General features: G+C 45.5%; 3 protein-coding genes and 1 pseudogene across 6 annotated transcripts; 2 read left to right on the top strand and 2 right to left on the bottom strand.

The window, feature by feature from the left end:
* Positions 1-48,599: 48,599 nt before the first annotated feature.
* On the top strand, positions 48,600-54,387 carry LOC122470494 (putative claudin-24). Its single transcript, XM_043558187.1, has one exon. It carries the CDS (start codon positions 48,615-48,617, stop codon positions 49,275-49,277), a length of 663 nt encoding a protein of 220 aa, XP_043414122.1. The 5' UTR covers positions 48,600-48,614; the 3' UTR covers positions 49,278-54,387.
* LOC122468553 (claudin-22-like) lies at positions 50,836-51,480 on the top strand. The gene has a single exon (XM_043555250.1). It carries the CDS (start codon positions 50,836-50,838, stop codon positions 51,478-51,480), a length of 645 nt encoding a protein of 214 aa, XP_043411185.1.
* Positions 52,578-265,788, bottom strand: WWC2 (WW and C2 domain containing 2). Of its 4 annotated transcripts, XM_043558154.1 has the most exons (24): positions 265,233-265,339; positions 255,434-255,720; positions 161,321-161,430; positions 149,249-149,452; positions 148,360-148,436; positions 128,154-128,233; positions 121,828-121,957; positions 118,299-118,445; positions 117,198-117,271; positions 113,245-113,487; positions 107,891-107,980; positions 106,223-106,842; positions 103,030-103,159; positions 102,124-102,204; positions 101,939-102,025; positions 99,103-99,295; positions 97,082-97,249; positions 84,573-84,703; positions 82,198-82,396; positions 80,806-80,970; positions 79,324-79,416; positions 76,472-76,714; positions 57,635-57,762; positions 52,578-55,389 (listed from the first exon to the last, which is right to left on the bottom strand). In XM_043558154.1, coding segments are annotated over exons 2-24 (3,462 nt in total). In that variant the 5' UTR covers positions 255,436-255,720; positions 265,233-265,339; the 3' UTR covers positions 52,578-55,322. The 4 variants fall into 4 exon arrangements, with proteins under 4 accessions (XP_043414089.1, XP_043414080.1, XP_043414099.1 ...); XM_043558145.1 differs by lacking the exon at positions 255,434-255,720 and having other exon boundaries at positions 265,233-265,788; XM_043558164.1 differs by lacking the exons at positions 161,321-161,430; positions 255,434-255,720 and having other exon boundaries at positions 265,233-265,602.
* Positions 141,979-142,873, bottom strand: LOC122479172 (annotated as a pseudogene).
* Positions 265,789-288,358: the final 22,570 nt, after the last annotated feature.

Raw genomic sequence — 288,358 nt, 5'->3', positions numbered from 1 at the left:
AATCAATACTCATTTGTGGTAAAACAAAGACATGAAAAAACTATCAGCCAAATAGGAAAGAAGGGAATTCTCTCAACCTGATAAAGAGCATCAACACAAACCCCGGAGCAAACATCATACTTAATGGTGAAGTATTCAGTGTTTTGGAGCAAACATTGTACTTAACGGCGAAGTATTCAGTGTTTTCCTGCCAAGATCAGGAAGAAAAGATGTCCGGTCTCTCCATGTCTATTCTACTCAAGGTCTTAGCTCTTGCAATAAGGCAAGAAAAAGAAATAAAAGGCATAAAGATCAGAAAGAACTGAAATCCCATTCTGTCCCCTTTCTCTCTGCCTCTCCTCTGCTTGTGCTGTCTTTCTCTCAAATATACAAATTTTATTTTTTTATTTTTTATTTAAAAAAAATTTTTTTTCAACGTTTATTTATTTTTGGGACAGAGAGAGACAGAGCATGAACGGGGGAGGGGCAGAGAGAGAGGGAAACACAGAATCAGAAACAGGCTCCAGGCTCTGAGCCATCAGCCCAGAGCCCGACGCGGGGCTCGAACTCACGGACCGCGAGATCGTGACCTGGCTGAAGTCGGACGCTTAACCGACTGTGCCACCCAGGCGCCCCTCAAATATACAAATTTTAAAAAAAATTTTAAAAAATGGGCTTTGAGTAAGGCAGATTGTTCTCCATAATGTGGGTGGATCGTATCCAATCAACTGAAGGCCTGAAGAGAACAAAAGGCTGACCTCCCCTGAGCAAGAGGGAATTCTGTAGCAGATGGCTGTTCAGACTTCATCTGCAATATGGTATCTTCTTAGATCTATGGCAGACTGACTTTGGACTTTTTCCTGTAACATCAGTTCATCCCTGGGTCTCCAGCCTGCTGGTTCACCCTGCAGATTTTGGACTTGCTGACTTCCATAATCTCATTAGCCAATTCCTTACAATAAATCTCTCTCGGTACCTGTGTAGGTGTATGTGTGTGTATAAGTCTATGTGTCTGTGTGTGTATACATCCTATTGGGTCTGCTTCTCTGGAGATTCTGAGAAATATAGTTTCTGTTTCTCTTCTGAAACTTTCCATCTTTTCATTCATTGTGAACATATTCTCCTTTGCTCCGTTTGCCTCAAAGTCTGTCTACTAGCTCTTCAGGGCAGAAAAACTGCAGATTTTCTGTTGGAATTTTAGTAGGGTAATCAACCATCCTGGTTTGCCCAGAACTGAAGGTTTTCCTGGAACACAGGACTTCCAGGGCTGAGGCTGGGACATGTCTGGAAAAACTGGGTTGGTTGGTCACCCTAAGTTTTAGACACTCTGTAGGTTGCAGACTGTGGTTGAAGACATGGAAACAAAGAACTCACCTAGTGCCTTTTTTTTTCTTCCAGAAGCTATTTTTGGTCACTTTCCAGTGCCTTCAAGTATTGGGGTTTTCGTGGTTGTTGTTTCTTTGTGTTTTGTCCAGAATGTATAGCTTTCAGCTATCATCTGTGGGAGAGGTGGTCCACTAGAAGGTTCTTCAGTCATTACCAGAAGCAAATGTCCCCTCAGTCTCTCTTACCTGACGTGTTGCCAACCTAATTCTATCTCTTTTTGTCTGCCAGGCTGGGGCCCCCCCATTCTCCACAGGCATTCCGTCCTCTTGCTCTCCTGAGCTACCTTCCAAGTCTCCAATCTTATGAATGTGCCTTTCCCGGGTGCTCCCTGAAATCCCCACCCCAAGAGGCAGGCTCGGGGTGGATTATTGATCAACTCCGGTCAACATCAGGAAGCAATTAGTGCCCACAATGCTTGGGCTCTGTTGCATTCACGATCTCACCCGACCCTTATCGCAACTCTGCAAACAAGGCATTTTCCTCTCCCTTCTATAGATAAGACACCAAAGAGTCAATGAAGGTATTATCCAAGATCACGAATCTGGCAAGTAGAAAAAACATAAAACGAACCTCCTTGTCTAACTCAGTGCTCTGGCCCCTTCTTATCACTCATGGGTGTTAGGGCAGTATAAATAGATTCTTCTGAATTGGCATCCTGAATCTTATCTCCGTGGACGCTAACTGGCTTCTCTAATTGGCACCAGTATTTCTGGCACCAATTCCTCATTTCACACATGGGGTCTCTCTTGTCTCAGACCAAAGGCTGTGGCTGTTCAGTGCCCTGGTCCTGCTGGGTGGTGGGCCAGTGATCATCCCAGGTAGGGATGGAGATCTAGGAAACAAATACTTCAACAAAAATTCCCAGCGCCCACCATGCATGAAATTGTGCTGGGCAAAAGCCTTCTCTAAACTAATAACAATAATAGCAACAACAATAACCACCACCACCTTATGTACATGAAGGGAAGGGAAGGTTTTTCTGGGAAAAAGTTTACCGGCAAGAGTGTAAAAAAGATGTTCCTGTGAACGTCTCTCTTGTGAAATGTCGTGCTGGTTAATTCTACTGTTACTTTCTTCTCTGTGGCAGGTTGAGTTCCTTCCTCTGAGTTCCTTCAGAGGAACCTTGAGATTTTGCCCCCAGGAAATGAATAAATGTGGAACAGGTCCATTGGGAGGAGTACTGCTGTTGAGACAGAGCTCCATGGGAGGCACCAGGTGCTAACTCTGATCTCCACATTCCGGTTAAGATCATGTTCACCTGGTCAAGATCCCCGTCCCCCCCAACAATTTATTATAAACATTTTCTTTTTTTTCAACGTTTATTTATTTTTGGAACAGAGAGAGACAGAGCATGAACGGGGGAGGGACAGAGAGAGAGGGAGACACAGAATCGGAAACAGGCTCCAGGCTCTGAGCCATCAGCCCAGAGCCCGACGCGGGGCTCGAACTCCCGGACCGCGAGATCGTGACCTGGCTGAAGTCGGACGCTTAACCGACTGCGCCACCCAGGCGCCCCAATTATAAACATTTTCAAACAGAAAAGTGGAAAGGATTTCATAATAAACACACATATCCCCACCGCCCTGGCTCTATCATTAACATTGTACTATATTTTTTTGATGACCTATCTCTCCATCTATACATTCTTCTTTATTTTGCAACTCATCTTAATTTTTACGTAATTAAAAGTAAATTAAAGACATCAGTGGCCTGTAAGTTTTTAAGCTTAAGTTTTATTTCTCCTTGGGTCACAGAACCTGTAATTTTTTTTTTTTTTTGAGAGTAAGGTTTTTTTTTTTTTTAATGTTTATTTTTGAAAGAGAGAGAGAGAGAGAGAGAGAGCATAATCGGGGAGGGACAGAGAGAGAGGGAGATGGAGAATCCCAAGAAGGCTCCACAATGTCAGCACTGAGCCAGATGCAGGGCTCAGACTCACGAACCGAACCGTGAGATCGTGACCTGAGCCGAGATGAAGAGTTGGACGCTAAGCCACCTGAGCTACCCAGGTGCCCTGAACCTATAAAATCTTTATGTTTGTTTAACCTCTGCCTCTCTGCCCCAGAGGGCTTATTTCATTCATAGAGGGACCCCTCTGGGGTCTTCCCTTTTTGGTCCTCATCAGTGTTTCTGCACTGTGCACCTGTGTGGATGCCCATCACTCCCTGAGCATGCCCAGGGCTGGGGGTGGGGGAAACGTGGCTGGTCAGGAGGACCTCGTCCCTCCCAGGAGGCCACCTGCTTTACTGGCAAGAGGAGGCAGCCGGGGATTAGGTTACAATCCCAAGCAATGCCCATTGCCCATGTATACACATGATACTGTGACTTAAAATAAGAAACATAGATTTGGTCTTTGTTCCTGCTTTTGGGACAGAACCCTTGAAACCTTTGGAATTTCCTACCTGACGAGAGGGACAGAAGTGTCTTTTGCTAGGTTAATGAGGCCACTTTTGGAGCCCATCTAAAGATTGGGGCGGGTGGCCAGGAGAACCAACAATGTGACTGGACGGTTGGAACTGTTAGTTCCAGCCCCTTGACCCCACAGGAGGTCAGGCAGCTGGAGGTTGAATCAGTCACCAATGGCCAATGATTTGATCAGTCATGCCTATGTGATAAAGCCTCCATAAACCCCTAAAAGGACAGGGTTCAGAGAGCTTCTAGGTTGGTGAACGCGTGGAGATTTGGGGAGAGTGGTATGCTCAGAGAGAAAAATGGAATTGAGTCCCTGAGATACAACCTTTTATAATATAGAAGGCTTTCCCTGAATTATATCCTTTGATAATAAACCGGACATCTAGGAAGTAAAATGTTTCTCTGAATTCTGTGAGCTGCTTTACCGAATTCATTGACCCTAAGGAGGGAGTCACTGGACCCTCCAATCTGTAGACCGTTGGTCAGAAGCACAGGTCGAGAGAAGACTTCAGTTGCTTCCGTTTTGATCTCCGACTTCCTAAGTGATTAAGTTCCTTTGCAGTTGATCTCTTAACGTAGGCAAAAGGCACTGCGGGCAAAGCATCCCCTGATGGGAACTGAATCCCCTCCCTCGAGCAGTAGGGACTGCCCTGAGCCCGCAAGACCCCGCGGTCAACCTGACCCCAAGACAGCGATCAACCTGACTTCACTGCCCACCTACAGTACCCACTGACCTTTGCCCCCCATTTTCCTTATATAAACCTGGAAGTCTTTTCAGCACTTGGGAGACAGTCTTTAAGGTATTCGTTTACAGTCTTCCCCGTGTTGGCCTCGCTGAAATAAATTCCTTTCTTGTTCCACCACCACTTGGCTCTCTGCCTTTGGATTTTGTCACTGATGAGTGGCCCATCTCGGTCTGTTGGAACACCCACCCACGCCCGCTGCTCTTCTGTGCCCCGGCTATGAGGTGACGAACTGGACTTGTGCTTGGCATCTAAAGGTGGGCGAGGGAGTCTTGTAGGACTGAGCCCTTCCCCTGTGGGATCTGAAGCTACCTCCAGGTAAATAGTGTTAGAATTGAGTTGAATTCAAAGACACCCAGCTGCTGTCCGAGAATTGAGTTGATAATGCGGAAACACCACCCCATGTCTGATACACATTGGAATAATCGGCGGTCAGGATCTTAGCTGGTGTCAGGAGCCTCAACACACCATGCACATCCCCCCCCACCCCCACTCCCACAAACACACTCACACACATGCACACGTGATTACAGCCAGCAGCCCCACCAGCACCTACATAAGTCGGGGAGCCATCAGTTGGCCACAGTGATGCAATTTTCAGATTTCAAATTTCAGCCCCAGCGTGCTTTCTGATATTGGTGGTGGTTTCCCTCCCGTCACTGGGGGTAGGAGGGACACCAACAGAAATATTTTATTCTCGAAGACGCTCTTCTGTGTCTTGCACCAAAAACACTCATCAAGACCAAAATCAGAACGAAAAATGGAAATGCACCACGAAATAGCCGTCTTTTGGGCGTGGCTAGCTGATTTTTATTTTGTATGAATTCTGTTTAATCTTCCTCATCGTCTTGGAGTCACTGCTAACAGAAGAGCAGTGGAAAGCCTCCATATTCCCATTGCACGGTCTCCCTCATTTGCTCTGACTATATTTTTCTTTCCAATTCTTCTCCGTAGGCTTCTTAGCTCTCTCCTCAGGGGCCACAGTTCCGTCATTTTTATCCATCTTATTTCTGAAATGTTCACCACTCGAGCGTCTCACATTTCTTAAAATCCCCAAAGCATTCGTAACCGACAGGCTTTCCCTTCTCCTGCTCAGCCTTCCCAAGGAGCCAGGAGTCTCTCCCCGAACATCCTGCTTAGAGTTGAGGGTGGTAGGCCCTCAGTAGATTGCTTCGTTTTCTTCCTCCTGAACCAACCCACTTACCCAGACGATCTTACCTTTCAGTTCTCACAAATCTAAGCATAAGGTAAATATCCCTTAAGGCTTCAATAGCATCTAACCAACAGGTCATTTTATTCTGTTCCTGACACATTTTGATGGCGTCGTGGGTTAACGGATCTTCTCATTGAATTATTGAGCATAAGCCTTAAATAAAAACATCAAAGAATCCTTTATCTTATCCTTTCCCAGCCACAGGACAGGCCAACCTCGCAGCTCACCTCCTTATCAGAGCACTAACGCCCTGTGATTTATTCCCAGTGCACGCCCATCAAGAGCTGCTCTCTGCCAGCGGGGCTCGGCGCTCTCCCGCGCCCCCTGCACTGACAAGGCCACCGTGTGGAATAAGGAGTCCTTTCTCTAGTCTTGAACAGAAGGCTACTGGTTTTTCGACAACTGACTTCCGTTCTTTCACGGTATCCTGATTCTGCTGACAGAATACTACGTTGGGCAAATGCTCCGTTCTACACGCTAACAAAAAAGATAAATATTTTCTTTTTCTTTTCTTTTTTAACTTTATTAATTTGCTTAGAAAGAGAGAGAGAGAGCGGGGGCGAGGCAGAGGAGAGAGAGGGGAGAGGATCCCAAGCAGGCTCCCGGCTGCCAGTGAGGAGCCTGACTCAGGGCTTGAACTCACGAGCCGTAAGATCATGACCTGAGCCCGAATCTAGAGTCCGATGTGTAACCAAGCCACCCAGTCACACCTCTTTTTTTTTTTTTAAGTTTTTAATTCATTTATTGTTTTTTCCTTTTCTTAAGTTTATTTGGAGAGAGCGCTAGAGTAGGGGAGGGGGGTGGGGAGGGAGAGAGAAAGGATCCCAAACAGGCTCAGCACTGTCAGCACAGAGCCGGATGCGGGGCTCGATCTCACCAACAGTGAGATCACGACCTGAGCCGAAATCAAGAGTCAGATGCTTAACCGACTGAGCCACCCAGGGGCCCCTTTATTCATTTTTTTTTTAAGTACTCTCTACACCCAACGTGGGGCTGGAACGCACGACCCCGAGATCTAGAGTGGCACACTCTTCTGAGCCAGCCAGGCACCCCCCAAAAGGTAAATATTTTCTAACTCCACAATTATCTTCCATAATATCTAAAAGCATAGAACTTTATTCCCAACACCTTGAGACGGTTTTGTGGGTTAACAGACCTTCTTACCGAACTGCTGAGTCATTGAACTTGAGACGGCAGAGGCGGCCTCTGTTCGCAGGTGGAAGAGAGACGGGAAGTTCGGCATCTGTCTGGTGAGGTGTGTGGCTGGGCAGAGCACCCCCATCTGGAGAATTCCGCATTCAGTCCTATTTCTCCCTGGTTACATTCTGGGCTGGTTAAGAGGGGTGGAGCAGCCTGGGGACCGGAGTGACCTGGGCTTCTATAGCGGGACTGTCTTTTGAAATCAACGCATGCTTAAGGATCTCTGATTTCTGGGTCTGGTCCTGAAAGGTTGTGCGCGATTTTCTCGCTTACTGACACCATAAAGTTTTGGATGCTTTACCTTGGCACCTAATTATCTTTAACAGGTCGTTATTTCCAACGTTTTGTTCTGTTTTTCTGCTCATAGGCCTCTGATAAGCAGCTATTACCCTCCTAGTGAATGCTCACAAGTGCCTCGGAAGCTGCGCTTGCGAGAAGACAGGGCTGTTCTCAGGCCTGAGTTTATTCCCTTTACACAAAATTTCTCACGTGGGAGGTTTTCCAGGCACAGCACACCTGTGCTGGGCCGGCTCGGCGTATCTGCCAGCGCTAAAGGCACCGGGAAGGTTCTGGTTATCTGTTCCGCCGTAACCAACCGCCCCCCAAAACGTAGCGGCTTGAGACAACGATGTATTTTTCCGTCTCGTGGTTCGGCGACTTAGCTGGGTCCGGCTACGTGATTTTGATTTGACCTCTCATGCACTTGCCATCAGGTGTGGGCTGGCCTGGCACTTCCCGAGCCTCCAAGAAGGCTTCGTTAGCTATCCGGGCTAGGGTGCGCCCAGGCTAGGGTGGCTGCAACGGCCGGAGGCCACCTGGGGCCTCCTCGCAGCACAGCCATCTCGGAGCGGGACAACTTTCTGGCAGCGGCTTCCCCGAGAGATGCCACGCGCCACGAGGCCGGCAGGCCATGCAAGTCTACTTCCGACGCAGCCCCGGAACCCCCTGAGGAGGGTGGAACCGGACTCAAGGGGACGGGGCTACGCAAAGGCACACGGACACGAGGGGGTGGAGTTCAGGGGAGATCCACCTGTGGGGTTCAGCTACTACCACTGACTATGTGCCTATTGCTATGCGGTCGATGTATCCTCGTGTTTGTAAAACGGCTGCCATTCGCGGAGCCATCGCGCTCTGTCTCCTACGGGAGACGGATTTGCGCAAAAGCGCGTAACACATTTCCTGCTCTCGCGGAGCTTGCGTTCTAGGCGGGGAGTAATGCAAGGCAATAAACGAGAATATACGTCATCTGTGAGATAGCGATAAAAGCTGCGGAGAGAAAAAACGAAGCAAGGGAAGAGGAGTGGGCCTGGAAGTGCTGGTCAGAGAAGGCTTCCCTGATGAAGGGGCGTTGGAGGGGAGATCTGAAGAACCGGAGGGAGTGAGACGTGGCCTTGGGGGGGAAGAGCCTTACGGTAAGGGGCCCACGTGGCTGGGGCTCAGTCACCGGGATGGGACAGGTGTCGGGACACGGTGCCCCAGTGGTGGGAGACTGGGGGGCTGGGCGGGTCTCCTAAGGCCTTGCACGTGGCTTTTACCGAGCGTCAACGGGAAGCCCTTGGAACGTCAAATGGGAGCCATTTGACAGAGGACTGGCTCTCTCCGCAGAAAGGGAACCAGGCAGCAGCCACTGCAGTCCTCCAGGCTGGGGTGGATGGTGGCTTAGGACCTGGGTGGTGGCCGCAGAAGTGATAGACACTGAGATGACATATTGCGGATCTATTTTGAAGGCAGGAACGGACAGGATTTGATTACAGATTGGATTCGGAGACCGGTTCCAGAGAAAACCACTCTGAGAAGTGTTGCCATAAATGAGAGGGAGTGGGGAATTGATGTGAGGTTCTGAGGGACATGTTGGCTGTCTCATTTTTTTTTTTTTTTTTTTGATGTGAATAATATTTGGGACCGGCTCAGTCCGTGGAGCGTGCGACTCTTGATCTCGGGGTTGTGAGTTCGAGCTCCACACTGGGTGTACAGATTACTTAAAAAAGAATATTTTAAAGATGTGAATAATGTTTGTATGCTGCCGGGAACGGTCCAATAGAAAGGGAAGAGCTGGTGATGCAGGAGAGAGAGGGGCTAATCGCGGGCAGCATGTCCTTGAGTGAGACGTGCGGATGTAGGGTGCAGATGAGGGGTCCCTGAGGTGGGTGCCCGGACGGCTCACCCAGAATGACCAAGCTTATGGTAGGTCAGGGGATGTAGGGCGGGCGGGACTTCTCTCCTGATTGTCTCCGCCAGCTCCACAGAAGGGGTTTTGGGGGGTCTGGAAGAGTGACTATTTGCAAAACGGCCATCAAGCTGCAGGAGGAGTGAACCCAGGCGCAGGAGGCAGGGCCTCTGGGAAACCCTTGGGCTCTAAAAAGTGGGAGCAGCAGCACGGCCGTGTTTCTCCAGGGTTTTCAGCTTCATGGACGCAGGAGTGCTGTGGGAGGGCTGGACATGAGCAGGTGGGAGGTTGGCGGGTGATTTCGAGGAAGGGAAGGGAAGCGAAAGGGCGGGGGGAACGTGCAGGGCAGAGCCCCTACCAGGGACCTGGGCTCTCGGCCGGCTGAGGAGGAAAGGGGGGTCGACCTGAATGAGTAGGGGTTACAGAGGTGAGGGATGCTGGAGCCGTGAAATAAAGCCTCGGGGCTACCGAGGAGGTTCCCTACCCGGGTTCGTGGGTATATATACGAGGTTATATACCCAGGTTCCTGCAAGCTTTTCTTTAAAATTTTTTTTTCAACGTTTTTTATTTATTTTTGGGACAGAGAGAGACAGAGCATGAACGGGGGAGGGGCAGAGAGAGAGGGAGACACAGAATCGGAAACAGGCTCCAGGCTCCGAGCCATCAGCCCAGAGCCCGACGCAGGGCTCGAACTCACGGACCGCGAGATCGTGACCTGGCTGAAGTCGGACGCTTAACCGACTGCGCCACCCAGGCACCCCTCCTGCAAGCTTTTCTAAATTGTCTAAAAATACCTTCTGGGCCTCATAGGAAAACCAAGTCACATACGCCAAATAACAGACCCTCAAAACCAATGAACAGAACTACAAAACTTTTAGGGTTTCCCTGTGTCAGCTCACCACTAACTGCCCAGCCCACAGAGTCAGCAAGGAAGGCCTTTGAAAACTGCTGGCTTTGACCCAGGCCCCGGGGGGGCCACCTCATGAGAGCCACACCCCTCCCCCTCCCCCAGACTGCCCCCCCTTCCCAGGACCCCCCTCCCATAGCTGCGTTTCCCCTCCCCCACTCCCCCCGGGGCCAGACCCCTTCTCCCTGGGCCGCACCCCCCACCCCCTCTCCTGCTCAAAGTAAAAGTAAGACCTAGGACCCTAGGCCGGGCAGCAGACAAGGGCTCCTGGGGCGAAGCCAAGCGCTCCCTGGCCCCACCCCGGGCCTGGATGTTGGGAGAAGCCGAGATGAGGCCGGGAGGACTGCTCCACCCAACACCCACCGGGATTGCGGAATCGGATTCGGATTCGAATTCAGGGCCTGGGCCTCCCACAGTCTCCGCGTGTGGAGTGTGGAGTGCTTTCCCTGTCAACGCCCGGCCACCCTCCCCAGCCCCCATTCGGGCTTCAGGTTTCAGCCTAGAAGACTTGCTCAGACCTGCGACCAGGTTGGGGGCCACGGCACCGGTCACGGTCACGGAGGATTCCTCCCGCTTGAGCACAGCTGCTCACTGTCCTGTGGTCTGATGTTCACCGGTCACTTCTCGGAAGCGACAACAGGGCCGAGACAGGTGAGCCTGTGTCTCTGTTCGCAGCTCTATCCCCAGCGCCCAAACCCTTTGCAGCACAGGGGGACCCGATACAAATGGGCTGCATGAATGATGAGTCTTCTCCCCCTTTCCTCCTTTTTCCCAGATGGGGAATTGCGTCTCTGTGAGCAACTCCCTCGCTCAAGGTTGCAAGGCCGGAAGTCCCAGCCTTGACCCAGAGCCTCTTGCTTCCTGTTTCTCCCCTTTTCTGCTCTCTGGTCCCCCCAGGGTGAGGATTCCAGCTCCGAACCCTCAAACATCAGTGAGCGAACTTGTAAGGGGGGTGGTTTATTGTCCTTTTTGCCCCGCTATAAACCGAGTTTCAGTTCCAAACGGCACCTGTCTCGCTGGCCTCCGCATCTGAGATGTACTCTGACCTTCAGTGACAGAGAGCAGAGAACGTGGACGTTTACTCTGGACGTGATCCGGGGCAAAGCGACGGCGAAGACGGGTGTTACACGTCGTCAGGGGCTGGCTCTCTGGCCGGCTGTTGTCAGCTTGCTGGTGGTGTAACACGATTAGTACCGTCCACGTGCCCAGAGGGGTTAACAGCGGGGCGCGTGTTTTTAAAGCCTGAAAATAAAAGTCAGTAACCAACTAATGAGGGTTGTCAAGCTATAGTAACTTGCACGGGGTTGGATCTCCTTCGGAATCCCCACGATGTGTTCCCGACACTGGCACACGGGGGAGCCGTGGGTTGATGCCTTCCCCCCGCCCCCCACCCGCCAGCTCCCAGGGCGGCCTGAATGGGCCTGGATGGCAATGTGCGGGCTGCCCGTTATAAACCACTTGCCCAGGGGGCAGCTTTATCTTTGCATCCATTTGCTTCAGGCTGGGGCATTCTGTGTGGTTCCTGGGCAGACAAAGACGGGGATCTTACCTGTCAGAGTGACAGCACAAATACCCCAGTCATCCGTGAAAAATCCATGTGCAAACACACAAGGAAAATACAGTAATACAGGAACTATGTTGCAATCGACTTAAAAAACCCGAGACAACGCCTTCCGACGTCGCTCAGGGTTCCAGGTAGCAGGTCTGCTGGGAACGGCCTCTGTGTTTTCTCTCGGGGCCCTATGGCTAAGGGGTTCTTGCCTTGTGAGAACGGCGCTGTGCCATAGTTAGGTCAAAGGATGGTGTTCTCCCGCTGAAGTGTAAACGTTGGAGAGCTAAGGTAAAAACAAGAGTCGGAGGTTTGCACTGTCAGAGGATGGTTCCCTTGTGGGGCAGCCCCTGGAGTCAGGGTCAGGCTTTCCTTTCGGCGTGGTTTCTTGAAGGCACCTCGAGAGCTCCAGCCACTTCTTCTTCTTCTTTTTTTTTTCTTGAGAGAGAGAAAGGGCACAAATGAGCGAGGGGCAGAGAGAGAATCTCACAAGAGGCAAAGAGAGAGAGAGAGAGAGTGGTGGAACTCACGCGGAGTTTGAGCTCACCCGATGTGGGGCTTGAACTCACCCGAGGCGAAGTCAGATGCTTAATGACTGAGTCAGCCGGGCAGCCAGGGTCTGGCCCCTTCTCAACTTATCACTGAGCTAGCGGTTAGGGAGGAAGAAAAGAAGAAAAAGTGGAACAATAACCCTGTATGGAGAAAGATGAAACCCGCCCCCCCACCCCGTAATCGCGTGGCTTTGATTCCTCTGCTAATCCAGGGGGCGAGCCTCTCCATCTCCCAAAAGAAAAACCCAGCCTGAGTACACAGGAGTTTCTTTTCTTGGTGTCTCTTAATACGAAGGAGACAAGCTGGCATTTTTGAAAGGTCACTGACAAAGGAAAACAAAAAGGGAACAGCTACAGACAATATCAGCCGTATAGAAAATGGGATTCCCGGGGCGCCTGGGTGGCGCAGTCGGTTGAGCGTCCGACTTCGGCCAGGTCACGATCTCGCGGTCCGTGAGTTCGAGCCCCGCGTCGGGCTCTGGGCTGATGGCTCGGAGCCTGGAGCCTGTTTCCGATTCTGTGTCTCCCTCTCTCTCTGCCCCTCCCCCGTTCATGCTCTGTCTCTCTCTGTCCCAAAAATAAATAAAAAACGTTGGAAAAAAAAAAATTAAAAAAAAAAAAGAAAATGGGATTCCCGATGCCCAGGAGCTCCCGGGGGGCTCGGTCAGTTGAGCATCCGACTCTTGGTTTTGGCTCAGGTCATGATCTCACAGTTTTGGGTGTTCCAGCCCCGCGTCGGGCCCTTCCCTGACAGTGCAGAGCCTGCTTGGGATTCTCTGTCTCCCTCCCTCTTTCTACCCCTCCCCCGCTCATGCTGTCTCTCTAAAGACAAATAAACTTTAAAATTTTTTTAAAAAATCATATTTCCTCAAGACTATGTCTGATCCTACCGTGATGGTGCAACTCGACAGGCACGAGGGTCCTCTTGTCATCACTGCCATCTTAGCTTTCGTCGGCCAAGAATAACCGAAATGTATCATCGCTTATGATCGTCCCATAATGACATACACGCATCTCCCCCCCTCAGGCCTGGAGGCCTCGCACAAATGAGGAGCTTAATAGCTATCCGTTGAGTGAATAAACGAACGACGTTGTATTTCTCGGATTGATGTACAGAACAGAAATGATTGACATGCTTGGGGCCCAGAAAATGGTTCAATAAGCCTGTTGTGGGATTTACCAATGTCCGTGGGCTCCTCTAGGCTGGATCGTTACTTCAATCCTTTGCCTTGCTCGTTCCCTCCTTCCATCCACCCAAAGCCTTCTGCAGGGATGCGTTTTGTGCAGCAAGTGTAGGGGACGAATACGCATCAGTGAGAAACCTTCCTCTGAGCTCTCCTAAGCAGTGATGGGTATTATTCAGGGAAAGTCGGGGCTGGGGGCAGCCCCCGCGGGGATGGAAAGAAACACGAGTTTGGCACACCAGGGAGCACCGTGCGCTCAGGGAAGTTCGGGCGAAGGACAATACAAGGGACCGACTTCAACTGTGAACAATTTGCCGGAGGTACGAAATGTAAGCGTCCCTTTGGGAAATGAGGCAATTAGTGTTTCGGAACCGTACGCACACGAAGGTAGAATTGCTAAGTGTCTTCTTACAAATGGATCAGACCAAAGAGAAGTAACCCGGAAACCTGGCAGGTCAGAATGAATTGCTGTGAACACAACAATGAGAAGCGCTTTGGGTTGGCAAAGATTAAAAAGGATGTGGGTTCACAAGGTCGCCAATGCAAGTAAGGGCACAGGTGCTTGCAAACTATTTATTTTTTATTTTTTTATTTTTTTATTTTTTTGAGAGAGGGTGCAAGTGAGTGAGGGGCACAGAGAGAGAAAGAGAGAGAGAGGGAGAGAGAGAGAGAAACGGGGCTCAGCTGAGATGGGGCCCAAGCTCACACACCATGAGATCGTGACCCTGAGCCAAAGCCAGAAGCTCAACCAACTGAGCCACCCAGGTGTCCATTTGCAAGCTTTTTAAAGCGCATGCCCTTTGAACCAGAATATTCTGTACTTTCCTCGTGAAGACCCTCATCACACTTTATTTGCATTCCTTATTTAATACCTCAATTCTCTACCAGACTAACAGCCCTGTAGGAGGGACTGTGTCTATCTCGATTATTGCTCTATCCTAGTGTCAAGAGAGATTGTTAGGAGACACTTGCTACGCGTTTTAATGAATTAGTGAATACCTCCCGTTTCTAAGACGCTGCCCCAAAATGTTGGTAAATGGTCACTTATCTCTCCGTGGCTTCTAATGCGTCTACAGAGGAGAGATTGGCTAAATAAATTAAAGGCATCTATTCAATAGAATACTATGCAACCATTTAAAATGATGGTCCAATACATAAATAAGAATATTAAAAAAAATAGAGATAGAGGGGAGAAACAGCGTTCCATACTTATAGACACGGGAAGGTGCTCACAATACAGAGCCATGGACACACAAAGCCAAGTACACAACTGCACACCATCTAGTGTGGAGTTTCTGTAAAGTAGAAAGCTGTGGGGGCAGGAAACCAGGTATTTTTATTTTCCTCTTCACGTTTCTGTATCGGCCGACTTAAAGAAGTTTTCTTTAAAAAATTCCTTTCATCGTGTGGAAAGCCAATAAAACCACTTCCGTTTTGAAAACAATGTAATTGTTGGTTCCCGTTTGGCCTTTCTCCATACCCCAGGCAATTATAGGCTGGTCTCAAGAAAAGAGGAAAAATGGCCTCAATTAGAGAACACCAGAAACTAGCACCTCATTAATTGAGGGAATTAAAAAGAAGGAATTGTGTCTGCTACAGGCTCTCCCCTTTGCAGCAAACAAAAGGACCCTGAAAAGCAATTTAAAAAAGCCAAAGAAATAAAAATGCATCACGGGGCCGCAAGTTGACTCGGCGCCCGATTAAGACTCAGAACAGCAAATCGGGAGATGATGAATCACAGGGGTTTTTTTTTTCCCCCTTTGGATCCATACACATAATAATGCATAGTTGCAACCCAGTGTCACCTGCCTGGAGGCCCTGAAGTCCCCCAGCCCCTCTGCAGCCGCTTTTTTTTTTTTTTAAACATCCAAACACTCACTCGCGAGCCCATGCCATACTGGGGCTAGAGGACGTTGTTGGCCTCACAACAGGATGAATGATGACTCCCCCTGATTTGGGGGTAGGGATACAAGTTTATTGTCTCACTGCCATCTCTCGCTACAAACCCCTGCTTTTACTGAATCTGGGTGACCTGTCCATATTCTCACTTCCCGGGGCTGCTCCCTCCTCCCCGCACTGCTTTGTCCTCGCAAACAGACCCCCCCCCCGTTTCCCAAAGCACCAAGATCTGAGGACCACGTGGGGCTCAGAGAGACCCCCACCGCCCTGCTCAGAATAGGTACTGACTTGCAATTAATGAGCCCACATCACCCAGCCCTTCATCCCTCTGCACTCCTGCCGCGGGGTCCTTCTCCCTGGCTGTCCCTCATCTCCTCGTGTCCGTGCCTTGTCTTGCGTCCTCAGGCTGCCTCTTCTCTTCTAGACCCTTCTCTTCCATTTCTGTTTTTCTCTCCATCTTCCAAGCCCACAAAGCACTCTTCTTCTAGAACAGCCAGAGGACCCTGCCTACATCCCCCATACTTTAATGTTCTTTTTCTTTTTTTAATTTTTTTTAACGTTTATTTATTTTTGAGACAGAGAGAGACAGAGCATGAACGGGGGAGGGGCAGGGAGAGGGGGAGACACAGAATCGGAAGCAGGCTCCAGGTTCTGAGCCGTCAGCCCAGAGCCCGACGCGGGGCTCGAAATCACGGACCTCGAGATCGTGACCTGAGCTGAAGTCGGACGCTCAACCGACTGAGCCACCCAGGCGCCCCTCTTTAATGTTCTTTTAATATTTATTTATTTTTGGGAAAGTGCAAGTGAGAGAGGGGCAGAGGATCCGATGCGGGCTCTGGGCTGACAAGCTGACAGCAGTGAGCCCCATATGGGGCTTGAACTCATGAACCATGAGATCCTGACTTGAGCAGAAGTCAGAAGCTCAACCAACTGAGCCACCCAGGTGCCCCACATCCCCCTTACTTTATTAAGGAGAACAATTTAATTCCCGCTTACTCTCTGCCCTCCCCTGCCAATCTCAACCCAAATAAACTCCACTGAGGGCTTTATGTCTTCTGACCAAAAAGCCCCCATACGTGTTCTTTTTTTTTTTTTTTAAGTTTTATTTTTCTTATTTTTGACAGAGAGAGCAAGTGTGAGCAGGGGAGGAGCAGAGAGAGAGGGAGACACAGAATCCGAGGCAGGCTCCAGGCTCTTAGCGGTCAGCACAGAGCCCGACGCGGGGCTCGAACCCACGAACCGTGAGATTCATGACCTGGGCCCAAGGAGGATGCTTAACCGGCTGAGCCACCCAGGTGCCCCAACCCCACATGTGTTCTTAAGCACGTATGCCATCTACATTGAGTAGGGCTTTTCCCCCCTACCATGTGAAAGATCTATGTTAATTAAAAATTTTAAATAGTAATTTCCTCTTCTCATTGAAATATCGATAGGGATCAGATGTCAGAGGTGCTTAGCTACGTAGATATTTGCTACATTTCTGTATACACAGGTTTATCCCTGTCCACACATAATGGGTTTTTTTTTAAGTAAATAAAAACTGGAGTTTTCCTTAAGAATCTGTTCCCGTTTCTGTTGTACGAGCTTTAGAGGTGGGGAAGCAAAACAGGAACATATGGAAAAGGTATTTGGGGGTTTGGTACGGACATTTTGTAAGAAATCTCGAAGCAGCCGTGTCTCTGAGAGTCTTTGCAAAGTGGTCTAGAATCAAGGAAAACAAGAGTTTCCATTTTGATGGAGGTCTTGGCAGCTGTCCATGGTCTTCAGAGAGGTTTCAGCCTCTTGTTCCTTGAAGATGGTCCCTTGGACGTTCCCCCCTCAGCTGGGCTTCCTCTCTCTGAACTTCAGGCAGAGGGCACCCCCAGGTCGAGCAGAAAGATAGTGTTCTTTGAAGTGGCCCCGGATGGATAGTTATAATCCCTCCTCAGCGTAATCCAAGCTATGAATAATTTAGAGTTGGATTGCAACCCTTACTGGCCATTGACTGTTCCACAAATCTCTGCCTTTTCCCCTCTTTCCATCTTGGATGGCCCTGAAAACATTTAATAGAGCATCCGGCATTGAGTGTGTGCCTAAGCGTTCAAGAAACACGACTGAAATTACCCAAGAACATGCGTGTGCATTGACTGCGGGCAGCATAAATATTGTCTCGAAGTCATGTCTGGGAAGCATGATGAACTTATTGTGGGTATCCGCGTTCTGGAGGGACATTTATAGCAACAGCGAAAAGGCCAGATAATGGCCCCATTTAGAACAGCCATTTGGTACCATAAATACATTTCCGCAAATAAATCTGCTGATTACGCTCACACTGCCCTAACAGCTCAGCCAAGTGGTTTGCCCTAAACGCTGCAAAAGGCCCCGCCGTGTGTTCATCCACATCAGGGACCTCACATGAAGAAATACAACTGGCAGGCCCCTTTCGGAAATGATTGCACAAAATGAGGAGAGAAATGGGGGGAAAAAATCTCGCCGAGGCCAGCGTTTATATAGCCGGTTGCCTCTACGAAATCATAATTACTGCTTCAGGAAAAATCGGCCACAATTCAAGACCCAGAAAAGCGTTTCTACAAAGATCTTTGAGATGACAAAAGAAAAAAAAACCCCAAAACAAGCTTTCTTTCAGATACACTATAAAGATGAGGTGGACAGTGACGTGCTGAATTGTTAACCCTTTGGAGGGACAGCGGGTTTAAAGTCCTTTAGAGCTTCCCCTTGGCTTTTAGGATGGAGTTTAAATTCCCTAAGATGACAGAAAAGACCATTCATGGTGTAGCTGCGTCCTCTCTGCCACCAGGAGTCTTTCATGAATCTGGTTCTAACCATACAGAGCCCCCAACAAATGTCTCTTGCCCTCCGGAGGGTTCTCCCCTCTTCTGTCCACACCCATTTCACTCAGTAGAATCTTATTTGTCATTAGGAATCCAGGGCACAGATCATCCCCCCGGGGAGCCTTCCCTGAGTCTCTTCCTCCACCCCTGACTGATTTGGTCCCCCACCCCCCCCCCAGCTCTGATGGCTGCCTGGTCATCTTGTGTGGTTTTCTTGTCTTTCTTCCGGGAGGCTGAGGGAAAGGGCTTGTGTCCCTGGTTCTGGAACATAGTTGGCGCTTGATGAACATTTCTTAACTAGTAAGAGACAACAGGCACCGAGTACCAGGCGCTGTTCTTAAGTCCTTTACATGCCTTATACTCTCTCAGTAGCCCCCCAAAGCCTTAAGGGGTAGGGGCTCATAGTAACCTCATGTTATAGGGAGAAAACTAAAGCACAGAAAGTCTGAGTAACACTCCAAGGTCAGTCATACAGTTAGTAAGTGTTGGAATCAGGATTTGAACTCAGGCAGTTAGACTCCTGAGCTCCTATTTTTAAATGCCGCATTGGGTTGAGAGAATAAATGGATGAATAAATACAATGGTGAGGAGACATCTTGATGTTCTTTCTTTCTTTCTTTCTTTCTTTCTTATGTTTATTTATTTTTGAGAGAGAGAGAGAGTGCGAGCAGGGGAGGGGCAGGGAGAAATGGGGACAGAGGATCTGAAACGGGCTCCACCCTGACAGCACAGAGCCCGATGCGGGGTTCGAAGTCACAAACTGTGAGATCATGACCTGAGCCGAAGTCGGACGCTTAACCGACTGAGCCACCTAGGTGCCCCTTGAGGTTATTTCTTGAGAGAGGAGGAGGTCAGGAGAAGCTAGAGTTCTCCTGTCACACACACCGGAGCCTGGCCCCTTGTTCTCGGGAGCCTGAGGCCTATATATGGCGCCTGTGGGGAGACCCAGGGGAAGGGGTGGGATAGGGGTGGAAAAAAACCACTCTTTCTCTTTGACATCTTCTTGCTCCTTTGACTTCTTGCCAATTTGTTCCTTTGGGGGTAAATAATTGTAGGTTGCAGGGGTGGGCATGGATTATTTCATTTTCTTAAGCAATAAACAATAAGCCTCACTTGCCCTTATTACTGTGATTCAGACATTAATGCCCTCTCTCTCCGGCCTAGACACTGTCCAGACTGAAATTGCCACAGATTTCTTCCACGTGTGCTGGTGTCCCAGCCACAAAGCTTCAGTGGCTCTTTCACCGCCCCCCTGCTGGGCTCTGATGGTCCATCTCTCAGGTCCAGGTGGGGATGAAGTGAGAGGTGACGAAGATAAGCGTCAGGAACCGACCCAGGGGCTGCTGAGGGGTCACCGGGGCTCCAGCAGGGCTTTCCTGGGATTTCCCCAAAGAGAGTGGCTGTTGGGCACATCTGGAGAAGGGCAGAGGGGCAGAGTTGTAGACCATGTCCTTTGGATGGTTCTAGTGCCTCAGCCCCAGAACAGTGCTTGGGGCTTAGTAGGACCTTGGTGAACGTTTGTTTGCCTGTGGAAGGAAAGAGGGAAGGGAGGAGAGTGGGAAGGAAGGAAAGAAGGAAGGAAGGAAGGAAGGAAGGAGAGAAAGAAGGAAGGAGGGAGGCATGGAGGGAGAGAAGGACAGGAAGCCGGTCCAGAAAGATACACAGACTTGGGTATTGAAGAGGGGAGGGTTAGACATGACACAAGAAAAGCCAAGGGTCATGTTAACCTATGTTAGACTCACATCTGACGGTAGGGGGTGGTCTTTAGGGTGGCGGGTTTTATTTTCCACGTCTTTTCCCCAAGGCTTGATTTCCTGTAGGTCTCAGGTACGTGTTAATTTTCCTGGGTGCAGGATTTGGACTTTGTGGATGAACAAGTTACTGCTTTGGGATTTTAAACCACCTCCCAGGTCCCACGGTGGCTCTTTTCTGAACTCACCCAGCCTCTCAGGGTTCAGATCTGCTCATGAGGCTAGCTGGAGCACAAAGTGAGCTTTTACAACAGGTATATTTTGATTTTGGGCAGCATTTGTCTTCACATAGCAGAGAACGGCTCTGAGATTTCAGGATGGGTTATGGGCTTAGTTCACTGTGGTTCTGTTCCCACAGTCTCACCACAAAGGCCTCCTAATGAGATGATATCCGAGCGTTACCCAGTTGCTTGTTTATTATTTTTCCTGGCTACGCCCCGAAGGTTGGCAATGACGAAACCGAACCCCGATTATTTTATCGCAATGAGGTCAGCTCAATGTGAGATCTCCTGGCTGAGACCCAGAAAATATCATAACTCACTCAAGATAAGGTCAGTGTCATGGAGTAAATCACAAACTCTCTAGTGAGAACAACGCTCCGTATACACTAACATCCATTTGCAGACGTGTTCTTAATCAGTGCTTCTAACAATGCATCCTCTATTTGAAGGGTTTGCTGCTTTAATCTCAGACAATAATGGTCATTCACTTTCTCAAGCCGGCAGCTGCCTTCCCCCTTCTTATAAAATTCCTTAATTGGAATCACCCTCTCATTGACCTAAACCATTCATTACAAACTATTCCAGACAAGCTCCTGATAACCCTGTAGTCGAGGAGGCTCTGTTTTTCTCTTATTTCAGATGCTTGTCCACTCGAGGAAGCTCTAGTCACCGCTCTGAAAGCTCATTTCTTTTGTCCTCATGTTCATAATGCACAGCTTTGCATTTAGTAGCAGACCTGGGACCACTCTATCTTGGGGTTTCATTATTTATCCAACAAGGTTGATTAGAGCTGGTGCTAGAAATAAGTATTCTCCTACGCTCTCGATGGGAGGGGCAGTTGCTACAACATTTCTGGAGAGCAATTTTGTGCCATGTGTCAAAAACTTTAGAATTAAATCGTTAATGAAGAATTAATATTAAATGTTAATTAAGTATAACGGACATTCGATAGGAATATTAAATAAATTGTTAATAATTTAAAACTATTTGTTCAAACAAATGCCTAGAAATTTATCTGAAATAATCATGCCCGTGTCAAATGATTTGACGATGAAGATGCTCACCGAGACTTTTTTTTATAAAAGCAAAAAACTAGAACCTCCGAGATGCCTAATAATAAAGGATTCGTTAAATTAATTCATGAATTATAAATATGTTTTTATGGCAAAACCACACAACGAGCTAGACGGGAGCCACGGGGACAGTGAGGGGACTGGGGGCAAGCAGAGCTGTTATCAACCTTGGCCACCCCCCAGAGGGACGTGGAGGGAAGGGAGGGACGACCAGCACATGTCGGAGAGCATGGCCGCTGGTCAAGACCAAGGCCAGCCCAAGGGACCTTGTGCAGCGGAGGCCAAGACACGGCTGCTTCGAGATTTCTTACAAAATGTCCGTACCAAACCCCCAAATACCTTTTCCATATGTTCCTGTTTTGCTTCCCCACCTCTAAAGCTCATACGACAGAAACGGGAACAGATTCTTAAGGAAAACTCCAGTTTTTATTTACTTAAAAAAAAACCCATTATGTGTGGACAGGGATAAACCTGTGTATACAGAAATGTAGCAAATATCTACGTAGCTAAGCACCTCTGACATCTGATCCCTATCGATATTTCAATGAGAAGAGGAAATTACTATTTAAAATTTTTAATTAACATAGATCTTTCACATGGTAGGGGGGAAAAGCCCTACTCGATGTAGATGGCATACGTGCTTAAGAACACATGTGGGGTTGGGGCACCTGGGTGGCTCAGCCGGTTAAGCATCCTCCTTGGGCCCAGGTCATGAATCTCACGGTTCGTGGGTTCGAGCCCCGCGTCGGGCTCTGTGCTGACCGCTCAGAGCCTGGAGCCTGCCTCGGATTCTGTGTGAGGCCAAGAGAATAAAGATTCTCCTTTCTCTCTCATCTCCAACTCAGGCTCCTGTTGACTGAGCTAAAGACCACAACAAAGGTAAGGGGTCCTGTGAATGGCATTCCTACAGGGCAGATGCAGACGGGGAGCGGTGGGGAAGAGTGGACAGGGCCGGTGTTTTCGTTTCTGTGGCCGCCATAACAAATCGCCACAGACTTGGTGGCTTGAAACACAGACACTTATACTCTCATGGTTCTGGAGGCCAAAAGTCTAAGATCAAGGTGTCCACAGGGTTGGCTCCTTCCGGAGGCTCAGAGGGAGAATCCACTCCACGCTTCTCTCCTGGCATCTGATGGCTGTTAGCCGTCCTTGGCGCTCCTTGGCTTATAGGCACATCACTCAGATTTATGCGTCCGCCTTCACATGGCCTTCTCTGTTTCTCCTTCGCGTCTCTCCTCTTCTGAGAACATTGGTCACTGGATTTAGGGCCCACCCAACTAATCTGGGACAAGCCCCTGTTGAAACCATTAACTTAATCACATATGCAAAGACCCTTTTTCCAAACAAGCTCACATTCACAGGTTCTGCGCAGGCGTATCTTTTTGGGAAGGGGACCATCCAACCCATCACGGGCAGGCAGATGGTATGTGGTACAACCATGGAAAGATTCTCATGCAGACACATAGGTAGAGGGCCAGTGGAACGGGAGAAAAATGTCTTCTTATCCTTTGTTTGGCAAGGAAACCATGTGTGTGCGTATCTAAGCATAAAAAAGTAATTGTGAGAGAAAACCCAGGAGTGTTTAGAATGGATCTTGCTCTGTGGCAAGATTACAGATGATTTTTCTTTGTTTTCTTTCATTCATTCATTCATTCATTCATTGTTCGTACATTAAAAGAAGATGATGCTATGTTACTTTGTATTATGAAAAAAGCAAATAACAGAGAGGGAGAGAGAGAGAGAGAGAGAGAGAGACAAAGAAGAAAAGGCCGAGTGATAGCAGTGTTATGATCTGCATGAGACAATGACAGGAGTTTGCCCAAAATGTAAATGAGAGAAAGCCCCCACGTGTGGTCACGGGTGACCCATGCTTCTCTCCTAATAACATGAATGGAAAAAGGCAGAGTGCCTGCTTGGGTGGCTCTGTCGTTAATCATCTGACTTTGGCTCAGGTCATGATCTCACGGTCCGTGAGTTCGAGCTCCACAAAGAGCTGTCTGCTGTAAGGACAGAGCCTGCCTCAGATTCTCTGTCCCCCTCTTTCTCTGCCTGGCTCCCCCTTGCACTCTCCTCTGTCCGTCTCAAAATAAATACACTTAAAAAAAAAAAAAGAAAGAAAGGAAAAGAGCATTCATGCTTTGTTTTTCAAGCCCCAAAGCACTTTTACTGTAGTCTATGGGATTTTCAACCACTGGCTTCTGTCCCATCACAACAAAGAAAAAAAGGCCATATCCTGGCCTCCGGAGAATGGATTTAATTGCATTTGTTTACATGGCCAAAGCAGGGCTGGGCATTACCACGACCACAGGTGCCTCAAGGCTCTGACATACACCTGACCTTAGACCATGGCCGTGTAAGAACTTTTCTTCACACTGAGTCTGCATCCTGGCCAGAAGGTTCCGATGCTGAGAATACCTTGGGGGTCCCCAAGTCATCCTGGCATAGCCCTGCCCCTTCACTCAGTGTCTCAGAAGACATCCTGCTCTTTAGACAACTTGTCATTAAGACCTAATCTCCTACTTCTTTTCATGTTTCTTCAAAACTTATCAGAATATCTTTAGGCAATCCTAGGAAGCGGGAGTTGCAAGTGCAAAGGTCCTGAGGCAGCCACAAGGAGAAGGTGGGGAAGTCACAGACGTCAAGATGTGAGAGGAAGTGAGTCTAACCATAGGGTTTTCTCATAAGGAAAGGGAAACAGATAAAGGGTCTTGACTTGAAATGACTTAAAGCCTTTCTTAGCAGACTTTATTTTTTTTTAAGGACAGTTTGAGATCTACAGAAAAATTGAGAACATAGACTATGGGGCGCCTGGGTGGCTCAGTCGGTTAAGCGGCCGACTTCAGCCCAGGTCACGATCTCGCGCTCCGCGAGTTCGAGCCCCGCTTCGGGCTCTGTGCGGACAGCTCGGAGCCTGGAGCCTGTTTCAGATTCTGTGTCTCCCTCTCTCTCTGCCCCTCCCCCACTCACACTCCGTGTTTCTCTCTCTCAAAAAAATAAACATTAAAAAAAAATTTTAAGTTGAGAACTTAGTATAGAAAGTTCCCATATGTCCCAGTTTCCCCTACTACTAACATCTTACATTAGCATGATACATTTGTTGCAACTAATAAATGAAAATTGATGCCTTCGTATCAACGCAGGGTGTATTTAGACTTCCACAGTTTTTATCTTATCTAGGACACCACATTGCATTTAGTTGCCTTGTCTCTTCAGCGTCCTCTGGCTGTGGCAGTTTCTCAGATGTTCTTTGCTTTTGATGACAGGGACAGTTTTGAAAAACTGACTACTGGTCATATATTTTGGAGGAACGTTGACTATTAGAATTATCTTATGTTTTGTTTTGTTTTGTTTTGTTTTGTTTTGTTTTGTTTTGTTGTAGAAGTCTGCCTGCTGGCAGAGAAGAGATTGCAACGGCGGGGAGGAGTGGAAGGCGTGTGCTTTATTCAGGAAGGACATGAAAGAGAGGCAACATGGTGACCGGAAGTGGATGGGTTCCAGATGCATCTGGAGTTAGAGCTGCCGGGCTTTGAGGACAGATTGGATGTAGGCTAGGAGAGAGGAAGAGAAGTCTCTCAATAATGAATAAACATTAAAAAAAAATTTTTTTTTTTAAAGAATATAGGTACTGAAGAGTAGATGTGATCACCAAATGTAGAGAAGGAAGAAAGTCCAAGAATTGAGTTCTGGAACATTCCAGCGTTGGGAGAAAGGAAACGTGGAAGGGAGGCGGCATTAGTTTCTAAGGCCTGCCATAACCATGTGCCACAGAGTGGGTGACTTAACGCCACGGAAAAGGGTTGTCTCACAGTTCTGGAAGCCAGAAGTCTGGCGTGGAGGTGTCCTCTGGGCTGTCCCTTCTCAGGCTTCCGGTGAAGGCTGGCAATCTTTGGTGTCCCTTGTCTCGTAGAGGTGTCACTCAATCTCTTTCTCTATCTTCCCTTGGCCTTCTCCGTGTGTCTTCTCCCTGTGTCGTCTTCCTACAAGGACACCAATCACGTCGGCCTAGGAGCTCCCTCTACTCCCGGTGACCTCACTTACCTAACCGATTACATCTGTAATGACCCTGTTTCCAAATAAAGTCACATTCCGACTGGAAGTTAGGTTTGCCACACGCCTTTTCTGGTAAACAGAGACCGACGAGGAGCTGCCACAGAATGAGCTGGTCCAGAACGTAAGTGCAGAAGTGGTTCAAGGAAGGGGCGTCAGGTGCGGCTGCTGGGTCAGCTGAGGAGAGGAAACGATCCGTTGCAGGTGACGCCTGGGGACCAGAGCCTGCTGGGCATGGTTCCAGGGGGAAAGGGAAGAGACAATGTCTACGCAAATGTAGACGAGTCTTTTTAGGAGCTTGCTGTAAATTTTTTTTTTTCAACGTTTATTTATTTTTGGGACAGAGAGAGACACAGCATGAACGGGGGAGGGGCAGAGAGAGAGGGAGACACAGAATCGGAAACAGGCTCCAGGCTCCGAGCCATCAGCCCAGAGCCCGACGCGGGGCTCGAACTCACGGACCGTGAGATCGTGACCTGTGGAGCTTGCTGTAAAGGGAAGGAGAGACAGCGGTTGGTCGCTGGGAGGGTTTTGCCTTTGTTTTGTGGGGGCAACTACAGGATGCTGATGATCTAGACCCAGTGAAGGGGGGAAACTGAGGATGCCAGAGAGAGGCGGGGAGAATTGCTAGGGGCTATGGGCTCTCGCGGTCAAGGACAGTGACAGCCCCCACCTCCTCACAGGAGGGAAGGCAGAGTGCAGAGGTGAATACTGACAGCTGGCGGGTGGGATGCACAGGGGTGGCTACGTAATATGACGGCCAGAGTGTGTGGACGTCTCTTCTGACGGCCTCTGTCACGCTGTCACTCATTAGGGCGCGAGGTCCTGTGATTCTCCAGCAGCCCCCACGGCTCAGTGTGGCAGGGGGGAGGGACTGGGAGGTCTAAAGGTTTCCTTCCAGTCACTCAGTTAGGGGACGAACCCGGGTAGAGTTCAGGTCCCCTGACTCTCAGGGCAAGGCTTCTCCCAATGCGCCACCCCTGCCTTGGGCCACTAAAAGAAGACATTCAGCCCGAAGTTCTCCCCCCGCTGCCCACCGGCCGGGTGAGCTGACACTCCCCAGCCCTTCGGGAGTCCGCAGACGGGGCAGCCCGGGCCTCTGGCCCTCAGAATGCAGGCCGTTGTCCAGCACTTGGCTCCCGCCCGCTCAGTTGTGTGCTTGCCTCGAATTAGACCTGCTTAGGGCCATTTTTCTTTGGTTTTGATTTAGCTAGATCTCACCTACACCGATTCAATATGGGTGGCAATAAAGTTTATTTCTCTGCAGATGTGCTGGGGAAAACGATAAAGGTGGGGATCTCAAGATGGGAGCAGGTATGGGTGAAACAGTCGTTAACAGGCTGGGGGAGAGCCGTAAGAATCTTGACGTCTTCTGCACCGGGAACGTTCACGTGCTTTAAGTTTTCACTCCACATTAAGGAACCCAGGAGCAGCCTTGGCGGATAGCGCGTTCAGGGGTAGTTTCTGCACGAGAGAGTACAAAGGCTCGGGTCAGCGGACACGCCGTCGTGGACAGCCTGGCCTGACATCACAAGGTGAGTGGGTGAGTGTATATCTATGTCTTTGAAAGTGAAATGACCCGACTAAGGTGAACGTGTATCATTTTTCACGATTCCCCGCTTCGAGACTGTTTCCATGAGACGACTAACTACCAACGCCGATCGTGTCGATATGAGGGCTTCTGCTCTACTCAGCGAGTTGCTCACCCCTTGTCTCCCCTTCGACCAGGAATCGGCACAAATCGGCACTGGCTGTAGGTCACGCACATCCCCTTTAACCGTCCTCGGTTGGCACGTGCCTCTGAGTCAGGCCCACACAATCGTTGGCAGGGAGGTGACAAACTCCGATGCTCACAGGGGACAGGCAGGTAGCATGTGGGAGCAAAATGGGCCAGGTGTCAGAAAAACAGACACAGATACACTTCGCTTTCCTTTTAAATGTGTAGGAACACTCTTTACACCTACAGATAAATATGGCTAACCAGGGGTCTTGGGGTTTGTGACTCTCTGTCTTAGGGCTCATCCCTTCTCTTGCCTGGCTTCCCGAGAGGCACCAGGAATTGGCCCTGAACCCCAATGGGCACCACCTACAGAACAGGTACCAGCAGAACACGAACTTAGGCTCTCCAAGGAGCAAAATATCACAAGAGAAGGGCCAAAAAGTGGGACAACATAGAACATCCAAAGCAGAAGTATTGGAACAGATGAGCGAGGCTTTGAAACACTAATTATCCAGGTGCCTGCGTGGCTCAGTCCGTTGAGCGTCAGACTCCAGCGCAGGTCATCAACTCGAGGTTCGTGGGGTCGAGCCCTGCATCGGGCTCTGTGCTGACAGCTCAGAGCCTGCTTTGGATTCTGTGTCTCCTCTTTCTGCCCCTCCCCTGCTCACACTCGCGTGCTCTCTCTCTCTCAAAAATAAATAAAAACGTTGAAAAAATTTAAAACACTCCTTATATTTATTTTATAGAACATGAAGCTATTGGCAATACGAAACAGGAATAAGAAGGCATTCATTTACAAGACCTGAGAAAAATGATTATGAAGGTTTTTCTAGTTGAAATAAAGAACACAGCAGATGTGGCAAAAAGAAGCTGTCCGCACATATCAAAAGCACAGCTGGTGGGAGCCCCGGGGCAGGGTGGGTGGCCCAGTGCTTTTGTGAAGCCTTCTGGACCCCAAGCAGAAGCCAGAAAAATTTTTTAATGTTTATATATTTTTGAAAGAGAGAGACAGAGTGTGAGTGGGGGAGGAGCAGAGAGAGAGGGAGACACAGGCTCCAGGCCCTGAGCTGTCGGCAAAGAGCCCGACGTGGGACTCGAACCCACGAACCGTGAGATCATGACCTGAGCCGAAGTCGGACGCTTAATCGACTGAGCCACCCAGGGGCCCCCAGAAATTTTTTTTTTAATGTGGATTCTCTGCGTTTAAAAAAATTTCTTTTTAGGTTTATTTATTTATTTTTGAAAGAGAGAAAGAGAGAGAGAGAGAGGGAATCCCAAGCAGGCTCCATACTGTCAGCCTGGAGCCCGATGTGGTGCTGGAACTCACGAACCATGAGATCATGACCTGAGTCGAAACCAAGGGTCAGACGCTTAACTGACTGAGCCACCCAGGGGCCCCGGATCCTCTGCATTTTAAAATATTATCTCAATTGTACAGAAATACTGAGAAAGCCAGACAAAGCACACAGTCTCTGTGGATTCCTGGTTTGTGAATTCTAAGGCTCATAGCCCTGACCTTGTTGATTTGTAATGTGTGAGCTACTGATCGTCTACATGATCATTCTTTTTCACACCGAGGATCAGTTACTGCCTGAACTGAACTGACGGTGGGATGAGCCACACATCGGACACGCAGTAGACTACCATCATTTAAAGCCTAGTTTGTGACAGGTGCTTTACGTGCATTATTCCATCGAATCCCCCACAACAGCCCTGCGCGAGAGAGTTATTATCTCCGTGTTTCTATAAGCTGAGGCTTAGAGGGGCTAAGTAGAGCTGTGGCATACTCTGGGTCCCGCGCCTGGGTCAGACGCGCCAAGGTACGTTCCCACCGGTCTGAGGGGTGACAGGTGGGACATGAACGCAGAAGGCTCTTTGCAGCCCGGGGAAGAAACCAGCCTCCAGGAGCCATGAACTATCTTAGGGGGTAACAGCGCAAGGCAGCGAGGGAGGGCTTGCAGAGGAGGCCTAGGCGTGCTCCCGGCTCCTCTTCTGGTCCCGATGGAGACTTTGGCAAGTTACTTAGAGAAGCAGTGATGGAGGTCGGCTTAGGGGCTTCCTGAGGACAGGATGTTCCCTTTATCGCTCAGCAAGTCCTGTTCTAAAACTCAGAGCGTGGCAAGTTGAAATTCCAGTGAATCGCGCTGGAGTCTAGTCACAGCCTTGATAACTTTCTGAATGCGGAACTGGGGTCTGTAATACGGTAAGAGTCCAGAAATTTTAAATTAAATTTCTTCAGAAAGTTCAGGACCGAATGAATGTCTCCGTACAACCAAAGTCTGCAAGAGTCTTTGGCACACGAGCAACTACGGAATAGATGAAGTGGATTTCATCGAATTTAAATTTTTGTGCTTTGAAGAACACCATCAAGAAAGTGAAAAGACAACCCACCGAATGGGAGAAAATATTTGCAAATTATATACCTGAGAGAGGACTTGGAGCTAGAATATATAGAGAACTCTTCGAACTCAATAATAACAAGACAACCGGACTTAAAAATGGGCAAAAGAGGGGCCGGGGTGGCTCAGTTGGTTAGGCGTCCGACTTCGGCTCAGGTCATGATCTCGCCAGTTTATGGGTTCGAGCCCCGCGTCGGGCTCTGTGTTGACAACTCAGAGCCTGGAGCCCGATTCAGAGTCTGTGTCTCCCTCTGTCTCTGCCCCTTCCCTGCTCATGCTCATGCTGTCTCTCTCTCTCTCTCAGAAATAAATAAATATTAAAAAAATTTTTTTTAATGGGCAAAAGATCTAAACAGACATTTCTCCAAAGAAGATTTGTGAATAGCTAATGAGAGCATGAAAAGATACTCAACAGCACTCATCATCGGGGAAATCAAATCAAAATCACAAGGAGGGGCGCCTGGGTGGTTCAGTCAGTTGAGCATCGACTCCTGATTTTCGGCTCAGGTCATGATCCCAGAATCGCAGGATCGAGCCCTTTGTCAGGCTCCGTGCTGAGCATGGAGTCTGCTTAGGATTCTATCTCCCTCTGCCCCTGTCCCCAGCTTTTGCACTCCCTCTCTCTCTCTCAAATTGAAAAGAAAATCACAATGAGTTACCGCTTCGCACTCACTAGAATGACTAGAATACAAAAGAGAACAATAAGTCTTGGCGAAGATGTGGAGAAGCTAGAACCCTCATACACTGCCGAAGGAACGTAAAACGGTGCAGCCTCTTTGGAAAACAGTCTAGTGACTTCTCGGAAGGTTAAACGTAGAGTTACCATATGACCCAGAAATTCCACTGTTGGGTCCATACTCAAGAGAAACGAATGTGTCCATATGTGTCCATATAAAAGCTTGTACCTGAATATTCATAGTAGCATTATTAACAATAGCCAAAAAGTAGAAACACCAAATGCTCATCGACTGATGAATGGATCAATAGAAGATAATATGTTCATAGAATAAAATATTATTTTGCCATAAAAAGGAAGTAAAGTACTGTTCCATGTGACAACATGAACATGAACCTTGAGAACCTCATGCTAAGGGAAAGAAGCCAGATACAAAAGACCACTTATTGTAGGAGTCCATATAGGAAATATGGGCAATTTCCATATAGGATGGGCAATTGATAGAGATAGAAGGTATCTAATTGCCTAGTTGTAGGGGTGATGAGGGAGTGATGGCCAAAGAGTTTGAGGTTTCTTTTTGAGGTGATAAAGTTGTTTTAAAACTGATCGTGGTGATAATTTCACAACTCCACGTATATTAGAAACCATTGAATCATATATTTTAAATGAAGGAATGGTATGGTGTGTGAGTTACATCTTAATAAAGCTGTTACCACAGGGGTACCTGGTTGGCTCAGTCGGTGAAGCCTCCGACTTCGGCTCAGGTCATGATCTAGCGGTTTGTGAGTTCGAGCCCCGGGTCGGGCTCTGTGCTGACAGCTCGGAGCCTGGAGCCACTTCAGATTCTGTGTGTGTCTCTCTCTCTCTCTGCCCCTTCCCCAATCACACTCTGTCTCTCTCTGTCCCTCAAAAATAAATAAACATTAAAAAAAAATTAAAAAAAGGTAAAGCCGTTACCACAAAAGTAGCCTTTGGATTGGAATTTAATAGCAACGCAGTGAAGAAAAGAGAATTGATGGCGACTATTTCCTGAAAGGTCTAGTCTGCATCAGGACCGGAGCCCGCACGTCTTAGTTACTCGACCCATTTAAATATCCTAAATACCGGCCTCTTGCTCACTTACTTCCTTGTGAGTGACTTCTTTACATCCTGGCGCAGCAAATGCCAGCCCAGCCAGACGGATTGTCTTGGAGGTCAGGAGGACATCTCGGCATATTCTAAATCAAGCTGGAAATTTCCTGCCTCCCTTGTTAGTTCCTGCCAGCACGATGCGGCCGCAGAAAGGAGACACGTGGCTTCCCCGGCGTTGGGCCGCCCCCACGGTGCGCGTAGAAAAGTGCTGTGTGTACTCTGCTCGAGGCGGGTGTGCAAGCCTGGGGTGCAAGTCCGAAACCAAGCAGCACCCACCGCCCACTGCAGCCCTCCGTCCTCAGGGGGCGTCCGGGGCCATGGCGTAGGGCCCCCTCGCTCCCAGGTCCGGGTTGTTTTCCTTCTAAAGAGATGGTCATACAACTGCCTCTTAAAACCGTGCTTTGTAAACCATGAACTTGAACGTCTATGCAAAGCAATGAGCCAGTGAACATGTAAATTACACTTCCTTCCTTTTAAGCTCTCGTGTAGTGTTTGTGGATTACTTCCATGCTTTAAGGAGTATAGTTTCACTCCGCACACCCAGGGTGCTTTTACCCTCCGCCGTGGCTTGAATAGACCCGAATGCACTGACATGGTCCGCATCTTCGTCGTTACTGGCCGCGGGGTATTTGAGATCCCTGTACAATTTGCTCAGCCGTTTCCCCTTTTCTGCGTGTCTGGCCCGATTCCAGCTTTATACCATGTTAAAATTGCAGCTGCTGTGTATATATTTGTACATATTAGGTTGTTGTTGTTGTTGTTTTTTTTTTTTCTTTCTTCTTAAGCATTATTTTCCTGTAGCATATTCCCCAAAGCGGAGTTACCGGGTCAAACAGTTCTGTAGCTCTTGTTACCTATTGTCCAATTTTTCTCAAGAAGAGGAGAAACATTGTGAAGAGCCACCAGCCATGTAAGCATGTGCTCATTTCCCTAAAGTCCTGCCAGCATTGTCCTTTATTCTATTTAAAAAAAAAAAAAAAAAAAAAAAGATTGTGCTAAATAGGTGGGAGATTGTTTTTTTTTTTTTATGTTTATATATTTCTGAGAGACACCCAGAGCATGAGTGGGGGAGGGGCAGAGAGAAACAGAGACACAGAATCCGAAGCAGGCTCCAGGCTCCGAGAGGTCAGCACAGAGTCCGACGCAGGGCTCGAACCCACGAACCGTGAGATCATGACCTGAGCCGAAGTAGGACGCTCAAGAGACTGAGCCACCCAGGCGCCCCGGGAGATTGTTTTAAGTGACTTTTCTATCATTGCCGGGAGTTTGAAATCCACCAGTTTGGCGTGGGGCCAGACGTCCAAAGGTCCATGTGGGGACCCCAGCGGGAAAGCGGGCAGTGAGCCCCACCCAGGGAAGGAGGAGGGGCTCACTGAGAAAGCGCCACCAGCATCCAGGTGCATTTCCCCTCTGACCTAAGTCCCCAGCCTGCAGACCTGCTGGTTCCTCAGCCAGGACGCCTCCCCCTGCTCACAGCTCTTGCTAATACCTATAAATGTGGATCATCTTTTCCAAGTTCATTCCCGACCTGCCGTTCTGGGTTAGGGGCTGCTGTCTGTGTTCCCACAGCATCCTGCCCTCTGTCCCTCCTTACACGCGTCCCACTGGACTGTGGCAGTTGGTGCCATGTTTCCCTGGGACCAGGGCGTGGTTCGATTTGGTGAAAGAATGGGTGAATCATGAGAGGATGAACTAATCAGCCCTGGTACTTACAGTGGCCGCCGGGGCTCACAGTGTCCAGCAACCCGGGGCGGAACCAGAAATCTGTGAGACGTTCTAGACAAGGGAGCCCATGGGTGCTCCTCACATCAGAGCCCAGAGACGAGCCCGACTCCTGGGGCAGGAGCAGGGGAAGGAGTGGTCACCATGGATATGGTAACAAGCTCCAAACAAGCCCTAATGAACTAGTTTTCAACCAGTTTGATCTAGTTTTGATGCGAGGCTAACTCCCCACAAGACCTCGGGATCGGTACTTCTGATTGTAATGACCATGAACACACCTATCAGTGGGGGGACAGATGTGACTGTGCCCATCGAAGGGAAGAAAAGAGGTGGCACTCTGATTCTGAGAAGCCCTCTCTCCTTCCCCCCAAAACCTCCCAGGTCAGCTTGCATCTGGGCCCCTTAATGACCCCAAACTCATTACCCCCTGACCATGAGAGCTTTTGGGGAGAAGGTGCCTTTAGAGCCTGAGCCCCCCTTCTCCATTCTCTGGCCATTGAATAAGTTACCTACTTGCTGACAAATACTGTTCAGTCACTTGGCAAAAGGCGTTCGGTAGGGAAAGAACCTACCTCTTCAGTGACAGGGTTGAGGGCTGGCAGACTTGTTCCATGGTTATCTTTCCGCTTCAGTGAAATTAGGATCACTTCCTCCAACCATTTTTCAGGCTCTCGTCTTTGTTCTAATGGCTTTTATGAAATGAGACCAGAAAATACAAAATACACAAAAATCCATGAATCACAACCTTGTTCCAAGGAAACAGCTTTTCTTCCAGGTTGATCTACAAAGACCCTACCAACCGTCACACATGTACCCCATCCATTGGCGGTCCAAGTCTGCTTGTTAACCACCGCATTGGGTTTAGTCCACAAGCGTTAATGAGCAAATACAAAGTTCCAGAATCCCTGCGGGCCATGGTGGGCGTCCTCACATTGGGTGGCTGGGTACAGAAATTCTAATCTGAGGCAACTGCCAGGAATATGAAACAAACCAAACAAATAACAGTAGATTTGAGCTGAGAGTGGTGCTCAGTCGAGGTCTAAGAACAAGAAGGATGATGCCAAGGGAGTGCCAAACCAAAGCTCTCAAGAACATAGCCAGTAAAGAGGGAGCTGAGGGCATGGGCCAGAGGGGTCAGTCAAGGGGAGGCTGTATGGTCAAAGCCTTGCATTAAGTCGTCACTGCAAAATGCAGTCTCAAGAGCCAAATGCACCAGGAGTGGAAAAAGCTTCCAGAAAGGAATAGAATACGGCCATCACCTTCCAGGGCTTCCTCAATTATCCAGTCAGCAGGGAAGGCAGACAGAGAAACAGGCCACTAGTCACACCCACAGAACATACCGGGAAAAACAAAAATTAATTCCCATCCATGATCATTTAACTTTTTTACACTGACGGTAAATATGTGAACAACTTTTTTATTTGTCAGCTTAGACAGGCTGCACATTAGTCTTCGCTTAAGCCAAGAGTTTACCTTTTATGTCTTTTATATTAAAAATGGTAGCATACACCAGTGGAATAGAATAGAGAACCCAGAATTGGACCCACCAATATATGGCCAACTAATCTTCGACAAAGCAAGAAAGAATATCCAATGGAAAAAAAGACAGTCTCTTTAACAAATGGTGCTGGGAGAGCTGGACGGCAACATGCAGAAGGACGAAACTAGACGGCTTTCTTACACCGTACACAAAAATAAGTGCAAAATGGATGAAAGACTTAAATGTGAGACGGGAAACCATCAAAATCCTAGAAGAGAAAACAGGCAATAATAACCTCTTTGACTTTGGCTGCAGCAACTTCTTACATGACATGTCTCCAAAGGCAAGGGAAATAAAAGCACAAATGAACTATTGGGACCTCATGAAGATAAATGCTTCTGCACAGCGAAGGAAGCAATCAATAAAACGAAAAGGCAACCAGTGGAATGGGAGAAGATGTTTGCAAATGACATGTTGGATGAATGGTTAGTATCCAAAATCTGTAAAGAACTTATCAAACTCAATACCCAAAAAACAAATAATCCAGTGAATAAATGGGCGTAAGACATGAATAGGCACTTTTTCAAAGAAGACATCCGGATGGCCAGCAGACACATGAAAAGATGCTCAACATCACTCATCATCAGGGAAATACAAATGAAAACCACACTGAGATACCACCTCATACGGTCAGAGTGGCTAAAATTAACAACTCAGGAAACAACAGATATTGGTAAGGATGTGGAGAAAGGGGAACCCTCTTGCACTGTTGGTGGGAATGCAAATGGGTGCAGCCGCTCTGGAAAACAGTGTGGAGGTTCCACAAAATATTAAAAATAGAACTATCCTACAACCCAGCAATAGCATTACTAGGAATTTGTCCAAAGGATTCAGGAGTGCTGATTCACAGGGGCACATGTATCCCAATGTTTATAGCAGTGCTATCAACAAGAGTCAAATTATGGAAAGAATCCAAATGTCCATCAACCGATGAATGGATAAAGAAGATGTGGTGTATATATATATATATGTATATATATGCGCAATGGAATACTACTTGGCAATCAAAAAAAAAGGAAATCTTGCCATTTGCAACAACATGGATGGAACTAGCGGGTATTATGCTAAGCGAGATCAGTCCATCAGAGAAAGACAAATATCATATGTTTTCACTCGTGTGGAATTTGAGAAACTTCACAGAAGACCATGGGGGAAGGGAAGGAAAAAAGGTAGTTACTGAGAGGGAGGCAAACCATAAGAGACTCTTAAATACAGAGAACAAACTAAGGGTTGATGGTGGGGGGCAATGGGTGATGGGCATTGAGGAGGGCACTTATTGGGATGAGCACTGGGTGTTGTATAGAAGTGATGAATCACGGGAATCTACTCCCAAAGCCAAAACACTGTATACACTGATGTTAGCTGACTTGAAAATAAATTATATAAAAATAAACTAATAAATAAAGATTAAAAATTTTTGTTGATAGCATAAACCAATCTTTTTTTTTTTAATTTTTTTTTTAAACCAATCTTTTAACGCAATCTTCAAAATTTTGAAGTCGCGTGTACTCTGTGCGAAAGAGATACATCAATAAAACCAGAAGTTTTTGCCACAGCGTTGTTTTGCAGAGGTTTTAATTGTCTTAGCCAACTTCAGATTCTTTAAAGAAGTAGTAGGTGACGTGGGATATAGAGTATAAACTACAGAGTAAAACTAGGCTCCCTTGGTCCTACTATTCCGTCTCTACCATAGGTTGTAGCCATTTATAATTAAAGTTTACATTTTTTTTTCAGTATGTCACGTACTTAAACAACAGCTACTACTATTTCTCAGGCAACTAGAGATATAATTTGCCTCAATTATAGTTTTCTAAAATCGTTTCTCAAACTGGGAATCATAAATGGTTACGCACCCACCGCATCTTAATTTCGCAGTTTCGTTTTAGTGATACTATTTATTTATTTATTTATTTATTTTTAAAAATTTTGTTATGTTTATTCGTTGTTGAGAGACAGAGAGTGAGCAGGGAAGGGGCAGAGTGAGAGGGAGACACAGAATCCAAAGCAGGCTCCAGGCTCTGAGCTGTCAGCACAGAGCCCGACGCGGGGCTTGAACTCCTGAACTGTGAGATCATGAGCTGAGCCAAAGTCAGATGCTCAACCAACGGAGCCACCCAAGTATCGCCCCAGCGATACTTTTTAAAAATGAGTAGTTTTTAAAGACAAAACTCACTAAGAGAATTTACATTGGATATTTTTAGAAGCTTTTACGTTTCTTAAGTCTGTGTTTTCACAAATTGGGTTTCGTGAACATATTCTGAGAGAACTAAAACAAAATTATTTCCCTACACATTCCTCAAGTTTCAAGACCACTGCTAGAGTACATATCCGTACACTTCCAAGTCCATTCTTTTCCGGTTTTGAGGGTCAAATGAATGACGTATTACCACCATGTCTCACATTTTGCAATATCTTTTTGGCATTAAACAAAGTCCCCGGTTGTAGAAGATCTACTTCTATTTTTAATTTCCTGATGCACTTTTGTTTTTCCAGAACAGGTCTTAACATTTGCCAAGAGAGGTTTTATTTTTTTCCCCACCCAGGACCATGATTTTCTTCATCGTTGTTAAAAATGCGAGCAGGAGCTGAATGAATTCCACACGTGAAATAAAATACATTTATCTTTTGCTTATTGTAAGGGTCGTGGAACTCTTTGAAAGCTTCACGGTGTCACCCTTGCAAAAGTAAAATTCAAATTATGTAAGAGGTCACGGTCGCATTCATCAAATGCTGAAGGCACACTGGATAAAATTTCGATAAGGAAGCTTTATTCACAGTACCTGGGAGGGTGAGCTGGACCTTTAATAAGGAAATATCAAGGAGTAAGATAAAGAATTCCAGTCTGGAATTACTCTCTCCTGGCAAGGATTAAACCATATGAAATCAATATTATTCAAATCCTGCCCAACTTCCTGAGCTAAGCTCAAAGACCACTTTTCTTAGTGACGCCTTCCCAAATCAACCCGTTGCTTCTCTTCCATCGTTGGCCCTTGATCCCCTTGGAGGCATTTCCTGTAATCTGTACCTGGCCTAGGGGACTCCCCACCTTTGCCTTCTATGGTGGTTGCCAGGTGAATGTCTTGTCTTCCCTGTAAGATTATATGCTGCCTTTTTTTTTTTTTAATTTATTTTGAGAGAGAGAGAGAATCCCACAACCCTGGGATCTGAATCAAGAGTCAGATGCTCAACTGACTGAGCTGCCCAGTCACCTCAGGATTTAGCTCGTTTTGACAGAGATTGCTGCCAGCCTCCTCTGTCTTGTCCTTGGGGTGGTACCCAGTTCCTGAAACAAAAAGCTTAGAGGGGAGGTGGGGAGGTTTGTGGAAGAGAGGAAAAAGGTTACTTTAAACCCGAGCTCCACTGAAGCATTCGTGCAGCCATTTTGATTTTTGTTCCACTCAATGCTTTGAAGCGGTTTCAATAACAAGGAGCTTCTGAAGGAAAAGGCCATGACAAAAATAATGTCACTGGGATACAAGTGATTTCCTTTGTCAGGGGAATTAAGAGAGAAACCTCCTTCAGACTCCCTTAGCACAGCGTCTTTGGGAAACCAGGATGGAACAGCCTTTTGGCAGAACAAAGAGCCTTGTGTTGGGAGAGACGTGTACCCGGTGGCCACAGGCGTGTCCTCTGGGGAGGCCCAGGTGCGCACTGCCGTCCCACAGACCCTTTCCACAGCCCACACTCAGCCACCAGAGGGCTGGGTGGTGCCCACTTGGCTCTGAGCTGGAGACACCCCTACTCCGGGGCTCAAGACTTCAGGACCCAGCCGCTAAGATGGGTCCCCAGAAAGGCTCACTGCTCTGGAAAGGCCTGTGAGCAAGTGACCTGAGCTCCTCCACTCTGCCCCACACTCTTTGAGATTTGGGGTTCGGGCATGATTAAAACAGAGCTTTCCCCGGCCTAGCTCCCTAAGGCCCACCTGCCCTGAGAAGGGCCTTCCCTGTCCCCTGAGACCCCCACCTCGTGGTGGCTGTCTCTCCCCTCTTCTGGTGAGCGTCTGAGTGTACTGACCCTGCCGGGCTGGGGATCAGAGTTCCCAGAAGCTTAAAACCAGACATGGATGGCTTATAGGTACCTAACTCATTTGATTGCTTTTCCATAGATGGCTTCATTTAGGCATTGAGTTCGTATTTCCAGCCAAAATGCATTAGACTCCTTCCAGGAGGACGGGCACCATGACTGCCCGTGATCACCACCATCCCCTCCCCACCGGGGCCCAGCCCTGTGGCTGGCCGTAGGTGCTCAGTAAACTCTGGATCACGTGACTGAGACTCTTAACGTTTTCTGCAGCCTGTTTTGTTGTTGCTGGTGGTGGTGGTGGTGGTGGTGTTTAAAGAAAGGGAACAGAACTGGCACCTCACCGGGCTGCCCAGTTCCAGGGACAAGTATTTCCACAGCATTCTATATAAATGGCTCCCCCTACATAGTGACCTCGGGGAAACTTGACCCGGGCAGCGATGCGAATTCTGATTTTACCTTTTGTTCCCAGAAATTCCTCATTTCGTGACTCCTGGCTAAGACTGGTATAGGTCCTTAGGCTGATGTTTCCTTTGAAGTCATTCTGGGGGCGGGGCGCCTGGGTGGTCAGTCCATTAAGCATCCTATTTCGGCTCAGGTCATCTCGTGGTTCGTGAGTTCGAGCCCCGCATCGGGCTCCGTGCTGACAGCTCGGGGCCCGGAGCCTGCTTCGGATTCTGTGTCTCTGTCTCTCTCTGCCCCTCTCCTGCTCATGCTCTGTCTCTTCTGTCTCAAAAATAAATAAACATTAAAAAAAATTTTTTTTAATTTTTAATTTTAATTTTAATTTTAATTTCTGGGGGAGTCTGGTTGGCTCAGTCAGTTGAGGATCTGATTTTTTATTTCAGCTCAGATCATGATCCCAGGATCGTGGGATCGAGCCCCGTGTCAGGCTCTACACTGAGCATGGAAACTGCTTGAGATTCACTCTCTCTCTCGCTCTCTCTTTCTGCTCCTCCCTTCACCTAACTCTCTAAAATAAACATAAAATTAAATAAATAAAATAAAATAAAGTCAAGTCATTCTGGAATACAGGACCAGAGCCCCCTCTGTTCACAGAGTCCAGAGCTCCCTAAGGTGGGGGAATGCTGATCGAGTGGGGCCCCCGCCCTTCACGAGCGAGTCCAGGAACTTGTCAGCGGAGTCTACACCCAAGTTTTGTGAAAGTGAGCCCCAGAACCAGAAAGGCTGTAAACAGATCCTGCGGCCACTCCCCAGGGCATGACAGTCCCAACGATCCTACTCATCTACTGAAGGCTTGAAGAGTCCCGTGTATTGTGTCCACCGTGGGGAACCTTGCACTTAGAGAGCCTCTGCTGTTCTTAAGGCTTTTTTAAAAAAAATAATTATTTATTTTTGAGAGAGAGGGTGAGCAGGGAGGGGCAGAGAGGGAGACAGAGGATCCGAAGCGGGCTCTGCACTGACCGCACAGAGCCCGACACGGGGTTCGAACTCACCAACTGTGAGATCACGACCTGAGCTGAAGTTGGAGGCTCAACCGACTGAGCCACCGAGGCGCCCCCTTTTTTTTCAAAAAAAGTTTTTTTTCTGCTGTTCTTGCTTTTCATCCTTTTTCTGAGGAAGCTCATCCCAGCCCAGGGCTTCAACTCTTACCCGCTGGTCTCTCTAGAAACTCCACCAGCAGCCACAGCTTCTTCCCTGAGCACAAGACCCCTAAAGCCACAGGGAGGTGCCACAGGCACACGGGCTCAGTTCTGCCCGTCCCCACCTTCCCGCCTGTGGCCCTGCTAGCTCCCGTCTGGGTTAAAGATGTCACAGTCCGTATATCAACATCGAAATCCCTTCCTCTCCGCGTTATAGGTCACAGGCGCCTAGTGATTCTACCTTGACTCTCTCTTCTTGCCTGTTCGATTTCACCGCTCTGGCCCTAGATTCGGCCCCCAGGGTGTTGCCTTTCCTACTGAAGAACCTTCAAAGGGGTCTCTTTCCCTCCAGCTCGTTGTCAGCCATTCTGAACTCCTCTTTCCTCGTAGGACAAAGTTCAGGCGACTTCACGTGAAATGCAAGGTGAGGCCTTTGTCTCGCAAAAAAAGTCTTCTCTGCCCCTTTCTCCACTGCCCGGCGGCATTAGACAAGTTGGTCAGACCAACCGGGGTTGGAATGTTCTCCTGTCCCAGGTCCTGCACCCCCACATCCGATTTTCCACCGGTGCCTCTCTCCCTGTCACCTCCGCCCACTCACCCTCCTCTACCCTCTCCCAGGGCTGGTGTTCCTCACAGCTTCATTGTGAGCCCTCTTCTCTTCCCTCCGAATCCCCCATAAATCTTGGCCGTGCTCCCAAATCCCACCCGAAGGCCAAAGACTCCCCATTTAGGCCTCCGGCTCAGATCTCCGAGCGCACGACGCGTCTATCCAGCCTCCCACCCGGCATCCCTGTGTGGATGACAAGCAGGATCGCAAATATAAGACAGGCCCCAAGAACTCCTGCCTCTTCTCTCTCTTGTCCTTTCCTCACGTCTCTCCCAGTTCAGTACATGGTGCCACGAGCCACCCGGGGGCTAAAGCCAAGATCCTGGGTCCCCGTCCACCCCTCAGCCCCCACTGCCAGGCGTCAACACGTCCTCCCCATTCAACCTCTGGAGAACACAGCCGAAATTCTCCCGTTTCTCACCGTCCTCCCAGGACGGCACCATCATCTCGGCCGCGCAAAGCGCTGCCTTGGCCATTCTTTCCAGTTGCCAAAGTAATCGCTTAAAAACACACGTTGGATCACGTCCGTGCTCCGGGCTGCGGCGCAGGGAAGCAGTCACGGTGAAACCCAAGCCCCTCTCCACAACCCCCGGTGGGCGTGTGGTGGCCTCACCCGGCCCCCCAGCACCTCACTTTGCTCCCTGCTCTCCTGCCACAGCGCCCTCAGCTGGGTTCCGGAAACACGGCAAGCATGTTCCCATTCAACTTCCCACTCTTGCTCCCTGTGCCTGGCCCGGTCCCCCCGGGTCTTTGTCTGGTTGACTGATCAGTTAGTTCCTGGCTCACATGTCACTTTCTCAGACACCTGGACCAGCCTCCATGACTCTCGCCAGATTTGTGCTCATTTTGTTTTCCCCTGTCCCTCTCCCCAACGGAAGGACAAAACTGTGCATTTCTTTTTTTTTTTTTTATGTTTATTTATTTACTTTGAGAGAGAGAGAGAGAGAGAGAGAGCGTGCAAGCGGGTCAGGAGTGGAGAGATCCGAAGCGGGCTCTGGGCCGTCAGCACGGAGCCGAACACGGGGCTCGAACGCACGAACCGCGAGGTCATGCCCTGAGCCGAAGTCGGACGCTCAACCGACTGAGCCCCCCACCCGGGCGCCCCTGCTGTCGCAGCTGCTAACTTCCCAGCCCTAAAGCCTGGGTGGGCTTCGTGGCACCAAGCCGAGGTGCGCTCAGTGCCTGGCCCTGGTTCGAGGAGGGAGCAGGGTGCCCCGCGGGTGCAAAGCGTCTGGACAAAACGGAGAGGCAAGCGCGATGATGGCTGACGGCTGCTTCCACGGTGCTGAAGGGGTTAAGTCTTGGGCTTTGGTGCTGGATGGGTTTGGGCTTCAATCCTTGCTCTATGTATGGGAGGCTAATTGGCTTATTTAAGCCTCAGACCCCTTACCCGTTAGATGGAGTAATAACAGCGTCTACATCATAGAGCTCTCGTGAGGAGGACGAAGGTACCACAGATACAATCCTCATCCCAATGCCCAGCCAGCAGGAAGCGCTCATCAAATCCTGGCTATTGGCATTAGCCTTCATTCTGGGTTGTTCTGTTCTGTTCTGTTCTGTTTTTCCCCAGCAGATGCCGCATGGACGGGAGGCTCCCTTCACTACCCGGAGTCGAGGCCTCACATTAGTTTTTCAGCCTCAGTTTTCTTAAGGCTTGGAACCAAATCTCAGCTGGGACTTCGGGAACATCAGGCGACGGGGCCTTCAGAGACACTGCAGCCCCACACACCCAGCTATGAGAAAGGGCTTTCAGACCCGCCGCTGGAACCCCACACGTCCCCTCACGCCGGGGCACGCCAGGGGGGATCGGTTAACGGGGACCAGGCTTCCTCTGCTTCCTGCCCTAAATGCCATCGCCTGAAACCGACCCTGGAGCTGCTCACAAACCAGAACCAGTGCGTGTGGACGACGCATCCCGGGGAAAGGGTCCACACCTCCTCCCCGATCCGTGCCTCGGATATCCACCCCGGCCGCCTGCTTCACTGCGTTCACCCCCAGAACTGTCCTGGGCACAACACGGCAGGCCAGGGGGAATAATTTCCTGGCGCCGACCCCCCAGAGATCCAAGCAAGCTACTGGCTTCAAGTTTAAAGGCCCAGGCACACGTGTTCCCGCTTGCAGAGCAGTAATTGTTTTTGTTTATAGACATATAGAGATATTTTTCTTTACGGTATTCGATGTCCTCTTCTCTCTCTCTCTCTCTCTCTCTCTGATTCCAGTTGGCAAGGACTGAATCGTTTTCCTTTGCTCTCTTCTCAAAGTTGTTTGGTGAGTTTCAGGGACGCTCAACGAATAGACTGCCTGGCAATGGTAAATCAAACCAGTCAATTCAAGTGATGGATAAGGGCTATAAACTTTAACACAGTTTTTTGTTTGTTTTTAAACCATCGGTGTCTTGGGGCGCCTGGGGGGCTCAGTCGGTTGAGCGTCCGACTTCGGCTCAGGTCATGATCTCGCGGTTTGTGGGTTCGAGCCCCGCGTCGGGCTCTGGGCTGACAGCTCAGAGCCTAGAGCCTGGAGCCTGCTTCGGATTCTTGTGTCTCCTTCTCTCTCTCTCTCTCTGCCCCTCCCCGACTTGCCCTCTCTCTCTCTCCCTCTCTCAAAAATAAACATTAAAATTAAAAAAAAAAAAAAAGAGTACTTACACCGCGGAAACTGGCAAAGGCTAAAAACGGGGGCTCCCACAGCCCAGGAGCCGCTGCTGAAATGTTTACCGGCACACCACTGGGGGGCAGAACCCCGAAGTCCAGCTGGAACGAAGTCCCTCAGGAGGTTCTGAAGCCCAGAGCCTTAGAGCAACTCCACTGAAGGCAGACTTGGGGACCGGGCCCCAGCCCACGTCTGTGCTCTGGGAAAAGAATGTAGGCGCCTGCATCCAGAGCTCTGTAAAGGACCCTGTGACTGTGGGTAAGTTACCCGCCTGTGTGTGCTTTGTCATCTACAAAATGGGTCTGCGGCTAGTGCCTCCGCGTTCGGCGATCGTGAGGACAAAGCGAGCTACCGTGTGTTCCAGGCCCCCGGGACAGTGCCTGGGGAGCAGAAAGCATGTGGCAATAGGTAACAACCTATTATTATGATCTGACAAAAGGAAAAAAGCTTAGTCCGACAGTTCCCCGCCCCCCTTTTTATAACCCTTGTTTTGAGAATCCTGCACGGTTTGTAGAACATTTAGAAAACACAACTAACGAAAATGTGGGAAGGGAAAAGCCCCCACCTTTAGCACCCAGTGAACGTTTCGGTGCACCCCCCGGCCTTTCTGGCATTTTCCCAAACCTAGAATAGGTCAATCTTGACACCCTTCCGGAACAGGACACTCTTGTTTGCTAACTCATGATGTTTGGGTAACATTTCCTACCACCGGTCATGCTCAGATACACCAGGACGGCCAGGCTGTGTCATCATCGTCACGAAAGGGAATCGGCGGTGACGGGCATTTATTACAGCGTTGGGACCGTATGTCTCCATTCACTATCATTTAGAGGGACCCACCTTTTTTACTTAATAGACAACTATTTGTTGAACCCAAGGCATCGTGCCCTGGGGGCTGAGGGCGACAGGGTGTCTTAGCCTCGTGGGTGCCCTCCCAGGATTCAGAGTGTGAATCTCAGTTTAGCAGGACGAGGGATGTTTTTCAGAAACGTCATACACCACAGGTTTTCTTTTGCTCAAAACAATTGTGTTTGGCAGGAGGACCCCTTTGTCTCTACTCTTATGTCAAAGTGGCAGGGAGGCCTGAGCACCTGTTACGACAGAGGCGGATTCTCCCCCTTCATCGAGCGCCGGAGCCCCCGCTGGGAGACGGGACGCGGAGGGACATTTGTAGGTTCTGTGGTTGGTTGTTCCCCCCGCGTGTCCCCACGATGCGGATTCCAGAGTCTTCGCTGGGCCCCGGGAAGGTGCACGCTGATCTCCCAGGGCCGATGGGGCTTCTTAGGGAAATTCTGAGATCACGGGGCTTGTGTCTCTCCACGGCCTTCAGACTAACGCTCTCAAAAGACATCTCGCACCCCGGCCCCTTCTCTCTTCAGTCCCTCTCCCCGCTCATCTTCCCCTGCATTAGGGTTGCCATTGCCCAGGGGGCCACCTGCTTCAGGCAGCAGCCACGCTTTCAGGTGGTCTTGCTCTTAGGGCTTCCATGTCTTTTTTTTCCTTTTTTTATGTTTATTTTTGAGACAGAGAGGAAGAGAGAGAGCAGGGGAGGGGCAGAGAGGGAGACAAAGAATCGGAAGCAGCTCCGGGCTTCCAGCTGTCGGCACAGAGCCTGACGCGGGGCTCGAACCCAGGAACCGTGAAATGCCGACCTGAGCTGAAACCAAGAGTCTGACGCTTAACCGACTGAGCCACCTGGGTGCCCCCGGGGCGTCTGTGACTTAATGGTACAAAGGAGCTCGTCCCTGGGGCCACCGGTTAGGTTGTGCATAAATGACCCTTGCTTACAATCCTGCAAAGGCTTTTGATGATCTATATTCTAAACTCCAAATGATTTAGCTTGCATGACGGTGCCCCGTGACCCGGCCTCATCTTCCACGGGCGCCCTCGGTCTCCGGCCATCCACCAGCTGTTCCGGCCCACTGTCTTTTGGGAGCGACCCCCAGACACCTTTGCCGGCGTCCCTCCCCTGAAACAGCCATCCTGACCCAGCGCTGTCCCTATCAAGGTGTTCAGCATCCCGTCTTCTTCTCTGGGTTGGTCTTGTTTGACGACCGCTCTCTCCAGCCCTGGTTCTCACGTGCTGCCTGGCACAGAGTGGGGGCCCAAACGCGTGAGGCTGAACCCGTGAACCCTCGAAGGGACTCCCTTCCCCGACGGCAGGTCCCAGGACAGCAGGCAGGGGAGGGCAAGCAACCATTTTGCCTGCGACCACAGACTTCACCTTGAACGTGAAAACATAAAACCCAGGAGGGAAAGGAAGGTCGTGTTCCCCACGCGATGCCTGCCACGTGTCTCCTAGGATCTAGATTGGCTCACAGCTGCATTGACAGATCCCTTTTTCCGAAAATGGCCACGAAAGTACCTCCAGTCCCACAGTTCTTCCAGAGACTTGCTGCTTCCCCACCGAGAGACAATGCCTCTCCGTCCCTCTCCTAGGATGGAGCAGGCCCCCGTGACAGCCTTGTCTGTGAGGGTGATGTTCAGCCTCACTTGACATCACTGGGAGCAGAGACCGTTGTCCCAGACTGCAGATTCGCGAGTAAATACATCTATGTGATTGCTGTTTTCAAGCAACTAAATTTACGGATGGTTTACTTGGGGACATTCGTCAACACTTGCTTTGGACTGAGAGGTGTCCCCAGGTGTGTGACTTTTGGTAAACAGGGCTTTTTGTTTTGATTTTACTTATTCATTCATTCATTCATTTAATTTTTGAGAGAGAGACGGACGGCGCACACGAGTTGGGGGGGGAAGGGCAGAGGGCGAGGGAGAGAGATTCCTAAGCAGGCCCCGTGCCCAGCATAGAGCCTGACGCAGGGCTTGATCCCACGATCCTGAGATCACGACCAGAGCTGAAATCAAGAGTCAGACGCTCAACTGACTGAGCCACCCAGGCGCCCTTGGGGTTTTTGTTTTCAGATTAATGTTTGGGAGACAGAGATCGTGTGGTCCTCCGCTCACTGAACGTTGTGTTGGTAATTTTGTTTTCCAAATTCCGCCCCCACAGCCACTCCGGGACCAGCGCGGCCTCAGCAGGAGCCCACACACTGGCCCAGGCGCATGCGGCTGTGGGTGGGGGCTTCGCACCTTCCAGTCCTAGGGATGCTGCACTGGGTTTTCCCCGCCCTGAGCACTCACTCCCCCTGTTCCTTGTATTTCTCTGAATTCTCTTACTCACGTGTTTCCCCGATGGCTTCTTCCCACTGGGATGCGAGCCCCTGGGGCGGGGCCTGCATCCGCCGTGGTCTTGATTGTGTCTTCCACACTTAAACAGTCTGGCCAGGAGGAGGTGCTCGAAAATATTTTTCTAAATGCTGAAAGAATAAAGGAGTTGAGGGGTCACACATCTGCCCCCCCCCCCCCAGCAAGGCACAAACCTCCCCCACGGTAGCCCGGACAGGTGAGAATTAGCCTTTTTAAAACATCTTTGGGAAGGAAGGGTCACTGCCTCCCAGGGCGGCCTATTCCATTCCATCTCCCTCCCTCTCTCTCTCTCTCTCTCTCACACACACACACACACACACACGTCTCATTGTGATATTCGGAATCATCTCCTCGTGACTCTTAATGGTTGTTCTCCAGAGCTCTCTGCATCCTGGCCACCTGCCTGGAGGAAAGCCCTAGCTTACCATTATCCCAGCTCTTGGTGATAAGGGCTCAGGACAAATCGCTAGCCCTTTGTGGACTCTTACGTCTTTGTGCAAACTGGAACCACCTTTTTAGTTCATTGAGGACAGCAATATACTTAAGGGATTCTGAAAATTTGTAAAAGTTAAGAACTCATCTTTTTTTTTTTTAATTTTTTTTTTCAATGTTTATTTATTTTTGAGACAGAGAGAGACAGAGCATGAACGAGGGAGGGGCAGAGAGAGAGGGAGACACAGAATCGGAAACAGGCTCCAGGCTCTGAGCCATCAGCCCAGAGCCCGACGCGGGGCTTGAACTCCCGGACCGTGAGATCGTGACCTGGCTGAAGTCAGACGCTTAACCGACTGCGCCACCCAGGCGCCCCATCATCTTTTTTTTTTTTTTTTAACATAAAATGATGGCAAATACTCGAGACAGCACCATTCACCTAATGACTCTGAGGCTTACTTTGGCTACATCAGGCTCTGGGTTCTGTTTCTCTCCCATCTCCCATTGAGCAATATCATAAAAGCTCTTCTCTGACCCTGGACTAGACTCAACCACTGGGTTGTGACGGGCAGTGGTTCTGTTTCAGCCGGTTAGGATCCTCCAGGGCAACGGCTCCATTTGAGGAACCTTCCTGTCCTGTCCCCCCCCAAGCCTGTCAGATCCGACCTTCTTGCTGTGGGTGCAGGAGTCCCGGGGCCCCTTGCAGAGAGGGGTTGGAGCAGCCCTGGGAATCTGGAGCACGTGACCTCTTGTCCTACCTGGGAGGCCCTGTATTCTCTCAGGGGTCACCCTCTGCAGAAGTATGCTCTCAAGGTGGGGCCTAAATCGAAAAAACAAACAAGATGAAGCCTCAAAGGTCAGTCCCCTTGTGGCTGTTCTTTTCTCACCAGAACCTTTGTGTTGGACCCGTCGGGAGTCTTCCTGCCTGGTGGTGCTTTGTCTGTGTGGCTTAAATGACAGCAAACACAGGTCAGCTTTGGACGGGGCACACACACACACACACACACACACGCCTCTCAGATACCGAGAAACACTGTCCCTAATGTGGGACTTGGTTTTCCATCCCAATGTGGATGGAGAAACTCTTAAGAGTGAGACCCAGAGCTTCCCAGGATTTTCCCCTCCTCACTTAGCACCTCTTGGGCATCAGCCGTCGGTCTTTTTCATTTTAATGAACCCGGTGAACCCGCCTCTACCTTTCAAAGGAATCTGGGGCAACTTTCCTGCCAAGTCCCCACTGAGGGCCTGTGACACTCAAGAAGGAGGGCCAGGCCCTTGTGTAGGTTAAGGAAGTCCGAGGAGAATAAAGATTATAGGGAAACAGTCTACCTTTCTTTACAAGGTCTTGTTTTGCCTCCCTGAAACCTCAGATTCAGCTATCACAATGAAGTCCTGTTGCAGAAAGAGCCGGTCTTTTATCACCACTTAAAATCTAATTAATCCATATTGAAGCACAAAGATTTCTGTTGTATTTTAGGGTGAGGGGTCACAGAGCCCTCTTTGTTCATCCTCAGACTTATACTCATCAAGCATTGGGGATATAATTTTACCAAGCAAATTGGAAGGTAACAGATCAAATCCTTATCAGAAAGCCTAACCCATAGTTTTAACAGGGTCCTCCGTCCTTTACATGAAACATTATATTCGAGAAGAACAAAAACGCAGTTCAGAGTTTCCAAAGAGTTAATGGCCAAAGCTTATATTCCGGGCAGCATAGGACCCAAACAGTCACACTGCTGTGAAGCACGAAAGACAGGGACTCCCACAGGGGTGGCCAAAGTTGTAAGACTTGTTGCAATGGCTCTAGTCTTTAGAGTGGCGACGCAGCTCGTTGGACTTTCGTTATCTTTGCTGGGATGGGTTTTGTCCATTATTACAACTTACCTGCCACATTGGAAAAACCTCAATCTGGACTTAAACGAGATGGAGAACTGGACCATGGGACTCTGGCAGGCCTGTGTCGTCCAAGAGGAGGTGGGGAGACAATGCAAGGACTTTGAATCCTTCCTGGCTTTGCCTGCTGAACTCAGGATCTCCAGGATCTTAATGTTCCTGTCCAACGGGCTGGGGCTCCTGGGCCTGCTGGCCTCCGGGTTCGGCCTGGACTGCTTGAGGGTCGGAGAGACGCGGCCAGGCCTCAAGAAGGGACTGCTGATCCTGGGAGGGACCGTGTTCTGGGCAGCAGGCGTCGCGACCCTGGTTCCGGTCTCCTGGGTCGCCCACGTGACCGTCCAGGAGTTCTGGGATGAGACCATGCCAGAGATTGTGCCCCGGTGGGAGTTTGGGGAAGCCCTCTTTCTGGGCTGGTCTGCCGGGTTTTCCCTCCTCCTGGGAGGCTGCCTGCTGAACTGCGTGGCCTGTACTACCCAGGCCGCTCCGGCTCCGGGCCCCTATGCGGTGGCAGAAATGCAAATTCAGTGTCTGTACCTGGAAAATGGAACTGCAGACCCGAGAGTGTAAGACTTTGGCAAGAGCAGAAAGACATCTTTCCACATCAACCGCGAGGTGGGGGTCTATGCTAGAAAGGGGTCTTTGTTATGTAATTAAATCTGTGCTGCTCTCGGTTTCTCATTAAGTAACTACTTTTCGATCCTAGGTCCCCTCTTCCTCCCCAAATCTGGAGAAGTAAGAAAGAGGCAAGTCTTATATCTAAAAGGAAACTATCATGGGAAGCATTACACAGGGATGAGCAAAGATAATTTCATCGACCCGGTTATTTAAATCAAAACGTGGCGGTGGCCGTCCATTCTAATCAGAATTAAGCTTTGATGTGTTAAATTTTATATCAGGAACTTTGCTTTTGTTGATAGCTGGGAATAATAATAATTAGTTTCTATTTCCTAAGGAAAAAAAACCAATCTGCGATCTTTTAAACATTCTGCATTAGCAATATCCCCTGTTAAGCCTGTCCCAAAGTATTATTTCCACCACAGGGACTTTGGTCTTCTTTGAACACAGGTGGTTTGCATCTAGGAGATGACTAGGTACCGTGTGACAGGGTTTTAGGAGGGCTTACGGTTTTCAGTATATCACGATTCTCTCAAGAGTCAACATATTGGCCAGTCTCTCTTGTCTCTCCCTTCCAAAGTTTCCAATTTAAAAAAAAATAATAAAATAAACAACTCCAAAAATATTTTGCTTGCTATCCAGATAGCGACAGTTCGTTTGCTCAGTAACAACTTTCCTTGGTTCAGTGAAAAATGATAGACATGGGGATACATACATTAGTAAGTGAACCAGGGGAGATGTCCATCCTGACCTACAAAGTCCTACAGCTTAACTTTTCCACGATGCAGAAAGCCCACGTAGGGGGAAAAAAATAAATAAATAACAAGTGTGTACGCACACGTGCACGGATCTGACAAAAAGGCGTGTAGGTAAGTAGACTGGGTATTTGGGGTTGGGAGTTCAGTACTGCTCCCTATGTTATGTGGTGGATGTAGCTTACGGGTCTTCTGAACAGACCCGATGCAAGGTCTAGAGAGATGTCCGATAAGAAATACTTTTCTGGAACTCGCTTTTAGAAAATGGTAACATCCGGTATGACCACGACGTACGTATTGGAACAGGGGAGCGGCAACAGACGGCAAATCTGGACAGGTGCAATTGCTAAGAAAGCGAGCGGTGGGAGCTGAGCCCAAGCTGTCGGGTACACAGTTTGCGTTGAGACTTCTTCACTCTTTGACGCGCTAGAAAGCTAGCAATGTTAACGAGGAAAGGAGGATCGGTCCTACCTGATGTTATTGCAGAGACAAACTGCTACTACGGAGTCAGCTCCTAGGACACGGGCACGGTGCTGGCCACACCTGGGCATTACTGGTTGGCAGACTTACTTCCTTGTATCCTTTGCTGAAACCTAGTCAACACCTTTTCAAACAATAGCAGCTCTGGCAAGAATCCTCTACACACAATGAAGAAATATTTCCGAGCTCTGAAGTGACAGCGTAAGGTGTCACACGTCCCCACGCAGAGATCGAAAGGCAGGAGTTAGTTTGGCTCAAGCTCCTGGGGATCTGCAATGGCTTTAGTAGTTCGAAGCGTGGCGCAATTAGCTGGAATTTCACTCTCTCTGCTGGGATGGGTTTTGTCCTGTCTTACAAACTACCTGCCACATTGGAAAAACCTCAATCTGGACTTAAACGAGATGGAGAACTGGACCATGGGACTCTGGCAGGTCTGTGTCGTCCAAGAGGAAGGGGGAACGCAGTGCAAGGACTTTGAATCCTTCCTGGCTTTGCCTGCTGAACTCAGGATCTCCAGGATCTTAATGTTCCTGTCCAACGGGCTGGGGCTCCTGGGCCTGCTGGCCTCCGGGTTCGGCCTGGACTGCTTGAGGGTCGGAGAGACGCGGCCAGGCCTCAAGAAGGGACTGCTAATCCTGGGAGGGACCGTGTTCTGGGCAGCAGGCGTCGCGACCCTGGTTCCGGTCTCCTGGGTCGCCCACGTGACCGTCCAGGAGTTCTGGGATGAGACCATGCCAGAGATTGTGCCCCGGTGGGAGTTTGGGGAAGCCCTCTTTCTGGGCTGGTCTGCCGGGTTTTCCCTCCTCCTGGGAGGCTGCCTGCTGAACTGCGTGGCCTGTACTACCCAGGCCGCTCCGGCTCCGGGCCCCTACGCGGTGGTAGAAACACAGTGTCACCGTCAGCACCTGGAGAAAGTCTAAGCCAGGAAGGATCAGTGGCGTCTACTCTTCAAGTGAAGCTCACTCCTGTCTGGGTTTGGTAGGATCTCCTGTTGCACAGCTGCCCGTTCACTGAGCTGTTTAATTTTCTAAAATGCACTTGTTTTTTGTTTGTTTTTTGTTTTTGTTTTTTTCACTGTGGCTACTGGCTTCTTACATTGCAATTTCCTTCTAGGAGAGTAAACCACTGTCTTCTTCTATTCTGAGACCAAAACCACTCAAGACTCGAGAGTAATCACACTCATTACTGTGGATGAGTTTTCTCAATTTTAAAATAGATTCAGTGATTGCACAGAACCGGTAAATAAAGCCTTATATCAGTGCCTCCGTATCTTTGAAGGTGTCATTCGTAGAGATGGGTCACTTTGGCAGCTGGAAAGGTTACTGCTGATCGCCTACTGCTTCTAAGTGTGTAAGATCACCTATTATACTGAAACTAAAGTCTTGTTGCAGATCGATTGCAAATGTCATTAGAGTGTCCTAAAAACTTGCTGGTTCTTTGAAAGCTTGGGAGGTAAGCGATGTGGGACGCGCCACCTCCTTTTTATTCGGAGACCTCAGCGCCTCTACGGAGCCTTTTCCAAGAGCCAGCCGGGTTCATTCATGCTTCCTCACCGGGGCAGAAGCAGAGGGGGGCGGTCTGGTGCATGGGAAGAGTCACAGAAAACCTACCCCACAGGTGTGCTTTGGCTTCTGTGTCCTGTGCTCTGCAGACAACTGATGCCCCGGCCAACTCCTGGCTCGGTGAGCGGCCACGGGGAGTACTCAGGGTCAGGGCGGGGTGCACTGACCGAGAAGCTCCCGGGACCACGGCCCGGCCAGCCGACCAGAGCACAGGCTGGGATGGGCGGGGACCCCAGAGCTCACCTTGGAAGCCCCTTCTTTTACTCCCACTATGAAAATATGCCATTTTTATTCCTCTCAGCAACACATATCTTCCAACCAAGAACTATCCATAGCAAACTGCGGGGTTGGGAATTTCCTCGTGAGAGATTTTATACTTGCTCGGTACGTGGCTCAAGAAAACGCTTGTTTGCAGCACTTTGGGAAATTAAGCAATAAACGACACTGAAATAAAGTATGAGGCAATATGCATCTTTGTTTAAAAAAACACACACAAAAAAACCCACCGAACTTTTGTCCACCCACAAACACAGGGAAAGTGCAGAAACCAAAGTTAATCTATGTGATGTATTTGCATACTTTTACAAACGAGACAAATTAAAACAGAAACATATTCAGAATTTAACCTGATTAAATATTTAGTTCAGTCCTGAGCTTTTGATATTTAATACAATATAGATAAAGTAATAGCGAAAAAAAAAAGATTTTAAATTTGATTTGCATGCCACAGAGATTCAGCTAAACTTTGTTCATTTGGCTACCAATATTTTTTTTTTTGTACCTGCAACTTAGATTCTGATATACAAAATTATAATAACATACCGATAATTCAAACTTGAGACCTAAATATTACATTCTTTTTACCCTGTGCAGAATAAATTCTACCTTTAAAAAATAGTATTTATAATATTAAAATTCATATTGTTCATACGGTTTTGTGATCAAGTTATTAAAATGTTTTGTCACTGTGAATCACTTGGGTTAGTACAAATATGACAGAATTGTGAAAAGCTGCCTATAAATACATAACACTATTGCTGATTTTTAAAGTGTGGAAAAGGATTATACTAAAATAAGTTCGTTTCTCATGTTAGAAAGGAGCACATTTTGTGAAATAAAACCTAAAGCATCTTGGTCACAACTGTTAACTACCAGCCTGAGACAGATTTAATTCTTGTATAACTGGTCTGAAGCTTTTTGTATGACAAAGAGTGATTTGCTAATCTGGGGAAGATTTATAAAGGTGTAAATAGTCCAATATAGCCTCTTCTGGGTCAAACATTTAAAATGGCCAGAACCGAACTATATATTAAACAGAACATAAATAAGACCGTAAATAAATAAATGAAGAAAATAAAATCGTACGGTACAACTACACATAATTCTATAAACATTTTCACGGCCACACTACGAAGCTGAAAACGGCTGACCTTCATTTAGCTCTATATTAAATAAACTTCTGTCTTTCACATTTGACCTTGACAAGGAGGAATGGCATTCCTGCTCTGGTTTTCCTTAGTCATCTGAAAGAATGGGCCGCGCGGCCTCGAAGGACGGTGCGCAGTCGCGAGGCTGGTTTTTGTCCAGAGTGGTGTCACATCCAGTTATGGCTTCGGAGACATTTTAGATGAGAGTGGTGGGATAACTTAGGAAGAGATAACTAAAGTTCTCGGCTCAGAAACTGCTTACTTCGAATTTTGATTCTGATAAAACGAACTTTCCAGAATATGTAGAATTACTTTCAAGAAACTTAAGAATTCTTGCTGAGGATGCTATCTTAGAAATAGAACTTATTAGTTTTTTAAGGGATCCATTCCGTTAAGAGGATTTTTGTACTTCTCAAAAAACAAAACAAAACAAAACAAAGCAAACCCACCAAGATTTAGTTTGCTATGAAAGATGGCTGACCAAAACCTGCCTCTTCCAGTAGAACTGACTGAATGATAAGTATGAGTTAAATTGCACAAATACTCTTTACTTCAAAAGCCTTTATGCTGGCAGAGCAGATACGTTTCTCGCAAGCAGGGCCTGGGGCGGGTGGGCTAACATTCTACACGGACGACCTAGAGCCTTTTTCCCCTCTCGACACGAGATCATCTAGAATTGTTTTCTTAACCAACTGCCTTGGCTGATATTTCAAGTTAATAATGTCCCCAGGCACACTCTTCTCTTGGCCTCCTCACCACAAATTACAGATAGGATCCCCTAAACACGAGAGCTGCCAAATAGTTTCTAGTAAATGTTAGAAATCTGTTTAATAAAGTTTAAAAAAATTTTTTTTTCTTTTGGCAACTTTGATCCAATCGGGACTCCCAGGTTCACCAGATGCGTGCTGACACGCTTCCCTCCGCATCGCCCGCGCGCTCTGGGCTTAGAGCGCCGGCCACCACGGCGCCGTGTGGGGCACCAGCCTCACGCCCAGGACGCGGCGTCAAGGGCGCAGGCTGGGCACGGCCCTCGGAGCACGTACGCGGGCCCGGGCTGCGTCCCAGGCGGCAGGTGCTCGCCGAGGAGGTGACTCGTGTGTGTAGGGTCCCCGGTTCTCCCCCCTTCCTCTCCCCGCTCAGGAGGTAACCCATCAAAAGGCCTTCCCCGCGGCCAGGAGCACTGCTCCGGCGGTTTGTTTTCTTTAGACTCAAAGAAAAGGACAAAAAGGAAGTTGTTTTAAGGAAACGAGGGGCTCTGACACAGGTGGCGGACGGGAGCGCAGACACCTGTTTCAGGTGGAGCCGGAACCGTACTCACGTTTGAGTTCAAACTCAAAGAGCTGCCCCTTGGTACAAAAATACCGCCCGGCCGGCTGCCATCCTCAGTCTGCTCGTGGGACAACCAAGGAAAAGCAAAAATCACCTTCTGCTAAACTGAGCTATTTCTCAACAGCTGGGCCACTGGGATATGCACGGGGCACGGCCTCCGTTCCACTTTTATGAACTGCAGCCCGTTGGCAATACGCAGGTACTGGACGTTCGTGTACCAGATCAGCCCGTTTTGGTTATCAGATTGCTTTTCTTTTTTAAACATATAAGAATTACATTCAAGATACTTTACAAATTAACATGTTGAAAATCTGCTGTGAAATAAAAGCTCTTTAAGAGTTGATAGTTACGTTACAAAAAGAACCCCCGAAGCAAAACAAACGTTCAGTCTTGTACCCTCCCTAAGAATGAACAGGAGACAATGTAATGTCTTCAGCGATGTGATCACACATCATCGGCTGGCAGGGACGGGATGCTTATCTTCGCTCTGGTGAAGTAGGCAATCTTCTCCCTAGAGCCAGGGGTGAGAAATAAATGGACTTCAGTAGGAAGCTGAAAATACTCTGTGGCCATGGAAAATAGTCCCAAGAGCTCTGCCAGCCTGGATAGGGGATCTGTTCCTTAGGCAGAACCCCATAAGGTCAAGATCGTCTTTGCCTGTTACGACAGGATGTAATGCGGGAGAAGGGCAGTTCTGGCTTATGGTAAATCACCTACAGACAAAGGCAGTACGTTCCCTCTTGGATTTCCAGTGTAAGACAGTTTTTAAACCATCAGCGGATCAGTTAGGAGTGCTTCTGCACTAGGCAGTCAAGGATGCAGGAAGTCCAAAGTCCCAGGGAACTCCTCAGGGCCTCGTAGAGAAGTACGTGATATCGGGAAAGTCCTTTAAAATCAGTACCGTGCTAAGCAAAGGGTGGAGTGATGTCGCGACTCCAAATGAAGGGGAAAGAAAGAGCGTGACTGTGGTAAAGGCAGGTCTGTCCTGCGCCCCGAAACAGCGCTCAGGAGAAACAGCCCGAAAGGGAGAAGCTGAGAAAATAGGGCAGGATGGTTTTCAGAGGTTAGGAGAATACTGAAAAACAAAAAACAAAAAACAAAAAACAATAAATAAGGTTTTGGGATTGTATAGTTACGAAAGATAGGAGCAATCTATCCTCTTTGGTACGTAATGTTCATGTCGTACAGAGTACCCCATCAACGCATATTTACTGAGGATGTGTTACATTATGTGGGGCGCGATGGCAGCCATGAAGAAAAACAAAGCAAAAAAAGAAGAAGAAAAAAAAAAAGGAAAAAAAGAATACAGCACCAGCCTTCCTTTGGGAAACTACGGGTCTGTCTAGATGGTGGAGGAAGTGTGGGGTCAAAGAAGTAGGCACTGAGGTGGAAAAGCTCAAAAGACTAAGGAAAGGGAAGAGAAGAAAGGGGCAATGACAGAATTGTGGAAATTGGAATGAGTTATTTTTGTGGTATTGCATCCTTTAGACTTGTTCGATTCCAGAAGAGATAAAAGCAAAACTTAAAAAAAGGCAACTGAGGGGCCTCTGGCTGACTCAGTTGGTAGAGCGAGTGACTCTTAATCTTGGGGTTGTGTGTTCGAGCCTCACGCTGGGTGTAGAGATTACTTAAAAAAAAAAAAAAACAACCCTTGGAGCGCCTGGGTGGCTCAGTTGGCTAAGAATTCACTGGCTTTTTTTTTTTTTTTAATTTTTAAATGTTTATGAGAAAGAGACACAGAACACGAGCAGGGGAGGGGCAGAGAGAGAGGGAGACACAGAATCCGAAGCAGCTTCCAGACTCTGAGCTGTCAGCACAGAGCCTGATGCGGGGCTCGAACCCACGGACCGCCAGATCATGACCTGAGCCGAAGTTGGCCGCTCAAGTGACTGAGCCACCCAGGCGCCTCCCCAGGCATCTGGCTCTTGTGGTTTCTCCTCTTGATCCCGGCTCTGTTTGGGATTCTCTCTCTCCTTCTCTCTCTGCCCTCCCACACTTGCTCTTTATCTCAAACATAAAAAAAAAAACAAACAAACAAAAAAAAAACCTCTTAAAAAATAAAAATACAAAGTAAAAATTAAAAAAAGGCAAGTAAGCCTGATCATGACGTCACTGAAAGCCTTAAGGTGGAACCACAAACTGAACACTCCCTGCTAATGGATTTCTTTGGCTCAGGCGGGGTTTACATACCAGAGTCAGTTGCCAATGTTAACATTTGAGATATTTCACGTAGGACTCCTATTTCCAACTTCCCTTGACAAATCAGACGGCTGGGGAACACGGGGCCCCTGACTGCAGGTGAAACCAGGACTGTCCCCCCCCCACTCCTCCCCCCCCATGCTTGGGGCAGAGTATCCAGCTCTCCCACCCATGCCTGTGCCCCAGGCTCTGGGCTTCTATCCTCCCCAACCCCCCCGCAAGCCCAGCACAGCCTGGGGGGCCGGGGTGAGGGGCATCCACGTCCACGGGTTGGGGGGGGGGGCGTCTGTTGAGTGAGTGAACAACACAAGACCCAAAGATATATACCTCTTCGTATTTTGCGTCAAGATTTCTCAGCGGGATGACACCCTGGGTTCTTGGGGAGCCAGGCTTTAATCGGGTCAGGACGGCTGTCGTGGGGGCGGGGGGTGTAACCTCACGAAGGAGCAAATGGAAGCACATACGGTCCACCCGCTGTCACTGCTGACGTGAGCTCCCGCCGAACCGAGACCACGCGGAGGACAGTCCGGGAGCACCGGCGGGCCCGGGCCGCTTACCTGAAGGACTGCACCTGGCGCGGCACCTTCCGGCTCTGCTCGCGCAGCCGGCACACGTCCTTGGACACTTGCCGCATCAATTTCTCCGCGTTCAAGTCCTGCTTCTGCTCTTCTTTGGACTGTTCGGCCTGGCAAAGGAAATAAAACCCCCACAGGACGCTAATTAGAAAGTCCCGGAGACAGGGTGTAAGGCTTGAGGGCTTGGGCGCTGAGCCGGGAGGGCAGCCTCCGCAGCGACAGTCCCGCGCGGCTCCCCCTGCAGGTGTGGCGCGGCCGCCGCTGGGGACGAGTTTACTGCAGCGCATTTGAAAGATCTTACTACACGGGTAATATGTGATCGTTTTATTGCATCTGGAAAGCCTAAGAACCCTCAGAAAAGAAATGAAGACGGGGTGCCTGGGTGGCTCCAGCCTGGGACTTCCACTCGGCGTCATGATCTCACGGTTTATGAGTTCGAGCCCCGGTTCTGGCTCTGTGCTGACAGCTCAGAGCCTGGAGCCTGCGGCGGATCCTCTGTCTCCCTCTCCCCCTCCCCCTCCCCTGGTGGCGCTCACTCTTTCAAAAATAAACAAACATTAAATGTTACATGTAAATAAGTGTTAAATAATGTAAAAAAAAAAGATTAAAGAAAAGTAGACAAAAGACCTGAACCGACACCTCACCAAAAAAGATACACAGATGGTAAATAACCATATGAAAAGATGCCCTGCGTCGCATGTCATTAGGGAAATGCAAATTGAAACAACCACCAGATACAGCCACACGCCTATTAGAATGGCCCAAATCCAAAACACTGACAGTTCACTGGCCACACCAAATCCTGGCAAATATGTGGTACAACAGGAGCTCGTGTTCACTGCTGGTGGGAACACAAAATAGTACAGCCTCTTTGGAGACACTTTGGCATTGTTTTCAATTCTCCCCCCCCCCCCCCCCCAACTTTATCGAGATACCATTGACATATACTGTGGTTTAAGTTTAAGGTGCAGGTTGACGTTTTCTTACAAAGCTAAATAAACATGCTCTTGCCGTATGATCTAGGAATCATACTTGTTGGTATTTACCCAAAGGAGTTGAAAAATTATGGACACAGATGTTTATGGCATCTTCCTTTATAATCGCCAAAACTTGCGGGGGGAGGATGCCAGCTGGCTCAGTCTGTAGAGCGTGCATACTTGATGTCAGGGTTGTAAGTTCAAGCCCCATGTTAAGATTACTTAGAAATGAAATCTCTCTCAAAGAATGTTTATTTACTTTTGAGAGAGTGCAGGTGCAGGAGGGGTAGAGAGGGAGACACAGAATCCGAAGCAGGCTCCAGGCTCCGAGCTGTCAGCACAGAGCCTGACACAGGCTCGAACTCACAAACCATGAGATCATGACCTGCACTGAAGTCGGGCGCTCAACCGACTGAGTCACCCAGGTGCCCCTTAAAAATGAAATCTTAAAAAAAAAAGTTGCCAAAACTTGGGTGCAGCCAAAATGTCCTCTAGTGAGTGACAGGCAGGTAAACTGTGGTGCTTGTAAACAATGGAATATTATCCACTGCTGAAAAGAAATGAGCTATAAGCCATGGAAACACACGGAAACACATGATAGACTTACATGTATATCACTAAGTAAAAGAAGCTAATCTTATATGTAAATTCTACTCCAATAAACTGTTTTTAAAATGGCTAATATAAGAAAAAAGGTTTGGAAAGATGAATGAGATTGAAAGTGTACTTGCCAAATGTTAACAGGAGAGATTTCTTGGTTGCACTGCTCTAAGTTTTTTTTTCAAAGTTTATTTATTTTTGAGAGAGAGGGAGAGCACAAGTGGGGGAGCGGCAGAGAGAAACACACACACACACACACACACACACACACACACAGAATCCAAAGCAGGCTCCAGGCTCTGTGGGGCTTGAACTCACAGACCATGAGATCATGACCTGAGCCGAAGTTGGATGCTCAACAGACTGAGCCACTGAGGTGCCCCTGTCTGCTTTCTAATTGGGCTGTTCCTTTTCTCACTGCTGAGTTTTAAGAGTTCTTTGTATATTTTGGATAACAGGGCTTTATCAGATGTGTCTTTTGCAGATATTTTCTCCCGCTCTGTGACTTGTCTTTTCTGTCTCTTGACACTTACACAGGGCAGAAATGTTTAATTTTAATGAAGTTCAACTTACCAACTCTTTCTTTCATGGGTCATGCTCTTGGTGTTGTATCTTAGGAGTCATTGCCATATCAGAGGTCATCTAGGTTTTCTCTTAAGTTGTTACACTGCAGGACTTTTATCGTTTTGTGTTTTATATTTAGGCCTACAATTCATTTTTAGTTAACTTTTGCTAAGGGTGTAAGGTCTGTGTCTAGATTTTTTTTTTTTTTTTTTTTTGCATGTGGATGTCCAGTTGTTTGACTTGTTGAAAAGACTCTCTTGTCCCGTTGTGTTGCTTTTGCTCCTCTGTCAAAGGTCAGTTGCCTGTATCCACATTTACGTGGACCTATTTCTGGGCTATTATGCTCCAGGTATCTGTTCTTTCATCAATATCACACTGTCTTGATTACTTTAGCTTTACAGGAAGTCCTGAAGTCGGGTAATGTCAGTCCCACAACCCTGCCTCCTTCAATATTGTGTTAGCTATCATGCGTCTTTTCTCTCTCCATGTAAACTTCAGAATCATTTTGTCTACATCCACAAAATAATTTGCTGGGATTTTGACTGGGATTGCAGTAAATCTACAGGTCAATTTGGGAAGACCATTTTGACAATATTAAGTCTTCCTAGTCATGAACATGAACTACGTCTCCATTTATTAGTTCTTTGATTTCATTCATCAGGTTTTGTATTTTTCCTCACTTACGTCTTATACATATTTTGTTAGATACATAACTAAGTATTTCATTTTAGGGGGTGCTAATTGTATCGTTTTTAATTTCAAATTCCACTTGTTCATCACTAGCGTACAGAAAAGCAATTGACTCCATTAACCTTGTATCCTGCAAACTTGCTATTGATTTCTTGTTTTCAATTTAATTGAGAACTACCTAATTTTTATTATTTTTCTTCTGATTGCTTTGGATTTAATCTACTCTTCTTTTTCTAGTTTCCTAAGGCAGAAGCTTAGATTATGGATTTTAAATCTTTCTTCTTTTCTAGTATATACATTGACTACTATAAATTTTCCTCTTTGCCGCATTGCACAAATTTGGTAAGTTGGCCTTTCATTTTCATTTAGTTGAAAATATGTTTTCTCTTGAGATTTCTTTTTCTGACCCATGTGTTATTTAAAAATGTGTCGTAGGTCTCTAAGTACTTTGGGATTTTCCAGCTATTTTTCCGTTATTGATTTCTAGTTTTACTCCATTGTGGTCTGAGAGTAGACACTGTATGATTTGTATTCTTTTACATTTTTAAGTTATATCTTATGGCACAAAACGTGGTTTATCTTGATGAATGTTCCATGTGAGCTTGAGGAGAATGTGAATTCTGCCGTTGTTGGATGAAGTAGTCTATGGATGTCAGTTGTGTCTAGCTAATTAATGGTTGAGTTCAACTACATCCTTGATGGCTTTCTGCTGCTGGGATCTGTCCACTTCTGAAAAGGGGGCACTGAAGTCTCCAACAGTAAAAGTACTGGCTGTTTTGTCATTATACAACGACCTTATTTATACTGGACACTTTTTATGCTCAGATGTCTGTCTCAGATTAATTTGGTTTTGATTAGTGTTAGCATGGCATATTTTTCTCTATGCCTTTACTTTTAGCCTCTATGTGTTTTATGCATAAAATTGGTTTCTGGTAGACAACATGTAGTCGGGTCTTGTCCTTTGTTCAATGCTGCCAATTTCTTTGAATTGGCAAATTCAGATCATCAATGTTTAAAGGGATTACTGATAGGGCTGGATTGATACCCGCCATATTTATTATTGTGTTCTAGTCACTGCCCTTGTTCTGTGTTTTTGCCTTCTACTCTTTTTCTGCCTTTTGTGGTTTTAATTGGGCAACTTGTATTATTCCATTTTCTCTCCTTTCTTAGCATGTCAATTGTACTTCTTTTTTAAACTTTTAAGTGGTTGTCTAATATTTTGTAATATGCAAAACACCACAGTACTTTATGGATAGTGCAAGTACCATATAATAATAAAATATTCCTAACATCTCCCTCTTGTCCCTCGTATCATTGGTGTCAGTCATTTCACTTATATGGAAGCATATATATGTGAAATACACTGTTGCTATTGTTATTCTGAACAAACTGTTATCTGTTAGGTCATTTAAGAATAAGAAAAATAAAAGTTTTAACTCTACAGTCACTAATTCCTTCCTCAGTGCTCTTCCTTTCTTTATACAGATCCAAGTTGCTGACCTACACTATGTTCCTAATCCCTGAAGGGCTTCTTTTAACATTTATTGCTAGGCAGGTCTCCTGACAACACATTTTCTCAATTTTCATTTGTCTGAGAAAGTAGTTCTCCTTTAGTCCTGAAGGATAGTTTTGTTGGGTATAGAATTCTCAGTTGGTGGTGTCCCCACCCCCCACCTCAACACCTTAAATATTTCACCCCACTCTATTCTTGCTTGCATGGCTTCTGAGAAGTCGTATGTATAATTATTATCTTTGCTCTTATATAAGTGTTCTTTCACTTTGGCCTCTTTCAAGATTTTTTCCTGTATCTGTGATTTTCTGAGGTTTGAATGTTACATGCCTAGCTGCAGAGTTTCTTGCATCTAGCTGGCCTGGTGTTCTCTGAGCTTCCTGGGTCTGTAGTTTGGTGTCTGATATGAATTTAGAGAAATTCTCAACCATTCTTGCTTTAAATATTTCTTCTGTTTTTCTCCGTCTTCTGGTATTTCCAGCGTGTGTGAGTTTTACCTTTTGTAATTGTCCCACAGGTCTCAGATACCCTCTTCCTTTTTTTCCCTGTCAGTCTTTTTTCTCTTTGATTTTCAGTTTTGAAAGTTTCTACTAACATCTCCTCAAGCTCAAAGTCTTTCCTCAGCCCATATCTAGTCTGGTAACAAGCCCATCACAGGTATTCTCCATTTCTTTGATAGTGTTTTTGATCTCCAGCATTTCATTTAGATTCTTTCTTAGAATTGCCTTTTTCTTTCAGCTTTTATTGACCATCTGTTCTCATATGTTGCCTACTTTTCCCATTAGAGCCCTTAGAGCCTTGATCACAGTTGTTTTAAGTTCCTGGTCTGATAATTCCAACATCCCTGCCATGTCTGAATCCGGTCAGTCTCTTGGTGGGCCTGTGTCCCCAAATGAGAACTTCACAAATGCTTGTCAGTCCCCCAACCCCCCCTTAGGTGAGACAGGATGGCTGGAGTGGGTATTTTCCTACCCCCACGTTGGTTAGGCTCTCTTAAAAACCCTTGTAGGTTAGACTCTAGCTGCCCCTGAGGGTGGGTCTTGTTAGCAGAATGCTCCGGCCTACTTCAGAATGGTCGCTTTCCCCTCACGCTGCTGGAGGCACAGGTTTTCTTTTCTGATCCTGAGGACCTAGTAGAGATCCTAGACGGAAAATTCACAGAAGTGCGGGGTGGGGGGCTCCCCATGGCTGCCCCCTGGAGGTTTTAGGTCTTAGGCTTGTTGACCGGGAACCTCCCGCAGTTCACCAATTCCAGTTCAGGCTCTCGGACCCCAGGACTGGCCCCCTCGGAGTTTCTGCTCTGGTGAATGGTCATTGTCTGTGCTGCCTGTCTCTCTACTTTGCGGGGGGCAACGTTTTGACCTGTGACCTCATCTTCCTGACAGATCTAAGAAGAGCTGTTGATTTTTCAGTTTGTTCAGCTTCTTTCCTTGTTGTTAGGGCAGAGTAGTGACTTCTAAGCTCCTAACAGGCCAGACCAGGAAATGGAAGTCCGTAACTTTTTAATAGTTTCATAGCATTGTATTTAATAGCTGGGGCGTAATTATTGAACTAACCTTCTAGAATCTCACGTTTCAATTATTTCCAGGCTGCAACGTTCATTCAGCTGGGATTTAGCATTTAAACATCTAGATCAATGAACATGTGGTTAAATCAGATGTAGAGGGGACACAGGCATGTCCTGTGTATTCTGAAAACTATCCACAATAAGTACATCTGCATGTGTGTGTGTGTGTGTGTGTGTGTGTGTGTGTGGTGTGTGTATGTTTTATACTACCCGACTATCTCGGGGAAAAATTAATCACAATTTTGTTTCAGTTATACTTAGAACTTAAAAGTACATCAACTAAAAGGACAATTCCTTAGCTATATAAATAAACTGTGAAGTAGGAAATGAAGCTTAGGTATAAAGGTGCTACTTACTATTCTTCCTACCTTCTTATTTGGAAATTATGGGGTTTATTCATCATGTGGACGCCGGCCTCCACCAAGGCCCGGACTCCCACTTGCAGGTGAAGCCAAGAGGCTGCCTGATTGCTAATTTTGGTTTTGGCTCATGGTTTGCCTTGGGGTCCGAGCTGTTTACATGGGCCCGTAAGCTTCCGAAGGGTAGAGACTGCATCTGTTTGACATGATTTATAGAGGCTCAAGTGCTCAATAAAGATTTTGAAGCCAGTGGTTTGTTTTCGAAAACTGCCTATATTTGCAGAAGCTGCTCGTGATGTTGCGTTATACAATGAACTGTATTACGTCAAGTGGCTGGAGACTTCACGCGACCTATGTACTCAGATGAGGGGAAATGTCATCCAGAAGCAGTCTTGTCAACGCGTACTTAACGCAAAACAGTAGTTGTCCGCACCTGACAGAAACAAAAATCTAATTCAAATTACTTTGCGTTCTGAGGGAGAGTGAGATCTAATAAGTATGTGTGCTAATTTTTGGCATTTGTTTGGAAAGCTGCTTTAAGAAAAGGAAGTTTAGGGGTGCCTGGGTGGCGCAGTCGGTTAAGCATCCGACTTCAGCCAGGTCACGATCTCGCGGTCCGTGAGTTCGAGCCCCGCGTCAGGCTCTGGGCTGATGGCTCGGAGCCTGGAGCCTGTTTCCGATTCTGTGTCTCCCTCTCTCTCTGCCCCTCCCCCGTTCATGCTCTGTCTCTCTCTCTGTCTCCAAAAAAATAAATAAACTTTGAAAAAAAAAAAAAGAAAAGGAAGTCTAAACAAAGTTTGGGGTGGTGATACAGGGTAACTTTCCTCTTCGCTTTCCCTCCCACTTCTCGCCAGGGTGTTGGGGAAAGCAAGCCGGCCAAGCACGCGCTGGGAAGCTGCCTCGTGCTGGAGGGAACCCATGCCTTGCAGCTCTTATTTCAACAGAAACTGTCACTTTTCTCCTGGACAAGATGGGCTGTGACTTGGTTTATTCCAGTCGGTGTCTTAAGTGCTTCTTGGCACATCTTACTAAGCGTCGGCCATTTTCTCAGTGATACCCATGGGCAGCACAGGGACTAGAGATTCTTTTCGAGGCACCCTGCCCCTGCCTTACTTTCTCAAGTGGCTTCAGGGTGGGGACTTGTCTGGCCCCCTCAGTGCCGGAATCCCCAGTGGGAGATTCCACTGCACACAGTGGGGGCACAACTAACGCAGTCTGAATGAATGTGTGTCAGTCTTTGGGGAAAACGGGTTTTTAGGTGACCATATTTTAAAGATTAATAGGCCTCAGTAAGTCTCAAAAGGTTTAGAACCACCTTGGGTTTTTTCCAGTGGTTACTACCAACACAGCTCTCCAGAAAGTCAGAAAATGGAAACTGATGCATTTAGATTCAAACAAACATCTGGACTTCTGTCATCTGAAAGGTGTTCAAAAGGCAAATGGCAGAATGAACAAAACCATTTTTAACTCAAATAACAGAAAGGTGTCCAAAAGGCCTTCCAAGGAGAAAAACACAACAGGAAAAAGGACACTGGGCAGGAGCAGGCACCACACGGAATAAACACTAATGGCAAATCAACGCGTGTCACCGAAGTGCTACCATTCTCACCTACCGCACTGTGAACAGTTACGGGACCGGAATCATGGGGACAGCAAGGCGGATGTCCCAACGCCTGAGCCTCCACGGGTGAGAGGACTGTGCTGCTACCGAGCCAGGAAGAAGCATCTGGAGTCACAACTGCCGTCCCGCCCCGCCCCGCCCCACCAAGGGGGTTTTGGGGTGGGGGAGGGGAGCTAGGGGCTGGGGAGACTCAGCTCATTTGGGAGCCCCCCACCCCCCGCCCCAGCATTGGTCAGCCTCTCTCGCCATGACCTCCCAAGTGCTGCGCTCCAGTGACAGAATATAAAACGTGGCCCTGCTTAGTGGAGGCCACTGGTCACGGTGGTAGCAGCCGGAACTGTAAAGGAAACATCTGTTTGTTTGTAGCTTGGAGCAAAGTCTTACTAGAGGGAGATCAACTCAGGCCAGAAGTCAGCACTGGCACAAGGAAAGGGAAGGAAAAACCGCTTTGCTAAGGGCGCTAGCCTGCAGCCTGCAGTCTAAGTTGACTGGACAATCCCACCACGGAGAACCTTCTGCGCTCGAAAAAGCCAAGTCCCCCTGTTACTAACTTGGGCAGTTACAACATTTAGAAGGAGATAGACTGGTGTTGGCAAAAAAGGGATTGTAAGGGTCTTGGCTTCCCACACGCGCCCGCTGTTTCAGACACTGTCAAGGCCAGGGAGCGGAAGGATGAGGTCTTCAGACATGGCAGAGACAAGACCTTTGACCGTGGTTCACAGCCAAGCTCTCAGGACCGGCAACTCTTCTACTAGGTATTTAAGCTTTGGAAACACTACTGAATCCAGAAAGATACAGGAATGCTCATTTGCACATTGTCCATAACCGAAAATCTGGGAAACTGTCATTAGAATGACTAAATAATTATGACATAGCCACCAAGCGAATGCCTTAAAAATAATGAATTACAGCAGCATTTACTAGTATGGAAAGCTGTTCTTTTTTTTTTTTTCTTTTAATGTTTATTTTTTTGAGAGAGAGCAGCACACAAGCAGGGGAGGGGCAGAGAGAGAGGGGGCCCGAGGATTGGAAGCAGGCTCCACGCTGACAGCAGACAGCCAGATGCGGGGCTCAAACTCACGAACTGAGAGATCATGACCTGAGCTGAAGCCGGATGCTTAACTAACTGAGCCACCCAGGTGCCCCGGGAAAGCTGTTGTTTGTATAAGAATATAGAATTAAGGGGGGGGGGGGAGGAGAGAAAAACAAGTTTTGCAACAATTTGTCTTTATGACCCTATTTTTGTGTAACCCTTTCAACTAACCCTAGAGGCTAACAAAGAGCCAGAGGCACAAATACCTGCGGGAATGAGGCTTCAAGGAGGGTTAACAGTTCTGTTACTATTTGACTTGTTATAATAAGCGTATGTCAATTTTTTTGAGAATCTTTTTAAATCTCAAACTGTTCTCAAAGTGTAAGCGTACTAACTCATTTAAAATTTGAAAGTGGGGCGCCTGGGTGGCGCAGTCAGTTAAGCGGCCGACTTCAGCTCAGGTCACGATCTCACGGTCCGTGAGTTCGAGCCCCGCGTCAGGCTCTGGGCTGACGGCTCAGAGCCTGGAGCCTGCTTCCGATTCTGTGTCTCCCTCTCTCTCTGCCCCTCCCCCGTTCATGCTCTGTCTCTGTCTCAAAAATAAATAAAACGTTAAAAAAAAATTAAAAAAAAAATTGAAAGTAAAAATGCTGAGGCACTCTTAGGAAAGATGAGATTTTTGAAAATTTATTTATTCAGCAAGTGCGTATGAAGAATCAATCACACTCACACTGCTCTGTGAGAAGCTACATGTCCAGCACAAGGGCATTCCTCGTCCCCTGCAGTTAGCGGCTGGCATCTGTCACCGCAAAGGATCCCTTTGCCGGATCTTTTTCACTGTCCCCCTTCCCCATTCCCTGATTTGGTGGATTCTGTTTAGGTAAGTGGCCTTTATTTGCCAAGCGGTAATTCTCTCTTGATTATCTTGCCATTGACGAGGCCGGGTAGCTGTCACTCGGTGCTTCGTGAGGTCCCAGAGAAGGAGCAGCTGACTCGGTAAAGAGAAGCCCCTGGCTTCTGCCGTGCTGCGGTCTCCATCACAGTGGTGAACTGCCGAGCAGACTGGAGAGTCTGCCCAGTTTTCCTAGTTCTTGGCAACTTACAACGTGAATAAACCAATCTTGAAATAGCCAACGGCTTATTGACTTAAGTAATGGGCAGATCGCGAGAGGCCAGACGAGGAAGGTACGTGCTGGCTATACTTAAGTAAGAAAACCTGGGCCAGGTTCCCCAGGATGTCTTTTATCAGATCAGAATGAACAACGGGCTCCCCGGATCCCGTTGTGCCTCTGGCTGCCTTCCGCAGCAATGGAAGCGCGGGGGCCTGTTCTGCTCTCTACAGAAGGGCCTTGGTGAGATGGTCTCTCTACGGAGCCTGACGTCTGCTGACTGTCAACTACCAGCGTGTTTGCGGTCGCTGCGAAATCACTGAGAAATTCGGCTTTGTTCTGTGCGAAGTTAAGACCGACCGTGGCACACGTTCCTTTCCCCGCCGTGCAAGAACACACTTCACTGAAAACTACATTGATCTCTGTGTGTGTATCTTTAAAAAATCTGGGCGACACAATGCGTCATAAAGTTTTTGCCAGCTGTTAATCATCCAGGGTAGCCAACCTTCAGGCGGTTACCTCTCCATGCCGGATACTTCCCTGTGACCATTAAGACGTGTATCAGTATCTTTGACACGTCATTTTCTTAGCAGATTCTAACTCAAAAAAAAAAAAAAAATACGTTAACATCTGTATCATTTTAAGCTGTAAAAAAAGGCATTTTGACAGGGAAATCACCCCGAGGAAGAACAAGAACTTTCTGCTGCGGAAGCAACACGAGGCTCTTTTGGAAAAACGCCAAGCCTTCCTCGGCACCCCTCTCGCCTCTCCCCCAACGGGTCGTGACCGAGCTGCCCGGGGCCCGGCACAGGAAGCCACTTCCGACGTCCCAGATTCCAGAAGAGCCTGGCCGCGGGGGCCTGGCCTGCGGAAACGTCCGGTGACTTGGCCACAGCCGCGTTAAGAAGCCCACCGGCCTAAGGAGCGCAGTCCCGGCCTGATCTACAGCCCTGCGTTTCTTGCTCCGCTGCCCAAGGGCGTCGTGCGCCACGCGAAGCCACGGGCTCTGCGTCGGTTTTTATTCCGAGCTGCAAAACGGACCTCCGGCCACGAAGAGGGGGGCTATGCGGCGCGACCCTGGGCCCCGGCGGGTTTCCGGGCGACGGAGGTGGATCGAGGCCCTGCCGCTGCCTTCAACGAACCGCCCTTCCGGGCGCTGTAGTTTTCGTGGCGGTTGGCAGGCTCTGCGCTCACCGTCACGCCTTTGATGGCCCTGCCGCCGCGCGCCTGACAAATCCCCACCCCGAGGGGGCAGCCGGGCCGAAGGGCGGCGGGCGTGCGTGCCGGCGTGTCCGCGCGTGCACAGCGACGTGGGTGCGGAAACGGGCCGGCGGGACGGGGAAGTCCGCCGCGATTGCCCACTTTGGCGGCCGCGGTGAAAAGGGGACGCTGCCGGAATCGTCCGCGCGTTCACGGGCGAGGCTGCCGCGAACTTGGGTGGTGGGAAACCGAGGTCCGCGACTCAAGCGGCCCACACGAGCACGGCTGGTAGCCGTGAGGAAGAACTCCCGTCCCCGGGACCCCCATCACTACCCGGGGCCAGGGCACACCGGGCTCCGGGGGCGCGGTCTTCCCGCTGCGGCGGCGGCGGGAACGGCCCGAGGTGGGCGTGGGTCAAGGTGCGGGAACAGCGGGGCCGCAAGGGCTGCCCCGGCGACCAGTGGGAGGGCCGACTGGGGGGCGCCTTCGGGTGGAGAAGCGGGGAGCGCAGCTCGGCGCAGACTTCCGAGTTGTCCACGTCCGGCACGTGCCCTCAAGGGCTGGCTTTTGGGCCACGTGGCCTTCCAGGCGCACCTGCTGGTCAGCACCTTCGCTCATCCCGGGAACGTGCTGGATTCGATCGCAAACAAACAGATCACAGAGTTTGCGGCTACCAGGGGTCTTGGGAGTCATCTAGTCCCATCCTCCTATTTTGTAGGTGAGGATGTGAAACTCCACCTGAGCACGGAGAACACAGAAGCCGACGATAGGCACCTTTTTATGGCATTTTCTCAGGCGGATCTGTGTTCATATTTTTGTTAGAAACACGGGAGGGAGCTGCGGCAGGAAGGAAGGGGCCCGCTGAGAAAACAGAGCCGGCGCAGGGGAGGGAGGGCCCGGCCAGCCTCGCTGTCACAGTCACTCTCTTCCTTCACACTGGGACGCTCACCGAGGCCCCCAGCGTCTACCGGAGCGTTTTTTCACTATTTATCAGGAGGCTGGGTAGAGAGCTCGCCCTGCATTGTGCACACAAGCATAGCATGCTGTTCACGGTGAACTTCAACTCCCCAGCAAAAGAGTGCGTCCTGCGGTATTAATAGAATCTGCATCTGACGTCCACAGTAACAATCTAGGAAATAACAGCGACGGCAGGGACATCTGAAGAAAAAAATGATAAAGACGAACAACTACCTCAGCTCTTAGTGGCCCTTAGTTGTTTGGCTACACCCCTGCTTCGTCCCGCTGGATTTTCCCGACGAGAACTGGAAAACCATAGTCTCTCTCTGAATCCGACACTCGTAACACGTCAGCCCAGGCCCTCTCATCCTTTCCCGCTGCCCTCGGGGGACATCAGCTCCCTGTGGGGCCCCGGGGGCTTCACGAAGGCACAGCCTCCCCTCGTGTCCCTTCTCCGAGCCTCCAGTCCCTGCCGTGGGTTTTCCCTGTGCACCACCTCCTTCCTCCCTCCCTGCTCCCCGGGCGGCGGCCCGTGGGTGGCGCAGAGCCACGGGGGTGTTTCGGGGGTGTTTATCTCCTGCTCTGCACAGTCGCCAGCAAATGCTCCTTGGGCTCCTCTCTCCCCCTGGGATCTCGCTGTGCCCGCTGATTACGAACCCAACTCGGCACTCTTCATCAGATACACAGATGAGAAGACCTCTATTAAGATATAATTAAATTTCTAAGCAAAACCATCAATGCAACTTCCGTAAGGATGATTATAATCATCAGTAGCGTAGTGTGAGGCCAGAATCATGCATAAGTGGGTACAGTGTAATGACTAAACAACTGCAGATTAATATAAAAACCAACCACCATTTCACAAGAGAGAATTCTCAAGTGTCACTCCTCTAAGACACTTCCCAAAGCCGGAACGAGACGTGCTTCTATCCTGCGCTGGACAAGCGTCCAGGGACGGGGAATCTTTGCTTCCCCGCAGCAGACAGACGAGGCCCAGGACTCTGAAGGGTCCCTCGGCAGCAGTAAGGCCGGGTGCCCAGCTCCCACCTTCTCTCAGTGAGCGTCACCCGGTGGTAGGAGAAGACCCACTCCGTGGGCAAATGCGTCCAACGTGGCGTGCAAGTGAACTCGGCTGGCCAGGCCAGCCACACGGCTCTGGACAGAAGTGTGCTGGGTTGTGTTGGGGTCTGAGGCCCGCAAAAACCTCACACACCCACAGCAGCACCTTCGTGGAGACGGTGGCCCTGGGGTAGACGCAGAGATGAGAGCGGCCGCCAGTGGTTCAGCAGCGCCCGCTTCCTAGACGGTGGCTTACCACGGGGACAATCAAAACGCTGATAATTAGGACACGGGAGGTGAAACTACCACCCACGTCACACAGGTGGCTGCCCGAATGACCGAGCTCTAACAGTTTTCAGAGAGGCCACTTCCAAGGGAATTTAATTCAACCTCGTATTACGTCTGGGAAATCTGCCCGACGTTCCTAGGATTACTTCTGCCAGTGAGGACAGGAAGAGGGGCCGATCGACAGGTCTGAAAACAGAGGGCAGTCAAGGATCTCGGCAGCCTGGAAAGCGTGAGCAGGCCACTTTTCTCTGTATCACGGCCATTATTTTCCTAGATCGTGACTATGAACATTACGTGGGACGCTGGGATCCGAACAGCATAAATCCCCGTTTCAGAACCGTATCTCAGAACTCTTGAGGCTCACGCACAAAGCGGTGTCCTACCTAAGCCCCTGGGTTTGACCTGATAACAGCCCTGGACCCTGGTACTCCTGGAGCTTGGAGGCACAGCCCAGACCAAGATGCCCACACCACGGCCGGGCCTAACCCTGAGGGTGGGGACTAGGCCTCAGGTGGCCGAGCTACCCTGGGGCCACCGACCGTCCTCATCCTGTCTATGCTCTATTTACCCATCCACCAGCAAGTCAGGGGCAAATGTGTGCTCCAGTGGCAGGTAAGGGACAAGCAAAACTCCAGAGAGGATAAAATCTTGGCTGGTAAGCAAAGTCAGCAGGCTTTCATGAGGCAGAAGAGACCTCTGCCAAGGTCAGATGGAACATCCCCTGTGGTGGCATCGTGATACAGGGGGTGGCCGCGCCACTGCCCTGGGGGGTTTACGCGGGAGCTCACCCGCTAGGCCAGAGGCACCCAGGAGAGAAAAGACTCTCACTCAAGAGCTGTTTCTCTTTTGCAGGCAACAGTTCTGCTCAAGTTCCCCAGGAAACCCTTCCCGGAATTTTCTGCAGCTGAGAACAGACACACTCAGGTTTTTAGAGGCTCAGCAACGCTCCTAGGGTGGCCCTGAAGATCTCTGTGGTTGCTGTTCTACAGCCCTCCCCGTTTCCATCCACTTGTGCTAAGGATTTCTTTAACGAGGAAGGAAAACAAGAGTCACCCGAAAAACCTGCAAACCTTGAATCCTCTAGTAACACCAGTAAAAGTCTTAGAATTCTATATGATGAAAGATTTAAAAAGCCCACTTAGAAACAGTGCATCTACGATACTTTTATCTTTGAAAGGATGCTTCGATCCCCTTTCTTCCAATCAGGATTAGACAGCTTAGATGTCGCCCAAGCTCCTTTCGTTGTATTTTGCGGAAAATGGACGGGGTGGGGGTGGGGGTGGGGTTCCCACACTAGCCCTAGGGATGTCACACACACATCCCTACCAAAGGCTTCCCAAAGAAACCTCCTCTCAAGAAGCGTTTGGTGGCCCCCCATCACAGCATTCAAGGCTATTCTTTGACCTTTTTCTTCCGTTAATTTCCTCCATTTCCATGTAGATGCATGTAGGCATTCTGCTTGGAGTGACATGGAATCTGTGTACATTTTAGCGAGAATCAACTATAATAACTCCTCCTCCGGATTGGGGGATGGCTAACTCTGGCCTGCACCTGTGTTTGCCAAGTTTTCTTGGAACACGGGCCATTCAGGTACACCTGGTCCGTGGCGACTCTTGCGGCTGCATGGCAGAGTTGAGAGGTAGTGATATATTTCTTCTCCGGCCCTTTACAGGAAAAGTCTGCTGACCTCTGTTCTACATGAATGTGGCATATACGTCTCCATGAATTCAGAGGTTTTTTTCCCCTCCGCTCTTCTCACAAGGTTATTAAGTTTTCCCTGTAATGCAAATTTTTGTTACATTTATTCCTTGATACTTGATATTCTTTGACACTGTGGTAAAAAACATCTTCGTAAGTAAGATGTCTAGTTGTTTCCGGTTGGCATACAGCAATGCAACAGACTTTTGTAGATGATTCTTCTACTTAGATGCTTCTTGTTAGACTCTCTTCTTCCTCGTAGTCACCTGCAGATCTTTAACGTACACAATCCAGGTGTGCCTGCCAGTGGTGACAGCTTTATCTCCTCCTTTTCAATCCTACTGCTTCCACTTTTCTCTTGCCTTACTTTGGTTAGAATTTCCAATCCAATGTTGAGCAGAAGAGCGTTGAACGCCTGCATCTGATTTTAAAGGTGATGATTCCAGTGTTTGTCTCTTTAGGACCGTATTTCCTTTTGGTTACTCTCTATCAAGTTAAAGAAGTCCTCTCTTCCTAACTTACCAAGAGTTTTAAACACGAATGGACATTGACGATTGTCAGTATATTTCTTTCATCGACTGGTTTTTCTCCTTTATCTGCTGAGGGGATTCATTACACTAACAGATTTTTCCAATGTGAAAAAAGCCTTGCACAATTCAGCACGGTCAAAATGTTTTATCTTTTTTTTTTTTAATTTTTTAAAAATGTTTTTATTTATTTTGAGAGACAGAGCACAAGCTGGGGAGGGGCAGAGAGAGAGGGAAACACAGAATCTGAAGCAGGCTCCAGGCTCTGAGCTGTCAGCACACAGCCCGATGTGGGGCTTGAACCCATGAACTGTGAGATCATGACCTGGGCCAAAGTCTGACGCCCAACCGACTGAACCACCCAGGTGCCCCAAAATGTAGTATCTTTTAAATATATTGTTGGATTATATTTACTAATATTTTATTTAGGATTTTTATTTCTATACTTATGGATGAAACCAGCCTATGATTTTCCTTTTTGATAGTATCTTTGTCTACTTTTGGTATTAGGGTTGTTGGTCACATAGAATGAGTTGTGGAGTGTTCTCTCTTTTTCTAGCATCTGGAAGAGTTTACATAAAATTGAGATAATCTATTCTTTGAAAGTTTGGTGGAACTTACCTACAGAACATCTAAACCTATGTCTTCATTGTGGATAGATTTTTAATCACTGCCTTCATTTCTTAAAGAGGTATTAGGGTTTTTAATCTTTTTTCCCCCTTTTCATCAGTTTTAATATGTTATATTTTCCTAGATATTTGTCCAAATTGTGGGCCTTTATCTTTGATATTATTCATTATCTTTTATATCTCAAATTTACCTGTAATTCTATCCCTCTTTCCTTTTATAGTTGTCTTTATGTGTATCTTCTCTTCGTGGATCTTGCCAGACCTTTGTCTATTTTTGTTTCTTTCTTTTAGTTTTTTTCAAATAACCAACGTTAGCTGTACTGAACTTTTCTCTACACACTGGAGATTAGAAAGCAGTTGAAACAAACCAGAATAATTGTCCAAGTGATTCATGGATGAATTTAGCAACATGACATGAAGTGCACAAAGTCCCATAGTTTTTATAATTATTGCTGCCCAAGGATCTAGAACTTCAGACTGTGGCAAATCAAAAACAAACAACAAAAACCCCTAAAGATGCAAGGTTCTGTTTAAATCTGTAGTTGTAAAACTCTAATCCAGCTTTGAAAGCCTTTGACCTTTAGGGGTCAAAGGTCTGTGATGCTTCTCCATGATATTAAAGTTGGTCAGTGTTAACCAAGACTTTGAAATGATTGCTAATGGTGAATCGAAAGACTCAAGAGAATAAAAGCAATGGTTATTATTATCAAGGTGACAAATGTAAGAGTTGGTGACTTCGGCTTTTAATTCAATTTTCCATTAGGCAAAGGGACAGCCAGGCTCTGGGCTCTCCCTTCACTGTCATGAGCTACCCCGGACATTGACTACTGCGGGATCCCGTGCCTGCTGGCCTCCCCACCGCTGTGGATGAAGTCCCACTACTCGCCTTCAAGACCACTTCGCCACTTCCTCCATGAAACCTCTCCCGACCTCGCTAGAAAGTGATTTCTCTTGAGGACCTGGTCTATCTGGCTCATCGCCTTTACCAAACCGCAAGCCCTAGGAGGGCATGACAGCGTCCAATCACCCTGGTAGTCTCTAAAGTACCACACGTAGGGCGTATAATTCAACTCCCCACTGAACAGATACTTAACGACGTTCTACTGTATGCCCAGGTTCTGTCTGTCGGTTGGGACATGGTACAGATGCCTGATATGTTTTGTTGCTTGGACTTTCCTTAAAAAAATATTGGGATCAGGGGCGCCTGGGTGGTGCAGTCGGTTAGGCGTCCGACTTCAGCCAGGTCGCGATCTCGCGGTCCGGGAGTTCGAGCCCCGCATCAGGCTCTGGGCTGATGGCTCAGAGCCTGGAGCCTGTTTCCGATTCTGTGTCTCCCTCTCTCTCTGCCCCTCCCCCGTTCATGCTCTGTCTCTCTCTGTCCCAAAAATAAATAAACGTTGAAAAAAAAAATTAAAAAAAAAAAAATTGGGATCAGTTTGATCCCGAAAACTCATTAAGTTTCTGAGTTCCATCCAGGATTAGTAGTGCTAGTCAATTAAATGACTCAGTTTCTCCATAGTATCACACATTAGTGACCAAATAACAACGAGGGGCCAAAAAAGGGAAGTTTATACTATGGACAAGAATTTCTATTAGTTTAAGAAAGTTTCTAATCTATTTCGGGTTTCCATCAAATGTGATTGAAAGAGACTAATGTTTTGGCACTTGTAATATTGTGGCTACGTGGGAAGTGCTGTTTGTACGTTACACACGGCTGCGGACACACTCTCTTATGCCCAAATACGAATTCTAAACTTTAGAGAATAAACCAACAAGGCAGGCTCCAGAAAAATTTGGTTGCAGGTAGGTGGCAGGACAATAGAAATACTCCCTTAACAATACCCTAGTTTTTAATCGGTGATCGGATCTTATTTTGTACCGTTACCTGTGGGGTGAGAGGCAAAAATGCCAATATGGGACGTGTGATCTTTTTTGAAGGGAAGAAAGACTGTGAAAATTCTGAAGCCTTCAAATTGACAAGGCGTTAACAGTTGAGGTGGTTAATGAGTCCTAAAGGGCTACTCAGAAGATTCAGATGGAATCTGTCACCGATGTGAAAAGTTCCACTGAGTTTCTTTGCCCAGTCTCGTGTTGAGACCGTGAGAACCGCGGAGCAGGAACGGGATGGCCACTTCCCCCTCGTGGCCATGCTCCCGGCCGGCAGGTGGCCGGAGGGGTGGGGGTGGAGTGGTCGGGGGACCTGCTGTCTACCCGGGGGGGAGGGGGGGTGGCAGTGCTGCCTCTTAGCAATATCCTAGGTCAAAAAAAAAAAAATAGGCCAACGCCAAGGGGAAAAAAGAGTTCCGGGTTCCAGGCAAAGCACCTGCAGACTTTGTCAAAGCGAGGGTAAGCTGGGGACCTTCCACGGGACAGGCTTTAGCACCCATCTCTGCACGCCCCTCGGGGCCAGCGGGGACACGGAGACCGGTACCTGTTTCTCAGCTTGTTTCAGGAGCTTCTGGAAGCGCTCGTCCTCCAGCACGCCCGGTGGAAGGTCAGTCTCCCCCTGAGCTTTCAGCGCCTCCAGCTTCTGCCTCAGGCCCCTCAGGGCCTGCAGCTCGTCGTTGAGGCGGCTCTGCCGGGTGAGAGACGCCTGAAGGTCCAGTTCTAGGTCCAGGGATGTGCGCACGGGCCGTTCCTGCGCCGTTCTTCTCAGGACGGGCTGGCACACCGTCTGCAGGGTCAGAAGACAGAACAGCACAACACCCTCATTATGGTGGCTGGTGGTGGCCATCCGGCTCCTCGTCCCTCCTGGCGCGTCTCCGTGCTCCCGGGCAGGGAGGCGCCAGCGGCCGAGGAGAGGGGAGTGGCGGCAGCCTTTCGAGGCCGGTGTGACGTGTGGACATTTCCGTCCCCGGCTAGAGGGACGGCAAAGATTCGGGGGCGGAGGCCTCGTCGGCTCGGGTCCCGAGGGGAGACAAAATGAGCAGAGCATTTAGCCAGCCGGCAATGAACAAGCAGCTGAGTAAGAAACGAACCCGTGTCGGGTCAGACCGCAGAGGCTTTGTGAAGTTGTTGCCGTAGCCCAAGCCTCACTCAGCCTGACCGTTTCCCCAGCCGGCGCCTGCCCTCTGTGCAAAGCAAACACAAGAAACTTACGCTCCCTCCAGCTCAGGACACACGGCGGCACCCCACTGCTCACTCCTCGGGCCCTCCTTTCCGGAAGCGCCGGCCAGAATGCAGCTGCTCGGCGCGGCTGAGGGTCTGAGCGCCTCCCCCATCGATATGCTCAAACCCCAACCCCTTCCTCGAGTTCCCACTGTCTAACAGGCACTTTCACCAGCGAGTCACTGGTGCTCTTCCTGGGGCCAATCTTACCCATTTGCCAAGAAATAATGATTGAATACGTGTGAGTAAATGTCTGCTGGGTAGGGGTGGGGGGTTGGCTGTGGGCCACACACCAGGGAGAGAAGACCCAGTCCTTGACCTTGAAGACGTCCAGCCGTGAGCTGTGAGGTAGCGCCTTCTGCGCCACAGGAAGGGAGAGACCACTCACAGCTGGTCACGCCTACTTGACGAAAGGAAGTCAGAAGAGGCTGGGAAGGTTGCATGAGCAGAGGGGAACGAGGAGGGTATTTTTTGTCCAGACCACTGGCAGTGGGAATGGAAAATAAGAGTAAAAACTGGTACTCTTTGATGCGAGAGAGGAGGGACTCAAATTTGAGAAGTACTCGGGCTTGAAGATCTGGACGACAGGGGTGCTCATGACAGATGGCACAGGGAGGCCTGCTGTCCCTCTTCCTGTTTCAGGGCTGCATAGCTTGTACCCCCTCCTCCTCATCCCACACATATTGCTGTAACATTCTCGAACATTCTATAATCTTATTAGGTCCCCTGTATTCGGTCTCTGCTCTAACAAATTTTTACACAGCAGAATCACCTAGACACACACGTGCTTTGGCCGTATTACTTTTTTTCAGAATAAGAAATCCTTCCTAGTGGTTATGTGTACGCGTGCGGTGTTGCGCTGGCCGACGTTTAACAAGCAGCTCTGGGTGGGGGCACGGGTGCAGAAAAAAGCACCGGTCGGGGGCGCCTGGGTAGCTCAATCAGGTGAGCATCCAACTCTGGATTTCGGCTCAGGTCATGATCCCAGGGTCGTGGGATCGAGCCCCACATCAGGCTCCAGGCCGGCAGCACGCAGCCTGCTTGGGATCCTCTGTCTCCTTCTCTCTCTGCCCTTCTCATGCTTGTGCAGGTGCACTGTCTCTCTCTCTCTCTTTCTCTCTCTCTCTCTCTCTCTCTCTCTCTCTCTCAGAAAAAAAAAAGCAGCAGCAGCCTGGGTTTGTAAGAATTTGCTGATTTCCATGGTGTAACTACTCCTGTCATCCCAGTTTTCATGCTGTAAATGCGACGTTACCGCACTGGGAAGACCACACAGGTATCCCTCCTCCCCACCTCCCACAGAGCTACCATCTTCTTTTAAAATTTCAGACAGGGGTCAAGGCCACAGACCTCCCCCATCAAGCCTTTTAGATTCCCACAACCAGATGAGCTCAGTCCCTTCTCTCTCACCCAGGCACCTTTCCCAGCCCCGTGTGCTCCCTGGACGCCTTCTGTAGACTGGAAACTCCTGCGGCCATGTCTGCCTCGCTCAGCACACACGATGCTTCGTCCTCACTTAAATGACACATCTAAGCTGCAATACGATGGCTTAATAAATTACTAAACAAATTATTAGCAGGAAAGTAACTCTCCATCAGTATTTCAGCTGTAAGTAAGCGGGAATTGTTGAAGTACCCAAACAGTCCAACCTTTTAACGTATTTAAACATTCTCTCACACTCATCCTTTAAGGCCAGTCCAGAGCCCGACGTCCCCAGGTCAGCTGGAGCTTTCCCGTCCATGTTAACCTTCACCTGCCCGAAATATCTGTTTTCAAGCAAGTTGCTAAAACCGTGCACTCCTGTACCAGAACATCGGTCCTTCCAAAAAGGTACTGCGTGTTACACTACTCCCACAACTGCTCCAGAGCCAGATGTGAGGTGGGGACCTAGCAGCCATCAACCATCAGGCAAGCCCCTTCTCCACGGATACCGCAGAGTCAATCTCCTGGCTTAATTGGCACAGGATCCAAATCAGCACTGAGTGGCCGCTCTCCGGGGCACCCTCCCTCCATCTCCGTAACTAACACGACATCTGTGTCTCTCTGGAAGTATGGGGGCCTCATCCAGTAGCCCAAGAGCACGCAGCAATGGCGCTCAGGAGTTCTGGTACTTATGCTTCACGATCTGTGGTTCTGGGTTGGTCGGAGACAGTGAGATGTTGCGAAAGGAATACATACCCTTTTGACCCTCAAACTGCGCCGTTCGGTGGAGTTTCTCACAAACAGTGATTTTTTAGCCAGGGTTGAGCTGTCACTGTCACTTCGATTCAACTGGCAACCAAGGATAAAAAAAAAAGAGAGAGAGAGAAAAGAAAAGAAAGAAAATCACTGCATAACAGTGTGCTAGCGGTTTAGAACTGAGAAGCTTACCAGATAAAGCAGGTTAGTGATGACAGGAGTTTGTTTCTTTAAGAAAATCCTTGCTAAACAAGTTCTTCTCTGTTCTGTGCTTTCCTTAAACAACTAAGTTCTCTTACGTATAATTTCAACAGCTGCCCTTTGGGGGCAGTCATCAGAACTCATGCATTAAGATAATCATACAGACTTTGAAATAAAAGTATCTCTTGTATTTTTAGCTAATTTGCAATATTCAGTTTTCAAAAGTAGGGTCTGTATAAGATACAGAGTTCCAGGCCAGATTTCAGTCACAGTTTAGAACAACCTAGAATGTTCTTGACCCAGACAGCCTGTACTCACTCTTTCATCTGCTTGGGACCCTACTTTTAAACTTGAGACCCTCGTTTTCACCATTTCCAAACCCCCTTCACTTGCTCTACTGTTTTCCAGAGAATCGGTCCCCACCTAAGACACTTCACAACTTGTTCACGGTAACTGTGCCTCAACACACAGGGGTGTAAGCTGTGTGAGGGCAGGGCTCTGGGCCTCTTCTGTTCACAGAGGAAGTCCAGTCAAGTGTCTAGAAACATGCTTACCAGCAGATGGTTAATAAAAATATTTGCTGCACTGAGTAAGTTTAGAATTTTGAGGGTATTTTCTAACCCATGTAATAATATAATATTATTTATAATATTTAATAATAAATATTATATTTAGTAATATAATATTAATACATTTAATACTATAATAATTTAATAATAATAAACAACATAATTTAATAATATATAATTTAATAATATTTAGTAATATAATATTAATCTATTACTATCACTCATGACTTCTTCTGGAAGTAGAACTTGGCAAACCGATGCAAGGCCCACCATATTGTCTACAGAGGCAGGGAGGGATGGGACTCAGTGTCTAGAGGCATTATTAAAAGATGATTTTTGTTCTAAAACCTAATTTTGGTTCTGCAGGATTAACATGGTTTGAGGCATGTATGATATGCGGCAGAAATATTTAAGTCTCAGGTCATCTGAAGCTTCTAAATACACACTGAAGTACAAATATATTCAGCAGCCAGGTCCTTAATTCACTTATTTGCCAAATAAATGGCTTAGAGTTAATGAGACATGAAATTTAAGAAAAGGTAAAAAAAACAACCCAAACTGAAAGACCCATGAGAGTGTGGTATTTCATGTATATTTCGGGGCATTTCTACCCATCCGTGTTGGTAGGCGGAATCGGAAGACCCCCGGTGACTGTCCCTGGTGGTCGGCGGGCCACCCACTGGCGGGGCGGGGGGGGCAGTGTCCCCCTTACCCTGCAGATGTACTGGTTCCGCTCCCCCGGGGAGAAGGTCTGGGAGCGCACGATCACGCTGCTGCGGACAAAGGGGCGCTGCCGAGTGCTCAGGCCGCTGCGGTCTTTGGGGCGAACTGCCACACTGGTGTCGCCTGCCTCATCCGTGTTTGTCTCTTTATCAACCTAGAACGGAAGTCAGACACCTGTCAGGCGCGGATGGATGAGGATACATTTCTGCTCCTTTCGCCCAGCTACAAAGGCAACAGCTGATCTCCCAACAGAGCCTCATCCGGCACTAGGGCCGCTTCTGAGAGACAGGCTTGGCGTTCCTCCCGACGGGACCCCGGGAGATGGTTTTCTGCCGAGCGGGAAGTGACCGACCTGCAGTGAGCAGGACGGTGTCACCCATAAATGGAGGTGCCCCCCAACACATCTGACCTACACAAGGAAGCCTTCAATTTCCACAGGGTAAATGTGGTTCTGTAGAGAATCTTGTTTAGGAGTACTTCAACACGAAATACCGTTCAACGTGCTGATCCCTGGTTTTTGTGGTGGTTGTTTTTTCAGAACGATACAAGTAATCAACATATAAGAAAATGAAAATATACTACAAAGTTATAGGTTTACACAGAATACGCAGTTATGCATACACGGAAATAGCAACTGCTCTGAAGCTGTGTTTGGATTTTCGCTGTACCTCTGGAAATGTAACAAAAAAAAAATTTAAGTAAAAACAGAAGTTTCTCAGGGCACTAACTCTACAGGCACAGGCAGACGTTTATTGTTGATCTCACGTGCATAAAAGGATTCAAAAGCTGCCTTGTGCTGGTTTGCTGCTTTATCGGAGGAAGTCTTGGGTCAGGGCAAAATACTGTTTTCCTCAGGAACAAAGGGCTGGAGTTTTGTAGACTCCATCATCGACATCCCAAGCATCCTCCAAGCCTGAAAATGATTTCCTGCCTCTGGGGATGCGCTCTCTACCAACACGTCCCTCCCGTAACCAGCACCCATCCCTACACCGAGCGACCTGCCACGTTCCAGAGCAGATTCCGGTCAGAGCACCACGTCACCGAGACGGACTTGAACGTGTCCACTCACAACATTTACGAAACGTGACGCAATTCAGTGGTCGTCCTGGTGTTAGCCGGGAAATTCTGGAAACGCTTTTAATAAATCCTCCCAGACCACTTACACAGCTCTAAATAGCACTGTTCATCTTCTTACATACAACTTAAGTCACAAATGAATACTGGGGCCCATATGAACATCTTAAAGCCTCCTTTCACAAACACCTGCCGTGAGCAGCTATGGCACGGATCTTGGTACGGATTTACACCCGAGGAGACAGACTTAGCCTGCGCGCTGCCGCCGGAGGTCAGGCCGGTGGGGAGTGTGGCTGAAAGTGCTCACCAGGGTGGACGGCCCGCCGGGCGGCCGGCTGCCGCGCTCTTCAGCACCGCCGTCCTCTCTCCTGCCCACGTCCTCCTCCGCCTCGGGCCCGCGGGGGCGCGAGCACAGGTCTCCTGCACGGCGACCGCCCTCGGGCAACTTCACGTCGGCCTCTTCTTCAGACGCGATTTCATCAGAGGCCTCCCGCAGCATTGTCAACCTATGGTGAGACGGAGCAGAACCACACACAACTTGGGTCCGGCAGGTGCACGCGTGAGCAGGGCCACCTGGGGCGGACACCGCTCTCCCACAAGGAATGAGACTCACGTTAACGATTCAAGCCATCTCCCCGGCTCGAACTGCTACACGCAAAATGAAATCAGCAACCGACCCTCCAGCAATATGCAGCAAAATCACCATAATTGGGTACTACAAAGTTACATTAATGGAATCGGACCGAATTCTTAGGCGTTCAATTAGAAATATTCTGAAAATCACGTACAACATTTAGCCCCACCATTTAAAAGCACTGACACTCACTTTAATGTAACTTGATTTCAGTTGTTTACTTGTTATAAAATTAATCCTCCAGCAGAATGGAGTGACTTCGCCGAACGCGAATAAAGCCATAAGCATTGAAAATATCCATCGTCGGGGTACCCGGCGGGCTCGGTGCATTGTGCAACTCTGTATCTCGGGGTTACAAGTTTGAGCCCCACCCTGGCTGTAGACATTTCTTAAAAATAAAATCTTTATAAAAAAAAAACTTTATAAAAAACAACTGTGCTTACAGTCTAGCAGGGGTAAAAACCCTGCGTCAAAGGAGTTTTACACCTGAAATAACAGGAATCCTAAGGCCATGTGACCTTGTCTCTAATCAAAGCCATAGCACGGGCTTGGGTGGTATTACAAGCGGGGCCCCAGAATGTGCATACGGGTTTATGTTCAGAATAAACTGCATCGACAGGAAAGCCTGGGTACCAGCGTGGCTTAGAATATCTCATGGTCTGTTGAGTTTCATGTCCTTAGGACAGTAACATCTTCTCCCCTGATAACTGAAGGGTGGGCTGTAATGGTGATTGGTGAGACTCTTGGCAGATGGGCACACGCCTGTTATTAACTGCCTAGTCATGAGGTGAGCACAGGGAAGCTAGCAAAGGATTCCACGAGCTATAAATTCCTTTCTGCTACAAATCGGGTGTATTTTTGGAAATGTATGTGAAACAAACTGTGTTTTACACACACAAATATATCACGATGGGCCTTATAATCACTCTCGTAGTTGTTTATTTTTTGCAGTGCTCTGACTGGTAATCACTGTAAAAGGCTCCTGACAAGAACAATGTGTATCTGTACCTTTTTGCCTAACTGTAGTGAGCTGTTCCTTCCAAATGTCCGAGATTTTGTTATTTACGACGTATCTTGCCAGTCTTCGTTTGTAACAAGTTTTATACACACATGCACACACACACAAACGCATGCTGTATATGTATGTGCATATGTGTTAACAGGAGTTCAATCAAACACAACAGTATAAGCAACTACATATACATTAAAATTAATCCAAATAATTTTACATCTATACTTTAAAAACGGATGCATTCATTAAAATTTGTTTTTAGAGAAAACAATGCAAACCAGGAAAGGCAGTTCTTTATACATATGTGATTCTGGACAAAATCTATAAATAACTTTTTTCTTTTCTCAAAGGACGGGGTATGGATAATTAGGTGGAAACAGAAAAAGAAGGCAGAGGTGAACAAATAGAAAATGAGTACTCAGATATGTGCTTTGCTTTACCTGAACCTAAATGGTACAGAGGTACTTCTGGTAATTTAAAGAAAAAGAAAGTAAGTTCTTAAATTTATTTACGAATTGACAATAAACTACCACACCTTTCAAAACAGGTAGATGATGATGATGATGATTTTAGAGCGAGAGAGAGCAGGAGAGTGGGGCAGAGGGAGAGAGAGGGAATCCCAAGCAGGCTCCGCGCTTAGTGCTGAGCCCGACACGGGGCTCAATCCAAGGACCTTGGGATCATGACCTGAGCCAAGATCAAGAGTCAGACGCTCAACTGACTCAGCCACCCGGGCGCCCCTCAAAACAGGTAGCTGAGACCAAGAATTTTAAAAAGCCCAGAAAAGAGTGTCAGAACGTACGGAGGCAGGAACAAAGAAAGTCCTTCCTGTGTTAACACTGACGCGGCCCAAAATTTTGCTGTTACCTTCTTCAACTCTCTAATGACCAAAGAGGGTCCTTCCTTCAGTGGGAGCAGCCTAACACGGCACCGCTTTCCATAATTCCAGGGTAATATCTGAACCTATAGAGGTTTCCCTGTGATACACACTCCCTCTTTGCATTCCCGAATAGCAAAAGGAAGCCAGGGTTTTTACCAGTCTCCATCTGGACCCCTTTCCTCTTCTTCCTGCCCTGGTTCTTCCTCTTCCTCCTCCTCCTGTGCTAATTCTTGTTCCACAGCCAACAGCTCAGCTGATGTTCTCGCAAGGAGGGCTGACACGGCATCCTGGAGAACAGAAGGTGTACGGACGGCAGTTAACATCACATGTTGTGAGAAATGATTCAAAAACTCATCAGATGGGGACTGAAGCTTCCGGTTGTGGAAAAGAAGGTGGCACCAGACCCAATTCTCCTGCCGAGAACAAATATGAAAGCTGATGGAAATAAAACAAAAGGCAACAAACCAACCTCCGGCGTTTTTAAAGCAACCGAGAGCGACACAGGCAATCGGGACTGGAGGCCGAGACCCCGGGGGAGAGGAGAAACGCAGGCAGGTGAAACGACGTCACTGCCACCCTGTCCCCTCAGGGACGTGTATCAGTTCTAGCGGTTGAGGCACACAGGCTAAAATGGTGGCTGTGCAGAACAGCGGCACTATCGATAGAACGTGAAGATGGAAAGGGAGAAGGCCCCCAAGGCAGCCAGCACACTGGGGCCCAGGGAAACGAACGGAAAGGGGAGTCCTGTATTCCGCACGATGTTCTTGCTGCGGTATTTCCCACTCCTCAGCTGCAGATCCGACAGCAAGAAGTGGGAAACTAAGCAAAGCCCAGCTGCAGGGAGGCTAAAACAGTAGGCAGGTACTTCAGTTTCTTCACGGTCCTAGGGAGAGAAAAATTGGACTTCAGGTCCTCCAAGTGACTCAGGTGATCTGCCCATGTTGTAATCTGCCTTCTGGAAGAATACTAAATCCTCGCTGGAGGAAAATATCAGCCAGAGCCTCCACAATTCTTCATACGTAATACCCAGCATCCACTGGAAACCAAGAACAACAACGGATAAGATAAAAGAGGCAACCTACAGGTGGTCCATACACTGCCGTTATTTAGAGAAGGAATTTAAGTTTTTACAGTTAATGTGTTCAGGAAAACTGACGAAATGGTGGAGAATCTCACTAGTGTAAACACAAATCCACATTAGCACATCAGAGTGGAACTGCTGAAAAGCAAAGGAAGAGAGAAAATCTTATAAGCAGTGAAAAAAAAAAAAAAGATGTATTCCTTTTTAAGGATCGACTGTTCTCCAGCAGCTCAACAGAATCAGTGGAAGCCAGATGACAACAAAATGGTATCTGTAATGTGTTCAGAGAATTAACTGCCCACCTCGAATTCTGAATATGCAGGGGAAAAAAAATTCCTTTTCAAGTGGAAATAAAGACACTGATAGATGTGCACTAAAAGAAATCCTAAGGGGAGTTCTTCAAGCAGAAGAAAAAGGACTCAAATGGGAGTGCACTAATGCAGAAAGAAATGAAATACACCAGGAAGGGTAAAGATGCGGGGAAATCTAAATGAATATTGACTGGCAATAGAACAATAGTATCTTGTGGGATATACGTTAAAATACACGGAACTAAAGCGCATGGCCAATAATTTCGCAGAAGGAGGAAAGGGCATAAATGGAGTTCAAGTCTTTTGAAATTCTTGTACTGTGTGGGAAAAAGTAAAAGCATTAATTTAAGGCAGCTTCTCTTAAGAAGGCAAGGATGCATGCTGTAATCACTAGGGATACAGCAAAAAATAAAAGACTGTATTCCTCATGGTCTAATAGAAGGGGAAATGAAATTTTCCTTTCCTTAAAAAAAAAGAGTAAGATAATACGTTCAAACCCAAATATATCACTAATAGCATTAAATGTAAATGAACGAAATATTTCAATTAAAAGGTAAGGATTATAAGACTGGATAATAAACCAAAAGCAACTATATACTGCTTGCAAGTGAAACACTTTAAATCTAAGAATTCAGAAAGATTGAAAGTAAAAGGATGGAAAAAGATAAACCGTGAAAACACTAACCGAAAAAGGGTGGATACAGCTTTATCAATACCAGACGAAACAGATTTTAAAACAAGGGGTATTAGTACAGATAAAGGGGGCTCTTTTATAACAACGAAAGGGCCAGCTGAACAGAAAGATACAGCACAACGCTAAATTTATATTCATCTGTGAACATAAACACAGAAGTCAGAAAGCAAAGACTAACAAACTAAAAGGAGAAACAGACATCTACAATCATAAGTTGGAGGATTTTAATCTCTCTCTCAATAACTGGTAAGATAAGCAAATTGAAAAATTTGAAGAAGATGTGAAAGACAAAAATTGACAAACGGGCTGTGAATATGTTCTCTTAAGAACACACAGAACTTTGGGGCGCCTGGGTGGCGCAGTCGGTTAAGCATCCGACTTCAGCCAGGTCACGATCTCGCGGTCCGTGAGTTCGAGCCCCGCGTCAGGCTCTGGGCTGATGGCTCGGAGCCTGGAGCCTGTTTCCGATTCTGTGTCTCCCTCTCTCTCTGCCCCTCCCCCGTTCATGCTCTGTCTCTCTCTGTCCCAAAAATAAATAAACGTTGAAAAAAAAAATTTTTTTTAAATAAAAAATAAAAAAAAGAACACACAGAACTTTTACCCAAACTGACCATATACTAAGCCATAAAGGAAATTTCAATATTCTGTATGATTGAATAGTATGTTCTCTGTTCTCTGAAAACAGTGAAATACAGCTAGAAGAAATCAATACTAAAAAGATAACTAGAAAACCCCACTGTTTAGGAATTAAGTAAATATACTTCTAAAAAAAACCCTCATAGCTCAAAAAAGAAATTACAATGAAAATTAAAAACTATTTTAAATTCCATGATATTTTGATAACATCATATGATCAAACTTGTGAAAAGCAGACAAAGCTGTGCTCAAAAAGAATTTTTAAGCCCTAAATGCATAAATTGGAAAAGAAGATTGCTGAACAATTACCTATCTCAAGAAGTTAAAAAAAAAAAGTGCAGCAAATTAAACCTAATGAAGGCAGAAGCAAGGACATAATAAAGAAAAGAGCAGAATTAATAAAACAGAAAACACATGTATATATAGAGAAAAAGAATCAACAAGGCCAAAAGATGTTTCTTTGAATCAAATAAAACATTTGACAAGTCCCTAGCAAGAGTGAGAAAAAAAGCAGAAATGGTACAAATTTGCCAATGTGAGAAATAAAACAGAAACATAGCAAAGTCCTTGTATATATGAAAAATTAAAGGGTACCTTGGATAGCTTTGCTAAGATTTTGATATTTTAGGTAAAATAGACAAATCCTGTAGGAAATAATGCTTACTGAAATGAATACAAGTATAGAAAGCTGCAATAGTCCTGTATCTTTTTTTTTTTAAGTTTATTTATTTACTTTGAGAGAGAGAGAAAGCATGAGTCAGGGAGGGGCAGAGAGAGAGGGAGAGAGAATCCCAAACAGACTCCAAATTGTCAGCACAGAGCCCGACACGGGGCTCAAATTCATGAACCATGAGATCATGACTTGAGCTGAAGTTGGACGCTTAACCGACTGAGCCACCCAGGCGCCCCTTGAATAGTTCTGTATCTAATAAAGAAATGGAATCTATAATAAAAAATGGTCCACCAGCCCTTTTCAACTGGGATTCCATTAGAGCTAAGCCCTTGTGCCCTCTAGCATCCATTATGTTAAAGCAAAACAAAACATGACATCTAAAATGGTGTGAGTTATGTGCCATCCTTGGGAGAAATAAGAAAATAGTCATCGAAAATATTTTTTTGGTAAATGTTTACTTCTTACATAGCCTTGGTTGTGAAAGGCTGCTTCTCACAAAGAAAATTATAGGCTGGGCTGGTGAATTCTCTTGGGAATTCTCCCAATGACTTATGGAAGGTATGATACCCACCTTACAAAACCTTCCGCAGGAAGTGAAAAAGGAATACTTTCTAATTTACATTAGGAAGGCTGGTAAACCTTGAAGTAAAAAAAAAACCGACATTACAAAAAAAAGGAAATTAAAGACTAACCTCCCTCATGAACATAAATGAAAATTAACCCAAACACAAAATCAAGAAATCAAAACCAGCAACATATATAAAAACACATATAAAATACATCGCGATGAAGTCTGTTTTATTCCAGCAATCCAAGCGTGGTTTAACATTCAGAGGTTAATCAATGTACAATCTAGCACACTAAGAGAATAAAAGAGAACAACTCTGTAATCAATTTAAGAGTTAAGTAGACAGTAAAAATGTTTGAGAAAACTCAATATCCATGCATAATAAAAAGTCTTAGCAAACTAGAAAGAGCAAGAAACTTCTTTAATCTGATAGTGATTATCTACACAGAGCCTCAGAAAAATCATTCTACACGACAAATTACTGAAAACTTTCGCTTTGAAAAAAGTAGAGTATTTTCTACAAAGGTAGACAACTAAGCCAATGGAATACAACAGAATATCTAAGAACAGACTCCCACATGTTCAGGTCAGTGGATTATGACAAAGATGAAAATGCAATGCGGCTGGGAAAGAAAGTCTTTTCAACAAATGGTGCTGGGCCAATGGGCTACCACGTGGATAAAAAGAAATCTCAATCCCTACCTCATACCTTACAAAAAAATTAATTTCAGATGAACTGCAGATCTAAATGTGAAAGGTAAACCAATAAAGCTTTTATAAGACAAGACAGGAAACCATCTTCATGACCCTGGGGTGGGCAAATAGTTCTTAAATAGCAAAGGAAAGCGCTCAGCAGACAGGGAACAACTGATAAAAAAGACTGCGTTAAACCTGAGTACTTCTAGTCACCAAAAGGCAACATTAAGAAAATGAAAAGGCAAGCCACAGAATGGGCAAAGATATTTGCAATAGACATATTTGACAAAACACTCAAATCTAAAATGAAGAACGGCTACCAACCTACTGAAAAAAAAAGAGAGAGAATCCAACAGAAAAATGGGCGAAATCTTGGACAGATGTTTCACAAAAAAGGACATCCATTTGGCCATTAAATATTATAATCAGGGAAATGGAAAAACATGAGAGTACTATACACTTACCACAATGGCTAAAATGAAAGATAAAGACATGTACAAGATGGTAAGAGCAGCACTAATCCTAGTAGCCTCCAAATCAGAAACTCAAACGTCCATCGATAGCAGAATGGATCAATAAGCCGTGATAAAATTACACAATGAAATATTGCACAACAGTGAGCACGAACGAGCTACAATCACACAAAATAACATAGATGACTCTCACAGACATAATGGTGAGCACGAGATGCCAGACATAACATAACATATATCGAAAGATTCCATTATGTAAAGTTCAGAGACAGACGTCAGAGTAGAGATTACCTTTAGGGGAGCGTGGAAATGACTAGGACGGGGGCACCAGGGAGGGCGCTGGGGTGCTGATAATGCACTATACCTTGATGCGGGTGGGAGCCACACAGGTGTGCTTGCTTTGTGAAAAGTCACTGGAAAATTCATATCAGATCTGTACGCTCTGCTATAAATCTCTCCATCACTCCCCTCCACAAAAGAAACAAGTTAAAGTGAGATTAGGATACGATAAAGAGTGTAATAAGAAGGCATATGTATGCATATAACGACACTGTGAACAAACGAGACCTAACAAACACCTATAGAAAACTCACCCAGCAAGAGCGGAATACACATTCTTCTCAAGTGCACATGGCACATTCTCCAGGAATGGCAGCACATGCTAGGCCATGAAACAAACCTCAACAGACTTAAAAGGACTGAAGTCCTACAAAATATATTCTGTGACCACACTGTAAGGAAATTAAAAATCAGTAACAGAAGGAAACAATAAGAAATAACAAAGATGCGAAAATCAACACACTCCTAAATAACCAATGAGTCAAAGGAGGCACAAGGAAAATGAGAAAATATTAAAGAGCTGAATGAAAATTAAAACATACTGAAGTTTGTAAGATGCTGCTTACAGCAGTGCTCAGCAAGAAATTTACAGTGTTAAGTGCCTGTGTTAAAACAGAAGAAAGATCTCAAATCTATAACCTAACCTTCCACCTGAAGAAAATGGAAAAAAGAGTAAAGAGTACACCTAAAGCAATCAGAAGGAAGGAAATAATAAACATCAGAGTAGAAATTCACAAAACGGTGAATAGAGAAATATTAGAGAAGATCAAGGAAACCAAAAGTCGATTCTTTGGAAAGATTCAAAAAAGTAAAAACCTTTAGCTAGACTGACCAAGAAAAATGGAAAGAAAGTTCAAATTACTGAAATAAGGAGCAAAAGAGGGAACATCACTACCAACTTTAGAGATATAAAATGAATGATAAAGGTTACTAGAAACAACCGTCTGCCAACAAGTTGGATAAACTAGATAAAGTGAGCACATTCCAGAAAGACGCAAACTACTCAAAGTGGTATTATAACAAAATTCTGAGTAGACTTAGAACAAGAGATTGAATTAGTAAACAAAAAACTTCCCACCAAGTCCAAACTCAGAGGGCTTCACTGCCAAATTCTACCAAACATATAAAGAATTCATGCCAATTCTTCTCAAATGGTAGATGAGGAGGGAACGCTTCCTAACTCATTCCCTGAGGCCAGAATTACCCTAATGTTGAAACTAGACAAGGTGATCAGAAGAAAACGACGAATACAGACGTAAAAAAGGGTCTCAACAAAATACTAGAAAACTGAATCTAATATCATAGAAAAAGGATTATACACCATGACCAAGTGGGATTTACCTTAGGAATGAGAAGCTGGTCTGACATCTGAAATCAGTAAACCGTATGAAGAGAAAAAAGGACAAAAAACACATGTCATCTCAATAGATGCAGAAGAAAAGCACTGGTTAAATCCAACAGTCTCTGTGATAAAACACTCAACAAACTAGGAAAAGGATTTTCCTCAACTTAACAAAAGGCAACTACAACAACTACAGCAAAAATCATATGTAATAGTGAAAGACTGGAAGCTTCCCTACAAGATCACATACACGACAAAGAACAGAATTTTGTCTGTTCTCACCATTTCTTTCAATATTGTATTGCAGGTTCAGGCCAGGATGAAGAGGCAAGAAAAAGAAGTTAAAAGGAATTGGAAAGGAAGAAGTAAAACCGACTCTATTTGCAGAAGATATGATCTTATGTACAGGACATTCTAAGGAATCCACGAAAACACTATTAGACCCAATAAACCAGTTCAGTAAGGTCGTAGGATTGCAAGACAAATCTGAAAATGAAATTAAGAAAATATTTCTATTTACAATAGCATCAAAAAGAAAAAAATTAATCAAAGAAGTGCAAATTTGGGCTGTGAAAACTAGAAAACATTTTTTAAAGAGGTTAATGAAGACCTAAATAAATGGGAAGATATCCCAAATCCATGGATAAGAAGAGTTGAAACTGTGGAGATGACAATACCCACCCCACCCCTCAACCGACCTACAGACTAGCTGCCTTTTTTTTTTTTTTGCAGAAATATGGAAATGCAAGGGACCACGAATAAGACAAACCATCCTACAAAAGAAAAACAAAGTTGGATGATGCACATGTTCTGATTCCAAAATAACTACAAAGCTACAGTCATCACAGTAGTGTGGGGCTGGCATAAATACAGACATACAGATTAATGGAACAGAATTTGGAGTCCAGAAATATAAACAATCACACTTACGGCAAACTGATTTTTAGAAACGGTGCCAAGATAATTCACTGGGGAAAGACCAGTGTTTTCAATAAGTGGTACTGGGGACAATCACACACCCGCAATACAAGAAAATGAAGTTGGACACACTCCTGACATCACACATAAAGAACAATCCAAGTGGACTGGAGACCTAAAAATAAGACTAAACTGTAAAACACTCAGAAGAAAACACAGGCATAAATCTTTGTGATGTTTGGTTAGGCAAAGCCTTCTTAGATATGACATCAACAGCAGAAGCAATAAAAGAAAGAAACAGACAATCTGGACTTTTATCAAAATTAAAAATTTTGTACTTCAAACAAAACCATCAAGAAAGTGAAGGGGCACCTGAGTGGCTCAGTCGGTTAAGCGTCTGACTTTGACTCAGGTCATGATCTCATGGTTTATGAGTTTGAGCCCCATGTCAGGTCAGCTTGAGCCCCACATTGGGCTCCATGATGTCAGCATAGGGTTCCCTCTCTCTCTCCCATTCTCCCTCTCTCTCTGCCCCTCACTCACTTGCGCCTGCCCTCTATCAAAAATTAATTAACTAATTAATTTTTAAAAAGTGAAAAGAAACCCATAGAATGAGAGAGGATATTTGTAAGTCATTTGTTGGATAAAGGATTTGTGTCAAGACTACACAAGGAACTCTTATCACTCAATAATAAAATAATAATAAAGAGATAATAAAATAAAATGATAAAGAATTTAAAACAAAGAGAAAGGATCTGAATAGACAGTTTTCAAAAAATTTTTTTAAATATACTAATGGCCCAGCATTACCTTGATTCCAAAACCAGACAAAGACCCCATTAAAAAGGAGAACCGCAGACCAATTTCCCTGATGAACATGGATGCGAAAATTCTCAATAAAATACTAGCAAACCAGAAACAACAATACATGAAAAGAATTATTCACCATGATCAAATGGGATTTATCAAAATCCGCAAATCAATTAATGAGGTACATCACACTGATAAAAGGGTAAGAACCACATGATCCTCTCCATAGATGCGGAAAAAGCATCTGACAAAATACAGCATCGTTTCTTGATAAAAACCTGCAAGAAAGTAGGGATAGAAGGACCATACTTCAAGATCATAAAGTCCATATACGAAAGACCCACAGCTAATATCATCCTCAATGGGGAAAAACTGAAAGCTTTCCCTCTAAGGTCAGGAACATAACAGGGATGTCCACTCGCACCACTGATACTCAACATAGTGTTAGAAGTCCTGGCCTTAGCAATCAGACAACAAAAAGAAATAAGAGGCATCCAAACTGGCAAGGAGGAAGTCAAACTTCCACTCTTCGCAGATGAAACGATACTCTACATGGAAACCCCAAAGGACTCCACCAAAAAACTGCTAGAACTGATCCATGAATTCAGCAAAGTCACAGGATATAAAATCAACGTACAGAAATTGGTTGCATTTCTATACACCCATAACGAAGCAGCAGAGAGAGAAATAAATCAAGGAACTGATCCCATTTACAACTGCACTATGACCATAAAATACCAAGGAATAAACCAAATTACCAAAGAGGTAAAAGATCTATCCCCTGAAAACTACAGAAAGCTTATGAAAGAAATGGAAGACACAAAGAACTGGAAAAACATTCCATGCTCATGGATTGGAAGAAGAAATATTGTTAAAATGTAGATACTATCCAAAGCAATCTACAGTCAATGTAATCCCTATCAAAATAACACCAGCATTCTTCACAGAGCTAGAACAAACAATTCTAAAATTTGTCTGGAACCAAAAAAGATCCTGAATAGCCAAAGTGATGTTGAAAAGGAAAACCAAAACTGCAGGCATCACAATTCTGGACTTCAAGCCAGATTACGAAGCTGTAATCATCAAGACAGTATGGTACTAGCACAAAAACAGACACCTAGATCAATGGAACAGAAGAGAGAACCCAGGAATGGACCCACAAACGTATGGCCAACTAATCTCCAAAGAGCAGGAAAGAATATCTGATGGAAAAAAGACAATCTCTTCAACAAATGGTGTCGGGAAAATGGGGCAGCGACATGTAGAAGAATGAACCTGGACCACTTTCTTATTATATCATACACACAAATAAACTCAAAGTGGACAAAAGAGCTAAATTTGTAAGACAGGAAGCCATCAAAATCCTAGAGGAGAAAACAGGCAATAACCTCTTTGACCTCGGCTGCAGCAACTTCTCACTTGACATGTCTTTGGAGGCAAGGAGATAAAAGCAAAAATGAACTATTGGGACCTCATCAAGGTAAAAAGCTTCCTGCACAGCAAACAATCAGCAAAACTAAAAGTCAACCGACAGAATGGGAGAAGATATTTGCAAACGACATATCAGATAAAGGGTTAGTATCCAAAATCTACAAAGAACTTATCAAACTCAACACCCAAAAAACAAATAATCCAGTGAAGAAATGGGCAAAGGACATGAATAGACACTTTTCCAAAGAAGACATCCAGATGACTAACAGACACATGAAAAGATGTTCAACATCATTCATCATCAGGGAAATACGAATCAAAATCACAGTGAGATAGCACCTCACACCTGTCAGAATGGCTAGCGTTAACAACTCAGGAAACAACAGATGTTGGCGAGGATGCGGTGGGAATGCACTGTTGGCGGGAATGCAAACTGGTGTAGCCACTCTGGAAAACAATGCGGAGGTTCCTCAAAAAACTAAAAATAGAGCTACCCTACGACCCAGCAATTGCACTACTCAGTATTTATCCAAAGGATACAAAAATGCTGATTCGAAGGGGTACATGCACCCCAATGTCTATAGCAGCGCTCTTGACAATAGACAAATTATGGAAAGAGCCCAAATGTCCATCGACTAATGAGTGGGTAAAGAAGATGTGGTGTATATGTACATAGAATACTACTTGGTGATCAAAAAGAATGAAATCGTGCCACTTGCAACAGTGTGGATGGAACTAGAGTGTATTATGCTAAGCGAAACAAGTCAGAGAAAGACAAATATCATATGACTTCACTCATATGTGGAATTTAAGACACAAAACAGATGCACATAGGGGAAGGGAAGCAAAAATAAGATAAAAACAGAGAGGGAGGCAAACCATAAGAGAGTCTTAGATACAGAGAACAAATTGAGGGTTGTTGGTGGGGCGTTGGGTGGGGGGCTGGGCTAAATGGGTGATGGGCATTAAGGAGCGAACTTGTTGGGATGAGCACTGGGTGTTATATGTAAGTGATGAATCACTAAATTCTATTCTTGAAATCATTATTATACTGTATGTTAACTAACTTGGATTTAAAGAAAAAAAAAAAAACGAAAAAAACATACTAATGGCCAGTAAGTCCATGAAAATATGCTCAGTATCATTAGTCATTAGGGGTATAAATCAAAACCATAACGAGATCGTACTTCACACAACACTAACATGGCTAAAATCAGAAGGCCAGATTTGTGGTAAGAGTGTAGGGAAACGGGGTGCCTGGGTGGCTCAATCGGTTAAGTGTCCAACTTCGGCTCAGGTCACGATCTCACGGTTCGTGGGTTCGAGCCCCGCGTCGGGCTCTGTGCCGACAGCTCAGAGCCTGGAGCCTGCTTCGGATTCTGTGTTTCCCTCTCTCTCTGCCCTTCCCCTGCTTGTGCTCTCTCTCTGTTTCTCAAAAAATAAACATTAAAAAAAAGTTTTTTAAAGCAGAAACAGCCCAAAGGCCCATCAGCTGATGAACAGACAGAAAAAAGGTGGTATATCCATATGATGCGGTATTATTTGGCAATAAAAAGGAACGAGGTACTAATACATGCTGGAATATGGATGTACCCTGAAAACAGTACGCTGACGGAAAGAGGTAGTCACAAAACAACAAATACTGTCTTATCCCATTTATCTGACATGTCCGTAACAAGCAAATGTACAGAGACAGAAAGACGAGTGGTTGCCTTGGGGGAGACGGGTTAGGGAGAACGGGGAGGGACCGCTAACGGGCACAGGGCTTCTTTCAGGGATGACGACAATGTTCTAATACCAGATTGTGGTGCTGGAGGCCCAACCCCGTGAACATACTAAAAGCCATTGAACTGCGTGCTTCAGATGGGCAAAGTACGTGTTAAGTGGAGGAACCGTGTGGTATGTGAGTTACACTGCATCGAGCTGTGAGCAGCCATTTCCCCACAGTGTGACCATTACAGAAGCACTCTCAAAGGCGACGTCGCCTTCCATCATCCTGGGGGCCTGACGCCGGGCCGGCCGCGGGCATGGAGTGCAAGCTCTCCCGGCATCTGCGTCCCCTTCACCACCCACCGCGACGTCCACTCTGGCGCCCTGCACACGGTCGATGATCAGTGATTATCTGACTTCTGCTTAGTAAGCTCTTTCCCCACAGATAATCGAAAATAAACTTGAACTCGGTAACAAGGTTCACAAATGCCAAGTCAGCGATGAACGGCCTCCCCAAATGCCCCTCTGTATGTTTTCTGAAACGTTGGAAGTATGGCTGGTGGTTACAAAAAAACCTTTTTCCTGGAAAACTATTTATGGATATTGACGCCACGGACAGAAACGAAGGCCCTCTTTGGCCTTGACGATTTAACATTTGCAAATTACCAGACTTCCGAACCGATAACCTGGCAGAGGAATCAAAGACACGTACACAACCGCACGGAAGTATAAATTTAAATCAAAAGGTCTTCCACGGTCCCCTAAACCAATGAAGGCTCTGCATCGGCTTATTGTGACGGAAGGACGTGTGAGCAGAAATGAGCGTCTGGTGTCGTCGTTGTTGGGAAGCCGGGAGGAAGGGTGAGCGGTCAGAGGAGGAGAGGACAGTTATGTGACAGCGCGCGGGAGCAAGCGGGCACCGCGGCCATTCCGCACGGTTTCATCCGGTCATACTATGAGCCCTTTCTCCGAACGTGACTCACCAAGTCTATAGGCTCGATTAACGGCTGGTCTGGTTGAAATACGGAATCCTCATTTTCTTCTTCGCCGTTCTTTTTGCGAGACATTTGTTTGGAAGGCAGCAAGTTATACCACAGAGTGAAAATCTCATTGGAAAACGGTAAGTCGGCCAAACTGATCTGAGTTCCAGCCTATGTGAAATGAAGAGGGCGGGGGGAGCAAAGAAGAGAGAAAATAACATGTTTCCATTCATATTTGCTTCCTCTCATACAATTAAGATTATTGGGAAAGCTTGCGTTAGGATTTAAAACATGCAATACTCATGTTCTAAAGCATCGGTGGATTTTTTTTTTTTTCAACGTTTATTTATTTTTGGGACAGAGAGAGACAGAGCATGAACGGGGGAGGGGCAGAGAGAGAGGGAGACACAGAATCGGAAACAGGCTCCAGGCTCCGAGCCGTCAGCCCAGAGCCCGACGCGGGGCTCGAACTCACGGACCGCGAGATCGTGACCTGGCTGAAGTCGGACGCTTAACCGACTGCGCCACCCAGGCTCCCCGGATTTTTTTTTTTTTAAACCTGAAGATGTCTTATATTTTTAGGTGCGACTAAATAAGAAATAATCCCAATCTAGAAGCCAACCCTAGGATTATTTTGTGAGATACTATTTTGCCAAAACCTAATGACAGAGCATGCAACTTTCTGTACGTGTGGAATTATTTTTAAATGAAAAGACAAAAAATGAAAATTGAAAGAGTAAACGACTAAGCAGAAACCATAATACCTCTTACGATATGCTGCAACATTTGATTATTACTCACAAAAACCCATTGTCCGCTGTAAAGTTCAAAAACAAATAAAAACTCTATAGTGGTTCTTAAATGAGAGACCAGACAGCAAAATTTTAATTTGGGTAAGTTAGTAGTACGTCAAAAAAAGCTTTTACATTCCAGCGAATCACACATATGAGCCAGAATCTAACTGAACTGTATCATTTTTTTTTAAAGGAGATTAATTAACATACCTACTAATTTTATAGAGTTCCCGACATCCATTATCTATTGTGGTACACGCCTTTCTGACAGCCTAATGAGTCTGTCTGTTAGCTTTGCTTCTTTTTTTTTTTTTATTCTCAGGTAATATTATCAAATATTGTTTTCATATAAAGAAAAGGAAATACTTACAAGAAGTCTCTCTACCTTTTAAACTTTGCTCGTCATGAAGCGTTTTCTCGTGCTTCCCATTGTACCGCCAAGGAGAGTCAACCAGAGACCCGTGCTGTTGTTGAACGCACGGGCACACCTCTAGAGGCTCACATCTGACCCCCCTGTGTCACCTTCCCGCTGTGCAACGGTTCTCTGGTTATTATGTACAGCGGTGAGCAAAACGCACTTTTAGTGACACATATAAGTCTTTTGCTTTAGCGTTTAAATATCATATTCCTCTCAACAGCAACACTGAAGTCTTCCTAGAAGCTGCAACGTCAGGACTAGGGAGAATAATGGGACTACACAGTCAGACTCCCGCCTGATTTCAATCTGTGACGGTGCATTATGCGTGGGGTGCGTTTTGATACCTGGTTCCATCCCTCACCAGCTGTGTGACCCCGGACACGCTACCTCGTACAGCAGTTCTTTATCTGAAAGGAGGGTCATCATACCTTTTCCCTAGGACAGTCGCGAGGATTAAATGACAGAACGCATACGGAGCACCGAGCACAACACTCGTGCTGGGAATAATAAACACGCTCGGAGTGACAGTCGTGACAGAGCTCAGAGTTCGGCTTTAGCCAAAGGGTAGACTGGGTAGGTTTCCAGAAAATCACAGTTAAGAAGCAGATTTGAAAGTTCTCGAGTAAGAGGATGAAAGCCAGAAATCACTACTCCAGATTAAAAAAAAAAAAAGGAACCCGTCACTGGGTGTGTCCACGGCACTGGGTGGATCTAGAGCGGTACCGGGGCTGGCAAACGGCAGCTAGACGGCTATTGTCAGGATATGCAACCAGAGGTGTTACTTGATAACGGTTAATTGCAACACGACCTACCAGGCATTGTTCACTTTGGTGTTTACTGACAGAGCAGAGATCCACTCTCAGCGTCTTCTGCTGTAAGGCTGTTTGGGAGATGGCCACCCGGAACATATCGTTGAACAGAATGGATTCTGTGGCTAGATGGACTTTCGTTCGAAACAGACAGCTGACGTCAGTTGAGGAGGGAAGCAGAGCAACCCTGAAATATCTGCGAAAGAACAAGAGTAAAACGGATTTCACGCGCCCTTCAGTGATCCCAGACTCACAGTTATCGTCTGAAATGATCCGCAAAAGAGAGAAACACGGGAACACGGAGTTCATGGTCAACCATGACTGGTGCCATAACGGGTCCGTCCGCGCTCGGCGGCAGAGGGGCCGTGTTTGCGACCCACCCGGGCGGGCTATGCCCCAGCCTGCCACTCGCCACAGGGCTGCGGCAGAGGCGCACGATGGGAAAGTGAAGAGGAAGAAAATCTGCGGGGCAGACGAATTTAACGTCCCACCTGCCCACGTACAGCCAATTCCAAAATAAAGCTTCCTGAGCCTGGGAAGACAGAATCCTGCTGTCTTTGTCCCAAAAAATATTCACCCTCAGTGTTACACAAGAGGTGTTTATGATCATTTCCCAGGAATGGAATACATTATCCTACTAGTGAAAAAGAAAGGCTAAGTAGCATATAAGAAAACTTAAAAATTTTAATTGTCTAGCATCACGGAAGTTTCAGATGCGACAAACTGTTTTAAGAGGCTTACGCTTTGTAAAATTCGGAGGAAGAGTTCGTGGAAAACCGTAACTTCTAACACTACCTTCAAATGATTTTTCTAAGCACCCGTTAGGTGAGGGTTCACAATTCTTAGAAACAGCGCGAGGTATTTTCTTTTCAATCCCAGAAAGAGAACACCCATTGAGTCCCTCCCCCACCCCCAATTCCAGCCTTGTCTAATTCATACTCTAAAAGATGCCTTTCTCCAATTATGAAAGCTGTAAGTTCACGTGCAGGGCCGAGGCACGTCACGTTATTTTCGTATTTGACATCGACACTGATTACCGAGGTTCAGCATTAGTAGACTAGTGGGCCTTGGCCGAAGATATTTCACACAAGCTGTCACTTTTTGCAGTGTCATTATTTGGGCCAAGGCTTTCAGGTACGGGTTTAGGAACGTGGCGCTATGCGTCTCGGGGAAGTTCAGACCAGTTAGAGGAGTGACTGCCTGTGAGCTGGTGGGGACGGGGGGTGGGGGTTGCAGAAGAGCCTGCTGAACTCACTGCTTGAGTGCTGACACGGGTCCTGAGCTGTGCTGGCTGTCACCGTACCTCAGGGGCGCTTTGTGACTCCCTGGGGGAACGTGAGAGTGACCGGAGTGGCAGCGGCAGGACATTTGGGGAGCCCTGCCCCGACAGGACGAGGTTGAGAAAATGCCTGATCTTGGGCCCTTCTGTGGTTGTCTCCTGGGCTTGTGGGCTGGCTCTCCCTGTTCATAGGTTCGATCCCTGGGGGAACCGTCATCTCCCAGACCCGCCACCCTGAAATGAAAAGGCTGCCAACGCCCCAGTATGTCTGCGTATTTACTGGCAGGGAGAAGTCACAAATAACAATACGAAGCCAGTCTTCCCTGGCTGGACTTCCTAATCTCAGTCCTGGGAAGCAGGCTCTCTGGGGTGATCCAGATACTCCCCAGTAAGCATTCCTTCTTTACTGGTCTTGCTATTAATGCAGATCCCACCCACAACTTGACTCAGGAGGTCCTGTGAGCCCACTCCCCCCCTGGAATCTTACACCCCTCCGGCTTTGACGATCATTAACACACAGACACCCACTAGCTCTAATCTACTGCCTACTGAATGATCTCCATCTAGCTACATTTTTATTTAGATCTAGTCTTTCTCTGACAATTCTTAGAATATTCAGGTGTGGTTAAAAGTAAACCCATAGGGAAAGCATCCAGAACTCTTACATTTACTCTGTTCAATGTCTTTCTCATTGAGGAATATACTCTATCAACAAGAAAAACATCCACCTGGCTGGGTACAGAGTCTGGGGAGGGGGGAGTCACCCCTCAATAGGACTTTCTTCTTTCCAAGCCCTTGTACTGGCAGACTGAACATATTATTGAGTGCAAGGCTGTAGGACATATGGATTCTGGATTCGAAGTCAGAGGTGCTCAGTTGAAATCTGGCTTCTTTCTGGTGCTCTATAGCCATGGACTGTTAAGAGAGTCCCTGAAACGCTGACTCCAGAAAGTGTGAATGGTGGTAAACGCTGCTAGAGATACCTGTCAGGAAACACAGTCCCTAAGCCAACAGACCACGGAGCAGTAATGACATCACGTCATTTGACGACGTGAAGTAACTTTAAGAAATTAATGGTCACGGGGAAACGAATACTTGATGTTAAGGACGCGTTACACGTAACACGATAAGGTGTTTGGCAAAGTTGTACTGATAAATTGAATCACCACGTTTTCTTGTAACAGATCAGAAAATCCCTGCAAACCGACAGTGGTCATAATTAGGCAACCACAAACATTTTAATTAAATTAAAAAAAAAAAACAAAAAAACAACAACCAGGCCCCAACATAGCACAATATAGAAATTTTGGCTGCAAAGGGAGATTCAAATATCTTGGTTCCCAGGCTAATTAACGAATTGGCTGCATAAGGATCAACGTCTAATAGGGTTTTCGCACATTCTCCGATTCTTTCTGTTTTATCCACTGTGGATTAAGACGTGGTCGGCCCGGCCATGTCCTTCTCATCTTTATCTGGATGAAATGCTCGGTTACAACGGACAATTTATCAGACGGGAACAATTTTCAGTTCCCCTACTTGTTCTTCGCTGATTTTACTTACACTTTTGAAGTGTGAGGTATCAGGAAGGCATGGAGATTTCGGAGCTGTGCTAAAATCACCATGAAACTTGACCTTCTGGCATCGTATCTGTCAAGAGAGGAGCTGATGAGACCAGGAGAGAGCACAGGCCACTCGTCGCTGCACCGAGTTCCAGAACCTTCCGTCCCCGGGGGGCCTTCCCTTACCTGAGTCCGATCTGCACCTGGGCAGTCTCCACGATGGTGACATCCCCTTCACTGTACGGAACATCTTCAACTTCACTAGGCCTAGGGACAGGGCGACAGCGGGTGTAGGGGACCCATTTAGGAGCAGGGGTATTGACCGTGATGCTTACCGTTTGCCACTTAATGATTCCGAATGAAAACCTGATTCACAGCCCTCCGACACCACCCAGTGGACCGGACCCCAGTGAGAGCTCGCTCTTTTAAATCTTTCTTCACCTTTTCGAGAGCAGTCTGCTTCCGAACCTTGAGGGGAAAGACTTCCTGATGCCTGAGACTTTCCTGAGCCTCCTTGGGGCCCACCACACCCCGAGACATACTCCAGGCTTTCAGAAAGACACAAGGAACTTCATGTGCCATTTGGGTACTGGCCAACGCCTCCAATATTCTCATTAAAATCAAGTTTTAGGGGCGCCTGGGTGGCTCAGTCAGTTAAGCGTCTGACTTTGGCCTGGGTCACGATCTCACGGTTCGTGGGTTCGAGCCCCACGTCGGGCTCTGTGCTGACGGCTCAGAGCCTGGAGCCTGCTTTGGGTTCTGTGTCTCCCTCTCTCCTTGTTCTTCCTCCGCTTACACACTCTCTCTCTCTCTTAAAAATAAATAAACATTAACAAAAAAAATTTTTTAATCAAATTTTAAGTCTCCAAGCGGGTCAGGTGGGATGTTTTTGGTGTACAGAAATTTGCAGGCACCTCACCTCTTTAACACCGACGACCCTTACCCCCTCTTAAGGGCCGACGACCCTTACCACTGCACGAGCGACTAAGGGCGCTGGTGCACTCACAGTCCAGAGTCCTCCCCACCCCCACCTCCGTGCGCAGCTATGAGGACATACAGGGTCACCGAAAAGCACTCCCGCTAAGTCCTTACTGTTTCACGAAAGCTTCGTAGACCCCGCTGTCTCCAGCCACAGACTCATCGGACACAGCAGCTGACACGCAAGCACTTTTCTCCCCAAGCAAGTGGATCACTCTTCTTTTTGGTAATGATTTTTCCACATCTAGGGAGGGGCGAGCGATAATTCCTCTTAGGATTTATCATTCAGAAAAGTTAAGTATAAAACCACACCCGCGGTTTGGTCATGAGAAATCCACAACACTTCCTCCCGCCTGAGACTCAGGGACGTTGCCTTGTGAATCAACAGATGTGGCTGATTCGAGGCACCGGGACTTCTCGGGACGCCGGTTAGTTTGGTCGTCGTTGGAGAGACTATGGTTTTCCTCTGTCCTGACGGCGACGGACTGGGCCCTCGCCTCTCTCTCACTCCAGTTACCACGCACTCGGCAAGGAGGCCGCGTCCCTCCAATATTAAAGGTGTTTCTGCAACAGAGGGTATCTAGTACTCAATGGCAGACAGGCTCCTGCCTCTTTTGCCCTCCCCTTCTCTCCACAGGCCATATTGTGCATCTCTCACAGAAGTAAAAGCAAAAAAAAAAAAAAAAAAAAATGTCTTTGACTTCTAGAATTCCTCACCGGCTAACACCGTTGAAAAAAACTTCGTGCCACTGAATCCTTAGCACCAACTACCACTTAACTTTTATCTCTAACTCATATTCATACTCTGCATCCTGCAGTGAGCCAAGAAGCGTTCATTTAAAGCTGCGATCCTATGTAATAAGCAGCAAGCCTGTGGAGCGCTTTCATCCTCCAGCGAGGGAGCAGGGATCAGGACTGGTAGGCATTTCGCCCCCCTTCTGAGTCGTGACTTTACATCTTGTTAAGACGTTTAAGTTTTACGGCTTCAGATTACGGGATCGATTGCTGCATTTCCCCTTTTATTTCCGGCGGCGGGAATGCTCTTTCCTTGATGACGAAGGGCCGCTCTCCGCCCACCCCCCCTTGATGAGGGGTGAAGGTGAAGGCATGATTGATTGATTACCCCCAGGAATAGCCACAGCAGCTGAAATTGACTTTGACCATGACAGAGACCGACTGGAAGGACTTCGCCGTCATTCCGACGGGGTCTCTGTCCTCCAGCAAGACGCGCACGAGGGAAGTCCGACTTTACCTGCGGAAGACTCCAGAGGGGTGAGGGGGCACGAGCCGTGTCACCCCCATGGGCCGCCCGCCCCGGCACGGAGGGCGGACGCTCCCTGAGAGGACCCAGTGCTGGCGATCTGGCCTGAAGGGGATTACTAGCCTTTACGGTTAAAAACGTGCTTTTTAGTTGTCTTCGACACCGGATACTCTTCACAAATAAAACTCTCGGACGTAATTCTTTTAGGGGGACTTTTTAGTAGCAGCTTTCCGATCGAATATGCGTTTCAAAGCTAAAAGCCGTGCCCCGGAAGCTTCCGCGACACTGGGCCCCGGACACAGACTTCTCAGACACAGCCGCAGACCCAGTGGCAGGAGCGAGGCTACGGCCGGGCAGAGGCCGAAGGACCCAGGTGGGCTCGGACCCCGGGCGACTGTCGGGCCGGCCTCCCTGCCCCGCCCCTGAGAACTGAGTGTGGAGAAGAGTCGCTAGAGAATTCCAGACGCACAAAGAGGGCAAAGAGCCGCAACGCTCAAGATCCTTCAGGTCCAAGGCACAGACGAATGGCACAGAATTCTGGTGACACGGTGGTATTCATCACGTGAACTGAGAGCCGAGCGCCGGCGCAGGGAGATGCTTTACAGGTGCTATGGCACCCGTCCTCCCAGGACCCCACGAGGTGGACACGGTGTCCCTCCCACTGTGCAGGGGAGGAGCAACAAGGCGGCCGGCCTGGGTGAGGCGCTCACGCTCACTGCACGAAAGTAAGAGCGCAGGCCCGAACCGGCTCCGGGGCCCGAACGCACGGCCCACACACCGCACTCCTTTCCGGGGGCAGGAGGGCGGCCCCACAGCCGGCTTCTGCTCCCTCCTGGCCACTAGGGAAACGCCACTCCTGTGCTTCTGGTCTCTGATGCTGATGATCTGAATGAACACGGGACTTGTAACTTTGGCTCCTTCCAGGCAGCGCCGCACAAACCACACCCGTGTCCCGCGTGCCCTGCCTCTGCCCCTGCTCCGGGCCACCAACAGGTGGCGCTTCGGCCTTCAGTACTAGAAACCACACAAACGCGATGGATCTGCCTCTCTCTTTAAACGTCCGAGTTGGCCAATCAATTCATGCTTAGAATTCTTAGGACCAGAAATACAAAACAGTCTTCTCGAAAGGGCAGGAAAATGCTTGTAAAGAGGCCTGTCCCCCTCGCGTGGGCGCACGAGGTAGCCGAGTGCAGATCGGAGCGGGGCTCCTGGGGACCAGCCCTGGGGTTTTTCTTTCACATTCTGTTCCGGGCGAGCTCCGAAACCCACCGTCCTCCTCGGGCCACAGCTATGGTCATTTGCCAGCAAGGCAAGGCATCTTGTTTCCTTTACAGCCACACCGAATATATGGAAAGCTTCCGCCTTGCAAAGGGATACACACATGAAAAGAAAAAGAATTCGATTCTCCCTCTGTTTCTGTGGCGGACTACAAAGGCAGCAGTGAGAAGTCAACGGGCAGCTCCTTCCCCGGGCTGCAAAAGGTAACGTGGCCACAAGATGGCAGGGTAACACCGGCCCCTCGGAACCGGCTTTCCCCCAAATTAACTTGAGGCAGAAAGGGAGAGTCTGGCACGAAACAAAAATTGTATTTATACAGAATTCCCTGAGCAGTCCAAACACTGAACCCCGGTACTAATTAGCTGGTATGCTAATTGCCTTGGTTTTAATCTGTTTTAGACCGACTTTTAAAAGAAAGCCCTCTTCTTTGCCTTGCTATTTCAGAACGAGAATCTATGTGGAAGTATGATGTGTGTTCACAAAACATGTTCCCAGCCAGCTGCCACCGTACAGAGGGTTTCTGGACAACAGGACAGATACTTAACGATTAAGTCTATTAAACAGGGAAAGTGACTTTTAGCTGTTAAAGAAAAAAATGTCTAGTCCGGGTATATCAATAAAAACTCCTCCTCGAGTGAAGCCGAAATGAATTCGCAGCAGACAGAGAAGGGGGCCAGCACAATTTGTTTACGTGGAAAACGTAACCCTCCCGTCACTCTCCTGAAAATAATTAAGAGGGAAAGCGTGGAAGCAAAGGTCTCGGCTCACCTGCAGTTCCTTCATACAACGGCTCCCGGGCGCATTCGCTGAGGTCTTTATCCTCCGCGAGAGACTGGGACGCTCCTCCTGAGTTCGAGTCCAGCAAGATCTGATTGTCACCGAGGCCAATGTCTGCAAAATGGCTACTCAATTCACAGTCTTCAAAGTCAGCAGTGAACCGATGGAGAGGGACATCGTGGGAAGACATGGGGAACGTGCCTTCCAGAACCAGGGGGGAGCCGGGAGGGGACAAGGAGGAGAGGGAGGACCGTGAGGACAGGGACGTCACAGACTTGGGGGCCTCAGTCCGTGGGGGAGTGTGGCCTGTGGCTGTGGCTGCCGCCCCACAGGGGCCGCTCTGGCCAGGCTGGCTGGGGGACTTGACCACCTCGTTTTCATGGATGGTGGTGATGGGTCCAGAAGGAATGTAGCCGCCTTTCTCCTGCAGAAGGAGGTCCAGTTTACATTGATAATCCGCGTCTACCTGGTCGCTCTGGCCGGTGTAATAGAGCTCTCCGGAACTGAGGGAGCTGAGCGACCCTCTGCTGGAGGTGTTCAGAGACCCCCGGCTGGAGGCCAGGGAGCCCAGGCTGCTCCCGGACGACACGGACAGGGTGCTGGCAGAGAGGCTGAGGGGGGGAAGCACTCACTGTGAGAAGTGGTATGACACGCAACACCCGAGCACCGTGCCCTCCGGCCCCCCGAGGCGCCAAATAACGTCATGACGGGGGCAGGGTTGGGGGGGGGTGGTGGTGGTGGCTGCCACTATACCACCTATAGCCTTGGTGACTCCTGAGCACTTTCAAGCTGGCTCCCTGAGTCCTCTCAAAATAGCAGTTCTGTTCTGACTAATTTCCCTGTTGCAAAATTAAAAAAGAAAAAAAAGAGTGATAACTACCTATTGATAAATCTACCTGCACAGATATCGAGAAGCAACTACGCAGTTTAATAATGTGGAAGGGGGAGGGGCGCCTGGGTGGCTCCGTTGGTTAAGCGTCCAACTTCGGCTCAGGTCACGATCTCACGGTTCGTGAGTTCTAGCCCCACGTCGGGCTCCGTGCTCAGAGCCTGGGGCCTGCTTCGGATTCTGTGTCTCCCTCTCTCTCTCTGCACCTCCCCTGCTCATGCTCTCTCTCTCTTTCGCAATAAACACTTAAAAAAATTTAAAATAATAATATTGAAGGAGGAGAAAAAAGCATAGACGGTAGTTAATGCAGTTCTTCTGCTTAAAGAATAAAGCTTTTAGTCTCTAGGGAGGGAAAAGGCAAGCTTATAAGAATAAGGGGGTTGCGCACAAGCCCGTCTCCCTGTCCGTTCCTCTCCTCTGTGGGCACACTGAAGGAGCGAATGGGCAGTTAATGATTTGAAGGCGAGTCATCCCCGCCCTCCCTTTTTCAAGGAAAAGGTGAGGTGGAGAAATGTGTCCTTTTCCTAAGTATGCACTCATAGCTAAAATAGATCTTCTTCCCACAACGTATGTCACACATATTCCACATTGTGACCTTGGGGTTCGTGGGGAAAAAAAAAAAATCTATGCAACTTTAAATTTGATCATCCAAGTGTCAGCTGTACAGGCATCACTATTTTATTTACTTTCAGAGAGTTGACCCAAGTCATCAAGGATGGACCAAAACATGCCTGAATGTTCTTGTTCCCTCAAGGGCCGAACAGGCTTACCTTTTCAGTTGTGAGTGCAAATAAGTAGTTAATTTAGTAGTCTCCTCAAGTTTCTGTAGCAGCTCTTTCCTTCGCTCTTCCAACTGCAATCTGGAAAAAAAGAAACAACTGCGTTTACTTCCATGTAATTACGGTAAGGCGCGGAAACCGGAGGAAAAGGTTCTGATTCCATAGACATTATGTGCCACGAGGGGGAAGTCCCAATGGGCCGACCAGAGAGAAAACAGAGGGCAGCGAGGAGTGAGGAGGGCATCGGAGTCCACAGGCACGCCAGAGGAAGAGGGACACCTAGCCCGAGTCTCCAACTTTACTGGGAAGTTTAAAACTTTTGATAACCTGCTATGTTCTTAAATGGATTAAAAAAAAAAAAGCCCCTGTGCCCTGATGAGGTAGAGAAAGACAGCGAGGAGGAAAACCACAAACCACTAACACAGATTACAGAATCCTTCCACAGGCCTGGGACCTGGGCTTAAATCACTACGACACTTGACAGGAGCGACAGCCAATCTGTGAAGGACCACTGTTGAGGGCTGGCATTGACAAGGACCGTTCCGGACTAATATTTAGTGACAACAATTCCAATCTTACTTGGATGAGAATTTCGGCGATTGAGAAACAAATTAGTCCATATTGCCAGCGTGAGCTCATTTGGGCTTAACAGTTTAAACAAGGAAAAGGCACAAAAGTGATTTCGGTTCCTACCGTAACGCATCTCATCGCCTGTGCCCATTATCGTGAAATTTCATCCACGTTCAACCGAACAAGTTTAAAAAAAAAAAAAAAAATTTTTTTTTTGAGGGTTAGAGAACCGTGTTTTTGACTAAGTTATTTTAAGACATTAACGGGCCTGTGGTCAGTGTCAGCTGAAGGACTTCAGGCGTCCCTGGCCTGAGCCCGTCCGGCGCGGCCAACCACGGCAGAGCGGGACCCAGAAAACCACCAGGGTTTCCAGTGGATTGGCTGCTGTGAACCGTGTGTCCTTAAACGAGTCACTTTAGTCAAGGGGTCCCAGTTTTCTCCTCTGCAAATCGGCGATTAAAATCCTACTGTGTCTGCCCGCGAGGGCTGTTAAAGGGATCAAATGCAGCGATGTACGAGAAAGTACTCCACAGACATCAAAACACATGCTTTTTGTTCAGAGCCTCAGCACGCCTTGCAAGGTGGGGATATAAAAATTAGCGATTTTTTTTTTTTTTTTGGAGAAAGAGAAAATCTCCCTAATTTCTCACCTCTTTGAAATGTATGTTTTAGGCAGTGAGGAAACATGCCCATATTTTATTTATAGCTATCTGTCCTTTGATGTGTCACCCACACAATTTCATTATATGTTAAAATAAAAAAAAAAGCAATTCTTGTCATTTTGTTTAGCACTTCAAAGCATGATAAATTCTTAATTCCCAGCTTTCAAAGGTGTATTTTGAAAAGGAATACAGTCCCTATTTTTTTTTAATCTCTTAAATATAAACAAAAACTCAACGGGGGAGAAAATGAATATGAATTAGATTAACTGAATCAGAAGGTATAAAGGTCTGGAAAAAGCCCAAGAACCTACCCAAATCCACGTCTTCCGAAACAGGAGAAACATTGTTAGATAAGTTTTGAAACTAAATCCTGCACGAACAAATGAAGGCTTTTCCAGTGTGTTAAGGAGGCCTCGGTATGACATTACCGTGTTTCCTGCGAAATTTAGCATCCAAAGCTTTCCGCCTCTCAGGCACAAGCGACAGCCCCATTGCGGCCTCCCCCAGCCGACTGCAAAGGCCCTCTTATGGTCATTTGAACCACTGAGACCCGGCCTTGTGTTCTTGTTTGCATGCTCCCCAGTCAGACCCGAAGCTCCTGGAAGGCGAGCCCCAGGTCTGCCCAGGCTGCCTGAAGACACTCCCTTGTGCTTGTGTCTTTGCTGGGAGAAGCACAACGAAGCACCCGGGAGAGTCGCAGAAGCCCTTCCCGTGGAGTGGCCGTCCTCGGTCAAGCACCTGGCCCTCGTCTCTGAGGGAGTCACTGAAGCCCGCAGCCTCCCTCAGATCCCAGGGGTCCTTTGTAGGAAGCGTTCTCCCCAACTTCCTCTGGACCAGGGATAAGAAGAAACTGCTCAGGTATCAGCCCCTTCCCGAGGGTGCATCCCAGGCTCCGCAAGCCCTTCTCCAAGCTGAGAAAGGGTCATTTCAACTCGGCCCCTCCCGCTGGTCCTACCGTCCACACTCTCCATTCCTCTGCTCTACACAAGACCCGGGCAGGGCTTTCACTCCGCCCTCTCTCTGCCCTCACTCCCTGACAGACAGAAGACTGTTTTCAAGACTGATGAAGACTGATGATGACTACCCAGAACTTTCCACCTAGGGAAAATGTCACGCCATCTATACAAGTGAGCCGTTCCTTTTCCGTTAAAAAATAAATGACACTCATACCCCCACCTACTTGCTTTAACATTTGTTCAGAAGCAGAGACAAAAACATTCATATAATTCAGTCATGGCTCAGAGTCTTGCCTGAGGCCACCCCCCCCCAAATGATGAGAAACCCACAACATAAATGGAAAACAGGGAGAGTTGGGGGGACCCAGAAGTGGTTTCTTTGACGGCCGTGCAGATGCCAAGGGGAGACTGAGGGGTTTCGTACTGGTGAAGCAGTTTGTTCTATGATGAAACCAAGGCTTGTGCGGTGACCCTTATTTCCCGGAAGTGTCTCCGGCCACCACACCTGCTGTAGCACCGAGGAAGCCCGCTGTTCAGAGCCACCCTCTTGCCTTCTAAGACACCTGTTTCAGTTCACCAGTAACAATAAGCAGAGCGGAAATACTCTACGCACAGACAGCAGAAGGAAATAACGCAGAAGTAGAAAAGGTGACAGAGAACAGGGGAGTAAAGGAGAACGGCTGACGACAACAAACTCCAAAGCCGACCCCTCTGGGTCTACTCGGGCAGCAAAAGACTCGGTGCTCCCAGAGTGCTCCCTTCGGCAGGTGGCTCTGCTCTTTTGGACATGGGAGACGCTGGGCCGTTTTGCATCCAAGGACAGCAGTGAGGAAAGTTTAAGTTGCTCAAGCAAGAGGGTGTTAGTCCCCTCAACCTCAAACTACGACACAACGATGGAGATTTGCTTCTGGCCAACAACATACTACGAATATAAAACATACACACTTCCCTTCCTGCTAACGTTAACATCCGATTGTGGGAGACAGGGTCACGCAGGTATCCTGAGTCAGGAGGAGAGTCAAACTGCCTACTCCCCATCCGATACAAAACCCAGGGCTGGATCTCACTAAATTGGTACTTTTTTATGTATTTCATAGTTCCTCTTCCTGAGGGGTTCACACCTACTGTTTCTGCTGGGATCTGGGCAGTTATTTCCAGTTATTTCTTGGATTACGCGCAAGCCAAAGTACGAAAGCCAAAGCCTCGGCGCTTGGGAACAAACTATTTCTAATGCTACTTCGTTAGTCATTTTTGAAGTTCTAGCTCTAATAAAAAAGACAAACAAGACGCTACTCTGATTAAAACAAACACACACCTATTTTCTCTCTCCCAGAACAAACGTAAAGGCCGTGTAGGGGCCCTTCCCAGACACACACCACAGACAATGGCTGGGACGCACTTGGCCCCGTGAGGCCCGTGTCATTAGATAACACTCAGTAAGCGTGACACAGGACGCAAATACGCTTGCTGCTTTGTGTGTGGGCCACACAAAAACTCCTCATTCCGTCCTATTCCCTGGTGATTATCAAACTCTTACCCTAGAAATTTAAGACCTGTAAACACGGACAGGACAGGACATCAAGGTAGTTCAGGAATACAACGGGACTCTGCCTTCTCTCCGGAACTTTTTGTTCCTTCTGCTCTTTGTGGGGTGTATCTTTCCCTGGCCGGCCTTGCTGACGTCCACCTTTGGGGAGACCCTTCAGCCGGCACTGCTAGACAGAGATGTCTGAGCAGGAGGGGAGGAAAGAAGCGGCAGGTGGGCAACGAGAATTCTTTCAGGAATGTGAGGTGCAGAGGCTTTCCCTTCTGACGCGTGTGCCTGCTCCGCAAAGCTGTGGCCAGGCAGCCTCTCGACCGGCATTTAACTCACAGAAGTCAACTCTCCCCAGGTGATTAAACTCGGGGCAGGCAAGTCCACAGGCCAACACCTACCCGGGAACGTCAGTGGTTCTCTCCTTCCTACTGTTTCCCGCGCCACACTTCAAATATTTTGATACTATGTAGCCACACAACCTTAAGGGGACAAGGAATTAGAAGGCAAGAGGCCAAGAAATTAAAAAAAAAAAAAAAGGCGGTTGGATTATGGCTGGGTGTCTTAAAGTTACTTCCAGGTCACTTGAAATTACATGAACGTGACCTTCCTTCCTGTCATTCCGGGACAGGCACTGCTCCTCACCTGCTGGCCTAAAGCGCTTGCTGGCGCAGTGATTTTTTTTTTTAACTTTTTTTTTTAACGTTTTTATTTATTTTTGAAGAGCGCGAGACAGAGAGTGAGTGGGGGAGCAGAGAGAGAGAGGGAGACACAGAATCGGAAGCAGGCTCCAGGCCCTTAGCTGTCGGCACAGAGCCCGACGCGGGGCTCGAACCTACAAACCACGAGATCAAGACCTGAGCCGAAGTCGGACGCTCAACCGACCGAGCCGCCCGGACGCCCCGGGTGCAGTGGTTCTGAAAGGCTGCACGGTCCACGGCTGGAACAGGCGTCCGTCCGACCACGTCCGTCAGCGAGGCCTGGACACGGGGCTCCTGGGCACAGCGCCTGCCTGATATTCCCGCTCACACAACTGGCTGTTTTACGTGGAGTGGTCAACTCACACCCTCCCACAGAAAGATCGGGAAACTGCTTCAAGTATTTCCCTTTACATCTTCACCTGCTTCACAGGAGGATTTCGACTGACAAACCAAATCCAAGCGAACATTTTGTGACCTGTTAAGACACCCAAAGGGAGCAAGTTGTCTTTGCCTTGTGAAATGAAAGGCAATAAACTTTTGCATTCCTGTGAGTCGTAAAACCCAGAGTAGGAAGCTTCAGTGGCTCTAACAGTCCAGATAATCTTTCTTATCAGGGTGCAAGAGTTTATAGCCATTGTTATCACACTCAGTCAGCGACGTGCTGCATTCCTGGTTTTATGTCCACATTCCTTACTTACTCAACGTCTGTCGTGGCAGTTCACGTTCCCAACAGGGGACCTGACACCACGGGGCCTCAGGAGGGTAACGCTCCACCAGAAAGAAAGGCCCTGGGTGCCGGGGCTTGGGCCACTAAGGACGGCCGCAATGCAGATTTGCAGAGACCGGGGGCACGGGCACCCGGGCACGGGAAGACGCACCCCCGGGGGCTGCCGGGCCCGGGGCCCCAGGGAGGAAAACGAACCTTTCGGCCAGCGCCCGGCTCGGCGGACCCCTCACGGACAACAGCTCCTCCTCCAGCCGCTGCCTGGCGGCCTCCAGGTGCTCCAGTTCATCTTGGGTGCGTTTTTGTGGGGTGACAAACTGCAGCTCCTTCAAAAGCTCTTCTTTCTCGTTAATCAGCATCAGCTTCTCCTTCTCGATGTCCAGCGCCCCGGGCCAGGTCTCACTGTCCAGTTTTGACAGTTCAATTTTCAAGTTGGCCATACTAAAATCAAGCGATAAGAAGAGGGGTGCACAGACTTAGAACTCCCAGGAAAGGGAAGACACAACCCAGCCAAGGCTGGGGGTCTAGATGCCCTCCCGACTCTACCCGGTGACCCTCCCCGGGGTGGGGGGGGGGGCGGTGATCGCCTGCTGGGAGGCAGGTAAGAGCCGCAGCCCGCCCTCCAGCCCCGGGACGCCCCACACCTGGCTCCGGTCTGCTGCATGTTCCTCACCTTTAAGACACAAGTAAGCAAACCCGCCTAGCTAAAAAGAAGAGCGAAGGTCAAAGTACACCGAAGCTTAAAAAGCAGAGAGCGCCAGGAGCCCCGGGCAGGCCCGCCAGGACATGCGACTGCCTGGGTAGGGTGGCAGGAGGGACACCCAGATGGCTTCCGTTTAAAAAAAAAACAACTCAGGTAAATGATGGCTACCATGACATCACTATAGGTTTTGTTCCTCTGGGTGAAGACGCTGTCCCCTAGTAAGATGGGCGTCCCCGGGGTCGGCTGGTGGGGGGGCAGCCGGGTTATCAGCCCGTCGGGGAGGATGAGGGGAAAAGACGGAGCGGTGGCTTGGCTGACCAGTAATACAACGAAATCGATCCAGCAGGCTCCGCGTCGCCAAGGGAAAGGGAGCAGCCCTGCCTCGCCCCAGGCCTCCTGCTGCCCGGAAGCTGTGCACTGTGACATCGGTGCCCACGCCGCTTGCGGAGCACTCATGGAGCCAGTGCCGCAGACATCCCTGCACTTGACCCGGTTTCCCTGAGTATGCAGGAGCTGTCCAGGAGCACGCAGCTCCCAGCGGACCTTCGCCGGCACGGGCAGCTGAAGCGGCTCCCCCACGGTGACAGCAGGTGGTGGGGTGAGGGGGACAGGGATGGGGAGAAGGGGGAGGAGGAGGAAAAACCAGCAGAGGGGAACTTCACTGGTTTCATAATTTTGCCTGACCTCCGATTCTACTATGTCTTCTACTGCTTAACGCTAATTGGTAAAGTTAACTTCTGACTGAACCAGAACGTTCTGGGGGCGTGTGGGTGGCTCAGTCGGTTAAGCGTCTGACTCTTGGCTTCCGTTCAGGTCATGATCTCACGGATCGTGAGTTCGAGCCCCGTGTCAGGCTCTGTGCTGTCAGTGTGGAGCCTGCTTGGGATTCTCTCCCTTCCTCTCTCTCTCTACCCCTTCCCCACTCTCTCTCTCTCTCAATCACAAAGTACATAAATAAACTTAAAAAAACGTTCTGACCGTCTGAATCAAAGAACTTGCTCTGCGGCACCGTGAGGACCATCAGGACTGTTCACGAGGTAAATGGCACGTGGCTGTTTTGACCACGAGCACAACATCAAGGTAAGTTATGAACGCAACTGATGTTAGCACAAGGAATCTATATTCTTATGAAAAAACAAAGCTGGATGGTTACTTTGGATGCTGTTACAGCACATACTGGAATATGAGAAGTAGATAGAAAGGGGGTATTTTTTTTTTTTTTTTTTACTTTTAGACAGAAGAAGTTGTAGAAGGGAAGGAAAAAGATGAACAAAATAATGTTTTCTGGACAAAGATGGAAGTAGTTCCACACTTTCTGGTTTTAGTTTAAAAAAAAAAAACCACAAAAAACTCCCATCTTAAGCTGGCCCTGCATATACAACGTACTTGTGATTTTCCCCCACCGTCTGCACTTCCCATAGATGTAACATCAGCTTTAACCACAAAACCATACACAACTGTCTCAGTGTGCTAGAAAATTAATCATCAAAATGCTAAATAAGCATGATATTATTAGCTTCATTAAGCACATAAAACAAAGGCTGGAGGAGAAAACAGGTTGCAGGGAAATACAACCCGCCTCTTTACGTACTCGGAATTGAGGAAGAAAAGCATTTTCAACATACGCACAAACCCTCGAGATCTACCCTCGCATCAGCATCGCTAGTAACTTTAAAATAAAACCCCAAATGGTAATAGGCCAGCAAGGCAACCAAGTGGGAAAGAACCAATGTCTTAAGTTCTGATGTGACTGACTTAACAACAGAACTGGGAGCGACGACTTAATGAAGGAAAGAAACGCACCTATTACTTGCGTGATCGGGCTTTAGGTGGGTCTTGAATTTTATTTGGAAAGAGCACACCAAATCTGGGGAACGAGACATGATGAAGATTTCTGGGGACACCCAGGGGAGAGCAGAGCTGTGTATAAACTCCAGATGGAATGAACTGTTAGCAGCAAAAGTAAAGTGAAAGTTCAAGCTGATCCAAGGGAAGTCAAGTGGAGCCCCAGAGAACCCAGGGCATGAGGCGTGGTTCTCCAAAATTAATTCTGAGTTACGGCCATTCTCCTTCGGAACACCAGATACAGAACGCTCTTTGTTTACAACAGAGCCCAGGAGTTGTGGCTGCTAAGGGGTTGGCGTGCTCACAGCTGGAGGGCCGCAAACACCATCCACCAGAGGCTTTCACGTCACCGGGCCACAAAACCACAAAGCAATCCTCAATCCTTATGGTGGAGGGCAAGGCATGGCCTGGGCACTGAGAAGCAGCCAGAAAGTATACCGGATTTTTCAGAACCTCAGGAAATGTAAAATCTGACAAGGAAAACTTACAAGCATTAAAATCAGCTGAGTGAAATGTTCAGAGAGGCTAAGTGACTTGTTCAAACTCACACAGTTAATAATTTGTGGAACAGAGCTTAGTTAGGGTTTTTTGTTTTTTTCGGTAAATCAAAGAACCCAGTAATAGCAGTAACAGAGGCTATAAAGAGGCAAATTCTGTGTTTAGGCAAATCAAACAATTGCTTTGTTAAAGCCAGATAACCTCTAAGAATTTTTGCTAATTACTTTTAAATAATCCTCATCACAATAATGGGTATACTTCAATATCTATCTGATGGTCTTATAGGAAACTGACATTCTAGCAGGTTCTCAGCTGAGCTTTTCATGTTCTGGAGGAGGAACATAAGCTTCTCTGTCACCTACAGGGTGACAATGAAGTTTCTCTCCCGCCAATGTCTTCCCAAATCACAAATCAGTAGCATTTTTAAACTCTTAAGAGGAAAATAATGAAATCAAACATAGCTGTATGACCCTCCCCCACAAAATGAGCAAGGTGTCCATATTATGAAAAGAAGGTGAGCCTGTGCACTGGATGAGGAGGGAGAAGTCTCCTGAACCTTCCACAGAATCACGAAGCACGAAAAGAAAGCACAGGGTTGTAAGGGAATGGAGGGAAACAGAATCTCTCCTTTGCCCTGAAGACAGTCACAGGGACAGACACTGCAGCATCTTCAAGCACCTTAGCAGGAAGTCTTCCCCTCAAATCAAAGGAATTAAAGCTATTTACCTGAGAGCTCAACTACTATTAAGTCCTGTACCTGAGCCGATATCACGACTCCACCTAAGCAGCCAATCTTCCCGCTTGTACTCGTGAGCAAGGATTGAACAAGTTCAAAGCTTCTTTCTTCCAAAAGACAAGGGGGCAATTTCATGCCCACACTTCTCATTAATTCTCCTTTTCCTTCAGCTTTGGGGTGAGGGGGAGACAGCGAGCAGAGGGGGAACTCTGCAACCCTTACATCTAAAAACCCTGAAGAGCAGACCGGGTAAGGCGGCGTGGGGAGCACCCAGCAGATGTCACTATACGAGTAAAGATTAATTCTGGAAAAGAAAATACTGTTTGCACCCGCTGACCACCGAACGCTGAATAGCTCCCCTGTTGTTACCTTCTTTTGGCTTCTTCATACTGTAGGCTCAGCCTGACCTTTTCAGCTAAATTTGATCTACTTCTCACTCCGATCTGGTAAAAAACAAAAGGGAAAAAAGTCAATTAAGTCTGCTAATGAATGAAGGTAAACTGCTTTTGTTTCTAGGAAGCACAAGTAATTGGAAAACTAACGAAGATGGTCTTGAAATCAGGAACGCCAGTTAAAAAGGCACTTAGTTTCCAGTCTCAGTGGGGGCAAAACATTTCTTTTTAATTCAAGCTTGCCTGTTTTTCAAAGACTTCAACGTCATTTTCTCCACACATCAGATTCAAGATAAAAAGTATCATGTAAATGTTTCCGGTATCTTAGAGTTTACGAAGGGACTACAGGTCAATAAAATTTACGAACTGAAACTAATTTCGTCTCCATGAGCCAAAATTTCCATCATTTAGCTTCCAAAGGCATGATATTAACTAAACAACTTCAAAAAATGATTTTTCAAACAGGTAAGTCCTACTGTTGATCTCTGCCTGTTTTATTTTCATAGCATAGAATTCAAGGACGCAGAACAGAATACGCAAACTGGGAACGTACTGAAAAGTAAATGTCTGCTAAACAGCATCCCAAAGAGAAGGCAAAATAGTTAATAGTTTTCAAAGCCATAGTAAATATTTTCAAATGCTGGGCATAAACCATACATGCATTTTAATATAAACAACCTTGGATATAAAAAAAAAAATCTGTTAGCTTTTAAAGGAATATTTTTTTTGTTTCTCATCAGCCTCAATGTTTAATTGAAAAGCTCTAAATTTCTAAGACTCTAAATTTAATAGGGAAAACTTAAATTTTTATGTGTCTGTAACCTTTCAATAGTGTCTCTGAATACATACGAGAAAGTCTGAGCAAAACCATTCATACGGACAAATCCTGATACGTGTGACATCCAGACAGAAAAGATAAGGCTCTGATATTTAAAACCAATCTCTGAATATGAAATATTGAACCCACGCAGTTGGAATTCAAACCACCTAGCGAGCACCCGTCCCACTTGCCATCCATGTTGTAAATCAGGCCCATCACGGCCAGCGCTGGGGCCAACCGTTCACGTGGGTAACTTACATCTCCGGAAATGCTGGTTTGTGACCCGGCGTCAAGGGTCTGTCTGGAGAGAGATAAATGGGAGTTCACAGGACTGGACCTCAAATCTGGCTCGGATGTGCCCGTGCTCTGGTCCAAATGGAACCGCTCCCGTAGCTTAGCGAGACTCTGTTCAGGAAACACAAAGTCTTACGTGAAACTTAACATTTAGGATGGCAAGACTCACCCAGCAGGTAAAATTAAATTGAAAGAAGTGATCTCGATAGGAAAAAAAAACAGCTACTTTAACAGGTATGTATCACTTTAAATTATTGAAAAAATAAGATTAGAACCTAATTTCCCACATACACCCGTGTGACTCTGGAAGTGTGTGGGGTCATAATAAACAGATTATCTTACCTTTCCCAAGCTGGAATTATTCACGCTGTGCTTAATGGCACCTTTACATTTAGTACATACGTTTCTTATTTTTAACAATCGAAAAGATTTCTATTTTAAAAATGTATTTATTTTGTAAGGTTTATTTATTTATTTTGAGAGAGAAAAAGAGTCCAAGCGGGAGAGGGCCAGAAAGAGAGGATGAGAGGGAGAATCCCAAGCGGGCTCCACGCTGTTAGTGCAGAACCCCATGTGGGGCTCAAACTCGCCAACCGTGAGGTCATGATCTGAGCCAAAACCAAGAGTCGGATGCTTAACGACTGAGCCACCCAGGAGCCCCAAAAAGATCTCTATTTTAATACAATTTTTTTTTCAACGTTTTTTATTTATTTTTGGGACAGAGAGAGACAGAGCATGAACGGGGGAGGGGCAGAGAGAGAGGGAGACACAGAATCGGAAACAGGCTCCAGGCTCTGAGCCATCAGCCCAGAGCCCGACGCGGGGCTCGAACTCCCGGACCGCGAGATCGTGACCTGGCTGAAGTCGGACGCTTAACCGACTGCGCCACCCAGGCGCCCCAAAAGATCTCTATTTTAAAATGACTCATCTTAACTACTCACTTCATACAGCAGAAATGATGTAAATGTGGAATACCTACAGTGCAATCTCATTTTAGATATAGAAGAAAACTTCCTACTTAGCAGACTTCCGTAATTATGCCATTTTACGTCTGGATGGGACCCAAGAGATTATCTGCTCCTGGTAACGTCAGAGATGAGGAAACTGAGGCCCAGAAGCTGAAGTGCTGGCAGCTGGTCCCAGCCCATCTTTACACTGCCTGCATGGCAATGCCAGGGTGATAATGTCTGGTTTTGTAAAGTGAATAATCAACAATGAATGTGCCTGTCATTGCCACCCATGTTTAATATACTGAGCTTACTTTCAAGAGAGGATGTGAGCAAGTGAAAGTATTAAGAAAGAGAAAAATCTTAACTGAATTGTTCCCAACTCTCCCCTGGCCCTAACACTAATAAAAATGGTAAGAAGCTCATTATTGCCAACTTTAAGAAAAGCCAGGATTTAATCCTGATATTTACAATTTTTACCATAAAAAATGAGAAGTGTCCCCCCAAAACTAGAAATATCAGAGATCTGACATGTGCCTTTTACCTAGCCTTTTTTATTTTCTTTTTCAAGGGTTCATTTATGCAAAATGTAAACACAAGAGGGATGAGACTTCAACGATCATGTCAAATATATCACAGAAAAGAACATAGAAGCCTTTTAGTGACTTTGGGCAAGTCTTTTCTATTTTTTCACCTGCAGAGTGGACAGAGTAGTATTTTTTCAAGCCTGTCTGGGATGACAGTATACCTTATCAATTTAGTAGGTCATGGCTGGCATGTTTTGTGCTGAAAAAGAAGAGACTAGAAAGTCAATTCAGACCGCATTACTAGTATTAAGAGCAGGCAAACATCTGTGATATATGGGGTGTGTGTGTGTGTGTGTGTGTGTGTGTCCAAACATAAAGACATTTGTGTGTGACTGGGTTTTCATGCAGAATGTATCCTTTACTGTGGGTCATGGTCAAAGTCATGGAAGCTACCCACCTAATGTCCTTCTTAGGTCTACTCTCGATTTCTGTATCTACTAGTTAATTATTTTATATACTTTAGTAACTGAAAAGGACTCTAATCTTTTAACTTAATCTGGTCTGTTTATAAATCCAAATTTCTTCTTTACTGGAAGAATCAAAGATAACCTAAGATTGCTGAATTATAAAATTCCGACATAAATTTGCTCAAGCTAACTATTAATTTTTTTCCAAAGGACCTCTGATGTGCATTTTAGGAATTACTGTTTTAATCATCAGGATCGCTTTAGAACAAAATAGAAATATATCCAAATAAAGTTTTCTATGTTTCCCATATATGTTTAAAACCGCATATTCTGGAGCAAGACTGCCTAGGTTTGAACCAAAGTCCTGCCACTCCTGAGCTGTGTGACTTTAAGGAGGCTACTTAACTTTTGTGTCCTGCAATTTCCTTGTCTGTAAGTGAGAACAATACATGCCCAAGGGCTGTTGTCAGAATTAACTGAACTACTTTCGTGCAAAGCAGGCAGAAGACTGCCCAGCACACAGTCAATACTTACAAGGATTCGCCATCATCACTACTGTCTTTTCTATTTGCTCTCTTCCTGCAGGTTATTTCAAAATTCCCCAAATGTATAGGTGTTTAAGAACATGTACCTACATTCCGTTGGCATTTTGAAAACTGACATGAGGTACTTGAATATAGTATTTAAATGTAGAGGTTCTACTAAGAATGCAAACATTGCCACTGGCTCTAACATTTTCCCAAAGACACAGACTGAATCCTTACTCAGAACCCCAAATATCTGAAATACAAAGCATTCTTGGACCTTGTGATCATTATGGGATGGAGGGAAGGTAAGAGAAGGAACAGATATGCTCTTTAAACCCCCCCCAAATCCGACTGCACCTGCTGACTATACGTGTTTAAAATGCAGGACACTGATCACTGAATGGTTGTTTCTTGTACCCACAAGGCTGGCTCACCTTTGGGCTGAGAACTATACAGGTTTAACACGGGGATTTTCTGCCACCGGCAGCTTTCCTAGGATGACTAGATGGGCACCCCCCAGCTGGGTCGACATTCCCCACCCCCAGCTGGCACCTCAGAATCACCTAGGATGGCGCGAAGCTTTTCGAAGCTCCTCACATGCCTTTCCCATACTCCTCAGGGCATATCCTCGACCTGCTGTTGACAGGTGACGTACCCTTTGTGTGTCCCCAGCTGAGGATCACAGTTTAGGTAACCCTGCTTATCTGGTTTCCACATGAAGTTTCAGTGAGTTGCAGGTGCCCCCAAATGCTAATCTCACGTGGACTCTAGGATCCAGCACATCCTGTCTCAAAGGCCATCCAAAGCCTGCCTTCAAACAAGCACATCAGAACCTCGGAACCAACGCGTTCACGGCAGCCTGTTGCCTCAGTGCCCACAAACATCTCCTATGGGAGCAAGTTCTATGTGAATGAGGCAGGGTGATAAAGGGCCATCCGGATTCCGATGAAGAGCTTCCGCCCCGATAAGAGTTTCTGGGGCCCCAGAAGGTAGCTGTCCGACTTCACAAAATGTTTGTAACATACCTGCATCAGATCTTGTTTTTCTTTTTCTCCTGAGCTGATAGCCTTTCTGATAGATTTCAGTTCAGTTAGAATGGCTTTGGCTTCACTGAGTTCATAGCCGCTCTGGCCTCCAGACATTTTCTTATCAATTCTGTGAAAAGAAAAGAGAAAGAAAGGAAGAAAAGGAAAGAAAGAAAGAAAGAAAGAAAGAAAGAAAGAAAGAAGAAAGAAGAAAGGAAGAAAGAGGAAAGAAAGAGGGAGGAAAGAAGAAAGAAAGAAAGAAAGAAAGAAAGAAAGAAAGAAAGAAAGAAAGAAAAGGAAGAAAGAAAGAGGAAAGAAAGAGGGAGGAAAGAAAGAAAGAAAGAAGAAAGAAGAAAGGAAGAAAGAAAGAAGGAAGAAAGAAAGAAGAAAGAAAGAAAGAAAGAAAGAAAGAAAGAAAGAAAGAAGAAAGAGGGAGGGAAGAAAGAAAGAGGGAAGAAAGAAAGAAGGAAGAAAGAAAGAAAGAGGAAAGAAAGAGGGAGGAAAGAAAGAAAGAAGAAAGAAAGAAAGAAGAAAGAAAGAAAGAAGAAAGAAAGAAAGAGGGAAGAAAGAAAGAGGAAAGAAAGAAAGAGGAAAGAAAGAAAGAAAGAAGAAAGAAGAAAGAAAGGAAGAAAGAAAGAAGGAAGAAAGAAAGAAAGAAAGAAAGAAAGAAAGAAAGAAGAAAGAGGGAGGGAAGAAAGAAAGAAAGAAAGAGGGAGGAAAGAAAGAAAGAAGAAAGAAGAAAGAAAGAAAGAAAGAAGAAAGAAAGAAGAAAGGGGGAAGAAAGAAAGAGGGAAGAAAGAAAGAAAGAAGAAAGAAAGAAGAAAGAAAGAAAGAAGAAAGAAAGAAAGAAGAAAGAAAGGAAGGAAGGAAGAAAGAAAGAAAGAAAGAAAGAAGAAAGAGGGAGGAAAGAAAGAAAGAAAGAAGAAAGGAAGGAAGAAAGAAAGAAGAAATAAAGAAGGAAGAAAGAAAGAAAGAAAGAAAGAAAGAAGAAATAAAGAGGGAAGAAAGAAAGAAAGAAAGAAAGAAAGAAAGAAAGAAAGAAAGAAAAGAAAGAAAGGAAGAAAGAAAGAGGAAAGAAAGAAAGAAAGAAAGAAAGAAAGAAAGAAAGAAAGAGGGAGGGAAGAAAGAAAGAAAGAAAGAAGAAGAAAGAAAGAAAGAAAGAAAGGAAGAAAGAAGAAAGAAGAAAGAAAGAAAGAAAGAAAGAAAGAAGGAAGAAAGAAAGAAAGAAAGAAAGAAAGAAAGAAAGAAAGAAAGAAAGAAAGAAAGAAGAAAGAAAAATGTTAAAGACTGTTGACAGAGTACAAGTTACACAAACAGCAGGAGCTGGTTTTTGGACGATCGTAGTTGGCTGGTGACTTTGCGACTTTCTTCCCACATACCGACATCGTGCTTTCAAGCCAACTGTTCTCCCATTTTCTCTTCCAACCACTCCTAGCTCACACTCCCCCATCGCCCACCTCATGCCCAGTCCGTTTCTCAACATTTTCAAGCTCGCTCATTTTGTCTTGAGTCAGTTTGGGCGATCCTTCCACTGGCTGAATTCAAACCTCCTCACGCTAATCCGACCTCCACCCTGAGACAGGTTAAGGCCACCGGGAAAGGATTTAGCAGGACAGAGGTGCCAATAAACTGAACAACTACAGGAAGTGCAGATCCCTCACTGTCGCCTCATCTTACATGCCCTGATGTCTGTGCAAAACCAAGTACGGTGCCTAGGAGCTGGTGGGCGATGCGTAAACGGGAGTGATTATTATTTATACCAGTGAGAATCCTCCATATTTGGGTTGTGTGGTTAGTTTCCTGTTGGCTTTCAAATACGTGAAAAGTGCTCCTTCTGTTTTATGGCTGTTATGAGTCGAGGTAAAACTGCTTGCCTTGCGGACGAGTTCAAATCTAGGAACCACGCAGAAGAGCAGAGGTGCTAACGTTGAATAAAGAGTTCTTCCACCAGCTCATCTGTCACCCCTGCAGATCTGCTCACCAAATGTCCTTACAGTTTGCATGGTCACCCTATGTCAGGGGGTTTCAAGTAACCTAATTCTTTGTGCATGAAGGCTCCAACCAAATTACCTAATTCTTAAAAAAAAAAAAAAAAGTGGCAGGGGCGCCTGGGTGGCTCAGTCGGTTAAGCGTCCGACTTCGGCTCAGGTCATGACCTTGCGGTCCGTGAGTTCGAGCCCCGCGTCAGGCGCTGTGCTGCTGGCTCGGAGCCTGGAGTCTGTTTCAGATTCTGTGTCTCCCTCTCTCTCTGCCCCTCCCCTGTTCATGCTCTGTCTCTCTCTGTCTCAAAAATAAGTAAACGTTAAAAAAAAATGGTTTAACAGGACCCTCACTATCACTCTCCAGCCACTGATGCTGCCCGGCATTCATTTTGAATACAATTGAGGGTTCACTTGAAGAACATACGGCTATGCTTCTGCCTCACTGGCCAAGAGCTCTCACTCTTGGACATAATTCTTATCTTGTCCACAGAGAAATGGCATCCGTGAAGCCACAGAAAACTGGCTCTGTGCTCGTTCGGTTTAAAACATGTAATGATGGACATTTATGTCAGTGTGAAGGGACTAATCTGAAAAAACAAAACAAAAACCAAACAACCACCCACCAATGATGCCATCTTACTCTTCCAAAGGTGACTCGAGCAAGTGCAGTTTGTAGATAACCTACTTCCCCAAGTACCGTTTTAGTAAGTATTTTATTGCCGAACAGTCTTAACCTAAGATCAAATAAATTTCATCATCAGGTTGTTCGATAATACAGTACAACCAACGGCATCACTGAATTAAGCAGCCGCGTGCACACGCACACAGTGTTTAGGGTGGGAAGGGACCCTAGAGATATATTAGTCACACTTCCTCCAAGTAGGAAAAGTAAGACCAGGAAGTTTACCCGACGTTAGCCTTGAGATTGCATAAACACTTAGCTAGTCGGGGCATAATCCTCAAAAGGACAGACTCGGGCTTAGGGCTCTCCTATTACACTTGGAATATTCGATAAAAATCACTGGGGGTACTTTGAATAATGGTGAATTCCATTTCTCTGGGAAAGGATTCATCAGCGAAATTGTTGGCTCCCTTAAGTACTGTATCTACCAACTGAGTAGTTGAGGCAAAAAAAACTTACTTTAATTAAAAAAAAAACCCACAAAGCCCTGAGAATTCATGAAGTAGCTACTAACACAGGACTCTTAAACTGTGTCAAAGGGAATTTCTAAAGCCCAAGTGACTTCTTTCTATTTGTGAAAAACCTTCAGAATCTAACCGCAAAACAGGTCTTGAAGTCACAAATCAACTTTAACATCTGAAAACAAAAAAAGTAGGTGAGCCGTTCTCAGAAATTAACTTTAACACTTAAAAATAAAGGCAGGACGACTTCAAGCCTGCTCATTTACATTTCAGAGAGCTTCAGAACTAGACAAAAATCTCCTGGCTGCCCACTGCTCGCTCAGTTGGGTGCTAAACACGACGAGGACAGGCCATCTCAACTCAGCGCCCACCACGGAGCTCCTTCTGGGCTTTCTCTCCCTTCTTCCTCCTCCTTTGAACACCTCCGTTCTCCTCTAACTGTTCCTCTTCCTCTTTTTCTCCTCAACTCTGCGTCTCCCACCTCTTCTCTCTTTTTCGACCCTAACCGACCATAAAATAAAACCAAACAAAAATCAAACAAAATATGGGCGCTATTTGCTGATCTTTAAGACAAACTCCAGTGTTTTTTGTTCTTGATTTGAGAAATGCCATTTTATATTCTTCCGGCATTCATTTTGAATTTCATTTTGTTTTCATTTTGTTTTTTTTTTCTGTGCACCGTTATTAATTTCCCCTATGTCTTCGTCTCTCCCGAAAGATAAGAGAGTCCCATTTGCACACCTTCCCTGGCAAATATGTACCCCCGAGCCAAATTTTCACAGAATAGGTATATACTTTTGGCTTGCTCAGTGCTTCATCCTTCCCTTCTCATTTTCCACATTTGAGTGGATGCTGCAGGTGGCAAAGTAGAAATGTCCATCTACACATAAGCTCTGCTATTGCCGAGGCCAAAGTCAACTTTGGGACCACAGACTGAAATGAATAATGTAGAGAATAAAGCTACATTCATTCATCCAGCATAAACTACTGTACCCAGTAAAATGAAAGCCTGAGTTTAAATTATATTATAGCCCCAGACTTGGCAAAAATATTCCACTCTATCGTGAATAAATGAGAGGTGGTAAAGCATGCAGTAGGATTCTATTTCCATCTTTTCCTGAAATATATTTTCTGTCAAAACCCCAAGTAAAAGTTCCTTTATAGTATCAGGAATGTGGTTTCTTGGAAAGTATGGTCTCTGGGTTCAATCAATTTTTATCCAATGTTCTAGTAGTATGGTAGTTAACATCTGAATGAAAACAGCTTTATTTTGTCTATAGTTAGGATCAACAAGAGAGGTCTCTGATGTTAGATATCGTATCTTTCTGCCTTTGGTTCAAGGGCTTAGAATCATTGCAAGAGAATGCCTGGATTTCTACAACAGATGTCTATTGTTTTCTTGTGGAATGTTATTGACAGATTCTTAAACATGCCTTAGATTCCTATAAAAATTGCTTGCAAGCAAACTGCTTTAAAACAATACAGCATTGTTATATCAATATAACAAAAACAGCAACGTTTGGCTAACCTTTAATCCCGGGTGGTGACATGAGTTAGAATTTCATGTGCCTTAAGAATGTTTACCGTATAGCTAAACGTTTTGTGGCACTCTTCAAAGTTTGTGTCCTCTCTCCACTGGCACCACAAAGCCCTCCTTTATGTTGATATGCAATTTACTAAATATCACATCTGTGGCATTCTAGATCTGCTCAGTTTTGAAGGGAGGGGGGCTCTGCAGTCTGCTGAGCTTCTTAGAACACAGCTATACTTGAGAACCACCTGGGGATCTCATAAAATATACCTAGATGGAGAACAAAAATAGGTTTGTTTTTTTTTTAAACAGATTATTCTGATACGCAGTCAGGTTTGAAAACCACTAGGACAGGAGCATCTGGAAGAATAAAATGGTTATGATGACACGAGTGAGTGGCCAGAAAGAAGACTAAGCCATAAACCAGTCTCTGAAGCCAAAGTCACGGGACTGGTGGTCAAGAGTCATGACTGGCGTCCTGATGTATAACTCATCGTGCAAACACACAGAACACCCAGCTTGTGGTTTGTCTGGCCAACAAATATACAGGATCTTTCAAAGGGGTAATGCCATCTGCCTTGGGTGGCTACAGATGGGAGGGCGGGGGAGGAACAAGCAGGCAATCAGGGACTCTCTCTGTAAACCCTGCTCCGCGGTTGGCAGAGGGCCCTGTACACAGAGGAGGGAAGTAAAAAACAGTTAAATGCCTTTTGAGGGATCATGCCTTTAATCCTCTCTGCAGTCATGTGGCTGTGAAAACCATCAGCTTCTTGCCTCGCACCAGAGACCCTGTGGTAGGATCGGGAGGGCTGGAAAGTTCGGTGTGCCTGCCAGGCTTTAGCTGGCCGCACCTCGTCAGCAGGGAGAACAGTGGCTTCTGGGGGCCGGGAATGGGGCGGGAGATCCCAGGTTCTGCTGCCCTCTGTCAGCCATATTTTCCTTAACTTGGCCCAGCCTTTCAGACTTGACTACAGAACTGGAAAGGACAGAAGGGACACAGGAAAAGAGGAACTCACTCAAGCTCCTCGCGGACAACCTGACTTGCTCCCTGAGATCAACCCCGGGCTCAGGGCAGCAGAGGCTCAACTCGTGCAGCTGCAGGAGCCCAATGTGGAGGCACTTCCTGTGCCTCGTCCCTTGGTTCCATACCTCAAATTCAGAGCAGGCTGGCAGGTGCCTGGGGCACAAAGTTAACATTCCCAGTGGTTTCTTTGGATCTCCGATGACAGATAAAACTTCAGACCTCTTCAACGTGTACAGATTTCCCCCACGTGTTTTTGTTGGTTGATTGGTTTTCTTTGGTTTCTGGTGCAGAGCTCCGAGCTTTTTACTTCATGTTTCTTGGAGAAATCTCTTACGTAATCTATACTTCTATTTTCTTTTTTTTTTAATGCTTATTTATTTTTGAGATAGAGAGAGACTGAGTGCAAGCGAGGGAGGGGCAGAGAGCTAGGGAGACACAGAATCCGAAGCAGGCTCCAGGCTCCGAGCTGTCAGCACAGAGCCCGACGAGGGGCTCGAACTCACAAACTGCGAGATCATGACCTGAGCCGTAGTCGGACGCCCAACCAACCGAGCCACCCAGGCGCCCCAATGTACTTCTATTTTCTTTGTATTAGTTAGGGGGCTTTCAATTATTCTAAAGTGAATTTCAGTATTTTTATACTCACTGTTGCAATGTCTCAAAGCCTTGTTCTTTATAGAGCAATTCCTGCTTCATCTGTGAGAGTTCTCTCTTCAGCTTTTTAACCTTTTGCGAGACATCAATGAAAATATGAATGTTTGTAAATAAGTAGCAACGCCGTTTCAAAAGACTGTCTATTAGCAAGCTATTAAACACACAAACACAGCCATTAGTTTAACATTCAGGCTACCGGTTTTCCCTGGACAGAAGTTCTATGGAAGGTAGGTTAATGATGTTTAAATTATCAGTGATGTGCATTATTACTAACATTTACCCTCACCGTCTTATTTAGCAACATTGCCTACGAGCTGGCGTCATGACTGCCTCCATTTTGTTGTGATCGATAACCAGGAAGGGGAGAGTCAGAACTTGAAACCCCGGCTTCTCTACCCCCAAAAGCGTGTACTCCTCCTTCTCTGCTCTTCTCTCCGCTCCGGGACCACTGGCCATCGCTCCATTTCTCAAACACAACAGGCAGTACCTGCCTCAGCAATCAATAGCTCTTTCCACATGTACTTTTGCCCTCCGGCTGGAAGGCTTGACTCTTGTCGCTCAGGCCTCAGCTCCCAGGTCGCCTTTTCACTCAAAGAGGACTTCTCTAACCATCCCACCCATGCCATCACTCTGTTTTATTTAGTTCATAGTATTTCTCAAGCACTCACATTTTCTGTGTTCTTGCTTACTGTCTGTCCCCCAGGGGACATATATCGCACCAGCTAGATCCCAAACTTCTAGAAAAGTACCAGGCACCATGAGAAATAAAACGACAACGACAAAAAATGTGTGATCGATACACATTTGCCATCAAACTGATACAAGATATATATTTTTTTTCCCGTGGTCCCATATATTCTTGGTAATGACAATGCTAAGATGTGATAGGTCAAAAAAAGAGCAGAAGCCTGGTTTCATCACAAACTAAAGGTCTTCACGGGGCTGTCAGAAATTTATTTCCGTATTATAGCCTTAAGTTTTAAGCACATTCTGTTACACAGTATTTCCACGCACTTTTGAACTATTATTTCCTCTTCGGTCTATCCATTCCACAAATATTTACTGACTTTCCACCATGTCAGGTACTGGGTCTGTAGTGTGACTAAAGCAGACGAGACCTTTGCCTTCATGGGTCCTACAGAACAACAGGGGAGCCAGATGTTGGGCAAATAATCATCTAACGACCTGAGTCTTACCAATTACCACGGGGACATAAAGGAAGGGTTCAGGATACTTCAGGATAAAAAAGAACGACGGGACCCGATTTAGGGAGGAGCTGGTCAGAGCCTGCGTGTGGAAAGGCCGGTTAAGCAGAGCGGGTCGGCGGGGCTTCGTCTCGTAAAGGGGGTCCTCAAAAGGTAGGGCTCACGGACAAACCCTAAACTGTGGGAGGAGGGTACTTGGCAAATTTGGGATTTAAAGGACGTTACCATTTGCTGAATTACAGAAGTGTTGCGTAGCATGAGACGGGACTGGAAATGAAAGCCTTATTGTAGAGTCATGAAGCTATGGGGAAGATTTCTAAACCTTAAGAACAATGAGAGCTGAGGAGGAATTTTAAAGCATGATCTGCTTTATGGTTTTTAAGAAACCGCCATGATGACTCGAGTGATTGGACCAGCGGGGCCAAAAGGGGCTGTTCTACCTGTACCGCGGGCTGGCCTTTGAGCAGTGTATACAGAGTAGAGCCCAGAGGAAGAATATATTGGGAGGCAGACTCAACAGGACTTGGTGATGGACTCATGTGCAGGGTGAAAGAGAAGATGTGCCCAAGATCACTGCCAGGAGTTTTACTGGCCAGGTGGGTGCACGAAGGGGCCTCCCTGGAGGGTGGGACCAGATCCTGGGGTAGCACCGAGGGTGTTTTTTAAGACGTTTAATTTTCCGATACCCATGAAACTTCAAAGGCGATTAGAATATGGAGGCTGGATGTTCAGAAGTGTCTGGACCAGAGATATAAAACTGAAAGTCACTGACACAAAGATGATACTTTAAATGCATGAGAATGAATGAGATCCCCTAGAGAGAGTGCGTATTGAAAACAGAAGAGTTCAGGAACACGCCTCAGGCACCTCCATCACTCAGAAGTCTACTCGAGGAAGGAACAAAACACACTGTGAAGTCGTGGCAAGAGAAGTTGGAGGGAAAAGAGGGCATCTCGGAACAGGAGAGAAAAAAAGTCAAGGAGGAGACGAGGCACTAGGCAGAATAAAATGACAAGGACAAGAGTTGTGTAAGTCTCCTGTTTGTATACCTAAGGCACAGCGCTTTGGGCATTATGGATATTCAATAATTCATCTGTTGATAAATTACTTGTGGAGCTTATCTGAATGGCTAACAGTCTGTGTCCTAAGGCATTTCTATTTTATTAGGGAAAAGAAAAAAAACAAATAATGATGTTGCAAGGCCCAATTTAGAACTACAAAGAGAGGTGCAAACAATGCTACCAGAATCCAAAGAACAGGAGTACTTGTGGCTGTCCTCAGAAGCAGGGGACTTTGGAGCTGGATTTTTGAAAGTGCTTGAATATTCATGACCAGCAAGGAGCTCATTCACAGCAGATCCTCAAGACTTTCCAGTCGATTCGATTATTATCATGTCAAAAAAGCCATCAGCAATCAATAGCTCTTTCCACATGAACTTCTGCTTCTGACAGCACTCTAAAGAGCTGTTTACCAAAGACTGTAACATTTTTATTTTAAAACAACAACAACCACAGTTAATCCCAAAATCAAGAGCAACTCAAATAGCCTGGCTGAGGCCTGACTTTACCTTTGAAGACACCGTTGATAAAAACAATGGTGATGTGGAACCCACTTAAAACAACCAAATTAAAACAATGAGCATATCTCATGGACATAAAATAGCATTCCACTCAAAATCATTTGGACTGCGATGACCCACTCGACCCACGCGTTTGAATTTCTTTCAAAACTTTTCATTCAAAATCTAAAGTTACCTTTTGACCTGTCAGACCCTTCTGTTTAAGTGATGCGAGATTTTATCGTATGTCGTCGAGTGACCAGGATAGAGGAAGTTAAGCTGTGCTTTCTTTCATTCTGCAGTATTTATTTTCCCTAAAGTTGGCTCTAAGCCACTGTTTTCATCTTGGGGCGCGGGGGGTGGGGGGTGTCCTCTTAGTGAATTACCTGAAGGATTCTTACCTGAGTCTCAGTGTTGCATTTTATATTGTAACCTATGAAAAAGCCTGATCCTGTCATAATGACAAGTGAAAACAGGGATTATTTCCAATCAAACATCATTTCCCATTATGTTTGGTTTTAAGAATATGGTCTGAACTAGTTCAACAGCCCTTCTTCTCCGAGAACCTTTGGACACCCTTAGCTACTAGAGGATCACAGTGTCTACTCTTTCATTGTCCAGCTCACCCTCAAGGTAGGTAGGACATGGAATGTAAATGCCAACGTCCTTCAATCACAGCTAAAGGACGAAGCTAACGCTGACTTGGAAACTTAGCACAATGTAGGGAAGCAATGATGAGAGCTGCAATTCAGGGGGACTTTATGTATTCCAGGCATTGTGCTAAATATAAATGCCGATTTTAAATCCTCGTAACTACTCTACAGATAGTTTTAATTCTTATTTTATAGGTGAGGACTCTCAAACCAAAAAAAGAATAAGTAAGTAACGTGCGGAAGGTTACACTGCTACCAAAGAGTGGAGAACGATCCGGAACCCAGGAGATGGATTTTTAAACGAACTGTAATTATACAAGCGTTAGCTGTTAATGGCACGGTAACACATTTTGCTAATACAAAAGGCATTTTGGAAAATGACCCAAATAAAACCTATGGCCCTTATTTTACCTTAGAAACATCATTATTCTTATATCCCACCCAAACTGAACACACGAACAGTCCACAAGCCTTAGGGCCTATGTTTTTTTCTCTTACATACTCAACTTTCAGCCACAGCCGACCATCTAATTTCGTAGACTTACTTCTAAGGAATCAAATCTCACAACACACAGTATCAAATTGGAGGCAAAAGACCCATGGCTTTTACACATTTCCTGCTTTCGACACTGACTACACTAAAGCAACTGACATTTTAAATGGATTTCAAAGTTATTTCTGAAAACCAGGAAGATACTGTGATTAAACGTGACGGGTGTGACTGGAAATCACAGTTTCTTATCGTTTCTTACAATCCTGGTATAATAAGTTTTATTTTAAAAGAGGGAGAAAGAAGAGGACACTGAAAGAAAAGTAAATTCCGGAAATCTGTGAACCCTGGAAGGATCACAAGACAGGCAGGTTTCATACATCTGCCCTAAAAGTGAACCTTGCACCATTAAAACTATAATGAGCAAAATGGCATTTTACTAATGACTACCTTCTCTTTTCACCACTTTCTCTACTGTCTTGCCGAGAGCTCCTTTAGCAAACCAACAAAGGGCAACTGTCAACTTGCTCCTTCTAGAAATCTTTCTCTTCACAATTGCTTGCACCTCACTAAGTATCCTTCACCACCCTGCCTCATCTCAAGTCACCTTTAAAGAAAATGAGAAATCAGCTCCAGATAGATAAAGGATCAATAATAAACAATTTTTTGACTTTACTGAAGGATAGAGGAAAACAGGGGTGCCTGGGTGGCTCTGTCAGTTGAGTGTCCAACTTGATTTTGGCTTAGGTCATGATCTCAGGGTTGTGGGATTAAGCCCTGAGTCGGGCTCTGTGCTGAGCATGGAGCCTGTTTAAGATTCTCTCTCTCTCTCTCTCTCTCTCTCTCTCTCTCTCTCTCTCTCCATATGTGTGTGTATACATATATATATATGTATACATATATGATATATATATGTTAAAAAAAAAAAGAATAGAGAAAACAATCCCAGATGCTGTTGGAGCCATTTGTGATAACTAATACAAGGATTCTATCATCAGAAACAAGAAGACTGAATACAATATATGTGTATGTATATGTGTGTGTGTGTATACATATAAATCAAACTTTAACAGCAATAAAAAGAAAATGAAACAAAAGCCAGTGGAAAAAACCGTACGATATATTTATGAAACATATTACCCCGAGATACACATATTAGATAAAAATACAAAAGGTCAATGCTAGATCCCTATAAGTAATTAAAATAAGCCAGTAAATTGCCATATGGCCCAGCAATTCCACTCACAGGTATTTACCCAAGGAAAATGAAAACATATGTTCACGCAAACACTTGTGTAGTAGTGTTCATACTATTCATAATAGCCAGAAAGTGGAAACAACCCAAATAAACACCAATTAATGAATGAATAGATGAAACTGGTATATCTGTACAATGGAACATTATTCAGCAATAAAAAGGAATTAAGTACTAATATATGCTACAACATGGATGAATGTTGAAAACATTATGCTAAGTGTAAGAACCCAGTCACAAAGACCATATAGTATATGATTCCATTTATGTGAAATGTTCAGAATGGATAAATCTGGAGACAGAAAATAAATTAGTTGTTGCTTGGGCGGAGAAGAAAGGTCTGGGGAATGGGTAGGAACTGCTAATAAGCACAGGGTTCCTTTTGGGGGAAACCAAAATGTTCTAAAATTAGATTGTGGCTAAAGGTATACAATTATGAGTATATTGAAACCCAGTTGAAGCTCTGTTATGTGTATACATCTTTAGGGTTATGTGCACACATATTTACGTCCTTTGATGAACGGATTTATTAGTATAAAATCCTTGGTAATACTACCCTGTTCTAAAGTTGACTTTGATGTTAATATGGCAACTGCTACTTTCTTTGTATTTCCATTTTCGTGGTAGATATTTTTCATTCCTTTCATTTTTAACTTATCTGGGCCTTCATATTTAAAATAGCTCTTTTGAGCCATCATAAAGTTGGATCTTATTTTAACGATTCTGATCATTTCTGCCTTTTAATTGGAGAGTGTACACCATTTACATTTAGTGTGATTATTGATACAGTTGGGTTTAAATCTACTATATTTGTTTTCTACTTGTCACCTATATTCTTTTACCCTTTCTACCTCCATTCCTTCCTCGTTTTGGAGTAACTAACTTTTTTATGATTCCATTTTATTTCCACTATTAGTAATAACTCTAAAATCTCTATATTTTCTCAGTGGTTATTCTAGGGCAGAGATCAGCAAATGACAGCTTGTGGGTCAAACATACCCTGTGGCCTAATTTTTTATGGCTCATGACTTAACCATGGTTTTCATGTTTTTAATAATTTCCCCCAAAACTGAAAAGAAAACCTAGGGCAGAGACTGTATGTGGCCTTCTCTATCAGTTTTCTGTTGCTGCAGAACAAATTACCACAAAATTGGCTGCTTAAAATTACACTCATTTAATAGCTCAAGTAAGGTCTAGCTTGTGAGTTCTCTGTTCAAAGTATCACAAAACTGAAATCGAGGTGTCAACCAGGCTGAGTTCTCACATATGGAAGCTCTAGGGAAAAATTCAGTCCTAATTACATTCTTGCTATTGGCTGAATTTAATTCCCATGGCTCCATAAAGGACTGAGAGTAAGTTTCCTCACTGGCTATCAGCAAATGTCACTTTCAGGTCCTTTCCCTGTGGGTTCCTCCATCCTGAATACAGAAATGGTGCATTAAATGCCTGTTGTATTTTGAACATCTGACTTCCTTCTCTATAACCAGCTACAGAAATGCTCTGTTTTTTAAATTTTATCATTTTACTTTATTTCATCATGATATGTGTACTCTTTAATCCCTATCCCCTATTTCCTCCATCCGCCTGCCCCGCCCCCCCCCCCCCATCTCCTCTCTGGTAACCTCGTTTGTTCTCTACAGTTAAGAGTCTGTTTCTCTCTCTCTCTGTCTCTGTCTCCCTTTAGAAATGCTCTGTTTTTAAAGGGCTCATGTCATTCTTTCCAGCCCACCAGGATGATCTTCCCGTTTTTAAGTTAAATATGCCATATAACATAACTTAATCATGAAAGTAAGATCCACCATATTCAGCTATCACCAGGGAAGGTGGGAAAACAGGAAATCAAAGAGGATACCTTATAATTTTGCTTAACATTTCTCAAAATCTGATTTTTAACTATTTGGATATTTATAAAAAAAAAAGTTTTGGCCACTCCTGCCTTAGTGTATAAAATATACAGACTACCTGCAAATAGTATTATATTTCTTACGTGCCTTGTGACAATATCAGTTTCTTTTCCCCCAACCTTTGTGATATCCTGTATTTTGCTTCTAAATATTTCATAAACCCCATCACATATTTTTATTATATTTGTTTAAATAAGCAAATATATTTAAAAAGACTTTAAATTACTAAAAAGTCTTCTAGTCACACACTTATTTACTATTGCCTACATTTTTCATTACTTTATAGAGATCCAAATTTCCATATGGTATTGTTCTCTCCCTACTTGAAGAAATTCCCTTTAGCATTTAGTATATTACAGTTCTAAAGGCAATCAATTCTCACAGAATTTGTGTCTGAAGAGATTCTTTACCTTACCTTCTCTTAAAAAAATTTTGTGGTAAAATATACATATGATAAAATTCACCTTTTAACCATTTTTATTTGTATTTATTTTTATTTTTTAATGTTTTTAATATTGAGAGAGAGAGAGAGAGAGAGAGAGAGAGCACTAGCAGGGGAGGGGCAGAGAGAGAGGGAGACACAGAATCTGAAGCAGGATCCAGGCTCTGAGCTGTCAGCACAGAGCCCAACACAGGACTCGAACCCATATACTGCAAGATCATGACCTGAGCCGAAGTCCGACACTTACCTGACTGAGCCACCCAGGCGCCCCAACCTTTTAACCATGTTTAAGTGTACAATGTAGCAGTATTAAGGGCAACCATCATCACCAGTCATCTCTAGAATATCTTCATCATCCCAAACTGAAACTCTGTACCCATTAAACACTAACTTCCCATTCTTCCCTCCCCCAGTCCCTGCTAACAACTATTCTTTCTTTAAATTTGCCTATTCTAGGCACCTCACATAAGGGGAATGATTACAGTATTGTTTTGTGTCTGGTTTATTTCATTAGGCATCATATTTTCAGAATTAATTCATGTTATAATATGTATCAGAATTTCATTCCTTTTTAAGGCTGAATAACACACACACAAACACACACACACACCGTATTTTGTTTAGCCATTCATCTGCTGATGGATATACAAGTTGTGTAGTGGCTAATTTTATTGTCAACATGGGAATGTTTTTGAGTGACACTAACATTTAAATTAATGAACTCAGTATGCAGCTTTACCTCTATAATGTGGGTGGGCCTCATCCAATCAGCTGAAGACTTGATGAGAACAAAAAGATGAGCTTCCCCAAGTAAGAGGGAATTCTCCAAGAGACTGCCTTCAGACTTCATGTGTACCACTGGCTCTCTTGGGTCTCCACCTGTAAGCTTTGCATAGGAACCACATCTTTGGCCAGTCTACACTGCAGATTTGGATTTGCCAGTCTCCATAATCATGTGAACCAATTCTTATAATAAATCTCTTTCACACACACACACACACACACACACACACACACACACACTTAGTTTTGTTTCTCTGGAAAACTCTGACTAATACAGGTTGTTTCTACCTTTCAGCTATTGTGAATAATGTCACTATGGCCACTGGTGTACAAGAATCTGCTTGGGGACTCCTAGAAGCAGAACTGCTATTTCACATGGCAGTTCTGTTTCTGAGCAACTGGTATACTGTTTTCCACAGTGGTTGGATCATTTTCCATCCCCACCAGCAATGCACAAGCATTCCAATTTCTCCGCATCCTCAGCAATACTGGTTTATTTTCCACTTTAGAAACAAACACCAAAACCTCCTAATGGTGTGAGGTGATATCTCCATGTGGCTTTGATCTGTATTTCCCTAATGAATAGCAGTGTTGGTCATCTCTTCACATGCTTACGGAACATTTGCATCTCTTCTTGGGACACGAGTCTCTTAAGTCCCCTCTTAAGTCCCGGGCCCATTTTTGAAGTGGGTTGTTTGTTTTTGCCTTCAGTTTTGAAAGATATTTTCATTAAGTGTAGCAATCGAGGTTGACATTTTTTCTTTTAGTATTAAGATATCACTCTACTGTCTTGTAGCTTGCATAGTTTCTGATGAGAAGTCTGTTCTGATTATCTTTGTTCCACTGTACGTAATGTGTTTAATGTTCCACGGCATGTAACGTGTTTAATTTCTATGGTTGCTTTTACGATTTTTTTTTTCCTTATCACTGATTTTCAGCAATTTAATTATAATATACCTTGGTGTGATCTCTGTTTTTATTCTGCTTTGGAGTACCTATGGATTTATAGTTTTAATTTCTTTTTTTTTTTTTTAATTTTTTTTTCAACATTTTTTATTTATTTTTGGGACAGAGAGAGACAGAGCATGAACGGGGGAGGGGCAGAGAGAGAGGGAGACACAGAATCGGAAACAGGCTCCAGGCTCCGAGCCATCAGCCCAGAGCCTGACGCGGGGCTCGAACTCGAGGACCGCGAGATCGTGACCTGGCTGGAGTCGGACGCTTAACCGACTGCGCCACCCAGGCGCCCCTATAGTTTTAATTTCTTTAAGTATTTTTTTTGATTTCTTCCTCCTGGCTCTTTAGTGGGGGCTCTAACATATACATTAGGCCATGTAAGATTGTATCAGAGGAAACTAATGCGCTGTTAAAGTTTTCTCAGGCTTTTTTCATCTGTGTAATTCATTTTGGATAGTTAACTAGTCAAGTGTCTTCAAATTCACTGATCTTACTTAGCATATAGGTTCTTCTCAACTGGTGTCATTTTTCACTTCTGAGATTGTCTTTTTAATCTATAAAACTTCTATTTTGAGCTTTTTTATATTTTTATTTCTCTCCTATTTTCCTCTACATTGTTGAACAATTTGTATAACATATTTTAACATGTTTGCTTGCTAATTAAATAACAGCTGTCACTTCTTGTTTTCCTTACAAGTCATATTTTCTTGCTTCTTTGGTTGGCAATCTTTAACAGCTTCATTGGTGTATAACCGGCATATAATAATGTGAGTGTGTTTAAACAACACACTTTGATAAGTGCTGACCTGTATATACCCACAAAACCACCAACATAATCAAGATAAAGAATATATCCATCATTCGCCTGAAAGCTTCCTCATGCCCCTTCGGGGGCCCTTCCTTCTGCCTCTCCTCACTACTCTCATTTCCCAACGTGCATGGAAATTTTCGACTAGATGTTGGCCACTGTGAATTTTACGCCATTGGTGCTGAATGCTGATGTATTCTTTTAAAGAGTGCTGGGCTTCAGTCTAGCACAGAGTTAAACTGTTTTAAATACACGTGATCTGTTCAAGGCTCGCTCGTGGTTTCTGTTAGGGCAGCTCGAGAGCAGCCTTTAGTCTTAGACTAATGTGGTCCCACTACTGAGCTCTCTTCCTACTGCCCCATAGCGTATGAGGTCTCTCCATTCTGGCTCATAGAACACAAACTATTCCGAGCCCTACGAGCTCTGAGAATTGTTTGCCCTGCTGCTTTCCTTCCCCATTCTTGTCACATTTTATACCATGCTTAGCACTCAGAGATTTGAGGAGATCACACTAGAAGGCTCCAGAGGTTTTTCTTGTTCCTTCTCTCTCTGTAGCTCCTTCCTCTCTAGGATTCCCCACAAATTCCAGACGCTTCCACTTCACCGAACTTTATTCTTCTGTTTCTTCAGCTCAAGCACACAAGTAGACTATGTTTTAGACCTTCTCCCTCCACTGGAGACGGTGTGATCTCAGGGCTCACCTACTCGGCTTCACTTCGGTAAGAGATTACAGTGTTCAACTGCCTGTTATCCAGTGTCCGAGAGCAGCTGTTTTATAGATGTTGTCCAGTTCTTTAATTGTCAGCTGTTAGAAGCCAATTCCTATAGCAGCTAATCCTTCCTGGGCTGTAATGAGCCATTTCGAGCTTTTTTTTTTTTTTCTTTTGCATTTTATTTTTTTCAATATATGAAGTTTATTGTCAAATTGGTTTCCATACAACACCCCGTGCTCATCCCAACAGGTGCCCTCCTCAATACCCATCACCCACCCTCCCCTCCCTCCCACCCCCCATCAACCCTCAGTTTGTTCTCAGTTTTTAAGAGTCTCTTATGCTTTGGCTCTCTCCCACTCTAACCTCTTTTTTTTTTTCCTTCCCCTCCCCCATGGGTTTCTGTTAAGTTTCTCAGGACCCACATAAGAGTGAAACCATATGGTATATGTCTTTCTCTGTATGGCTTATTTCACTTAGCATCACACTCTCCAGTTCCATCCACGTTGCTACAAAGGGCCATATCTCATTCTTTCTCATTGCCACATAGTACTCCATTGTGTATATAAACCACAATTTCTTTATCCATTCATCAGTTGATGGACATTTAGGCTCTTTCCATAATTTGAGCCATTTCGAGCTCAAAGGAGATTTGTGGGAGGGGTGCCTTGGTGGCTCAGTCGCTTGAGCGCCCGACTTTGGCTCAGGTCATGATCTCACGGTTTGTGGGTTCAAGCCCCGCGTTGGGCTTTGTGATGACAGCTTCAGATTCTCTGTCTCCTTCTCTCTCTGCTCTTCCCCCGCTAGTGCACTCGCTCTCTCTCTCTCTCTCTCTCCAAAATAAAAACAAACATTAAAAATGTATATGTATTAAAAGATAGAAGAGATTTGTATGATTCCAACAGCCTACAAAATATCTCCCTTTTGGACCTATCTCCTCAATCTTCCTTTCTCTCTCTAAAGGCACATGATCTAAATCTGGTGTCCAATTGGCTAATCTCAAATCATGAAATTCTATTTTCCTATACCTTGAAGGAGCTCTCTGATTCCGGTTCTCTGATAAAGTAGAAACGGTTAGTATCATGTCTCCCGCTCTCAACTCTAGAAATAAACATGCACATGAAAATGCTGAAGATTACAAAATGCATATAGTATAAATATGCTATTTATTTATGTGAACACATTAGGTCAATGTATTTATCGTGCAAGTATCAAGAAAAAGTATCAGACTATAAGTACTAGTTTGAATATATTCATTGTAGTATCTTTATCACATACAGTTTCACAAACCTGAACTCCCACGGCCTTTCAAAAATGAGAGAATGAGTTTCCGGGCTTTACAGAATCATTTAAAATTGATCACTTACGAATTATCATTTTCCTGTCTGCCTGTGACTACATATTTTCTCATAAAAGAAGTTAATTGCATTTCATTTTATAAATTGCCGTCAGCATTACGGATGTAAGAATGTTTTTGAGTTAAGAGGGAGGAGATTGAAGGTCAGGGCCAGAGAGGCTGAGATGGTAGTTCATCTGGGTGAGAAGAAACGAAGCCTCTCCCCAGCAGCACAGTGTCAATAAAGGATTTCTTTTCAAGTATATATTACTTCGCTTGCTGGATGGCCCCTGTCAAAGCTAGAAAAGGAGACCAAAATCCTTAGAGAGAAAGAGAGAAAGAAAATATGATGAAATCAATGGATGTGACAAAGTGTTCCAGAGTCACTTTCCTCAAGGTCTGAATACGGTTTTCGAAAAAAGCACTCCTAGGTTATGAATTTTAATTACTTCAAGTTCCTAGCACGTCATCATAGAGACAACTATAATGTGGCTCTTGCATTCAGTAGAGTCCTCCTGCCTCCTTTTCTCTTTCAGTCTGCTCTCTCTCTTTCTTAAGGAATGTGAGTCAAGTCACATCATTCCTTTCACTCACGATTGAGACCGGTGTACTATTTTCTAGCCCAGCACCGACTGCAATGCAAATTCATTTCTGAACGTCCTGAAGGAACGAGAGCCTTGCCTAATGTACGGGCTGGTGCCAGAGGCCTCAGTACTGCTCCAGCTCCTTCAATATCCGGTAAATCACAGCTGGAAGAACTTGGGACGTCCGCTAAGTCTTAAATGTAGCGTGAGTATAAAGACACCTCCTGTGTCGGGTCGAAAGACAAGCCTTATCGGCAGCAATGGACATTCGCAGAAGGCATGTTTTTTTCTTCATCGGAAGCACACCGCTAGGATTTTTGTGTTAGTTACATCGTTAGTTAAAGTGTAATAATTCGATGTTCACATGAGTTAACTCTATCCACAGGAAGGGACAAATTGAACTTTAACTGCCATTCTTATAAATCTATGCACAAGATTACAAACAGGTAAGATTAGAGACGACTTTTCCGAGTCCATCACCGCTGCCAGAAATAATTCAAAGTGAATTCACGTTAGCAATGTAGGAGTAAATATATTTGAGAACAAAATATAGGACACAGTTTTTAACAGAAGTGGCTCACTAACCAGCCATGTGTTTGGAGTGGAGTGTATATAATTTAACTAAAGGGGCCTTATTTATTTATTTATTTATTTATTTATTTATCTATGCAAAAGTAAAAGTTGGATCACATAATATGTTTTAGTGCTCAATAAATTTCTCAAATGCATTTGTATTTCTAGGGATTTTCTTTTACACTTCTAACATTTTATTTCACTTTAATAAACAACAGTAATAATTTAAAATTCACCACCTATTTTCTCCACCAAATTTTCATCAACTCTCACCTATATGTAACTGGGAATATAAGTTGTGTGTGTGTGTGTTTATATGTTTACATTTTCTTATTATTAATTCCAGTGCAGTTAACATACAGTGTTATGTTCGTTTCAGGTGTACAATATAGTAATTCAACAGTTGCATGCATTACTCAGTGCTCATCAAGACAAGTGGACTCTTAATCCCCATCACCTATTTCACCCCTCCCCTCTGGTAACCATCTATTTGTTCTCTCTAGTTAAAAGTCTGGGGTTTTTTGGTCTCTTTTTCTTCTTTGATCGTTTGTTTCTTAAATTCCACATATGAGTGAAATACTATGGTATTTGTCTTTGTCTGACTTTGCTTAGCATTATTCTCTCTAGATGCATCCATGTTGCTTCAAATGGCAAGATTTCATTCATTTTTTATGGGTGAAAAAATATTCCACATGCACCGTATCTTCTTTATTCATTCATCTATCGATGGCCACTTGGGCTGCATCCATATATTTGCTATTATAAATAATGTCGCAATAAATATGGGGATGCATATCTCTCTCCAAGTTAATGTTTTGTATTCTTTGGGTAAACACCCAGTGGTGCAATTCCTGGATTTCTTTTTCTATTTTTCTTTTCTCTTTCTTTTTTTTTTTTTTTTTTTTTAGCTTTGAGCCATCTTATAAAAAGCTGGCACTCGTATACGTAAACTAACAAGAACTTAAAATTCATCACACATTGACTTCATTTACTAGCTTGACTTTCCAGTCAATCTTTAGCTTCACCGACTTTGGCTGCTATCTAAGGAGATCCTCCCTTGTCTGGATGATTTAAAAGCGTAATTTGTCAATAAGCAGCTCTTATTTTTCCTTTATTAACAGTAGGGCTTACATCTACTATTAACGCCGCTTCTCGTTTTGTGACTTCAAACCCACCTCTCTGATATTCTCCATTGACGCAGATTTTGGTAGACTTCGGAAAGCTGGTCTTACTCGAGGCTCCACACGTTTCGTGGCTTGCACAACATAATGGCCTGTGAATCCTGCTGCGGCAACGGTCAGTCCAACTGCGACGGCTGTACTGGCAATGGCTGTGGCTCGGCGGACCGGGCTCCACGCGGAGTGCAGTTCATCCCGGTCCAAAGCCACAGCCACCAATTCCACGCCTCTACCAGACAGTGAGGTGGCCACCACCAGTAGGCACAGAACCGGTTTTTAATTTTTTTAGAACCTCCATTACTGTCTTCCACAGTGGCTGCACCAGTTTGCATTCCCCCCAGCACTGCATGAGGGTTCCTTTCTTTCCATATTCTCGCCAACACCTGTTTCTTGTGTTTTTGATTTTAGCCACTCTGACAGGTATGCGTTGACATATCCCTGTGGTTCTCATTTGATTTCCCTGATGATAGTGATGTTAAGCATCTTTTCAAGTGTCTGTTGGCCACCTGGATGTCTTCTTTGCAGAAATGTCTGTTCATGTCTTCTGCCCATTTTTGAATTGGATTGTTTGCTTTTCTGAGTTGTACAACCTCTTTATATATTTTGGACACGAACCCTTTATTGGATATGTCATTTGCAAATGTCTTCTCTCATTCACTAGGTTGTCCTTTAGTTTTGTTGTTTCCTTTGCTGTGCAGAAGCTTTTTATCTTGATGTAGTCCGATAGTTTATTTTTGCTTATGTTTCCCTTGCCTCAGGAGACATATCTGAAAAGATGCTGCTATGATTTTTCTAGGATTTTTATGGTTTCAGTTCTCATATTTAGGTCTTGAATTCATTTTGAGTTTATTCTTTGTGTATGGTGTAAGAAAATGTCCAGTTTCGTTCTTTTGCATAGAGCTGACCAGTTTTCCCAGCACAATCTGTTGAAGAGACTATCTTTTCCCCATTGCATATTCTTGCCTCCTCTGTTGAAAATTAATTGATCATATAATTGTGGGTTTATTTCTGGGCTTTCTATTCTGTTCCATTGATCTATGTATCTATTTTTATGTCAGTACCATACTGTTTTGATCACTACAGCTTTGTAATATAACTTGAAGTTTGGAATTATGACACTTACAGCTTTGTTTTTGTTTTTTCGTTTTTCATGATAGCTTTGGCTACTCAGGGTCTTTTGTGGTTCCATACAAATTTTAGGACTGTTTGCTCTAGCTCTCTGAAAAATGTTGGTATTTTCATAGAGACTGCATTAAATGTGTAAATTGCTTGGGTAGTTTAGACATCTTAACCATATTGTTCCTCTAATCCATGAGCGTGGAATGTCTTTCCATTTCTTTTTGTTGTCTTCAATTTCTTTGATTAATGTTTTATAGTTTTCAGTGCACAGATCTTTTACTTCATCGACGACATTCATTCCTAGGTATTTTCTTTTTTTCAGTACAATTGTACATGGGATTGATTCCTTAATTTCTCTTTTTGCTGCTTCATTATGAGTGTACAGAAATGCAACCGATTTCTGTATACTGATTTTGTATCCTGCAACCTTACTGAATTCATTTATCAGTTCTGGTAGTTTCTTGGTGGACTCTTTGGCATTTCCTATATGTAGTATTATGTCATCTGCAAATGGTGAAGGTTTTACTTCTTCCTTACCAGTTTGGATGGCTTCTATTTCTCTTTGTGGTCTGATTGCTGTGGCTAGGCCTTCCAGTACTATGTTGAATAAAAGTGTGTTTAACAAAGGACAGCCTTGTTTTGTTCCTGACCTTAGGGGGAAAGCTCTCAGTTTTTCACCACTGAGTCCAATGTTAGCTGTGGGTTTTTCCTATCTGGCCTTTATTGTGTTGAGGTATGTTTCCTCTAACCTACTTCGTTGAGAGTTTTTACCATGAATGTATGTTATGGAGTATAAGTTTTTTTAAAATATCAGCTGAATTTAAAGTTTTAGCTTGTACGAGATACTCCATTCTCTATCCCAAGAAGGCTATGGTCTAAGTATCTATTATGAATGAAGTAAATAGCATTTTTTCCCAGTTTCCTGAGAAATAGCTGACTTCCCTGTAGAAATAATAAATTTTGCAGTAAAAAGTTTTTACGTTCCTCTTCCCAAGAAAGATTTTCTCGTACCATTAGATGACACCTCTAAAACTCATGAGTATATTAATAAAAAGCATGAACTCACTTATTTCACCATTTCGATAATGACGAATAAGATGTCAAGAAGTACTATTATCCCTTGACCAAGGGGGAAAAGAAAACCCAATCATCACCAATACCTATGACCGAAAACAGATGTTTTAGATAGATGTTCCTAAGCACCTGGCTCCCCAGTACTTGACCAACTAGCTCTAATTCAGCAAAACAAGTGTACGACATCTACTTACGCCATTACATCAAGATAATGAAGCATGACGCTAGTGTTTGGCTATGCCTGAACAACTGCTGGTGACCAAAAATGCAGGCAGGTACTTGAGACCCCAAAGCAAGGAAGAGTTAGCTCATTCATGAGCTATTATTTCTGTGGCATCAGCTTGTGACAGGGACTAACAGACACAGGGATTTCTAAAGGGGAGGCAAGCCAAGAAGGGCCAAGTTACCAACATCTATGAGACTCTGCCAAGTCACCCATCCACTTCCGGATGGCGGGGGCATTCCAAAAGGGCTACCTGGCCAAAATGTGCACAAACAGCAGAGCGAGGGCGCCATCTGTTTCACAGTGTTCAGACCACGACAGTAGCAGCATAGACCACAAGGGCCAATTTCTGTGGGAGTGCTTATAAAAAGGCATTTACGTTGACAGGAATTGTTAAACTATTCACGAACGACAAAGACGAAGACAGTCATTTCTGATCTCCCACATTCCAGCTGGTTATTAATGTCTTACACCCTCTTCTGGAAGGAAGCGCTTTCTTGAGGCGGGCACTCCCTTATAGCTCATTTTTGTGGCCTCACAGTGATGAAATATATATATGAAATACAGACTGCTGATAGTAAGAGTACATCAAACCTGGGGCAAGACAAGCTTTATCTAAGAGGGCCAGCTGCATTAGGAGACAGGTCTGGGGAATGTGACCACTTGGGGTCTCCTGGGATCCCCCAATTCCAATGGGGCTTCATTTCCTTCTAAATGGTTTCTGTGGATGAGATATCCTACATGCGTTTGCTTTTAAATCTTTTCTTTGGTTTACATCTTTCCTAAAAGTAAAAAATGGAACACTATTCCTCGCGTAATATTCCATTTACAACGTGTTTTACAAAGATAAGAACTGTGAAAAACTGTTAAAATTTCAAAGGGCAATCATAAGTAATAATTTCCTGAGAAGTGCATAGCTCAAGTGAGTGCTGAAGTTTACTAAGAGTAAATTGGACAAAATATCCTCATTTCCATTTTTTAGGTAAGGTAACTAGCCAAGCAGATCACAGAAATGTGTAGACACAGGACTGAGGTACAACAACAAGGCATCTGACCAGCCATCGCATGATAGTCTCAAGAAACGTACAGAGGCATATGGTGGGCTGACGGAGTAAAGGGTCAGTGATACACTGGACGGATGTTTATGGCAGAATGACACAGAACACTTCTATTAATGATTTCATAAATTAAACCAAGAAATCCAAACTGAAGGGAGATACAGCTTCTAAGAATACAAACTGTTTTCACACTCTTCCTCTGAGAACAAATAGAAAAGTTGTGAGAAAAAACAAAACAAAACAAAACATCTACATGAAGACACGGGAGAACTACCACGGCAGCAGGAACTTGTGCTAAAGACTCAAAAGGTAAGGAAAGCTCATAGTCAGGATCCAGACTAGGCGATGTTTTTCCTTTTGAAGCATTTGTGTGTACAACAGAGAGGCTGAAAAGGTGGGAGAAGACAGTGACTGAAGCCACAAGTACAGAGCTATTATCGATCCCGTAGAGGTGAGAGGTTCAGGGGAGAGATTTGGAGTTTGACCTCAGTCGAGCAGAAGGGGCCCTCATAAACGTTCTCAAATTTCAGTTGGGATTTTGAAGAGCTCTGCCCTAAGAGAAAGGGTAGACGGGAAATAGACCCGCTCTTAGAAGAAGAATGAAGCCCAGATTTCAGATAGCTTGACCCGAGACGGATTTATAATTATCGGCCCCTGGCCTAACTGCCCATGAGAAGCAAAACTGAATCCTCACTGAAGGATGACAATTTCATCCCAAAGTTCAAATTATCCTTATACTTCCTCATTCATAATACATGGCTCTTAATAAAAAGTAAGCAGCGATACGAAGCTTGCCCAAATAGTGACCAAAAGTCATGAGAAACAAACAGACCACATTGAAGAATCCAACGTATAGGAAATCTAGACATTGTATTAATAAAGATGTGGAGCTCAAAAGCAACGGATTATTTTGTTCAAAAACCTACATATCAGTGTGCAGAATGTGGGCAAGTAACTAGAAATAAAAAATACTCCAATAGAAATTTTAGAACTGAAAAAAAAAAACAGTGGAGAATTAAGCTGAAATCAGTAAAAAAAAAAAAAAAAGGTAAGAAAATCCTCAACTGTTTAAAAATGAATACCCTTATATGAGAAATCATAAAGAGTTAGAAAATATTTTGAACCGATAATAAAAATACGAAGTTCAAAACCTAGGGGATGAATGCAGAAGCTATGTGTAAAAAGTAGTTTAAACCTTAAGGGCGGGTATCAGGAAATTAGAAGGCCCGAAGCCCTTTGTCAACAAGTGCTAACGTTGAAGCATGTGTGTTTTCCAACATGGCAAGTCCTCTCCGAGTTTCACAACAAATGAAAACGTGTACTTACGTGCACCAAAAGACACGCATCACAGAAAGGTATTTTTTTTAATTACCGGAAATCGGAATAAACGCTAACGTACATCGGTAGTTAGACGAGATACAGAAATCAGGGTGTGCAGACAAAAGTGGGATGCTTTAACGCAGTAAAGGCTAACGTGGATGAATCTCCAAATGTTCCTTCAAGGGAAGCCATTCATGATACGTATGGTAACATTCCCGTTTTACAAAATCCAAAGCGAGCAAGCAAAAAATTCCCCTACCACGTTGGGGCGGCCAGTGTTACCTTTCGGGAGAAGGACAGCGTCGGTGCAGGGACGCAGTGGGGGCTTCTGGAGTCATGATAATAATCTACTTCGTGACCTACGTCCTGGTTGCATGAATGCAGTTACTTGACGAACGGTCTTTCGGACTCCAAACATCAAGGATACACAAGGTCTGGCCTTAGCAGCAGTTCGGTCAAAAAGATTTAAGGTAAAGATCAGGAAACAAAGCCATGAGGCAGTGTGAGGAACGAGTGAAGTCTGAGCGAGAGAAGGGATGATGTGGGAACACGATCTGTGGGCACCTGTAAGTACCGGCTTGTCCAACGGGAGGGCAGTTACCCTCAGCTCTGGAAGACGCTGTCCAGCATGGTCAGGGAAGGTTACAGAGACTCAAATTTTGATTTAATATACTAAATATTCTAAGTCTATTGTAACGTCACATTAGTGTACATTAAATAAGTACATTTAACATAGTGGGTGCGTATAATACACGTAACACAATGCAGGTAATAACAATCGCCGAGTAACGGAACACGCGGTCTCTCCAACAAGGACGGTCTCGGGCACTGAACGTGGCAACAAAGGCAGAATGGCCAGCTTCCGGGAAAAGTGGAGGACGTTCCTGCCAGATCCCTAAAGCCCTCTCCGTCACCCTCAGATTCGATGCCTATGTTAAACATAGAACCATGATAAAGAAAAACCTTACCCTTAATCGCGTAGTGGAGATCTCCGCTTTTAAAATATCGGGATCGTACTTAGTGCTGGATGAAGATCCTGAGAATACTTTTCAAAGAGAAAAAAGAAAAAAAAAAAAAAGAACTTTTACCAGTTGTAGAACTAACTCTCAGCTTGGAATTTACAAACTCTAAAAACGAGATTTACATGCTTTTGTGGATACTTACTTTATAACTCCTTTATTGTCATTCATCAGACACCTAAATATAAAAAGTAGTCTTCGAACCTTTATACTTTTTTTTAAAAACAACTCAAGAAAGAGGAATGCCTTAAAGACCATGGAGCCTACTGGTTTCTGGATTTCACGCCTATGTACGAACTCTCAGAGGACCTTCCCGTGCACACGGTTTGTCAGAGCTGTGCGTTACCCAGAAACCGGTAGTTTAAGCAGAACTTCTGAGCCGCTCACATCAAAACTGCTTCTTTAAACAAACCGGCTCCAGGCGATCCGTTTCTGAGATGTAAGCGGGTGATCGACAGAAAACTTCATTCCAGCCAACAGTTCTAGCTCCTCCCGCTAAAATATGGTACAAGAGCAGCAAAGGGGGCCGAATTATTTGCCTTGACCCGCAGAGGTAAACATTAACTCATAAATAAATAAAAGGCAATCAGGCAGAGGAGTGAAAACCACCAGGGATTGATGATCCACAAATGAGGGAGGGACTGCCGCCTGGACGGAGGGGAGGCGCCTTGCTGAGAAGTCTGCGGGGTGCGCTCGCCCTCTCTCCTGGCTTCCGGGGACTTTTTCTGCCTAGGAAGGGACAGGCCTCGACAGGCAACTCCAGCGAAACGCAGGTGGCCTTCTCTTAGCTACACTTCGGTCCCCATTCTCACGGTCTGAACAGCCACACTGCACTTACAGCTTGTGTGAGAACTTGACTTCTCCTTATAGGCGTCATTTAATCGTACATATTCATCGAGGGCCAGGGCCAGTCTTTGCTCCTTCACGTGGTACAGCTCCTTCTGTGTCCGGAGAGCATCCTGGGCCACCGAGAGATAGTCCTTGAGCATCTTCTCCTGTTCCCCCCTCCACTGTTTCCGTGGATCTTCAATCTGTGTGGTTTCTGAAAATACACCAGGTGGGTTATTGTTGAGAATTTAATGATTTTTTGGGGGGGGATTATTTAAGCTTTAAAAAAAAAAAAAAAACTTACCAGCTTTAAGTCTTATATACCCTAGGCAGTTTGTTGGTTATTTGTGAAGTGACTTCTCCAGAAATCTGATACAAGTTTTATTTATCCCCAGGGCTCCCCACAGTCCACTCCCTTTCAGATCGTTAACACTTTATCCTCACTGGGAAGCCATCCTACAACAAGTTGCCAAAGTCGGCTTCCTTAGCTGGGGTCCCGCCATTCCTCTCAAGAATCCTCTGGCTCCCCAACACCTACAGAATAAAAGCCAAGCTATTTATGCCAGCATTCAAGGCCCTGTGTGATCTGAACCCAATCTGCTTCCCACGGTGCATGTTTCCATTTACTTAATCCGGGACGCCACGTTGCCCTCTACATCAGCGCTACTCAGAGTCTCTGCGGGCAGACTACACGGGTCCCCGAACTCTCTCACACGTCCACTGCGAAAAGTAGAGAAGTCACGAGGAAACATTTTGAAATCTGCATAGCAATTTTACATAGTTATTGTATCGTGATGACTCTAATAATATTGGGGCTTGCGTTTTCCACTTTCTTTTCCCTTTTTCGAGGAATTCATTTTTCCTGTACTTTACGAAAATATCTGTCATTCCACAGTGGGTTTGACCTTTAAAAACAAGCCCAACGCAGAAGCGAAAAAGCCAAACCAAAGCCTGGTCCTGGTTGAAGAACACTCTACGGCCCGGTTCCTGGTTCTGCAGTCTTGGATGCTAGAATCGCCCAGAGAGCTCTTACGAAAAGAAAATCCCAGCCCATTAGAGTTTCTGTGGGTAGAACCCAAGCAATGGTGGGTTTCAAAGTTCCACAAGAGATGCCAACGAACCCCTCTGCCACGGCCCACTCGCTGCCTTCTCCACGAAATTATCCAGACGATCCAATCTCGAGCTTGCCCAAACTTGCCCGCCCTGCCTCGCCCATTCCTCCCCACGGAAACCGCAAAGGCGGCTCTGGCCGGCGCTCTCTCCCTCGCTCCTCCTGCCTCCTGACTGAACCAGGGGCTTCCCCCTGTGGCCCTGCAAGCATGGACGGGGGGACTGTGGTACACCTTCCTTCCACGGCACCGACCTCCCTGTGCTGACAGGCGGTCACCTCTCTGAATTCAATCAGTTACCGCCAAAACAGGTGTGTCAAAACGGGCCTGCCGCTGTATGAATACGAGAACCTGTTCCCGACCAATTAGGACAGGAAAATTAATTTGTTAATTTGCTGGAATGTTCCATGACACGTGCTGTTTAAGATGTTTTGCGTGTGAAGCCCAATCTTCCGGCACCCCAACTCAGTATCACTGGTTGGCCCCGGAGGCTGCAGTAAGTCAAAGCCCAGACAGTGACGTGAGGGGATCTGACGTGGACCACGGGGCCAGGCTGGTTCTGGAAACGTCTAACTAATGTGGTGTCTGGGGATAAGGGAAAACACTAAACTGGAGTGGTTCAGCTATGAACCCTGGGTCCCCTTAGGGCTTAGAGAGGCTTTGGATGATTTACAAAATGGCCTGAGTTAGCCAGACACATTGCGGCCACTGACTCGGGCCTAGAATCTTTGCTTCACGATCACTGGTACAAAAAGTTGAGCGTCCTCTAAAGTAGCATTTTGAACTCTCGTTTTGCTTTAAAGTTTCGTTTGGTTTATTCATTTTGAGATAAGAGAAAGAGGAGTGCAAGCAGGGGTGGGGCCGAGAGACAAGGAGAGACAGAGAATCTCAAGCAGGCTCTGCACTGCCAGCATGGAGCCTCGATGTGGGGCTCCACACTGGAACCGTGAGATCGTGACGTGGGCCGAATCCAAGAGTTGGATGCTTAACCGATTGAGCCACCCAGGTGTCCCCTGAGCTCTAATTTTTAAAGACGTAAATATTCCAACATGCAAACGAGGCATATCTCATGTAATTAAGAGAAAAAAAAAAAACCATGCTGGAGTCAATGTCTAAAGAGATGTAGGAAGGGACGGTCCCGGTTGGACAGCCCCTCCAGCCCCGAATCCTCAAGGACATCATCACGGTGGGGCAGCCCAGCCACCTTGGAGAATAAGGAGAACAGGCAGCTGTCAGCTAATTAAGAGCCTAAACTTCTCTTTCTTCTTTTTCTTTTTTTACGTTTATTTATTTTTGAGAGACAGAGAGAGACAGAGCCCAAGCGGGGGAAGGGCAGAGAGAGGAGGAGGTACAGAATCCGAAGCAAGCTCCAGGCTCTGAGCCGTCAGCGCAGAGCCCGACGCGAGGCTCGAACTCACAGACCCTGAGATCATGACCTGAGCTGAAGTCGGAGGCTTAGCCGACTGCGCCACCCAGGCGCCCCAAGAGCCTAAACTTCTCAATTGACGATGTTCATTACAACTCAGGTCTCCGGCTATCCAAGCATTTCCAACATGTAAACACCATCTGACTCAAAGTCCAGAACTCATCCTCTGACGAATGGGAATTTATGGTCTTGGAAAAGTTTTCCCCATGGTGGACGACCTGTAATAATCCTCACCTCCTCATATTCCTGACCCTTGAATACAGGCTAGACCTAGTAATCTGCTTCTAATGAGTATGACAGGGATGGTACTTGGGACTAGATTACAAAAGGCCGTGCGGGCCACCTTGTGCGTGCCCTCCCTCCCTGGCTCCTGGCTTTCCTTCCGTGGTGAAGCAAACCGCCATGTTGTAAGCTGTGCTACGGAGAGACCCACGTGACAAGAAATGAGGGGGGGCCGCTGGCCCACAGCCAACAAGGACCTGAATCCTGACAACCAGCATGTGAGTGAGCGTGGAGGCGGATCCTCCCCCAGCAAACCTGGCTGACACCCTGAGGACAGACAGCCTGTGACGCAGCGAGCCACAGGATCCCGCGAAGCCTTGCCTGGACTCATCACCCACAGGAACCATGAGGTAATAAATGTATTGTGAGCCACTGGGTTTGGGGGTGATGTGTCCCAGTGAGATATATAACTAATAAACTACACAACTAAAGGGATGATACAAAAACAAAGTGCAGGTGAACAACTTGAGATATTCGTAAGTTGCAATAGTTACAGGAAGATAGGTACCCCGAGTTCTCCCTCAGTATCTTCAGAGGTTTCGTCTACTCATATTTTCTCTATGTATTGGGGAACTGGTGTAGTTTCAATAAAATACCTGTCGATGGCTAAACTGCCACAAAACACTGAAAGTAACGTTGACATTTAAATGAATAAAGTGCAATAATAATAATAACAATAATAATAATAATAACAATAATAATAAACGAGCATTTATTTGGACAGATCAGCAGAAACACTCCAGTAGGCTGGTTTAAATACTATATGCTACAAGAGCTGCAGCGGGAACATTTACATTTCTGAAATGCCGTACAAATCAAATATGAGCTACAAAGAGGGTTGCCGAAGGCACCTCCGAAGGCTTCATAAAGCAGGATCGTGCTTCATCTCCATTGGTTGTATTTGCTGAACGGACTGTGAAGAATTTTTAATAAATGTAAATACTAAAAAAGTGCATTATAAAAATGTGGTATGTTAGTGTTAAGACCTGGTGACCCTGGGAAGTCACTGTGTCAGAATGCTGTATAATTTGCATGATGTCTGCGAAAACGTCACGTGCCTCGAGGGAACGGACGTGGCGTCAGTTTTAGATGTGGGACTTTACAGACAGAGAACACGGTTGTGGGTTCTAAGAGCTTTACCATGGAAGATCACATCAGATTCTTGAAAGGAACGTGATTTCTGTCTATCACGCCTATTTCTGTCCTTTCTGTCGTGCTCGGGAAGAATGGATGAAACAAACATGAGTAGCTTTCCTTGTCTTCCTTTCTAGAAAATATCCGCTATGCTTATTATCTGTTGTTACTTCTGCAGACAAGTACCGACCATCTGCTACACACAACAGGGAAACAAGATGTTCAGGCATGAGTCCCTCCTTCCAAGAACTTAGAAAATACAGAAAAACTTCTAACACATGAATTAAACACACACACACACACACACACGTCTGTGCAGTAAAAAGTGATAAAAGCCTTGAGAGGAGAATGCGGTGCCACATTTAGAGACCGTTTAGAGACACAGGGTTTTCTCTGGTTGAAAAGGAACGTTCCATGCAACAGGTAGTGACGGAACCGGGTTTTGGAAGGTTCCAGACAATGGCCCCTCAGAACTTGGCCCCTGTTGACTTCTCCAGTCACCTCCCAAGACCCCCACAAAGACACACACCAGCCTTCAGCTGCTCTGCATTTCTTTCTTTCATCAAGCCCTGCTTTCTGTGGCCTCTCTAGACTTCGGCTTTAACTTGTGGTCTCTCTTCTTCCGGGAAGGTATCCTTCTCCCAACCCCCAAACCCTACCCCAGCCCCTCTTCCCCCAGGCCCGGTTCACTCAGTCATTCTTTGGGTATCAGCTCAAAGCACTGTCTCTAGCAGCCTCAGCGACACCCTTCAGGACATCCGAAACAGGGCACTTTTATGTGTTCTCCTTTGAATTTTTTTTTTCCAACGTTTATGTATTTTTGGGGGGACAGAGAGAGACAGAGCATGAACGGGGGAGGGGCAGAGAGAGAGGGAGACACAGAATCGGAAACAGGCTCCAGGCTCTGAGCCATCAGCCCAGAGCCCGACGCGGGGCTCGAACTCCCGGACCGCGAGATCGTGACCTGGCTGAAGTCGGACGCTTAACCGACTGCGCCACCCAGGCGCCCCACGTGTTCTCCTTTGTTCTGCTGGCCCGATGGGTGGTTCTTTCCACAGGCTACTGTATTTTCTCATTTCTTCCCCCAAACTCCAAGAGCCTGTGGTTTCTTGAATACCAGGTTAATAAACATGAAACTCCATTTGTAAGCGATGGCGGACCACAAAGGTTCTAAGCAAGGCCGGGAAAGGATCTCGGCTGTATGTGAGGAAGAACGTCTGACAGAAATGTGAGGTCTTACCATCTCTGCGCAACTCAGCACTAACTCTACAGAAGAGTCTGTATAATTGTGCAGCAAGTTTTTTTGATAAAAGATTATATGGTAAGTGAAAAGAGCTTATAAAACCGTATGCATACTACTCCCACTTGTGATATAAAATTATATTTAAAATTCTGTGTGTCTGTTTGTAGTAATATGAAGTCTGGAAGGATACACACGAAGAGACTTAGAATACTTAGTTCTCTTTGGGTGGTGTGAATATGGACAATACTTTTCTTCCTTTGATTTGCCTGTATTTTCTATTTTTCTCCTATGCACGTGCATTACTTTTATACAATTTGTTTTTTTTTTTTTAATTTTTTTTTCAATGTTTATTTATTTTTGGGGACAGAGAGAGACAGAGCATGAATGGGGGAGGGGCAGAGAGAGGGAGACACAGAATCGGAAACAGGCTCCAGGCTCCGAGCCATCAGCCCAGAGCCTGACGCGGGGCTCGAACTCACGGACCGCGAGATCGTGACCTGGCTGAAGTCGGACGCTTAACCGACTGCGCCACCCAGGCGCCCCTACAATTTGTTTTTTTAAAAAAAGAGACAGAAAGCAAAGGCAAAGGTAACGAGGGTCTGAATTAGGAAAATGACAGTGGAAAAGAGGTTAGAGGAGCAAATGTGGTATTACGTAACAGATAAAAGTTCTGTAAGAACTGACAAAACGATTCTACATTTTTCAAGTTAATAATCATGAAGACTGTAATGTATCAAAAAATAATAAAGTCAAAGGGAAAACAGAAGAATCCCATTTTGTACTTGTTTGTTTGCAAGTTTTGATGACAACAGACGCGGCAGTGTCCTATAGATGAAATGTCTGACAAAATATTAGGACGCTCAAAGCCACAAATAAAGACAGAAGAGTCGTTCACACGGGAAGGGCAAAGAACAATAGTCCGGCAGATAAATGACAGCACGCTGGGGAATGAGGGTGAGGTCACATCTTCGGGGAGGGACAAGAGACAGGGACTCTCAATGCGTGGCAAATGAGGGGCGAGGGGGAACAGTCTGCAGGAAGGAAGGCTACAGGTTCAGGAGGAAAGGCACGGTCACCTACGCCAACCCTACATCTGGGTGGAAGGAAAGGATCGCTTCGACTGAGAATAGATCCCGGAAGTGAAATATGTGGATTATTACAGATCAGTGATACTGACAACTGTTAGTTACTCTCACTAAAAACGAGTATCATTGCCACTGAAATCTGTTTTACTCGCATGTTTTAAGTATCTAGAACGTTTCCTTATAAAATATCCTAACGGTTTCCCCTCCTAGGGAAACATAAAGGATAAAATAAGACACAGATGAAACAGGAGGGTCCCAAATTTATTTCCCTTCTCCTAAAGGAGACAGCTCCACATAAAACATCGCCAACGCTTGAGACATTTTCATCAAATTTAAACACAACAGGTGTTGCTTCGCAACTAATCCAGAGCACTTTGGCTCAGCTAACACGGGGTAAGCGCACGCTGTCCGGTCTCTCCGACTGACCACAACTAAAAACCGAGGACAGCAGAACAAAACAGCAAGAACAACAGCGACAATGTCCGGAAAACAATCAAAGCAAGACTCGGCACGGTCAGTAAGAGCAAGGAGGATCGTGGAAGGAAACTGGAACTCGCAGAAGCATCACATGGCAGTGAGTCCTATCTTGTTGTTTTACACATCCCTCACCTCTGGTGCTTCCCATACCCCCAGGTACTGCAAATGGGTGCAGGCCGACCCCTCTCTGTCTTGTCGGAGGACCGGCAGGGAGAGGGGGTGCCGAAGGGCGCGTCTCCCACGACCATCCGGGGAAGCCCGGGAAAACGGGCTGAACCCCGTGGCGGCCAACGGTGGTGGTGTGGTCCCCCCTGCGCCAGCTCGTCTCCTGTCCGCTCTGTCCTGAGGAGCGGCCGGCAGCGTGTGGCGAGGCTAAAGCCACAGAGTACCTGCTAGAATGCCCAGATGAGAGGCTCCACAGAGCCAGAGGGCATGGGGCAAGATGGCAGAGAGGAGAGTTGGGAGAGTGTCTAGGTCGGCCCTTTTTAAATTCGGTTATTTGCTTCTTAGTGTGGATTTCCAGGAGTTCTGTGTCTGGCCTGGATATGGCTTCTCTGTCAGATGAAGGCACGGATATTCATCCACGATACCGTGTGCTATCAGTATCCGATTCCTTAAAAATATGCTGAGTGAAAGATTCCATTCACGGAATCCAATGTACTCAGTGTACGTGAGGTTCTGGAACACGCAAAACTAACCCATCCTGATAGAAGTCAGGACGATCCGTAGCAGTGGGGAGGGGGGGTGATTGGAAGGGACAGGAAAGAACTTAGGGGGGCGATCTGCATCTTGACTGGATTTTATGACAAAAGATTTATACATTTGCCACAATTCACCCAGGTGCACTTAAGAGCTGTATATTTTCTATCAATGAGACCTCCATTATCAAAAGAAAGACAAAAACATTAAGGCACAACTCTAAAGCTACTAAAAAGTGATTTAGTTCTGCTTCTAGTGATAATATCAAAACCTTATAAACCATATTTCATAATTACCTTTCCGTTAGTTACCAATGTCCCCCACCAATATCCATAACCCCCACTCAAACCCACAAAAAGGTGGATTCTATCACAAAACACTTAAGGCCTAAAATACTTTCATTGTCAAGGTCAAATCTTTTACTTCTAGATACTTAACCGTGTTACACAGAAATAGTATTAAACAGCCAAACAGTCTTCGTTTCATTTTTTTTTTTTGTAAATAAAGAGAAAATAATGCTGAAACTATACAATGTCAAGACACAACATATGTGTGGACCAGCTGTTGTGAGAAGATAATACCATTTGTTCCCTAAACTACTTCACAAGACTGTCTTTAAGATTAATGAGATAATGGACCAGATCCTTTTTAGTGGGAAAACTACTTGCTGTGGGTAATTTGGGCACTTTAGGGCACAGTGCGTCCATCAGGCCGCTGGGATACGATTATCGCACTAAAGCAAGATGGTAAATTTAAAAACCTACATTGCAATAATTGAGTTTTTAAATATCCACGGTGGTGCTTTCACAACTTGGTGAGGAGAACACACAAATCAATAAGTTAAAGGCCGTTTGCCACGTGCTTTCCAAAAATCCCTAGGTACCTGGCACTGTAGAAATACCCGGACCGGGCACCCCATCAGAGGGGGGGGGGAGGCGGCGGGCACCTGCAAAGAGGGCTGGTGCCGGAGAAGGTCTGTGGGAAGCAGGGAGGTCTGGGCAGAGGGGTCGAGAAGGATGTGGCCGAAAGGGAGAGCCGAGGGGCTGGGCCGAGAGCGCTCCGGGCTCGAGCCAACAGTTGCAAGGAAGCTCCCGGCACAGGTGCTATGTCCTCCGGTGTGGGGGCGGGGCAGAGGCAAGGAGGCAAGTGGAGGCCTGTGGGGGCAGACAGGAAAGGGCCCCTAGCAAGGAATCAAGTAGGCGCATCTGGAACTGTGGACAAGGCTGAAGGGACAAACCTGGCAGCCGTCAGTCTCAGGAAGTAACTGAGGTCCTCACCCAAGGGGACCCGCAGGCTGCACACGGAAGCCCAGGGGCAGGTGACGAGGGACAGGCAAAGGAAACCGGGCAAGAGCAGCCAGGTGTGTTAAAATCAATCAATCAATAAATCCCAGCAGAAGGTACTGTGAGGAAATAACCCACAGTGACAAGGGACTCTGTCGGAGGAAGAAAGACGAGACCCCGGTGTGGCCTGGATCGGGCCATTTGTGGGGTGGCAGGCGAGCTCAGCAAGGGCACTTTCTGTGACACGACGGAGAACGAAGGCCTCACGCAGGCCGTGGCTTTCGGGAAGCTTCGCCGAGAGGGGGAGAAAGAGTGGGCCACGGCCGGCGAGGGACTTGGGCTGAAAGACGGTTTTGGGTATGAGTGAGCGGGGTCGGGGGGAGCCGGCTGTTATTGGTTTCTTCTGGTAGTTTTGGTTTGGTTTCATTTTGAGAGTTTCCAGAGTTTAAATACGAAGACAACAGAACCACTAGGTAAAGAAGCGGAGGGAGGGATTTTTAAAACCAGAGAATGACGGGTAAAGAAACGAAAGAGGGGAGGACGATGGGATATAAAAGTTATCAAGAGGGCTCCTGGGGATGGGGGTGCAGGAGAACCTACCGAGACGGGGAGGAAGCCCTACAGGTGGCCCGTGGGTAGCGAGAGAGAAGCCGAGGGCGTTCATCTCCTCGTTTGGTACCACGAGAGTTCAGTTTTGGCGAGTCAGGGCAGGTAGGCTCGCTTCTGCTTCCGCAAATGTTCTTTAAAGAAGACAAGCTAAACTTGCGTCCGTATGAAGTAAGGATGCAAGTGAGCTTTAAATAGTGACGCATTCCAGATATTCCGCTGACCGTTTATGTGTCAGAATTTTACCAAAAGTAGTCCCTTCCGTCGCAAGATTAAAATATTTGGGGGTGACTCGCTGGCTCCTTTGCTGGAGCGCGCGACTCTTGATCTCGCGGTTGTTGAGTTTGAGCCCCACGTTGGGTGTGGAGAGGGCTTAGAAAAATAAAATCTTTAAAAAAAAAAATAGCATTCAAATAGTTAGACGTCAGTCACTGATAAGCAATAGAACCCACTTACAGTAATACAATCAAGGAAGGTTTGGGGCGCCTGGGTGGCTCAGTTAGTTAAGCGTCCGACTCTCAGTGTCAGCTCAGGTCATGATCTCACAGTTCATGAGTTTGAGCCCCACATTGGGCACGATAACAGCACGGAGCCTGCCTGGGATTCCTTCTCTCTCCCTCTCTCTCTCTGCCCCTTCCCCCCACTCGCTCTCTCTCAAAATAAACGAACATTTTTAAAGAAGAAAGAAGCGTTTACTGAAAGATACAAAAATGAAAGCTAACCTTAAAACCCACAATTATGAATTCTTCACAGACTCCGGGGCAGCTTTCAGGGAAACACCTCTCTACCCAAAAGTCGCACTTCTTCTAGTGACACAGAAAAGAGACAGCGGCAAAACCTGCAGGAACTGTCACCTGCACTGACACTGAACTAATGTGTGCATGAAAGCTGGTTCCCAAACCATACGCCCCAGATCACCGGCTGTCGGTGTTCACTGAAAAACTGGCTTCACTCTCCCGTGTCCTCGCTCCTTTCAATCCCTCCATCCCATCGACCTGTGTGAGGCTCAGACAAGTTTCCAGCCCTCAGGCGTATCCCGCGACAGGACTCCCTACGCCGCCTGCGGGCCCGACGCAGTGGAACCCACGCTCGCCTCGCCATACTTCCTAACTGCCCTCTCCTCTGGCTGCTTGGCGGCCACTGGGTTGTGGGGGAGCCTTTTCCCCGCCGCTCTCGGTGGTCTCCGGGCAGAGCCCCTCCCTGTGGTGTGGATTGCTGGAATGGGGACCTGCATCCCGACCGCCCTGCAATGGAGCCTCCCACCAGATCTCCTGGGGGCACCAGGCCTTCTCCCCCAGCTCGGCACATGCCCCCACCTTCAGCCTCTGCAGGCGTCGGGCAGGAGTGGAGCAGTTCTATCAGTTCTGGAACCCTTCCCCGCTGTCCTGGGAAGTATTTGCACAGGTAAAGAAAGATCCTGACAGGAAACCAGTGCTAGGATATTTTCTCCGATCCGATAGAAGTGCTGTAAGCCTATTCTGTATGTTTAACATACGGAGGTTTCTAAGGGAGAACTGTTATTAATACGGGCTGTTTGTGCCTCTTCAAGACTTCATCATACACCGACACGAGGGAGGCTGCAAGCCACCACTAATAACCGGGCATCAAATAAGATACTTCTGTTCTTTCAACTTTTATTTATATGTTTGAGAGGGAGCGGGGGAGGGGGCACAGAGACGGGGAGAGAATCCCAAGCAGGCTCCGCACTGTCAGCGCAGAGCCCGATGTGGGGCTCGAACTCACGAACCGCGAGATCATGACCTGAGCCAAAATCTAGCATCAGACGCTTAACTGACTGAGCCACCCAGGCGCCCCGGATACTCTTCTGTAATATTATTCCTAAAGATATTAAAAAAGAGTACTATATTATATAAATCTTTAGTGCAACAGACCTATGAGAAATAAGTTAACCGAGTATAAACCATGAGGTATTACTCAAAACCCAGAAAAATAAAGGGGTTAGTTTTTTTTTTTTTCCAACGTTTATTTATTTGTGGGACAGAGAGAGACAGAGCATGAACGGGGGAGGGGCAGAGAGAGAGGGAGACACGGAATCGGAAACAGGCTCCAGGCTCCGAGCCATCAGCCCAGAGCCTGACGCGGGGCTCGAACTCCCGGACCGCGAGATCGTGACCTGGCTGATGTCGGACGCTCAACCGACTGCGCCACCCAGGCGCCCCAAAAGGGTTAGTTTTTAAGTGAAATAAGCAAAGCGAGTATCAGTATTACACGTGTCCACCTGAAAAAAATTTTTAAAGGGGTGGATAGAGACCCAAACATAAACACACACACAGACATATAAAAAATACCCCGAGTATGTGTTTCGAAAAGTTGTTCATGTTGGGCCGTACGCACGCCCAACTCTGTCCGTGGCAAGGACGAGAAAAAGAGGAAACCCAGTCCGAGGGGCGGGGGTGACGGGACGAGGCAAATGGCTCATGGTCTCCACAGGCCTCTAGACCTGTGCTCGAGAAACTCCCTTCCTACCAGGTAGACACGCACACGGACAGACAGATTCGTTTCTCTGTCTCTGCCCCCATAAGCCCAATTCTATACGCGCCCCAGATTGCAAAACAGGCATATGTGTTCATGTTAGTCACTGACCAAGTGGGGTTTACAATAAAGAAGTTCACTTTGTAGAGGGTTGATGCTTTTGCATGATTCTAGATGGGGGGGGTGGGGGGGGGAGGCGGATCATTGTTCTGCTATGTTTACTGTTACCAAAATGGAAAACTTACTGTTGACGTGATCGATGTAGTAGACACCAATCTGTGGGTCAAACCCTGCTTCCCATCCCCACGGAAGTTCATCCCCAACACAATCGGCAAACGACAAGGGCTTCGTTAACCTACAACAAACCAGAATACACGTACAGGTGATTCTTTCTGTCAAACCACGTGTGTCAACATTCAGTTACCCTCCCCACAAGGGAAGACATGTCTAGGCCGCATTTCCCTGCTGTTCTTGATTGTATCTAGAGTTGGCACCGCTGTGTCTGGAATCTCAAAGGGGAAAAACAAGGATAAAATACAGAGACGAACATCCAGAAAAGGAGCAGTAAGTCATAACATCCTTTTCAAAGTTCACAGCTTCAGACTGGGCGGTAAATCCATACAAAAGATAAATACAGACTATTTTATTTTATTTTATTTTATTTTATTTTATTTTATTTTATTTTGAGAAAAAGAGAGCGAGTGCACACATGCACCTGCAAGCGAGCAGGGGAGGACAGAGGGAGAAGGAGAGAGAGACTCCGAAGCAGGCTCCAGGCCCAGGGCGACCGTGAGATCATGACCTGGGCCGACGTGAAGAGTCGGACGCTTAATTGACGGAGCCACCCAAGTGCCCTGAATAAGACCATTCCAGGCTGACAGTAAGGACGCCTGGGCCCTAGGCTCTAGCTCTACGGCTAAATGCCTATCTCAGTACGAAGACGATTTTGTCTCAGGATTCAAACGCTGGCATCGTGGAAATCACCATACCAGTAACCCCAAGACAAGGTATGCATCAGCCTACGCTAACTTCAGATTTAGAGGCTCCTGCATAAATTAATGGAACACTTCCTTGGTTGTGAGGTCTGCTATGAGTTCTCCTTGATGGGAGGGACAAGTTTATTTCATTTTTGTAAGTATCTTCTACATAACAGTCACTCAACACGAATTTTAATGCAAGCAAACGCACAAGTTATTCACGTATCGATGTGATGTCACCTTTTGAAACGGCCTTACACTTTCTCTTTAAGCTTCAAAATGAATGGGGAAACTTACAATTTCTTAAGCAGGTTTCAAACCTGATCGCGGGTTGATCTTTCTCTCTCACTTCCTTCATTTTTGATTCTGAGATTCTCCTTGGCTGTCGGCGCACCCGTGGGCAGGCTAACCCTACAGACTAGTGAATGCCCCGTTCCTGGGTGGCCAACATGAGTTGGCACACCTCCTGATTTAATGTGCTAGCAACACCAGCACGATGCCTACACACAAAATCACCCGGAGTCCCTTTTATCCGCGCTCGCGAATATCAACCATGTCAGAGCTCAACTGAAATGGAGCTCGTTTCCAGAACCCCATCGGTCATCAGAGTAACAAACTGTGTCGTCTGCACCCTTCAGAACGCCGCAGGAACAAGATGAGAAGGAGGGAGACCCTTTCTTCCCAGGCCTGGCCTACAGGAGCCTCCTCCAAGGACATAAAATACCAACGCATGAAACGGAGGGAGTGCCTCCTTTCCTCTCAATGTTCCCATAGCGTGAAATCTGCATCCGGACAGAGCTCCGGGGACACTGTTCTTTGAAACCAGGTCAGTTGGCCGAAGTCATAATGAGAACAACCAGCTGTGTCACTGATTCACTACGAGGCCACCTCACTGGGAGCCTCTATCTACCTCAGTTTCCTTCTCTTCCAAGCGGTGATCACACTCCCTTATCCTCTCCCTGCAATTTAACCGCCTCCTAAGATTGAGGTGAGATAAAAAAGGAATGAAATTAGGACACTGTCGAGGACATGTGGTAAACGGTCAACAAAGGTTAGAGATTATCAATACCAGCACAACACGTGAGTTCTCTCATTAGTCCTTCAGAGGGACGGAGTCAGACTCTGGTTCTCAAAGTATAGCCCTCAATACTAGCAGCATCAACGTGCGGGCACCGGTCAGAAAGGACAAATTCCTGGGCCCTAGCAGAGGCCCAGAGAATCAGAAACTCTAGGGCCCAGCAATGCATGTTTCATCGAACTCTCCAGGCAGTGATGGAAAATCTGGGAACCACGAGCTCAGGAGGTAAGAGCTTGAAATCTGGCACCAGAGACATGGGTCAAATTCCTTGTCTGCCACCTACTTGCTATACAACCTAGGGCAGGTTGTTAACCTTAAAAAACCCGTTTCTCGGGGCGCCTGGGTGGCGCAGTCGGTTAAGCGTCCGACTTCAGCCAGGTCACGATCTCGAGGTCCGTGAGTTCGAGCCCCGTGTCGGGCTCTGGGCTGATGGCTCGGAGCCTGGAGCCTGTTTCTGATTCTGTGTCTCCCTCTCTCTCTGCCCCTCCCCCGTTCATGCTCTGTCTCTCTCTGTCCCAAAAATAAATAAACGTTGAAAAAAAAAATTAAAAAAAAAAAACACCTGTTTCTCGATCTTCTTTTCAAAGGTGGGTGGATTACGAAGTTTAAATGAGACCTGACTAGCATAATGCTTGACAAACGGTGAGCTTCAATATACATTAGACATTATACGTTAGTGAAGTGAGCCTCTGGCAACGTGCCGAATATGGCAACTCGCCATATTTCCTCTGCAAACCTGGAGTCAATCTGAACCCCCTCGGAGTCAAAAAAAAAAAACCTGTGCTCTTGGAGCTGTGCTTAAATTCCATCTCAGATCATAAACCGCCCAGGAAAAGTGACCAAGGGATTAGATACTGTATCAAAAAATCTCCGTACCATAGGAAATGGCCTTGTCTTCACCCGTTGTAAGACTGATCTCTGTCTACCTTGATAAAGTGGATTATTAGATAAGGCCCCTTGGCCAAGTTACCTTGCATATGATTCTGTTCTCTTTCCCTAACCCCTTTTATCGAGGCCGTCTAAAACGCACACACATCCTAAAGAAATGAATAAGACACAGAAATGACAAAAGAGTGGTATTACACAAATTTTATCCTGGTACCAAGTCAACATGTTTAAGCACGAGGGGGACAGGAATATATTTATCACTCGAAGAATGAAAAGTCACAAAAGCTTCAGAACATGGGTTATGATTACAAGTTACGGTGATTTGACTACACTTGGAAATAACCCAGTTTCTCCTATTAATTGTTCAGTAGATAATAAGCATTTTATTAACTGTCACTGTTCCAAGACTAGAATTACATCTATAGGTACCCATGTAATCACGAGCTCAGTTAAAAATTCAGACGTTTCCATCCTCGGGAATTTTAACATAGAAGTTATTTGCAGTGTGACTTCAAAAATCAATCAGATGCTGTATATTCTGTACCTGGATAGCTAGCTAGCTTTTCTCCGCACTCTATCAATAAGTAAAACCATTAAATACATATTTGTACATTTTAAAATTTTAGAATGTAATTCTTACCCGAATTACAAGATACAAATAGAATGACATTCTCAGGTACCAAACAGAATTAAGCACTCCATTATGCTGTTATCCTGAGAATGGGAACGTATTACTATGACATAGTAAGAAGTCAACACAAAACAAAAAGAAGTAACAGGTGCATTCCAAAATCAGAAACGACAGGACTTAGAACAAACACAGTAAGCAGAAATGTTGATTAGTTTCTCAACTTCTTCGTCTTGTTTTGGACAAGGAATCTCTGAAACATTCAGTCTTTCTCTGATGTTGAGGAAGTAAACATCGATGGAGTTTTGCGGTTGTTGTTGGTTCCTCACAAAGGAGGAACATCATGCAAAAAGCCTGAAACTAACAAGAGTCTTTATGCTAAATTCCAGAGACTACTCTTTGCTTTAAAAACAGCCCTCTTTTGCACCGTGACTAATGTGAAGAAAATGGCAATTTACTGCGGCACCGTGCCAACGCTGACATGCGAAATTTGCACTTCGCGTGGTATTTCCCCTCTTTGCGGGCATTATGTCATCCCCGTACATGAGCCGTCCGTTAGTATTTACTGTCAATCATGGATACCTGTCCTATGACGTGAGACGCCACACAGACTAAATATTGACAATTACGTGACGCCGAACACTGTGTGTGAGCAAGCACAAAACCAGAACGGAGTTTGTACTCACTGCACTAAAAGATAAGGCACTGGACAGAGAAAACCATTCTCAGGTTAACAGAACTCTTGCCACGATTCAAGTCCCCCAAATGTATAGTTTGGCCTGAATGTTAATAAAGGTCTTAACAGTTATTTTTACTTCACAGCATCTGCTGTGGCCATTGTTAACTCAGAGCAGAGTTCGTATTGTGAGCGGTCTATGATCACTGCAGAATCTGTCCACACTAACCCTGCTGAACTGCTCTGAAACAACAGGGAAGAAGTAAGGATGTGGTTCACGATTTGGATTTCGAAAGAAGGGCAACATGTTTTCTAATTTTAATTCATAATGATGTTGATTAGGCCCCTCTGCTTCTATCACCGTGCTAGTCTGGGGAAGCAGCCAAGGGACAGAAAGAGGGGAATGACAGGAAGGCGTGAAGAGGGGCAGCAAGAAGCAAACAACTTTTTTTTTTTTAATCTTTATTTATTTATTTTGAGAGAGAGAAGCAGGGGAGGGGCAGAGAGGGAGAGAGGGAGAGGGAGAATCCCAAGCAGGCTCCACGCTACAGCACGGAGCCCAACACGGGGCTTGAATCCATGAACCGTTAAGATCATAACCTGAGCCGCAGTCAAGAATTGGAGGCTTAACTGACTGAGCCACCCAGGCATCTCGAGCAAATGACTCTTAAGAGAAACTGGACAAACCAAGTCAGAGGAGGGTAAGAAGGTTAACTCTGTGTCTCTGTGGAAATTCACTAAGATTCTTCAAAAGGAGTCATGTGAGATAGGAGGACCACAGACAGGGACAGTGCTGAGCCCGGTACACCGGGTCAAGGAAGAGACCGGGGCTCCGTGATATCAATGGCTCGCCCAACGTCTCAAAGCTGGGAAGGCGTGTAACTGGGCAGCCCAACCAGCCCATTTCTTCAGGCTGAGTTCAAGTACTCTTCGCACCTGCCCGGGCTCCTAGACAGTCCTTCCCTGTGTCGGCCCAGGGTCTGGTCTTCCTGTAACTTTTACCCGCTGGTGCACGCTTTATCCCTTTGGTGTCCCTTTGATCCCTTTGGTATCCCCTGGTACCAAAGAGAAGTAGTGTAATCCCTCTTCCATGTGATGGGCTTTCAACTATTTGAACACAACAGTCTTGTTTCCCAAACCTGCTCTCCTAGAACCCAAATGCCCGGTTCCCTTCACCGCGCTCATAATTCCTTCTCTTCTCAAAAGCCTGCCAGTCGTCAGTCCGTAATCCACCCCATTCTCCCTGCTCTGCAATCACGTCCCATCAATGATTATCAAGTATGGATCTCCCCTCTTAGAGTTCATTTTTTCCTCCCGGCAGCCTACAAACACATCCAATCCCTCCACCCTAAAAAAGCCTTGCCTCAAATCTTCTGGTTCCTCTTTGACATTCACTTCCTAATCATTTATTCATCCCAACCTAGAGATCTGAAATCCGTGGAGGACTTTAGGAGGCCCTATCACCTCCCTTAGACCTAACCCCTTCTATAGCTGCTTCATGAATACACTACCGAAAGGCAGTATTTGTGGGTAATTCACCTTGGAAAAAGCACACTGCTTATGCTGTTGGTTTGGGGACTCAGCGACATCATCTGCAAAAATGTTGAAGCTTAGAATATGCTATGTAGGGGCGCCTGGGTGGCTCAGTCGGTTAGGCGGCCGACTTCGGCTCAGGTCACAATCTCGCGGTCCGTGAGCTCGAGCCCCGCATCGGGCTCTGTGCTGACAGCTCAGAGCCTGGAGCCTGTTTCAGATTCTGTGTCTCCCTCTCTCTGACCCTCCCCCATTCATGCTCTGTCTCTCTCTGTCTCAAAAATAAATGTTAAAAAAAAAAAAAAGAATATGCTATGTAAAAAGAAGCTGACTTTTACGTACAGTGATTACACTGAAAATATAAAACACTCCCTGTTTACCACGTACCACACACATGCGTCAATACACATGAATGTGCACGTTAAATCCTCATAAAACTCTGCGAACTAGATACAAGTATTGTTGCATTTGAATAGCCTGTGTAGGGGGCACCTGGGTGGCTCAACTTGGTTAAGCGTCTGACTTCAGCTCAGGTCGTGATCTCGCAGTTCGTGAGTTCGAGCCCCGCGTCAATCAGGCTCTGAGCTGTCAGCCCGGGAGCCTGCTTCTGATTCTGTGTCTCCCTCTCTCTCTCTCTCTGGCCCTCCCCCGCTCATGCTCTGTCTCTCTCTCTCTCAAAAATAAACATTAAAAAAAAAAAACTAGAAACAAAAAATGAATAGCCCGTATAGGAAAAAATTTTACTTATGATCCAGTAAGCACACGACTGGGTAACATACACCTCTTCTAGTCAACATCTGCCGTTTCCAGCCATCTGCTGTATCATGCAGTATGTGGCCATAACTGTTGTTTTCTAAAGCATGCATTCCTCTGTTCATATGCTATCTGCATGTGACTCTCCTCCAGCTTCTGGAAGAAGTGGCAAGGGAGGGACCCCTTTAAAAAGCTCTGGAGGGAGAGGAGAAGGGCCTGGACGCTGAAGCAGCATCGAGGGGGGACAGGAACACCCTGCGGCCCTAGTCACCGCCCGAGGGGCTCCTGTAAGGAGGTAATGGTCGCGAGCTCCCCTACACGGGCCTTCACGCCAACCACCTTCACCAGAGGCTCTGAAGGGAGTAGAAGGTAAAGTCCAATCACAGAGAGCAGGAAAGAGGCAGATCAAGGACACACAACTCTCACATTCTTTGAAGACTTGCCCAAAGATCGAAAGTAGCTTTTAAAAGATACTCATCTTTTTTACATGATGTGTAGACTCCACTGCAGTTTCCTTTTTTTTTTTTCAGAGACAGAGAGAGAAACAGAGAGAGAGAGAGAGAGAGAGAGAGAGAGAGAGAGAATCCCAAGAAGGCTCCGTGCTCTGCACTGAGCTGGATGTGGAGCCTCAGTCCCACAACCGTGAGATCGTGACCTGAGCTGAAATCAAGAGTCAGACACTTAACCAACTGACCCACTCTGGCGCCCCTGAATTGCAATTTCTACATACAACTATATGATTTACACACGCCATTCTGAAACAGGAGGTTATAAAATGGTTCGCCTGAATTGGTTATACTGTCTGCCTATTTTAACTGAAAAAAGTTGGTGCCTATAAGGTCAAAATCGTGGATTACATTTCCAACAGGAGCTCTTTAATGTAAGCTCAGACTGAAAGTGTGGATTTACAGCAGTGACTCTCAAACCAACGTGTACATCCAACTCATATGAAAGGCTTATTAAAACAGATTGCTGGGCCCACCCTCAGAGTTTCTGCCTCAGTAGTTGGGGAGCTGGGGTCTGGAAATCTGCGATTCTTACAAGTCCCCATGTGATGTGACGCTGTGGTCCCTGGACCATACTTTGAGAACCACCAGTTAAACCACAAAATCACACCCCTAATCCACCCAGGTGATGGAGAAATGAAGACAAACTCCATTTAAAAATGAAGCTGGAGGGGAGCCTGGGTGGCTCAGTTGGTTAAGCCTCTGACTCTTGGTCTCAGCTCAGGTCATGATCTTATGGCTCGTGAGTTCAAGCCCCACACCAGGCTGTGCGCTGACAGCGTGGAGCCTGCTTGAGATTCTCTCTCTCTCTCTCTCTCTCTCTCTCTCTCTCTCTCTCTCCCCCCTCCTCCTCCTCTCTGTCCCTCCCCCACTTGTTCTCTCTCTCTCTCTCAAAATAAATAAATAAAATTTTATTTATTTTTTTTAATTTTTTTTTTAACATTTATTTATTTTTGAGACAGAGAGAGACAGAGCATGAACGGGGGAGGGTCAGAGAGAGGGAGACACAGAATCTGAAACAGGCTCCAGGCTCTGAGCTGTCAGCACAGAGCCCGACGCGGGGCTCGAACCCATGGACCGTGAGATCGTGACCTGAGCCGAAGTCGGCTGCTTAACTGACTGAGCCACCCAGGCGCCCCAATAAATAAAATTTTAAAAAATGTTTTATAAAGAAACTGAAACTGGAGGCAAAAGCCTGTGCTTCATAAATGCCCGTATTACGAAAACTACGGAATTAATGGCTTAATAATTCTCAGATTAGGGCCACTGCATTTAATTTTAAGTAAGCATTTTTTTCCCTCAAGGAACATTGAAACAATTTTAAAATAAGTTCTTTGAAAGCAGGCTTTCCTTTTTCTTTCATTTTCTCACCTGCATACAACAAAATAGTAACACGTACTCAACATCGGTAGTCGTCAGGAAAATGAAAATAAATAACATGATGAGGTACCAGTTCATCCCACCAGGATGGCTATGAGTAAGACAACAGCAGCAACACCCCCAACCTAGAAAGTGCTGGCACAGAGGTGGAGAAAGGGGAACCCCGTACATCGTGGGCGGGCAGGTAAAATGGTGTAGCCTCGGCAGAAAAGTCTGGCACTTTCTCAAAGAGTTCAACACGGAATTACTCTACGACCTCGCATTTCTGCTCCTGAGTGCACGCCCAAAAGAACTTACAACAGGTACCCAAGCAATTACGTGTACATGCATGTTCACAGAAGCACTATTTACAGGAGCCAAAAAGTGGCCACACCTCAAACGTGCATCAGTGGATGAATGGATATACAACGTGCGGTCTGTACATGCAACGCAGTGTTGTCATCCCGCCGTAAAAAGGAAGGAAGTGCCTATACAAGCTACGCGCGGATGGCCTCCAAAATACGATGCTAAGTAAGGCCAGACCCAAAAGGCCACATATGATATGATTCTAGGCATATGAAGTGCCCAGCACGGCCAAATCCATACAGATAGAAAGTACGGGAGGAGTTGTCGGGAGCTAGGGGGAGGAGTGAGTGGACAGAGACTCTGGAAGGGCAGAAATGTTCTGGAATCAGACAGAGATAGTGCTTGCACAACCCTGGGAATTGTCGTAAATGCCAATGAACTGTTCGCTTTAAAGCGGTTAATTACGTGGTGTGTGAACCGAACCTCAATAAACTATTTTTTTGTAAATAGCAACGAGTCATAACAATGCAAAGACTCCAAGTGAGTAAGGTATTTTCACAAGAGGAAGTTAAATAATAAAAATGCGTGAAAATGCGTAACTTCACTAATAATAAAAAGAAGCGCCAGAGAAAACGAGGCTTGATTTAATTTGCAGCCTATTAGGGTATCAAGTTTTTGTTTTTGTTTTGCTTTGTCTCAATGAAACGCAGTTCTGGCGACGATGTGAGGAATCAGTTACTTTCATTTGTTGCTGGTAATTTCGCAACTTGATACATTCCTTTTAAGAGACAGTTTGGCAGTATTAAAAAAACCATTGAAATGCTGACTCCATTTACCCTAGGAATGCCATTCTTACCCAGTCCCCCTGACTCCTGTCCCAGAGGACCACTCCAACACAGGCTCGGCTGCCATCTAAGGCGGCTGACGGCCTGCTCTCCCCGCCGCCCCCCCCCCCCAGCCTGTTCTCTGAGCTTCTCAGAGGCAAGGCCCCTGCTCTCTTCTCTGCATTCCCGGCATCACGTCCACTTCATACGTAGCCAGCTCGTAATCCGTGTTGACTGAATGGACGCAGGTTAGAAGGAAAGCACTGGAAAGGAATGAAAACAATTACGGAAGGGCTGTTGTTGGTTTGTTTGTTTGTTTTTAATTTTCAATGTATATAAATGTAACAGTAAATGCATTTACTGTGAGCAAGATGAAGGTTAGCATTTAGGTGATAGTTGATGACTATGCGGATGAACAGTCGATAATAAGGTTGAGAGTTAACTATGGGACAGGCTAGGAGAAAAATCTTTCAATTCGGCCCCCAAAATCTCTGGCCCTGTAACTTATTTCAGCCTATTATAATTACATCATGCACCACAAATGAACAGCTAAACAGAAAACACATTCTTCGTTGCAGAGAGGTAAGAGAATTTATTGCAGGTGTTTCGATAATTCGGCAATTTTTACCAAGTATTTGACCCTACGGAAGAAAACAGGGTGGTCAACACACTTTAACCTGAACCTCTTCTGTGTCCTAAGTGTCAAGAAATGTTTGCCCACTGGATTACTTGGTTTTGGAAAACAGCTTAAGATTTTAAGTGGCTATGTCGGTAAAGAAGGTAGGAATGCGGGTGAGAGGAAGAGGGCTTAACAGATTATTATCCCAACAAACAAACCCACCACCAAGACTGCCCCGTCCTCCTGCCTCCCGCTCAGACAGGACAACCACCACGGGCTCCATCCCAGACAAGAATGCAAGACGCTGGAGGACTTACTCTGGACGATGTGCTGTTCCCAGAACAACAAAGAAGGGACCCACAGCACACCCCTCTGGATGGCTGGAACCTTGCTGGATTCGTCCTCTTCCTTCAAGAGGCGTCCCGAATGGTTGCAATGATCCTGCACTCATTTGATCAAAAGCTAAGGAACTAGAGGGCTCCTGGGCGGCTTAGTTGGTTGAGCGCCCAACTCTTGATTTCGGCTCAGGCATGATCTCACGGTTCGTGGGTTCAAGTCCTGCCTCAGGCTCTTCGCTGACAGTGTGGAGCCTGCCTGGGATTCTCATTCTCTTTCTCTCCTCTGCCCCTCCCTTGCACTCTCTCTCTCAAAATAAATAAATAAACTTAAAAAAAACAACAACAACTAAGTAATTAGGAAGATGTTTTTTAATCCCTAACACTTTATTACATAGGGATAACCCCAGGTAACAAGTGGTTTCATTCCAGGCTGTTTTTCTTAAATAAACGTATGCACCCATATACGGAAGCACATACAATATTATGCACATTTTTACAAGATTGGTGTTAAACTAAATAAACTATACAGACACTACAGTTTTGAGCCTTGCCCTAAAAAACGCAACTAATATATTCTCATTATGAAAAATATATAAAATAGAATAAACTATTATTAAAGTCCTGCCTTCATTTCCCTATAGAATGATCTATATTCCAATACGTTGGTTCTTTTCAGTCCATCTATAAAGCCACATGCGATTATCAAACATACAAACAGGCTCATACTGTGTGCATTTTCTAGGACTTTATTTAGTTTGCAATACAAGTTAGAAACCTTTCAATGATCGACGCTACAGGTTGACCTCAATCTTCTAATACCTACATACACAGAATGGATTAGAGCCCATTATTTGACTAATCCCTAATTAACAGACATCAGTTTCAACTTCCTTCGAGAGGAATTAATGCTTCAATGAACATACTTGTAAATATTTTAGCTCTCAGAGTATTTTTTAGAATAAATTTCTGACAATGAGTCAAAGAACATACCTACTTGTAAAATTCAAAAGTGTCAGTGTGCATTAGAGAGACGTTAAAGACATATTACCATTGGAATTTTTTTGAATGTTCACTTATTTATTTTGGGAGAGAGTGAAAGCGTGCACACAGGAATGGTAGAGAGAGAGGGAGACAGAGAATGCCAAGCCGATTCTGTACTGTCAGTGCAGAGCCCGACACAGGGTTCGATCCCATGACCCTGGGATCATGACCTGAGCCAAAATCAAGAGTCGGACGCTAAACCGACTGAGCCACCTAGGTGCCCCATCACTTAAATTTTTTAATTCTGACACCTACTCTCCTCCACGTGGGCATTAACCAATTTGCACTCTCATCCACAATGGAAGTCAGCGCCATTACCCCTGATATGGTCGAAAGGGGAGGAGGAATCTAATAATTATTAGTAAGGTTTGTAACTTTTATTTTATTCATCTTTTTTTTTACATTAAAAAAAACTGTTTATTTTTATGGGGGGGGGGGACAGGCAGTGAGAGAGAGGGCAACAGACTCTGAAGCGAGCTCTGTGGTTTCAGCAGTGAGCCAGATGTGGGGCTTGAACTCACAAGCCCTGAGATAATGACCTGAGCTGAAGGTGTACCCTTAACCAACTGAGCCACCCAGGTGCCCCTGTCACTTTTCTATATGTTTATTTGCTTCCTTTGTGAATTGCTCTTTTCTTTTTAATTTGCGAGAGAGAGAGAGAGAGAGAGAGAGAGAGAGAGAGAGAGACCAAGGGCAGGGGAGAGGAGCAGAGGAAGAGAGAGAGAGAGAGAATTTAAACCTGACGCAGGGCTCGATCCCACGACTGGGATCAAAACCTGAGCCAAAATCAAGACTTGGACGCTCAACTGACTGAGCCACCCAGGAGTCCCTAAATTGACCTTTTTGAAACTGTGCGGTCTGCCCTTCTTATTGATTTGTAGCAACCTGTGATATACGCTGGCATTAATCCTTTGTCAAGTTGCAAATATTTTTTTCCCATGGATACTACTTGTCTGTGAACTTTGTTTACGATGAGTATAATAAGACTGATTATTTAAAAGTGTTGGGAGGGCACCTGGGTGGCTTAGTCAGTTAAGCGTGCGACTTCAGCTCAGGTCACGATCTCACAGTTCGTGGGTTCGAGCCCCACGTCGGGCTCTGTGCTGACAGCTCAGAGCCTGGAGCTTGCTTTGAGTTCTGTGTCTCCCTCTCTCTCTGTCCCTTCTCCGCTCACACTCTCTCTCAAAAATAAGTAAACATTAAAAATAAAATAAGATAAAAGTGTTGGGAAAACTGGATGGCCAGTTAGGGGAAAGAAGCTAGGTCCCAGATCATCCTTCCAAAAAAAGTTAATTCCAGATAAATCAAAAGAATCGTATGGGATAAATGAAACTGAAGTACGAAACCAACTAGCACAAAAGATACACAAAAATTCTTTAAGACTTCCGGGTTCCATTTCCACATCCAGTGTTTCAAATTGTGGCCCTTTAACACTTGCCATTGAAAATAAATACAATGAGAACACAATCATACGAGAAATTGTAAAGAGCTGCTGACAGAGACATTAAGCTTACAGGTTGCTCTCTTTGTTGGAAAGGCAATTAACGAGAATCAGAAAGGTGTTGAAGTCATGTTAGCGCCAGACAGACTTTCTCCTTTACCTGACTGGAAGAGCTGAAAGAAAAGTAAAATAGAAAAATAATATGACTAATGTGATGTCCCTGTTCTACTACCCCCACCTTGGGAAACCTGGTCCCAGACCAATGGAAGACCCCCAGCAAGGAGTTGGCATAACAGGGACAGAGTTTAATTTAGGAGAGTGAACCTAACGGCAGCGCACTGAACGGAATGAAGCAGTGGTCCCCGAACCAACAGCGTTCGCATCATCTGGTGACTTATTAGAAATGCAAGTGATCCACCCCCTCCCCTCAAACCACGAAGTCAGGAACTCTGAGGGTGGGGCCGCACCCTGCACCTGCCTCCGACGCCTGCTACAGGATGAGAGGCCCTGGACTGGAGAGACGCTGAAACATCTCAAGGTTCCAGTTTACCGTCACGTCGTAAGCAACGGCAATTGACAAGGAGAAAGGAAACCAACATGGTGGCAGACAGGAGGGCTGTCTAGGGAAGGTGATAGCAGCATCTGAGGCTGCCGGGGAGGAGAAAAGCCTCCTAGTATATGCAGAGTTCCCGGCCATGGATATTTGGAAGTGGAAGCTGGATAAAGAAGTGCTGGAGTGTTACAGAAACAATGCGTTCCCTGCACACGAAAGAGGTTGACTGAGCAAGTCTCCGATTCTGTGCTTTGAGTAGAGCGAGATCAGGATGGGTAAGCAAAGTCATCGGGAATTAATTTAAGATATGCCATGTGTTGGGGCGCCTGGGTGGCGTAGTCGGTTAAGTGTTCGACTTCAGCCAGGTCACGATCTCGCGGTCCGGGAGTTCGAGCCCCGCATCAGGCTCTGGGCTGATGGCTCGGAGCCTGGAGCCTGTTTCCGATTCTGTGTCTCCCTCTCTCTCTGCCCCTCCCCCGTTCATGCTCTGTCTCTCTGTCCCAAAAATTAAAAAAAAAAAAAAAAAAAGATATGCCATGTGTGAGGTGGCAGAGGGACACACAGGTAAGATATGGACCCAAATTTCCACAGGGGGATGGGAAGCTGGAAGAGATCAATGAGCCAGACGAGGTCTTGTTTGGGATGTGCCCACAGTCAACCGGACAAAAGCAGATGGCAAAAAGAAGGCTTAGAAAACGGACTTCCACCGGAAGAGGGGAAAAGCCCCAGTTCACTCTCTGATCGTTTCATTCCTGCCAATAGGAAGTAACGAGAAACTCCCCACAGAGGAACATTTCATTCACGTGTGCATCGGGTCACCAAATATTGACCGAACGTCTCCTCCAAGCTCCGGACTTACAGGATGTGTGAGGCATGGGTCTCGTCCGTCCCCCAGTGGTTTCTCCACAGATGACCGGTGACCGGCTGCCCTCTAGATGTAGGCCTGGCCTAAAATTCTCGCCCCGTGATCGCTAAGTGTTTGCTTTGAAAACCCATCCCTGAGTGTGTGCCTGTTTGTTGGACGACCAGAAAATCACTGAATTCACACGAGGGAGGCCGTTCAGCCGAACACAAAGTAATCCTCTTAACACCGTATCAGACTCTCCACGGACTGAAGCACCCAGCTCTCCGGCTTATGTCCCACCGACCCCATGTTTGTTAAAAGGGAAGGAATCTCGGCAGCCGGGAAACCCGGCAGGCAGAGGCGACACGGGGACGGCCTCTCCTCAACACGCTGACCAGGCCTTCACTACCGTGCTCTCCTGCCACCTGACCGCGGGGAGCTGCCACTGCTCATGCCGAGACCTCGTAACCCCAAGCCCAGCTGTTGTCGGTACTGTTTATTTTTTTTTTAACGTTTATTTATTTTTGAGACAGAGAGAGACAGAGCATGAATGGGGGAGGGTCAGAGAGAGGGAGACACAGAATCTGAAACAGGTTCCAGGCTCTGAGCTGTCAGCACAGAGCCTGACTCGGGGCTCGAACTCACGGACCGCGAGATCATGACCTGAGCCGAAGTCGGCCGCTTAACCGACTGAGCCACCCAGGCGCCCGTCGGTACTGTTTAACAGCGTTACTGGAGGGGCACCTGGGTGGCTCAGTCGGTTAAGCACCCAACTTCGGCTCAGGTCCCGATCTCACAGTCCGTGAGTTCAAGCCCCATGTCGGGCTGTGTGCTCACAGCTCGGAGCCTGGAGCCTGCTTCGGATTCTATGTCTCCCTCTCTCCTGACCCTCCCCCGTTCATGCTCTGTCTCTCTCTGTCTCAAAAATAAATAAACATTAAAAAAAATTTAAATACTGGAATGTAACTTCTGCACCATAAAGTCTGCCCATCGCTTAATCGTACAAATCAGAGACTTTGAGTAAATCCATGGAGTTAGAAACACCACGCAAGCTAAGTTTAGCACATTCCCACCAATCCCCGAAGATCCCTTGTGCCTAGGTGCAGTCACCCCCTGATCCCTACCCCCTGCCCCGGGCAACCACCAATTTACCGTCTGTCTCTACAGATTTGCTTTTCTGGAATTTCACCTAAACGGAGTCCTACGGCGTGTGGCTTCCTGTGCCTGTCTTTTTATTCGGCACGTCGTTTGGGTTTTTTTGAGGCTCATCCATATTGCTGTGTGCGTGTCAAGAATCTGCTCCCTTTCTTGCAAAATAGCATTCTATTGTATGGATGTACCACGTTTTGTATCCGCTCACGGCTTTACAGACTTTGGGACTGTTTCTGCCAGTGTGAATAAGGCTGCTATAAACATGTGCAAACGAACCTAGCGTCTGCGAGAGGAAAAAAAAAAAAAAAAAAAATGATCCGACTTCAAGCTCGGCGTGAAGGGCCAAGTCTCACGACGTGGTTGGCACGAGCTACTGGCACCGTGGGCCACAGACGCAAAACATGAGAGAAGAAAGAGAAACCAGCTCGGACCAACAAGGGAGTCGCTTATTAACCTCATTAACACCAGAAAATCACGATGTTTGCCGGCTGGCAGAGGGTGGCGGTCCTACACGACCTCGCTTGCCTGGAAGCAGGACATCTGCACTTCGGATGCCTGCTCCTCTGACTGCTGAAAGCCTCAGTGAGCCCACAAGAAGCAAAAAACCGTGAGCCTGACATACAAGCAGCAGAAACGTGCTTTCGTGTGCTGTGTGCAGCTCCCTCGGCCTGGACACCCTCCCTGCCTCCCCTTTTCCAGTGCTCTCTCCTTCCCCAGTTTCTCCTTACGCTTGTCCTTTAAAACCCAACTTCCTTAAGAGGTCATTCAGAAAGCATCTTCTTCCCAGGCAAGCCTTCCTGCCCCCGAGGCTGGGCCGTTTAATTGCACTGGGTGAGCTCCGGTTTGGGAACTGGTTTTCCCATTCAGACTGGTCATTTTCCGCACTGTTTATATTTTTCTAGTTCACTTGTCTATTCTGTTCACTAAGTCCCTCCCGGTTTTTTTTTCTGAGCGCATGGCACGGCACTGGCTCAACAGACGTTAGAGAAAACGAGTGAGTGAGTGACTTCTAGCCACACCTCTCCGTGGAGATCCTGCATACCAGAGCCAACATCTACCTGATAATTCCATGGGGGGGGGGGGGTTCATAGCCACACGGAATGTTTAACTCCCATGAAACATAACCCGTGACCCCCAACCGCACTCCTTCCCTGAGACTCCCCGTCTTGGAAAATGCCATGATCTTCAACCCAGATGCTGGAGTCACAGCTCCTGATGCCCCCCCCCCCCCCCCCCAGTCAATCCATCAGAAATCCTGCAGGCTCAGCCTCCAGACGCAGCCTCCACCCGCACGGCTCACCTTCTCCACCTCCCTCGACGGCCGGCTCTCGCCGCGGTCCCCACACCCCTCTCCTCCGAAGCGCCCACGCTTACCGGCGCGGTGCGTATCCTTCCAGATCCGTCTCTGCACATAGCTAGAAAACCATTCGCGGCGTTAACATAAATAATACACCGCAGGCGTCATTCTGCAGTTCACTTTACTCATTCAACAATGTAACTTGGGACCTTTCCTTTGCCATCTCATTTCTGACAGGCTTAGATCACGGTTTATTTAGCCTTTTCAGCACAGTCCAGTACTGATGGACACTCGAACCGTATCTAAAAGCAACACCGGACTGAATATTCCAGGAGGCACTGCCCGCTGCACAGCTACCCACAGGCTCGCAGGAGGGCAGCTCCTCAGGGGAAGGTGACTTCAGGCCGAGGTGCCTGGTGTGGAGGGGGGGGGGGGGGGTTCTGGCTCTGCAGCCCCGAGCCCGGTGGCTGTGGGACGGAGGGCACAGCTACGGCGGGCCGGGTTCTGGCCGCCACCACGAGCAGGCCGCTGGTTTCAAGGCTGGAGAATTCTGAGAATTAAAAGCCCTGGTGACTCCTGGGGACGTGTCTGGTGCTTCACTCCTACCCTCTGGTTTTGACTACTTATAGTTTACGTCTACGGACGTTGTTCCACGTAGGGACAAAGCCAACGCATGGCATACTGTTCGTCACGGGAAGCTTGTGTTGTTTCAGCAGATCCCCACTTTGTCAAGCCTGCCCGGATGAACGCCCCAAGAAAGTGTGTGGGTTTGGCCCCGTGAGCACTGCATTCCTGACAGGTTTGACTGGAAAAGTTTCCTTGATGCTCTGGTGATCCCATTAGCAGAGCCCGGTCGGTCTTGCGTTAAGGGGTCTCTTGAGGACCGACCCAAACGGAGGATCTAGCATTTCACCGCCAGGGACCTTGCAGGGGCCCAGAGTGGAGAAGGGAGTCTCAGGTAAACACAGGTCTTCGAGAACGTGAAGACCACAGAGACGTCTGACCAGATTCCCACAAATTAAACCACGTCCGACTGCTTCCAAAGAGAGCCCTGAGGTGCAGGAGGCCTCGGCCTCTGTGTACCTGAGGCTTCTCATACCAGAGGAAACGCACCTGCTGGAAGGCGTGCTTGTTTCAAAGCTGACTGTTTATAAACAGGCAAGAAATGTATGCCTGGACCCATAAATGTTACTTGGAAATTCTGGGGATAACATCGGCTACGGGCTTTTGAAGATAATTTATTTATTTACTTATTTATTTGAGAGACCGAGAGTGAGCACGAGTGGGGGAGGAGGGCAGAGAGAGAGAGACTCGTAAGCAAGCTCCACACTCGGTGCGGAGCCGCAGGGCTCGATCCTACGACCCTGGGATGATGACCTAAGCTGAAATGAAATGTCAGACCCTCAACTGAGCCACCAGGCGCCCCCTACTTTTTAAACTTAGTTAAGTTGTGGTCGGTAGTTTCTATAGAGTATCTATTCACATATTTTATATATAATGTCACCGTTAAGAGGAGGAAACATCCATTCAAGTATTTTAGGTATAATGTCTTCATTATGAAGAGAAAACATCTTTCTATCCTTTAGCCATTCTTAAACGTTTCTTGGTGTACATCAAAGGAGTATAACAAACATTTAAAGCTTCTGACCAAAGATCCTACAGTTTACTTCCATTTCTTTGTAATAGACTGTTTTCTATCAAGTTTAAAGGTTATAATTTTAAGGTATTAACACTGGGACCTAATTCGCCTCTTCTGTGACATGCGTATACTGGACTGAGCCAGATTTGAATTTTTTATTATTCATTTATTTATTTATTTTAAAGGCTTTGTTTATTTTTGAACGAAAGAGAGAGAGAGAGAGAGAGAGAGAGAGAGAGAGAGAGAGAGAGATTGAACACAAGCAGGGGAGGGGCAGAGAGAGAGGGAACACAGAATCCAAAGCAGGCTTCAGGCTCTGAGCTGTCACCACATAGCCCGATGTGGGGCTCGAACCCATGAACTGCAAGATCATGACCTGGGCTGAAGTCGGATGCTTAACCAACTGAGCCACCCAGGTGCCCCTAAATTTGAAGTTTCATTTAAAGCACATGTTTTCAGTGACCAGTTTAATAGATCACGTGTAATCCCCATCCCTTCAATGTATAGTTTAGGTGACTATCTTCCTTCTTATTTTGTTTTTTAATTGACTTGATATAATATGAACGAGAGGCAGACGTTTGTGTAGAAGTCACTGAGATTTGCAGGCTGCGTGTTAACTCAGCAGGGCTGAGTAATACACAAGTCTATCTAAAATAATCACTATACATCATATCACTCAGTTGATTTCCTCAAAGTTACTATCAGGTCTGATTCGTCTTGCTTACTGATGTGGTCTTTCTTGGTACCTCCTCGCCACCGTCCTGTCCACCACCGCAGTCCTCGGTGTCCAGAACAAAGGCCCGTGTTCATTCAACACGCGATCAATAAATGTGCTTTCCGCCAATCACTGCATCCGTACCGATGCCCCCATCGACCACACGCTACATCACCTTCGGGATACTAGACTTCTGCATTGGAAAGCACCTCATCTTGGCCCCGAGGACAGCTAACACACAAACCAAAAGAATCACAGAATCTTTTAAACCTCCAGGGTTGGGATTTCAAGAATCAAATCTGAGAGAACTAAGAAATGTTCCCAAGCAGCCTAAGCGATGGCACGAACACGCTACAAATCAATTCCATACCTAGCATTCGCTTGGCTAAACACATGACTGAATTTTTGTAACTTACACGAAGACTGTCTCTGGTGGTATTTCCTTGTGCTCTCACTCTCCATTTTCCTCTGGCATAGCACCAGGCCCTCGAAGCACTAAGAATTAGACATATGGAATGCCAGGAATGTCTGATAACTATACTACCTTCAGAGATCAGCCCTTCGTCGTAAACAAAAATGCATGCCCTCTGAGCTTCGACTCGGATGCACTGTGAAGCAAACACAAGTCATGAGGCTGAATGCTGGCAAAGGGTACAAGGTGAAGTGGGGTGGGCCGGGAATAGCGCTAAATATAGTTCTTCATCACTGCAAAGATAAATATTGCTTCTTTATCTACAATGCTAATGAACTGAATGTGCAATGCATATTGCTTGGTTAGGTTTTAGATGAGTAACCCCTGACTTAGAAAAACAAGCCACTAAAATTACTTTCTAAAATAAAACCCAGCCCGTTCACACATACGGTCATTCCCCTCTCCTTACCAGGACCTCATCTTTAGTTATTTATCCAGTTCTATAGGTGCTGGGACTGGTCAAGATGAATTAAAAGAAAAAATGCAAAACCCAAAAAGTTTGAAGAATTTGCTTTTAGTCCAAAAGAGAAATAACAACCGATTACAGCATGTTTATCTCAGTTAGATTCCAATTTTCAAGGGGAAAAAAAGGTTATAAAAGAATTCTCGGAACAACTAAGGTAATTTAAATATACTAGATGTTAGGTAGTATCATAGAGCCTTTTTTGACTTTCCATAGCTGTGATAATTATGATGTGCAAGAGAATATTTTTGTTCTTGGAAGATGTATACAAAACTACATAGTAGGGAAGGGTCATAGTATCTTAACTCACCTTCCAATGTTCCAGCAAAAAAGCTAAACATAGATATAAATATAATACACACATGTATGTAAAAACAGACGAAGGGAGGATAAAGCAAATACCGCCATAAGTTATTTGTCAGATCTAAGTAGAAGGTGTATGTGCATTCATTCTAGTTTTTTTGTCTGTTTGAAATTTTTTATAATAAAAAGGTGGGGGAACATCCTTCATTAAGGAAATTCCAATAAACACAACAGACTCAATACACGTTTGCCTCTGGAACACAGCAAATGGGGTGAAAAGAGGCATAAACACAAAACGACAAAGGGCAGAGCAACGGACAAGTGCAACAAAATCTGAGGTAGTGAAAAGCAAATGGCTGGCTGAGTAGTAACCGACTTAGCAGACGCGTGAAATAGGAAACCTAATCGGCAAGAAAGCAAGCTCGGAAGCTGAGTGATCCACACTCCAAGCCCCTAACATGGTTCTGTAATTCCAGCATCGAGGACTTCAGACATCAGGCTGGGCTGGGAGGACGAGCTGGAAGTCCGTCTGGAAGTAGTCAAAGGTTCAGCCTGCTGGTGCCCATCCTGGTCAGCAACTGCAGGTTTCTTCTCTAGACAGACTCAATCAGAGAGGGACTGTGGGCTTCCAGGCAGCTGGTATGGCAGAAAGGAGGATTACGGGACAGTCTACATACCGCCCGGCCAGCCTCCCAAGCCCCCTCTCCCTACCCAGCTTGTAGAATCTTGGTAGCTGGGCTTACGTTTACGGTAGGTAGGGGACGGTGGAGCTTTTCCTGGGAAAACTAAAAAGAGCAGGAGAAGAGAGCTGTTGACACGAACGCCTGGGAGTACCACAGCAGAGAGCCTGAGCTCGATGGCTACCCAGTGAAGCCCGACCCACAAACACAGAGCTTCTAAAGAGCTTTAAATGCCTCATTCTTAAATAGGACTGATAGCTGTACTAGTCAGGACAAGCCAGGTGACACTGCAGTAAAAAACAATGCCAGTCTCAGTGGCTAAACAGAACAATCACCCATTTCCCACCCGAGCCAAGTTCAAAGTAAGTCTGGATGACTCCTCTAGGCAACTGGCCTCCATAGCATGGCTCAGCCATTCCAGAACACATTCCGGGTGACTGTGGCACCTCCATCCCAAGGTTACATGCATCTTGTGGGCAGGGAAGACATGCACTTCACTTCTATTCATATTACGCTGGCCAAAACAAGTCACACAAAAGCAGGGAAGTTAATCCTCTCATGTGCCTTGAAGGAGTTAAGAACCAGAATGACTGATATTAATTATGTCTAACATAGAAGTTAAGAACCTGTAAAATAAAAGCAGAGTCTAAAACAAACACACTGGGGCACTTGGATGGCTCAGTTGGTTCAGTGTTCAATTCTTGATTTCGGCTAAGGTCGTGATCTCATGGTTTGTGAGATCAAGCCCTACATCAGGCTCTGTGCTAACAGTTCAAAGCCTGCTTGGGATTCTGTCTCTCCTCCTCTCTCTCTGCCCCTCCCCCGCTCGTGTACACACACACACACACACACACACACACACACACGCACACACACGCACACACGCACACATGCACTCTCTCTCTCTCTCTCTCTCTCTCTCAAAATAAATAAATAAACATTTAAAACAAACATACTGAGGGGCACCTGGGTGGCTCAGTTGGTTGAGCATCTGACTTTGGCTCAGGTCATGATCTCATGGCTCGTGGGTTCGAGCCCCGCATCAGACTCTGTGCTGAAGCTCAGAGACTGCAGCCTACTTCCGATTCCGTGTCTCCCTCTCTCCCTCTGACCCCCTCCACCCCCCATTTGTGCTCTGTCTCTCTTTCTCCCTAAAATAAACAAACGCTAAAAAAATTAAAAATAAATAAAACAAACATCCTGAAACAATGAAACAGGCAGTGTAACGTGTAGGAGAAAATTTCAATTTAGCAGACATTTCAATCAGCACCTGCAGATAGTTACAACAGATCAAAAGAAAAATATCCAGAATATTAAAACTCTTGGAAATAAACAATATGATAGTAGAAATGAACTCAATTATTAAGTGTTAGATCAAGTTAAGAAAATTTCCCAGACAGTAAGATCAATAGAAGAAGGGAAAAGACAGGAAAATTGGAGGACTGATATCTGACAGCCTGGAGTTTCAGAGACAGAAAATAAGGTATACATGAAGGAGAAGATATTATCAAAGATATAGTGCAAGAAAATTTCTCTGAACGGAATGACATAGGTTTCTAAATTGTATATGGCCCACTCAGAACCATGGTTAAGAAAAGACCTGAATCAGAGCGCAACATTGTTAAATTTTATAACATGAAGGCAAAGAGAAAAGTCTCAAAGCTTCCGAGAGGAAAGAGGTCACCAAAAACAAACAAATTAAGAATCAGAGAGGCTATCCACTAACAATAAATTTTCTGAAAAAGAAATTTAAAAAATGGATCCCATTCATAGCAGCATCAATCAATAAAATACTTAGGAATAAATTTAACCAAGGAGGTGAAAGACCCCTGCTGTGAGATTTATAAGACATTAACGAAAGAAACTGAAGAAGGCCCAAGTAAACAGAAAGGTATCTCATGCTGAGAGAACTGGAAGAATCCTAACGGTGTCAATACTACCAAAAGCCTTATATAGATTTGATGCTATCCCTATCAATATTCCAATGCGATTTTTTACACATGTAGGAAAAAACGCTCTGAAAATCTATATGGAAGCACAAAAGACCCCGAAGAGCCAAAGAAATCCTGAGAAAGAAGAACAAAGCAGGAGGCATCACATTGCCTGATTTCAAGCTACAGCATCAAAATACTATGATACTGGCAGAAAAACAAATAGGCCAGAGGAACAGAATTGAGAACCCAGAAGTAAACCCAAGCATATAAGGCTAACTAATATTTGACAAAGAAGGCAAAATACTCAGTGGAGAAAAGCCAGTCTCTTCAATAGATGGTGCCAAAATAACTTGATATTCACATGTACACAACGCAACTGACCCCTGTCTTAAATCGCTCACAACGTTAACTTAAAATGTATTAAAGACTTAAACGTAAGACCTGAAACCATGAAACTCCTAGAAGAAAACATAGGAATAAAGCTCCCTGACATGGGTCTTGGTAATGAATTTTTGAATACGATACCTAAAGCACAAGCAACAAAATAAACAATAAACAGGTAGGATTTCATCAAACGAGGAAACGTCTGCACACCAAAAGAAATCATCGCCAAAGTGAAAAGACAACCTACAAAACGAGGAAAAAAAATTTGCAAACAATATACCTGACAAGGAGTTAATATCCAAAATATTGGGGAACTCATAGAACAGCAGAAACAGACAAACCACAAATAGCCCATTTAAAAAAATGGGCAGAGAACCTAGATAGACATTTTTCCAAAGAAGATCTACAAAAGGCCAACAGGTACATGAAAAAATACTCAACATCATTGGGGAAATGCAAATTAAAGCCGCAATGAAGTATCACCTCACACCTATTAGAATGGTCATCATCAAAAAAGAGAAGAGATAGCAAATGTAGGGATGGATGTGGAGAAAAGGGAAACCTTGTGCACTGTCGGTGGGAATATAAACTGGTATAGCCACTATGGAGGAACCTCAAACAATTAAAAATAGAACTACCATAGGATCCAGCAATTCCACTTGTGGGAATATATACAAAAGAAATGAAAACACGAATTCCAAGAGGTATCTGCACCCCTATGTTCATTGCAGCATTCTCTACAACAGCCAAGACATGGAAACAACCTAAGTGTCCATCGAAATATGAATGGATAAAGAAGCTATGGTATATACATACAACGGAATATTATTCAGCCTTAAAAATTGAGGTAATTCAACCATTTGCAACCACATGGATGGACCTTGAAGATATTATGCAAGTGAACTAAGTCAAACAGAGAAGGACAGACACTGGACAATTTCACTTATATGTGGAATCTTATAAAACAAACAAATTCATAGAAAAAGATCATACTTGTGGTTGCTAGAGGCCAGAAGTGTGGGAAGGGGGAATTGGAGGAGGGTGGTCAAAAGGTACAAACTCCCAGTTATAAGATAGATAAGTTCCAGGGATGGAATGTACAATATGGTGACTATAACTAGCACTGCTATATGATATACAGAAAAGTTGCAAAAAAAATAAACACGAAGAATTCTCATCACAAGGAGAAATTTTCTTTTTTCTATTTTTTTGCCATATGCATATCAGATGATGGATATTGGTTGAACCTTCTATAATTATTTCACAATAAATATCATGTAGTATACCTTCAACTTACAATTATTTCTCAATAAAACTGGAAAAGCAAGAATCAGAGTCATCAGACTTCTCAAACACAAGACTGAAAGCTACAAGTCAGTAGAGCAATATCATCAGATTTTTCAATGCTAATTATTTCCAACCTGGAATTATATCCCCAGCTAAAATATCAATCAGATATGAGAGTAGAATAATGTGGCATTTTCTGAGATGCGAAGCCCCTACAAATTCATCTCTTATGGCCCCTTTCTAACAGAATTCTACCAAAATGACAGAAGAAACCAGGAAGACTGGGATCCAAAAATTAAAATATCTAGCACAGGTAAATGACAAATGAAATCTACGATATGACAGTAAATGGAGATCCCATAAACATATGACGTGTAGCAGTTATAGTGATAACCAGTCTGAAGTGGAGACCAAGAACAGAAGGAGGCAGGAAGTTTGAAACCAAAGAACATCTGTTGTGTTTAAATGCACTGAGAGGAGCTTTATAATTTTGGCAGCTACTTGGTGAAAGGGACACAGAAAATAGAACCAATGGGGAAAAAAAAAGAGATAATTATTAACCACAGGAAAAAAAAACACAAAGGAAATTCAATTCTATTACACTAGATTGGTCATCCAGAAATAATATTTACATAGTCAAAAATGTAAACACTGAATACTGATTTCTTTACAAGGCTACAGAATACTCTGAGATGATGAGGGGAAAGGAAGTGTGTGTGTGTGCAGGAAGGGCACCGGTAAGAGAGCTGAATCCTCATCCAGAGCAGGAAGTTGATTCTCAAAACCTACAACTAAAAAATTAAGACATATAAATATGCTATTTAAAAACAGAGGTAGGGGCTCCTGGGTGGCTCAGTCAGTTAAGCATCAGCCTCTTGATTTCGGCTCAGGTCATGATCTCACAGTTGATGGGTTCAAGCCTGCTTGGGATTCTCCACACTCTACTGACAGTGTGGAGCCTGCTTGGGATTCTCTCTCTCCCCCTCTCTCTGCCCCTCCCCTGCTCTCTCACGCTCTCTCTCTTTCTCAAAATAAATAGATAAACTTCAAAAATTAAATAAATAAAAAATAAAAACACAGAGGTAAATACCAAAAGAAACCATTAAATATCTACATGTGTAGTTGATTCTGGGGAGAGAGAATCAGGTGTGGGTGCGAGGAAGTCAATCAGGAGACCACAAAATTATTTTGTGTTTATTAATCACTTACAGATATAACTTGGATTGACATAAAGTTGTAAAATCTCCCATAAGTTTCCAACTTTAATTTCCAAAGTCTGAAACCTTTCTCTATTGTCTCTATTTACTGATTTCAGGTGTATCTCTAAGTAAATTTCATATAAATTGATAACATTACATTTGCTCGGAACTTACGTACAGTAGACTTTTTGGAACTCGAAAGCACATAACCTAAACATCTGAAAATCGTGCCAATGTGGTCTTTTAGTATAAACCAAGTTTTAGTGAATCTCAAATAAAATAGAAAATACACATCATATATCTTTTTCTTCTAGCTTTTATTTAGAAGCCTGTTACGTGCAATGCACGTACCAAATAATATATACCATTATATTAAGAGATACCAAATAATATATATGGAAAGTATTCCATAAACTGTTAAAGCACAACACTAATGCTTTTATTTTCATTTTTGAACCCTTGACTCTGTTCTCAAAGAGGCTACAGTCTAACTGGGAAGATAAAGCACACACAGAAATAGTATCACATAAGGCGGTCTGTGCTGAGGACCGCGTGAATGGTATGAAGAAATGAAGGCAGTTTAGAGAAAGATTCCATCTGGATGCATCTGAAATGGTGGTTGTCATGCTAAGCTCTCATCAGCTACCTTCTCTCTCCCCATTTAAAAAGCAGAAATACACATTAATTTGAAGGAATCCCTCTTCTTAAATGTCCTAATAGGTGACCATTTCTCTGCTCTATTATGTCTACCACGCTCTCAAAAAATCAAATAAAAAATCAGTATAAGTGAAAAACTATGCCCCAAAAGCGCCTTTCAACATCCGAGGCTCCAGCGTTCCCCCAGGAGGACTTGCTCTGAGTTCCCCTGGTCCCCGCCTCTTTGCAGTACTCTACCAGGCCCCAAACCTGGCCAACGTGCTTTCCTCCTCCCCTCAACTGCCCCCCCCCACACATTCTTCCAAATGACAAAAACTCCAGGACCTCAGAGCTGAAAAGTTTGCCCATGGAAGTCCTGCAGCTGTTGTCAGATATCTGGAGATCACACTCATGGAAGGTTTTAGAATGTTTTATTTCTATACCTTTCGAGCCTCAGGCTGGCCTGGCTAGCTCATCCCCCGTTGTGACTTCAAGCGTCTGCCTCCTGAATCTGACGTTTTAAGACAGATGACAGATCAAAGAAGACCCACTATTTTCTACAGTGGAAATCATTCTCTGGCCAAGGCCATAGCAACTGCTAATATGTCTTTGCCCTTCTGAGTTTCTAATAAGCATTTGGAATATGCATCTGGAATAAACCTCTCACCATTATTTCTGCTGCAGCTGTGTGCTTGTTTTGTCCAACAAAGCTACTATTCCTTCTCTTTTTTTTAAGTTTATTTATTTTGAGAGAGAGAGAGAGAGAGAGAGAGAGAGAGAATCCCAAGCAGGCTCTGCATTGTCAGTACAGAGCCCAAAGCGGGGCTTGAACTCACGAACAATGAGATCATGACCTGAACCCAAATCAAGAGTCGGGTGCTTACCCTACTGAGCCACCCAGGCACTCCCAAAGCTATTATTCTCTAAGTAACTTGAGAAACCTAGTTCCCAAAGAAAATAAAACCATCCTTTCGAAGTGTGCTTTCTTTTTGAAGCTCTAAGTGATGTCTGTGAGAAACTACTGATTTTATAGCGACTTCTACCTGATTGTTTACACTATATTAAATAAGCCAGCATCAGGTTCCAAAAGTGTTCCTGGGATGAAAACCTAATTTTACATGATACGTTTATTTGATGATTCAACTAATGGCTTACAAGAGAAAGTTGTAGCCCTTCATATAACACTTCCGTTCTTTCTATCAAGTCTTGAATCTCCAAAATTACTTCCTTTACCATAAATATTATGTGATATACACAATTAGGCTTTTACGCATGAAAATATTCACCCCACTGCTTGGGTATGCACCATGGTCATTCCAAAGGTATTTTCTCCGGATTTCTCTGATGGACATCCAGAAATATAATGACAAAAAAAACATTAACTTTCCATAAAGTATAAAAAAATACACAAAACATGCTTTCGGTCCTTCCTCAGACCTTTACAGCTTTATAGTAACACATCTAACCTCAATGAGTATCAATCATGATTGTGTCTAATTAGAGCAAAATAAAGTGCTCGCATGCCAATGATTTGTAAGCCCGTCCTTATTTGATCAATTTTGCTAATTTTAATATTTCCAAGTGTTTTTAAAAATACAAAGATCTAGGGGCTCCTGGGTGGCGCAGTCGGTTAAGCGTCCGACTTCAGCCAGGTCACGATCTCACGGCCCGTGAGTTCGAGCCCCGCGTCGGGCTCTGGGCTGATGGCTCAGAGCCTGGAGCCTGTTTCCGATTCTGTGTCTCCCTCTCTCTCTGCCCCTCGCCCGTTCATGCTCTGTCTCTCTCTGTCCCCAAAATAAATAAACGTTGAAAAAAAAAATACAAAGATCTAGACCTTATGACGCTTTCTGCTGTTGTTGTAAAAGGTAACATTTCATAATGAAAGATATGTTTAAAAAATTCTTGCATTTCTACCCAAGCCGTAATTTAAAATCCTGTTTCAATGTGTGAAAATGGTACTTACTGTCCTTGCTCTTAATTTTTGTCCTTAATGATGTCTACCATTGGCGGCATGCGCTCTGACACCCGGGGACAGACGAGAAGCAAATGGCTTCACAATCTCCCTTCTTAATGTCTGCTTTCTTCAAGGCATTTCTAGGCACTCGGCATTTTAAAAAGTAGGCTTCAACATCCTTGAAGTAGAGTAGACATCTTTACTTTATCACAACTAAGCCGAGACACGATGACATTGGTATCACCGGGCTAGACGTTGTCACAGAGGCACCAGAATACAGCTCTACAGTGAAGTACTCACTACACAAGAATCAAGAAATCAGGGTCTCGAGGCTCTATCTCTGCCCAAGGCTCGCTCGAAGAGCTTAAACACTTAACAATCTCTTTGACTGCTAAGTTTTCTTCATCTGTAAAACAACAGGCTTTGATTCGAAGTCAATTCATGCTCTAAAGTGTAATGACTTTTTGGATTCTGCAATATTCACTGCAGATTGCAGTAATTCAGATCTCATTTTCCCACGGACTTAGATAGAAATACATACGATCCTTAATTGGCAGGGCCCCTAACAATTTTGTTTTAAACCCCCGTGCCCCCAAAAGAGCCCTTTACTCTGTCTGGAAGGAAATACGAGGATCTTTATAAATCTTAAGAGAAAAATTGTTCACTCATTCCCGTGGCCAGCTACATAAAATGCAAGGTATATATGTGGTCTGGCATTCAGGTATACCCAGAACCTCAACGGGCCTTCCTGACTTTTATCTCTAATAATTCCCTTTCCTGTTCCCAAAGCTCCAAACTGAACACCAAAGCCTTCCCATTGCCCATGTTTTTTTTTTATTCACGGTACTATCCTTACCTAGAGACTGTTCTCTGTCTCCACAAAGTCAAGTTTTACCTAATCCTCAAGCCAGAGGGACCATGTAACTTATCATCTCAACTGGGACGATTTGACAGTGAAAAGGGGATGTTGATTGGGTGGGACACGAGGACGCCAGGAATCTATGTATCTCTTTTCAATGGTCGTATCTTGTATATTTGAGCTACATGTATAACAGGTTTTATCTCTCTTACCAGTCTGAGTCATGAAATAATTCAGCATTATACTCCCCTCAAGGTCTAGCATACATACTAGGTGCTCAGTAAATATCTGATGAATGGCTGAGCTCCTAGGTATGTCTAAATCTGGTATAGTACATTAGGTTCTTTCAAGTCGGTTGCATACGTCCTAAAATCAGTGCCATAGTTCACACGGAGAAGAACCACGCTCCTTGGCCACGCCAGAGAGCCATCTCCCTCGGAAATGGCCACGTTCACACACTATGGTGGTTCGTCCTGGTATGAAACTTCCCTTCTGCCAAATTCACATACGGTGTCGTATGTTGGGACAGATTCCCTATCACCCACCACTTGGTGCTTTGGTAACAGCTAAACATCCAAGCCTGAATCGAGATCTACAGAATTCTGTTTCCAATCTGTGAGGAGATGTCTCATGAAGAGCCTTGTTCTCCCTTGGCAGTCTTACACCTCAGGATTAAGAGCTGAAGAGATTACTTCCTATCCAACAGGCTTCTGACCGCCCTGAATCCCAAAGTATTTCATCCATTCCTTTCTTAGGACATTGACTAATTTCTAGTCATACATTCTAGACACTGTGGGGTCCAGATCTGTACTCGCGGATCTTTGTATCCTCTGAGTGCCCAGAATAACATACATAGTACTCACTCAATGAATATGGGCTGAATTAATTTAAAATCGATAAGTAAGTCGGGGGCGCCTGGGTGGCGCAGTCGGTTGAGCGTCCGACTTCAGCCAGGTCACGATCTCACGGCCCGTGAGTTTGAGCCCCGCGTCGGGCTCTGGGCTGATGGCTCAGAGCCTGGAGCCTGTTTCTGATTCTGTGTCTCCCTCTCTCTCTGCCCCTCCCCCGTTCATGCTCTGTCTCTCTCTGTCCCAAAAATAAATAAAAAACGTTGAAAAAAAATTTAAAAAAAAAAAAAAATAAAATAAAATAAAATCGATAAGTAAGTAACTTGAAATTGTGCAGCAGCCTTACTTACGTGGAAAGGAAGAATTTCCGTGGCCCTGCTGAAACGTGCTTCAGATATACAGTGAGTCACGCCTGCTTTGTCCACGTATTCCAACTCCTTAATGTACAAAAATCCCATGAGATAGATATGATGAGTCCTCATGGTACAAAACACTCTATGGTTCAGAGAAATGCAGAGCACTGTCCAGAAAGAGCTGCTAAGTGATGCGGCAGCTCTTAAATCCACACACTCTGACCATAGGACTATCTCGGTTCACACAGCCACGCGGCAATGAACTTGACAGATTTGGCATGCATGTAACAGGAGGTGTTACCAGTCGACAGCTACTCTCGTCCCGAGTGCCACAGGCTACAACAGAAAACGGCCCCCAGGGTCTTAGGCGTTTCTATTAACTTTCTGAAAACAAAGGGAGAAAAGCTTTCGTGATCTGCTTTCAGCTACAGACAGACCTAGCTATGTCAGAGTCGGGTAAAAAGAAAAATTAAAGCACAACTGAGAGAAACAAGGAATTTAGAAGCAGAAAGTGTTAAGTGCCAGAGTATCAGCACGGCACCGCATTCATCACGGGCACACGTTACAATGTCGCTACATAAACGCATCGAGCTATTTTGGGGACATAATAAAAGAGGCTCTTCATCGTGGCGAATGTCCACCTGGCGACGGACTCTGGGACTGACACAGAGCGTCTTACGGATCAAACACAAGCACTTTTAAAACCTCAAACAGGGGCGCCTGGGTGGCGCAGTCGGTTAAGCGTCCGACTTCAGCCAGGTCACGATCTCGCTGAGTTCGAGCCCCGCGTCGGGCTCTGGGCTGATGGCTCAGAGCCTGGAGCCTGTTTCCGATTCTGTGTCTCCCTCTCTCTCTCTGACCCTCCCCCGTTCATGCTCTGTCTCTCTCTGTCCCAAAAATAAATAAACGTTGAAAAAAATAAATAAATAAAATTAAAACCTCAAACACACTTATTTTTTTGTCCAAGTATATTTCATGATACCATCTTTAAAGGCCACACACAGGATTCGGATGAAAAATTAAAACTTGCACTTTATGCCAGTATTTAAGGTCCCTTCATTACCTACACAGTTTCTACATTCTTTCTTTGTAACAGTAATTAAATGTAAGCCTCAACGGGCTCCATTCCCATTTGCTACGGGTCTGAAGGCATGAGAAGTATGTAGCATTTATATAACAGGAAGTATCTAAAAGCATTCTGCTGAGATTTCCTTCCCCCACACCCCCTTCCACACCCAGTCCTTAAACTGCCTTCAAAGGCCTGCTGTGTTCTTTAAAAATCAAACACGAGTTACTAATAGAAATAGTGCACCTATCCCGTAGTGTGTTTAGATACCCCATCTCCACTACAGTTGCATTTAGCCCGGCTTCAACAGCTCCTCCAGCCTAACCCCTGACCCTTAATGCTCAAATATTTTAATGCCGTGCAGGTCAAATATGCTTTTCTGTCGTTATCAGGGTGGAATTTCGGAGCAAAAGAAGAAAGCTTACCAACTCGGCTTTCCATTCTCCACATACCAAACCCTGATCAAGAGGCCTTCCCACCGTTGGACGTGAACGTGGCTCTGACTCTCCAAGTCAGGAGAGGCCCTCCCCCGCCCCCCCCCCCCACTCCACCTCTCTAACCCTTGCTCCCTCACCCACCTCGTATCAACTCTGCCCAACCTTGGTTTGAGTTCCCACGGGCGTTTACCCAGGACAAGTAAGAAATGGAATGTGAGGCGCACGGGCTCGGGAATGTTGGTGGATGGGATATTAGAGGTCGGGATCGTTAGCACACCGTTCCAATGAGTCTAACATTCATCAGCTATCCGTACCCTCTGGGACAGCACCTAGTAACAGCTGGCAGCACTTCTGGTTTATTAAATGTCCAAAGTGTGCCTTTTCTACAGGATACCACTGGTCAAGAAAAAAATCATTATGGTAATGACAGTGTGGATGTCACCACACTGGAGGCTGTCATACAGAACTGGCACACTGCCAGCTATAATTTGCCTGGCTTTTGAACAATCTACTTATGTCCCCAGAAGCCAGTGAATGTCAAAGAATACCCAGAGGTCTGGCTCCACTGTGGGACACCCTAACGGGTGGGTCAAGCTGGCCTACCCCTGATCTTCTCTAGGACCCGTACCCACAAGAAAGGACAAACTTCTCCGCCAGCTCTGAAGTCACATAAAACTTGCCTCCAACGGTATAGACTGGCTTCAGAGTTTCCCCAAATACTCCTGATTTTTACACAGGCAAGAATCTCTAACTTAGCTGTAACTTTCTCTGTCTTTTAAAGACTGATTCCCAATCTCTTCTTTCCGTTCCCACCTCTTTCTGACCCATTAAAAAAGGGTCAAGTCACATAACGCAGAGGACGCTGACCTGCATTAAGTCCTAACGCTTTGCAGGCAAAAGAAAAGGCAGTTTAAGGTTATGAAACCTTACTAAATGAAATTTAGAGCAGGAAGTGAATTTCTTATATGGACCTTCTTAATTGCTGCTTACAGAAATTATTTTGTCCAAACTGCGAAAGAGAATTTTAATTTCTGTTCCATTTTCTCATTACCCTCAAAACCTCTAAAAGTACCATTTTGTTAAATTGAGTCAGTCCCAACTGAATACAGCAATCCGGTAACTGGGCTCAACAGTCCGAAGGAACACTAATTTCATTTTATCTGAAATTAATGCAACCTGCAACACTGACCAGACCGCTCCCTCTAATCCCGCCACTGTATTTTATGATTCAATTCTAAGTATAATTACGTCGTAAAATTACAAGGCACCCAATAGCTAGGTCACTCGTCGCTTTTGCCTGATGACCTCGAAAACACCCCACGTCTCTTCCCAGAGCTGAACACATCTAAAAGCCACCCTTGCTTACCCGGAGTTAGGCTCCAAGAGCTCGTCGGCGAGCCAGCCGGTCAGCGCACAGGGTGCTGACCCGGTGAGGCCCCCAGACCAGATGGCGGAAGTCTCGCCCTCACGGTTTACGGACATAAAGGTCTCTGGTCTTCCCCACCATATGGCAAGCTTTCCGCCGTCATTCCGTTCTCATTACCCTCTCAGCGGTGGACTCGGGGCCTTTCTTCCGGAGGCGAGGGAACGAACACATTTCCCAGCGGCATGCCCGGGCCCAGCGGGAGCGCGGGTGTGGACCAGACAGAGAGCGAGGGCTCCTCCCGCTGGCACGTTTTCCAAGACGCTCAGGTTCTGATCTCTCTGCGGCCAGGCGGAGGGGTCTGGCTGCTTCACTCTTCATCTGCTGCCACTTTTCTTCCCATCCGGAGCCCCGTCCTTCCAGCTCACCGAGGAAGCAGTCCTACGGCGTGGCCCCGGCCCCTCCGGTGCCTCATGCAAGTCGCTGGCTGTCGGAGGGCTTTGCGGTGCCAGGCACTCAGGCGAGACGGCTGCTCCTCCCTGAAGCCATCTCACCTCCCCAGGGCCCTCTAGAGAAGGACAGGGATCCAACACCGGAAAGAACGAGGCCTGGTGGAGCCCAGACGAGAGACGAAGCCGTCCGAAAAGGCAAAGGCCTTGATGAGACCTTGAGACTGTGGAGGAGACTCCAAGCACCTGCCGCAGGAAGCAAAGGGCCACCGAAGGCACAGCTGCACGCGGGGAAGACAGCACTGCTACGGGGCGGGGAGACGGGCAGGGAGAGGAAGACTTGATCCGGGAGTAGAGTACTTCCCCCCGAGTCAGACGACCTACACGGCCCCCGGAAAACAGCTCTGCCAACTCAACAGACCACGACAAGGACAGGGAAGGCGAGACAATGTGAGACAGGCGGCGGTAGCGGGTAGCACGTCAGCAGCTCAGCGCAGACGCTAAAACAGCCGACGGTGGCTGCCGGAGGGATGAAGGCAAGGGACTTGTACCTCCAGTCCCCACGTTGCCCGCCAGTGCTGTGCAGTCAAAGCGAAGGTGCCGGCCGAAATCGTGCCGAGTCATCTTCGTAATCAATGGGAGAGGCTACAGCTGTTCTATGACCTTGGAAACCCGCTATTCAAAATATTAAAGGCTCTCTATTAATGGAGACAGGGACGAACAAAACAGTAAAACGAATGTTGACTTAGCATGCTGTGATTTAAACCATTAGAAACTGGGAATGAAAGTGTTTATTTCTTCGTAAGAAGCTCAAAAGTGCTTGGAACAGGGCTTGCCTTCTTTAGGCTGTATCACTTAAGATACGAAGAGAGAACCTTTTCCATACCTTGACAAACTGTCACACTCTTTTTTGTTTTTAATTTTTTTTAACGTTTATTTTTTTTTTTTTAATTTTTTTTTCAACGTTTTTATTTATTTTTGGGACAGAGAGAGACAGAGCATGAACGGGGGAGGGGCAGAGAGAGAGGGAGACACAGAATCGGAAACAGGCTCCAGGCTCCGAGCCATCAGCCCAGAGCCTGACGCGGGGCTCGAACCCACGGACCGCGAGATCGTGACCTGGCTGAAGTCGGACGCTTAACCGACTGCGCCACCCAGGCGCCCCAACGTTTATTTATTTTTAAGGGAGAGAGAGAGAGAGAGACGGAGTGCAAGTGGGGGAGGGGCAGAGAGAGAGGGAGGCACAGAATCTGAAGCAGGCTCCAGGCTCCGAGCTGTCGGCCCGGAGCCCGACGCGGGGCTCGAAGCCACGAACTGTGAGATCATGACCTGAGCCGAAGTCAGAGGCTTAACTGACTGAGCCATCCAGGTGCCCCGTGCCACACTCTTGCTAAGTCTGCATTGGCTGCCAACATTTTACTCTTTGTCATTTCATGATTATCTCCAAGAGCTCCTTTAATGCGAAGATATTTGGTGGCATCACTTCCTCTGGGACATTTTGATCCTTGCCTCCTTTATGCCAAAAAACTTGCCTTCACCAGATTCCTATAGCTCCGGATCTCCAGTATCTCCAATGGCGGCCAGGTGAAGAACATTTGCCTGGTCAGCTATTCCTTCTGCAACTCTGTTTCTGTTCAGCTCTAATCCCTCAAGGGGTTAATTTGCACACTTTATTTGCAGAGTGTGGTAAAAGTTGCTGCCATCCTGCACATATTAGCCACTGTTACTTCTGGCTGTGATGCCTGGACGTTTTCTAATGCATGCTGTATGTCGTGTCTGTTCCAAAATTCAGCTACAGAAAATGCATGATCTCCAGCTGTAGCATCAATAACCTGTCTGAAAGTCCATTTAAGGTCCTAGGTTTTATAAGAAGGAAAAAAGGAAAGAAGGAAGGAAGGAAGGAAGGAAATAAACTAGCCTCTACTGGCTGAAATAACTCCTTGGTTCACTGGCTCCATTAATGAAGTTGTGTTTGCTAGTAAAACTCAAGTTTTCCCATCCATTCAAGTCCCCAAGAGAAGCAGGGTGACTTGGAGCATTATCTGACAGTAGCAATCATGCTTCAAAAATTAAATTATTGTGCCTACCTCTGGACAAGAACACAATGGAAGCAAGTTTTCAAACAATGAGATTATAACCCAGGATCTTTTATTCGCCTGCCAAGTGACCGGTCGAGATGCTTCTTTGTGTTTTTTTTTTAACGCTCTGCGATTCTCAGACTGGTAGATAAGCACCAGTTTTAACTTAAAGGAGTGTGTTGCCTCCTAATGCAAAAGTTACCCTGTGCCTGAACTCCGTTACAGCCACTTCAAGATCTTACGTCTTCTGTGGCACAAGTTCCTGATGGGGTTGCCTTCCAACGTGTCTCATCAACTTGAAACAGTCGACGATGGAGATCTTCAGTGGCCTTCCCTAATCCTTGCAATCTGCTATAGCTTCACCTGATGGTCCAACGTTAATCAATCCATCCCTTCTTGGTCCTGCTGTCAATGTTCTCAAATCTTCTGAAACACCCAATTTCACTTCTAACATCATCGCCTTTCATTTCTTTGCTGCACTTTCGTTTTCGTTGGCCAATTCCCCCTTTCAATTATTCATCCTTATAAAATGACATGCGGGTTGGGGCGCCTGGGTGGCTCAGTCGGTTAAGTGTCCAACGTCGGCTCAGGTCGTGCTCTCACGGTTCGTGGGTTGGAGCCCCACATCGGGCTCTGTGCTGACACCTCAGAGCCTGGAGCCTGCTTCCGAGTCTGTGTCTCCCTCTCTCTCTCCCCCTCCCCTGCTCATGCTCGCTTGCTCTCTCTCTCTCTCTCTCTCTCAAAAATAAATACACATTAAAAAAATGTTTAAATGACCTGTGGGTTTACCACTACAACTACACATTTTGTTGTCTGTATGTGAACAGAATTAACAGACACAAAGTGACTGGTCGCTGAGAGCTGAAAAAAGGTGCTGTGCTTTGTCACTGGTCACGGTGCACATCTGTTATTTAGGCAATGATCTGCGGACTGAGCAAAGTCCACACTACACACAGGCACAGCTGATCGACTGGGGTAGCTGAAGGGCGAACCATGTTGCCACAGAACTGCTATCATTTAAGTAAACCATGGTAACGTATGTATGTGCGCATTACAATCATTCAAAGTGAAGGCTGCCTATGGGGCGCCTGGGTGGCGCAGTCGGTTAAGCGTCCGACTTCAGCCAGGTCACAATCTCGCGGTCCGTGAGTTCGAGCCCCGCGTCGGGCTCTGGGCTGATGGCTCAGAGCCTGGAGCCTGTTTCCGATTCTGTGTCTCCCTCTCTCTCTGCCTCTCCCCCGTTCATGCTGTCTCTCTCTGTCCCAAAAATAAATAAACGTTGAAAAAAAAAAATTAAAAAACAAAACAAAACAAAACAAAAAAACAAAGTGAAGGCTGCCTAATTTCATTCCAAACTCTGCTTAGAAATTATTCAGGCGAGGGGTGTCTGGGACCACTCCCACAAGGAGACACCAGGTCTTTCTCTAAAGCATCATGTTTATTGGAGTATTTATGTGTATTTCTAATGACTCAACATGGGCAAAATGGCGCTACGGTTTTTATTAGGTTCCTATCTTTTCTTTAAACGTGCCATTGGCATTTTTTGAGTGCTGTACCCCGTTATGGGCTGAATTGTGTGTCCCCTCTGCCCCAAATGTGTATGTTTAAAACCCCCAGTACTTCTGAATTGGAAAGAGGGCCTTTAAAAAGGTAACTAAGGTAAAAGGAAGTCATCCAGGGGGGACCTAACCCAACACGACCGGTGTCCTTATCAGAAGAGGACATTAGGACAGAAACTCACAGAGGGAAGACCCTGTGGGGACACAGGGAGAAGGAGGCCGTCTACCAGCCAGGAGACAGATGTCAGAAGACACCAACCGTTGCGACGACACCTGGACCTCTGGCTTCTGGCCCCCAGAAGAGAATAAATCTCTGCTGTTGACGTCATCCAGCCTGTGGTATTTCGTTACGGCGGCCCTGGCAACCCATCGCATGCCCCCAAACCCATCTTCCCCACGGGTGCTGTGGCTTTTATGGTGCCATCCGGCACAGCATGATGACTTCTTAGGAAGGCGTATGCTGCAGTAGAGCAGGAACAACGGGACTCTGGGAAAAACGGAGCGGAAGAAAGAAGGGGGCGGCAGCTGTGGTCCTGAAGCTCGGTCAAAGTCAGCGCTCAGCGGGAAAGCCCACTGAAACGGAGGGGTTAAAGAGAGAACTACAACAAAGAGGCAACCTTAAAAGTGCATCCTGGACACCAGGAGGCAGTCCTGGAAAGACAACTGTGGGGGGGGGGGGGGGGGATGAGGTTAAAAAAGCGAGTCGCTCCTGGGAAAGCGCACGGTAAAGTTTTACAAAAACTGAGAAACCTGCAAGGAAAATAAAGAGCAAAAAACTTCTCAACCACTGAGGGGCACGGAAATCCTTCCCGTCTTCCCCAAGTCATCCAGTAAAGCAAGTACACGGTCAGAACCTTGCCAGACACCCCCTCACATGAGAGACCAAAGTTGACCTCACCAGCAATGCGCCAGACAGACATCACGTGCCCCCTGACACGACGCACTGCGAAGGACACAAGATCACTTCTGGAGCACTTCTAGCAAAAATGCATAATCTGAACCTAACCATGATTCTGTATCGGGCAAACACAAATTGAGGGACGTTCATCATACCAAACAAATGACCTATACTCCTCCAAAATGTTTAGTGCAGGAAAGACAGGTACCGAGAAACTATCCCAGGAGAACAGAGAATAAAGAGACATTACAACTAAATAAAACAGGTGAGTATGAATTGTAGAGTGGACTGGGGGTTGGGGGGGAAATGTCCTACAAAGAACCGTAGGTAGGGCTAAAAATTTAGCACAAGTCGAATGAAGTACATGAAATGGATCATCGGCCCGTGACTGTCTAAGAGAATGTCCTTGTTTTTAGGAAATGCAAACTGAAGCGTTTGGGGCCGAAGGGCATCATGTCTGCAACTTACTGTCAGACGTAAGAGCATGAATGTCAGAGCAAAAATTAGTGTGTCTAAGGCAGTGGGTGTGGCAGGGAGGAAAAGGGGAGGAGAGAGAGAAAATGATAAAGCAAACACGGTAAAATGTTAACATCTGAGGAATGTGGATGAAGGGTAAACCAGGATTCTTTGTACTCTTTTTGCAACTATTTAGTAAGTATGAAATGATTTCAAAATAACAAGTTAGAGAGAAATTGTGCCCAGGCTTCCAGTGTGTACTTTCTGGACAAGGCCTTGCTTCATTCACCGGGGAAAAAAGGCCATGGCAGAGTAGACAGGAGATTAAAGAACAAAAAAAAAAAAAAAAGAGAGATGAAATTTCACAAATAACATCAGCATATCATCTAAAACTCTGAATTGAGAAATTAAAAAAAAAGTAACCTTGTAAACTAAGCAGGCTCCATAATACAGGTTGGAAAATTCTGATTTAAAACACCAGCCTTGCCAGGTAGCACAGGGAGAAACTATTGCCTCTCACTGGGTGTCCCACGGACAATGACTATAAATAGACTCTGTATTAGCAGCAGGCTAATAACCTCTGTATGAGGTTCCTCCTCATACAGAGAGGAACCAAGCAAAAAGTTTATATGACATTTTTTTTTTAAGTACATGGTTTTTCAATGTGTATTTATTTTCAGAGAGAGAGAGAGTGAGAGAGAGAGAGAGTGAGAGCAGGGGAGGGGCAGAGAGAGAGAGAATCCCAAGCAGGCTCCTTACTGTCAGTTTAGAGCCCAACACAGGGCTCGAACTCACAAACCGTGAGATCACGACCTAAGCAGAAATCAAGAGGCAGACACTTAACTGACTGAGCCACCCAGCCACCCTGTAAAGTACATGCTATTTGCTTTCAAATGCACACGGTCTAACCAACTGCCAACAGAGGAAAGAATGACGGAGCAACTCTTAACGTAACTCCATTCCAGTACCTGCAGGGGACCCAGGCGCCCGCCTCATCCCTAGCTCATTATAATATTACCTAAGCTAGTCTCCCTCCTGCCCATCACTCTCCTTTTCAATCTCTCCGACCACACTCTTCCAGAGTCCGAATTCTAACATACGCCCTCCGTGCCACCACACCTTTACCAAAACCCTGTGAAAGACATTTAAAAACAATCAGGTTATGGGGCGCCTGGGTGGCGCAGTCGGTTAAGCGTCCGACTTCAGCCAGGTCACGATCTCGCGGTCCGGGAGTTCGAGCCCCGTGTCGGGCTCTGGGCTGATGGCTCAGAGCCTGGAGCCTGTTTCCGATTCTGTGTCTCCCTCTCTCTCTGCCCCTCGCCGGTTCATGCTCTGTCTCTCTCTGTCCCAAAAATAAATAAACGTTGAAAAAAAAAAAAAAAACAATCAGGTTCAAAAATCTTACCCTAAATATGCAGCGTCTCCTATCTAGTCTTCGGTTTCTTCTCCAAACTTGTTCTCCAATTCCCCTTGAGCCAAGGCTGGCCACCATGTCTACGCTGACCCCTCGCCCGGACGGTCCTCAAAGCCCACCTGGGGGCTCACGAACTCCATGAAGCCTGTCTTCACTACCTCAACCCTCTCCCTCTCCTTGGAAGATATAGTAATTAGAACTTGGTGCACGTAGCCGGGGCGGGGGGGTGGGGAGAAGGAGAACGAATAGAGAAGCCCTAGAGTTCTCTTTTTTTTTTTTAATTTTTTAAATTTATTTTTGAGACAGAGAGAGACAGAGCATGAATGGGGGAGGGTCAGAGAGAGAGAGGGAGGCACAGAATCTGAAACAGGCTCCAGGCTCTGAGCTGTCAGCACAGAGCCTGACGCGGGGCTTGAACCCACGAACCGCAAGATCATGACCTGAGCCGAAGTTGGATGCTTTGACCGACTGAGCCACCCAGGCGCCCCTCTCATTTTTTTAAATATCGACGATCTGAGTCCTGCCCGTCATTCCTACCCCCACTTTCATTCTTGTATTGCTCGAGCTTTACAAGTACTTTGGCACATGCTTATTCTACAATCCAACAGGATGGCGCAGCTATCGAAGCCATTACGGTTCTCGAGGAGGCGTAAAGCCAAAGGTGTCGCAGGGAGAAGCGGTGCTTGAGGTCTGAGAGCAGGAGCCAGAGTGTGGGCAAGGCAGCACTGGCAGGCACGGTGCTCCCAGCACACAGCCATTGGCAGCATCATCTATCCCTCCTGGGGAGGGAGGAGGGCCTGAGGGGTAGTCAGCAAATGCTGCCCACGGACAGAAGGGTGGACTCCGTCTAGTCCAGTTCAAATGATAAAGAACTGTTGGTTAGATAAATCTAAGTTAATGAAATGTTGCCACATTTTCAAGGACAGCAGTAACGAAGGGCACATCTCTATTGGAGACGTACCTGTTCGGTTGCAGGAATGAAGATCCTGCTGGTGAACACAGAAATCCAGCACTGGGGAAAATGCAAGGGTTGTACCTGACCTCTCTCTCCTCTTCATTCAGGACAAGGGCTTCAAGATCATTTCAAGATATTCTCTGGGGGTGACTATGTGTGGGGATGGATGTGAACTAGACTTCTTATGGTGATCGTTTCACAATATGGACAAATACTGAATCATTACGTTGTACGCCTGAAACTAACATAATGGTGATGATACAGGTCAATTACATCTAAATTTTAAAAGTTAATTTAAAAAAAAAAAAGGAAAGAAATTCTTAGGACTGCAGTCCAGTTCCACAAAACCAAGAGCCCAGCTCAAATGAGAAAAAATTTTCAATGTGTTTCTTCTTTTATTTTCCTCTAAAATAGAGAGAAAAAGTAGTTGAAAAGAGGACACCTACAACCCTCCAAACGTTTCCGAAGAGAAAATTCATCCCAAATCGAGAGGACTACGCGAGTAGCCAAATTCGTTTAGGACACCCTGGTTTGGGAAAGAGAGAGCTTCTTCTAGAGATTCCAACTTGAATAAGAAAGTCCTTGTTGCAACAAGTTCAAACCAGGGGACAGAAGTGGCACGGGCACATCGATAATCCCTCTCCGAGCTGAGAGCAAGAGCCAGGATATATGCAAAGGAACAAAGACGTGCCGTCACTCCCTGAAATGCGGAGCCTACTTATTTCGGTTAACAGTGCCATCTTTGGAGAGGAAGAAGCCACACTTAATCTAGCAGAGAAATGGAGAAGGCAGCAAGGAACGTAAACGCGGAGTTTAGTAAACATTACACTAGCTTACCAAGAAACAGAGCCGTTTCTCTATGTTCGTTACCTAAGGTTAAAATGGGGAGGGGAATACTGAAGCAGCATGATAACCTTAAACGTACTTGCTTAGTTCCACATCTACAGGTTTCCTATTTTCCAAGCGTACTGGATTACAATATTCCTTAGCAGCATTATCAACATGGGATCTGTCATTACCAAATTAATGTGTTTGTTTTTTTAACAATATTCTTCTTATATTAAAAAAACCCCACACTTTGGCCCACTCCAGTATTTTTACCTGACAGGGGAAATATGCACACCTAAAGCCCTGTGGGACAGCCACGATCTCACACACCACATGTATCTTTTGTACTCGGCGAGGTAAACCAGAGTTTAAGGGCGGTTTTAGTAAGATCAACTAACCGCAGGACTATAATTTCACAGAGTTCTAAAATTTCTTATAACCTACTTTCACTTTTTTTGACTATTCAAAACAAAAGGATTATTCAGGACAATCATTCTAAGTATTCATTTTATAAAGGCTGTTCCCATTCATACTGAACAATGAGACAGAGTGAAATTTATTAGCACGTGCAAATATATACTTCGCTGTTGAAAAAGTGTTTCACCGTATTGTTCTTGTATTTGCCTTGATACGCTTTCATGTTTGTCTTCATGAAGTTTCAGAAAACAGACTTTTATAAAAGAAATACATTATTTGCAGAACCCTTTGTCTTAACCTCACCCCAAATCTCTCAGCATAAGATTTAACGGAAATGCCAAATAAAATATGCCAGAAATTTCTGTACCATCTTCAAGTTGACTCTAAAGTTCCGAAATTTCCTTCTTTTTTAATAATAGCGTCCTCTTACGAGGTTTTTAAGCGAAAAGTTGAAGAGGTTTTACCAGTGACAAATTTCTGAAATTCATTTGGTGCTACACACTTTGGGTCTCGGTGAATGGAGAATCTGTACCAACACCAGAGTAACCCGAGTGTTCCTGACGACAGATGCGAAGGCTCCCTCCGCTGCCCTCAACTCTACCCTGTTCCTTGTGAGGAAAATAACAGGAGTTACAATAGGAGTTGGCATTAACTCGGAAAACCGGTCAAAACACAGACGAGCTCTGTGGCTGTGGACAAATTACTTGGTCTCTCTGAGTCTCCACAGCCTCACCGAAAATACAGATTATACAACTTTATGTTTGTGAAAATCAACTGATGCTATACATACATATACGCATCTGGGATAGAACTCAGAAGTTCCTATTTCTTTCTCTTCTCTGCAGAAACACTGAGATTGGAGGGGTAAGAAGAGCTTGCCTGTGATACCCAGTAGATCTGAAATAGTGGTTCTTCCAGTGTGGTCCCAGGACCAGCAGCACTGACACGAGCAGTGAGCCTCTTAGAAATGCAAGTTCAAGGTGTGGGCCCCAGCTCAACCTCCTGAATCAGAATCTCTGGGACAAGCCCAGGAAGCTATGTTGTATTGGCTTTCCAGGTGTTGCTTAAGAACATTAACGTTTGAGAACTACAGATCCAGAAATACGAAGCATTTCCATGCAGCATCCTCTCGTGATTCCTTATCCCACGTTCTAACCCATGCTTCCTCCTCCTTCCTGCTGGTCACCCCAGCTCCTTCAACTGCCCAGCCGTGTAGCTTCAACTTTTGACTTCAGTGGCTCACCTCCCAGACCACAGCTGGTTGCTACCCGTCCTGGCACTCCTCTCCCGATGGCCATGTGGTAACTGTCCCATCACCACCCCCGGCACCACCCTGATACACAGACAGACACCTAGAAGGGCCTGGTATTCGCCCAAGCTGTACAATGCCCTCATGAGCAGGCCGGCCTATGCACACTCCGAACCGAAGTGACCCTTCCCCGTTCTGTCTCAAATTACGATTCTACCAAATCCACGGCACCTGGGGCATGGAAGAATCCCCAAGAACTCTGAATGTCCTATACCTCACTTTTAAGGCTTTTCTTGGAATCGTGTTCCAAGTCAAGGTTTGACAAAACTCGCAGTTCTGTTTACCATAACTGAGTCCACACCCGCCCCCCCCTTTCTCTGCCCCAACTGTAGGAAGTGCTCATCCAAAAACCCCTCGGTGGACGGACTGCCAGTGTTCTGGAGGCAGCTCATCACACTTGGGATCTTTCCAATCATTCTGCCCCAAATCAAGACAAAGGGAGTCTCAATCCTGCAAATAAATACGGCGGACACTTGCCTGAGGTGTTGAAACTAGTAGCTGCTGGCCTGGACTGAGATGAGAGCATTGGCCAGTTGAGGAAGACACTCCATCATCTGTGATTTCCAAGCCCTGGTAACCTATATCCTACTTCTTCTGATTCTCTGGAATGCTGTCCTGTCAAAGTCTAGTTCTACCAATACCCAAGGCTGATAATTAGAATGAAACTGTGGCCCAATTTGCTTGGGTGCAAGAGACGAGCTCTCTGCCGGCAGATACTCACCAGTTCCCATCAGCACCCACTCAGATGAAAGCCAGACTCAGGGGGAACAGAAGACAGAGACCATCACCCTGGCAGTGAGTTGTTCCAGGGGTCTCTAAAAGATAAGCCACTTCAGTTTCTGCCTTGGTGGAGTCCGGAGTAGACACAAACCAAAACTGGCACCAAGATCTTCCAGCTATCGATGAAATACCCAACAGAGGAGTTTATCCCTACAGGTATCATCGTAAGTACTTAAAGACCTCAAGCCAAAACCTCAAAACCTGGGGAACCGTGTGTATCTCTGACAGGTGAAGTCAGAGATATGCACTCAACAGATATGACAATCTGAGGTTATATTTTTAATTAAGTTCACATCAGAAAATTACTCTGTTTCACCCCATTTGTTCCAGAAATTATCTGTCAACTTACAGTCTGACTACTGCTACGTGCTTCTATTTCCCTGCATTATGTCCAGCACTGAGTGTAATGATATTTTTACAGCACTGAGTGTAATGATGTTTTTAAGGCTTTGTCAATTTCAAAAGCAGGAGAATTGGTTTTATTCCTCATGTATCTTTTTTTTTTTTTTTAGTTTATTTATTTTGAGAGAGCACACATGTGAGCAAGGGAGGGGCAGAAAAGAGAGAGGGGCAGAGAGAGAGAGAGGGAGGAGAGAGAATCCCAAGCAGGCTCCACATTGCCGGTGCAAAGCCTGATGCGGGGTTCAAACTCATGAACTGTGAGATCATGACCTGAGCTGAAATAAAGAGTTGGACGCTCAACCGACTGAACCATCCAGGTGCCCCTCTTGTATCTTTGACTGCTAAAAAAGTTGTACATTTTTTTCACCTTTTTAGAAAATGGACACACGCCTTTCTTCTTTTTAGAGATCATTTCTTTAAACAAACTGCTGCAGGGCAATTTTGATAAACATGTACTTTTTACTTGCTCTGTTCAGACACTATTAAGAACAGGGCACAGGCGCCTGGGTGGCTCAGTCGGTTAAGCATCCGACTTCGGCTCAGGTCATGATCTCACAGTTCATGAGTTCAAGCCCCGTGCTGACAGCTCAGAGCCTGGAGCCTGCTTCAGATTCTGTGTCTCCCTCTCTCTCTGCCCCTCCCCTGCTCATTCTCTCTCCTTCTCTCTCTCTCAAAAATAAATAAACATTAAAAAATGCTTAAAGACGAAAAAAAAGAAGAGGGCGGAAGGCAACAAAACTTGAAACAAAACACCTTGATAAACGATCCTAAAGAAGCAGTATGGCAAAACAAAAGTATCAAAAAGCAGTCTGTACCTTAAACAGGGTAAATGTAGGGGTGGAGAAAAGAACATCAACTGATCTGATGCTTTATTTTACAGACCTAGAAAGCTCGTCCAAGGTTATTCAGCTCAGACGCCATTTCCCTTGGCCCTTCAGTCTAACACTCTTCCTACTACATCACGATCTCAGCTCGAATCCCCGAAGGAAATGGAGTCTTTGCAGTACGAGGCTGTCGTTGCCACAGTGATTGTACCTGTTTAATGAACATACACTTCCGGACAAGAAATACCGCTCACACAGTAGGAGAAAGCCCACTGCTCATCATAGTGGACTTCTCTTCCTTCAGCAGCTTATATTAGCCCTCCTTCTCCCTCTTTGAGGGAAGACCCCATGCCCCCTCCCATGTGGCTATGGCTACAACCTCTATGACCGCCCCACTCCTTAGCAAGCATGTGACCAGGATGGACCAATCATATTCGGTTGCCTTCAGTGACCGCTACATACATCATAATTTCAATATCATAAAATATGCATACAAATAAATTATAATTAGAAGATAATATGCAAACAAACATTACTTTTAAAAACTGGTTATATGGATAATTATTTCAAATTCCTCTTTAATGCTGATGATCTATCAGGGAGCCTGGGTGGCTCAGTTGGTTAAGCATCTGACTTCGGCTCAGGTCACGGTCTCACTGTTCATGAGTTCAAGCCCTGTGTCGGGCGGGCTCTGTGCGGACAGCTCAGAGCCTGGAGCCTGCTTCGGATTCGGAAAATAAAAAATAAACATTAAAAAAAATTTTTTTTTTCAAATACTGCTGATCTCTTCTCTTTTCAATAATAAAAGAAAAAGTGTTTGCCAGATATATGTTCAAAAAAGCTTAAAAATAAATACCGCCTGGAATTTTTAAATGTATTTAAGAGTCATTTACAATCAGGGGCGATGAGGCAATGGTGATCCTAAATGTTTTATTAACGCACATTTAACCCCTGAAAAAAGCCTAGGAGGGAACAGGCAGAGAAACTCACCGCGGGGCTACTTAGTAGCTCCCAGTGCCAGGATATGAACCATACTCTCAACGACCAGGCTGTTGGCTTCTCGACTGTGGGGCTAAGTTCATTAAACCCTCTCTCTACCAACGGAGTCCAAACTCTAAAGAAAAAAATCCTGCGAGCACACCACTATCTTGCCGATGGCCATGCTTCCTTGGGTTGGGATTTTTTGATTCAGACTTCATCAGCTAAATAAACCAAATCTAACCGGTACTTAGATATACAAGAAAAGCAGAGTGGCTTTACGAATGCCCGAGATGTTACTGAGGTGACACTGTTTGCAATTCAAAAACGATAATGTCTGTTTGCGATTCTCTTCTAATTACACTGCAATCTGTACATGCAGTGCAGTGCAGTACATGAAGAGCATTCCACGTACAATCAACGTCATTAAACAAGTCTTGTCCTGTTATAAACAGTATGGAAACAACTGAAGCCAGAATAATCTCTCATTAGTAAGACATATCATGAATGAGTAATGACATCTGGGCTCATACGTTTTCTCTCTACAAAACTTTCAATTAGTCCTGGCAGCCAAAGGCCTTAATTATTACTTTCAAATATTAATTTTAACCTTCAAAGAATGATTTAGCAATGCTCCAAAATTCTGAAATTAATGGCAAGCAGTTGTCTTCAAGGTCATTTCAGTACGGATCTATTAATAAAATCCTCTCTAAATCTGTACATTTTTTTTAGTTTGCAACTGAAATACTACAACTGGATCCTAAATTAAACACAGAAGTTGCACAGGAAACAGTTATGCCTTATTCAAGTCAAAACGGTCACATTTCATCAGACTCTTACCTTACATTCTTATCTCTGCAAACACTTCAACACATACATTCACATCAGAGGAAGAGGTCCCTGATTCGGACTATGGAAACACCTAAAAACTAAAGTAATGAATGAGCTAACCAGCTATTTAAAAGAAGCTTGCCTTTGTTGCTTTCGAATATTACATAACTCAAAGTAGGGAAACAACTCATTCAGAATTTCTGAGGATGTGCCCATGGCATATCCGCAAGTTCCCATTCACACAGGATTCTGAAACAGGTGCCTGAAGAAGATACTGGAGAACAGTTTATTCTACTTTCCTTCTCTATGTCTCTGGATCCACTACCCTGATTTCATATTCCCTAGCAGTTGGGCCTTCCCGTTAAGGAAGAGTTGACGCCAAGAACGTCAACCCCATGCAAAATCAGGGCTTCGCTCAAAATGCGCACCGTTTTTAATTTTATGAAAAACTTTCAGTGTATCTCATTTGGTATCCTGGAAATGGAAGTGAACATAATTCTTGCCTGGACAAATGCTTTTCTATTATTAAAAACATATACAACTGAAAGAATGATCATCAGGGTCCGCTATTTTATAGTGGACTCCCCATCATCTAATCAAGTTCATGTATGTACTTAACAGAGTTAGCAAATGAGTTCATCTCTAGGATGACTCTAATGAATTAGTTAACGACTTCCTGGAGCACGGTGTTGATGATTCTAGGCAGCAGAGAGCCAAGGCCAGGATGCCAGTGAAGGGTGTGGTGGTGCCTACACTGGGCCTGTCACCTACACCCACTATTAATAAATATTCGATGACGGCCAAGTTAATTTTAACACTAATTCAATGAAACATAATTCAAGAAGAAAATTAGCCTGTAGAAGTGAGCATCACATTATCAATTCCAAAACCGGATGAAAGTGATTGGGGGAAAAGGCTTGTTGCTCCCCCTTCTACCTGGTGATTCAATTCTGGTGGTGACGGGATGAGTTTCACGGCTCATTCTTGGCCGCAAACTGGATTTTCTGATGCTTCGCTTTATACTGCTCATTCTGGGGGTGAAAACCCTGCATTTTCCTCGTTTTTACTTTATATAGAATTTATGGAAGGAAGCCGAACATTCTCGTGTGTTGCTTTACAGGATACCGAAGAGTAAAACCACCCAGCCCACACCCAAACACCCTCGGGTAACATTAGCCTGCTGCGGAACCTAAGCCAGAACATACACCGCATGGCTCTGTTCCAAGGCTTTTCATTCTGCTGCAGGCCAGGTGATGTACCTGGGGCAAGGGTCTTCAAATCCACAAAACAGACAGGGCAATTACAACTTTATTTAAATATTAAAATAAGCACAAATAATATTATTTACAAGAATAGAAGACCGGCACGAATCTTTAGAAGAAAATAAGAGATTACCAAAAAAGTTCCCTTTATGGAACGATTCCATACACACACACACACACACACACACACACACGCTTATGCACACATACCCTTTGGGTTCAATCTTCTTCACATTAAGAATAATTTGGGGGGCGCCTGGGTGGCGCAGTCGGTTAAGCGTCCGACTTCAGCCAGGTCACGATCTCGCGGTCCGGGAGTTGGAGCCCCGCGTCGGGCTCTGAGCTGATGGCTCGGAGCCTGGAGCCTGTTTCCGATTCTGTGTCTCCCTCTCTCTCTGCCCCTCCCCCGTTCATGCTCTGTCTCTCTCTGTCCCAAAAATAAATAAAAAACATTGAAAAAAAAATTTAAAAAAAAAAAGAATAATTTGGTGGAAAACTTAGAGAAACACAATATTACTCTATTAGCATACATAAACTGAGGAGTGACGTGGAAAAAATAAGTTCTCTTTTTTTTTTTTTCAACGTTTTTTATTTATTTTTGGGACAGAGAAAGACAGAGCATGAACGGGGGAGGGGCAGAGAGAGAGGGAGACACAGAATCGGAAACAGGCTCCAGGCTCTGAGCCATCAGCCCAGAGCCCGACGCGGGGCTCGAACTCCCGGACCGCGAGATCGTGACCTGGCTGAAGTCGGACGCTTAACCGACTGCGCCACCCAGGCGCCCCAGAAAAAATAAGTTCTCTTGATTCAGAGGAGAGACGGGAGGCAAACTGATCCCTGTTAACAGTGTAGCTTCCAATAAGGGTACATTTGGGCAAAAAAAGTTGTGTTTACCGCAGTTCCGTCTCGACCATAACGACGACAGTCACAGCGATACTGAACATGTATTGGGCCCTCCCAAGGCACTGAGGCCCCAGGGCCAGCGGGTATCATCACCCTCGCACTACTTGCCCAGCATAGCCCCACTAGCGTATTTCGTCCTCTCTGCCCAAAACGTTGGTCTCTGAGATAATTCCCCGGCTCACTCTCTTACTTTCCTATCACTTTTCTCAAGTTTTCTCCAGACTGCTAACCTCAGTCACCTGACCTTTCTGTATTTTTCCTTCACGGCACAGATGCATCTATGTATTTCTTTATCTGTTAAACGTGTGTCCCTCTTCTAGAGTATACAGTCTGTGAAGGCAGGGCCCTCTGAGAATACACTTTTCACTATACTAACAGAGCCAGTACTGGGCACACAGCAGGATAGTTACGTGTTTGTTGAATGACTACTAGACTGCATCTGTTTATTCAAAACTGCATGAGACATGAAGATTTGTACATCTGCATAATTATACACGCCTCCCAGTACACAGAAAGACATACTCTGGGGGTCTCCACAGCGGTGCCACGGTCTGCCTTATTTTAGGAAAACAATACCATTTTGCTACCTACAGAAATGCCAAATATTTTGGGGGCGCCTGGGTGGCTCAGTCGGTTAAGCATCCAGCTCTCGATTTGGGCTCAGCTCATGATCTCATGGTTCATGAGTTCGAGCCCCGTGTCAGGCTCTGTGCTGACAGCATGGAGCCTGCTTGGGATTCTCTCCCTCTCCCTCTGCCTCTCTCCTTCTCTCTCTCTCTCTCTCTCTCAAAATAAATAAACTTAAAAAAAAAAAAAGAAAGAAATGCCAAATACTGACACTCACTAGAAGGTAGCAGAGAACCTAGTTAGTCTTGGAAGATGTTCTGTGTTCCTTGGGTGGTGGCAGAATGCTACCGACTCAACTGTGTCCCCCCAAAATTCATATGTGAAAGCCATTACCCTCACTGTGATTATACACGGAAGCGGATCTTTAGGAGTCAAGTAAGGTTCAATGACGTCATAAGGATGCAGCCCTGATCTGGCAGTGCTGGTGGCCTAAAGAGAGAGGAATCTTCCTCTGTCCATGTGCACTCAGACAGAAAGGCTGTGTGAGGACACAGTGAGAAGGTGGCCTCTGCGACCCAGGAGGAGAGCCCTCACTAGAAATCCAATTGGTGGCGCCTTGATCTTGGACCACTAGCCTCCAGAACTGTGAGAAAACAAACGTCTGTCGCTTAAGCCACCCAGTTTATGGTATTTTGTTACGGCAGCCCGAGCCGACTAAGATGTAGGGGATGGAAATCAAATGATCTTTAACAGCCTTGAAATCCTCCAGAAACCCATTCCTCTTCCTCTGTCAAATGCTCCCCAGCTGGTTCCCCTCAAACCTCTCTCATCCACACAGAGGAGCTCTTCGGGTCAGGATTTCCCCGCTTTAGTAACACAAGTCAGCAGTTCTGGAAAGGTTTCATTGCTCTCTCTGTGCCTTTCTCTAAGCCTCCGTAAATCTAAACGTCAGCCTCATAGGGTCGTGGTGAGGCTCTCATTAACTTACGGTAAACGTTCAGAGCAGCGCGTAGCAGAGTAAATGCTACATAATATTGGCAAATATTCTTAGGAGCACAATTATCAAATTTTGCTCCCAAAATAACATTGTGCAGTGGGTACAACCAGCATCCTCATTTCAGGAAAACTGAGGCACAGAGAGGTCACAGTTATTAAGCAGAGAAGTCAAGGTCTGAAATAAGGCAGCCTGACTCTGGGCTCTAGGCTCTTAACTCATGACTGGTCCAGAATGAAACCTGTAAAGGTGGTTGCTTTTATTATGAAGGTCATGCTATAATATTAGTTTTAAAAAAAGCGAAAGTGGGCCCAGATCGAGAGAGTAATTCATGTTTTTCTTTCCAGTGCTATTCCTATAAGAGCTCATAAATCATTTTATCTGATAGTAAAACCATAATTCTATCTGCTTATTAAAAAAGAATGTTTCTATATATACACTAAAAAATAGCTGTTATCTCAATATATTCTTGACAGCACTGAAAAGTTCCAAGTTAATAGTTCATATCTATGACCCCATGTGGATCAATATCTTCCCACGAATAACAATGAAGCAAATCTGCCCTTGTCTTTCTCTGTTTATTGCCAGCACTGACCACTGTCCCTTGGAAGCAATGGTTTCAAATCTGTATACAAAAAAATCACTGCAATAACTATACATACTGTTTTCAAGCTCACATGTAATGTTCACTAAAATGATAATGTAACAGGCCATAAACCAAGTTCCAACAAAGTCAAAAGGCTGGCACTATACATATTATATATTCTCTGACACCAGTTCAATTATATCAGAAATCAAAATCAATAACAAACCTTAGTTGTTTGGAAAATGAGTTATGGGTAAAAGAAAAAAATAGCTATAAATTACAAAATTCATAAAACAACAATAAAGAAAACGCTGCATGTAAAAATATATGATTCAAGTAAAACACCGTGTACTTAGTTTATTATCTAGCGAGTGCAATTTTTGTTTTTTCTATTTTTTAAAAAACGTTTATTTATTTATTTTGAGAGAGAGAGTGCACAGGCGAGGGGCAGAGAGAGAGAGGCAGGGAGAGAATTCCAAGCAGACTCCATGCTACCAGTGTAGAGCCCAATGCAGGACTCACAAACTGTGAGGTCATGACCCTAGTTGAAATCAAGAGTCGGATGTTTAACCGACTGAGCCACCCAGGCGCCCCTAGCAAGTGCAATTTTAAAGAGAAAAGACCAACGGGCGCCTGGGTGGCTCACTTGGTTAAGCATCTGACTCTTGGTTTGGCTCAGGTCATGATCTCACAGTTCATGGGACCAAGCCCTGCATCAGGGCTTAGGATTCTCTCCCCCTCTCTCTGCCCCCTCCTCCCTCTCTCCCTCTCTCTCAAAATAAATAAACATTAAAAAAAGAGGGAGAGAAAAGACCAAAATGTAATATGGTAAATATCCCTTGTAAGAAGTTTTAAAAAGTCAGCAAAATCAACCCAAAGTAGAAGTATGTTAATAACTGGTATAGAGAGCAAGTGATAAAGAAAATGAAAAATGTCAAGGTCAAAACTCATCTCTTTAAAAAGAACAGTGAAATTGACTAACGTCTAACAAAGACAGGTGAAGAAAAAAGAATAAAACACAAATAGACAATAGCACAAATGAAGTGTAGACAACTATAGATGCTACACAGATTAAACAACCATATGCTATGAACCTATTATGAATTACTTTGGGCTAACAAATTTGGATATATGGATGAAACGAACAAATTCCTCAAAAGAACTGAATCAAAAATAAATAGAGGGGCAGCTGGCTGGCTCGGTCAGAAGAGCATATGACTCTTGATCTCGGGGGTCATGAGTTTGAGTCCCATGTTGGGTGTAGAGATTAGTTAAATAAATAAACTTTAAAATAAAGAAAAAAAAAAGAAAACCTGAATAGTTTCATAAGGATTAAAGAAACTATATCAGTAGTTAAAATGTTACACCTATATGATTTTATAGGCTTGTTCAACCAAGAAGTCAAGAATAAAATAAAGACAATATTACATCAACTATTCAAGAATATCAAAAAAGTAAACACATTATTCAACTCATTTTATTATAGTGCACAGCCTTAATACTTAAGTTTGACAAGAAAAGAATGAGGAAGGACAACTGTAGGTCAAGTTCACTTAAGAACACAAACACAAAACATATAATATTAGAACATTTAATTGTCATCAAGACACAACATTTCAAATATTTTAACTTCTCTCAAAACCACAATATGTTTTACAATCTAATCATCATTAGCCATTTAAAAAGAAAGGAAGGGGGGCGCCTGGGTGGCGCAGTCGGTTAAGCGTCCGACTTCAGCCAGGTCACGATCTCGCGGTCCGGGAGTTCGAGCCCCGCGTCGGGCTCTGAGCTGATGGCTCGGAGCCTGGAGCCTGTTTCCGATTCTGTGTCTCCCTCTCTCTCTGCCCCTCCCCCGTTCATGCTCTGTCTCTCTCTGTCCCAAAAATAAATAAAAAACGTTGAAAAAAAAATAAAATAAAAAAAGAAAGGAAGGAAGGAAAGAAAGAAAGGAAGGAAGGAAGGAAGAAAGAAAATTTAACATCCCTGAAATAGGAATGCATCTTACATAAACAGCATTTTAAATTTGAAAAAAATAAAAAAGTACTGGCAAATGAAACTCTGAAAAATAATTCATAACCGACTTAAGTTTATCCCAGGAATGCAAGGTTGGCTTAACATTAAAATATCAACTAATGCATTTAATGAAATTTGTGCCATTCATAGGAAAAAAAAAAAGCACCTGATTATCTCATAAAGAACAGAAAACCTTTTGATAAAATTCAACATCATTTAAAAAAAAAAACAACTCTTAGCTTGCTAGGAATAGATGGGAACTTCCTTAACCTGATAAAGGTATCCACAAAACACCTATTTACCTTGAAAGCATTTCCTGTAGGATTTAGAGCAAAACAAAGCTGCCCATTATTACTACTTGAATTCAACACTGTATTGCAAATCTAAGCTAGTACTGTATGGCAAGAAAAAAGGGGGAAAAGGATTAAGGATACAGCAAAGGAGAACAAAAATGTCATTATTTGCAAATGTAGTCACTGTCTTCACACAAATAGCCTAAGAGACCTTCACTACCAAATACTGAAATTTGTTCTAAAACTGAACAGCAATGCAAAACCAGAGCCACACAAAGACTGACACTTGATGTATAGAAACTGACCTGGAAAAGGTATCACGGCTGCTTGGGTGGAAAAAGTTGGACGTCTGGATACAGAGTGCTGTGGTGACAAGTTAGACCCACCGGGGAAAAAGTGAAGCTGGCCCCACCCTATACCCCATACTCAAAACCAAAGTCCTGGGGATTTGAAGACCCAAATGTGAAAGGCAAATCGCTAATGCTTTGCAAAGATAATATAGCAGGATGCTTTATGACTTCAGGATACAAGCGGCAGGTTTCTTGAATAGGAAACAGGCACAATCACGAAGGAAAAGATAGACGGGTCTGACTATATTAACTTAAGAACTACCATTCACAAGAAACTCCATAAAGAGAGTGCAAAATGGGCCACAAACCAGAAGATACTGGCAACACATATAACTCACAAGGATGCGTTTCTAAAATATATAAGGAACTCCCGGGGCTCCTGGGTGGCTCAGTCGGTGAAGCGTCCGACTTCAGCTCAGGTCATGATCTCACGGTTTGTGGGTTTGAGCCCCGTGTCGGGCTCTGTGCTGACAGCTCAGAGCCCGGAGCCTGCTTCAGATTCTGTGGCTCCTTTTCTCTCTGCCCCTACCCTGCTGGCACTCTGTCTCTCCCTCTCTCAAAAATAAATAAACGTTAAAAAAAATTTTTTTTAATATATAAGGAACTCTTAAGACTCAATAAACAACAAACCAATAAAAAGGTGAGCAACCAAAAAAAAAAGAAAAAGAAAAAGAAAAAAAGCCCATCCAGAAATGTCTAGGAAAAGGAAAATAAATGGCCTCTAAACATAAGATGTTCAACCACAATGAGATCCCAGTTGAAACCCACGCAATGAAAAAAAGTTTAGAAGTCAGACAAATTCAAGTGTTGCCAAGAATGTATACAAATGGGAAATCTCATTTGCTGCTGGAGTGGAAACTGCTTTACAAAAAAAAAAAATTTCTTTTGAAAAAGTTGGTTTTACCTAGTGAAGCTGCACATGTACAACCCAACAGACCCAGCCCTCGATACGCACTCTGGGGAATCTCCCCTTGCGCGTGCGCCCGAAGAGCCGTGTAAAATATGCCTTGAGTAGGACTGTCCTCACAGGGTAAAACCGGACACGGACCCCCCCCCACCCCCACCCCAGGCTGTACCTCTATAACGTAAGATGACAGAGCAATGTTTGTAAATGAGTGACAGTCACCCACGTGGATACATATAAAGTTTTCATTGTGTTGACCTTGATGTGTTTGTCCTTTTTATTATGAGCTATTTTTTTATTTTTATTTTTTTTTAATTTTGTTTTTTCAACGTTTATTTATTTTTGGGACAGAGAGAGACAGAGCATGAACGGGGGAGGGGCAGAGAGAGAGGGAGACACAGAATCGGAAACAGGCTCCAGGCTCTGAGCCATCAGCCCAGAGCCTGACGCGGGGCTCGAACTCCCGGACCGCGAGATCGTGACCTGGCTGAAGTCGGACGCTTAACCGACTGCGCCACCCAGGCGCCCCAATGAGCTATTTTTTTATTTTTTAAAAAAATTTTTTTTTTTTCAACGTTTATTCACCTTTGGGACAGAGAGAGACAGAGCATGAACGGGGGAGGGCAGAGAGAGAGGGAGACACAGAATCGGAAACAGGCTCCAGGCTCTGAGCCGTCAGCCCAGAGCCCGACGCGGGGCTCGAACTCACGGACCGCGAGATCGTGACCTGGCTGAAGTCGGACGCTTAACCGACTGCGCCACCCAGGCGCCCCTGAGCTATTTTTTTTTTAATTGACATACAATTAAACTGGCATTTCGGAGAGTGTTCAGCCTGTGAATCTTAGCAAATGTATTGATGAGAGCTGCCACCCCCGTGAACAGAACGCAGAACAATTCCATCACGCCGAAAAACCCCCTCATTTGACCTCTTTGTAGTTACGGGGTCCTCTGCCCACCCACCCCCAAACCCTGGCAAACACTGCTTTGTTCTCTATCGCTATAAATTTATTTTTTTGAAGTGTATTCACTTATTATTTCTGAGAGAGAGAGAAAGAACACAAGTGGGGGAGGGGCAGAGAGAGAGAGAGAGAGGGAGACACAGAACCCAAAGCAGGCTCCAGGCTCTGAGCTGTCCGCACAGATCCGGACGCGGGGCTCAAACTCAAGACCCTGAGATCATGACCTGAGCCAAAGTCGGACACTTAACTGACTGAGCCACCCAACCACCCATACATTTATCTTTTTGAGGATATCATATCCATGGAATCAGACAGTCTGTAACCTCTTGAGACAGAAGTCTTTCACTTAGTAAGATGTCTGAGATCCAGCCAACCTATTGCCTTCAGTTTTGCGGCTGAGCAGTGTTCCTGCACCCACTGAGGGACGTCTGGGTGTTTCTAGGTAGGGGGCATTTAGACCAGAGCTGCTAGAAACATTCATGTACAGGTTCTGGAATGAATATAAGTTTTTACTTCTCTAAAAAAACAGATGGAGAACTGGGATTGTTGGGTCATATGTTAGTTAAGTTTGCGTGTAACTCCATTAACAAGCTAGGCAACTTTTTTTCCAGAATGGCTGTGCCATTTCACATCCCATCAGCATTTGCTATTGTCACCATTTTTTTTTTCATTTTAGCCTTTTTAATAGGCAGGCAGCGGTAATAGAGCTGTGGTTTTAATTTGCCTTTCCCTAAAAGCTAATGATGCTGCTTATCTTTTCATTCTCTTATTTACCATGTGTATATCCTCTCTGGTGGCATGTCTATTCAAACCTTTGAAGCATTGTTTTAAGTTTTTATTTAAATTCCAGTTAGTTAGCATACAGCGTAATATTAGTTTCAGGTGTGCAATATAGTGATTCAACACTTCCGTACGTCACCGGGTTGCTCATCGTGACAAGTGCGCTCCTTGATCCCCATCACCTGTTTCCCCCATCCCCACCACCCACCTCCCCTCCCCTAACCATCAGTGGGTCTCTACAGTTAAGAGTCTGTTTCTTGGTTTGCTTCTCTCTTTTAAAATTTTCCCCTTTGCCAGTTCGTCCCTTAAATTCTACATATGAGTGAAATCACGCGGTATTTGTCTTTCTCTGACTGACTTCTATTGCTTTGCATAACACTCTCTAGCTCCGTCCATGTTGTTGCAAATGACAAGATTTCCTTCTTTTTTATGCCTGAGTAATTAATGTTTCAGCATATACATACACCACGTCTTTATCCGTTCATCAGTTGACGGCCACTTGGGCTCTTTCTGTAATTTGGCTATTGTAGATAATGCTGCTATAAACATCAGAGGGCGTGTATACCTTTGAATTAGTATTTTTGTATTCTTTGGGTAAACACCTAGCAGTGCAATTGCTAGATCGTAGGGTAGTTCTAGTTTTAACTTTTTGAGGAACCTCTGTACCGTCTTCCACAGTGGCTGCACCAGTTTGCATTCCCACCAACAGTGCAAGAGGGTTCCCCTTTCCCCACATCCTCACCAGCACCTGTTGTTTCTGGTTGTTGATTTTAGCCATTCTGACAGATGGGAGGTGATATCTCACTGTGGTTTTGATTTGCATTTCCCTGATGATCAGGGATGTTGAGGATGTTTTCATGTGTCTGTTAGCCATCCATATATCTTCTTTGGAAAAATGCCTGTTCATGTCTTCTGCCCATTTTTTAATTGGATTATTTGGTTTTTGAATACTAACCCTTTATCCCATATACCAAAATCTCTTCTCCCATTCCATAGTTGTCTTTTAGTTTTGTTGATTGTTTCCTCTGCTGTTTGGAAGCTTTTTATTTTAATGAAGTCCCAATACCTTATTTTTGCTCTGATTTCCTTGCCTCAGGAGACAGATCTAGAAAGAAGTTGTTATGGTCAATGACAAAGAAGTTACTGCTTGTATTCTCTTCTAGTATTTTCATGGTTTCAGGTCTCACACTTAAGGTCTTTAATCTAGTTCAAATTTCGTTTTTGTGTATTCTATACGAACGTGGTCCAGTTCTTTTCCATGTAGCTGTCCAGTTTTCCCAACACTGTTTGTTGAAGGGACTTGTTTCCCATTGGATATTCTTTCCTGCTTTGTCAAAGATTAATTGCCATATTGTTACGGGTTCATTTCTGGGTTTTCTATTCTGTTCCACTGATCTGTGTGTCTATTTTTGTGCCAGTGTCATACTGTTTTTGATGACTACAGCCTTGTAATACAACTTGAAGTCCAGAATTGTGATACCTTCAGTTTTGCTTTTCTTTTTCAAGATTACTTTTTGCGGGGCGCCTGGGTGGCGCAGTCGGTTAAGCGTCCGACTTCAGCCAGGTCACGATCTCGCGGTCCGGGAGTTCGAGCCCCGCGTCAGGCTCTGGGCTGATGGCTCGGAGCCTGGAGCCTGTTTCCGATTCTGTGTCTCCCTCTCTCTCTGCCCCTCCCCCGTTCATGCTCTGTCTCTCTCTGTCCCAAAAATAAATAAACGTTGAAAAAAAAATTTTTTTTAAAAGATTACTTTTTGCTACTCAGGGTCTTTTACGGTTCCATACGAATTTTAGGATTGTTTGCTCCAGTTCTGTGAAAAATGCTGTTGGTATTTTGCTAGGGATTGCATTGAATGTGTACATTGCTTTGGGTAGTATAGACATTTTAATAGTATTTGTTCTTCCAATCTGGGAGCGTGGATGCCTTCACTTCCTTGGTTAGGTTTATTCCTAGCTATCTCAATGTTTTTGGTTCAGTTGTAAATGGCATTGATTTCTTAATTTCTGCGGCTTCATTACTGATGTATAAAAATGCAACAGATCTCTACACATTGATTTTGTATCCTGTGACGTTACTGAATTTGTTATCAGTTCTAGCAGTTTTTTGGTGGATACTTACAAGTTTTCTGTATAGAGCATCATGTCGTCTGCAAATAGGAAGGGATTTACTTCTTCCTTGCCAATCTGGATGCCTTTCATTTCTTGTTTGTTGTCTGATAGCTGTCTAAAACTTCCAGTACTATGTTGATTAACAGTGGTGAGAGTGGACATCTGTCTTATTCCTGACTGTAGAGGAAAAGCTCTCCACTTTTCCACATTGAGGATGTGGGTTTTTCATATAGGCTTTCTTTTGGGCATCTTTTTATTGGTATTTATGCTTCCAATTGTTGAGTTTTAAGAGTAATTTACATAAAATATAGTCAGATATGTGATTGGCAAATATTTGCTCCCAATCTGTAGGCTGACTTTTCTTTTTTCTTTTCTTTTAAGGACTTTAGTTTTAAGTAATCTCTACACCCAATGTGGGGCTTGAATTTACAACCCCGAGATCAAGAATCACATGCTCCACCAACCAAGCCAGCCAGGTGCCCCTTTAACTTGGTTTTTCACTGTCTTAACATCTTTCACTTAACTGTTTAATTTTGATGAAGTCTAAGCTACCTTTCTTTTCTGTGAATCATGTATTTGGTATCATGTCGAAGAATTCCTTGCCTAACAGAAGGTCATGAAAATTTTCTCTGATGCTTTCTCTAAAATTTTCATTTTATATTTTACATTTACATGTATGATCCATTTTGAATTCATTCCTGTACAGAATGTTAAGTTTACATGGAGGTTTGTTTTTTTGCGTAGATATTCAATTGTTTTAATACTATGTGTTGAACACAAAGTATCTTTTCATTATTAAACTGCATTTGAGCCTTTTCCAAAAATCAACTGCCCATATTTGTGTGTTTATCTCTGGATTCTCTATTATGTCCCATTGATCTCCATGTCTGCCCTTCATGGTACCATGCTGTCTTAGTTACTGGTGGTTAATTTTACATGTCGACTTGGCTGAGCCACAGTACCCAGATATTTGGTCAAACCTGAGCCTAGGCATGACTGTGAAGGTACTTTCTAGAAGAAATTCACATTAGATGTTAAGGCCTTAAGAGAAAAAAAAAAAAGATGGATCCCAGAAGAAGAGGAAATTTTGCCTACAGACCTCCTCAGACTCAAGCTTCATCGGCTCTTTCCTGGGTCTTCAGCTGCTGGCCTATCCTGCAGATTGTGGACTTAGCAGCCTCCTTAATTGTGTGGGCCAATTCCTTGAACATACCTCTTAGCAATTGTTTCTCTGGTGAACCCTAATACGGTTACTATAGCTGCACAGTAGGTCTTATCAGGGGATAGTGCGATTCCTCCAAACTTACGCTTCTTTTGCCAAATTCTTTTTTCTAGCCCCTTGACCTCTTCGTATACATTTTAGACTCAGCGTGCGTATATCCAGAAAGAAAATCCTGTTGAGATTTTTACGGGAATTGAATTTGCTCAGTTTGAGAAGAGTGGGCATCCATACTATTTCGTCTTCCCATCGATGACTATGTCTCCCCATTCATTTAGGTATCCCTTGATTTCTTCCACTGGCATTTTAGGCACTTTAAAGATGGTAGTTTTGTGTACCTTAGGTTTGGTAATGCTACTGTTTTCATTTTGGTTTCAAATGTTCTATTGCCAGCTTATAAAATCACTGTTGTCATGTATGTACATACTGTGCCTTCAAGGAGGCAGAGCATAAGCCCCCACTCTCTAAGTGAAGGCTATACGTAGTGTAGCAGGGGAAGAGGGAAGGAAGAGGTAACTCTGTAGCAAAAAGAACCCTGAAAGACACTACCTCAGCCAAATTAAAGGCCGCATCAACAGTGATAAATCTTACAGAAGCACTTGTGGTAACGGCGGTAGGTGACAGGTTAGGGGCCAGTGATCCACAAGGCTAATTGAAAGTGTGACTGAACTTGAAGACTGCATATCTTCAGTTTCATTTGTATCCCCTGTGTTCCTGGAAAAAGCGCTCTCCAACCCCAGAAGGCATGCTGTAAACATCAACCAACAGGTATTGACAAGATGCGTGTCTCCCTGTGATCAACGAAGTCAGTAATATCTTCTTCACGGCTTTCAGATATACTAAGATGCAGTCCATAAGGTGCTCTCCTTAATATCTGCACTAGTCAACAACCTTTACTACAACCCCTATGCCTACTACTGCAAGAGAAAGATTACAAGAAGCAGAATTTTCCTTACAGCACTATCTGCGAAACTTCCCAAAATATGTGATAATTCAGTAAGGGCTTTCAAAAGAAAAGGAAAAAAAAAAAAAAAAGCTCATTTGTCACCAGAGCATTTAAAAATATAACATTTTGGCTCAGAATGCATACAGAGATGCATGCATTTGGCTCAGAGATGCATACAATGATTACACATAAGAGCTTTAGTGGGAGAGGAATCTCCACTGCTTGGCAACACTTGCAAATGCAAATACCTTTGTTAAAGATATTCCAAATGCAAAACCTGTATTTCCACCAGCCCTGCTTCGCCAGGCTCCTCTTGATAGGAGATGATAACATGTACTTCAGTTGGAGACTGCAGTAAGAGAAAAAAAGTCTCAGATTTAACTGAAGAAAAAGCAAATGTAGAGGTGCTTGGCTAGGCTCAGTCAGTAGAGCAAGTGACTCTTGATCTCAGGGTCATGAGTTCAAGCCCCACACTGAACGCAGAGCTTACTTTAAAAAAAAAAAAAAGGCGTATTAAGAAAAAGCAAATGTAGCATAAAAACTTCTCCCCGATTGGATGCCACAGGAACTGGGGAACTTTTACCTGAAGTCAGACTGACAGACAAAAAGCCAGCTCAGCTCCCACGAAGAAACAGAAGGCAGCTTTTCTTCTGTTCTCTTTTTGCAAATAAATCAAACCTCCACTTGGGTTTAGCAGGTCTCTAGGGAAAACTAGGACTTTTGACCTTGATTTATCAAGCCTCTGTCCTCAGGAGGCTGGGCCATCAAACCCTCATTGACTCCCTAGACAATCTCTATTTACACCATCGTTTACTGTCCCTTGGGCTTCCCACTGGGTGAGTGTGTGTACGTGTGCGCATGCCTGTGTGCACACGTGCGTGCACACACACACACACGCACTCATCTATGTGTTTCCAGCAAGTTTTGTGGGTTTACTTATGATTTCATACGTTAATCTCTCAGCGTACAGACCACACTCTGTGATGCAGGATTCCCAAGTGATCAGCCTTTGACGCTTCTGATCTTAATCCCCACGAACCATTCCAGGCTTCTCCAGGACGATACGTTTGGGAAAGGGAGGCTTATTGAAGTGTAAATCCCATAACATTCAGTCTTTTGGGGTACAACTCTAGTAAGTCTGACAAATGCATACTGCAGCACAACCACCACAATCAATCAAGAAACAGAACCTTCCAATCACCTCCCAAAGTTGCCTCATGACCGTCTGTGACCCCTCCTTCTACCCTGGTAAGCACGGGCCTTTCCTGTGACCTGACAATTCTTCCTTTTTGAGGATGGCATATAAATTCATGAATTCGGCTTCCTTCAGTTAGCCCATGCATTCTCAATGGGGAAGTGAGAGCGATACTGTCCCCAAGGAGGTAAAAACTGGTTCCGGGCGGGTGCAAAAACCTGAGACATTCCACTGGTCTGGGTCCTCCAAAGGGCCTCAGCACATAAGGCCCGAGGTATTAAACTTTCATGAGGGAGGGGCGCCTGGACAGCTCAGTTGGTTGAGCGTCCAATCTCACAGCTCGTGGGTTCGAGCCCCACGCTGGGCTCTGTGCTGACAGCTCAAGAGCCTGGGGACTGCTTCGGATTCTGTGTCTCCTCTCTCTCTACCCCTCCTCGCTCACACTCTAGCTCTCTCTCGCTCTCTCAAAAATAAATAAACCTAAATAAATAAATAAATAAAATTTCACAAGGGAAATGGGCAGATCGGGGGGAAAATCTAAAGAGGTTAGAGGAGGTATAGCAATTTTTCAAGGCTGATAAATACCGACGTAGCATCGGAGATGCATCCGTACCGTCTCATGTACCAACAGCTTGTCGCTTTTTATGATCGAGCAGAATCTCGATACAGAAGCGCCAGTTTGTTTACGAGAAATCAGTGGACGCAGGTCTTCATTTCTCTTGAATAATAACCGAGGAGTGGGATTGCTGGACGGAACTGTGTAGGCGGATGAAATTGCTCACCGGCGTGTCCGTCCCATACTGCGCGCCGGCAGCGTGCGAGTGGTCCAGCGGCCACGTTGTCACCAGAAGTCGGTGTCAGCAACCGCTTGCTGCCTTGCTTGCTTTAGCTATTCCAGTAGGTGTGCGGTGGGACCTCTGGAGGACTTAATTTGCAGTTTAATGGCAAATGATACTGAGCATCTTTTACGTACTGTTTTCCCGTCACTGTATCTTCTTCGGTCAAGAGTCTGCCCAAATCTTTTGCCACCTTCTATTAAGTTGCCGGTTTTCTAATCACTGAGTTGTGAGAAACCACATTAAAACTATGTGGTCAAAACAGGTTTTTAGACAGCCAGGACTCCCAAAAGAGGGACTGTATCTATCAAATACAGTATTAAACTTTGCATCTTCCCTACTGCCCTTACAAAACTATTATACGTTAACTACCAGAATGTTCATAGTTCCCAAACAGTTACACAATGTTTTCGCTTTTTGTAATGGTTTCCACTTCTAAAAATTTGTTGGCTTTGTGTTGTTTCTCTCTAGGGTAAGGACAAAGCATGTATAATTTTTTTTTTTTTTTTTTTTCTTTTAGTTACTGCTTAGCTCAGAGTTGACAGCCATTACACCAGGCCAATGGCTCGGAAATTTCTTTGGCCAAGGTAGCCACCTTGAAGGAGCAAAATTCCTCACAGGCCACTTCCTCCACCCACCATTTCTCCTCTTTCTGGGAAAAAGAACTCAGGACCAACAAAAAGCTGGTAGCTATCTAAGAAAAGTCTGGGATGACTATTATAAATACCTCCCAATTCAGGAATAAGCACGTACATGGGACAGTTCGTATTTTAACCCTAATTAGTGTGTCTGAAGTTTTGTCAGGAGGAAATAGGGGTAAAAGATACCCTTGGTGTAAACATGCATGACTACATTCAGTTAAAATAACTCCGACAACTCAGTTGAAGACAATGACACCCCAGTAACTGAAATCAAGAATTACAAAGTGAAAGAAGCAACTGGAAACAATGGCTATCTCCAGACAACACTAAATGTGAACACCCTTCCAGAACGAGGTGGGAACTCAACACATGTTACATGAATAAATGAATGATTCCAACTATCTGTAATGCATTTGTAATAAATAAGCTGTTGTCAAGTTGTGTGATAGCCAACTTCACAAGGAACTCTATTCATATGCTAATTGTTATCAAACAGCAAACTGTAATCGTCTCCACACTCACTCACTGGACTTTAATAACACCCTATAACATTGGGTATAGTTGACCCATGGACAACACAGGGATTAGGGGCCCCGAACCCCATGCACTCAAAAATCTACGTATAACTGGACTCCCTGAAACTTAACCAATAGCCCACTACGGAAGGAAAGCCTTACCAATAACATAAACAGTCTACTAACACATACTGTGTATGTTTTATATATATATATACATATATATATATACATATATATATGTATATATATATATATATATATATATATTATATGCTGTATTCTTACAATACAGTGAACTAGAGAAAAAATGTTAAGAAAATCCTAAGACAGAGAAAAACAATGACAGTCCTGTACTATAAAAAATCTACATGTAGGTGGACCCACGCAGTTCAAACCCATGTTGTTCCAGGGTCAGCTATATGTCATTATCTCAAAAACTACAAGGACATGCTTTTTTAAGCACTTTCCACCACAACAACATTTTCATCAGGTCACCGACCAGGGTGACCTCACCCATTCCCCAAATGTGAATTACCATTGTTGTAACTGTGTATCACTCTACAATATCATCTCCCAAATTATATCCTAGGACTAATCCTCTCTCCTGAGCTCTGGGCTCCAACAGTCAAGTGACTACTTCACAATCTCACCCATTGTCTCATCCATTCCTTAAATTCAACAGGTGTACAACTGAACTCAACCTTAACCTTCCGTTAGTGTTAACCAACCTATAAAATGACATCATCGTCCACCCAACTGCTCAAGCTTGAAAGGCTGGAAGACAGCCCTGTGTTTCACCCCTAATATGCCATCAATCAACAGAACCTCCCGTTGTTTAACACTAAATCTCTCTTGTATGAAGCCACTTAAGCTCTCTTTCCATCACCACTATTTTTCTGTGAAAAAATAAGTAAATAAATAAAATTTTAAATAAGTCATTGACATATAGTTGACCTACAACATTGTATTAGTTTCAGGTGTACAATACAGTGACTCAGCAATTCTATACATTACTCAGTGCTCATCACAGTAAGTGTAGTTGCCATCTGTGACCATACGATGTTCTTACAATTTTATGGACCATACTCCCTATGCTGTACCTCTCATTTCCACGACTTACTTATTTTATAACTGGAACTCCATACCTCTTAAGCCCCTTCACCTATTTCGCCCTTACTCCTACCCACCTCCCCTCTGGCGACCACCAATTTGTTCTCTGTATTTGTCTGTTTTTTTCAGTTTTTTATTTGTTCATCTGGTTTTCTAGATTCCACATATAAGTGAAATTATATGGAATCTGTCCCTCTGACTTATTTCACTTAATACCCTCTAAGTCCACCTATGTTGTCACAAATGGCAAGACTGCATTCTCTTTTATGACTGAATAAAATTCCATTTATATATCCCACATCTCTTTATCTATTCATCTACAAATGGATACTTAGGTTGCTTCCACATCTTGGCTATTATAAATAATGCTGCAATAAGCATACCACTGCAAGTATCTTTTCAAATTAGTGTTTTCATTATCTTCGGGTCAATACCCAGGAGTGAAATTACTGGATCTCATGGTATTTCTATTTCTAATTTTTTGAGGAACCTCCACGCCATTCTCCACAGTGACTGCACCAACGTTCCACCAACAGCTCACAAGTCCTTTTTCTCCATATCCTCGCCAACACTTGTTATTTCTGGTCTTTTCTAGGCTAGTCATTCTGACAGGTATCAGGTGATCTCTCACTGTAGCTCTGATTTGCATTTCCCTGTTGATGAATGACAGTGAGCACCTTTTCATGCGTCATTTGGCCATCTGTGTATCTTTGGAAAAATGTCCTTCCCCACGTTTTAATTGGATTGTTTAGGATTTTTGGTGTTGAGTGTAAGTTCTTTATATATTTTGGATATTAACCCCTTATCAGACATATTACTTACAAATATCTTCTCCCGTGGGAATGCAAGCTGGTGCAGTCACTCTGGAAAACAGTACGGAGGTTCCTCAAAAAACTAAAATTAGAACTACCCTACGACCCAGCAGTTGCACTACTGGGCATTTATCCACGGGATACAGATGTGCGGTTTCGAAGGGGCACGTGCACCCCAATGTTTATAGCGGCACTATCAACAACAGCCAAAGTATGAAAAGAGCCCAAATGTCCATCGATGGATGAATGGATAAAGATGTGGTATATATATACATGGAGTATTACTCGGCAATCAAAAAGAATGAAATTTTGCCATCTGCAACTACGTGGATGGAACTGGAGGGTGTTATGCTAAGTGAAATTAGTCAGTCAGATGGGGCGCCTGGGTGGCGCAGTCGGTTAAGCGTCCGACTTCAGCCAGGTCACGATCTCGCGGTCCGTGAGTTCGAGCCCCGCGTCAGGCTCTGGGCTGATGGCTCGGAGCCTGGAGCCTGCTTCCGATTCTGTGTCTCCCTCTCTCTCTGCCCCTCCCCCGTTCATGCTCTGTCTCTGTCCCAAAAATAAAAATAAATGTTGAAAAAAAAAAAAATTAAAAAAAAAAAAAAAGAAATTAGTCAGTCAGAGAAAGACAAAAACCATATGACTTCACTCATGAAGACTTTAAGAGACAGAACAGATGAACATAAGGGAAGGGAAACAAAAATAATATAAAAACAGGGAGGGGGACAAAACATAAGAGATCATAAATATGGAGAACAAACTAAGGGTTACTGGAGGGGTTGTGGGAGGGGGGATGGGCTAAATGGGTAAGGGGCACTAAGGAATCTACTCCTGAAATCATTGCTGCACTATATGCTACCTAATCTGGATGTAAATTTTAAAAAATAAAATTAAAAACAAAACAAAAAAAACAAGTATCTTCTCCTGTTCAGTAGGTTGCCTTTTTGTTCTGTTGAGAGTTTCTTTTGCTATGCAAAAGCTTTTTATTTTGGTGCAGTCCCATTAGTTTATTTTTGCTTTTGTTTCTTTTGTCTACAAGGACATATCCATAAATATGTCTTACTAAGGCTGATGTTCAAAAGATGTTCAAAAGATGCCTATGTCTTCTTTTAGAAGTTTTATGGTTGCAGGTCTCACATTTATGGTTTTGTCCCCACTATATATTCTTGCCTCTTTTGTTGTAGATCGATTGATCACATATAAGCTCCACCCCCACTACTTGAATCCAAGGCCCCATCATCTCCCGCCTGAAATACTAATGGTTTACTAGTTATCTTCTGCCTCTGCAATACTGCACTCGTCAGGTATATTGGTGTTAGATATATACTTGCAACAGAATACCATGCAGCCAGAAGAAAGAACGAAATCGGTTGAGAGAGGTCATCGGACAGACATGGCTGCCGAGTGACCCATGACCGGACCTGGGCCATCAGAGGCTCCTCACCGCCTCCCTTGTTCTTAGGAAGTAGGCTCGGCTTGCCTGTCCCGCTCCCAGAGGCTGCTCCAGGGACGGAGCCTTGCGACAGCGATGTGATGTTGAGAACACCTGCACGGTATGCTGACTGAACCCGGGCTGGGCCTCCGTACAGACTTCCACAGTTTGGCGGGCGGTGCAGGGATCCACTTGTCTTGCTGCCACCCAGGGAAGCCTTGTGAGGCAGTTTCCTTTGCTCGTGAAAACTGCCACCTACACCTGGAGCGCCCGCCTTCTTCTCCGGTCTCTCCTTGCCTTCCACTAAAGGAGGCCGGTTTCAGATGACACCTGGGAAGCCACCGAGAGGGCTGCGGGCCAACAGAATAGCTCTTCCTTTACTGCCATGGAACGGCATCTAAAACATGTTAACTGAAAAAAGTAACGTATGCCAAACAGTCTGTATAGTATTTTGCTATTTGCGTAAAAAGGGGGGAGGAAAAATACATCGTCGTCTATCTACCCGTCTGTGCACAAGCTTCTGTGGAAAGTCACGCAGGAAGTGAGGCTACAGGGGTCTCCAGGGAAGGGAACTGGAGGGCGGAAGACACGAGGCGGGAAGGAGACAACACTACCGGGCCCTTTGCGGTCCTTTGAAAATCCCATTATGTGATCGCTTCACGTATGCAAAAGACACATAAAATTAAAAGGAAAGAAAAACTACCTGGTGGTCCGGATAATCTACCAAGACCTTGATCTAGCCCCTGCGTAACTCCCCAGTCTTGTATCAAGCATCTCCCTCTCTCTTTCTCTCTCCTCATACAGGTGCGCATGCACACACACACACACACACACACACGGATTCCTTCTGAACCTCTAGGACATCAAGTTTCTCCCCCAGAGATTCTACACGTGCACTGTCCTCTGTCCCCCAAAGCAGTCTCATCCCACTCCTCTCTAGCTAACTCCTACTATCCTTCAGGTTTCTGTCTCAATGGCACTTCCTCAGCTCCCCTGGAAAGCTTCCTTGACTCCCAGAGTAGGTCAAGGGCCACACAGCACACTGCCATTACATTCTGTACTTGTCTTCTTAAATATCGTGATATGTAAAACAAAACTCATATTCTCGATCTGTTTACTCAACTAGACCCCCAACAACATGGGGACAGTGGCCGGGTCTGTCTTACTGACCCCAGCAGGAAGAAATCTGCCACTCTGAAGGTACAGAAAAGTGCCCCATGTGACTCGAGCGTGCGCTTGTGGGAAGAAGCGGGGGGAGACTTGCTACGAATCTGGGAGAGACGAAGTCTGGCACAATGCACTCTGATACTGGTCAAATAAATACATACGTGGATGGGGCACCTGAATGGCTCAGTCGGCTCAACATCCAACTCTTGATTTCAGCTCAGGTCATGATCCCAGGGTCGTGGGATCGAGCCTCACATCGGGCTCTGCGCTGAGCGTGCAGCCGCTTGGGATTCTCTCTCCCTTTGCCCCTCCCCCCCACCAAATAAAATTTAAATACATACATACATACATACATAAGGGGACAAAGGAAGAGACCTGGGCTTAGATCCATCTGGTATACCTACGGGCTGGGTCACCTCCAGCAGAGATGAACCCTTCTCAACCCTTACACAGAAAATGGAAACAGTCCCATGTGCCACTCAGAGCTGTTGTGAAGGGCTAAACAGGGTACTAGAGGACCAAGCACCCCATCAGCGCCCGGTGGAAGCCAAGGAATGACCACAGCACCCACAGAAAGAATGAGCACATCCAAAGTCTGTACCCCTTAAAGCTGAAGAGATGGCCCTGCCACGAGGAAAAAAAGGTACCTCTTTTGTTTAGCATAAAACCAAGACTCACAGAAATAAAACATTTAACAGAAAGGTATTTAGGAGGAGAGGTGTCACAGTGAACAAGACAACAGCACTAGAGCTGAAAGTGGGGGGGGAAAGGCCAGAGACAAAGGGCTTGCCGGCCTGTACTGTGGAGAATGGGCAGGAGGGGCCACGCCCTAATCCAGAATGCAAGGGTTCTGATCCCACGACCGCAGGGCGAGGTCTCCATAAAAGCCATCAAAGGCATGGGTTCTAACATCCTCTAGTGAAAGGCACAGGACCCTGAGCACACAAATGGTTATGCTACCGGTAATGAGAAAATGGACATCTGCACAGTACCTGCAAAAAATACATACACAAATATTTGATGCGTTGGTACAAATGCACTGGCCCAATCTCTCCCACAGAGGAGGTTTAATCTTTCTTTCACATAACAGACCTTCAAATGTTTGAAGATTATTTTAAGTAGACGATCATATGTTTCCACTTGCCCTGAAGAGTCCCAGTTTACGCCCATCGTCCCGGCCTAATTATTAACACTGACCTCTTTCACTCTCAAAGAGTCCTGCGTTAGACAATAAAATTATATGATCATCCAGTTGTGAGACGCTTCCCTGCCCCCTGAAATATTCTCTTCTTCAGGCTAAGCACCTGCCTTGTCACCAACCATCCTCCTGTGACGCAATTCCTATGACGCACCATCCCCTGAGCCCTCGGCTCTGAAGGCGCTCCACGGGACTGACATTCCTAAACCAGACAGAATATTCTAAATATAATTCCTCACAGGAAAAAGCAGAATGTATTCCTCTGGTCACGTAAGGACACCGCAACATCCTCAGAAACAAGATCACCCTCTTCAATTATGTTAAACCCAAGTTATCAATGAAAACTTTTAAGTCATTTCCCCTTACGCTTCCATCAGGAAATACTGTACTTACACAAAAGGTTTTTAGATCCTTCTACAAGGCCGTACATTGTTGCATTAGGTTTCACTGAGCTCATTACTTAACTCAAATCCACAACGCATTGTGATGTGCCGTGTACTTGATCTTTCCCCCACTTTATCCAATCTGCTAATGTGATACACGTTCCTCTAAGACACTAGTAAAAAAGACCGAACGGAGAGCTACTGTCAAAATCCTGGAACAGCCAGTCAACTCAAGAAGTGCAGCTTCTCTATGTGCCAAGCATTGTGGCTGGCAGTGGTGATGCAATGGTCACGGGTACATGGCCCCTACGGACACAGAATTTTAAAAAGACTGATTTTTAGGGGCGCCTGGGTGGCGCAGTCGGTTAAGCGTCCGACTTCAGCCAGGTCACGATCTCGCAGCCCGTGAGTTCGAGCCCCGCGTCGGGCTCTGGGCTGATGGCCCGGAGCCTGGAGCCTGTTTCCGATTCTGTGTCTCCCTCTCTCTCTCTGCCCCTCCCCCGTTCATGCTCTGTCTCTCTCTGTCCCAAAAATAAATAAATGTTGAAAAAAAAAAAAAAAGACTGATTTTTAAAGACCCGATAAAAAAAAAACCAAGTAGCGGGGGGGGAGGGAGGGGTCAAAGATCAAGGTGAAGAACAAGGAGAGTGTCTTAGCAAGAGCCAAAGAAAGAAGCGTTGGAGAAGAGTCGAAGAAGAGCCTGTTCCTGGGTGGTGGAAATGACAATGGTACAAACATCGCCAGAAGGTGCATCTGCTGTGCAGCAGAAAGGGGAGCCTGGCCCCAAACATGTGAAATAATAACGGGAAAACGTATTCCTGATGAGTTGAAGATTAAATGTATAAAATAATTTCTTTTTTTTTTTTTTTAATTTTTTTTTTCAACGTTTATTTATTTTTGGGACAGAGAGAGACAGAGCATGAACGGGGGAGGGGCAGAGAGAGAGGGAGACACAGAATCGGAAGCAGGCTCCAGGCTCCGAGCCATCAGCCCAGAGCCCGACGCGGGGCTCGAACTCCCGGACCGCGAGATCGTGACCTGGCTGAAGTCGGACGCTTAACCGACTGCGCCACCCAGGCGCCCCAAAATAATTTCTTTTTAAAAAAAGACGAGACAAGGGGCGCCTGGGGGGCACAGTCGGTTAAGAGTCCGACCTCAGCTGAGGTCATGATCTCACGGTTTGTGGGTTCGAGCCCCGCGTCGGGCTCTGTGCTGACAGCTCAGGGCCTGCAGCCTGCTTTGGATTCTGTGTCTCCCTCTCTCTCTGCTCCTGTCCCGCTCATGTTCTGGCTCTCTCAGATATAAAAAATAAAACATAAAAAAAAAATGTTTTTAAGGACTAGACAAAAATAGAAGAATATTTTCATAATCTTCAGACAGAGAAAGCCTGTATAGGCATTTGACAAAACCCAAAAGCACAAGGGAAAAGACTGGGAAAACTCATTAAATAAAGATTCAAAACATTAAACACCATAAAACTCTATAACATCTATATGGAAAAAAATACAGTACATTAACAAATGACTAACTGCTGTAAGCATTTAAATATGAGCTTTTGCAGATTATAAGAAGAAAAAAAAAAACAACCAAATTTAAACATGAGAAAAACATTTTCCAAGGAAGCTACTAAAAGAATCCAGTCTAACGATTAAAGAAGGTTTCCCTCCCCGCCCCCCCCCCACTCCACCCCATCAGATCAGGAAAGACAGGCAGACCCCAGAATCACAGCAAAGTTGTGAGGGAAACAAGCATTCTCAAACACTGCTGGTGGGAATGAACACACTTTGTGAGGGCAACACTGAAAATAGCTATGAAAAGCGCCCATGTACAGAGAAGGCCATTTCACACGTAGAAATGTATCCTCCAAAAAGATCCTGCACGTTGAAAGGGTCAGAATTTAAGTACCCGCAGGACAGTAATAGCGTATCAACCACAATGATAATGAAACGGACACATAAAAATAGGTGACAGCAGAAGACTCGTCCTTATACTATGATGAGGAGTACAAGTGGGGGGAATGGGAAAGACAGAAAATCAACATTCTGAAATCTATCGAGATGGGAGGCAGGCAGAGCGTGGGCATCAATGGATGCTGAATCTAAGGGGAATTCTGGAGAGGAACAGGACTTTTTTACGTTCTCAAAGCGTCTTCCCCACACCCCTTGTTCGCTTACAAGGTAGAAAACAGTAAATAATTTCTCAGCACCCCTCTGTCCGGATGGTTCCCGGTGAGCTGGCAACAAGAAGAGCATGCGAGAGACTGAGAAGAAGCAAGGGAAGAGACGAGACAACACCTCAACTATGTGATCAACACAGCACGACCACGACCGAGGCGACCAGGACCCCGCGCGCCCCTGCTGTGACGCATGAAAAGGACACAACACGGTACAAAGTGACAGTATACTCTGCCCAGGACGCACAGCCGAGAATCTAATCGCGGAGTAGCATCGGACAGACCCACACCGAGGACCATGTTCTAAACCGACCGACCTGCAGTCTTCAGCAATGTCAGGGCCCTAAAGGGTGGATGATCCGGGTTCCAGATTAAAGGAAACTAAAGAAACGGGACAACTAAATGCGATGCTCAGCTCTGACCCCTACGCGGGCAGCGGGGAAGGACACCACGGGAGCAACTGATGAAATGCTGTGCTGACAGCAGATGAGAGCGCGGCATCGATTTCCCGAATCTTGAAACCGTACTGAGGCTGGATAAGAAAACAACTTTGTTCTTGAACGTGCACATTCTGAGGTAACACGGGGGGAAAGGGGCAAAATGTATATGCAAGGTCTCACGCGGTTCAGAAAACAGAAGTTCTACATAAATTTTCAAAAGAGAAAGATCATAAAGCAGATGCGGCAAAAATGTTCACCATACCTGGTGAGCCTGGAGAAAAGGTCAGGCAGGGTCCTCTGTGCTGCTTTTACAATTTTTCTGTAAGATTAAAATAATTTCAAAATAAAGGATTTAAATTTGTTTGCATGTTTAGTTTTTACTTTTGAGAGAGAGCGAGCGAGCGCGAGGGGGAAGGGCAGAGAGGGCAGAGGATCCGAAGTGTATCCAATGTAGGGTTCAGACCCACGAACCTCGAGCTCATGACCTGAGCTTAAATCGGACCCTTTAAGGGACCGTAAAAGATTTACATTTTCAAAAGCGCACACCGTTGTACATGTAAGGACAGTCACTGGGGTATCGTTTACAAGAGCAAAAAACTGGAAACGATCCCAATGCCTATCAATAGACACGTAAATACTACAAGTAAATACTATAAGAAACTTCTGTACGATGCTGTTAATTAAAAGCTTGCATTAAAGCTACCTGAACGAATAGGGAAAGATAACTAAGATATTAAGTGAAAAGCTCAAGCTATAAACCGTATCTAATATTATCCCATTTGGTTTACAAAAAGTAAATATGTCAGTACAGGCATTTTTTTTTTGTTTGTTTAGAAAAGGTGACAAATACATAACACACTGCTAACGATATAGCCTCTTTCGAGGTGGGACTGCAGGAGACTCCGCTGTGTAATAATACAGCCAGTAAAGGAGGGAGTCACGACCATGAGAACTACTGGAACGACGCAAAGACGAGGGACTCGCCTGGTCTCCGTGATGTACGTAGCACAGGGAGGCTCGCTAACAGAAAACAATGATCGCCCGTGTGACGACGAAAGTGGCCCCCAAAGGAGAGAGCATGGTGAAGAACGAAGACACCAGGACGAAGCTCTTAAGACGCGTGACACAAAACTTTGTGGGTGGGAAGGGAGGAGGGAACGGGAAGAGGGCCACACACGGAGGGAGAGGAGACAAAAGGTGGGGGGGGACCCTCAGGCAAAGCAAGGCAGATAAGCCCCAAGCAGGTGAAAGGGGCCACCGTGTCCTACATGAAAGGAAGGCTGAGAAGCAGACTGCTGGCCGTCCCCCCACCCACCACCCGGGGTGGCCACAAATCCTGGCCCCGCGCCCCTCCGCCTGGAGGGTTCGCGGTGGCTTTGCAAGGAGAGGAGCTCCCGTGAGATCAGCAGGCACGAATGAAGGTAGAAGGTGGAACCCCAACAGAGGCTGGCCGCAGCCTTCCGACCCCCCAGATCGGGAGAACTGTACCCCTGCAGCCGGAGGAGCTAAGCCGGCCAGAGGTGCAGTCACCGCCAGGAGCCCTGAGAAGCGACCGCTGCTGGCTCAGGCCTGTACCTTCTACACCAGCTTCTCCTCGCTCCGCAATGCGCCGCTGACTGCGTCCTAGGCTCGCTATGCCTTAGAAAAGGGAATAGCTTCTGTCTTCCTGAATCAGCCCTGATTGGTTCGCCACTGGATTTAAGAAGACCACTGTTTACTTTTTTTTTAATTTTATTTTTTTTTAATTTGCATCCAACTTAGGAAGCAGATAGCTTAACACTGATTTCAGGAGGAGATTCCTTAATGCCCCTTCCCCATTTAGCCCACCCCCCTCCCACAATCCCCTCCCATAACCCTCAGTTTGTTCTCTGTATTTGTGAGTCTCGTGTGTTTTGTCCCCCTCCCTGTTTTTATATTATTTTTGTTTCCCTTCCCTTATATTCATCTGTTCTGTCTCTTAAAGTCCTCCTATGAGTGAAGTCATATGGTATCTTTCTCTGACTAATTTCGCTTAGCATAATACCCTCCAGTTCCAGCCACGTAGTTGCAAATGGCAAGATTTCCTTCTTTTTGATTGCCAAGTAATACTCCATTTATATATATACCCCATCTTTATCCATTCACCCATCGATGGACATTCGGGCTCTTTCCATACTTTGGCTCTTGTCGATAGTGCTGCTATAAACATGGGGGTGCACGTGTCCCTTTGAAACAGCACACCTGTATCCCATGGATAAATGCTGGGTCGTAGGGTAGTTCTATTCTTCGTTTTTTGAGGAACCTCCACACTGTTTTCCAGAGTGGCTGCACCAGCCTGCATTCCCATGCCTCTGTTTACTTTTGAAAAGTCAGAGTATAATTAAGCAAAGGAGCAGGAAAACGTGACCAGGGGTTTCAGGTGGTGGTGGCTGTTGTCGTTAAGTAGTCCAGCATCAGTCACATCATTTTCTGAGCAGATGCCCACTAAATATTTGTTGACTGTTGAATGTGGAAGAATTTATTTCAAGGAGATGAGCAATTAAAAGAAAGAAAAGAAGTATCAAGGTATTTCAAAGGTCGTTTTTAGCCGCGTCTTAGCTTGGGTCGTTTTTAGCCGCGGTCTCTAGGACCCAAAGGATCCACGATCTTCTTGAATACGACTTTGACGTGGAAATAAAAGACAATTGTATATTCCAACCCTACTCATTATTGGCAAATCAGATTTAATTCTCACAAAACAACGCATATCCATTCTTCATAAAATCCCTAAAAAAGAAAGAGGAAACCAGGTCCCCAAAGCATTTCTTAATTTACTGAAGCATACGGACAAAATGACAACTCTTTTCTGTGTTGATGGGTAATACCAATACAGCAAAGTTATCTATGCAGGCAGGAAAAAAAAAAAAAGATTATCACAACAGTAAAACAATGGGTTAAAACAGAGAAGTTGGGGCGTCTGGGTGGCGCAGTCGGTTAAGCGTCCGACTTCAGCCAGGTCACGATCTCGCGGTCCGGGAGTTTGAGCCCCACGTCGGGCTCTGGGCTGATGGCTCAGAGCCTGGAGCCTGTTTCCGATTCTGTGTCTCCCTCTCTCTCTGCCCCTCCCCCGTTCATGCTCTGTCTCTCTCTGTCCCAAAAATAAATAAACGTTGAAAAAAAAAAAACAGAGAAGTTGAGCTTACTGGGCTGTTCCAACCACATTTAACGTAAACTATCCCTCCAAGGTCTCACTGTACCTGTGCCATGACCTTCTCGCGTAGAGGGCAGACAGAATGGAATGTCCATTGTTCTCATGTGCCGTCATAGGGAAGAATACAGATTTATAGCTCCTGAGAGAAAGTATGATGTAGTGCCTAACAATAAGCTAGAAATCAGAAATTCAGAGTAAAATTCAGATTCAGTTGTCTTTCAGAAGGCCAAAAAAAAAAAAAAAAGTTATTCAACTCATGAGACGGAGGCGCTATATCTCTGTTCACGTCTCAGTGAGAATCTGACAAACAAAGGAAATATTTCTAAAGAATTTTTTAGTTCCTCTGATACAAAGCCTAAGGCAAACAGGAATTTCAGAAGTGATCCATAAAATAAATTCTCATCAATCCATTAACCCGGCCCAAAAAAACTGGTAACAAATAGGATACTTTACAAAACTTTCAATTCCCACGAAAATGTTATCGTCAGCACAAGGGGCCGAGTGTTCCAAACAGAAAAGTTCTTGAAACACACTTCTTAATACGGCAAGCATTTGATTTTTAATAGCCTTCAAATGCCCACCACTGAACCAGGTAGGAGAACTGAAAAGGGTAAGATTTGCTCCCTCCCGCCCAGGAACATGCAAATCAATGGCACTGGGGAGGCCAGAGATCTTAGTGAAGTAGTCAAATGGCACGCACGATGAGGTGCCACATGCCTGAGCACCGTAAGTCACAGAATCCGAGAACTTAGCCATTGAATCATTCATGAGTCAGCAAATACTTAACGCAGAGCCTGAAACGTGCCGGATACCGTACGAAGCGGTGAGCACACGACAGGGAAAAATAACAGCAACACGAATGATAACAGCAGCTGTTTATTGATGTCTGTTCAGCAGACCATATACTTAAAACTCTAAATTACCTATTTAATCCCCCCAACAACCCTATGAGGTCAGCATTATAGAATATCTCCACTTTTCACATTAAATGATGAGGCCCTGAGAAGCGGAGTCACATAGACCTGATTTTATTTCGGGCCCTAGCTCAGTCCCAGCAAGCTCAGCAAACTCGGAACCTCAGTTTCCTTACTCTACAAAAGGATCACACTCGAAGGATTAAGTGATACACGTACGTAGGCACCAAAACAAAGTCAAGAGTCCATCAGATCCCAAATCCTGCTTTCTAGAACCGCAATACTATGTGAAGGGCCATGGGTGAGGTTACAAGTTTTCTGCTGCCAGTAAAAGCTTTGGGCCTGAAGCTGGTTCAGACAGTAAGAAAATCTTTTATTCCACCGGTCACAGCGACAGTGGGCACCCCAGAGCCGACGGCTGCGGCGCCTCAACGGTAAGGACCGTGCCGCTGTCCGTGGCTTCACCGTCTGCGGGCAGCACGACAGACGCCACAGTTCCAGGCGAAACACCACGGACGAGAACAAGACCGTCTTCTCGTCCAGCCTCCCCCCCCCCCACCGCCCCCGGCCTCCAGCGGACTGCCCCTGACCTCTCACCGGCCAGAACAGGTCACGTGCCCATTCTTGACCGAGTCCTCAACAAAAGGGGTAGGATTTCCGCAACGGGCATACACTAAGTATCAGCGACGGAATGAAGAGTTAACAGATGGATCGAAAGAGAACGAAAACGGCAAGTGTCTCCTACTGAATCCACGGGACACGGATGACAAGAGGAACAGGAGAATTCCAAGCGGGGACGGTGGGGGGCCCAAAACACAAATGTGTCTGTTCACTGGACAGTGAAGACCCCACTCGCATTAGAGAAACGTGGATCATACTCTGAAGGAAGTCTGATGTGCAAGTGAGCCTGGGAGTCACGAAACTACTCGTAAGCACCCCCGAGCCACTAAATTTAGAGGTAGCGTGTTACGCAGCAATAAATAACTGATGCACCGAATATCTACCCACACTCATCCCTGCACCTAATTCAAAATGCAACTAATCTCAGAGCGTAGTAAATAATAGAGAGTTCTGGTACAGCATTCTGCTTCCTTTTCCAAATCGTCTCCCCATTCTCACTCGTAAGTGAAAATAAACTAGTGTGAGCATACACAGGCCTTAGAGACTTTCCAAATTATTCTTCCTATTCACTCAACCAGGTTTGATGTAAAAGCTACTCTATCCGGGGGCGCCTGGGTGGCTCAGTCGGTTGAGCGTTCGACTCCGGCTCAGGTCATGATCTCACGGTTCCTGGGTTCAAGCCCTGGGTCCGGCTCTGTGCTGACAGCTCGGAGCCTGGAAGCTGCTTCAGATTCTGTGTATCCCTCTCTCTCTCTCTCTCTGCTCCTCCCCTGCTGGTGCTCACTCACTTTCTCTCTCAAAAATAAATAAACTTCATGAAAAAAAAAAAGCTCATCTATCCTCTGACCTGAAAATCCTGGAAAGTTCCAAGGAAATCACTTCCATTTCATCTACAATAGCTCCTCTGCTACTCCTAAGAAACTTCTAGTTTTAGTAGCCTTGAAAATGACCAGAGCAGAGAGGAGGACATCACACGTCTACCACCAAGTCCTATTTTGAGGAGCACCGGGATGCCTCCCCGGCTGAGAAGGACAAGGGCCAGTCACTGCACCTGCCATAATAGGGTCTTGGAGGACTCAACTGAGAAACAAGCTACCAGGGGCAGATCTTGATTCCACAGTGTGCACTCCCAGGAGAGCAGCACTGGCATCATCTCTCAAACCAATCCAGAACAAGAACTGGTTCTCACCCGGTTCTGGTCGGCAGCGAACAAAAGTTACCTGGGTACCTCAGTGGACCAGATGGTGGCGTCTCAGTTACTCGGAGGACAAACAGGCCCCCAGAGACGGTCTCTGCAGAAGTAGGAAACACGGCCACGGGCGGAGGAAGCGGACAGGGCCGGGACTACAGGGAGGCGGGCCGAGACTACGGGGAGGCAAGCCGGGGCCCCAGGACACGAAACTCGAGGAGGCCCTCCCTCTCGGCATCACGCTATGCGACGGCTGACCCCAAACCTGCACCGGCACAGGGGGGAGTGGTTCCTCGGGTCCCGCGTCCTAGGCCTCACCCCCTTCCAGTCCTGGACGTGACCGATGCCAACACTTGCCATCTGCCCAACGTGGGCGTTCATTACACAGTCTTAAAGGCCTTTCCGTTCGGCGCGGCTGAGAAGGTGGGAGGTTACTCTTCCTCTAATTTGGAGGGAAGGACATGAGAAGCAGCATGAATTCTGCGGGAACGCGGAAGACACCTACAGACAGGAGGCAGTTTGAGCAAGGAGTATGCAGAATTTTCTGCTTTGATATTAAAAAACAAATTCCTAGGGGCGCCTGGGTGGCGCAGTCGGTTAAGCGTCCGACTTCAGCCAGGTCACGATCTCGCGGTCCGTGAGTTCGAGCCCCGCGTCAGGCTCTGGGCTGATGGCTCAGAGCCTGGAGCCTGTTTCCGATTCTGTGTCTCCCTCTCTCTCTGCTCCTCCCCGGTTCATACTCTGTCTCTCTCTGTCCCAAAAATAAATAAACGTTGGAAAAAAAAAAATTTAAAAAAAAATTTCCTAGAAAAGCACACTAAAAAAAAAAAAAAAAAAGCACACTAAGTTGGGCAGGAAAAGTTTTCCATAGGCCTTACATTATGTGGGCGTGGGAGGGAGCAAGGAAGTAGACGACATCATGAAATTTTAGACCTAATATTGTATGATACAATGCCAACATGAGTATCTTTAATTTTGGTTTTCTTTCACAACTGAACATAGACACAGCTACCTTAAATCAAATAAGCATTTGATTGAAGCGAAGGAGTCGTCATATTTTTCACTCGTAGGAGTATTTTCCATTTTCTAGCATTCATTTTTATAAAATAACAACCAACTTATCTAAAATTTTATAATTATGAAAACAGTGCTTTATAGGCAATCACGGCTACGACACCGAACCAGAACAGTTGCCAGGGAGCACCCATATGCAGCTAAAACTGTGTGTCGGATAACCTGAATTCGGCATATGAAGGCAGATCCCACGGCGTCCTTGAATGGGAGTCATTTGGAAACAGAACTGGCAAAATCGAGCACGCCCCTGCACCTCGTTCCGAGAAAAATACCTTGTTCTATGTAAGAGCCTCCAGCCCTGAGCTATCAGGGGAATGAAGGAACTGAAAGAAAAGACTGCAATTCTACACCAGCCTTCCCCGCCCCAGTGCCCCACGCACATTACAAGCAGCCTCGTAGCCCGTGTCACCTCCAAACCCCTGGCAGGGATGCAGCGCCGGGGACGTTTCCCACACTTGGGACGTTTCCCACACTTGGGATCATCTCTTTGGCTACACAACACCTCTGAATAATTTAGCAGGTTAGTCATTTCTATGCTTCTCTGGAGAAAGTCCGAGCTACCAGAGATTCTAAATTCTGACGTAAAGAGGAATTCAAAACTGAGTAATGATGAATGAGTCAACAATAACGACGAAGTCCTAACATATCAGAAGCTCTGATACAACTAAAGCAGGGAAAACTTTTCCTTGACTCTCTTAAGGTCCCTGGCTGGGTCCAAAAATTAAATTGACAAAGACAGGGGTGCCTGAGGGGCTCAGTCGGTTAAGCATCTGACTTTCGCTCAGGTCATGATCTCGTAGTTTGTGGGTTCGAGCCCCACATCGGGCTCTCTGCTGACAGCTCAGAGCCTGCTTCGGATTCTGTGTCTCCTCTCTCTCTGCCCCTCCCACTGCTTGCACTTTGTCTCTCTCTCTCTCTTTCTGTGTCTGTCAAAAATAAACTTTAAAAAAGTAAATTGACAAAGACAAATTAATAGAAGAGAAACACAGAAAAGTATGTAATAGGTTTTATGTGACACGGAAGCCTTCCTAAGGAAATGACGAGCCAAAGAGGTGGTTACACTTGTGTCTGTGTATGCTAGGTCTGATGAAGAGTGGACAACGGTTGAGGAATATGACAGACTAAGGAGTGTGCCATATTTGGGGGCAGTATGTCCTGAACCCCATCAGATCCAAAGAATATTCATAGCTTTAACTGCTAATACCGATAAATAACAATCAGGATAAATTATGCCATCTCAAGAAATTACCCAAAAAATGAGAAACAAAGCAGAAGGAAGGAATGAATACAGATAAAAGCAAAAACTACTGAATTCGAAAAAGACGACTTCATAAGAATAAATTCAACGGCTGGTTGCTTTAAGAAGAAATACCCAAATAGCTGAGCAATTAGCTAACCTAAACTAGGATAAAAAAATGAAAAAGCACAAATACACGAAGTAATAAATGAGAACAGGAAAACCACCACAGATGTAGTAGAAAGGAAAAGAACATTAAGGGATTATCTTGCCCAATAAATCTGAAACACTGAGGATTTTCCAGGAAAATATAAATACTGAACTGATCCCTGAAGACAGGGACAAAAACCTGATCAGCCATACCGCTATGAAAACGGTGATGCCAGAACTAACCCTTCAGGAAAAGCAGGTCGAATACATACAGGAAGTCACAACTGTGAACCTTACCACACTGCAAGGAACACTCAATTCCAGCGATACGTGAACTGCACCGTGGAAAGGAACGAAAGTTTCCATATTGATTTTAGGAAGTCAGTGTACCACTGAGACCGAAATCTAATACAGGGAGCATCAAAAGAGAGGAAGAAAAAAATGAGATGACTCTCATGAATATTACTGTACAAGTCCTAAATAAAGTAAGAGAAAACAATCCAGCAATACACTTTTTAAATGACTCAGTGGGCTTTATATCAAAATTCAAAATTAATAAAATTCATTAAATTATCAACCAATTTCACTATGTTATTCGCTTAAAACACAAAGTCTCTCTACACAGTGAAAAGGCGTGTGGCAAGATTCAAAATGTATATTTAAAGTGTATCAAAGAATACAGAGACAAATGAACATCTATGTGTACAATACCAAGATTTAAGGAACGAAGATTTAAACACACAAAGAATATGAATATCTCTTTTTTTGTATATATTTTGGCATTTATTTATTTTTGAGAGACAGAGAGAGACAGAGCGCAAGTGCGGGAGGCGCAGAGAGAGAGGGAGACACAGAATCCGGAGCAGGCACCAGGCTCTGAGTCAGCTGTCGGCAAAGGGGCTCGAACTCACGAACGGCGAGATCATGACCTGAGCCGAGGTCAGATGCTCAACCGACTGAGCCACCCATGCACCCCAAGAATATGAATCTCTTTGAGGACAGACCCTCACATACCCTTCCCTTTCCAGGCAATTACTTTCCTTATGTCCGGGTGGATCGTTTGTTTTTACATCTTGACCGCACACATATGTATCCACAAATGCTATAGACTCTAGTTTTGTGGGTTTTTTAAAAAATTTACATGAATATACACTTCTGAAACTTGCTTTTTTCTCTAAACACTGTCATCAAGATTTATCTATGTTGATATATGTAAGAAGAGTCTAGCTCATTTATTTTAACTGCTGTATAGCATTCTATTACATAACTAAACCATAAAAGTTGTGCATTACAATCCCCTACTGATGGACATTTGGATTGTTGCCAACCTTCTGCTTTTTCAAATCATGCTACAATGAACTCACTTGTACATATGCCCTCCTCTAGGGCATGCAAAGAACCCTGGACTTAGAGGAGTACAAATGTTTAAGCAGACATACATTGCCAACTGCTCTCCTTAGTGATATTATCGGCTCACATTTCTTTTTTTTTTTTTTTTAATGTTTGTTTATTTGAGAGAGAGAGAGACAAAGACAGAGCGGGAGCGGGAGAGGAGCAGAGAGAGAGGGAAACGCAGAATCCGAAGCAGGCTCCAGGCTCTAAGCTGTCAGTGCAGAGCCTGACACGGGGCTCAAACTCATGAACCATGAGATCATGACCTGAGCTGAAGTCCGACGCTCAACCAACTGAGCCACCCAGGTGCCCCAGCTCACATTTCTATCAGCAGTGATAAAAGCTCCTAAGTCCCACATCCTCTCCATATCTGATGTTATCCTGACTTATTAACTTTAGTAAATCTGACGAAAATGAGATGGTAGTTCGTTGGGAGCTTTACTCTGTGTTTCGCTTATTACTAGTGAGATCAAGATTTCTCCATACGTTTGGGGCGTCTGGGTGGTTCAGTCAGTTGAGCATCTGACTTCGCCTCAGGTCATGATCTCACAGTTTGTGGGTTCAAACCCCGTGTCAGGCACTGTGCTGACAGCTCAGAGCCTGGAGCCTGCCCTGCTTCGGATTCTGTGTCTCCCTCTCTCTCTCTCTGCCCCTCCCCTGCTTGTGCTCTTTCTCTCTCTCTGTCTCAAAAATAAATGTTAAAAAAAAATTTTTTTTAAATACTAACTTTCTATGGTTATATGCAATGCTGTCCCTCCTACCCTTTTGTTTTTTAAATTTGTAACTTTCGCTATGTCAAGTTTTTTCTGTAGTCAGATGTATGAACCTGTTCTTAAACAGTCTGGACTTCTTAACCCCTGCTGAGTCACACAGACACGCATCTACCTAATTTTCTAGTAGCTTAAAATCTGTTTTTCCACGTTGATAAATCCACAAATTTTTGTGTATGGAAAGCAAAGGAATCTGAATTGGGATTTTTTGATATGGATGGCCTATTGGCCCAGCACCATTTCTTGAACAATCTATTTTTGCCCACTGATTTCACAATTTCCTAATATAAAATAAAGTCTACAAATCAGTAATAGCAAAAAAAAATAAAGAATATGAAGACTTGGGGTGCCTGGCTAGCCCAGTCGGTGGAGTGTGCAACTCTTGATTTTAGGGTTGTAAGTTCAAGTCCCAATTGGGTATAGAGATTACTTAAAAATAAAATCCTTTAAAAAAAAAAAAAGAATATAAAGACTTGGTTCACAAAAGAGGAGAAATAAATGGCTTTTAAGTAAGTGACATAATGTTCTATCTCACTCATAAAGGTGGAAAATGCTATTTCACTGTCATTTTAATTTGCATCTCTCTTATCAGTAAAAAATACCAAATGTTTTGACACATAATGGTTGGCAAAGGTGTGGGGAAAAGTCACTAATTAGAAAGTTGCCGGGAGCAGAAACGGGTACCTCAACGGACAGCAACCCATCAAAATTGTAAATGCAAATCCGATGACCCAGCCTTTTCACTCCTAGAAAGTCACTTGCATTAAAGAAACTTAACACACATTAGTGTCAGTGAAGCGCTGTTGTAATAGAAAAACAAAACCTGGGAGAAACTTAAACGTCCGTCAATGAAGCGATGGTTCAAAAAGGTTCAGTACACCCACAAAATAGAGTGTCAAGAGGCAGGTTATATGCAACAGCATGGAACAACCTCCAAGACCTACTAAGAGGAAAACACGGAGCGGCAGTACAATTGTATCAAAAAATAAAAAGCTAAGATATTCGGAGAACCATACCTGTGCTCGTATAGGCTTATGCAAAGAATATCTCTGGAAGAATCCACAAGAAACTGGTAATTGAGGTCTCCCTTTGGGGAGAGAAATGGGGCACCGAGAGGGGTGGGAAGGAGGTTGACTTTTCACTATCTTTTTGCTCTTGAATTGTGTACCATGTAATTACCTATTCAAAACATGAGAAAAACTGAAAAATAAAGGGAAAAAACTGCTAACTGATCCTGACTTGCTAAAGTAATGAGGCATCTTCCACCTCTTACTAGGATGGGGAAAGAGGATTTCACTTACCCCCTAAAGACAGAACCATAACAACAGTGGAACTGCAGAGCCTAGGAGAGAGAGCAAAGACAGGGCAGGTGATGGAATTTTCATATAAATGAATAAAGAAGCAAACGAAGTCAGAAGGCTAACACCGAAGACTGTGAACCTATCCACCTCAAGGTGTTTTGGTAAGAATTAAATGAGATAAGGCACGTGGAAAGCCTAGAAGAGTGCCTAGCTCATAGTAAACACTACAAATGCAAGATCATTATTATGTCATCTAGGTCACATTCATACAAGTGTATACCAACCTCTAGTTACCAGCAGTGATATATGCTGTGCTGGGAAACATACCAAAAAATCTTCATTCCAACCTTCAGTCAATTTATAATTTAGCAGGAGAGACAGGAAACATGCATATATACTTATATACACATATAATCGTTCCTAAAAGTGAAACACATTACATCTTCAGATATTTCTTGTTTTGGATACGTACTAATGACCTTTTGATTTCTGAAGAGTGACAAACTAGCTTAGTGTACCGTATAAATTCAAAGCCTGTGGTCAAATTCTGGCTCCTTATCTTCTAGTTAAACCTGTTTTCTTATCTATAGGGGGATATTACCTATCCTGCTAAAAGTGCTGATATAAAAAACAGACATATAGACCAAAGGAACAGAAAACAAGGCCCAGAAATAAATCCTTGTGCATATGGTCAAAGGATCTTCAACAAGGGTGCCAAGGCCACACAACGGGAAAAGGGTAGTCTCTTCAACAAACGATGATGGGAAAACTGGACATCCACATGCAAAGGAATGAACTTGGATCCTTAGCTTACACCATATACAAAAACTAACTTAAAGCGGATTAAAGACATGACCAGAAACTAAACCTCATATAAGATAGTGAAAAGATTCATGATATTGGATTTGACAATGATTTATTGGTTACAACACTAAAAGCACAGGCAACAGCACAAATAGACATGTATGATTACACCAAACTTCAGAGGTCTGCACAACAAAGGAAGCAAGCAATAGAGTAAAAAGGCAATCCATAAACTGGAAGAAAATATTTACAAACCATATATGTGATAAGAGGTTAATATCTGATATGTACAAAGAACTTGTTCAACTCAAAAACAACACAAACGACCCAATTTTAAAATGGGCGAAAGACTTGAATAGACATTTCTCCAAAGAAGATATACAAACGGCCTAGAAGCATATGAAAAGATGCTCACCATCAGCAGTCATGCGCACCACGACCACAGTGAGGTATCGCCTCACACCCATGAGGATAGCGACTAAACAAAAATTAAAACAAACAAGAAACAGCAAATAACAAGTGTTGGTAAGGATGTGAAGAAATTAAAAAAATTTTGAGTGTATTTATTCGTTTCGAGAGAGACTGAGACAGCAAGCAGGGGAGGGTCGGGGAGGGGGGAGACAGAGAATCCCAAGCAGGCTCTGCACTGTCAGCACAGAGCCCAATGCAGGGCTTGAACTCAGGAAACACGAGACCGTGACCTGAGCCAAAACCAAGAGTCAGACACTTAACCGACTGAGCCACCCAGGAGCCCCAGGATGTGAAGAAATTGGAACCCTTTTGTACTATTGGTGAGAACGTACAGTGGTGCAGCCTCTATGGAAAACACGATGGAAGTTCTTTAAAAAAATAAAAATAGAATTACCATACGACCCAGCAGTCCCACTTCGGGTATGTATCCAAAAAAATTAAAAACAGGATCGCAAAGAGATATGTGCACAGCTATGCTCATGGCAACGTTATTCACAACAGCCAAGAGATGGAATCAACCTAAATGCCCATCACCAAAAAAAAAAAAAAAAAAAAAAAGAAAGTAAGGGGCGCCTGGGTGGCTCGGTCGGTTGAGTGTCGGACTTCAGCTCAGGTCATGATCTCGCGGTTCGTGGGTTCAGGGCCCCACGTCGGGCTCTGTGCTGACAGCCTGGAGCCTGCCTCAGATTCTGTGTCTCCCTCTCTCTCTGTTCCTCCCCTGCTCTCAACTCGGTCTCTCTCTCACTCTCTCAAAAATAAAGATTAAAAAATAATAATAATAAATTTAAATAAATAAATAAATGTCCATCACCAGGCGAATGGAAACAGAAAATATGGTATATACAAGTTACGGGATATTATGCGGCCCTAGAAAAGAAAGGAATCTTGTCACGTGCAACAACAGGAACGAATGAACCTTGAGGACGTTATGCTAAGTGAAATACACCAGTCACAGAAAGGGAAGTACTCCACGATTCCACTTCCACGAGGAAGCTAAGTCAAACTCTCGGAAACTGCCAGTGGTGGTTGTCGGCAGCGGGGGAGCGGGAAAAGAGGAGCTATTCAGGGGATACCATTTCCGCTTTGCAAGATGGAAAGGTTCTAAAGATCTGTGACCCAACAGCAATGTGCGTGTTGTTAGCGCTACCGCACTATACGCTAAAAAAGGTTAAGATGGTAAATTTTATGTGTTTTCTGACAACTTTTTTAAAAAGCTGTGATAATTGATGATACATTTAACACACCTACCATACTTCCGGCACATAAAGGCCCTCAAACTCTAACTGGAATGCCATTATGGTTACCAATTCTACGAGTTCAATTGATGGTGGCTTATAAAAACATAACATAGCAAAATGAAATTTAAGTCAAGTAAGAAAAAGTCAGCAAAGAGAAGCAAAGGGGGTGAGTTGGTTTACACACACACACACACACACACACACACACACACAGCCATAGATCCAGTACACATGCTATGTAGTGAGGCCAAATTAGGGTAAACGATTTATCAAGAAGACTCACTGTCATCAATAGTTTTCCACAAAGAAATGCATTCCTACTTTTTTTTTTTTAGTATTATCTTATTTGAGGGCTGAGCAAACTTTTTGTTAAAAAGGACCGATAACAGGTAAGTCAGCCTTTGGGAGCAAGGAGTCTCTGTCTCACTATTCAACTCTGCCTTTATAGTCTAAAAGTAGGCAACATGTACACATCCGTGTGGCTATGTTCCAATAAAACTGAATTATGGACACAAAAGTTTTAATTTTACGTAATTTTCACGTCACAAAATCCTCTTCGTTTGATTTTTCTTCAACCATTTAAAAACATAAAACCCTTGATTAGGTCACAGGCCATTAAAAAACCAAATGTGGGCAGGATCTGACCTCCAGGCCACGGTTTGTCCACTCCCCTAGAACAGTCCTCACTCAAAGAGAAGAAAGAGATTTCATGTGTAGATGATACGCACTGAATAAAATGTAACTTTTTATTTTTATTTTTATTTTTTTTAATGTAAATTTTTAAATTAATTTTTGAACTAAACCCGGCAACTGCATAATACTTAAACTATTTTACCTGGCAAGACTAAAATATGTAGATATTAGAAATGTTCTCTCCACAGACAACCAACAGATTCTGGACATCTTTCTATCTTTGGGAAACAATCAGCAAAAATCACACATATCAACAATCTCATTGTTTTCCTCCACAATATTAGTTTTAAGAACAATAAATAACATTCACAAATTAATAAATGTGTTTTATTCCATCCGTCTTATCCCAGAGGCGCTTAGAGAATTTCCTGCAAAATTCAGAGGGGTGAAAATTATACAATATTAATTAATGGAAATTTAGGGATATTATGATTTTAACAAACACTCCTTAGTTATAAAATCCTTGGGCTTTTTCTTCTCTGTAAAGAGGAGCTTTGTTTCAATAAGTGAGAAGTTATGTACATAATAATAAATGTGGCCCAGAAGTGATTATAGAAAATCCAAGTTTTTATCCCAATCGCAGTCTTCCGTCCCCGAAGTAGCTGCTAATAATAAAGCTTCCTTGCTCAAAACCATTCCAGTTGACAAGAATCAGAATGCAGGAGTGTGGAGGAGTGTGTTCATGCTTTAACTCAGATGGGACCACAGCAGAGATTTCTCATTCTATCTCGGCACCCATACGTCTTTATCAGTTCACAGTATTTCATTTCTATGTGCGATGACTGTTCAACATGAATAAAGGTGTTTTTCAATGAAATGTACACACACACACACACACACACACACACACCCTTTTTCAAACAACTGACCTCGTGACCTTAAAAATTCTAAATAACTGGTTTTCCAACGAAGTGATTCTTCATTTTACTCTTCAAGGCCACAAAAGGAAAACCAGCTTACCTGGTTTTTTTTTCTAATCCTGAAATTATTAGTTAACTTAGAAGGAGTTCATCTTAAAGTAGTAAAAACATCTTTTCCAGGGGCGCCTGGGTGGCGCAGTCGGTTAGGCGTCCGACTTCAGCCAGGTCACGATCTCGCGGTCCGGGAGTTCGAGCCCCGCGTCAGGCTCTGGGCTGATGGCTCAGAGCCTGGAGCCTGTTTCCAATTCTGTGTCTCCCTCTCTCTCTGCCCCTCCCCCGTTCATGCTCTGTCTCTCTCTGTCCCAAAAATAAATAAACGTTGAAAAAAAAATTTTTTTAAAACATCTTTTCCATACTTGCAAAGGTAACTTTCCATCTCCACCGCCAGGACATCACCTCTGATACCTTGATAAAACCAGATGTCTAGATGATTTCCATCCAGAAATGTGACTTTCCGCTGTGACTTTCTTGAAAAACCCATCAATAAACAAATTCAAGTTCTTTGGACAGGTTGCTTAGGAACTCTATAATTAATACCGTGGGTGAATATCACAATAAAGGACTTAAAGATGGCCCTTGGAACAAGAATTGACAAGAGTGGAAAGGAAATGAACTTCGTACACAAGAGGCAGGGTTTGGGTGAATGAATACCCATCCCAAATACTACGTGCTCATTTTAAATTCCGACTCTTCTCCCAGAATGTATTTTTTTTATTTTTTTTAACTTTTATTTATTTTTAAGATAAGAGAGACAGAGCATGAGACAGAGCATGAGACAGAGAGAGACAGAGCATGAACGGGGGAGGGTCAGAGAGAGAGGGAGACACAGAATCTGAAACAGGCTCCAGGCTCTGAGCTGTCAGCACAGAGCCCGACGCGGGGCTTGAACTCACAGACCGCGACATCGTGACCTGAGCCGAAATCAGCCGCTTAACCGACTGAGCCACACAGGCGCCCCAGAATGTATTTTAGAGTTAGCATGCTAACACTCTGCCTGTGCTTTTAAAACTGGCATCTTAACCAAAAACTAAAAAGCAAAAGCCCAATTTACAGTTTCAGAATTAAAAATAAGACTTCCGTTTGAAACAGAAATCGCTGCTTCCCAACAACCAAAGCACGCGGCTACAGAGACGCTGGCGTGCGGAGGAACCCACACCCCTTCCTCGAGGTGGAGAGCTCCGCAGGAGGTGCTGAAATCTGGGAGAAGAAAGTCCTGTTTTCTCCCTGCAAACCGTGTAAAGGATCGGCACTTGGGGGGGGGGGGGGTTCGTTCTCCAGAGCGGGCTGGGCGGAGGCAAGAGAGCAGGAGGCAAAGGGCGTCTCTTCCCGGAGTCCTGTATTCCCCGTGGGAGAATGAATTACATTATCACTGTAAGTCCCTAAGCCGGCCATTCCCAGCCCTCCTGCCTCTGACCCAGGAGCCGGCTTCCCCGTCCGGCCAAATTCCTAGCGCCCCTAGGCGGAGTGAGCTCAGGGAAATGCATTGGGCAACGCGGTCTCGATTTTCATTCAAATGGGCCAACCTGAGTCCTTGGCAGCCACCACTAATTTAGGTAAACACTGCTAGTTTAAACAGCACAAAGGAGTGTAATCAAAAATCACACAACAGAATCAAACGGCAAGCCTAAGCAATCACCAGGAGTCAGTAAAGTTTGGACGGAAGGAGGGTGGAAAGCAACGAAACAAATACTGTCAGGACAAAAGAAGTCTTCTAAGAGTGAGATAAAGTGTGGTGTGGGGGGATGCGAGGCAGGGTTTTTAAAAAAAAAGAAAAAAGGTTGGGGGATTTCAGATAAGTCATGGTTTTTTCTATGCAAACCACTCTACACACAGCTTCTTTTCAGCCACAACAGTAAGCGCAGTCAGACGCACCGACTAAAAGGACTCAACGCTCGGCTACTCGCTGCAGACCCGTAAGTCTTTCCTCATTTGAATAGTATTTTAGGAATGTTTTGTCAATGTGTCGGATGATTATTCACTTCTGCATTCTTCCCTTCGCCGTGATAATTATGGTCACAGGAACGATTTATTTTATAAGCAGAACAGTCACAACACTAAATGATGACCCTTTTTTGAGTGTTACAATTCATGTATTTATTTGTCTACATTTCTTTAGAAAGGGGAAGGTGAACTTTAACAACCGTTGCGCATAGCAACACAGGAACAAAAGATTTTTCACATGCATCATCTAAGCATTTAATTAAAATTCACAAACTTGGATCTCAAACCAAGTCAAAAGTAGAAATGTAAGAATACGAGATTCCCAAGCAGAAGCAGATACACGATATATTGTTTAGCTATCACAAAGACCAAAACAAGTGCGGCGACTTGTGCCGAGGTTAAAGAACATACAAGTTACAAGGTTCCTTAAGAACCATCGTTTTAATAGGGCTTGTATTCTTCCAGGTAAGTTTCACAGCATTAGTAAATCAAACAAAAATACACCACACACTCTCTCAGTTTCTGTCACTTCCCATTTATGAAGACTAGAGCTTGACTCCAAATCCAAGCAATATAAAGCAAACTGAGGCACAGCAATTTACAGAAAAAGATGATTTCCCCCCAAGACTTACACTCAACCACAAGAGTCAAAGTAAAAAGCAGTTTCAGTCAAGGTCTGTAAGGTACACACTCGAGGTAAAACCAAGGTATTCTCAGACAATGAATGGATCACCCACCAGGGTTTACACTGATGAAAGAGAGCTCTGGAAAAGAATCTGGAAGACCGGGGATTCAGCTTTATGCTTTGAAAATTCTCTATCCTTACTCATCGGTTCACCTGGAAGGGTGCAGGTAGCATAAGGCACACTTGCGAAAGGGACGATTCCACAGAAGCCTGGATTGGGAGAAGGTTGTGGTACAAGGTCAAAGGGTTTTTAGCACCAGAAGACAAGGATAAAGAGGATATATCGCATATGGGATCTCGGCCTCTGAAGGAACTCAAAGCGTTGGAATAAGGCACAAGTGACAGAATCAACGCAAGGTGACTCACAAGACGCGCTGTCTGTCCTGGGAGGGACCCGACTAAACCACAGTGTACGGGACTTAACCCAACGGTGACAACACGGCGCACAATTTGGTTCGATACAGATGCAAAAACCAAGTCCCGCGAGGATGAAGGCATTAGCGGACAGCATGTGGCTAAGCTGTTAAGGGAGAGCTCCAAGTGCTGAAACTTCGTTATGACTTCCAACCCCAGAGAAGAGGCCGAGGGCTCTTCTTGGCGGCTGTCAGAGGCAGAACATAGCCGAACACACAGCTCTGAAGTCAGAGAGACACGGATGAGTTCGGCCGCCACCACGTTACCAGCTTTGTGCCCGAGACAAGTCGCTCAACCTGCGAAGCCTCAGTCTCCTAAAGTGGGGGCCGTAACGGTACCTATCAAAGGTTTCATTTATTTAATAAACATTTATGAAGCCACAGAACTAGGCGCTGAAATGCAACGGTGAACAAGACAGACACAGTACGTACCCTCATGGGGCCCGAGATGACATACGTGAAGGCTTCGATGACGGCCATCACGATGACCGTCATCTCCTGTCCCCATCATTTTTCACCTGGTGCAACGTATAAGGGACTTTCCAATGACAATAAGTAAACAATCTATCTTAGTTGGAACAAGGCTTCACAAACGAACAAAAAAGACCTGTACTGAGCCTCAGGCCTGTCCTTAGTCCTGGCCCCTCTTCTTTTCCTTCTCTCCCAGGGACCTTATCCCATCCCACCATTTAAAAATGCTATCCATCTACACCCAAATTTACTATCTCAAGCTCTGAGCTGTCTTCCAAACTCCAGACTCTAAATCCGGCTGCTTATTGGGTATCTATGTGTACGTCTTGGCAGGCATCTCAGACCTACGGGTCTGAAACAGAACTACTCCAGATGACCGACCCGACTGCATCCCAACCGGCCGTACTCCACCCTTTCCCCATCGGTGTGCCAGCAAATCCCTCGTTCCTCTGCTTTCCTCACGCCTCACAGAGCCAACGCATGAGCAATTCTGTCACTTTTACCTAAAAAACATCCCAATCCATTCACTGCTCTCCCCACCGCCAAAGCCAAGATCTCATGGTTTCTCCCCTCGATCACCTCCTTGCAGTAACATCCACTACTCCTTCTCCACAGAGCAGTGACCTCTTTTTAAAAATGGATAAGGTCTTGCAAAGCGATGTGCCCTTAACGGAAAGACGGGAACACACACAGGCACACCATACCTCCATTCAACCTAAAACTCCTCCACGGCTCCCAAATGCCCTGAAAGCGTTGATGGTCTACAAGGCATACCCGATCGGACCCCTTTCCACCTCTCCGGCTCATTCTCACGAGACCCTCGTCCCTCTGTGTCTCTACACCTCAGTCATGCAGGCTGCCATTCAGCTCCTTGAATGTACCAACCTCCTTAGCTCTTCAGGACAGTGCAGTCCAGTAGAACTTTCTGCCCTGATGGAAATGCCCTAGACCTGCACGTGTGGCCCCTGAGCACTTAACCTGTGGCTAGTGAGACTGAGAAAGCAGGTTTCTAACTTTACTGAATTTTGATTAATTTCAATGGCCACATACTCCCAGCAGCTATGACACAAGACTGGGATTCCCCGTAGCCTTCTCCTCTGCCTGGGCCACTTTTCTCACAGATCTTCCCAGGGATGGCTCTTTCTCACCCTGATGTCTTCGTTAAACGTCCACTCCTCAGAAAGGCCTTTCCTTAGCCTCCCGCCCAAAGCAGCTGCCACTGACACCATTTACCGTGTCACCTTGTTTATTTTCATCAAAACACGTTCACTACTGCCTTTATCCTTTCTCTTCCCTGAACTGGAATGTAAAATCCATGAAAGCAGAGACCTTGCCTCTCCCCTTCCATGCCATGTCCCCAAGACACGTGTTAGGCATGTAGTGTTTTTAACAAATCTTTGATGAAGGGTCGAATAAATCAACCCAATCAACACACACTAGTGAGTGAGTGACTACAGGGTCAAGTCAGTCAAGAGTAGGCTGGGGACAGATTATGGAGGCTGCTGGAAGAAGACGAAGGTCCTTCGAATACTTACATTTCGTGTATAGGGGCACGGGGCTCTGCGGTTCTTAAACGTCCCGTGGGGACCGGCAGTGTGAGCAAACAGCACAAAGGAACGGCGTACGTGCAAAGCGGGTCTCCGTCCTCAACTGACTTGAACTCAATTTTACGAGAACATTAGTGATGCAGACACACAGATGCTCCTTACATGCGAGACGTTAGGAAATCTCTCAAGAATGCATCTATATACATCGAAAGGCATCCCTCCGGTGGGGGTGCGGACAGAGTATTAGACATCCAAGTCAGCCCCGCAGTCTGGATCTGCAAACAGCAAACCAGGGCATTAATGTCTAGCCAAGTTAAATACCGGTTTACAGTCATCGGTCCTATGAGAAATGTCATGAGCTGGGCCACTCAGCAGAAAGGGGGGAAGGGAGACAATGAGGGGAGAAAGTAAGCAAGGCGAGAAAGCAAACCCCCAGCAAGTTCAAACACCCGGACGATCGGCAAAAAGGGAAGGAACCCACAGCGTGGACGGAACCGCTGACCAGCCACAGATGAACCGGCAGCCCGGGGACGCCACGCACGACACGGATCCCTCACGTTCGTTCGCGCTGAGGATTTCAAAGAAGAAACAAAAAAAGGCCCGCGTGTACGTCTACCTCTGTGAAAAACCATCCCACTAAGGAAGCTGCAGAGCAAAGTTTTACACTGCCTGAAACCGCGTGCTCTCCCGCTCTTCCGCGGTTACGCGTTGTGTCCCAAGCTTTAAACTTTACCGAGGATCAGTGCCACTTAATAAAGTTACCTTCTCACGGAAGGGAGCCGTGTCAGTGACGTGCACAACACATTCCACGGGCTCCCCCGAAGACAGGCTCTTAATCAGGAGTTTAGAGCCAGCACGGAGCCTGCTTGGGATTCTCTCTCTCTCTCTCTCTCTCTCTCTCTCTCTCTTTCTCTCTCTCTCTCCCCCCCGCCCTTCCCCCGCTCCCTCTCTAAAAGAAAAAAAAAAAAAGATAACCTATACATTTCTTTACATTTTCCACCCCTACTGCCACTGAGACCAAAGTAAGGTAAATGATGTTCACCTCTGTTCAAAGTCTCTGTCGGGACCACCTCAACTCCTCAAGTGGTACAGGAGTCAAAGACCGGGTCCCGGAGCTTAACTCTGTTACCCCACTATCCTGCCCAACTGCCCAGCTGGTTCCGTCTTCAGTGCTGCTCCCCACGGGTCTCTCAGAACTAGGATTTCTTTATTGGCATCAGGGCTAACAGCACAGGAAAATTCATTCACAGAGCAATACAATCTTAGCCTTTCACGGCATCTTTGGAACACCCTTGGCTGTGACAGGCACCCGCTTTATCAAGGTCAAACGTGGACTTATTTTCTACTTGATCATCACCACCCACTTGGTGATTTTATAAATCCCATCAGTCTATCACGGGGAAATCAGTGTTTCCAACCATCACCACGGATCACTATGTTTATCCTTCCAACTGTAAACGGTACAACTATGGTATCTCCAAAAGTTCGTTTTTGCCTGTTTTTTCTCAGGTCCCTGCGTACAATTCCAGCTACTTCAGAGAAGAATGGGTTTGGAAAACTTCACGTGACACACAGGCAGTGATAAGAATATCAAGGCAACTCCTCACCTTCAGCATCCCTGTGTGATTCATCATTACAGCACACAGTGCATAGAGCCCGGGCTACTTGTGGCATAAACGAACGATCAAGGATGACTGATAAACATGCCATTGTATCACAGAAGATCAGTATTTCTTTGAAATGCTTACATAAAGTATTTTAAAAACTTTACCACCTCACTTTATATCAGAGGTCGGCAAAATCGTTCCGTCAAGGGCCAGAGTAAGTGTTTGAAGCTTTGTGGCCCACGTACTATTTCGGACACACCTTCCTCTTCGTTGCTGTTTGTTTACAACCTTTTAATGATGTAAAAGCCATTCTTGGCTGGGGGGTCATATGGAAAGAGGGTTGCAGGCTGGGATTTGGCCCTTGGGCCATAGTTTGGCCACCCCTGCTTTTCGAGGATACCATAAAAACCATAATTATATAGCACGGTTACATTTTGACTAAAGAAAAACACTTCCAACTGTTTTGCGTGGTTTTTTTTTTTTGTAATCTTTTTAAATTCAACTGTTTTGGGGGAACACTTTTAGATTTATAGAAAAAACGTAGTTCGCATAACTTCCATATATCCCACACTCAGTTCCCCCTATAAGGATGTTATGATTATTGTTACTACAATCCATACTTTTTTTCAGATTTCCTTAGCTTTTATCTAATGTCCTTTTTCTGTTCCAGGACCCTATCCAGGATGCCATATTACATTCCTCATCATGCCTCCCGAGGCTCCTCTCAACTGTGACAGTGTCTCAGGCTTTCCTTGTCTCTGATGATCGCGATAGTTTTCAGGAGTATGGGGCAGTTATTTTGTAGAATGTCCCTCTTCTGAGATTTGGTGGGTGCTTTTCTCATGATTACATTGGGGTTATGCTAGTTGGGGGGGAGGAAGACCACCTAGAAAAAGTGCCACTGTCATCACATCGTATCAAGGGTACCTCAACAGGAGTCACCATCACTGTTGACATTCACCTTGATCACCTGGCTGAGGCAGTCTTGCCAGGTTTCCTCCAACTGTTTAAAAAAAGAAAAATTAATAGGGTGCCTGGGTGGCTCAGTCAGTTAAGTGTCCGACGTTTGCTTTTGAGTTGGTTTCGGCTCATGTCATGATCTCAACGTTCATGAGTTCGAGCCCAGCATCGGGCTCCACCCTGGCAGTGCGGAGCCTGCTTGGGATTCTCTCTCTCCGTCTCTCTCTGCCCTTCCTGCGCTCCCTTCTCTCTCTCTCAAAATAAATAAATAAACTTTAAAAAATTACAAAATAAAAAAATGAACATAATGAAAATGAACTTGAATCTTACCACACAGGACTAAACTAAAAGCTTTTAAATGTCAAACTCATTTTTAATAAGTTGGCTATACACATATACACATACATCATCATTCATTATTTATATGATTCACATCTATGCCTCTTAAACATATCATATTTGAGATGAAGACAAAAGTTAATATGATTTTGTCACTGTCTTCTACTTTTAATTCCTCTCAACTCTTCCTCCTCACTGTTAGGCTAAATTAAAGGGATAGCTAAAGAAAATCTAACGCACACTACCCAAATCTTCTTTCTTTCACTTTAAAAAAAAAAAAATTAAGATTTTTATTTTTTTTTAGTGTTTTTTTTAATTTTACCTGTTTTAAGACAGAGTGTGTGCACTTGAGCACGGAAGGTCAGAGAGAGGGGGAGAAAGAGAATCCCAAGCAGACAGTGTGGAACCCCACGCGGGGCTCGATCTCCCAATCCTTGAGATCATGACCTGAGCCGAAATCAAGAGTCCCAACGCTTAACCGACTGAGCCACACAGCCGCCCCTACTTTCACTTTTTAAATGGTGCTTATGCAAACTACACAGTGAGTAGCCTGAGCTGGGGAGTCCAGGGCACTTAGCTGGCTGGCACAGTAAAAACTGTTGAATAACGTGTGTCTTCAACTTCAGTGTTAAAATGATTCAAAGGGATCAGAAAGGGGAAACAGGGAAGCACGATGCGAGACTAAAAAGAACTAATGTCTCTTACCTAACTTTTCTTGGTCAGGTAATTAGCAAGAGGACACAAAAAGGTGGGGAGAGTGGGAAGGACTAAAAGGCTAGAAGAAAGGCGGGAAAGCTTCGGGTCACATAAAGGCTATCCAAACACCCTGAAAAGGGAAACGCGAATCCAAACCACAGTAAGATACTACCTCATGCCCACTAGAAATACTTTACAACACACACACACACACACACACACACACACACACACAGAAAATAACAAGTGTTGGTGAGGATGTGGAGAAACTCGAATCTTTGGACACTGCTGGTAGGAATGGGAAATGGCACAGCCACCCTGGAAAATGGTGTGGCAGATCCCTCAAAAAGTTAAACACAGAATTACCATCTGACGGAGCAGTTCCACTGGCAGGTGTCTACCCAAGCGAACTGAAAACATACGTCCATACGAAAACGACGCGTGAATGTCCACAGCAACATTATTCAGAAGAGCCAACAAGGGGAAACAACCCAAATGCCCATCAACTGACGAATGGATAAACGCAGTGTGTACGGTGTAGCCATACAACAGAATATTCTTCCAAGTCATAAAAAGGAATGAAGCTCTGACACAATGCTACAGCACAGATGAATCCTGAAAACACTGGGCCAGACACAAAGGACACACGCTGTATGACTCCATTTACATGAAATGTCCAGGATTGCTGGTTGCCAGAGGCAGCCGGGGTGGCGAAAGAACGGACGGGTACCGGGTTTCTTTCTGGAGTGAAGAAAATGTTCAGGCATTACATGATGGCTATGGGTGCACGACCCTGGGAATATACTAAAAATCACATACTGGTACACCTGAGAATGGTTAAAATGGTGAATTTTATGCGATTTTTTTTTCTGTCGATAAAAAATAAAATAAGTAACTGGAAAGCAAAGCCACTGAAGACAGTGAAAGCATTCTGAAATGTTACTTTTAACCCACACCTTATACATACACTGTCCTGAAAATTCCCTTTTCCTATTCTATATACTTCCGTGATCATTTTTCCAATAACAGGAGCTTCAGAAATGAAGAAATTAGTCCAAAATTCTAGTAAGAAATCAGGTCAACCGATTTTAAATCAAGTTCACAGGACCAGCGCATACACGGACCCAGGCCCTAACTCCAGGAATTTACACTGCATGAGGGCTCACACTGCTTGCTACCACTTCAGTAACTCCCCCATCGGCAGAATGAAGGTGGCCACGCCCCTCTTTAATGGTGGCATCTTTTTTTCCTACAGACATTTACCGGAAACGAGTTAGAGGGCGCCATTTTTAAGGCGCAGGCAGGCAGAGCAGGGCCTTGGCAGGCCACGCCTCACAAGGGCTGACTATGTAACTCACAACTTAGTGATCTGCAGCTACAAAAAAAAAAAAAAAAAAAAAAAATCACTTATTCATAGATAACAGTCTTCCTGGAAAAAGCAAGTATGGCCCTGGGTCTTGCAACAAAATGAAACTGCCAAGTATGGACTATTAAAGTCACTGCAGAAATCTCAGTACTAATACTAAGCAACCACTATGCCCTCCTGCAAGCGTTACAGCACACTGTGTTGAAAACCAGAAATACTTCTTTGGGAATTTTTGGAAGACAGCACAGTGGAGTTTAAATTAGTGCTTCCCAGAGTGGGTTGTTGTTTGTTTTTTTTGTTTTTTTTGTGTTTTTTTTTTTCAAAAAAACAAAAAAAAACAAAAACAACCCTTCTTTTAACTACCTCTCCACACTTCAAAAACCATAATCACTCAAATAATTCACACTAACCACTTGGCACCCGAACTCAGCCGGCCGGGGAGGAACGACTTCCGGCAAAATCTATGACATCGGCAGCCGTGATTAAGACTGGAAGGCCTGATTTTGTTTTCTTTGCTCTTAGAAGTAATTCCCATATTTATACGATTAGTCAAAATGGAGCGGCTTCATTCTCTCATTATTGTTAATCTAACTGGAAAATCAATTGTCTCTGGTTGTTGGTGGTTATGGGTTTATTTTCTGAAAGCCGAACAATAAGCAACTGGAAATAAGAGAGCTCAACTAGCATTCTTTCGTTAATTTAACAACTTTCTTCATTAATTGACCTAAGCAATATTCATTTAACATGTACCATCGACAAAGGACACAGAAAGCAGTAATAAGCAATTAGGTCTCTTGAGGAATTTACACTCTAGCAGGAGGGTTAGCAAAATTGCTTGCTTTGACTTTGAAAGAACGACAATACAGAGTTCCTCAGAGCCTAATCACGTGCCATAAACTGGGTGTAAAGAGCCAAGAGTTAGCTCAGCCATCAAGGATACCCAGCTGACATCCTCTTCCTCCTCCCGGTCACCCTCCCCACCCCCCAGAACTTCTTCCCTTCAGTTAGAAAGCACACAGGGCACTCAATATCGGATCCTAGCCATAAACCAAAGACTGTATAAATCAGCAAGTTTTTGTGTGCTGGTAAATCTTTCACGTTCAACTAGACAAAGTTATTGTATCTCCGGATAACAGTCAATCCAAGCACAGAAAATGAGAAAAATTCTACTGAGAGTTTGTACCACCATTCACCCCAGTCTCCGAGGCCTGCCCACCTTAGCCCCCTAGTCCCTTCAGAGGCAATGAATCCATCCTACCTTTTTCTCCTATGTTGAATGTAGCCATTTTTTTTTTTTTTTAAGCACCACACCATTTGGCCATGATCTATGGGCCACCATAAACACCAACTGGTGTGGTCAAAAGGGTGTCCACGGTGGGCAAAATAAGAGGTGAGGGAGGGAGCAGACCCGCAAAATAACAGCTGACCCGCTGGGGGGTGGGGGAGGGGAGCAAGGAATCATGGACAGGGAGATTTCCCCAGGAACGGTGATGGGGGGGAGGGGGGGCGGGTAAAGTCAAGCCTGTTATCGTAAAATTGCAGTCTATTCAGGAACGAGACAGAGCCCTTAACTCTTCCCCAGACAGAACTTCTCATGTGCCCAAGAGGGCAATGAATTTCCAAGTTCTACCTGGCCCTGCACTGCTGTTCCGTGGGGTCAACCTGGCAGGCCTTCAACCCATTAGGCTCAAAGCATTCATGAACCAGATCCTACATGTATCTAGGAATCATAAAAAGTTCACAGGAACCTTTGAAGACCAATAAAGACGGGTCAATCGACCTGAGAAATCAACACCGGGCAAAGAGGTTCCACTCCACCCAAACACCTCTAAGCACGTCCAGGTGTTCCAGCGGTCTGGAGGAAGGACATAGGACACAGGTTCTAGAGTCCAACTACCTGGCTTCAAATCCTGGCCACCTTGAACAGCCATGGCGTCTCTCCACCTCCTCTGTAACTGCAAGACAATCCTAGCATCGACCTCATAGGACTAATGGGAGAATAGAAGGAGATCACTGTTAAAGAGCTTAGCACAGTGACTGTCACACAATAAATACTGAATAAATATGTGCTGGTACACCCACTAGTTCCAGGGGTAACCTGAACCACCCCTCAGTTCGTGAACTGGAATGACACCACCACACCCATGACCATTCGGCTGGGCCCTAATTATGGATCCCTAACCATCGCCATGAGGTAGGTGGTCTTACCTCCATTTTAGAGTTGAGAACGGGGGTTTAGAGGGACTCACAAACTCACCTAAGCTTACTCAGTCAATAAGCGCTGGGGCAATTTTAATACTTCGGTATTCCAAAATCACTACTTACTGAACAAAATTACGTTCTCATAAAAGCCTCCAGCTTCCCCCCCCACACACAAATATGCATATTCATCTATACAATCGGAAATACTTCACAAATTCTGATAGACCGTCAGAGTTTTTCTTAACATAAATAGCACTGGGTAAGTCATCATGACCATTTTAATTAAATGACTTTGAAGGTTCCAAAATACTGCCTACCCACAGTTTATCAACTCACTTTCTTTCAGGATTTGTCATGTGATCCTGCAGAATGGGCACACTCCAAAAGGCCCGTGTCACATCTCTTTTTCCATAAGTTTGGTGCGTGTCTGACAAAATTGACTAGAGTTCAATATATCCTCCAAATATCCTCTCCCACCATCTCTCACACAACTTAGCAAGACCTACAGTCACTTCGTTGCCCTAAAAGCAAGCAATCAAATTTAAGCTAAGTATTGTCCATATTGACCCTGATCTCGTAGAATCTTTCAAAACTCAGAGTGAGATCCAGAAATGTGTATAACCCAAATTTATATTGCCAAATACTTAAAGATCTAACCGCTGCACGGACAACTAGAATCATAACAAGTTATCTTAGTCAAAACTGTTTCTCCACATCAAATGAACTGGTTATTGGTTACCCAGTTTCCTGAAAACAGAGTTCATAATAATTGTTAATCCATTAACAGCTTAAAATAAAAGGCATGCTTAACTTGTTTAAGAAGTAGTGATATGGATAAGCCAAGTCGTTTCTTACTTCACTTTCTATTTGCTTTACCCGGGCATTACATATTCTTGTAATCTCTGTTGGTAAATACAAATGACACGATATAATAGAAGATGCAAAATGAAGACTCTGAAATGCCTAAATATTTCAAGAATTCACTGTGATTTCAATGGCCTGAAACTCCAAGTATCAGAAAGCAGAATGACCACAGGACTGTAAAAGCCAAATATTTACACAGGTGCCTTAAAAGTCACTGCTGGGTGCACACCATCATCACTGACATTTACTATCTGTTAAATAGTTTCAAGTGCAAGGGCAGAAGTCAAATAACTGACCTGGAGCAGGAAGTTTATGACAACAAGCAGTACGTCTGGAGAAACTGTGAAGGTGTGATGCTTGTCATAACTTTTTATCAGGCCAGCAACAGGCAGCCAGGCTGGGGCACGCCAGAACCTCAGCAAGGTGCCTTTTCTCATTTCAGAAGGGAAACCAAAACTGATACCTTCATGGATAATTTAATAAGGGCTGTTCCATAAATTTATAATGTCATTTATGACTTTTTTATAATTACTCGTTAATAGGTTTCAAAAACAATATTCGTAAGAGAAAAGTTAACTGAGAACATATAGTATGAAACTCTTCCAGCTTCAAAATGAGAAACGGGGCAGTGTTTAGTAGAAGCACCTTAAAAAAAAAAAAAAAGGTTATAAACCCCTAATTTACAGTTAGGAACTGTAAAAATTGGCCTCCTTAATGGCCAACTTACAAATTTACAGTTAGGAATATCTATTATTCTTATAATAAATCTCACTATAAGAAATTTTCCTTTGAAGGGTAACAAGACGGGATGAAGGACCAACATTTGTGAACATTCAGCAAAACTTCAGCTCCGGAACTTCTTAGACGATGATTTGGTTATGCTTCCCCTCTTTACCTCCGAGCAGGACTAACAAGTGTGGGTTGAAAACTACAAGAAATCGTGATAAGCTCAAGTCTGTTCCAATGTTCACTGCATTTCTTTCTTCAAAACACAATCTGCCTTTTCAAGATGTGGGGACTCAGTTCAAGGTTTCTGGCGAGGGCAGTACGCAGTAACACCACCACCCCCCCCCCACTCCCCAAAAAGAGTTTCTAAACTCTGAGGGGCAGAGCTTATCACACCCACAGCCAGGGCTCGGCGAGGAAGGGTGCCTGGAGCCCCCCTCCACGCCCAGGACCTCCGGCCTGACCGGTGGCGCGCCCCGTCAAGAGCTTGCAGTCAAGGCAGGGAGCCAAGGACAGCCAAGAGAAGATGCCACAGGTGGCTTGGTTGGCTGGTTCCCCACCTTGCACTCAGGCCTTCTCCAGGAGGCTCCCGGCCCGTCCCCTCCTCCCAAAAGCCGAAGATACCCTCCAGCGCAAATCTGGCCCACTTCAGGCGGAAGCGAGCTCGCCACGGGGCTCAGGTGGCCCCTCGGGGTCCATTAACTGGACACGGAGTGCCAGCCCGGAGCGCCAATGCCACCCTCGCCTCCCGGCCGGGAGTGTCTAAAGGTCCCAGGGGGCGTCGAGAAGGGAGCAAGGCAAAGAGGCCCTGGAAGGGGCGGCTCCAACTGGCCCCCTACGGGGCTCCTCGCCGGCTGAGGGTCCCGCGCCTCCTGGCCGAGACCCCTCCCGGCACCCCGGGGCCGGCAACGCCCCACGCCCCACGCCCCCCGCGCCGCGGGCGCCGCCGATCGGCCGGATCTCCCGGACAACAGCCGCCGCGCTGCTGAGGCGGGTCCCCGCGCCCACCCGCGGCCCGGCCGCCCACCTGTCCCGGGGGTCGATCCAGCTGGTCCTCCTGGTGTTGTGGTCGATGTAGAAGACCTTGCCGTCGTAGTCCCTGGCCTCCTCCCAGCCCCGGGGTAGCGGCAGCTGCCCGCTCCCGGCCCTCCTAGGCATGGTCGGCGGCCTCGCCGGCGAGCGGCGCCTCCATAGGGACCGGGCGCGGGACGCGGCGGGAACGCGAATGCCCGGCCCGACCGCCGCACCCGACGCGGGCGCCGGCGAGGGGCTGCGGGGCGCGGGGCGCGGCGGGGCCACGCGCGGGGGGCGCCTCAGGAAACCCTGCTCTCGGCCCCGCCGGGGATCAGTCCACCATGTCTGCGTCGGAGCAGGCGAGCGAACCCTCCTCCTCCTCCTCCTCCTCCTCCTCCTCCTCCTCCTCGCGGCTGCAACCGCTGCCTCCGCCTCTTCCTCCTCCTCCTCCCCGTCCCCCTGTGGCCGCCGAGGGTCGCGGCGCCCAGGCTGCCCGAGCCGCCGCCGTCTGGGCTCGGATCCGGGAAGCTCCGCGGAGCGGCGGCCCCGGCGGCGACGGGCCTCCTCATTTGCATGCTATTAGCATGCGCCCCGCCCCGGGCCCGCCCTCACCCGCCCCTCCCCACGCTGGGCTCATCTGCATGCACATTCCTCGCCGCCACATTCCAGGGCTTAACCCTGCAGCTCCCGGGGCCTGCTGCAGGAACTGGGGCGCCGGGCCGAGCCCGGGGCGGGGGCGGTGGAGGGGAGCTGGGGGACCAGGTGGGCGGGAAGAGGGCGAAGGAATGCGCTGTTCGCTCCCTCCCCTTGACCCCAAGTATCTCCCGGCGGCCACACGCCTCGGGATTTTTAAAGTTTCGGGACAGAAAAGAGCCAGAGAGCGCTCCGCAACCTTCGCAACTTCTTTCCGACTTCTAGGGAAACCACAAGACTTTCGAGAGGAAAGGGGTGGGGGAAGAGCTCTCTTCGGGAAGAAAAAGTCCCAGCAAGCAGCGAGGGCACAAAGGCTTCCCCCACGCCGCTCCCTGGGCTACTTCGGCACCCGAGGGCGGTTCCGGGTGGTGGAAAAGTGTAAAAAGCACCGAAAGCGCTTAGAAGCGTGTCGGTGGCGTGTCCGGGGCGGTGTCGCCCCTGGGGCCTCTGCAGGGCGCCTGGCCCTCCATGACCTCAGCCCAGAGGCCACGGGCCTCGAGGCGGAAAGCGAAGGCGGGTCCAGCGGTCCCAGAGCGCAGTGACACGCCTGCCCCTGTGGCCTGTGGGGGAAACTCCAGCCTGATCCTGGGAAGCGACTGCCTCCCACCCCCACGCGGGCCAGGGAGCAGAAGGCACCCTAGCCTCCCGCCGGGTCGGGCCGCTCAACCCGCGGGGGCCAGGCCAGCCATCAGGGCCCCTCTGCCGCTGGCCTCCGCTGCAGGAGTTTAGGACAGTTGGACGTGGACAAATCCTGGAACCGGTCCCTTCCGCCCAGCCCCCGCGGCGGGAAGTCCCCCACCCGAACCCCGCTGTGGCCAAGAAGGTGTGGGCCACCACGCTGGAGGGAGCCCACTGCGGCCCGGAAGCCAGGCTTTCCTAGGCCCTGGATGAATCTTAGATGGAACGTGGATGTTTCTTAGCCCACAAGCAGTTCTTTATTCAGCGCCTCCTGCGTTCCGGTGGGCACTGACCAGGGGCTGGACCTCGGGCTCCGGGTAGGACAGTGCCAGGAGCGGTAGGACTGGCAGAGCCCTGTCGCAGGGCATTCAGTGCCCCCAGCCCCTGGGTCTGGGAGGGGGTCTTCCAGGCCCAAAAGTATTCTCCAGCTGGGTCTACACCATCCCCGTTCATATTCTTCCGGGTTACTAACAGCTTCTTTTAAAGTATGGGGTACCTGGGTGGCTCAGTCAGTTAAGCATCCCACTCCCGCTGAAGTCAGGATCTCACTGTTCGTGGCTTCGAGCCCCGTGTGGGGCTCTGTGCTGACAGCTAAAAGCCTGGAGCCTGCTTCAGATTCTGTGTCTCCTTCGCTCTCTGCCCCTCCCCCGCTCATGCTCTGCCTGTCAAAAATAAACAAACATTTTAAAAAAATTTTTTTAATAAATAAATAAATAAATAATTTTTAAAAAGTAAAACACCCTAAAATAAGGGTCCCGGAGCTCAGTCATTCACCTCCTCGTATGAATTCGCTTAAACCTGCTGGCTAACACAAAATGACTTCCCCACCGTGTGCAGGACACAGTGTCGGACAGGGGACAGGGGCTTTCCGAGCGTTTGGAACAAAGTCCTGTCTCCTGGGTTCACAGATCGGTAAGGGAGTCAAGTGACTCAGGATTGACAATGGTACAGCACACCGAGGTTTGGGGTAGCAGCTGCCCCAGGGATGTCGAGGGCTTTCAGATTCCCAGGGAGTCCGGCCATCTGCAGTCAGTCTTGAAGGTGGAGGAGGGGGGAGTGAGGTCCTGAAGAGTAAGGACTGAGGGCCAGGCTCGGAACAGCTTCACGGCAGCCACTGGACTTGCCTTCTCCCGCCGGAGTCTTAGAGTTGTATTTGCACTTGGCGTGGAAACTTTAAAGCACCAGAAACTCTGAAAAGCAGAAGGCGAGGAAGGGAGTCATCCAGTGAATTCAATCCCTTTGTCCTTCTAGGTCTTCCAAAAAGAAGCCCCCAACTCCCGGTCTCTTGTTTTGCCCCCACTCCACTCGTCAAGACGTGATCACACAAGGCAAGCTTCTCCAGTTCCCAGTGACATGTGACATCCTGGTGGGTAATCTTAAATTTGGACTTCTGAATGGTGTGAAAAAAATGCGGCCTGTCTGAAACTAATCTCTCACACTACTAAGGTGTGAGAAGGTGAAGGGGCTTTGTTTTGGACCACTCTGAACTGGCTCGCTTACTTGCATGGTTAAATTTGCATTCTAGTATACTAATAACATCACTCAGCAACGCAGCCACACTATTCTTGTTTCAGCCTTCCTTCCAGGCTCCCGCACCTACCCATTAAAAAACATGTGGGGCGCCTGGGTGGCGCAGTCGGTTAAGCGGCCGACTTCAGCCAGGTCACGATCTCGCGGTCCGTGAGTTCGAGCCCCGCGTCGGGCTCTGGGCTGATGATGGCTCGGAGCCTGGAGCCCGTTTCCGATTCTGTGTCTCCCTCTCTCTCTGCCCCTCCCCCGTTCATGCTCTGTCGCTCTCTGTCCCAAAAATAAAAAAGTTGAAAAAAAAATTAAAAAAAAAAACATGTATTATACTAAAATGTCTACATCCTGCTATTTAAAAAAAAAAAAAAAAAGTAACTTTCCAGTTGCCACAACTTAATTTGTTTCACTAGAATGAATAACTGTAAAATACTTCGTGGTACACTTTCAAATTTGATAAGCTTTCAGATAAATATTTTTTAATCTTTATTTACTTTTGAGAGAGAGCGAGCATAAGCGGGAGAAGGGCAGAGAGAGAGACAGAGACAGAGACAGAGAGAGAGGGAGACACAGAATCTGACACAGGCTCCAGGCTCCGAGCTGTCAGCACAGGGCCCAGTGCGGAGGCCGAATCCACAAACTGTGAGATCACGACCTGAGCCCAAGTGGGCCGCTTAACCGACTGAGCCACCCTCAGATAAATATTTTTACCCAAACTTCTAAAACCGATGAGCATGCCAAAATAACACACTGCGGTAAAATGGCATTTATTTTTCCATAAATTGCGGGACTTCAAAAAGGTGCGTTAAGTAAATAAACAAAACTCTAAAGCAATTAAGAGACAAGCTCACTCCTTCTTTCCCACTTGTAGGCACAGGAAACATTTGGTCGCACAAAAGCGGTGAAGGTGACAAGAAACTCGCTGCCCTCTACCGCTTTTTTTTATCTTGATCAAGTTTGAACTCTGCTGTTCTGAGTTCACACAATTGCACAGTACCAACCTCCTGGAGAATTCCTAATGGTTAAGACAATGAAATCTTTTTTTTTTTTTATTCTTTTTTTGTTTGTTTGTTTTTTAACGTTTATTTATTTTTGAGACAGAGAGAGACAGAGCATGAACGGGGGAGGGGCCGAGAGAGAGGGAGACACAGAATCGGAAGCAGGCTCCAGGCTCCGAGCCATCAGCCCAGAGCCCCACGCGGGGCTCGAACTCACGGACCGCGGGATCGTGACCTGAGTCGAAGTCAGATGCTTAACCGACTGAGCCACCCAGGCGCCCCAAGACAATGAAATCTTATTTCATCTATATTCATATCTATAAAAATGAAGTAAAGATTATCCTTATTTCATAAATAGATACATTCAGATTTCATTTGGGCTCCAGGTAATAAGTGGCAGAGGCCAGCAGATTCCCCCAGTCTAAGAAGCTATACACTGGCCACTGAGGAGTCTGTTTTCTGGCCCTCATTTCCTTCTTCTCTACCTGGCTTAACACCTTCCTGGTAGTCATAGTCTGAGGGGATGAGCTGCCATTAAACAAAACCCCCACGGTCAATGTCTGAATCCCGGGGGGCAGGAAGATGAGTGATATCTAAAATGAAAGTAGACCAGATGGCCAACAGACTCATGAAAAGATGCTCAACGTCGCCCCTCACCAGGGAAATGCAAATCAAAACCACACTGAGATACCACCTCACGCCCATCAGAGTGGCCAAAATGAACAAATCAGGAGACTATCGATGCTGGCGAGGATGTGGAGAAACGGGAACCCTCTTGCCCTGTTGGTGGGAATGCAAACTGGTGCAGCCGCTCTGGAAAACAGTGTGGAGGTTCCTCAAAAAATTAAAAATAGAACTACCCTACGACCCAACAGTAGCACTGCTAGGAATTAACCCAAGGGATACAGGAGTGCTGATGCATGGGGGCGCATGTACCCCCAAAGTTTATAGCAGTGCTTTCAACAATAGCCAAATTATGGAAATAACCTAAATGTCCATCAACTGATGAATGGATAAAGAAGATGTGGTTTATATATCCAATGGAATACTACTTGGCAATGAGAAAGAATGAAATCCTGCCATTTGCAGCAACGTGGATGGAACTGGAGGGTATTATGCTAAGCGAAATAAGTCAGTCAGAGAGAGACGGATGTCGTATGTTTTCACTCCTATGTGGAACTTGAGAAACTTAACAGAAGACCATGGGGGAGGGAAGGGGGAAATAATAGATACAAACAGAGGGGAGAGGGAGGCAAACCATAAGAGACTCTTAAATACAGAGAACAAACTGAGGATGAATGGGGAGGGGGGAAAGGGGAAAATGGGTGATGGGCACTGAGGAGGGCACTTGTTGGGATGAGCCCTGGGTGTCGTATGTAAGCGAGGCATCACGGAAATCTACCCCCAAAACCAAAAGCACACTGAACACACTCTATGTTAGCCAATTTGACAATAAATTATATTTAAAAAATAAATGAAAAGAAAAGAAAAGAAAACAGAGGGTGCAAATTATGTGAATCCAAGTTTTAAAAGTATATACTAACTGGGGCGCCTGGGTGGCGCAGTCGGTTGAGCGTCCGACTTCAGCTCAGGTCACGATCTCGCGGTCCGTGAGTTCGAGCCCCGAGTCGGGCTCTGGGCTGATGGCTCAGAGCCTGGAGCCTGTTTCCGATTCTGTGTCTCCCTCTCTCTCTGCCCCTCCCCCGTTCATGCTCTGTTTCTCTCTGTCCCAAAAGTAAATAAAAAACGTTGAAAAAAATTAAAAAAAAAAAGTATATACTAATAGACATAAATATGTATAAATATAAAACATATAAAACGTAAAATATAAAGATGTAAAAAATAGAAATATATATAATATATAAAGGAGATAAAAATATTTTTAAAATATGTTTAAGCATATTTAAAAAATATTTTTCAATCCAGCAATCCCAGTGCTGCAATTTCACCTATGGGTATTATAGCCCCTCAAGATATGCAAGGGTGTTCATTGCAGTGTGTTTGACGATAACAAAACCTCCGGTGTCCATGAGTAACAGACTGGTTCAATGAGTTTTCATGCACCCCGTACTCAGCAGGCGTTAAAAGAGCTGATTCAGCCAGTAGAGCACGTGACTCTCAATCTCAGGGTCGTGAGTTCAAGCCCCACGTTGGGCATGGAGCCTACTTATAAATATAAAATAAAATAAAGAGCATTAGATAAATATATATGTGCTGGGAAAAAAAAAAAAAGATGTCCAGGATACACTGAGTGGAAAAAAGACACGCTTGCTAACTTCCCTGGAGGTAGAGCCAATCATAAAATGTAAAGAACAACAGCAGTGTTCTGCACTCTTCCGTAGTGTCTAAGGAAGAACTAAGACAGTAAACTAAGGGAGTTTTAATAGAGACAGGGGGCCGTCAGGGGGGGTCCGTCAAAGAAGTATACATGAGGAAAATGACCATTAAAGAAAGGGGATGGGGTAGAGTTGAGCTCAGACACGACGCCAGAACGGACTGGCAAGGCAGGGCATGCTTGTGCAAAGAAACGGGTGTGCAAAGCTCAAAGATAAATCTGGCGCAAAAGAGCCCAAGACTGGCTGGAGCCGTGGAGTTAGGAGGCTGGTGTGATAATATAGGTATGAGAGAGATAAAGGTCTGCATTAAAAATAAGGCCAGCGGGGTGGGGGAAGGGGGGTGAAAAGAAATGATCTAGCAAGAATGTGCTACTGATTAGATTAAGAAGGGCGCAGTGAATAGACCAGAAGGAGGAGTCTGGTAGGAGTCCAAGATTTTAGGCCGTCAAGAGAGACTCAAATAGCTGAAATAAATGAGGAAGTCCAAAGGGGGATCTGATATGGAGGTTGTTTCTAGAAATTAGAGATACCCAGCAGAAAGTGAAAGGTCGGGGCTGGAGCTCAAACAAAAGGCCAGGACTGCAAATGTATGGTGGGGCGTCACCCACCTGAAAGTCTGTAGAGGGTCGAGGATTCTGGACTGAATGTGGGAAAGGACATGTCAGGGCAAGTCAATAAGATTTAAGCAACCCATCTATAATCCTATATTTGGCCTCTGACTCCTCGGTCGTGCGATATGATCTAGTTTGTTTCTTTGTAAAAGGTGGTCCCCATTTTCAGGATGTGTGTGCAAAGTAGTTCCTAGCGTGTAAGCCATCTGTGAATGAATTCTTGCCGTAACCTTTATCCTTACGCTGCTGCACCAACTCACGTGTGGGACAAGATGACCAGGTTTTCAATATTTTAATATTCCCCGTTTCCTCCGGGAGATCAGCGATTATATAAAGTGGAACTTCTTCATAAAGAGAACGTCCCTTTTTTTCTGAATCAAACCAGAGTGGGTTTTTTGTTTTTGTTTTTGTTCTTTGCCACGGAACTGGTTGAAATAAATAACACCTCTATTATTGTGGCTAGCTAGCCCGAATCCATAATTCCTAAAATCTATTGGTCTAGACAGTCCTTCAGAAGACAGGCATGTGATCTTTAAGAATTCCCAGCGCTAGGCCAAACCAGAAATCTTGATTACCATAAGCTACTTCCCCCCCAACCCCAGTTAATTATTATTATAACAACACCTTAGGCAACAACCATCATTGCAATTCAATTGTAAGAAACATCAAACAGATGAGGTTTTACCAGCCCCACACAGAACAAATTCTATGGTTGCTAAAAAGATATTGAACATTTAGAATCTCCAACTTATAGTGGAAAGGAACAAAAGCTTAAATGCACATTTATGTGAGTGAGGCCCTCAGAGGGCACCTCTTGTATACCCTGCGCGGTAGACTCTTGGAGTAGGTGTTCATTAACATTCTTTCTTATATGATGAAATAATACGAGGTTCTATTTCTCTTTTGCCATCTTCCATTTGCATTTGTTTCCATCCAGCTTTACAGTCTATGAAAAATAGCTTCTTTAAAAGGTGGGATTGGGGGGTGCCTGGGTGGCTTGGTCGGTTAAGCGTCCGACTTCGGCTCAGGTCATGATCTCACGGTCCGTGAGTTCGAGCCCCGCGTCGGGCTCTGTGCTGACAGCTCAGAGCCTGGAGCCTGTTTCAGATTCTGTGTCTCCCTCTCTCTCTGCTCTTCCCCTGTTCATGCTCTGTCTCTCTCTGTCTCAAAAATAAAGGTTAAACTAAAAAAAATTTAAAAAAATAAATAAAAGGTGGGATAAAAGAAATAAAAATAAATAAATAAAATAAATAAATAAAATTCTCTCCTATGGAGGGAATTTGAACTCTCCCTTCCAACCACTCTGAAATTTCCATTAAAGTTTTTATTTCTGGGGCGCCTGGGTGGACCAGTCGTTAAGCGTTCCACTACAGCTCAGGTCATGATCTCATAGTTGGCGGGCTCGAGCCCCACATTGGGATCTGCGTTGGCAGCTCAGAGCCTGGAGCCTGCTTCAGATTCTGTCTCCCTCTCTCTCTGCCCCTCCCCCGCTTGTGTTTTCTCTCTCTCTCTCTCTCTCTCTGTCAAAAAGAAATAAACATTTTAAAAAGTTTACTATTATTCTAGTAATTATTTATCAGCCTGTCTCTCTTACCTCACTTCATCTTCTCTCTTCCCCTCAGTTCTTGGTTCTCTGATGTTGACCTCAATGCTTTGAATTTGATGTTAAGACATTTATCTCCAATTGGGGTGCCTGGCTGGCTCAGTTGGGAGAGCATGCAACTCTTGATCTCAGAGTCATGAGTTCAAGCCCTACATTGGGTGAGGAGCCTACTCTAAAAAAAAAATGTGGGGCACCTGAATGGCTCAGTCAGTTAAGCGCCCAACTCTTGATTTTGGTTCAGGTCGTGATCTCATGGCTAATGGGATCAAGCCCCAAGTGGGGCTCTGGGTTGACAGTGTAGAGCCTGCTTGGGATTCTCTCTCCCTCTGTCTCTGCCCCTCCCCTGCTCTCTCTCTCTCTCTCTCCCTTTCTCTCTCTCAAAATAAATAAGCTTTAAAAAATTAAAACTAACAGTAAAAAAGTAGAAAAAAAATTTAGCTACAATATAATCTCCCAAACGTGTCCGATTTGAGGGATATTCAAATTGATTGGGGGGGGAAGGGTCCATGGAACAAAACATGTTCAAAGAAATCTATCTTGCCAATAAACACATGCAAAGGTGCTCAACATCATTGGTAAAATGAATGAAGTGAAATGACAGTTCAAAGCACAACCAGATAACTCCTACAACTACTAGATTGGCAAAAATTTTTAATTTTAATAATATCAAGTATAGGGGTGCCTGGGTGGTTCAGTCGGTTGAGCGTCTGCCTTCAGCTCAGGTCATGATCTCCCGGTTAGTGAGTTCAAGTCCCACGTCGGGCTCTGTGCTGATGGCTCAGAGCCTGGAGCCTGCTTCGGATTCTGTGTCTCCCTCTCTCTCTTTGCCTCCCCCACTTGGGCTCTGTCTCTCTCTCTCTTTCTCTCTCTCTCTGTCAAAAATAAACCTTAAAAAAAATTTTTTTTAAATAATATCAAGTGTTGGGCAGAATGTAGAGCAACAGGAATTCTTATTCATGACAGGTAGGAATACAAATGGGTATAATCACAATCTGGCCTAATCTCAGAAACCTGAGGATATCCACAACCTATGACCTGATGATTGCACTCCCAGGTGTACCCCTAGAGAGACACATATATATGCATCGGGTCCGTGTACAAGAACGTTTATAGCAATATTACTTGCAGTAACCCCAAAACTGAAATTTGCATATGTACAATAAAGAATATAGTGGATGAATAAGTTGTAGCATGTTTAAACAATGGAGTGCAATACAGTAATAATAAATGCATTGTCCACACGTGCACAAAACCCTTTGGGTGAATCCTTAAAAACGTCATGTTGGAGAAAAGAAGCAGGAAACAGAAGAATTTGTACAGTATGAGTTCATTCACATGAAGTTCACAGAAACAGGTAAAACCAAGCCGTATGGGTTAGAGATGTATACAAAGAGGTAGAAATATAGAGAAAGACAGGAAAATAATTGTCACAAGGGTCAAGGTCGTGCTCACTTCTAAAGAGAGAGATGATGTGGAACCCGGGGAAAAGGACATGGGAAGGGGGATTCTAAAAATGTTGTTTTTTCACTTGGTTGCTTACTATTTATTGGTCAAAATGTATGCCTTGTTTTTTTTTTTAATTTTTTTTTCAACGTTTATTTATTTTTGGGACAGAGAGAGACAGAGCATGAACGGGGGAGGGGCAGAGAGAGAGGGAGACACAGAATCGGAAACAGGCTCCAGGCTCTGAGCCATCAGCCCAGAGCCTGACGCGGGGCTCGAACTCACGGGCCGTGAGATCGTGACCTGGCTGAAGTCGGACGCTTAACCGACTGCGCCACCCAGGCGCCCCAATGTATGCCTTGTTTTACACACTTTTCTGTATGTTCAACTGCTCTCTCTTTGTCTCTCTCTCTCTGTCTCTCTCGTACACACACACACACACACACACACACACACACACGGAAATACTGTAGTTTGATCTCGAAGTGTGAGGAATACCCAACACCTGCCCCAACACCTGGGAAACATGCTTTCGTGAACAGATGAAAAATTTAGTTATAATTAGCACGTTTGGTGTGTGTGTGAAAGCAAATGCCACACTGAAGGTTATTCTTTCTAAAATAGACTAAGAGTTTCCTTGTTCATTTATTTACAGATTTGGGGACATATATACAAAGAAGATCCAATTATGAGAATTCCATAAAATGAAACTATATCCTTCAAATTATTATCCTGTACCAGAACTTTTAATTTTTTTATTTTATTTCAGATTTTATTTTTTAAGTAATCTCTGCACACCCAACATGGAGCTCGAACTCACAACCTCAGGATCAAGAGTCACGTGCTCTACAGACCCAGCCAGCCAGGTGCCCCTGTACCAGAACTTTTTAAAAACTATAACAAATTATACACAACAATAATTCTACACAGGGAATGTTCTACCTACTTTACCAAACACTTTCAATTCAAAATTTTTCTAAGTGTTTATTTAATTTTGAGGGGGGGAGGGGCAGAGAGAGGCACACACACAGAATTGGAAGGAGGGCCCAGGCTCGGAGCTGTTAGCACAGAGCCCGATGCGGGACTTGAACTTACAGACCCAATGACCTGAGCCAAAGTCCGACGCCTCACTGACTGAGCCACCCAGGCGCTCCATGCAAGCCCCTTTCTGTTACTCTTACCCTCCAGCTCACCTCCCCTCTTTCTGCATAAAACATCCAGATCACCTTTCCAAGGAGTTGCCTAAAACATCCGGTTACAAAATAAAACAAATTCCTCACTTCTCCATTCAACATGTACTAAGCCCTTACCATGAACAGGGTTCTGAAGACTAAAAGGTGAATAAGAACAAGGTCCCTGCTGGCCCACAATATTGATTCTCAGTATTTGGGTATTCCTGTAGATTGCACTATTTTTGTGTCTTTAAATATCCATAATTTTATGGGTGTAATGCTGCGATTTTTGTTTACTTATTTTTGAATGCTTATTTGAGAGAGAGAGAGAACGATCAGGGCAGGGGCAGAGAGAGAGAAAGGAGAGAATCCCAAGCAGGCATCACCCTGTCGGCACGGAGCCCGAGGTGGGGGACTCTAATTCATGAACCGTGAGATCATGACCTGAGCCGAAATCAAGAGTCAGACGCTTGACGGGACTGAGCCACCCAGGCGCCCCTATTTTTGTATATTTAAAACAAGAAATCCAAACCATTTACTTCTTGAGACATAACTTCGAGGGTTAGACTCGACTTTTTATTTTGAAAAATGGAAAAACTGCAGAAAAAGGAAAGAATTATGAGCACTTAGGTGTCATCTTCCGGATTCAGAGGCAAATATTAACATGGTGCCACATTGCTTTTAATTCCGTCTATAGCTCGAGGTCTAGACTTTTTTACTCAGCCTTTTGAAAGTAAATTACAAATATGGCATTTTATTCCTAAATATTTCAAGATGTATCTCTTAAAAAAATATTTTCCCACATAACCACAGCATTATTATCAAGCCTAAAACATTAAAATTGATATAATAAATATTATCTAATATACAGTCAGTATTCAGATCTGCCCCGTTGCCCCAAGACGTCCTCTCTTTGTTTAAAACGAACTTAACCATATTGCACTTAATTGTCCTGCCTGCTTAGTCTCCTTTAATCTCAAACATGCCCTTGCTTATTTTTTTTTCATCTTTCATGGCAACGACATAGAGTCTAAGCCAGCAGCTTTGCAAAACATCTCACTATCTGGTTTTAGCTGAGCTCCCCAGGATTAGTTCCAGATTAAAATTCGTGTCAAGAGAACTTCACAGTCGGGGTTGCACACTTGCCACCTCATCACATCTGGAGGCACGTGTCGCTGGTGTTGTGCCACCACTGGCGAAACCTGATTTGGTCGCTTAATGCGGCAACTGACAGGGGCATCTGATGCCATCTGATGCCGTCTGTAGTTACTGATTACCTGTGGGGTGATGGGACCCCTGGGGGGCTCAGCCGGCTAAGGATCGGACTCTTGATTTCAGCTCAGGTCATGATCTCGGAGTTCGTGAGTTCGAGCCCAGTGCCCGGCTCCCTACTGCTGATGGCACAGAGCCAGCTTGGGATTATCTCTGTCTCCCTCGCTCTCTGCCCCTCCCCCACTCTCTCTCAAAAAATAAAAAAACTCTGGGGCGCCTGGGTGGCTCAGTCCGTTGAGCGTCCGACGTCAGCTCAGGTCATGATCTCGCAGTCTGTGGGTTCAAGCCCCGGGTCGGGCTCTGTGCTGACAGCTCAGAGCCTGGAGCCTGCTTCAGATTCTGTGTCTCCCTCTCTCTCTGCCCCTCCCCCGTTCACGCTCTGTCTCTCTCTGTCTCATGCTCTGTCTCTCTTATCTCAAAAATAAATAAAACGTTAAAAAAATTTTTTTTTTAAATAAACTCTAAAAAAATGATCTGTGAGGTGACGCTTTGAGATCGCATGAATATCCTTTTCCCAAACGAATCTTTCACCCATTGGATTTGGCATTTTATTGAAGATCCATACTTACACATATCAATTGTTACCTTGATGGTTTTTCAAAATGGGGTTTTTTTTTCCACATTTAGCAGATGGCATTTTTTTTGTTTTTTTGTTTTTTCAATTTTTTTTTCAACGTTTATTTATTTTTTGGGGGACAGAGAGAGACAGAGCATGAACCGGGGAGGGGCAGAGAGAGAGGAAGACACAGAATCGGAAACAGGCTCCAGGCTCCGAGCCATCAGCCCAGAGCCTGACGCGGGGCTCAAACTCACGGACCGCGAGATTGTGACCTGGCTGAAGTCGGACGCTTAACCGACTGCGCCACCCAGCCTCCCCATGATGGCACTTTTTGTGTGTGTGAAGAACTTTCCCTATCTCTTTTTGCCATCGTCATCATTATTACCATTATTATTTATCATTAAGGACCTATGGATTATTTTTCATAAAGTGTGTTATAACCCATTATCATCATTTTTTACTATGGTAAAATTTATATAGCACAAAATGCGTTACTTTAATGATTTTTAACAATACGGGTCAGCGGCGTGAAGTACATTCATATTGTGCAACCACCAACTGACATCAATTGACAGTGAGAAACCTGGTCCAAGTCTACCTAAATTACTTTCACTAATAGCCATGACTCACTTTTGAATGAGCCCAGAAAGAAAAGAGGCAGTGTGCACCTCATAGAAATGGTCCACACTGACCACTGCCCTGCAGTGAGATGGCCAAGAACACGGGCGCCCCAGTCGGTTTCCTGGGGTCCGAGTCCCAGTTTCCTCACGGAGCTGCGTGACTTTGGGTAAACAAATTGAATTATCTGTGCCTCAGTTTCCTCGCCTCTCAAAAATGGATCCTAATAGCGCATTCTCCATCGGAGCACCGCTCCTACGTGCTTCTGATGCAACTGGTCTCAGTGACAGTCTGAGAAATGCCGTTCTCATCTGGAATTACTGGATCAAAGGACGAGCATGTTTAATATTTTGACATGCATTGCCAAACTGTCTGTCTGGAAGGTTGTACCAATGTACAATCCCACCGGCAGAACACAGCCGTGCACTGTCCCAAACCTTGCCATCTGCTCCCAGTTTACTGGTGCTATCTACAAGCAGGTGTTTAACGGGTGTTGGGGGAGGGGCACTCAGAGGAAAGCGGCTCTTCTGCTCCGGGCCTCAGTTTCCTAACACACAATCAGGCTCTTGGATGAAATCAGTGTTTCCAAACTTGCCTAATGGCGAACGCCATCTGGAACTCTTGTTAAGCATTCGGGTGTTCAGGGTCAGGACTATGGCATCAGACTCGCCGACGGAAGGGAGTGGAATCTATGTTTCCCAATAACCTGAGGTTCTCTTGAATAAGTTCCACATTACTCCTTTGATTACGTGAGTTTTGTAAATATTGCCCTGATCGACTCTGAATGGTCTCTCTGGTTCTATGATATTTTCCTTCCACCTAACCATACAAGACTTTATTTAATTATGAACCAATAGCCATGAACTTGAAAGGAAGACTGTAGACAGAGCAGCTATAATGCTCAAATGAGATATGGACGAATGATGGGTTCAGAACATATCTCTTATATCTTTGTCAAGGCTAAATATTTCAGATATTTTTACATTGTTAAAGAAACTGCCACTGCAAAGATTTAAAATATTCCTTGAATGTCAAGGTTACATGCTAATACTGCTGTGCTGCTTTCTCACTGGGGATATTAAAGTGATGAAATACTACATAATAAAATAAAAACTCCAGACCCAAAGGAAGATCGGGCTTCAAGTAAAAAAAAAAAAAGTCTACTTTCTCAGCAAAAAAGGAAATAGGTCCAGCAGAAAACAATAATAATGACAAAAAGGGATACAGAGTAGATCTCATACCACTGAACTAAAGGAACAATGTGTAATTTGGAGAAGTTATGGCTGAGGGCTTTGCCACAGAGGAATGCGTTGATTCGTACAGAGTGAATATTAAACTGCTGAAGGTTTTCCACAGCAAAATGATTTTTCTTTCTGTCTCGTAGTGATTTATGAATCATATTTATGAACATTTGTAAAATTTAACATCATCAGGTCACTGTTGGCTATTGGATGTTTTGGTCAAGTAACTCTTCTGCCATAGACTTTCTTAAAAAGTTAAGAATCGTTAGGGCGCCTGGCTGGCTCAGTCGGAAGAGCACGTGACTCTTGATCTTGAGGTTGTCAATTCGAGCCCCATGTTAGGTGTGGAAATTATTTAAAAATAAATTCTTTAAATAATAATAATAATAATAATAAAAATAATAGGGGCGTCTGGGTGGCTCAGTCGGTTAAGCATCCGACTTCAGCTCAGGTCATGATCTCGCGGTTCATGGGTTCCAGCCCCGCGTCGGGCTCTGTGCTGACACCTCAGAGCCCAGAGCCTGCTTCGGATTCTCTGTCTCCCTCTCTCTCTCTCTACCCCTCCAATAAAAGAACCAGGAATCCTTGAAGAAATGGCTGATTCTAGAGCCGGGGAAACTCCAGGCTGAGCCTGGAGCACCTTGTGGTGCCAGCAAGTAACGAAATGATCAAAGAAGAAAACAATGGGATATACATAGACAAGAGTCTACTGATATAATCGTGTTTCTTGGATCCTGTATTTGTCTGCGTGGCCTCACAGGGCCAAACTAAAGGCCAAAATTGTATCTCCCCTGTGATCCAGTTTCTGTGGGTGTGTTCAAATCATTTCACAAGCCCTCTAACTACTCCCGGATCCATGTGCCCAGCCACCTCCTTCATTGAATCACGCACACCGAGTCAGTATTTCCCTGGCTCCGTATCCAGCCAGGGCCAGGTACCAGACAGCCAGCGACAGTCCCTACGGTTCAAAGCCAACCAGTCCTACGGTGTTTGCCTTGCTCTGTCTTGCCTCTCCTGAGGAAACCCCAGTCAAGACTGTGGCCTATGCCTTCCCCTCACTCCTGCGTCCACCTCCTGACCCAACCTGGTTCTTCCCCCTGTGGCCCTTTGTGGTGTGATACGTCCCCTTCCTTCAGGAACCCTAAGTAACAAATTCTTCTTTGATGCCATTAGCCTCTCTGTGTTGTCACTCAGTCTACATTGTCTTTTATTATTTTATTTTCCTCAACTTTTTTTAATTTGTAAAAATGTTTGTTTAGTTTTTAGGACGCCTGGGTGGCTCAGTCGGTTGAGCGGCCAGCTTCGGCTCAGGTCATGATCTCAGTTTGTGGGTTCGAGCTCCGCATCCGGCTCTGTGCGGACAGCTCGGAGCCTGGAGCCTGCTTCGGATTCTGTGTCTCCCTCTCTCTCTCTGCCCCTACCCCACTTGTGCTCTGTCTCTCTCTCTCTCTCTCTCTCTCAAAAATAAATAAAAACATTAAAAAAATTTTAAAAACGAAGGGTTGCATGCTCTTCCTAATGAGCCAGTCAGGACCCGAGATATCTTGAAATGTACAAATTCAATCATTGCCTTTTATAGCAGGTAAGTTGGTCTACCTACACCAGAGGGGGCGATACCATTTGCATCTCGAAATTTCTTCCGGATCCATGACTCCAGCTCAATAAGAATTTAATTTAATTCATTTCATGCACCGTTGGCTAGTAATCTACAAAAGCCAAGAAATGTCGGTCTTATCTATTTTGAAACATCGTATATTTTGTGTATAACAATTTTTATTGTATTACACAACCAAATCTCCTGAAATAACATTTCGGGGGACAAAAAAGAATAATTAAAAATTTTAAACACACACACACACACACACACACACAAATCTTTAAATAGTATTAATTCTAAATAATTCTTCTTTGGAAAAATTCCAGTTTATGTGGCCTAACAAGGCCTTTCAAAAATCCAGTATGCTTGAATGGCTGTTTTGTGTAAGACACTATTCAGTACACCAGGTGAAAAAAATATCATTCGGAAGACATCATACACTACATTATTTAAGGTAGACAAATTAAGTGCATATAAAAACCTATTTGAATACGTAACGCCACACATCTGTGCACAATCCTTGTCTATAAGTCTTTGTTCTTAAAAGTTCAGTAGAACATAGAGGAAATAAAGTCCAACCACTCAGACAGCCAAATAGCAGATGAAACAGATGGGCTCTGAACTGCCAGAAAGTCCAGAAAGTTCTCCAGACTATCTTGGCATGTATACTGTAACTGGCAGGAAAAGTCCATTCTTCTGCCATTGCGGTTGTAAGTTGCAGAGCCTAATGCTTTTCCATTCTTATATATTGACCCATCAAAATTTATATCATGGATAATAGAATAATAATTTATAAAGCATTCACTTAAAAATAAATATGGGAGATTGAGCACCGTAAAACTAATTTGGGCTCAATGCCCAGAGAAATCACACACTGAGATGTTCTTGACTTAAATATATTCACTAGAGCCACATACCAATCACGGTTGGCTGTGAACACTCCAGTTGGTCCTTGTTTTCTTTGAGTGAAATAGCTACAAAGTTCATTCCCATGTTTTGCTTTGGTTTCTCAATGCAAAAAAAAAAACAAAACCCCAAAAAACAAAAAACCAAGTGTGTCGACAACAGGGGATTTTCCTTTTAGCCGACGGCACTATTGTCCCCTTTCTGAAAAGTCCAAGGTGCAAGCTAGAAGACTCTCCCTACAAAGGGGGTGAAGCAACCTCTGACCTCTTGGCCAAGTAGGAGCTTTCAGCTCCATTCAAGAGTTCCTGAGGCATGGCCGAATGCCTTTGCTACCCTGGCTTCCTCTTTCAGTGAATGTGGAGGTAACGGACATATGCACAAATATGGAGATATGTGTGTGCATTCCTTTCTGTCATTCTTTTTTGGACTGTATTCTTTGTGTGTGCGCATGTCCAGGAACTTTTGGTGGGAGCACTAGATGAAGCTATAAGAGCCCAGGGGGACAGCCTAGACTCTGAGAGCCAGAACGATCTTTGTTAAATTCCTGGAAGCACCACATACTAGCTGGGTGACCCTACCAATCACTTTCCATGAGTTCCGATTTTATTCCTTCCGTGGGAATACAAACACCTTCCTCCCGGAATTGCAGTGAGCATTGAGACACTGGCTGCAAGTGTCTAACATAGGCTAGCACTGCTCAGAAGTGGTTCACTTTCCCTTCTCCTTCTTTCTTTTCCAGCCTCTAACAGTCTTGTCTGTCTTAGTCCTCCCTCCCTCGGTGTTTAGCTCCTTACCCCAACAGGTGATTCTCATTATCTTGGAAGTACATTTTAAAATATTTTACTCCTTACTGAATAAATTTAATTTTTTTAAGCTTCTAATTTAGAAAGCTCACTATTTCAAGCATTTCACCGTCTCTGACAATAGCTGTTGAAAAATCGTAAAGGACTTTATTTTTCCCGACACCTGAACCCTCTTCCTAAGCTTGGGTGCAGCCCGGCGTGGGAGACTCGATGGAAGGCAGGTAACGCCTCCCGCTAGAGGGACCAGGATGGGAACACAGGCGGTGCGTCAACTTAGCCCAGCCAATCAGATGCTCCCGGTGAGATGTGACCGTGATGAGTGGCTCAAAGAAGCATGGAGGGCGAAGGCAGGCTCAGCACTGGACGGCGAGTACTGCAGAGGTCTAGTGCCAAGGGTCTCTTGTGCCAATGGGGGGCCAGACTCTCAGCAGCGGTCAGAGCTCGAGCCACGGATCACCTCCCAGTTTTCACAGAAGAGGCAATTCATTTCATGCAACTTCTTGTGGCTTCTTGTTCCAGACTGCTCCTCTGGAGAGGGGTCTACAAAGTAAAGCAGTCTGAGACCTTTCTAGAGCCATTTCTGGTCTTTGGTATCATGGCTGTGGGACTCTGTCTCCTAGATAAAAGTGACAGGCTACCCAGCTTCTCTTAGGAACCCTCACTGATGGGTGCTGTGTGAAATTTACTTTTAGTAACCTAATTTTATTTCCTTTCCTCTCACATCTTTGTTGGTGTGTACATGTTGAGTGTGTGTGTGTGTGTGTGTGTGTGTGTGTAATCTCAGTGTTTCTTTCTCTCCAGTCTTCTCACATTAAAGTCTGCCTTGGGGTCGAAGGTCACAAAGTTATCTCTGATAAAAAACCAAGAAAGCCAAAATCAATAGGAAATACAGGACTATAAGATTCTTGTGCAAACTACACATTTTTTAAATCTTTACTTTAAGCATAGAAATACAGTGTAGAGGGGCGCCTGGGTGGCGCAGTCGGTTAAGCGTCCGACTTCAGCCAGGTCACGATCTCGCGGTCCAGGAGTTCGAGCCCCGCGTCGGGCTCTGGGCTGATGGCTCAGAGCCTGGAGCCCGTTTCCGATTCTGTGTCTCCCTCTCTCTCTGCCCCTCCCCCGTTCATGCTCTGTCTCTCTCTGTCCCAAAAATAAATAAACGTTGAAAAAAAAATTAAAAAAAAAAAAAAGAAATACAGTGTAGAATATATCCTCACTGTATTCTATAGTACTTTTCTGGGACTACAATTCCGAAGGTAGGAAACAGAACTGAAATAAATGTCTGGTCATAATGGATGTAAGAGGTTTGAAGTCAAAATGGGGTTGCTTCCTCTGCATTTCAGTCTGAGGCATTTTAACCATCTATTAGTTACTGTTTCTTTTCCTTCCTCCTCAGGTTGCTGCTTCTGGCCACCAGAATCCTCCTCTCACGCCTGCGGTCAACCCCGGCTCAGAGGAAAATGCTTCTGCTCCATTTAGTATTCGGCAACATCTGTCGTTATTCTCTCTGGTGCTGCTGGTAGGAAACTAAGAATTCCCTGACCGGGCCACCTGGGGGGGCTCGGTCGGTTAAGCCTAGGACTTCGGCTCAGATCCTGATCTCAAGGATCATGGGTTCGAGCCCCGCATCGGGCTCTGCGCTGGTGGAGTGGAACCTGCTTGGGATTCTCTCTCTCTCTCTCTTTCTTTCTTTCTCTCTCTCTCTCTCTCTCTCTGCCCCTTCCCCACTCAAGCTGTCTCTGTCTCTCTCCAAACAAATAAATAAACTTAAAAAAAAAAAAACCAACAGAAATCACTGACCAAAATTCACTGTGTATTGCCAAGCTGTGGGACCTTGGCCAAGTTATCCATTGGCTCTGCTGTTTCTTTTTATGGGAGAAAGAAGTGATTATAACAGTACCTACTCCACAGGGTTGTTGAGAGTATACACTGAGTTAATACACGTGAAGTGCTCAGACTTGGTCTGGCATATAATATGTGCTCAGGAAGGACTAGCTATGGTCATTATAATGCACGTCCCTTGGTTGATCAGTGAGGAAGTTTCAGATCCCACAGTCTATTATGCGCCGAATTGTGTCCCCCTCAAATTCACAGGCTGAGGTCCTAACCCTCAGTATCTCAAAATGTGACTGTATTTGGAGACAGAGACTTTAAAGAGATAATTAAGGTGAAATGAGCCCTGTGGATGGGCCCGAATTCAGTGTGACGGGTGTCCTCATAAGAAGAGGCGATCAGGACACAGACACACACAGAGGAAAGGCCACATGAAGACGCGGGGAGGAGACGGCCATCTACGAGCCAAGGAGAAGGGCCTCCGGAAGAAAGCAGCACTGCCAGAACCATGACCTTGGACTTCCAGCTTTCGGGAAATAAATTTCTGTCAATTAAGGCACGCGGTCTGTGGTGCTAATGTTCTGCTCCTGCGTTACGACATCCCTAGCGAACTAATACGCAGCGCAGTCTCGAGCTCTAGCCTCGACACTGGCTCCCGCTGCGGCTTCTCTGTCCTTGAACCCTGCTGACTGTGCCCCGTTTCTGGGAACTCAGGCTTTCCCCCTGCTTCCTCCACCACTCTCTCGGCCCCGCACTGTCCAGGCTCTCTGGGTTCTTTCTCAGCACTCTTCTCCAACTTTCTGTATGTTTTCTTCGTATCTCGTCTCTAGTACTCACGCTCGTGGCCCCGACCGTGGCCTTCGTGCTGAAGGATTCTGAACCCACAGCCCTTGTTTCACCCCTCCTGAGGTCTACACAGACCTTTCCAAATGCCGTGTTGACACCTTCACAGCTGTATCTTGCTCGAACTCCCTCACCCAATATTCTCTTTTCATCCATACGTCTTCCTGTTTTCCCTCCCTCCCTTAATGACTTGATTATCTTCTTCGTGACCCGAGCTATGAAGTCACTCAACCGTCGTGAATCCCCTTCCCTCCTCAGGCCTTGTCTCCAAGGCCCAAAACCCATCCCCCACAGAGTTTCACTTAACTTTCCACCTTCTCCCCGTTCCCAGTCACTATTTTTTTTCTAGTTTTATGGAGGCATAACTGACCCATAGCACTGTGTAAGTTTAAGGTGTATGCCATGTTGGGACTTACATATATTGGGAAATGACTGGCACAGTAAGTTTGGTTGACATCCATCATCTCACCAGATACAAAAAAAAAAAAAAAAAGAAAGAAAGCGGAGGGCGCCTGGGTGGCTCAGTTGGTTAAGCATACGACTTCAACGTAGGTCATGATCTCACGGTTCGTGGGTTCGAGCCCCGCGTCAGGCTCTGTGCTGGCAGCTCGGAGCCTGAAACCTGCCTCGGATTCTGTGTCTCCCTCTCTCTCTGCCCCCTCTGCCACTCATGCCACAGTGTTTGCTGTCATCATCATGTGCATTCATGCCTAGCGCTTATGTATCTTGTATCGGGAAGTCTGCACCTTTTGACCTCCCCCTTCACCATTACCCCCCCCCCGCCCCCACCTCCGGTAACCACAAATCCGATCTCTTCTTCTATTGTTTAGATTCCACGTATCGAGCGAGAGCATACATCTCTATCCACCTCTTTACCCATTTATCCTTTGATGACTACTCCGGTTGTTCTCAAGTCGTGGCTGTTGTAAACGATGCTGCAATGAATATGAGGCAGCCGATATCTCTTTGACATACTTCCCTTCAGATATATCCCCAGAAGTGGGATTGTTGGATCACGTAGTACTTTTCTTTTTAGCTTTTTGAAGAACGTCCATACCGTTTTCCACCGTGGCTGCACCGATTTACGTTCCCGCCAACGGTGCACAAGGCTTCTCTTTTCTCCGCATCCTTACCGATGCTTGTAAATCTCTTGTCTTTTTGACAATGGCCATGCTAACAGGTATGAGTTGATATCTTATTGTGGGTTTGCCCTCCTTACGTATTATCCACATTGCTTTGTAGAACTGAGGATAATAATTTGAGCGCAGGCATCCCTCATTCGTCTTGGGCATATTCATAAAACGTCAAGAATACCATGGCCCGTGCTCACTATTTCAACGGTCGATGCCTACCTGGTGCCACTCCTTACGAAGTGTTAGAAGTACAAGGCTCAAGTCCACTGGAATCAAATGAATCTCCAGTGAGGCTAATGACTCATGTGTAAATAATGGTTATCGTGTGAAATCCTGCAGGGCCATGAGAAGGAAATGGCATCTGACTTCTATCTCGTTCTCGGGTGCTCCAAGCTCCACGGGTTTTCCATGGTAGATGTTCCGCATACAGAGACATAACTCTTCGTAGCGAAAGGGAGATCTGTGTGAAGAGGGCGATTTTGGAGTTTTCCACCCCTGGAGATAAACAGAACTGTGCTGATCGGTGCATTGTCAGCCACGGAGTGCAGAAGAGGAGGGCTTGAATCTTCCGAGTGCATCCAGAGAAAGGAGAATCACGGAAGTGACCCCAATCTGACAATCAGCACTTAGATAAACGAGAGATTAAAGAAAAAACAAACAGGGGCGCCTGGGTGGTGCAGTCGGTTAAGCGTCCCACTTCAGCCAGGTCACGATCTCGCGGTCCGTGAGTTCGAGCCCCGCGTCGGGCTCTGGGCTGATGGCTCGGAGCCTGGAGCCCGTTTCCAATTCCGTGTCTCCCTCTCTCTCTGTCCCTCCCCCGTTCATGCTCTGTCTCTCTCTGTCCCCCCCCCCCAAAATAAATAAATAAATAAACGTTGAAAAAAAAAAGAAAAAACAAACAAAAAGGCTCATCTCTCAGTTGTGTTTCTCGTTCTCTTCAGCATTTATCCAAATCTTGGTCAACACATTCTAAGGACATTTTGTTTTACTTTCTACTTTACTTGCTTTCAACTTTCAAACTGTTCTGATATTATTCTCTAGCATGGGCAGAGAGAAGGTTTTTTTTAAAAGGGTTTCTTTGGGGACCATTAAATATAGGTTTTAATCTGTTTCACCTGATTTTTTATTTTAGTAATACCCAGAAGAATATTCATGTATGAATCAGCCTGAAATAATGAAGCTTGAATAATTGTATTTTTTTGGAAATAGGTCAGCTCACAACTACCATCAGAAAAGTAACATCTCGAAGCAATAGTTCGTTCTGAGTGTCTGTTATCAA

The sequence above is a fragment of the Prionailurus bengalensis genome, chromosome B1 (assembly GCF_016509475.1).
Source record: "Prionailurus bengalensis isolate Pbe53 chromosome B1, Fcat_Pben_1.1_paternal_pri, whole genome shotgun sequence".
Classification (NCBI taxonomy): domain Eukaryota; kingdom Metazoa; phylum Chordata; class Mammalia; order Carnivora; family Felidae; genus Prionailurus; species Prionailurus bengalensis.
The sequence above is the reverse complement of the archived record's forward strand: the minus strand, read 5'-3'. Positions and strand labels throughout refer to the sequence as shown.

Coding starts and splice junctions, on each gene's coding strand:
- WWC2 (XM_043558145.1), bottom strand. CDS start 265,363: ATGCCTAGGAGGGCCGGGAGCGGGCAGCTGCCGCTACCCCGGGGCTGG. Junction 148,437..149,248: donor GTCAAGTTCTCACACAAGCT/GTAAGTGCAGTG, acceptor CTCTTTGAAAAG/TATTCTCAGGATCTTCATCC. Junction 118,446..121,827: donor AAAAACAAGATCTGATGCAG/GTATGTTACAAA, acceptor TTTCCTGAACAG/AGTCTCGCTAAGCTACGGGA.
- LOC122468553 (XM_043555250.1), top strand. CDS start 50,836: ATGGCTTTAGTAGTTCGAAGCGTGGCGCAATTAGCTGGAATTTCACTC.
- LOC122470494 (XM_043558187.1), top strand. CDS start 48,615: ATGGCTCTAGTCTTTAGAGTGGCGACGCAGCTCGTTGGACTTTCGTTA.